Source organism: Macaca mulatta, chromosome 1 (genome assembly GCF_049350105.2).
Source record: "Macaca mulatta isolate MMU2019108-1 chromosome 1, T2T-MMU8v2.0, whole genome shotgun sequence".
NCBI lineage: Eukaryota > Metazoa > Chordata > Mammalia > Primates > Cercopithecidae > Macaca > Macaca mulatta.
This window is the reverse complement of record NC_133406.1, coordinates 232,564,020-232,850,978: the sequence shown is the minus strand read 5'-3', so window position 1 is coordinate 232,850,978 and position 286,959 is coordinate 232,564,020. Positions and strand designations below refer to the sequence as shown.

Sequence of the window (286,959 nt, the reverse complement as noted above, 5' to 3'; positions counted from 1 at the left end):
AATCAGCTGGGTTTGGTGGCATGCGCCTGTGGGTCCAACTACTCGGGAGGCTGGGATGAGAGGATTGCTTGAGCCTGGGTGGTCGAGGCTGCAGTCAGCCATGTTTGCACCCGTGCACTCCAGCCTGGGCAACAAAACTAGACTGTCTCAAAAAAAAAAAAAAAAAAAAAAAAAGGAAGAAAGAAATAATTCATCTTACTGCATGCATTTTTGTGTGGTATAAAATCATCATAGTAAGCTAAGGCAAATTATATAGTTAACCAGATATACATACTATCTAAGCTAGGCAAAGGTGTAATACTCTTTTGGTATAATTTTCATTTGCTTTATAATATATATCATATTGCTTTATCCGTTGTAGCCCTGTAATCTTTCAAATGCAATGATGTTTTTCTATTCCATAAAACCATTTCAAACTAAATCAGAGATGACACCAACAAGACAGCAACACGTTAGCCGTATTAATAATACGTTTCATTACATCCTAAACATCTCATTCTAAACCAAGAAATAGGCCGGGCATGGTGGCTCACACCTGTAATCCCAGCATTTTGTGAGGCCAAGGTGGATGGATCACAAGGTCAGGAGATCAAGACCATCCTGGCTAACACAGTGAAACCCCGTCTCTACTAAAAATACAAAAAAAAAAAAAAAAAAATTTTAACTGGGCGTTGTGGTGGGCGCCTGTAGTCCCAGCTACTCGGGAGGCTGAGGCCGGAGAATGGCGTGAACCCAGTAGGCGGAGCTTGCAGTGAGCCAAGATCGTGCCACTGCATTCCAGCCTGGGCTACAGAGTGAGACTCTGTCTCAAAAAATAAATAAATAAATAAATAAACAAACAAATCAAAAAATAGATTTTATTTCACTTTGATTGACTATAGGTCTAATCTTGAATATCTCAAGCAGCTAAATACTTTGAGGCTAAATAGCATGAAGGCCCAACAATTCTCAACAAGATAAAGAAGACATTTAGAAAGAGAAAGCCCTCAAAATAAGCTTCCTATAAAATATTCTTCCGTCCTTTCAGGGCGCATCTTAGAGCGAATCTCATCTGTGGGATATTCACTATTTACACTTGTTATCTGCCCGAAAGAGCTATTCTTTCAAGATTCAATGTCGCCACCCCTACCCCAAACACCAAAACTAGTAGTCACTATCAGACATATCTGGTGCTTGTGATGTCAGTAGGTGTTCTGAGGCCTGGGAAGGAGTACATTGTTTTTAAACTTGGAACAAAGAAAATGAGTAGGAAATCGAAGAGGAGGCAGAGTAAGGAGAAGGAAGTACGAATCATAAAGAGAGGCAGGTGTCAGAGGTCGTCGACTTTGCTCACCTTTCCTCGTTGTTCTGCCCTTTCTCTAGGTGGCATCCACTCATATAGTAAGACTTATTGATAGTTGTCTCCAACTTCAGACCACCTCCAACACTGTGCAATCCCCAGGACAAGAGTACAAACAGAGGCCTGCTTACCATGTGTCCAAATATTTAGAAATTGTTGGCCGGGCGCGGTGGCTCAAGCCTGTAATCTCAGCACTTTGGGAGGCCGAGGCGGGTGGATCACGAGGTCAGGAGATCGAGACTATCCTGGCTAACATGGTGAAACCCCGTCTCTACTAAAAATACAAAAAACTAGCCGGGCGTGGTGGCGGGCGCCTGTAGTCTCAGCTACTTGGGAGGCTGAGGCGGGAGAATGGCGTGAACCCGGGAGGCGGAGCTTGCAGTGAGCCGAGATCACGCCACTGCACTCCAGCCTGGGAGCACAGCGAGACTCCGTCTCAAAAAAAAAAAAAAAAAAAAAAAAAAAAAAAGAAATTGTTCATCAATCCAAATACGCTGTTAAGTATGTTCTGTCCAGAGTAGAGACACAAACACACACACACAATGAACACAGAGGTGCGTCTGTGACTGGGTGTCTGGTGCATGGTGCTGGCATAGGGACGCATAACTCGGCTCCGTCTGCTCTCTGGACCCACACTGCCAGGCCTGGGTGAAGACTCCCCCACATCACTAGATCCATATCCTTGAAACTCCACTTGAGGCTGACTCTGTGTTGTGAGGGTTGTGGGCTGTGCTGTTGCCTGCAAGGACAGCAGCCATAGGTGTGAGCCATAGGAGTACCAGGCAGACAAACGGCAAGTGGATTTGTCAAATCCATCTCAGATACTAAGGGTGTAACAGATTCTTGTATAATCTATCATTATGCAAGAATATCACAGTGTTATTTCCCAGCAGTCCCAAGTATCCACTTTTTTCTTTTTCTTTTTTTTTTTTTTGAGACAGGGTCTCACTCTGGAGACCTCACCCAGGCTGGAGTGCAGTGGTGCAATCTCGGCTCACTGCAGCTTCCACCTGTAGGGTTCAACCGATTCTTCTGCCTCTGCCTCCCAAGTAGCTGGGACTACAGGTGCGCACCACCTAGCTAAGTTTTGTATTTTTTTGTAGAAAGGGGTTTTGCCATGTTGCTCAGGCTGGTTATCCACTTGCTTGATCCTATTTATGGTCCACTTGGCGGTTTTGGAAGTTCTTGTATATTGCCATGGAATTCACAGCAGTTATGCACAAAGTCTGAGGAAGCCTTTGTAATATTAAACAATTCATATTATTCTTGAATATGCACATATGTAATATGTAGACTAAGAACTGCAGCATTAATTCTTTACTAGAATCACCTAGGACTAGCCTCAGAATGACAATTTCAATTTTTATAAAAATATTTAAAACAATTTAAATTTCAAAAGGTTAATAATCTCAGTTCTTTAATAAAAATAAGTTTTAAATACTTGATATTTATCCACTATTATTTGTTTTTAATTCTAATAATTTTGAAACTTTTAGAAAAATGAAAAAATGAACATAAAACAAATTTAAAATTTTACATACTCAAATTCACATTTTATATTAAATACATACAAATGCTGTATATATTAAGTATAATTATATTTTATTTCTTAATCCTTTAAGTCATTACTGTCCAAACACAAATTATGCGAAATTATCTATTGTAACAAATGAAAACAAGAAAAATAAATTTTATGGGTAAAAATACGGTAATTTACGAACTATGTGTGTCTTTTTTTTTTTTTTAAGACAAAGTCTTGCTCTGTCACCCAGGCTGGAGTGCAGTGGTATGATCTCGGCTCACTGCAACTTCTGCCTCCTGGGTTCAAGTGATTCTCCCCACTCAGCCTTCCGAGTAGCTGGGACTACAGGTGTGCGCCACCACACCCTGCTAATTTTTGTATTTTTAGTAGAGACGGGGTTTCACCGCATTGGCCAGGATGGTCTCAAACTCCTGAGCTCAGGTGATCTGCCCGCCTCGGCCTCCCAAAGTGCTGGGATTACAGGCGTGAGTCACCATGCCTGGCCCCGTATGCCTTTATTTACCACTAAGTTAAACATTCTCAGGTCATCAGAAAACATCTACACATCTGTAATATTAAACTCAGTCATCTTTGCCAACTTTGTCACATAAATACAATTGGTTATTTAGTTACTTTGAAGACTTCTCTGTGAAGTAGAATATTCTCCTTGTGTTTGATTTGCCACTAGTAAATATTCGAACATGGTGTGTGGGTTCCATTTCTGTATTTGCTGCAGGACCCAAGTGTTAGAGCCAGTGCTGAGAGACACGCAGTTGGTAGTCAATAAACCTTTATCAAATGAACAAATAAATACACGAATGTGTTCACTCCAGTCCTGCTGTCTGCCTATCTCTTCATGACCTAACGTTTCATTTTCACTCTCTTCCTGGGAAAATCATTCTGGCATGCAGACCCCAACCCGAGCTGCCATTGTCCTTTCTCAGGCCTCATGTAAAATGCTTTTCCGATCACGGCTAACACTGGCTGAGGGCTTACTACGTGCAAGGCACTATTCTATGTGTCTACATGAGTTCCCACAATTACACCCTAGGACAGCCTTTGTCCCTGTTTCACAGGTGAGGAAACAAGGGCACAGAGAAGCCAGGTAGCCTGCCCGGTGTCACCTGACTGGGAAGGAGATGAGAAAGGGTTAGAAACTTAGCTGTCTGGCTGCAGAACCCATGCTCTTAACCTGCCTGTGCCCAAGGCCCCGTTCACTTGTGGGTCCTATGCTTGTGGAGCCCTCAGAATAGGATTTGTAATTCATAAAAGATACTACAAAAGATTACAAAAGAAACCAACTGAATTGAAATGTACCTGCCAAATATCTTTAAAGCCAATTCGTGATGCGCTCATGTATGGACTTAACATATATCTGGCATAATTTCAAATTAATCATGAGTTGACATGGTATTCTGGGATATCTGCAAGAACTGTAATGTGATATGAATATGACTTTCAGTACTATTGGTCCCAAGCCATAAGTACCGTTCCTTCAGCTATGCTTTGTGAATTACTATATTCAAAATGGGAGGAAAAGTTAGATTTCCATGACAGGTTAGTGAAAACAAAGATGGAATTTTACATCTAAGTTCACAGACTCCCTGATTTTTATCTGTGCACTCTTGGGCATCTGTGGACCTTAGGGTCACAACCCCTGTATGAAGTCTCTTTGCTGTCGCTCATGCGCTTAAACAGTTTGAGCTCTGGGAACTTGCTCTTACTCTAAGAGCAAGCTTCACTTTGATTATTTCTCTAGATGCTGTCATTGTATCTTAAGGCAAAAACTCTATGTCATTTCTGTCCCTCGCCATCCTCACCAAGATGGCACGTGTTTATGGTGTATCACTTTCTGTAGTCCATTCCTCTGGTCCTTTCATCACTGAATGTAAACAGATTGTGACTACTGATAAATAAATGTTTTCTAATAATATTAGCTAATAATTATGGGTGGCTTCCTGCATTGCAGATGTTATGCGAAACACTTTCAATGTTTTATTTAGCCTCAGAAGACAGATTTTGTTTCCTTCTGAAGAGGCTAAATAAAATATTTGAAGTGTTTAACACAGGCCGGGTGCGGTGGCTCATCCCTGTAATCCCAGCACTTTAGGAGGCTGAGGTGGGCAGATCACCTGAGGTCAGGAGTTTGAGACCAGCCTGACCAACATGGTGAAATATCGTCTCTACTAAAAATACAAAAATTAGCTGGGCATGGTGGTATGCGCCTGTAGTCCCAGCTACTTGGGAGGCTGAGGTGGGAGAATCACTTGAACCTGGGAAGCAGAGGTTACAGTGAGCTGAGATCACACCACTGCACTCTGGCCTGAGCAACAGAGTGAGACTCCGTCTCACAGATGAACACAAAAAAATGTTGAGCATAACATCTGCAATGCAGGAACTCCATGAGGTAAGAATTATTGTTACTATTCTAATGTGAAGAAACAGAAGCCAAGGGAGTTGTATTCCTGAGGTAAGGCATTTGAGGGTTTACTCCAGGCCAGTGTTCCAGCTTTACCTATATTCATTCATTTAATCCTCATAGTGACCCTGTGAAGTACACAGGTTCTGTGATCACCGTTTTATAGATGGGGAACCTGAGGCATGAGGGATAACTCATTTGTTCAAGATTACTTAGCTAGCATGGGACAGAGCTGGGCTTAAATCCAGACAGGCTGGACTCAGAGAGCGAGAACAGGCTCTGCCACCACACCATACTGCCACATTTAAGGAATGGAGACAACAGGTATGGAAATGGGTGTTGTCTCATTCCAAAGCTACCTTAACATCTGGCCAAGAGGTATGACTAACGTAGGAGCTAACTGTAATGGTGCATTCCTGTGAATTAGTAACAAGATTTGTTGACTCAGCAACCAAGGTTGTAAGACTGTCAATTCAGCGGTTTAAGAACTGAGTTGGAAACCACATCAGAGCTCATCTACGTGAATGACTACCAAGAAACTGACGATCAATTTAAACTTTGAGAAATGTGATAAAGAGCAGAATGGATAGCCTCATAGTAGTCACTTTTTGGAGGAAGTTAGACTCGCTTAAAATAAGAGCACATAGGCCGGGCGCGGTGGCACAAGCCTGTAATCCCAGCACTTTGGGAGGCCGAGGCGGGCGGATCATGAGGTCAGGAGATCCAGACCATCCTGGCTAACACAGTGAAACCCCGTCTCTACTAAAAAAATACAAAAAACTAGCCGGGCGAGGTGGCGGGCGCCTGTAGTCCCAGCTACTCAGGAGGCTGAGGCAGGAGAATGATGTAAACCCGGGAGGCGGAGCTTGCAGTGAGCTGAGATCCGGCCACTGTACTCCAGCCCAGGCGACAGAGCGAGACTCCGTCTCAGGGAAAAAAAAAAAAAGAGCACATAATCAAAAACCATTAAGTAAACACGTGCTCTTTATTTTTAAATTCGGATGGAGAGAGAGAGTTGCTACATGCCATTAAGGGGAAAACTATTCTTTGGGGTACAAGTGACAACTGTGATCAAAGCAGTATCACCCCAAAAGGCAACATTATCCTGAAGTAACATGACTTTGTACTGAAGGCCAGCTTCTGACTGTGGGGTACTAGCTCCCCATCCCCCGCATTCACCTTAGCCCTTGGGAAGGAAAGTACTATTAAAATTAAGGAATATACAAATTAATCTCAACTACTGTCAGTTAGCGTTCAAGTGTTCTTATTCAACAAATCAAAAGCAAGGCAACACCAGGAGATGGATTTTGTTTCCTTCTGAGCTTTTTAATGGTGATCAGCATTTGCTACCAAGTAATTCCACGCAAAAGTCATTCTCCACAAGATCCGTCTCCTGTTCTTCTGTGCTTCCACAGGTGGGAGCCACTGCACCCGGCTACTCCCTCATCTTATTTGGGTTTTCTCCTCAGAAAACAGCATTCTTTGACCAGTGTCTACACGAGCACCCTCCCCCCATCATTATTCTCCATTTTCTCTCCCTCCTTTGTTTTCCTTCCTAGTACATACCACCGCCTGGCATGCTATTTATTTGTGCTTTTGTTTCTTGCCTGTCTTTCCTCATGGAACATAAGCTCCATGAGAGGGGACACTGTTCACTGCTGCATCCCTGGCACCCAGAGCACTCCTGAGAACACATGACAAGCGCTCCATAGATACTTCTGGAATGAGTTTTACTGTCTTGTGAGGCATATATAGATAAAGTGCCATCCCAACAATCTTCCCAGCCTTGAGTGGAAGGAACTAAGATAAGGCCACACAGCCCTACAGATTCTATAATAGGAGCGCAAAGTGCTACGGGAATAGAGAAAGTTTCCTGGAGGGATTGGCACTCTACCTGGGTTTTCCAGGATGGGTAATATATTACCCATCCTGATAAAAGGCTGATAAAGGCCAGGCGCGGTGGCTCACGCCTGTAATCCCAGCACTTTGGGAGGCTGAGGCAGGTGGATCATGAGGTCAGGAGTTCAAGACCAGCCTGGCCAACATGGTGAAACCCTGTCTCTACTAAAATTAGAAAAATTAGCCGGGCATGGTGTGGGGAGTCTGTAATCCCAGCTACTCAGGAGTCTGAGGCAAAGAATTGCTTGAACCCAAGAGGCAGTGGTTGTAGTGAGCCGAGATCGAGCCACTGAATTCTAGCCTGGGCAACAGAGCGAGTCTTCGTCTCAAAAAAACAAAAAGCTAATATGGAAGTAGAGGAGGTATTCCCAGCAGAAGGAAATGCTTTTGCCAAAGCACGAAGGAAGTGAAGTTCCAGGAAGTTCCCGAAACAGAGAAACTGAGTGAGGGAGTGTTAAGAGGTACGAATGTGGTAGATAAGAAAGAAGGGATTTGTTGAAGCACATTGTAGCAGGATTCAAACTTTTAATCCCCTACATAGGAGTCACTGCCAAATTCAGCAGATTCACAGAACTACAGACATACGAAAGGTCACCAGAATATAGTTCTCATCCTGGGTGTAGCCACTGCTTACCAACCTCCAGAGTAGGTGGGCCTCAAGATAAGGAAGGGATCTCTAGGATACAGTAAAGGATAGGGAATTGGCCAGAAAAGTTTTGCTACATTCAAGTGTCTACCGCTGGGTGGAATATGGATTTTGCCTTGCCCGTTGAGAGAAATACTGGCATAACTCCTTGATCACTGTATGTTTCCAAAGTATTGGAATTTGAAAGCATTATGGAAACGGAATTAGAGAATTATAACCGGAAATATTACGGGACTCAACATTTCAACTCTTTTGAGCTTGGTGTTTTATGTAAGATCTCACTAGGTCCTCACTCACCTCTGGGCAGGCATTGCTATTCACATTTGCAAGTAAGTTATCTTAAAAGGCTTTTTGATAACCCCTGACTGAAACCCTAAGTAATGGGATCTTACTCTCACTTCAAGAAATAAGATGCTCGCTGGGGGCGGTGGCTCATGCCTGTGATCCCAAAACTTTGGGAGGCCAAGGCGGGAGGATCGCTTGAGTCCAGGGGTTCAATATCAGCCTCGGCAACATAGCAAGACCCCGTCTCTACTTCTCAGAAAGAAAATAAAAGAAATAAGATGCCATGGAAGGGATGGCAATAAGTGTTTTCCATAAACAACCGGAGAGAAACAAACAGAAAACGCTGTCCAAGCCACAGCCTTGCTTCCACACTGGGCTTTGCAGATTTTCCAATGAGCCACCAACGAGGTGGTTAAACCATCAGAGACTGCATCTGATTCCCCAATACACCAAGGCTCGCGGGATGGGAACAGGCAAATCGTCGTCGTTCTTTGCTGAGCCTGTGGGCTGCGGTCACCAGGACGAATCTGGCCCCAGCAGGTGCCAAAGGGCTCGACCTCCCGCCTTGCATCCGGCAGGCTGTACCCACCCCTCGGAAGTCGGCGAGGTAGCTGAGGCAAAGCGACTCCAGGGCGCAGAGACCCACAAGCGACGCTCTAAAGGAAGTGACCTTTAGGGGCTGTTACTCTCAGGCCAAGCCCAGCAGCACCCGGCGCATTTACGACGGATCTGACCTGGAAGCTCCGACGCGACCGCGATAGCGGCTGGGAACACGCGACGGTCCCGCCCACTGCCACCGGCTCGGCCAATCCCGGGTGCCGCGTGCTGCGGCCGCCGGAAGTAGACCTACGACATGCGGGTCAGCCGGTCGGTTTCCCGCGTCCTGTGGGAGTTGTGTCTGGTAGGCCACGGTGGGGGTGCTTTTCACACTGGTGGGCGCAGAGGCAAAGCCGTTCCCGGGGCCCCTCACAGACTTCGGTGTCAGAATTTCCCCCTTGCGCCAGCGCCGCCTCAAATGTCAGGGCTCGCCCACTCTTCTCCAGTCTCACCGACCTAACCTTTCGGGGGCTCCAGAGGGGAAATTCGCCGTTTCTGCCGGACCTCTGTAGGGCGTGCCTGAACCCGGCCTTTATGGGATGATGTCAGCTACGTTTATTCAGTGCCCCAGAGGGCTTCTTTATGCCCAGTAACTACAGTTCAGATTCCTCCTCTGCTTCATTTTGTAGTTCGGTGAGATGAATTTGACGTGAGAAATAAGATTAAAATAGGAATAAGAAATTAGTTGAAATCACGTTGTAAACTGTAGAGTTCTGCAAATGTAAAATATTAATTTATAGCAATAAAGAAGGCTGTCAAATAATAGAGGGTAAAAGCAGGATAATACTTGGTCAGCATCTGCTGTGTGCCAGGGGCTGTGACAGATGCTGGGGATGCAGCAACCACCAAGACAAGAAGGTTCTCCCGGCGTTCACAGGACTGGGGAAGACGCAATAAATAACTAAAGGCAAAATGCTAGAATGATGCGCTCTCTCTAGATGAAATATAGAAAATGATTTATTTTTTATTTTTATTTTATGTTATTTTAAGATGGAGTTTTGCTCTTGTTGCCCACGCTGGGGTGCAATGGCGCCATCTCGGCTCACTGCTACGTCCTTTCCGGGTTCAAGCAATTCTCCTGCCTCAGCCTCGCAAGTAGCCAGTACGATAGGCGTGCACCGCCACGTCTGGCTAATTTTTTTGTATTTTTAGTAGAGACAGGGTTTCGCCACGTTGGTGAGGCTGGTCTGGAACTCCTGACCTCAGGTGATCCACCCGCCTCAGCCTCCCAAAGTGCTGGGATGACAGGTGTGAGCCACCGCCCCGGCCAAGAATGATTTAGAGTGTTTACTTAATGAGATGCCAAATTTAAGAGCGACCCATGGAAAAACAATAACTTGGGAGCAGTTTTGGTTTTTTTTTTTTTTTTTTTTTTTTTTTTTTTTTTTTTTTTTTGCCGCTAAGATCAGGATAATTCTGAGGGGAGTTGTTTTTTTGGAACGATGACCAGATGGCTGTGGGTGGCTATTACTAACACTGTCAACGCCATTTCTCTGTTATTGCCTTGTGACCTTCACAGGCAGAGCAATATTTCATCATTAAAAGTTGCAACTGCTACGAGAAGCTACGTTCCTTGAAAAAACGGCGTTTTTGGCCAGGCATAGTTGCTTACACCTGTAGTTCCAGCTACTTGGGAGACTGAGGCAGGAGGATCCCTTAAGCCCAGGAGGTGGAGGCCAACCTGGGCAACATAGCCAGGCCCGGTCTCTAAAAAAGAAATAAAACCGGCAGTTTCTTCCTTTGTACCTCCCGCGATGCATAAAGAGTTGTCAAATGTTGATTTAAAAAGGTAGTGGAGCCGGGCGCGGTGGCTCACGCCTGTAATCCCAGCACTTTGGGAGGCCGAGGTGGGCGGATCACAAGGTCAGGAGATCGAGACCACGGTGAAACCCCGTCTCTACTAAAAATACAAAAAATTAGCCGGGCGCGGTGGAGGGCGCCTGTAGTCCCAGCTACTCAGGAGGCTGAGGCAGGAGAATGGCGTAAACCCAGGAGGCGGAGCTTGCAGTGAGCCGAGATCGCGCCACTGCACTCCAGCCTGGGCGACAGAGTCAGACTCCGTCTCAAAAAAAAAAAAAAAAAAAAAAGGTAGTGGATAGGATGGGGGCGGTTCTGCCTGGAAATTGGAGACTGAACTCAGAAGTGTCTTCGTTGTCAGTAGTACAGCAGTATTTTTTGGTAAAATTTTTTTTGGTTTTATGTGTGATGGGAAATATGCATGAACTGTAGAGTGTCTTGAGTGTAACTGACTTTTAATCGGTAGACAGTATATGGTGGGTAGAGTGTGAAATTTAGCATCAGTAATCTGAATTTGACCAAGACTGCAGGACCTTACACAGTCATTTCACCCTTCTGGACCTCAACCTTCACATCTGTGGAAGGAAAATTATAAGACCTGCCAGGAAGTCAATATATAAGGTCTAAAGATGATAAATGAGAAATAAAATATTAGCATACTGTTTCAAAAGACTGATATACTACCAGAAGAAATAATTGAAACAGTTGAAAATACTTGCTTCTGGGGAGCAGGGCTAAGGGGAAGGACTGAGTTAGAGGGCTGCTGCTGCATGGGTTAACTACTGCTCCATAGCAAAACCTGGCTGCTACAGTTTGCCACTGGGTTGTAGTAACTCTGCTTCAGGTTGTTAGCTGTGCAGGTTGGCTGGGGCCACTCTGTTCCACATGTTCATTCTGAAACCCAGGTTGAGGGAACAGCAGCAACTTGCCTGGGGGAAAAGCTCTTCCTACAGCAATTCAACAGTATAAGAGCACAACCTAATCATCAGGGCAGACTTTTCAAGGCTTTGTTCAGGTGTCTGTTCACATTCCATGGACCAAAACAAGGCCAAACCCAAAATCAAGGGACAGGACGTAGACTCCACCCATGCAGGGGGAAGGGGAGTGACTAATTCTGAAAAATAATCCAATCTGCCACAAGTAATACTTGACTTTTTCAAACCGTGCAGTGTATTCACTTGGTAAGAATTAATGCTGACTGTGGTCCATTTCAGGTCTTGATGGTGATGTGTATGTCTCAGGAATGTTAACTCCAGTTCATTCTCTCTGGCTCTCACTGCTGAAACATCTGTCATCTTTACACTATAGTGGCTGTTTCATCCTGTAGCAGACCAGGAGTAGGAGCATTGTTGACTCCTTTTAGGAGTTTACCACGGGCCCAGGTGCAGTGACTCATGCCTGTAATCCCAGCACTTTGGGAGTCTGAGGCTGGTGGATCACTTGAGGTCAGGAGTTTGAGACCAGCCTGGCCAACATGGTGAAACCCTGTCTCTACTAAAAACACAAAAAATTTAGCTGGGCGTGGTGGTGCTTGCCTGTAACCTCAGCTACTCAGGAGTCTGAGGCAGGAGAATCACCTGAACCCCGGAGGCAGAGGTTGCAGTGAGCTGAGATCATGCCCCTGCACTCCAGCCTGGGTGACAGACTGACTCCGTTTCAAAAAAAAAAGAAAAGAGTTTACCACGCGGACTGGATCAGAAAAGCCTGTCTTCTTTTGGTTTTCCTTCCATCCAACTGTATCCCTCCTTGGTTCAAGAAGCACACATCTGACCACTTGTCTCTCCTCTCTCTGTCATTCCTATTTTCCACACCCCTTCACAGCTGCTTCCTTTGCAAACAGCCAAAACTGAAGTCATCCAGAACTCCTAAAAGTTTCTTCTTAAATGTCATATGATTAAAGACATTTCAAACTTTTGCACAAGTTCAGTGTTCATCAGTTATTCACATTTTTTTTTTTTTTTTTTTTTTGAGACACAGTCTCACTCTGTCGTCCAGCCTGGAGTGCAGTGGCATGAGATCATGACCCACTGCAGCCTTGACCTCCTCAGCTCAAGCGATTCCCCCCCAGTTCCCCGTCAGCCTCTCAAGTAACTGGAACCATAGGCATGTAATTTTTTAAGTTTTTTGTAGAGACAGGGCCTTGCCATGTTGCCCAGGCTGGTCCCCAACTCCTGGGCTCAAACAATCCTCCTGCCTCGGCCTTTCAGAGTGTTGGGATGAGCTGCCCCGCTCAGCTCCAATTTTTAAAATTAAACAAAAGAAACAACACACTCACCACCATTGTAAGAATCACATGAAATATACCAAAGTGCTTTGTAAACTAACAAAAAATTTATTTCTTGAAATAAATGTGGCCAGGCGTGGTGGCTCACACCTGTAATCCCAGCACTTTGGGAGGCCAAGGCAGGCAAATCACAAGGTGAGGAGATCGAGACCATCCTGGTTAACAAGGTGAAACCCCATCTCTACTAAAAATACAAAAGTTAGTCAGGCATGGTGGCGGGCGCCTGTAGTCCCAGCTACTCAAGAGGCTGAGGCAGGAGAATGGCATGAACCTGGGAGGCAGAGCTTGCAGTGAGCCAAGATTGTGCCACTGCACTGCACTCCAGCCTGGGCAACAGAGCGAGACTCCATCTCAAAAAAAAAAAAAAAAAAGAAAGAAGGAAATATGGCCAGGTACAGTAGGCTCACAACTGTAATCCCAGCACTTTGGGAGGCTGAGGTCGGCAGATCACTTGAGGTCAGGAGTTCGAGACCTGACCAACATAGTGAAACCTTGTCTCTAATAAAAATACAAAAATTAGTTAGGCAGAAATGCAATTTTTTTTTCTTTTTTTTTTTTGAGACAGAGTCTTGCTCTGTCGCCCAGGCTGGAGTGTAGTGGTGCTATCTCAGTTCACTTCAACTTCTGCCTCCCAGGTTGAAGCAATTCCTCTGCTTCAGCCTCCCGAGTAGCTGCGACTACAGGCGTGCGCCACCATGCCCGGCTAATTTTTATATATATATATTTTTTAATGATCTGTGGTTTTCTTTTTAATTATCTTTAGTCTTGTGATCACACATAGTTTTAAAATTTGTGTATATCTCCGCTACTTTAATCCTTTTAAGTTGGCAAAAGCACCATTCCCAATCACAAATACACAGTTCTACAGTTTTATGTTTCTGAATGGCTGTTTAAAGACAATCCTAAATTATAACTTAGTTTGACTTAGATTGTAAAGAATTCAAGAGTGAAGTTTAACTTGCTACTATTTTAAAAGCATGTGACCTTATAGATTTATAAGATGTGAGAAGTGTTGAATAATCTTTAATATTACACATAAATCATACTAAAATGCCTTTCAGTAAGTAAAAGGAACCATTTTAAATACAGGGAATTATAATTAGATTGGCATCGTTAAGGCCAAAACTCTAGACATTGCTACCTTGTTTATCTTCAGCCCTTGCCTTTACGAGGCAAATGAACACAAAACACAGGTGAATCTTGCTGGGTTCTGAGACAGTGAAGGAATTTCCCCAGTATTTAAATATATTCACATAACCAGCTATATAAATCTAGATATAAAACCAATCTCCAGTTAAGTTTTGAGATGGCACTTACCATCTTTGTGAAAAGTTGAACATTACTAACAAAGTCTAATCATATCTTGAGAAGGGGTAAACAGTGATAGCATTTACTGAATTGGAATTGGCCCAGTCTTGTACTTGCCTCCCTTTTCAACGGTGTGGCACAGTGGCTCATGCCTGTAATCCCAGCACTTTGGGAGGCTGAGGCAGGTGGATCACCTGAGGTCAGGAGTTTGAGACCAGCGTGGCCAACATGGTGAATCGCTGTCTCTACTAAAATACAAAAATTAGACAGGCATGATGGAGGGTGCCTGTAATCCCAGATACTCAGGAGTCTGAGACAGAGAATTGCTTGAACCCAGGAGACGGTGGTTGCAGTGAGCCAAGATTGCGCCACTGCACTCAAGCCTAGGCAGCTGAGCGAGACTCCATCTCAGAAAGAAAAAAAAAAAAAAAAAAAAAAAGAAAAGAGAGAAAACACTGGGGAAACATTCCAGGGTATTGATCTGGGCAAAGACCTCAAAGCACAGGCAACAAAAGCAAAAACAGACAAATGGGATTACATCAAATTAAAAAGCGTATGCACAGCAAAGGAAACAACAAAGCAAAGAGACAACATACAGAATGGGAGAAAATATTTGCAAACTATCCATTTGATGAGGGACTAATGACTAATATATTAGGAGCTCAATAGCAAGAAAACAATCCGATTTAAAAGTGGGCAAAAGATCTGAATAGACATTTCTGAAGAGATACAAATGGCAAGAGATGAAAAAGGGCTCAATATCACTAATCAGAGAAATGCAAAGAAAGTAAGGTATCACTCATCCCAGTTAAAATGGCTTTTATCAAAAAGGGAATAACATGCCAAGATGGATGTGAAGAAGGAACCTCATACACTGCTGGCAAGCATCTCAATTAGTGCAGCCACTATGGAAAACAGTATGGAATCCTCAAAAGATTAAAAACAGAACTACCATATGATCCAGCAATCCCAGTACTGGGTATATATCAAAAAGGAAGGGCCAGGTGCAGTAGCTCACGCCTATAATCCCAGCACTTTGGGAGGCTGAGGCAGGTGGATCACTTGAGGTCAGGAGTTCAAGATCAGCCTGGCCAACATGGTAAAACCCTGTCTCTGCTAAAAATACAAAAATTAGCCAGGCGTGGTGGCACACACCTATAGTCTCAGCTACTCGGGAGACTGAGGCACGAGAATTATTTCAACACAGAGGCGGAGGTTGCAGTGAGCCAAGATGGTGCCACTGCACTTCAGGCTGGGTGACAGAGCAAGATGGAGTCTCAAAAAAAAAAAAAAAAAGAAATTAATATATCAAAGAGATATTTGCATTCCCACGCTTATTAGCACTGTTCACAATAGCGAAAATATGGAATCAACCGAAGTGTTCATCAATGGATGACTGGATAAAGAAAATGTGAATATACACAATGGAATACTATTCAGCCATAAAAAATAATAAAATCCTATTTGCAACAACACTGATGGAACTGGAGGTCATTATGTTAAGTGAAACAAGTCAGGCAAAGAAAAGTATCACGGGAACTTGAAAAGCGGATCTCATGAAGATAGGTTGGTGGTTACCAGAGGCCAGGAAAGGTAGCCAGGAGAAGGGGATGAACAGGCTCATTAATAGGTACAAAAATAGGTAGAAGTGCTGGGCAAGGTGTCAAGAGCCCCAGCATCAGAAAGTGGTCGACTTGCTGATTGGTAAGAAGAATTTATCGACAACAATATAGGTTTGAAAAAGGAGTTTTATTAGAAAGAACGCTGGAGAAGAGTGCAGCCTCAGCAAGACAGGACTGAGCATGCCGTGGTGGATTTTTCATGTCTCTTTTCCAATGTCTCATCTTTTGCAAATTCAATCCAAGTTGGGTTCATTTAGCCAGGATCCTTCTAAGTTCATTTAAGAATTTTGGGCTCTATTTCCTTTGATTTAACCTGGTACCAGGTGCCAACTTTAGATAACAGGGATATCTAATTCTAAATTCCTCAGATAAGGGGCCTGCTTGATGGTCACCAGGTGATCTGTGGTCTCCTCAAGAGGGAATAAGACCTAGTGTTGGATAGTTCTGTAGGGTGACTATAGTTAACAGTAATCTGTTGTATTATTTTAAAATGTTATTATAGAAGAGAGTAACTGGAATGTTCCCGGTATAAAGACAAATGTTTAAGGGGATAGCTCATTTACCCTGATTTAATCATTACACATTGTATTAAAGTATCAAAATAGCACATATACTTAGAAAACACATACGTCTCTTACATATCAATAAATACAACTTGAGATTATGATGTAAATACATCTGACCAACTTGGTACTTATTAGACTTATGTGCTCAGCACTGCTCTAATCCTGTGGATGCGGCAGCATCAGGATCGTTAAAAAAAAAAAAAAAATGCTGAGGAAAAAAAATTCACACCCCTGAGACATCCGGGTGTGAATAAATGCGCAAGAGTCGCCCGAGATCGGGAGACCAGGCGTGGGGGAGAGGCCCAGGGAGGCCTGGACCAGAGCCCTCACAGACCAGGGGCGAAACAGGAAGGCGCTCCAGAAAAGGAACAACGCAAAGGGAGCAGGGGTGCACGGAGCGCGAACTAAGGAACCCCTCTGACAACAACGCCAGCCCTCAGCAGCTCCACGGACCGGCTCTTCACGAAGAGTGGCTGCCGAGACAGTTAAGCCCCGCGGGCGACGGGGCAGGCCGGACTGTGCCATTCGTGGGGGATTCCATGCGCCTCACCCAGGGCTGTCCAACTAGAAACGCCCCGGCGCCACCCCCGCCTCAGTCGGAGGTAGGCTCGGCCGGACGTGACGCAGGAGATGCCAAGGCTGCGTGAGTCTGCGCAGTGTGGGGCTGAGGGAGGCCGGGCGGCGCGCGTGCGTGCTGGCGTGCGTGCACCTTCAGCCTGGTGTGGGGTGAGTGGTCGCCTAAGGGCCGGGGCGCTGCGTCTGCAGGAAGAAGGGCGGGGTGCAGGTCAGGGCCAGCGGGGGCGCGGCGCGTGTGTGGGCCGTGGCGCTGGGCGGCGTGGGGGCGCTGGACGGTGTCCTGCTGGCTCAGAACCGGCGCGGGGCCTGGGTCTGGGCCGCCCTCGCCTCCAGCCTCCCAGTCGGGCCCAGTCGCTGGCGTTGGACTTGACTGACCGCCAGCGTGGTGGCAACGCTGAAGCGTCCAGAATCTTCTGCCTCATCTCTCGCCGGCATGGAACTGGCTAACCGTTTTATTAAGCTGTGTTTTGCTTGGACGGTAAATCCTCCAGATAATCTCTAAATAGGCAAAAAAAAGATTGGGAACCTCGTTGAGTAGCTGTCGTTTGCAGTGAGAACTCTGCACGGAGAGACAGAATGTAGTCGGGTTGACTTCAGTGAGGGGATTTCCATCTTTCTCAGTCATAAAGTGCTCCGACATTTAACACTGTTGACCCCCACACAAATTTTTTAGTACAGTTATTGGAACTGAGAAAACAAAAATCCCCTCCAAAAAATTACAGGTTAATTGCGAAGGACCCTATGTAAATTTTTGCCCATGAAATTCAGTTTAGTCGTTTCTCTGAAACAGTACTTCAAAATAGACCGTCTCCCCGCGTTGTGTGAAATGCAAGAGACCCACGTACTTTAGAAAATCCCACGTACATTGTGTGAAATGCAAGAGACCCACGTATTTTAGAAAATCTCATTTGCAGCATATTATTAAAGCTGGATTTACGAGAACATGGTAGAAGAAAATCTAAGCAATACTACACCTTTGAGCAGCCTCATTGTGTTTGCATCTCAGAGCAATTGAAACTATACAAATGAACGTTAAGGTAACTACCCTGCTGCTTTTTTCGTATTCAGTTGTCTGTGAGAACCATTTCCCTAGGAAGTACTTACTCTGCTTGAAAATGCTCGTAAACTTTAAATTTTGGGGTATCTCAGGGTTGCAGTGGAAGTTTTTTGAAATTTTTTTTTTTTTTTTTAAGCCTTTTAAACATATAACATAAAAATGGCTTCCAAAAGAGCTCTGGTCATCCTGGCTAAAGGAGCAGAGGAAATGGAGACGGTCATCCCTGTAGATGTCATGAGGCGAGCTGGGGTAAGTCCCACATCGATTTGTAGCCATTCCTGTTTTAAATGGTTTTTGGATTTTTAAATCATTTTGAATAAAATAGTGTTAAAAGTGCTTCATGAGAGATTTCAAATATACACAAAATTTCAGAGATTACATAAGAATAAATACTTGTTGATCCACTGCCCCCATTTAGTGCTTGTTGATGTCTTGCCATGTCTCCTTCAGACCCATTTCTTTTTTGTTTTGCGCTCTGTGGTCCAGGCTGGAGTGCAATGGCAGGATCTCGGCTCATTTCAGCCTCTGCCTCCTGGGCTCAAACCATCTTCCCACCTCAGCCTTCCAAGTAGCTGGAACTACAGATGCCTGCCACCACACCTGGCTAATTTTTGTATGTTTTGTAGAGACAGGGTTTTGCCATGTTGCCCAGGCTGCTCTCCAACTCCTGAGCGCAAGTTGTCCACCTACCTCAGGCCTCCCAAAGTGTTAGGACTACAGGCGTGAGCCACTGCACTGTCCTTAGACCCATGTCTTTCCTTTTTTTTTTTTTTTTTGAGATAGTGTCTCACTGTGTCGCCCAGCCTGGACTGCAGTGGTGTGATCTCTGCTCACTGCAACCTCTACCTCCCAGGTTCAACAGATTCTCCTGCCTCAGCCTCTTGAGTAGCTGGGATTACAGGTGTCTGCCACCACACCCAGCTAATTTTTGTATTTTTAGTACAGATGGGGTTTCACCATGTTGACCATGTTGGTCTCGAACTCCTGGCTTCAAGTGACCCGCCTGCCTCAGCATTTTACAGTGCCATGATTACAGGCGTGAGCCACCATGCCCGGCCCCTCAGACTCATTTCTTAAGGAACAAATGCTTCGAAGAAATACAGTTGAAGCCTCTTTTGTAAATTTCTCCAGTCCCATGCCCCTTCTTCCTTGCTTAAAGAAAACTGCTGTCCTCGCAATCTTGTGTATCCATGCATGCATGTCTTTTTTTTTTTTTTCTTGAGACAGAATCTCGCTCTGTCACCCAGGCTGGAGTGCAGTGGTGCGACCTTGGCTCACTGCAACCTCTGCCTCCTGGGTTCAAGCAGTTCTCTGCCTCAGCCTCCCAAGTAGCTGGGATTACAGGCGTGCGCCACCATGCCTGGCTAATTTTTTGTATTTTTAGTAGACGGGGTTTCACCATCTTGGCCAGGCTGGTCTTGAACTCTTGACCTCATGATCCACCCGCCTCGGCCTCCCAAAATGCTGTGATTACAGGTGTGAGCTACCGCACCTGCCTTTAAGGTAGTGTTTGACCGTGGTTCTCATTTTGCATGTTTATATATTCTCTCTCTCTCTCTAACAATAGTGAACACTGAAGTAGAACTAACTCTGTGCCAGGCATCATTCTAAGTGCTGATAAACCTTACAACAACCCTGTGAGTTAGATACCGTCATCCTCATTTTATGGTTGAAGAAACTGAGGTACAGAGACATTAAATAATGTACCCATGTCACACAGTAAGTCCAAAAGCCGGAACTCAGACCCAGGCAGCCTGGCCCCAGAGTCTGTTAACCCTATACTCCTCTGGTTCTCAGAAATGAAGACATTATGTCAATTTAGTTTATTCATTTAAAATTGCTGCCTGATGTTGTACTGAATGCCACAATCTACCCATTCCTCTAATTACAGCATTACAATTCTGTAATAAGTATTCTTGTGTCGGTTTCCTTGTGCAAATGTGTGGAAGTTTTTTGAGGTTATATATCTAAAAGTAGAATTACTAGGCCGAAGGACTGCCCATAGTCAGCATGACTAGGTTTTGCCAAGTTGCTCTCCAGTGTCCCAGTTTGTAGTCCCACCAGCAATGTAGGAAAATTCCCACTTTCCCAGTGCCAGCTCTTGGTATTGTTGACTTTAAAAATTTTTGAAAGATAAAGCAGTATTTCATTGTTTTGACTTGCATTTCTATTTTACAAAAATACCATGAGGTTTAAATGGCAACAGTAAACTTGCAAGGTGAGTTATTAACAGGATGATCATATAACTGGTCACCCAAATCAGAACGTTTGTGGGAGAAAGGATGTCCAGTCACACAGGACAGGGCAGCAGCTATAAGTAGAGTCTGTCCAGGCAAACCAGGGCAGACCTAGTTATTAAGTATATTTAGCCAATGTATTAGTTCACATTTGATATAGTTGTGGTGCAGTATTTCCTACCATGTTACTTTCAAACAGGGCAGCTGTGTAAATGTTACTCTAGCTGGGTGTGGTGGCTCATGTCTGTAATCACAGCTACTTGGGAGGCTGAAGCAGGAGGATCGTTTAAGCGCAGGAGCTGGAGGCTGCAGTGAGCTATGATTGTGTTACTGCCCTCTAGCCCAGGTGACAGGGTGAGACCCCATCTCTATTTTTTTTTAAATACAGTGTTAGTCTGAATTTATGTTTCAGTGTTCTTAACTATGATAACATCTTTCTTGTAGATTAAGGTCACCGTTGCAGGTCTGGCTGGAAAAGACCCAGTACAGTGTAGCCGTGATGTAGTCATTTGTCCTGATGCCAGTCTTGAAGATGCAAAAAAAGAGGTTTGTAATCCATACATGGAGGTATTCCTTCATACGGCTTCTTTGTTTCTTGAAATGTCTAAGACTGTTGTTAGCACAGACTCATTTTAGAAAATGATTTTGCTTGAATGTCTTCCCCTGACAGATTAAGAGGGTGAGGACTTTGTCTTTCTATTCTGTATCCATAGAATGTGGCAATTGCTTGATACTGAATGTGCTCAGTAGGTGGGTGGCTGGGTAGATAGGTGGCCGGTTGGACGTGTGGCGAGATGGTTGAGTTGGTGCTTAGATGGATGGCTGCATTGTTCTCCCATCAGTATTCTTCCGGCTTACACAGGCATCTTTGCCTCCTATTACACATTTTTACCTGCTATAAATCAACTGCCACATTTTCCATTCTTTTTTTTTCTTTTTTAGAGGCATGATCCCGCTCTGTCCCCTAGGCTGGAGTCCAGTGGTACAGTCACAGCTCACTGCAGCCTCAACCTCCCAGGTTCAAGCAATCCTCCCACCTCAACCCCCCAAGTAGCTGGGAATACAGGCATGTGCCATGCCCGGCCATTATTCTTTTTTCTAAAGATACTTTCAGAGTTCCACTTTAGTTGTGTTCCTTTTTCAGTATCTTTAGAATTATGACTCTTACGTTTAAGGACGATGGACACTTCTGGAAGCTAGCATCCCTTTCCTCAGAAACATGCTCCCCCACAGGCGCTTTTGCAGACTCCATCGTCAGGCAGGGTGACAGGAGTGTGGACTATACCCTCTGACAGCAGAGTCATGGCGGGAAAGGAGGCAGAGTTGGCTCACGAATGGCTGGTTGTGCACTGCTGAGGAACCTGGAGTGCGATTCCCTGTGCTGTCCTCAGATACATAGGAAGAAGTTTAATCCTTTCTAATAAGTTCAGATTTTTCATTACTGGATTGTAGAAAATTAGACTGTTGGTATTTACATATGATTTGTTGAAACAAATTAAAAATGACAAGCAGAAGTAAATATTCCAGGCCAAGTGCAGTGGCTCACCTGTAATCCCAGCACTTTAGGAGGCCAAAGTGGGAGGATCACTTGGGGCCAGGAGTTTGAGACCACCCCGGGCAAGATAGTGAGACCCTTTCTCTGCAAATTAAAAATGTTAAAAGCCAGGCATGGTGGTGCACGCCTGTAGTTCTAGCTACTCAAGAGGCTGAGGCAAGAGGATCACTTGGGCTCAGACGATTGCTCGAGCCCAGGAATTTGAGACTGCAGCGAACTGTGGTTGTGCCATTGCCCTCAGCCTGGGTGACAGAGCGAGACCCTGTCTCAAAAATAATAATAATAATTTTTTTTTCATTTCTGTTTGTGTTTGTGTCATATGGTGTCTGGCCATTTTAAAACAGTGATTACCTTTATTTTCAATCGACAGATAATAAGTGTACATATTCATGGGATGCGTGATGTTTCCGTGCATAATATATAGTGATTGGATCAGAGTAATTAGCATATCCATCATCTCAAACATTTCTTTGTGTTGGGAACGTTCAATATCCTCCTAACTATTTGAAGCTGCGATTATTAACTACAGTCATCCTACAGGGGTATAGAACACCAGAACCTATTCCTCCTATCTAGCTATAATTTTGTATCTTTTAACAAATCTCTCCCTATCCCCACTTTCTTCTATCCTCCCCAGCCTCTAATGTCCTCTGTCCTACATTGTACTTCTATGTGATCAATTTTTTTTTAGCTTTCACTTATGAGTGAGAACATGGAGTGTTTAATTTGCTGTTTCTGGCTTCTTTCATTTAATATAATGTCCTCTAGTTTCATTCTTGTAGTCACAAATGACAAGATTTCATTCTTTTTTATGGCTGGATAGTATTCCATTGTGTATAAATGCCATATTCACATTTTCTTTATGCATTCATCTGTTGTTGGACCTAGGTTGATTTCATGTCTTGGCTAGTGTGAGTATTGGTGCAGTAAACAAGGGGGTGCAGGTGCCTCTTCAGTATACTGATTTCCTTTCCCTTGGCTGCTTTCCCAGTAGTGGGATTCTGGACCATATGGTAGTTCTGTTTACTGTAGTTTTTTGAGAAAGTGGTGTTACCTTTTGTGTGTTTTTGTTTTTCAGTGCAGATTCTAAAAGGGGTAAAATTAATTCTATACTTTACACATTTTCTTTTGAGTTTTGAGCTTTGCTTGGTTTTGAATCAACAGTAGGATGTTTATGGTCTTAAAAGGAATTCTAAGCCAGCCACAGTGGTTCACACCTGAAATCCTAGCACTTTGTGAGGCTGAGGCAGGAGGATTACTTGAGCCCAGGAGTTTCGAGACCATCCTGGGCAATGTAGTGAGACTCTGTCTCTACAAAAATAAAAAAAATTAGCTGGCTGTGGTGGTGCATGCCTGTAGTCCTAGCTACAGGGGAGGTTGAAGTGGGAGAATTGCTTGAGTCCAGGAGTTCAAGGCTATAGTGAGCTATGATTGCACCACTGCACTGTAGCCTAGGTGACAGAATGAGACCCTGTCTCTCAAAAAATTTTATAGGTTGCACTAAATACATAATACATTTTTATTTTGTAATTTGTTTAATGACTAGATTTTTTTTTAACCTCTTTTTAAAGTCCTAAAGTATTGTTGGCCGGGCACAGTGGTTCACGCCTGTAATCCCAGCACTTTGGGAGGCCAAGGTGGGTGGATCACGAGGTCAGGAGTTCGAGACCAGCCTGGCCAAGATGGTGAAACCCCATCTTTACTAAAGATACAAAAATTAGCTAGGTGTAGTGGTGGGTGCCTGTAATCCCAGTTGCTTGGGAGGCTGAGGCAGGAAAATTGCTTGAATCCAGGAGATGGAGGTTGCAGTGAACTGAGATCACTGCATTCTAGCCTGGGTGACAGAGCAAGACTCTGTCTCAAAAATAAATAAATAAATACATAATAAAATAAAATAAAAATAAATAAATAAAAAGTCCTAAAGTATTGTTAAAACAATTTCCATTTTGTAATTTCAGGAAGTTTGAAATTAATTAGATTTCTAGGATTTTTTTGGGGGGGGGATACTCAAATTCTCCCCCGTTACATTTTTCATAATGTTAAAAAAAAAAAAGTTTGTGCCTTTTACTTAAAATTTGTTTCTCTATTAATTTTTTTTTTTTTTAGTGTCTTACTCTGTTGCCCAGGCTAGAGTGCAGTGGCGCAGCCTCAGCTCACTGCAGCCTCTGCCTCCTAGGTTCAAGCAATTCTCCTGCCTCAGCCCCCCAAGTAGATGGGACTACAAGTGTGCACCACCACGCCCGGCTAATTTTTGTATTTTTAGTAGAGATGGGGGTTTAGCCATTTTGGCTAGGCTGGTCTTGAACTCCTGAACTCAGGTAATCTGCCCGCCTCGGCCTCCCAAAGTGCTGGGATTACAGACGTGAGTCATCGTGCCTGGCCTGTTTTTCTATTAATTTTTTAAGTTGCTCATGTACATTCTTATTGAACAATAATTGAAACAATATAGACACATATAAAGTCAAAATGTTAAGTGTCCTATTCTCATTCTACCTCTGCCCCATCCCACACTACTCCTGTTAGCAACTAGAGTGTCTTCCTTGGTCTGTGACTACCTGTATACAATATATCAGGTGGGGGTGCTTGTGATGATTGTACTCATACACGCATACATCTACACATAAATACATATATCATTGTCTTTTACAGGAAGGAGATTATACTACCCCTGCTACTCTGTAGCATGGACATCCTTGCATGTCACTATATACAGGTTTTTTGCATTTTTTGCTAGTTAAAATAACATTCTGTCATATGGATACACCTTAATTTATTTAACTGTTCTATTGGCAGATATTTAGGCTATCTCCTGTGCTTCCCACATTTAAAATAGGGAAGTGTTACTGGACTGTCACTTTAATGCACAGTTGAAATTAAATGTTTTTGTTTTCTTTATGTTTTAAACTGTTACAGGGACCGTATGATGTGGTGGTTCTACCAGGAGGTAATCTGGGTGCACAGAATTTATCTGAGGTAAAAATTCTACTCAATTATACCTCAATAAAGCTGGGGGGAAAAAAACTAAAGAATTTCAGCATCTGCTTGTGTTCTGTTGATTTTGTTATTATTCAGATGTTTCAGGGAGGAGGCTGTGAAAAAAAAATAGAAACAACTAAAATTAACAAAATGGTGTTGTAGCATTAACTCAAAAATTTCTTTCTTTCTTTTTTTTTTTCTTTTTGAGACAAGAGTCTTGCTCTATCATCCAGACTGGAGTGCAGTGGCACAATCTTGGCTCACTGCAACCTCCGCCTCCTGGGTTCAAGCAATTATTCTGCCTCAACCTCCGAGTAGCTGGGACAGGCACGCACCACCTTGCCCAGCTAATTTTTGTATTTTCGTTAGAGACGGGGTTTTACCATGTTGGCCAGTCTGGTCTCAAACTCCTGACCTCGTGATCCACTCACCTTGGCCTCCCAAAGTGCTGGAATTATAGGCATGAGCCACCACACCCAGCCTCAAAAAAACGTTTTTAATATTTTCTCTGGAGGTCAGGCGCAGTGGCTTACACCTATAATCCCAGTGCTTTGGGAGGCTGAGGCAGGAGGATTACTGGAGGCCAAGAGTTTGAGACTAGCCTAAGTAACACATCGAGACCCCATCTCTACAAAAATTTTTGTTTTAATTAGCTGGGCACAGTGGTGCACACTTGTAGTCCCAGCTACTCGGGAGGCTATGGTGGGAGGACGGCTTGAACCCAGAAGTTTGAGGCTGCGGTGAGCTGTGAATGCACCACTGCATTCTAGCCTGGGCAGCAAAGCAAGAACCTGTCTTATCCAAAAAAAAAAAAAAATTGCCGTGGAAGTAAGCTGAATTGGTGGAACCGTTATGAACAGATTTCGGTGAATACAGTCCAAAGTAAGATGATTTAGTTTTTTTCCACCAGCAGAAGAATGATCAGATTTTGTGTTTTGGGAAGGGCAAATTGTCTACTCAAAGTCTGAACTGGGGGAGGCTGTGGGGCTAGGGCTGCCAGCAGGAATGACAAATGCCATCAGCAGACACCACTGTTCCTCATTTTAAGTTGTATGCGAGGAGTCAGAGGCCAGGGTGAGGGGCACACCAGCAGGCAGAGTTGGGGCTGCCAGAAGCACTCAAGAAGTGGGTTGAGTCAGACATGAGGGATCATTTCCTGCTAGATTCTCTTCCTCTATCTGCCATCTGAAAACACCCAAAACACCACATTCCCTCCTCCTTTTTGTTTCTCCATGGAGTACAAAATGGCAAGGGTCAAATTGCTTCTTTCTTCTGATCTTTAAATGTGGAGGAATGCGTTTCTCTTATGAGAAATGCCTTGCTTGGGTTTGATAATATAATACAGACACGTTTTGATCATTTTTATACCAATGATTTAGAAATATTGTTGGAAAATAGGTCAGAGAGCTTGTGGTTTAAGCTAAAATGAAATTCTTCCAAAGTTTCCTAGTGAGCGATTGGTTAGTGGCTTAATGATAACTTGACATATTTTTGGTTTTCTTTTCACTAGTCTGCTGCCGTGAAGGAGATACTGAAGGAGCAGGAAAACCGGAAGGGCCTGATAGCCGCCATCTGTGCAGGTGACGTGCAGGGGCAGCCTGTGTTGCAGCGTCATTGGTGGGTGGGGTAGCCTTTCATTCGGTGGTTTGATTTCTTTTTTTTTTTTTTTTTTTTTTTTTTGAGACGGAGTCTCGCTCTGTCACCCAGGCTGGAGTGCAGTGGCCGGATCTCGGCTCACTGCAAGCTCCGCCTCCCGGGTTCACGCCATTCTCCTGCCTCAGCCTCCCGAGTAGCTGGGACTACAGGCGCCTGCCACCTCGCCCGGCTAAGTTTTTGTATTTTTAGTAGAGACGGGGTTTCACTGTGTTAGCCAGGATGGTCTCGATCTCCTGACCTCGTGATCTGCCCGTCTCGGCCTCCCAAAGTGCTGGGATTACAGGCTTGAGCCACCTCACCCGGCCGGTGGTTTGATTTCAAATAGCTCTTCCCCTTCATAAAGCATGCAGGGCGTCTATGTTGGTGTATTTAGTTTGGGTGGCATGAAGGTGGTGTCATTTCAGAAATGAGGACAATTGTTCCGTTTTCTGCCTCTCCATGCCTTTGGTCTACGTGCTGTGAAACTTAGTGTTTTCCGTGTTTGGTTGACCTCGGAGGAAAATAAGGCCCTCTGGAATTCAGTAAACAGCTTGTTACAGCAGGTCTCTGTGCCAGAAAGTCTTTGTGCCAGCACACAGTCAGCAAGAATCCGCCAAACATCAGCACAGCAGCTCTGCCCTGTGCTTGCCCTGCAGATTCAGAAGCGCCGTGGTGCTTTCTGCTGGCTTCCGGGCGTTTCTGATTCTCTCACTGCCGAGTTATCTTGGGCACCGCATTATCTGCCACACAATTTAGAATAAGGACATTTGGTGCTTCACAGATGTCCCTCATCTTTGTATCCTAGTAATATTTTATTTTCTCATAGCCATTTTAAAATCCATTCTTGTTGCTTTCATATCAGATGATGTTCTGCCATCTTGGTTTTTTCCCATGCTGTAATTTTTGCCAGCACCTTCCTTGTTGTGTAGGTCTTCATTAAATATTTGTCAGGGCCGGGTGCGGTGACTCACACCTGTAATCCCAGCACTTTAGGAGTCCGAGGTGGGCGGATCAGCTGAGGTCAGGAGTTCAAGACCAGCCTGGCCAACATGGTGAAACCCCATCTCTACCAAAAATACAAAAATTAGCTGGGCGTAGTGGTGCGCACTTGTAATCCCAGCTACATGGGAGGCTGAGGCAGGAGAATCGCTTGAACCCAGGAGGCGGAGATTGCAGTGAGCCGAGATTGTGCCATTGTACTCCAGCCTGGGGTACACGAGCGAGACTTCGCCTCAAAATAAATAAGTAAATAAAATAAAATAAATAAATATTTGTCAGAAGAGTGAATGAATAAATGAATGAATGGATGGTTTGGTAAACATCAACATCAAAACATGTTGCTATGTTGTTCAACACAGTAGGCTTTTTAAAAGAAGTTTCGGGCCGGAGGTCCTAGGGACTTGATACATTCAGTCAGTGGTTCTCAATGTTCTTTTGGTGCACTTGCAAGGTCAAAGCAGATACTACTGAGGGGCCAGGTGTGGTGGCTCATGCCTGTAATCCCAGCACTTTGGGAGGCCAAGGCAGAAGGATCTCTTGAAAGCCAGGAGTTTGAGACTAACCTTGGCAACATAGACCCCATCTCAGCAAACAAACAAACAATTAGCCGAGCACAGTGCTGCATACCTGTAGTCCCAGCTACTCAGGAGGCTGAGATGGGAGGGTTGCTTGAGGGCAAGAGTTAGAGGCTGCAGTGAGCTATGATTGCACTCCAGCCTGGGCAACAGATTGAGACCATGTCTTTCAAACAAAATGTTGTTTGCCTTTTTTCTTCTCAGTCTTTCAGGAGTGACATCAGAGTGGGATGATACCATCATTTGAGCATCTATTACTGTGTTTTAAAAATTTCCCAGTTTTATTAGGTTGGTGTAAAAGTAATTGTGGTTTTTGCCATTAATAGTAATAATTGGCCGGGCATGGTGGCGCATGCCTGTAATCTCAGCACTTTGAGAAGCTGAGGTGAGCGGATCATTTGAGGTCAGGAGTTCAAAACCAGTCTGGCAAACATGGTGAAATCCCGTTTCTATTAAAAATACAAAAGTTAGTTGGGTGTGGTGGTGCACGCCTGTAATCCCAGCTACTGTGGAGGCTGAGGTAGGAGGATCACTTGAGGTCAGGAGTTCAAAACCAGCCTGGCCAACATGGTGAAACTCCATCTCTACTAAAAATACAAAAGTTAGCTGGGCGGTTAGCTGGGCATGGTGGTGCATGACTGTAATCCCAGCTACTCAGGAGGCTGAGGCAGGAGAATCTATTGAACCCAGGTGGCGGAGGTTGCAGTGAGCCGAGATGGCGCCACTGCACTCCAGCCTGGGTGACAGAGCAAGATTATCTAAAAAAAAAAAAAGTAATAATTTTTAATATGGCAGATGTTCATAGATACAACCCACATAAAAGCTAAAGGGGGCCGGGCGCGGTGGCTCAAGCCTGTAATCCCAGCACTTTGGGAGGCCGAGATGGGCGGATCACGAGGTCAGGAGATCGAGACCATCCTGGCTAACACGGTGAAACCCCGTCTCTACTAAGAAATACAAAAAATAGCCGGGCGAGGTGGCAGCGCCTGTAGTCCCAGCTACTCGGGAGGCTGAGGCCGGAGAATGGCGTGAACCCGGGAGGCGGAGCTTGCAGTGAGCTGAGATCCGGCCACTGCACTCCAGCCTGGGCTACAGAGCGAGACTCCGTCTCAAAAAAAAAAAAAAGAAAAAAAAAAAAAGAAAAAAAAAGCTAAAGGGATTCTGAGACCTAAATGTTTGAGAACCCTGGCATTAGGGGCTGGGAAGAACCACAGCGGTCGACCACCCTGGCAGGTCTTGTACATGGGCTTGCTACAAGACTCATCACTAGCCTTTTGACCTGCCCTGAGGCTCAGGTAGTTATCTCTGCCAAAGGGCACTGCAGTCACTGCAGCCCAAGCAGGTGTACCCCTCTTTGGAGAGAAAGTCACAGATCCTTGAGTTTGGTTTTCTTTGGCTCTGCTGCTGTGAAGCAAGCCTCAGTCCTAGATGCTTTGACCAAAGGAAGAAAGTTAAGAGTTTGGGCTGAGTTTGTTTCCTTATGATTCTGCTGAAAGTAAAAACCGCAAGTCAGTTTGTCCTGTGCCACAAAAGTAGCAAAATGATCAGCCACGGCCGGGCGCGGTGACTCACACCTGTAATCCCAGCACTTTGGGAGACTGAGGCGGGTGGATCACCTGAGGTCAGGAGTTCGAGACAAGCCTGACCAACATGTCGAAACCCTGTCTCTACTGAAAATACAAAATTAGCTGGGCATGATGGCTCATGCCTGTAATCCCAGCTACTTGGGAGGTTGAGGCAGGAGAATTGCTTGAACCTGGGAAGTGGAGGTTGCAGTGAGCCAAGATTGCGCCATTGCACGCCAGCCTGAGCAACAAGAGCGAAACTCCATCTCAATAAATAAATAAATAAAATAATAATAATAACAAAATTAGCGGGGCATAGTGGTACATGTCTGTCATCCTAGCTACTTGGGAGACTGAGGCAGGAGAATCACTTGAACCCGGGAGGCGGAGGTTGCAGTGAGCCAAGATCGTGCCACTGCACTCCAGCCTGAGCGACAGAGCGAGACTTCAACAACAAAAAAAAAGATGAACCTCATCTGGCTCACTGTTTTGTGCTGAGGCTAGATCAAATGCCATGCCAAGAAGCATGGGCCTTATAATAATTAAAATCAACATTAAAAAATAAACAGGCTGGCTGTGGTGGCTCATAGCTGTAATCCTAGCACTTTGGGAGACTGAGGCAGGAGGATCACTTGAGCCCAGGCGTTCAAGACCAGTCTGGGCAACATAGACCCCCATCTCTACAAAAAAATATTTTAAAAAATCAGCCTGGTGTGGTGGTGCACACCTCTATTCCCAGCTACTCAGGAGACTGAGGTGGGAGGATCACTTTGAGCCCAGGAATTTGAGGTTACAGTGAGCTGTGATGATCACACCACTGCACTTGAGCCTAAATGACAGAGTAAGATTCTGTCTCTTAAGAAAAAAAGTAAAAATAGGCCAGGGGGGTGGTGGCTCACGCCTGTAATCCCAGCACTTTGGGAGGCCGAGGCGTGCAGATCACGAGGTCAGGAGATCGAGACCTTCCTGGCTAACATGGTGAAACCTCGTCTCTACTAAAAATACAAAAAATTAGCTGGGCGTCGTGGCGGTCACCTGTAGTCCCAGCTACTCAGGAGGCTGAGGCAGGAGACTCACGTGAACCCGGGAGGCAGAGCTTGCAGTGAGCCAAGATCATGCCACTGTACTCCAGCCTGGGCGACAGAACGAGACTCCCGTCTCAAAAAAAAACCACAACACACATAAATATATGTATATAAAGTAAAAATGGAAAACACACTAGCAGGGTGTTTATACCATTGAATATCCTGCACCACTGTTGTGGGCACTACACAAAAAATAGGAAAAAATGTGATGATGAGCTGAGCGAATTGAGATGAGGGTTTTGGGAATGGAAAAGAGGAGTGATGAAAGAGATTTGGATCTTTTAAATTGGCAAACAGAAAAATAAGATTTTTTTTTTTTTTTTTTGAGACGGAGTTTTGCTCTTGTTGCCCAAGCTGGAGTGCAGTGGTACAATTTCGGCTCACTGCAACCTCCACCTCCCAGGTTTAAGTGATTCTCCTGCCTCAGGCTCCCGAGTAGCTAGAATTACAGGCGCCTGCCACCATGCCTGGCTAATTTTTGTGTTTTTAGTAGAGACGGGGTTTCACCATGTTGGCCAGGCTTGTCTCGAACTCGTAATTTCGTGATCTGCCCACCTTGGCCTCCCAAAGTGCTGGGATTACAGGCGTGAGCCACCATGCTCATCCAGGATTATTCTGAAGTGTTGCAGTTAGGAATTGGAAACATTTTGAACACAAAGAATATTAGCCTAGTCCTTAATTTTGAGTGAATGAGGAAGGCAAATTGGAAGGGAGTCTATGTTGAGAAGAAAATTAAATGAGATTTACTTTGAGTGGGGGAGGCGGAGGAAGTGTGGAGTTGGAGGAGTGGACAATTGTCAGCTGACATTCCCAGGTCTAGGAATAAGGCCTCTGGAAACAAGGTCTTGGCCACCTGGAGGAGCTGGGGAGTTGGCAGACGTGGTCATTTTGCAAGTCACCACAGGGTGGCGCTCTTGGCTGCAGAAGGGGACGTGGTCAGCTGCACCCTCTGCACTGTAGTGCAGAGTGCAGAGAGTTTTCATCCATCAGAATCCCAGGTCCTAGGAGAGTGAAATGTCTCTTCTCCAATATTCCAAATAGGGGTCTGAAGCCCCAGAAAACAGTAATTATGAGCTTACCATGATGAGTAAGAAAGACATCAGTAAATTCCTGCATCCAACTGTAACGTAAATTTATGCACATCATTGTAGCAGTGATTTTATTACCACATTGAAGGGAGCAGCCTAAAAATTCTCACTGATCACTTTCCTCACTGTACAATCATCTATTAAAGTTTACTTTAAAATACAAGATGATGTAGGAATTTCTTCTTAAACTCGTACCAAATAAAAATTAAAAGCAATTTATAAATCCATTCAAATAAAAATTATTATTCAATTCTTATAGACTTGAAAACTTTGCTACCATACATAGCTGTCTTGTGTGTAAAAAGTAACGTGGAAAAGAGACATTTGAGGCTTTTGATTTAAGAGCTATAAATCAGGACTTGGTCTGAAACTGACACCTGATATTAGGCAGAAAGCTTATGTAATTAGGTAGTATTTGTGTGATCTTCCTGTTTGTAACAGTTACAGTCTGAGTAGCCTGTGGGTATATTATATAACTCCTTCCTTGGAGTCTTGTTGAAAAATGAAAGGTCAGTAAGACCAAGACCTCTCAAGTTTGCTGACACTAAAAGTGTACAGACTGTGCCGTAGGATCTTAGCCATCCAGGGCACCCTAAGTGTTTCCAAAGTCAAGGTGCTGTTCTGAAACATCCTTCTAAGTGTCATGTGAGGCTTTAGAATGTTTATATGTGCGGCTTAGAGAAAAAAGGTAGAATGAATACTTTGTAAAAAGCTTTAAGATGAAATAACAATTAAAGGTATATGAAATCTTTGTTTTTAATCCTTATTTGAGGACTATTACATACGCAATATGCTTGTGACCCTCCCTGAAGTTGGCCATTTTCAGTGAATACATTTAAATAAAAATCTCAAGTTAGGACCTGTCAATTTGGAAAGACTTCATTAACTGACACTTCCATGTGGTTCTTTGCTTAAGTAGCTTTCGTAAAGTGATGCTAGTGCCTTTATATCTCACACTTCCAGGCACCTCACAGGCTATCTCCTTCAGGGACAGTGTGCTGTCGATTTTAATCCTACCAGCTGGTATACCTGGATGGACAGGTGGATGAATGAGTGTTAATTTCCCATTTTCTTTTCTTTTTCTTTTTTTTTTTTTTTGAGATGGAGTCTCGCTCTGTTGCCCAGGCTGGAATGCAGGGGCGCGATCTCGGCTCACTGCAAGCTCCGTCTCCTGGGTTCATGCCATCCTCCTGCCTCAGCCTCCCGAGCAGCTGGGACTACAGGCGCCCAACACCACGCCCGGCTAATTTTTTGTATTTTTAGTAGAGATGGGGTTTCACCATATTAGCCAGCGGTCTTGATCTCCTGACCTCGTGATCCGCCTGCCTCAGCCTCCCAAAGTGCTGGGATTACAGGCATGAGCCACCGCGCCTGGCCTAATTTCCCATTTTCATGTAGAAAATAAAACTATAAAAGAGCAATACAATCCAGAAGTTCAGAGAGTACCAGTTGCCTTTAGGATGTAACTAAGTCTTTCCTTTTACTAAGAGTGAGGTAAGAAGTTCAGCCTGCCCCACAGTAATCCTCCCTTTCCTTTGGACTCGTGGTATATGTGGTCCCTGTTCTGGGGGTGGGGGAGGTGAGAGAGGTGAGCACATTGTTTATCTGTGTATGCTCTGCTGGTATCAAGGTAAATCTTCTTGAGTAAATGGTTATTGAAGTATTTTGAATTTCTGTGCTTTTGCCAGATGTGCTCAGCAAATTGTTATAAACATACTTTATCTCTCGTACTAGGAAGTGTTTCATTTTAGAATCGTAGCTGTATGTTTGGTAAGAGCCTCTTGATTTTGAAGAATACTTTGCTGTTGCAGTTTTTGTTGTTAGAGAAGGGGTCTGTGTTGCCCAGGCTGATGCTGAATTCCTGGGCTCAAGCAGTTTTTCTACCTAGGCCTCCCCATTTGGTGGGATTACAGGGAGGAGCTACTGTGCCAGGCACTATTGTGATTTTTTAAACGTGGGGTTTTTCTATATCCGCACTTAGATCTTTTTATTTTTATTTTTAGGTCCTACTGCTCTTTTGGCTCATGAAATAGGTTTTGGAAGTAAAGTTACCACACACCCTCTTGCTAAAGACAAAATGATGAATGGAGGTAAGTATATGCTTGTTTTTGTTTGTTTGTGTTTTGAGACAGAGTCTCGCTCTGTCGCCCAGGCTGGAGTGCAGTGGCGTGATCTTGGCTCACTGCAACCTCTGCCTCCCCGGTTCAAGCGATTCTCCTGTCTCAGCCTCCTGAATAGCTGGGATTACAGGTGCATGCCATCACGCCCAGCTAATTTTGTGTTTTTAGTAGAGATGGGGTTTCACCATGTTGGTCAGGCTGGTCTCGAACTTTTTTTTGAGACAGAGTCTCACTCTGTTGCCCAGGCCGGAATGCAATGGCGCATTCTCCACTCACTGCAATCTCCGCCTCCTGGGTTCAAGCGATTCTTCTGCCTCAGCTTCCTGAGTAGCTGGGATTACAGGTGCGCCCCACCATGCCTGGCTAATTTTTGTGTTTTTTAGTAGAGATGGGATTTCTCCATGTTGATCATGCTGGTCTTGAACTCCTGACCTCGTGATCCACCCGCCTCAGCCTCCCAAAGTGCTGGGATTACAGGTGTGAGCCACCACACCCGTCCTTGAACTCTTCACCTCGTGATCTGCCTGCCTCAGCCTCCCAAAGTGCTGGGATTACAGGCGTGAGCCACCACACCCAGCCCATATGCTTGTTTTTTTTTTTGTTTGTTCGTTTGTTTTTTTTGAGATGGAGTCTCTCACTCTGTTGCCCAGGCTGGAGTGCAGGGGCGCGATCTCGGCTTCCTGCAACCTCCGCCTCCCAGGTTCAAGGGATTCTCCTGTCTCAGCCTCCCAAGTAACTGGGATTACAGGCATGTGCCACCACAAGTTTTTTGTAGACTGGGCGCAGTGGCTCCCGCCTGTAATTCCAATACTTTGGGAGACTGAGGTGGGTGGATCGCTCAAGCCCAGGAGTTGGAGACTAGCCTCGGCAACATGGTGAAACTCCATCTCTACTAAAAATACAAAAAACATTAGCCAGGCGTAGTGATGCACACTGGTAGTTGGAGCTGCTCAGGAGGCTGAGGTGGAATGATAGCTTAAGCCTGGGAAGTCAAAGCTGTGGTGAGCTGTGATCTCACCACTGCACTCCAGCCTGGGGGACAAAGCAAGACCCTATCTCAAAAAAATAAAAAAAGTTTCTTGTATAACTATAGAATTTTATCTATATACATACTATCCTTTTTATTTTAACTAAAATGAGATCTACTAAATGTGTTGTTCTACAGCTTGCTTTTTTTTAACTTAACGTTATATCTTATGTTATCTTTTAACAGCATGTGTAGATTTAGATTTGCTTCATCCTCGTTAAGTGCAGCTGCTAGTCCAGTGTTAGAATGTGCCGTGCTGTTTGTAACCTTCTCCTGGGGGTGGGCATGGAGGTGGTTTTTTGCTTTTGCCCTTGTAAACCATGCCGTAATGAACATCCTTGAATGCCATTGTGAGCATATCTGAGCTCCCTTTTAAAAGTAATGCACTTTTCATTATACTGCATGTTTTTAAATTACTAAACTTTATTTTTTTAGAGCAGTTTTAGGTTCACAGCCAAATTTCTGTCTACCTTCACCTGCTACCCACTCCCCAGCCACCCGCCCCTGGCCATGCATAGCGTCCCCTACTATCAACATCCCGCACCAGAATCTACACCCACGTTGATACATCATCATCCAGAGTCCATAGTTTACATGAGGGTTCTGTCTTGCTGTTGTACATTCTACATACACTTACATTTGATCCAGAGCAGTGTTTTCCTGAAAATCCATGGTTTGTTAATTTATTTAATTTATTTGAGACAGAGGCTTGCTCTGTCACCCAGGCTGGAGTGCAGTGGTGTGATCTCAGTTCATTGTAACCTCCACGTCTTGGGATCAGGCAATCCTCTCACCTCAGCCTCCCAAGTAGCTGGAACTATGGGCATGAACCACCACACTTGGCTAATTTTTAAATTTTTTTGTAGAGACAGGGTCTAACTATATTGCACAGTCTGGTCTTGAACTCCTGGCCTCAAGCAATCCTTCTGGCTTGGCCTCTCGAAGTACTAGGATTATAGATGTGAGCCACTGTGCCCTGCTCATGGTTTCATTTTAGTTGCTGGAAAGATACTGTGTTATCATTATAACTATCTGAAAATTGGTACTTTTTGCCGGGCACGGTGGCTCACGCCTGTAATCCCAGCACTTGGGGAGGCCAAGGCGGGTGGATCACGAGGTCAGGAGATCGAGACCATCCTGGCTAACACGGTGAAACCTCATCTCTATTAAATATACTAAAAAAATTAGCCAGGCGTGGTGGCGGGCACCTGTAGTCCCAGCTACTTGGGAGGCTGAGGCAGGAGAATGTCGTGAACCGGGGAGGTGGAGCTTGCAGTGAACCGAGATTGCTCCACTGCACTCCAGCCAGGCCAACAGAGCGAGACTCCGTCTCAAAAAAATAATAATAATAATTAGTACTTTTTTAAAAAGGCTCTGGTTTCTGGGCATTTTAAATGTAGGAATTTAATTTACTTTAAGCTCATGGAAGGATTTTTTTTTTTTTTTTTTTTTTTTTGAGACGGAGTCTCGCTCTGTCACCCAGGCTGGAGTGCAGTGGCCGGATCTCGGCTCACTGCAAGCTCCGCCTCCCGGGTTTACGCCATTCTCCTGCCTCAGCCTCCCGAGTAGCTGGGACTACAGGCGCCCGCCACCTCGCCCGGCTAAGTTTTTGTATTTTTAGTAGAGACGGGGTTTCACTGTGTTAGCCAGGATGGTCTCGATCTCCTGACCTCGTGATCCGCCCGTCTCGGCCTCCCAAAGTGCTGGGATTACAGGCTTGAGCCACCGCGCCCGGCCGGATTTTTTTTTTTTTTTAATTCTTTTTTTTGAGACGGAGTCTCGCTCTGTCACCCAGGCTGGAGTGCAGTGGCCGGATCTCGGCTCACAGCAAGCTCCGCCTCCCGGGTTCACGCCATTCTCCTGCCTTAGCCTCCCGAGTAGCTGGGACTACAGACGCCCGCCACCACGCCCGGCTAGTTTTTTCTATTTTTTAGTAGAGATGGGGTTTCACCGTGTTAGCCAGGATGGTCTCGATCTCCTGACCTCGTGATCCGCCCGTCTCGGCCTCCCAAAGTGCTGGGATTACAGGCTTGAGCCACCGCGCCCGGCTCATGGAAGGATTTTAGAGGGTTGAAAGAAGTAGAAAGAACAGAACTGGGCTCCCTTTGTGATGTCTTCAGAGGGAAGACTCAAGCAGAGCGCCCTCCTGGACTACCTGAAGGTGTACCTGTTGCATCTGTTTTCCTTTAGGGCCTCAAAAACATTGAGGTCGGTCAGGCATAGAAAAATATCAGATTGTTGATGCTCACACTCGGAGTTTACAAAGCAGGTTCCCCTATGTTATCTTGGTGGAGCTTCCTGGTCCCCAGTGCCCAGCAAGGCAGGTGGCATCATCCTAGCTTCACAAATAAGGAGAGACTGAGGCCAGAGCTCAAGCCCAGCCCTCTGCCTTGCATCCAGTTTTGCCTTCCTGCCCCTCCCCTGCTCTGTGGTAGCAAAAGGCTCCCACACACATTTAAGTTACCAGGTGTTGGATTTAGTCAGTAACCTCTATTATAAGAAGTGGATACTTGAAATGTCTACCCCTTCAGGACACTTTGAGAGGTAGGGCTGCAGTCATCACCTGGGAGTCTGCTCTGGGTGAGGCCCTTGTCCTCATTGTGAACCTGAAAGATCAGTGTGACAGTTTCTCCTCAGATAAGCAATCCCATCTGAAGGCCATAGTCTTTTTTCTTTTTTCTTGTTTTTGGTAGATTCAGGGTTTCACTGTGTTGCCCAGGCGGTACTTAAACTCCTGGGCTCAAATGACCCTCCTACTTTGCTCTCCCAAAGTGCTGTAATTACAGGTGTGTGCTACCAGCCCCAGTCCCCATAATCTTTTAATTCCTCCGATTTTAGAATAAGTCGGTTATAAGTGTAATGTGTGATTCCATTTCTCATTTGTCCACTGTTTGATGGCATCCGCATGCCTGGTCCCATACCTGAGCACTGAAGAGCAGGGTTTCTGGAGCCTGGCATCTTGGGGTGGCCCTCAGCTTCCCTACTCACTGTGGGAGGTTTCCTTAGTTTCTCCGAGCCTGTTTCCTTGTCCGTTGCCTGAGGATAAACCTGCTTCAGGATTGTTGGTGAAAAAACTGCCCTCACCTAGCCTCTGTACGCCACTGCATGCCACCACTGCTGAGTACTGTTTGTTTGCTAGGTTGATGTCATTCTCATTTTACCAAAAAGTGAAGCTCTGAGAGGTCAGACAGCCACCAAATGGCAGACCTGGGATTTGAACCCAGAACTCTGCTCAGGGGTCAACTGACTGTTCTCCAAAGGCCAGGTGGTAAATATTGCAGGCTTTCTGGGACTTCAGCTCTTTGGCAGCTAGTCAACTGTTGCAGCTCCACAATAGCTACAGACAGTCCTAAAAACGCAGGGTGGCTTTGTGCCAGTGAAGCTGCATTTGCAAAAACAGGCAGTAATCTGGCCTCAGCCCTGACTCGTGGTTGCTGACCTGTGTCTTGTGCTCTCCCATTGTCTTTTTTTGAGACGGAGTCTCGCTGTGTCATCCAGGCGCTCACTGTGCTCACTGCAAGCTCCGCCTCCCAGGTTCACGCCATTCTCCTGCCTCAGCCTCCCAAGTAGCTGTGACTACAGGCGCCCGCCACCATGCCTGGCGTATTTTTTGTATTTTAAGTGGAGACGGGGTTTCAGCGTGTTAGCCAGGATGGTCTCCATATCCTGACTTTGTGATCCGCCTGCCTCGGCCTCCCAGAGTGCTGGGATTACAGGCGTGAGCCACCGCGCCCAGCCCCCCAACTTTTTTTTTTTTTTTTTGAGACGGAGTCTTGCTCTCTCACTCAGGCTGAAGTGTAGTGGCGCATCTCAGCACACTGCAACCTCTGCCTCCCAGGTTCAAGTGATTCTCCTGTCTCAGCCTCCTGAGTAGCTGTAATTACAGGCACCGGCCACCAGGCCCAGCTAATTTTTTTTTTTTTTTGTATTTTTTAGTAGAGACGGGGTTTCACCATGTTGGTCAGGCTGGTCTCCAAATCCTGACCTCAGGTGATTCACCTGCCTTGGCCTCTCAGAGTGTTGGAATTACAGGCATGAGCCACCGTGCCCGGCTTCCCATTGCTTTTTCTCTGAAGAGACTTTAAGACTTGGAGTCTAGTTTAAAAAAATAAAGAAATAAAAATCAATGCCTTCTGCTGGTTGGAACGGGAAGTGTAAAATCTGAATTCACTATAGGGTCACAGTTCCACCCTCAAGTTTGCACAGTGCCTTCCTAGCGCTGACAGGATGTGTGTGCTGTCTTCGCCACTAGGTGGATGCAGGTGGCAACCTTAAACCTTTTGCTTTTCCCGATTAAAAGTCCGACAAGAACCGTAGAACCTTTAAGCATATTTAACCAGTTTAAACCCTATTTGCACTGTTTTAGCCACAAAGATACTGTACAGTGAACCATTTACAGTTGTGCCTTGTGTTGTCCCACTCTCAGCTGTGCATCTCACCGTCGCTCTGGAAGACCTAGTCCACCCAGTTTCTAGGTTATCATTTGAAATAGTCTTGGCCTGGTTTAACCATCAGTAAATGAGGCCAGATTATGATAAACCTTTTCCCCTCAAACTAGGGATCCTCTTTTTCTCTACAATAGTTAAATTGGAAATTTTTAATGTACTCTATTCATTTATTTTGGTGGGTGACCTGATTTTTTAAATTTTTTAGATTAGTCAAGCACAGTAGTGAGAAGAGGAGAAAGAGTAGAACAAGGAGTAACTGCCTGTGAACGATCAATTGAGATAACTCACTGCCTTCGATCAGCGGTGGCTTGGTTTCTAATGACAGTAAGACAAGTTCCTGTAGCCATTGTTAATCTCCTTGGAAAAGAAATGAACATTGTGTGGTTTCAAAAGCTCATTAATACAGCAGAAGCACTCTGCTTCTGTTGAAGGGAGGTTTTCGGATGAATTTTTATGTGTGTTCATTGAACAGACGTTTCCTAAGCTCCTCCTTAGTACCTGGCACTGGGAACAGAAGAAGAGAAAGCTGTGCCTTCGGGGTGTTCCCAGGTCTGCACTGAGTTCTAGTGGCCAGAGCCACCCGCCTGCCTGTGTGGCAGGTGCATCAGGATAAAACAGGAGTTCACAGAGGAGCTTTGTCGCTTCCCCTCCGCTAAATCTGTTCTGTGTCCCCACATCACTAAGTGGTGTCACCATCATCCAGTCACCTGGGATAGGCAGCTGGGAGTCATTCTTGAAGCCTCCTCACCTAGGCCTTCATTTCAAACCTCCATTTCCTCTGGATCACTGTCACCAGCTTAGTGCAGGCACCACCAGCTTCTACCCAGACAGCAGGTTCCTTTCCATCTCCCTTCTGGTCCCAGCCCAGTCTCTGTGCGAAGGCCGGACCGCAGAGGGCTCCATGCCCCGTGACATGGAGTTCAGTGTGACCTTCAGGTGCTGGAGAGAGTTGTCAAGGGCTTTCCATGGGGAACTGGCTGTGCCCTGCTTCACACTCTGGAGAGAGAGCTTTTGGGTGCTGGGCATGGGTTGAAGGGGTGCACAGCCAGAAGGGAGAGCTATAATCATGCAGAGATCCTTCCTCTTTAAAGCAGGGGACAGGTGGAGAAAAGAGATCAGTCGAGAATGGTGTTTGGTGCCTTTGACCTCACACTTCAGGGGCGCCTCTTGTGTGCCATGGATATCATTGGCCAGACAGGGACTGATGAAGGCCCAGCCCTTTTAAAGAGTAAACAATAAACAAGGAAATGAAATGTTTATAGATTGTGATAGATTGTGTCAATGCTGGGAGGGCAGTAAATAGGATGCGGTGATAGAGTCAACAGAGGAACGTAATTTGGGGAGGAGGGGGTGGTCACAGATACCCTCTCTGAGGGATTTTTGTTGATGCTGAAACCAAAGGGGCAAGAAACTGGGAACCCAGAGCTGGTCTATGGGTGAAGGGAGCAGCCCTTGAGCTCATCCTGGAGCAGGAGAGAACCTGTTGTATTCAGTAAGGGAAGCTCCAGGTGGGAGAGTGATAGGGATGGGTATAGCGGGAGAGGTTAGGCTCTGTGTGCAGTGGAGAGGCTGGTGACTACCTGCTGTGGAGGGGCAGAGCTCAGGGCATCCATGCTCAAGAATCCCAGTTTTGATGTTATATTTGCCAAGAAATAGCCAACTGGTTGGCACAGGGGTTGCGGGGATGCAGAAGGAAAGTAGTCCTTGAGAGTGAATGTGCTTTCTACCTGCACGCGCACACACACATGCATACCCGCCTCCAGTATGTTGTGCTGTGGTTGTTTTTGAGGCATCAGAGGGTGTGCATGCTGCCACATGTTGATCAGGGTGGCTTCTGCCTTCAGCATTGCCGCATCCCCTCATCCTTTCCCTGGCACTTCAGAATTGACACTGGAGCTTTGTTGTAAAATAGTGATGTGAGTAACTGTCATTCACTGACATCTCCCCCGACACTTAAAGTCTTAGCAGCTGCATTTAACTTACACATATTTGTTTCATTCTAACAGTGGTTTCTCTCACCCTTTGCTCTGCAGTTTTAAAAATACTCTTGTAGGGGGCTTCTAAGAGCTTGGAGCGCCAAGTAAATGTTTTTGAATGGCTAGCCTGCAAGTTGGGTTTACATGCTGTCATAGTGAATTGAATTGGTAAGTAATCGTCTTTCTCATCACATAGCCCATTAGAATGTCACCTTTTCTGTTTCTACTTTGCAGGTCATTACACCTACTCTGAGAATCGTGTGGAAAAGGACGGCCTGATTCTTACAAGCCGGGGGCCTGGGACCAGCTTCGAGTTTGCACTTGCAATTGTTGAAGCCCTGAACGGCAAGGAGGTGGCGGCTCAAGTGAAGGCTCCACTTGTTCTTAAAGACTAGAGCAGCGAACTGTGATGATCACTTAGAGAAACAGGCCATTAGGAATCCATTCTCACTATGTTCGCTCTAAACAAAACAATGGTAGGTTAATGTGTTCAGAAGCGGCTGTCACTACTGCTTTTGCGGAAGTATAGTTGTGAACTCACAACGACACAGAGATTTCTCAGCCTACAAATTGTGTCTATACATTTCTAAGCCTTGTTTGCAGAATAAACAGGGCATTTAGCAAACTACTGATCATTCCTTGTTTTGTCCCTCATTTCTTTTGTGAAATTAAATTCCGTATCACCTTCATTTGTAGCTCTTAACTGTCCCTATAGCACTGAAATAGAAGAACAGTGAACACATTTTACACAGCAAGGAGGAAAGGCATACAAGGAGAATTTTAAGAGGCTTATTATTTTCTCTGCTTATTAGCTGTGTGTTTTTAATGTGCTATTAAAAAATACCTATGAGGGCTGGGTGTGGTGGCTCATGTCTGTAATCCCAGCACTTTGGGAAGCCGAGCCAGGAGGATTGCTTGAGGCCAGGAGTTCAAGACCAGCCTGGGCAACATAGCAAGTCTCCATCTCTACAAAAAAAATACAAAAATTAGCCAGGCATGGTTGAATACACCTGTAGTCCCAGCTACTTAAGAACCTGAGGTGAGAGGATCACTTGAACCCAGGAGATCAAGGCTGCAATGAGCTATGATCACACCACTGAACTCCAGCCTGGGTGACACAGCAAGACCCTGTCTCCAAAAAAACAAAAAGAGAAAAGAAAAAAAAAATTGGTTGTACTGGTGAATTTTTATACACTAGTTCCTTTTTCCATTATGGAAAGAGTCCTTGGATAAAAACTTTTCAAGGTTAGCCCAACATCTCTTTTCCCTTCCCCAGGTAATAGCACCCAGCATTCCTTGTGAACCACTCAGTTCCTCCTGGGTGGGCACATGACCTAGACCCAGCCAGTCAGAGCCCTGTTTTCCACCGGCCATGTGACCCAGGGGAGCTCAGTCAGTCCACAAGACTCCATCTGAGGGTCTCACAGCCGCTGTACTCTGTCTGCTGGAGTGGCCAAGGGGATATGCTGGTAACCCAGAGCACTGGCAGCCGTCTCGTCACTGGCTGCTTGGGAGGGCCCTCAGGCTGTGGGTGGCTGACCCTGGTCCAGAATGCTGGGCAGATGTTAACTTTTACAATGCAAACACACGTGTAATTGTCTATTTTAGTAAGCGCTTTAACAGATGATAATGCTAAGGGAGAGAAGAGTTACATGGTGGGGAGGGAGGCTTCTGAGGAAGTGACATTTCAGGTGTGGAGCAGGAGCAGAGCTTAGGTTTTCATTCCTTCCCCAGCTGTGTGCTCAGTACCTACTATGTGCCAACTGCTGTTCCTGGTATTGGGAATATGTCAGGGAGAAACACAGCCTTTGTCCTTGGGGAGCTTATATTGTGGGCACCGGGGAGAGATGAAAGCAAATACTCAAATACCCACATTCTATGAAGAAAATGAAAGAGGGTAAGGAGGCAGTGACAGGGGAATTGCATGATGGGAAGCAAAGGCCTCTCCAAAAAGACATCTCAGTGAGAATCTGAGGACTTTTGGGTGTGAAAGAGACAAGTAGGTATCTGTTCAGAGCGTACCAGGCAGGAGGAGCAGGGAGGGGCGGGTTATTGGAGGTACACAGTAGGAAGTGAAGTTGGAGAGGTAGCCAGGGCCACGGCGAGGTGTCAAGACAGAGACAACCCCCAGAGAGAGACCTGACCCACCTAGTTCAAAGACCGGCCCTGCTGAGAAGAGACCCTTCTGGAGGAGGCGTGCAGGCAGGCGGGATGCTGAGGCCAGTCAGGTGGCAGCGTTGGGCACCCACTTGGTGTGAGAGGGTGTCCGGGACAACCCCCACTTTTTTTTTTTTTTTTTTTTGAGACAGAGGCTTGCTCTGTTGCCCAGACTGGAGTGCAGTGATGCGATGTTCTTGGCTCACTGCAACCTCCACCTCCCAAGTTCAAGGGATTTTCTTGCCTCAGCCTCCCGAGTAGCTGGGATTACAGATGTGCACCACCATGCCTAGCTAATTTTTGTGTTTTTGGTAGCAATGGGGTTTTGCCGTGTTGGCCAGGCTGGTCTCAAACTCCTGGCCTCAAGTGATCCACCTGCCTCAGCCTCCCAAAGTGCTGGGATTACAGGCGTGAGCTACTGTGCCCGGCCACAACCCCCACATTTCCTGACTTGAACACAGATCATGTGGAGATTTCAATGTCCTGAGTTTGTGAAGGAGTCCCTGGGGTAGGGGCTGGGATGAATTTTGAGTTCAGATTGGTGAATATGAGGTAAGGTACACTTTTGTTGTTTTTTTCTTCAGAGACAGGGTCTCACTCTGTTGCTCAGGCTGGAGTGCAGTGTCTCGGTCTCGGCTCACTGCAACCTCTGCCTCCTGGATTCAAGCAATTCTCCTGCCTCAGCCTCCTGAGTAGTTGGGACTACAGGCACGTGCCACTGTGCCCAGCTAATTTTTAGTATTTTTTGTAGAGATGGGGTTTCACTATGTTGCCCAGGCTGGTCTCAAACTCATAGCCTCAAGTGATCTGCCTGCCTTGGTCTCCCAGAGTGCTGGGATTACAGGCATGAGCCACCATGCCTGGCCTTGTTTCGTTTTTGAGACAGGGTCTTGCTCTGTTGCCCAGTCTGGAGTGTGCTGGTGCAACTATGGCTCACTGCAGCTTGGACCTTCCCAGCTCAAGTGATCCTCATGCCTTAGCCACCCAAGTAGCTGTGACTACAGGCACATGCCACCATGTCCAGCTAGTTATTTTTTTGTAGAGATAGGGTCTCACTATGTTGCCCAGGCTGGTCTCAAACTCCTGGGCTCAAGTGATCCTTCTATCAGCCTCCCAAGTGCTAGCATTACAGCACGAGCTACTGTGCCCAGCCCACTTTTAATAAGGAAAGAAGGCCGGGCGCGGTGCCTCAAGCCTGTAATCCCAGCACTTTGGGAGGCTGAGGCGGGTGGATCACGAGGTCAGGAGATCGAGACTATCCTGGCTAACATGGTGAAACCCCGTCTCTACTAAAAATACAAAAAACTAGCCGGGCGTGGTGGCGGGCGCCTGTAGTCTCAGCTACTTGGGAGGCTGAGGCGGGAGAATGGCGTGAACCCGGGAGGCGGAGCTTGCAGTGAGCCAAGATCACGCCACTGCACTCCAGCCTGGGAGACACAGCGAGACTCCGTCTCAAAAAAAAAAAAAAAAAAAAAAAAAAGGAAAGAAAACTGGACACCTGCTGTTTGTTTACTGGATACCTGCTATTTGTTTTGTTTGTTTGTTTGAGACGGAGTCTGTCTTTGTCTCCCAGGTTGAAGTCCAATGAATGGCCCTATCTCAGCTCACCGCAACCTCCACCTTTCAGGTTCAAGCAATTCTCCTGCCTCAGCCTCCCAAGTAGCTGGGATTACAGGTGCCCGCCACCATGCCCAGCTAATTTTTGCATATTTAGTAGAGACTGGGTTTCACTACATTGGCCAGGCTGGTCTTGAACTCCTGACCTCGGGTAATCTGTCCGCCTCAGCCTTCCAAAGTGCTGGGATTACAGGCATGAGCCACTGCGCTTGGCAGATACCTGCTATTTGAAAGTCACAGGCTGGGTGCTGTGGCTAACGCCTATAATCCCAACACTTTGGGAGGCCGAGGCGGGTGGATCACGAGGTCAGGAGTTCAAGACCAGCCTGACTAAGATGGTGAAACCCTATCTCTACTAAAAACTACAAAAATTAGCTGGGCATGATGGCAGGCGCCTGTAATTCCAGCTACTTGGGAGGCTGAGGCGGGAGAATCGCTTGAACCCGGGCAGCAGAGGTTGCAGTGAGCCAAGATCACACCACTGCACTCCAGCCTGGGCAACAGAGTGAGACACTGTCTCAATAAAAAAAAAAGGAAAAGTCAAATTGATGATCTGAAAACCATTTATTACTAATAGTTAACATCCGTAAACTCTCTCAAGTTTGCTAGGTGTTTTGCCAGCATCCCTTACCTCTGAATAAGATCCTTGGAATTTTAGAGATATCTACAGGAAGGGAGATATTGAAAGGAATTGGCTCTTTGAGTTTTTGTGCCCTTAGGGCAGCAGGAAAAGGTGTTTCTAGATGAGCATTTCTCAAAGAGCATCTCTAAGATAAATCACCGTTATCAGAGCCCAGGCATTGCAGTGAAGATTTACTTCCCTTTCCCTGACAGTGTTTGGGATGGGGGGCTCCCGGAACCAGCTTTGTCTAAACCTTGGGCTTTTTCTGGTCCTTATTGAATGACTACATTTTTAAAACCTCCACCCTCTCGTATCTGCCCACTTCTTTCCCAGGCTGAACAAAATTGCTTCCTAACTTCTAGTAAGTTAATGGGGAGGGGACAAACAAAAATTGGAAACTTAAGTGGGAGGGGCGCTATCTACAGTTGAAAAGTGACCTGGAGTCAGAATTCAGATGTGTGGCAGTTGGCTTGACTGTGCTTCTCCTGAGTTGGGGGTGAGGGTAGGGGGTCTCTGCCATTTTAGAGACAGTAACAGCTGCTTTGAGAGCCCAAGTGGCCTGCCCAAGACCCCCGGAGAGTTAGGAAGAAGACCTAAAACTTCCTGTTGCAGGAGGAGCACTGGAGCCTCCAACTAGCTCGAGGCCACGGCTTGCCCCACGGAGCAAGGGGCAGCCAGGTGCCCATTAACTGAATTCCTGAAGCCAAAGACCGAATGTTGCTCTAGGGCTGTGATGGCCCTGCCCTGCACTTCTGAAGGGAGGTTTGCATCCCAGGTGCCAACTGGTTTAGCAAGGAAGGGGCCGGGCTTACTGACCACCTGCTGTGTGGCCTGCACTGAGCTAGGAGGTTAACTTCGGGGGTTGGGGCTCATCATTTGAAGTGTTTTTTTGTTTTTGTTTTTGTTTTTGTTTTTTGAGCCAGTCTCGCTCTGTCACCCAGGCTGGAGTGCAGTGGTGCGATCTCGGCTCACTGTAAGCTCCGCCTCCCGGGTTCATGTCATTCTCCTGCCTCAGCTTCCCTAGTAGCTGGGACTACAGGCGCCTGCCACCATGCCCAGCTAATTTTTTTTGTATTTTTAGTAGAGACAGGGTTTCACCGTGTTAGCCAGGATGGTCTCGATCTCCTGACCTTGTGATCTGCCCGCCTCGGCCTCCCAAAGTGCTGAGATTGCAGGCGTGAGCCACTGCGCCTGGCCGATTTTCTTTCACACTTTATACAAAAGGCTCGAATTCTATCCAAAATCCCAAGAGGGGTCGCATTCTTCTGCCCCTGCTTTTTCAGTTACCATATCTTCGAGAGCTTCTCTGTACCAGTATGTGGACCTTTATGTGCTACATCTCCAACTCTGTCCAACCAGTAACCCTAGAAAGTAGTCATTGGTATCATCCATTACAGAGAAGAAAGTCTTTTTAGAGGTCAAGAGCCTGTGCCATAGGATTCATTTGTATAACTGCAACATTAAATGTAAAGTATGATTTTAGTGTAGCCAATTGTATCGTCTGAGTCTGGTTACTTACTCTATATTCTAGGGTGTTGGTTTCCTAAGAAATGAGGAGGACATTATATTCTCCTGCAGCCAATTCTGCAGAATCATCTGGCTGTTTTTTTTTTTTAGAAAACACTCTCCCGGCCGGGCGCGGTGGCTCAAGCCTGTAATCCCAGCACTTTGGGAGGCCGAGATGGGCGGATCATGAGGTCAGGAGATCGAGACCATCCTGGCTAATACGGTGAAACCCCGTCTCTACTAAAAAATAGAAAAAACTAGCCGGGCGAAGTGGCGGGTGCCTGTAGTCCCAGCTACTCGGGAGGCTGAGGCAGGAGAATGGCGTGAACCCGAGAGGAGGAGCTTGCAGTGAGCTGAGATCCGGCCACTACACTCCAGCCTGGGTGACAGAGCGAGACTCCGTCTCAAAAAAAAAAAAAAAAAAGAAAACACTCTCCCTTTGCCCTTAGTAAGGGGAAGCAGCAGCAGGGACCTGGGCATTCAAGGAGCACCGGGTGGGTCTGGGTTGCTCTCAGACTCTTCCCTGTGCACACAAGGGGTCTGCCAGCACGCTGCAGAGGAAGGGGTTGTTCCTTTTCACATCTGGGCTGGACACACTCTTCACGGTTCCAGCATGAGGCCCTTCCGGAGCTGGCTCTTTCCCCAGACCCTAGCTTGAGTCCCAAGGCATCCAGGCTGGGGCCATGGGCTCTTTTGGGGCTGAGCACTAAGGAAGGTCTTTAGCACTGGGAAGAATGTGAATGATGGATTCATCACCATCACCATCGCCATTGTCACCATCACCAGCAACATCACTGTCTCCATCATCATCAACATCCCCACCGTTGTCACCACCACCACCATCACTATCACCATCATTACCATCACCATCACCACAATCACTATCACCTTCACCACCCTCACCACCATCACCATCACATCACCATCACCCTTGCCACTACCATCACCACCACCACCATCATCACCCTCACCACCATCACCGTCACCACCACCATCGCCAGGACCACCATCACCCTCACCACCACCATTGCCAGGACCACCATCACCCTCACCACCACCACCACCACCACCATCACCACCCCCCCACCACCACCATCACCACTACCACCATCACCATCACCATCATCACCCTCACCACCACCACCATCACCACCATCATTACCCTCACCACCACCACCATCACCCTCACCACCACCATCACCATCATTATCACCATCATCATCATCTTTTTCACTTCCTGCAGCTTGCAGGTTCCCAAGCAAGTCCTGGACGAGCTGATCAGATGGGATCTCCCCACAGGGCTGCATACCTGCTGGGCCTCAGAAACTCAGCTACTTCACAGAACTGCTTTATTTTGCTTTGCTGTTTCAATTCAGCATGTGACCACATTCTCAGATTTTCTTTTTTCTTTTCTTTTCTTTTTTGTTTGAGATGGAGTCTTGCTCTTGTCGCCCAGGCTGGAGTGCAGTGGCATGATCTCGGCTCACTGCAACCTCTGCCTCCTGGGTTCAAGCAATTCTCCTGCCTCAGCCTCCCGAGTATCTGGGATTACAGTCATGCACCACCACATTCGGCTAATTTTTATATTTTTACTGGAGATGGGGTTTCACCATGTTGGCCAGGCTGGCCTCAAATTCCTGATCTCGTGATCCACCCACCTCAGCCTCCCAAAGTTCCGGGATTACGGGCGTGAGCCACCGCACCCGGCAAGTATTTTGTTTTTAAATTCAGCCTGCTCCTGGAGGTTTTTACTTGGCTTAAAAATAACATTAGACTTGAAAGTTCATTGTCTTAAAAAATAAAGAAGAAAAGACAACACTGTGGTTAATGGAGGCGCAATCTCCAGACACAAACCTTGGGTTGATGCTGGTAAAATCTGGGAGCCAGTGTTGGAAGACAGCAGACGGGAATGAGATGTTGGCCTCTTTAGAGTCCGCGTCTTTGCTTCAGTGTTTTTCTTGAAAGCCAAGCAAAGGTAATTAACCCGTAACAACTGTGCTTGGTTCAGATCTCTTCTTTCCAGAAGAGAAAAAGATTTCACGAAGTATACTGAAGAGAAAGTTATGTTTCCTTTTTCTTTTTTTGAGATGGAGTTTCACTCTTGTTGCCCAGGCTGGAGTGCAATGGTGCAGTCTCGGCTCACTGCAACCTCTGCCTCCTGGGTTCAAAGGATTCTCCTGCCTCAGTCTCTCAAGTAGCTGGGATTACAGGCACGCACCACTAATTTTTGTAGTTTTAGTAGAGACGGGGTTTCACTATGTTGGCCAGGCTGGTCTCGAACTTCTGACCTCAGGTAATCCACCCACCTCGGCCTCCCAAAGTGCTGGGATTACAGGCGTGAGCCGCTGCTCCAGGCTGTTTCCTTGTTTTTTAGACCCAGATGGAATGTGGCCTGGCGACAGTCCTGTATTCACCCGATCCTGAAGATTCCTCCCTCCAGCCCTCTGTATCCCTTGTGTGGCGGCGGTCTCAGGCCCTGCCTGCCTGGCGCCTGGGGCCCTACTGTGGTATGTGGTCACAGTCTTACAAAATGCAGAATTCTCTTTATTTGCATTGCTGAGTGACTAGCTGAGGCAGGTAGGGTGACTGGGAGGAAGCTTTGTTACAGATAACTTGACAGCCAGGGGCGAGTTAAAGGATGATGGTAAAAAATAAAAGGATGGTCAGGCCTCACATTTGGGCTTCAGCAGTAAATCAGTGCAAGAATAAAACTTACAAAGGTCACAGGCAAGAGTGAGATCATCCCCTTTTCTAATACTTGCTTATGCTTTTACATCCCTTATTCAGGAATACCAGCCACTCAGCATGCTTATGAAAGAGTAAATTATCTCTGGATGGTGGATAATACCATAATACCATGTCATTAGTCCATGAGGCATCTAGCTCAGCGCCACCTGGGTCTTAAAGCACTTAAAAAATGTAATTATACAACAAATACATCAATACCTGTTCATTGGGAAAGACTCAAATGATACATGAATACATAAAGCAAGACTTGAAAGTTCTCTGTTCCACCCTCCCTCGCCTCCCTCCCCTCCCTCCCCTCCCTTCTCTCCCTCCTCTCCCTCCTCTTCCTTTCCCCAAAGTCCCACTTTGGGGTCTCGCTTCCAGTCTGTTTTCTAGGAATTTACAAATGTGTAACTGTACACACCCACATCCACACGCATTATGTTTTGTACATACACAGAGCTGTACACTATTGTCAGTTTTTAAAAAATAAAATAAGGCCGGGCACAGTGGCTCATGCCTGTAATCCCAGCACTTTGGGAAGCCGTGGGCGGATCACCTGAGGTCGGGAATTCAAGACCAACCTGGCCAACATGGTGAAACCCCATCTTTACCAAAAAAAAAAAAATTCCAAAAATTAGCTGGGCCTGGTGTCCGGCGCCTGAGTTTGCAGTGAGCCGAGATCACACCATTGTACTCCATCCTGGGCAAAAGAGCAAAACTCCATCTCTAAATAAATAAATAAATAAAATACATAGGATCCTATTGGGTACATTGTTTTGCAAATTGAATTTTTTGAAAAAGTATGCCTTAAAAATCTGCTCATGTTTAAGTCCACTTTGTTTATATAAGCGTTGAACAGAATGTTATAGTATAACCATACTGTAACTTATTTAACCTTTTTTTTTTTTTTGAGACGGAGTCTTGCTCTGTCACCCAGGCTGGAGTATAGTGGCGTGATCAAGGCTCACTGCAGCCTCCATTTCCTGGGCTCAAGCCATCCTTTTACCTCAGCCGCCTGCCTCTCCACTCACAGTAGCCGGAACTACAGGTACTTGGCACTGCAGGCGCATGCCAGTATACCCGACTAATTTTTTGTATTTTTTTGTAGAGATGGGGTCTCACTATATTGTCCAGGCTGAACTAGAACTCCTGGGCATTCCTCTATTAATGGATTTCCCCCATTAAATTTTTTTTATTGCAGTAAAATACATGTAACACGAAATGGACCATCCTAACCATTGTACGGTTTGGTGGTATTAGATACATTCATCCTGTTGTGCAACCATCAGCACCATCCGTCTCCCAAACTCTTTTTCATCTTGTAAAACTGAGACTCTGTATCCAGTAAACACTAACTTTCCTTTCCCCCTACCCCCAGCCCCTGGCAACCACCATTCCACTTTCTCTCTATGAATGAGACTACCCTCAGTACCCCCTATCCGTTGAATCACCAGTATTTGTCTTTCTGTGACTGGCTTATTTTACTTAGCAAATTATCCTCAATGTCCACGTTGTGGCATGTGTTAGAATTTCCATTTTTTTTTTTTGAGACCAAGTCTTGCTCTGTTGCCCAGGCTAGAGTACAGTGGTGTGATCTTGGCTCACTGCAACCTCCACCTCCCAGGTTCAAGTGATTCTCCTGCCTCAGCCTCCCGAGTAGCTGAGATTACAGGCACACGCCACCACACCTGGCTGATTTTTGTATTTTTTTGTACAGACGGGGTTTTGCCATGTTGGTCAGGCTGGCCTCAAACTCCTGACCTCAAATGATCTGCCCACCTTGGCTTCTGAAAGTGCTGGGATTACAGGCGTGAGCCACTGCCCCGGCCCATAATTTCCTTCCTTTTTAAGGCTGAATCAAATTTAAGTGTATGTATGTTCCATATTTTGCTTATCTTTCGTCCCTTTATAGATTCTTGGGTTACTTCCACCTCTTAGCTATTGTGAATAATGCTGCTGTTAACGTGGTGTCCACAACTCTTCCAGACCCTGCTTTCTATTCTTTGGGGTATACATGCAGAAGCGAAATTGCCGAATCATATGGTCATTCTCATTGTGGTTTTGATTTACATTTTCCTAATGACTAATGATGTGGAGCATCTTTTCATCTACTTATTGGCCATTTGTACATCTTAGAAATGTCTATTCAAGTGCTTTGCCCATTAAAATTTTTTTTCAGGGGCTATGCTAATAATCTGTATTGTTCCATTTGTAGTATATGTGCTGCTGAAGCATGCGCTTTGCCCAGTTTTGAATCAGGTTTTTGTTGTTGCTGACATGATTTTTTTTTTTTTGGAAACAGGGTCTCACTCTGTCTCCCACACTGGAGTGCAGTGGTACAATCTCAGCTCACTGTAACTTCCACCTCCCAAGTTCAAGCGATTATCCCACCTCAGTCTCCCATGTAACTGGGATTACAGGCATGTGCCACCATACCTGGCTAATTCTTTTGTATTTTTAGTAGAGATGGGGTTTCATCATGTTGGCCAGGCTGGTCTCAAATTCCTGGCCTCAAATGATTGCTTGCCTCAGCTACCCAAAGTGCTGGGATTACAGATGTGAGCCACTATGGTTGACCCACACATAAGCCAACTTTAATGTTTTTCAATAAAGTTTTGTAATTTCCCCATTAAGGGTTTACACATCTTTATTGGATTTATTGTTAGGTATTATTAGGTCTGTCTTTTTTTCTCTCTTTCTCTTTCTTTTTTCCTTTATTTCTCTCTTTTTTTCTCGTTTCTTTTTCTCTTTCTTTCTTTCTTTCTTTCTTGCTTGCTTGCTTGCTTTCTTGCTTTCTTTCTCTTTTTCTTTCTCTCCTTCCTTCCTTCCCTCCCTCCTTCTTTCTTCTTTCTTTCTCTTTCTTTCTTCCTTCCTCTCTGTCTGTCCCTTCCTTCCTTCCTTCTTTCCTTCCTTCCCTCCCTCCCTCCCTCCTTCTTTCTTCTTTCTTCCTCCCTCCCTCCCTCCCTCCCTTCCTTCCTTCCTTCCTTCCTTCCTTCCTTCCTTCCTTCCTTCCTTTCTTCCTTCCTTCCTTCCTTCGTTCCTTCCTTCCTTCCTTCTTTCCTTCCTTCCCTCCCTCCCTCCTTCTTTCTTCTTTCTTTCTTCCTTCCTCTCTCTGTCCCTCCCTCCCTCCCTCCCTCCCTCCCTCCCTCCCTTCCTTCCTTCCTTCCTTCCTTCCTTCCTTCCTTCCTTCCTTCCTTCCTTCCTTCCTTCTTTCCTTCCTTCCTTCTTTCCTTCCTTCCTTCTCATTGTTAATTCCTTTCTAAAATTGTTTTCTGATTGTTGCTGGTATGTAGAAATGCAGATCCTTTTATTTACTTATTTACTTTTTAAGAGGCAGGTTCCCGCTCTGTCACCCAGGCTGGAGTACACTGGTGTAATCAAATTTATGACCTGCTTTTAGGCAAAAAGGGGGAGGGCAGAGAACTCGTTCTAGATCTGTTGATTCTCAATTGCCTTCAGCTCAAAATAATCTTTATGTCAAAGTGGCATATTCTATGGTGGCCTGTCCAGATCCCCTTCAAGTCTCTCTGACCTTTCTTCTAACCTCCAGCCTGGGTGACAGAGCTAGACTCTGTCTCAAATAATAATAATAATAACAACAATAAATAAATAAATAAATACAGTACACTTTCCATTCTTGGTTTGGTAAGAGTTTTTGTCATGAGTAGATGTTGAAATTTATTGAATGATTTTGCATCATCAGTGACATCATCTGGCTTTTCTCCTTTAATCTATTACCATGGCGAATTATATCAGTAGATTTTCTAATGAACTAGTCTTGCATGCCTGAAATAAACCCAATGTGGTCATTATGTGTTTATACATTACCAGGTTCTATTTGATGAGTATGTAATTTAGGGTTTTTACATCTCATGGGTACAGTTGAACTGAAATTTTCCTTTCTTGTAGTCTTTGTACAGTTTTGGAATCAGGGTTACACTAAAGTCATATCTTGAGTTGGGGAACATGCTAGGCCATTCTTGCATTGCTATAAAGAAATACCTGAGATTGGGTGATTGATAAAGAGGTTGATTTGGCTCATGGTTCTGCAGGCTGTATAGGAAGCATGGCGCTGGCTTGTGCTTGGCTTCTGGGGAGGCCTCAGGGAGCTTTCACTCATGGTGGAAGGTGAAGTGGGAGCAGGAATCTCACATGGTGGGAGCAGGAGCAAGAGATGGGGGTGGGGGAGTAGATGCCACACACACTTGACAACAACCACATCGCGGGAGAACTCACTACCAAGAAAACTGCACCAAGCCATTGCAGGGAATGTGGCTGCGTGCGGTGGCTCACGTCTGGAATCCCAGCACCTTGGGAAGCCAAGGCAGGGGGATCACCTGAGGTCAGGTGTTCAAGACCAGCCTGGTCAATGTGATGAAACTCTGTCTCTACTAAAAATACAAAAATTAGCGGTGTGGTGGCACATACCTCTAATCCCAGTTACTTGGGAGGCTGAGGAAGGAGAATCACTTGAACTGGGGAGGCGGAGATTTCAGTGAGCTGAGATAGTGCCACTGCACTCCAGCCTGGGCGACAGAGTAAGACTCTGTCTCAAAAAAAAAAAAAAAAATCCCAAAAATAGGAAGATGTGGTATCCAGTGGGCAATTATAAGCAAAGCAGCCATTATAAGTTATAGTTAAGTTTAAGTAATTTTTAAAATTGTTTTAATTTTTAATTTTTGTGGGTACATAGTAGGTGTATGTATTTATAGGATACATGGAATATTTTGATATAGGCATGCAGTGCATAATAATCACATCATGGAGAAGTTTTTTTTTTGAGTCAGAGAAGTTTAAGTAATTTTTATGTATAACTAAAAATAATAATAGAGAACTAATATCCCAGATCTTAGTTCAAGGGGAAGTTTAAGGATCCTTAATTCAAGGAGAAGAAGAATGAGGACTGAAGTGAGAACAGACTAAGGTTTTTATCCTTTTGGAGGAAAGGATAGAATTGCTTAATTCTGGGTATTGAAAACTTTAGAGGCTGGGTGTGGTGAGTCGCGCCTATAATCCCAAGGTCAAGGCAAGAAGGATGGCTTGAGCCCAGGAGTTTGAGACCAGCCTGGGCAACATGGTAAAACCTTGTCTCTGAAAAAAATACAAAAATTAGCTAGACATGGTGGCTCATACCTCTAGTTCCAGCTACTTGGGAGGCTGAGGAGGGAGGATTGCTTGAGCCTGGAAGGTTGAAGTTGCAGTGAGCCAAGATCACATTACCGCACTCCAACCTGGGCAATAGAGCCAGATTCTTTTAGTCTTACTAGGTTGCAATCTTTGAGAATTTCTTTCAAAAGAGCAAATCTGAATGTGACAAACTTTCTGAGGTTTTGTATACCCCCGTGTATTTTATTTTGACCCTTCATTTGAATGGTAATTTGGCTGAGTACAGAGTACAGGACTTTGGGTTCAAAATAACTTTTTTTTTTTTTTTTTTGAGACAGAGTTTCACTCTTGTTGCCCAGGCTGGAGTACAATGGTGCGATCTTGGCTCACTGCAACCTTTGCCTCCCGGATTCAAGCAATTCTCCTGCCTCAGCCTCCCGAATAGGTGGGATTACAGGTGTGTGCAACCATGCCCAGCTAATTTGTGTGTGTGTTATTAGTAGAGATGGGATTTTACCATGTTGGCCAGGCTGGTCTCTAACTCCTGACCTCAGGTGATCCACCCACCTCGGCCTCCCAAAGTGCTGGGATTATAGGCGTGAGCCACTGCGTCTGACCTAACTTTTTTCTTAGAACTTTGATGATATTAATATTATTGCATTTTATTCTAGCATTCTGTGTTGCTGGGACTTGCATAATTCTTACTCCTCTGTAGGTGACTTTTTGCTTTTTGTTTTTCTCTTTGGAAGGTTTATTCTTGTTATCCTTGGTTTTCTGAAATTTTGGGAAACATGTCTAGGTGTAGTCTTCAAGCAAATCATTTGGCATTCAGAGGGCCCTTTCCACATGAAGACTTGTATTTTTCTTCAGATCTAAAAATTTTTCATGTTATGTTTTAATTATTTCATCTATGCCACCCTCTACTCTTCTCAGATTCTAAATGTCTCTTAACCTTTCTTCACACTTTCTATCCCTTGGCATTTTTACAAAACAACCTGTTCTTGGCCGGGTGTGGTGGCTCATGCCTGTAATCCCAGCACTCTGGGAGGCCGAGGTGGACGGATCACGAGGTCAGGAGATCGAGACCATCTTGGCTAACATGGTGAAACCTCATCTCTACTAAAAATACAAAAAATTGTCAGGCTTGGTGGCACGCGCCTGTAGTCCCGGCTATTTGGGAGGCTGAGGCAGGAGGAGAATTGCTTGAACCCAGGAGGTGGAGGTTGCAGTGAACAGAGATCGGGCCACTATACTCCAGCCTGGGCAACAGAGTGAGACTCCGTCTCAAAAAAAAACCCAAAAAACAAAACAGCCTGTTCTTTTTTATTTTATTTTGTTTGAGACAGAGTCTCGCTCTGTTGCCAGATTGGAGTGTAGTGGCACCATCTCGGCTTACTGCAACCTCTGCCTCCTGGGTTCAAGCAATTCTGCCTCAGCCTCCCGAGTAGCTGGGACTATGGGCACACACCACCATGCCCGGCTGATTTCTGTATTTTTAATAGAGATGGGGTTTCACTATGTTGGCCCGGCTGGTCTCGAACTCCTGACCTCATGATTCGCCTGCCTTGGCTTCCCAAAATGTTGCAATTACAGGTTGGGGCCACTGAGCCCGGCCTAACAGCCTGTTCTTATTTCACGAATATAATATTCTGTCTAATCTCCGAGGATTGTTTTAACATCTGTTTGCTTTGTGAAATGTTTGCATGGGGATTAGTCTTTGTTTATTGAGTTTTGTACTTTTCTTGATATTAATTTTCCTCAAATGCTTGGCAATTTAAATTTTGGGCTCATATTTCAAAATTCCTATTCTTCTGTCTGTTGAACCAGGTTCTGATGACATGAGTTTGCCTCTGATAACCACAGCAGAGGAAACACAGGGCAGTGTGAGGAAGGCTGAGTCCTCTCGGTCAGGAGGGCCTTTCCAGCCCACCTAGAAATAGTGCAGATTTCTTGCTACCCAGGGTCTTGCTGTGCCTCTTGTCACCAATGCTGTGGCCTGTGGGCACACACTCCCTGTGACACAGTTTAGCATGAGAGAGGTGGGGAAGGGGGCGAAGGTAGCTGGCTGATCCTTCAAAATCCCCCAGATAATCACCCTGACCCCTGCCTCAGGGCTCCTTCCTGTTCCCTATTTCCATAAAGGGCAGAGCTTTCTCAAAACTCACAGCCACCTTCTCAGAAGTCACCTCCTGTAGACTTTTTTGTTTGTTTTTTGAGATGGAGTCTCACTCTGCCTCCAGGCTGGAGTGCAGTGGCATGATTTTGGCTCACTGAAACCTCCACTTCCTAGGTTCAGCAATTTTCCTGCCTCAGCCTCCCGAGTAGCTGGGACTACAGGTGCGAGCCACCATTCCTGGCTAATTTTTGTATTTTTAATAGAGATGGGGTTTTACCACGTTGACTATGTTGGTCTCAAACTCCTGGCCCCAAGTGATCCACTTGCCTTGGCCTCCCAAAGTGCTGGGATTACAGGCGTGAGCCACTGCACCCGGCTCCTCCTGTAGATCTTTTAGCCTTTGGTCTTTCCTTTGGTCTTATTTCTCCATCAAACAAGACCCATCTGCCTTCTATCTTTCATGAATTCCTGAAACAGTCTGGTATGCCAATAAATAGTTTTTCAGTAATGAGTTTATTCTGAATTTCAGGAGATTTTCAGATGTGTAGAAGGAGGGCTATGGGAATCTTCATGGCCCTCCATATCCATGTTACATTACACTCCTGGCTATGACCTGTCACATAGTTGTTCTGTGCCACTTTGATTAATAGCACAGTGTACCTTGTCTTGGTTGGTCTTCATGCTTACAGGAAAAAGACCTGCCAACATCAGGATTTGTAACCAGAAAAGGCGTTGAAAACATATCCTCAAAATCAAGCTATCAAATTTTAGACGAAAACCTTTCAGACCTAGAATCAGTTATGGAGAAGTGAGATGATAAACAGTTCCAGAAACTGTACATGGACCTCTTCTAAGCCACAACTTGTCTTCGTACACACTGATGTATACATAATATGGCAAAGTTTTATGTGCAACTGAGGGTGTGGCATTTATGATTCAGAAAGAATGAGTTTGTGTAGACGTAAATGGGCATTTGGGTGGGGATTAGGCAAGGACGGAATTATAATGCATGCCGGGTGGATGGTAACACCTCTTTTTGTCTATACCAAAACTTCAGAGAAAACCGTATCCATAAAACTGACTTTTTGTGATTCCTAAATGCATAGAATCATTTAACTATCCAATTTGAGAAAAAAAATTATACGAGTAGAAGTCATCCACAGATGAGTACTCCAGGTTTTAGAGGAAAAAAAATTTAAATGAACATTTCAGTTGGGTAAATCAGTTTCTCAATGAGAATCTTCTCAATCTCATCTTGCCAGATGACAAATGACTATTATTGTTAAAGTTTGTGGATTCTTGCAAAAGGAACCGTCGAATTGATTCAGCATCAACTAAGCGTGGAAGAAAAAAAAAAAAATATATATATATATATATATATAGCTGTGAAAACAAAAACCAAAACAGATTTTTGGCTGCTGTCCTCAAAAACCTCCCACATGGATGATGTTCCTGACAGGATCAACAAATGTTGCATTTCAGTGTCCCACAGAGCAGCTCCGGCCATCAGCCACTGACTGGCCTGGGCCAGGCGCAGTTTTGGTTTCGGTGACAGTGACTTCCTTGCTCTGCTCTGAACGAGTGTCCATTCTGTGAAAGTAGGTCTCATGGTTCTAGGGCCGATCCCAAGGCCATCCCACAACATTTCAGTGTGCCCGACAGCGTGCCTGGCAAGCAGCGAACTCCTGACAATTGGAAGCTGCTAATGCTGTTACAGACATCTGCAAGCAAGTCAGATCAGCCAGATTCCATCACGTGAGACACGTCGGAGGACAAAGCCACATTGTGTGGAGGAAAACACACCACCATTCAGGCCCGTCGTCATCCTGCTTTCTCCTACACTCAATCTCCCGCAGTGCCCGGTAGGTTTCTGCCTGTACTGTGAAGGGTGAATGGAAAGGTGAGATGTAGAAACAAACAAACAAACAAACAAAAAAGGGCTCGAAATGTCTATGGGGAGATAAAATTGTGGCAGTGCTTTAGAAAACAAGAAGCGCATGATTAAATGGACTTGTTTTCTTTAGAACGCGGGTATTATAATTGGTATTGAAGTGACGCACTGGGGCTTTGAGATGCCTCCCCCACCCTGGCCTCTGCGCTGGCAGTGAGAACCCAGCCCCTGCGATCTTCACAGTTCTTGGCCCATGGAAGCACAGGCCACCTGGGCTCCTGCAAACACCAGACGTGTAATTAGAGGCTCCTGGGCTGGGATGATGTGGTGTGCAGACAAGTCTTATCACGCGTCTGAGCTGCTGTGTGTGCCTGGAGTTGCCTCTGCAGCCCGGAGCGGGTGAGCGGAGGTTCCCGTGACTCACCCAACTGCAGGAACTGTCAACTGGCTTCTGCCCAGCCAAGAACTTTTATCAATCACTAAGTAGAGACACTGTGTACAAGGACATTGGTTCATCCAAGAACATCAGGACAGCCAGGAATTCAAAACATACAAAACACAGCTTCCTGCATGTTGCACCCCAGGCAGCCCTGAGGCTCAGCCCAAGGAAGGTTTGGGGCTCGGGCCAGAAAGACACGATTCACTCTGACTTACACAAGAGGGGAGTGTACAAAAGTCATGCAGTCTCAGGGGAAGGCACTGGGCTAAACCCTCATGAATGTAAAATGAAGAAATAGGCATGAAGCATGACTAGGGTGTTTATTTGACGAGGACCCAGAGTTATGTCCAAGGAATGAAGGCGCTGCCTTTCTACAACAGAGCAAAATGTCAAGTTAACTGATAACACGTACATTCCTCAGGACTGGTCCCTGAGTGAGACAACATTTTTAGCAGGGAAAAAAAAAACAAATATATGTGTTTTCCTGGATGCTGTTTTAGGGAGCTTGCTACAGGTTTACTTGCTTGTGGTTCCTGGTGGGTTTCAGGATTCCCAGGGTGAGAGGTGATGGGCCGAAGAGAGGCACACTAAACTGATAGCCTGAGATTACAGCTTTTCTCTCTTTCTCTCTCTCTTTCTTTCTTTTTTGAGACGGAGTCTTGCTCTGTCGCCCAGGCTAGAGTGCAGTGGCACGATCCTGGCTCACTGCAAGCTCCGCCTCACGGATTCAAATGATTCTTCTGCCTCGGCCTCCGAGTAGGTGGGATTACAGGTGCCCACCACTGTGCCCGGCTAATTTTTGTATTTTTAGTAGAGACGAGGTTTCACCATCTTGGGCAGGCTGGTCTTAAACTCCTGATCTCGTGATCCACCCACCTCAGCCTCCCAAAGTGCTGGGATTACAGGCATGAGCCACCGCGCCTGGCCATGAATTCTTAAAAGTGTAAAGGAGTGTTTTTTTTTTTTTTTTTGAGACGGAGTCTCGCTCTGTTGCCCAGGCTGGAGTGCAGTGGCCGGATCTCAGCTCACTGCAAGTCCCGCCTCCCAGGTTTACGCCATTCTCCTGCCTCAGCCTCCCGAGTAGCTGGGACTACAGGTACCCGCCACCTTGCCCGGCTAATTTTTTGTATTTTTTAGTAGAGACGGGGTTTCACCGTGTTAGCCAGGATGGTCTCGATCTCCTGACCTCGTGATCCGCCTGTCTCAGCCTCCCAAAGTGCTGGGATTACAGGCGTGAGCCACTGCGCCCGGCCAAAGGAGTGTTTTTATTAGAGCAAATGCAAATTAACCTTGCAGGAAACAGTAGCAGATCAAAGTTAACATGTCTTAATTTTATCTTTTCAATGACAATGGCCATAATGCATTGTTTACCTAATATATATATATACACACACACACACATATATATATATATGTATTTTTATTTTTTGAGACAGAGTTTTGCTCTTGTTGCCCAAGCTGGAGTGCAATAGCGCGATCTCAGCTCACTGCAACCTCCGCCTCCCAGGTTCAGGCGATTCTCCTACCTCAGCCTCCTGAGTAGCTGGGATTAACAGGCTCGTACCACCACACCCAGCTAATTTTGTATTTTTAGTAGAGACGGGATTTCTCCATGTTGGTCAGGCTGGTCTCGAACTCCCAACCTCAGGTGATCCATCCGCCTCGGCCTCCCAAAGTGCTGGGATTACAGGCGTGAGCCACCATGCCCGGCCTGACATATTTTTAGAGTTTTATTAGCTTTTTACAAAATGCCAGAAGTCCAAAATTTCTTTTTTTTTTTTTTTTTTGAGACGGAGTTTCACTCTTGTTGTCCAGGCTGGAGTGCAATGACTTAATCTCAGCTCACTGCAAACCTCTGCCTCCCAGGTTTAAGTGATTCTCCTGCCTCAGCCTCCCAAGTGGCTGGGATTACAGGCATGAGCCACCACGCCCAGCCAAGAAACATCCTCTTAAAGAGAGTTCTTACTTTTCACAGCATAGTTAGGACATCTCTTGAGACCTAGAGATGGATAAGCAACAAACAGTATTAAACTTCCATTAGTGTGTTTTTGGACTTTATTAAAAACAAGAGGATAGGCATCACATACTTGACTGTTGAAGCATAAGAACTGACAAAATTGGCTGGGCGCGGTGCCCCATGCCTATAATCCCAGAACTTTGGGAGGCCGAGGTGGGTGGATCACCTGAGGTCAGGAGTTTGAGACCAGCCTGGCCAACATGGTGAAACCCCTTCTCTACTAAAAATACAAAAATTAGCCGGGCATGGTGGCAGGTGCCTATAATCCCAGCTGCTCGGGAGGGTGAGGCAGGAGAATCGCTTGAACCCTGGAAGCGGAAGTTGCAGTGAGCTGAGAGCATGCCACTGCACTCCAGCCTGGGTGACAAGGAAGACTCCGCCTCAAAACAAAAAAGCAAAATACTGACAACATTTACTATTACCCAAATTTTGATTTGACTTGTAAGGAGCCCCCTTATCCTTGACTTCTGTTTGCTGCCACGAAATGGTACCTACTAATCAGTCTCTTAGGTGTGCATAGCACTGCAGTGCACTCTGGCATGCCCTCACATATACTGACAAGGAACTTGAAGCTCAGGGAAGCGAAGTGAATCCTTCCTATAGAAAGTGGGAGGTCAACCAGGCGTGGTGGCTCACGCCTGTAATCCCAGCACTTTGGGAGGCCGAGGCAGGAGGATCACCTGAGGTCGGGAGCTTGAGACGAGCCTGACCAACATGGAGAAACCCCATCTCTACTAAAAAAAGTACAAAATTAGCTGGGTGTAGTGGCGCCTGTCTATAATCCCAGCTACCCAGGAGGCTGAGACAGGAGAATCGCTTGAACCCAGGAGGCAGAGGCTGCGGTGAGCCAAGATTGGTGCCACTGCACTCTAGCCTGGAGCCTGGGGTGACAAGAGCCAGACTCTCTCAAAAAAAACAAAACAAAAGTGAGAAGTCAAGACAGAAACCTGGATTTTAGGCCAGTACTTTGTTCTGTGACATAACCATCTTTGAGAACTCAACAGTGCATAAAGTGGCAGCTAACATGCAGCTGATTTCCGATTGGTACCTTACTTAGCAACAGAGAAGGGTGTCAGAAGTGCCGGGCTTGACCTATGCCACGAGAACTCTTTAGAATTAACTTGCTTTGTGTGCTGGTTGAGGAGTAAGTTGGCAGGCAGAAGGTGCTAGGGGCTGTGTTCTGGTGGTAGGGTGCCATTGGCATGGCGGCTAGGCACATTTGCTTGGCCAGGGCTGTGAAGAATCAGGGAAAAGGTACATGCTTGCAAACACAAGTAAAAATACAAAGGTAAGACGGAAAGCAAACAGAACTAATGAAACATATTCTTGACCATATGACCAAGAAAAGGTAGTGGAGGGGAGGGGAGAGGCAAAAAGTCTGAGAGGCAGATAAAGTTCTGCAAGTGCTGCATTCAGACATCCAATCAGCAGGGACTTACTGCACCTCTGGGTCAGGCAGCGCGTCAGGACAGGGCACAGGAAGAGGAGTCTCTGCGCTTGGGGAACTGCCTCTTTGGCAAGGGCGCAGTGCACATGGGCCTGCATGATCTGGAACTTAGCTGTTTCTACTACTCCCAGGTATCTTTGATCGTTTTTCTCCATTTCCACTGCCCAAGGCAGTCTTGTCTCAGTTCGGGACTACAGTAGCCTCTGTCCATTAAGTCTTCCGGTTTCCTTTTGCTTCTCTCCAATCTGTCCTCCACATAATCACCACTGTCCTCTTAAATCACATCACCTTTCTCTGGTGCTTAGGATCTTTCAGTGGCACCCACTACGCTTTTCCAGGCCCCTCCTCCTCCTGACAGCCGCTTTCTGGAAGCAGCTCAGCCGTTCCTGCTTCAGGGTGTTTCACATTGTCAGCTTCCTCCGCTGGTCACACACCTCCCTGTTCACTCCCCTCCCTCAGCTTCCATTCTAACCCTTCAGAGCTTAACACCCCACAGGTCCTGTTATCTGTCCTCATTGCTCCCATTGTTCATTACCTTTTTATTTAGCACTTAGTGTAAGATGTAATCATAATTAACATGATCTGCTTTAAATTCCATAAGGTAAGGGGATTTGTTTTCGCAGGATCCAGCATGGGGCTGGGATTTAACAAATGTCTGTTGACTGAATGTCCCAAGCCTGCTTCTTCATCTGCAAAATGCCGTAAATGACACCCAGCCTTTTAGATGGCAAAAACAGTTCTCACATATGGGGCCTCACTATGTACCAGATACTATGGTTTATATGCAGTTGTCACAAAATAATTCCCACCTCTCTGCCCATTTTACCAATGAGAAAACTGAGGTACAAGGATTTAAAATAATCTGCCTCACACAGAATTAGAAAGAGATGAAGTTGGAACTTCAACCCAGATAATCTGAGCCCTCACTCTTCACTCTGGAGAGTGGCAAGACAGTGCAGGTGCCCGATGAAGGTCGTGGAGGGCTCCCATCCTCTCCCAGGGGATAAAGGAGCCTGCAGAGGACAGTGAAGAGAACCAGGCACAGGGCTAGGTGACATGGGACTAAGCCCCCTCACAAGCCCCTGCCTCCATCCAAAGGCTGCTAGGAGCCCCTTTGTCCACTGTGGACTTGCCATCTCTGTGACAGGCCAAGGCAGGCGCAGATTCTCTGGGTGGCCTGAAGCAAGCAAGAAGCAAAGCCTGCCAAAGGGCCCACAGTGACTGGGACCTCGTCCTAAAAATCAGAGTGAGTCAAACCAAGTCTACACATCAGAACTGGTTTCTTCTGTCACATTGTCCTTGATGTGGACTCCCACCCCCCAATGTAATTGTTTTTGATAGTAACCCCAGAATCCAGTTCTCCTTCAGTTGTTAAAGGTAAAAACAAACAGCTCAATTCCACTGTATACTTTCATAATATGTGAAAAAGATTGCACAAATTATATTTCATTCTAAAGAATAAGAGTTTCAAGAATACATTAAACTTCAAAGAATCTTAGCTTGTGCTTAAAAATAATAATGCTGTCAAATTGCTTCATACACTTTATAAATAGAGTTTAGGCAAGAAACATTACTAATGGTATCATAAATAAGTATTATAACTTTATTAAAATGAAAAGACAATATTCAAAATAATGCAACAAAATGAATAAAATCCTTTGTCCAATACTGTACACATAATGCAGAAATCAGTGCATTTTTCTTAAGCACGTTTTAACCTTCATTTAGTTCATACTAAAATATAATAAGCTTTAAATAGCTCAAATAATATTCAGCAGTTTAAACTGTAAACAGCTTGTTTAACTGTTAAGAGAACATTGCAGTAATGTACCTCTGTTAGTGAGCACCTTCTCCTCTGTGCTTATCTCTTCAAGATAAATACATGGAAGGATGTGAAAATCGGAACACAAACTATGTGTCTCACTGCATCTAAGTGAAGCAGCCAGCTGTGAGAGTTTTCAAAGCAGAAAGATGCTGATGTGACCTCTGGAATTCAGACATACTGCGCTATGGGTCAGAAGTGTTTTACTTAAAAAGCAAACAATCCCCAGGAAATACTGAATAGGAACCAGCAACACAAGACCAGCTTGTGTTGTATTTGTTTATTAATACAGTCTAAAAAAACAAAAGCAAAACCACAACACACATCCCCAAACAATAACTCTCAATCACATAGCTAATCGCTTCATTATTTTGTAAAACTGACATCCTAACACTGGCACCTAGTATACTATCCCATTTGAGTCTAACGTACCCCACTGCCTCTAATACGGCCCGCACTGCGATGAGCTACTTCAGTGGGTGGGACCAAGCAGGAGCTGTAAGGGAGAATTAGTCACTAGTTCTATTATCGTTTTATTTTTCAAGATGTGTTACATGTACAGGTGACAATATGGTTGCCAAGTAAACTGCTCTCCCTCCCTCAACAAGACACAACATGAAACCTGGAAGTATGAGGCCTTGGGATGATTTTTAACCTAAGTAGGTACACCCATGGTAAAGAATGGATACTCTGCCCTCCATGGAAAAGACTGCCTGCAAAAATAAATGAAACAAAATAGAAAAGGCCTAAAAGCCAGAAATCTTCAAACTTACTAAACAAAAATATTTTTAAATGATTCTGATCTAAACAATACTGTATCTTCTTCCATTTATTTGCTCAATTTTCAGTCTATCAGGACTCATTTCTCCAGCTTGAGTTTATTATTCTGAATATATATTACTCTAAGATAGTAACTAATTGGTTAACCTGCAGCTATGGTCTATGGTTATACCACAAGTTTATATATAGGTATGTAATGTATGCATATATAAAAAGCTTCCCCATCCTCCCCTCCCCACCATCACATCTTTAAATTATAGACTTGAAAGACTTTTTTCCAACACTAACAAAATCAGGGGTTCTCAGCATAACAGCATCTCACAACTGCTCTAAACCTTCCGCATGAAGACAGAGAGTTCAACTATTTTATTTTGCAATCTAAGGGATTTTTCTGTGCACTTCAATCAAACTGGAAAATTGAGAACCATTTGCTCCTACATAACCTCTGCTGAACCACGACCCCAAGGTCTAAGGAGAAACCACATAGGATAAATGTTTACGCTTCACGTGGCCACCCAGATCCACTTTTGTTTTTGAGTCTGGCTTTTCTGTGGCTGAAGATATGCCGCAGTCAGCAGGTAATGGCTGGATTTGGGCGCTTGCAGTTGTTTCTTCCGCTTCCCTAAAAAATTTTTCATATTTGTCCAGGTATGGTGGTCGTTCAGGTAGTAGGTAATAATGGGTTGAACTAACCTTCTTCCCATTTTCAATAATGGGCAGAATGCAAGGAACCTTATTGGCAGATCCTTCGCTGTTCTGTCTTTGCAGTGCTTTGCTGCTGACATACTTGGGATCAGGGGCAAAGCTCTGTGTTGGGGGCATGACCCCATTGAGGTAAGACGGAAGGCTTTTGGGACTCGGTGTGCGCGAGTTACTCGGTGACAAAGGTTCTCTTGGCGGTACTTTGGGAGGCCTGTCTTCATCACTATAGGTGCTTGAAGTAACTTCTGCTGACCATCTTCTATAATCTGGCTTTACCGGCCTAGGAGGTATGGGAACTCTGGGGGGAATCTCAGGTTTGTCTTCATCGGAGTTAGGAGAAGCTCTGTGTATACAACAGTTGGATATCCTTATGGCTGGCTTGTTAAAGGAGCCAGCTGGTCCCGAATGAGACCTTCTTAATCTTCGGTGGGTCTGAGGTGGAGGAGGATTTGGATCTGGGACACCTCCATTTTGGTCAGACACATAGCTGAGATCTGCTGCAGAAACAGCTGGGGTATCAAAATATGCATAGTTGATTTGTCCACACCCACGGAAGCTTCGCCTGCCAGGAACATCATATTTGAAATCAGAAAGTGTAGAGTCTTCTAAAAGGAAGTCTGTATCTGAGCTAGTTAGGAATTCCACCTCACAGTCTGTGTCATCCAGAGAGAGGGCTTCAGAGATTGGCAACGGTGGAAGAGGCCTAGAACCCCTTTCACAAAGAGGGGCACAGGGGAAAAGGGAAGGGGAGTTTTTTATGGGTGTCAGTGGAGGAGTGGAAGCACAAACCCCGTTCACTGTGAGTTTCTTAAAACCACATACAACTTGATCCTCTTCATGTGGTCCCAAGTTTTCACTTGGGGGAATAAGAAGAGGAGGCAAGCTGGACTTTTGAGACGGACCATTTTCTGCAAAGCAGTGGCCATTCATCGGAGCAGATTTGGAAGTGTGCCCTGGAATGAACAAGAGATATTAGTAAAAGATCAACAATCCTCTCTCCACCTGTGTGAGGGAGAGAGCACCCCCGCGACCTATGCTTCCCCAGCTTTCTTCCTGAGTGGCTGTTGTCACCCTGAACACCCATGCAACAACCACAGGTGTAATTAGAGAGCAGAAGATTGTTAACGCATATGGTGTGGTTCAAAGAACAAACTATCTCCTCTATCTCTCTTGGACATGTGCACAGTGCACACCCACACATCACAGGCAAGTTCTGTGACGTGTGCAAAATTCGCGGAAGATGAACAGCATATAATTTACATGAATACCATACTGCACCAGCCTTGCCATTTAAGACATGCGGCCATACTAGGCACGCAGGGTACCAATGAGATAAGACAAAGTCCTTATTGCTAGCACATCATAATATCGTGAGTGAATGGACTTGCTTGCAATGTGTTCAGTTCACACACAGCTCTTGACAAAGATACAAGGAACAAAATATTCACATTAAAAATACTATTTTCTAAGTTTTGAGGAACATTTATACTATTTTCATCTATTACTGTCAAACATGCATTCAATATTAGTAAGAAAGGTAGGAGATCTTGCCTAAGGTTTCATGAAGTAAAGTATGCATCAGAGCTGGAATGAGAACTAATTCTTGATTTTGGAAGATCACATGTCCACGACCAGTCCTACTTAGGACTCAGTCACTCAGAATGAAGGCAGTGGAGTACAATAGCTTGAGAAAAACACAGTTATCTTCTGAATCTGTTGCCACTAGGGGTCAGGCTATTGTTGGAAATAGTTCAGGTTTCCTCATTTAAAAAATAATGCTGGAGGACAAGCTAACCTGAATCCAGACTGATCTTCTCAAATGCTTACTGTGATCAGATTTTCAGAATACATACCAAGTGGTATTAGGCGCTCCTGAGCAGAAGAGTTCAGACTGTAGGCCATGGTTATCGGGTCAATATTTAAAAAGTTGCTGAAAGGAGAGGAAGATACCTTGGTCATAAACAAAGAGCAATCAAAGCCTCTCTCATTTTAGTGTCGCTTATTTATCCAGATTACAGCAGCATTATATCCTCTACTTACTTTTTAAACTCACTGCGACTGCTCCAGCAGGTCTTCCTCATATTCCCCATGGCTCGGCCATTATGTAGAAATCCAGTTTTTAATGGGACTCTGATCTCCTGAGCAGCAACTCCTGCTATTGACATTGTGCCTTATTCTGGGACATCTCCAAACCTGTGAGGCCCAGGCATTTTAAAATCAACCAGTAGCTTTCATTCCCTAGGGGGCAGAAGAGATGAGATAATAAAGAAAACAATTCAGAAATACCTCCATTAGGATAAATTACAGCAAAGCATATTATGACAGAATTTTGGGGGGGGGGGGATGCTGAATAGAAAAAATTAGTTGTGGACTTTCACTTAATTCTTACTGAACTAATTCTTATGTCTCATGAGGATACTTACATGTAAACGCTAAAAATGATTTTTTGTGTACGTGCTAATCCAAAAGACATGAAATATTTTAGTGAAATGAGAAATAATCTATTGCCAGCAAAAGCAGACCTCCTACTGCAGAGCCTGATAGTTGCACAACAAATCACACTCACTTGGCAATGCACACAGACCCTCCCTTGACCTATTAAACCAGCCTTCTAAGTTACGGCTGCACTGGGCATGAAGCACCAGTGAATCCCGCTTATTTTTCCCAAGCTAAAAAAGTAATTGTATTTTATGCCACAGAACGAATACTCACTAAAACCCAATGCTGAAACTAAGTAAGAGTTTCTACAGTATTGGCACCTGACCACCCCAGGGTCTAGCATTTATTTGGATTTTGTATTTCAGGGTTGGCCATGGGAAGACAAATTCTCCAGTTACTACTTATTCAAGGAACAAACAGTAATATATGAAGATACTAATTTCCATTATCCTGTAAAAATCAAGTTCTGCAAGATTACGAGCTTCAGTAAAAGCCTGGGACAGCTTCCTCCCTCCCTTTTAAAGACAAACTTAAAGGTACATTCTTTACATTCTCCTTTGTGAAATACTCAGTAACTCACATCTTGCTTAGCTGCAAGGCATGGATAACAAAGGCTAAGTACATTTTTCTTAAATTAGTTTCTCAGCTTTAGGACCCCCAATCCCCCTTGTCAGATGTTACAGGTCTGGAGTCCCTATAGCCCCCTTTTCATTTTCCTTTTTTATTATTCGTTATGTAAGTGTTAGTCAGCATCAATCTCTGCTGTCTTCAGATAGCCAAGTTTACTTACGGTAAGTTTAGGTTTTTTTCCTTAGGCACCAGGATATTATCTGTCAATTATCTGTATAACACTGACCCCTTTTGGGGCATGTACATGTACACTCTTTAACACGATCTCATTCTCTTACTAAATATTAGTAAGGGATTAGTGCAAACAGTATCTGCACAGCTGTGTGCTGGGCACTGTGCAAAGGACTGAAGATGACTGTGACACATTTGCTGTGGGGGAGAGGTACACAGGTTTTTTTTTTTTTTTTGCTCAGTAACTTCAAATCTATTATTTACAAATCTGTCACCTCCTACTAGACTGTAAGCTCAGGACAGAGGCTGTGTCTCAATCACCTTTTAACGATCAGTACCTGGAACAGTAGTAGGTGCTCAGTAAGTGAATGTTTGTTGAATGAATGATTGTATAATACCATCTAATTATCATAATCAGTATCAACTCAATATACACATTGTGTGAGGCACAGGGGTTTTTTAAAGCTAAAAACCTTTAAAAAATACTCTGCAAGTATCCATTATTATTTTCCCATTAGAAAGGAACACAGTGAGAGTAATGCTCTACAGGTTCAAGGTCTCAGTAACAAAGTAGAGAAGGGGATCCAATGACTGGCTCTCTGTATTTTACCCTTCCAGTCAGCTGTTCTATCTGGCAGAGATTTTATGATAGGGTTAAAATATTATTTCAGATAGTCAAGCATTATTTTTCTTTAAATCAGTCTCTCAAATATATGATAAAACATTCTGTCATTTAAGAATTCTAAATTATTGAGAGGTCTTTTGAGGATCGGTTTTTCAGATTACTTAAATGAAGCAAATGTGTATCTACCATCAAGCTATAAAAAATTTAAAAACCAATTTTAAAATATTCCAACCTCTCCCTCTGTGTACTTAGCCCAGTGGTTTATCAAGCTTTTTCTAAGCATTCTACAAGCACTGGCAAGACTATGAGAAAAGTATCTGTGGTAATATAAAAATGAAAGGCAAGATAGGAAGAAGAATATGGTATTTAAGTAGTTTGAAAGCACACGTTTGAAGATCGCTCATCCCGATTACAGGAAAATGCTGCAGGGGATTCTGGAGGCCCAACCCCCACCTGTCTGCAAGCCAACAAGTACTACTAGTAATTACTGTGTGTCAGCCTCCTAATGCCATCTACATCTTAGCTTTCAACAGAATGATTGTGTAACTATCGCCTCTGCAGAAATTGCCTTGGAATTCTAAACTTACATTTCAATGGTCGCTTAAAATTATTTATACGTTCTAGAAAAAGTTATTTTTTATTCATTGTTTCCATCACCTACTTGTTAGCTTTCTTAAGAAAAAAATTTTTTTAGTATAAAAAGAATTGTGTTCACTAAGCCAGCTCACTTCTGACCACAATAGTGTCTTTGTGTATTCATAGAAGGTGACCTGCCTCTAAATTTCAATGGGGAATTGTGAATGGGCCATGTTATGAAACTGTCCGAACTTCCTACTTGCTAGCATGGGAGACGAGGGGGGTAATATAACTGCCATGTTCTCTTCTTTTGGAAAATAACTTCAAACCGTAGACTCAAAAAGGGCAATGTGCTACAGGTTTGGAAGCAAGCTTTTAAAAAAAATGTTCCTCAGATTGTAAACCGAGAGTATGAAACCACCTGAAACTCTCTCTCTCTAAAAACCTTCTAGTATTCAGTGCAAATGGAAGGAGGGGGAGTAAATAAATCCATTTTACCAACCTCAAGCTAAAAAGAAACAAACTCTTCCCAAGTGACGTTTAATGCTGCAATTTTTCACATCTTATCTGTCTTACAACTCATTAGAGGAAAACAATTGCAAAAATGTACCTATGTGGGAAAATCAATATCTAAAAAGTACAAGATGGAATTATGTCATGGAATCCAAAAATAGGAAAGCGAACGTGAATCCAGGCAGCATGGTTTAGACGAGGACCCGAATAACCTTAGGCATGACTTCTCCAAACTTCATCAACTATTTTTAGCTTTTTTAGTGGGTCTAAAATGCAGTTAAATACCAAATTTCAGACATGAACCACCTTTTCCTGTTAACATAACTTGATTCTTTTTAAAATTCAACAAAAAAAGAAGCCCTAAAATCATTTGCTTCTTGAGGTTATCCTTTTATTAATCCACTTGTATAGCTTGAACTCATAGACAGCTCCTGAATCAATGACTCCAGCCTGGCTCAAGCTTCAGCTTTGCATTTCCTCTTGTCTGGTGATTATCTTTCCACTTGAATGGCCCTCTGGCATCTCAGACTCTACAAACCAAACTCCTCCTTTCACTTCATATTCCATTCCCCACTCAAACCAGTTCAGGGTCTAAGAGGATCACACTTCTCAAGGCACCATTTTTAACCTGAGGCCATGTACATTCAATTGCCAAGTTCCACAGACTACTTTTACATGATTTCTCAAATCTTACCCTTCCATTCACAGGCATCATTCTTCCTGGGGTCTGGAAATATGCAACCTATTCTATACACCAGTACCAGGTCAATATTCCTTAACAACAGCTCAAACTAAGATTTGCTGCTGCTCAAAAACCCTTCAAAGGCTCCTAAATAAAACCTCCTCAGCCTGGCATTTAAGGCCTCTACAATATAAACCTAATTTATATTTTCAAGCTCATTTCTATTTTCCCCAAATCTGTCAGAATTCAATTTATCCTTTAAGGTCAACTCTACCCTCCCTTCTCCATGAAGCCTCTCCCTTCATGAAACACCAGAGCAGGGGCGCCCTGTTCTTGGGTTATTCTGTGCTGGGCCCCAATTCCCATTCCACTCTTCAAATCATCCAGGACAGAACTGATGTCCGATTTATGATTTCCCCCGGTAAATCTTGGCATCATTCATGTCTATTATTTATTAAATGGATACTGAGAAAATATCCATCTCATTTTTAGAAAGTAATGACATGAAAGATTCACATACACTGTGTGTCAGTGAAGAGCTCAGTAAGGATAAACTTAATGCGTGCTGGAGTGAGGCCACTGCCCAGTAATAATGTAACAAGCTTAGGATATGTAACAGGAAGGAATTTTTATGAAATTCATTTCCAGAATTCAAAGTAGATAGTTTGTAGACTGAGTAAAAAATTATAAGCTTCAGTGGTTAACAATGTAGCTTTCTAAACTGGTTTCTGTTACAGTATATTTACTTGAAGCAACGAGGGGGGTACTTTCTGAAAACAGTGTTTTGCCTTCTCTTAAAACACTATTCCTTCTAGACTGTGTTTTTACTGCTAAATTTAAGGTCACTTTCATTTTGCTAAAAAAGTTACACCAAAAGCACACTGCACTTTCTTCATTAAGGTGAAATCACATGCCTTTAGCTTGAGGATAGTCTCTTTGAAATTGCTTAAAAAAAAAAAAAAGAAAGAAAAAGAAAGAAATGCAGGCTACCTTAAGGCAGTAACCTAGATCTGCTTACCTGGCCACCAGATCTCATTAATAAATCTCAGAAGCCATCCATGGGAGGAGGAGGGGCACATTTTTGTCATACAACTCATCCAGTTCTGCCCAGTGCTTCCTTATTTAAAAGTGTGATGTAATTTCCTCCTTTCAATCTGGTTCTAGAACCTGATTTCTGTTTATTCAGGGTGATAAATGGTCTTTTCAGTTCCATTTAAGAATCACCTACATTAAGTACTTCCATAACCAGGGAAGATAATAAGGTAACTACATTTAGAGGCAAAATTTATAAAAAGAAACTGATTTAGGAATATGACAAACTCCATGATTTTAGATCCTCCCCAAATAGACCAATCTCTGCATATTTTTAAAAATGTCTAAAATAATCACCTGTGAGAAAATTAACAACAAAAAAAACCCACCAATTTTTTTTTTTTTTTTTTTTTTAGACAGAGTCTCGCTCTTGTCACCTAGGCTGGAGTGCAGTGGTGCACACCACAATCTCTGCCTCCCAGGTTCAAGTGATTCTCCTGCTTCAGCCTCTCAAGTAGGTGGGATTACAGGCATGCGCCAACACACCAGGCTAATTTTTGTATTTTTAGTAGAGACAGGGTTTCTCCATGTTGGTCAGGCTGGTCTCAAACTCCTGATCTCAGGTGATCTGCCTGGCTTGGCCTCCCAAAGTGCTGGGATTACAGGCGTGAGATACCGCGCCCGCCCCAGATTTCATTTTAATAGCCTATGATTTAGGGGTAGGAAAAGAAAGAGGGAGGCAAGTTAAGAAAACTTCCTTAGTTGTACTCTCTACCATGGTAAATGGTAAAGAGTAATAGCCTTTAAATTAAAAACATAGATGACTTTCAAAATAAGGTCATATTTTAATGTAATTAAAATACTCCTGCATGAATTCAAGAAAAGCTTGATGGCTTCAGTAAATATTAAAATGTAGTTCAGTGTGGCAAAGATGAACATTTGTGTCTGTGTTTGCAGCTCCATTCCTCAGAGGCTCTTAAACATGTCCAGAACATAATGGACCATTTGTAGGTGGTGAAATAAGAGGCAACAGAGAAAATAATTTATCTTCAAACTGTCAAATAAAAAATAAATGACATAATTTATTCAATAATTCAGAATGCTTTCTAACTAAGTATTTTAAAAAAAGCTAAATTAACAAAAAGCCCATTCCCTCAACTACCATAATCCAGTCTTTCCACCCCCTTCAGCCTCCTACACAATTTGAGTGTGACAGCAGAAAAGTAGAATAGCAGGAATATATTCTTTTGTCTTTTGTATTTTTCCTACAGAGTAGCACAATCAGTAACTATATATACACACAGAGGGGAGAAAAATATTATTTTTTTGACATATACACAATAGATTATTTTTTATTATAAAAGCAAATTCTAATCTAAAGACAACGAGCACAATGGTCTAATGATGGGACGCAAGTCTTTAAAACTTCAAATTTATTTAACAAGCATTTAAGTTATCCAATGGTAACTCCAGATTGTTACAATTAATATAAAACCATTAATAACAACATTCACTGGACATACAACTGCCAGGCAAGCATGGTTCTAAGTGCTTTGTGTGTATTAACTTATTTAATCCTCTACAATGCTGTAAGGTGGGCTACTATTATTACTCTCACTTACTTGAGGCACAGAGTTAAAGAACTTGCTCAAGGTCAAACCTGGTGAGCAATGGGGCCAGGACTTCAACCAGACAGCCCGGCTTCAGTGTCCAGGCCCTTCACCAACACACCACACTGCCTCTTCCAGTCCCTACAGCTTTTTAAACCGGCGAAATAGGATCCAACTGAGTATAATGCTCAACTTTTAAGGGTAGCACAGATACCTTTTTTTGGATTTACTGGTAATAAATAGTTTTTCTTGGGTAACCTGTAGCCTATGAAAGTTCCTGTTTTACTTCAACTCCCTCAAATTCTCCTATTAAAAGTTATTAATTGTAGATCTGGCCTATGTATCCTCTAAAAAGGGTGGGTTAAGGCATCAGTTTGACATTCTTTTACCACTTCAAACAATTATTTTGAAGCCCTCAATCTTTAATGATACACTGATGCCCCACCATAATAGAACTCTTTATGACACGGTTATTTCATATAACACAAGTCTTGTTTTTACTCGTAATAAGGGGTTACTACATATACCCAACGGGCCTCCTTTTAATACACTTTCACAGCATGGATCCCAATGATGGCATTATAATCACACTGTATTGTAAAATCCAGAATTTAATAATAGAATACCTTATATTTGTAAAGCACTCTACACGTTACAAAGCACCTTCTTACACATTATCTCACTTGATCCTCACAACATCCCTGTAAGAAGAGGCAGGGATTATAATCTCCATTTTGCAGATGAGGAAACAAAGTGAGGTTAAATATCTTGCTATAAGCAAAAAGGCTATCATGGCTCTTCTGTCCTATATTCCAGCATTTTCCCCACACTTTCACTACCTCTCCGCTCTATAGTATCTTCATTTTAGGCAACAACCTCATTTCTCCTTGTGACATTCTTGTTTATAAATGGAGAAACTGAAGCAAAAGACTGTTAAGTTAAATGCTCAAGACTTAAGTGCTGGTCAACAGCAGAGGCAGGAACAGAAACTCAACTCATAGTGCTCATTCAGCTCAAAAATTCTTAGAGGGCAAGGATTAATTCTTTTCACAAATATTTATCAAGTGCTTATTCTGGATTAGATACCATGTGAGGTGAAAGAGATATGGTTGCTGCCTGAAGAAGCCTTCCATCTAATGAGGGAGGAAGAGAATAGACAAGCAAGCAAACAATTTTAGATGGAGGTACCTTCCAAGGAAACAAGCAGGTACAGCAATAGGATGAGGCGGCATAGGAACATATATTTACACAGGTGGTTTGGGAAGGCCTCTCTGAGTAGGTGACTTTTACAATGGAAATCTAAAGGCTGAAAAAGAGGCAGCCCTGATAAGAGTCAGAAGACAATTCTACAGAGCGAATAGTTGTTTAAAAAACAATCTGTAATTAGTCCATTTCACATCTGGGGTATTGAATAAGAGCTTTTGGACAATGTCCTCCAATCCTTACCTTCCTATTGTTTCCAGGTTGAAAAGGGCTCCATTTCTGTAGCCAAAGCCCCACATTTTTTGGTTTCTTTTTGTCTTTTAAAGACAGAGTCTCACTCTGTCACCAGGATGTAGTGCAGTCATGTGACCTTGGCTTACTGCAACCTCTGCCTCCCAGGCTCAAGCAATCCTCCCACCTCAGCCTCCTGAGTAGCTGGGACTACAGACATGAGCCACCATACCCAGCTAATTTTTGTGTGTGTGTGTGTTTTTTTTTTTTTTGGTAGTGACAGGGTTTCACCATGTTGCCCAGGTTGGTCTCATATTCCTGGGCTCAAGCCATCTGCCCCACCTTGGCCTCCCAAAGTGCTGAGATTACAGGCATGAGCCACTGAGCCTGGACAAAAGCCCCACATTTTAAAGACACACTCATTGAGACCTGGAAGAGTGGTCTTTCTGTAACACCGCCCAATTTTACGGTGTAAGGAATTGGACTACAGTATCAACAAAGACTTCAATTCTCAGAATCCTCCCTGCCACCTTCTGAAATCTGAATCCCTAACTTTTCCCTACCTTAAAACTAATTGTTAAACTAGTAACTTACATTTAGGACCCTCAAACTCATTCGCCTCATCTACCTTTACAAAGCACATGTTTATGCTGTGTGAACAATGCCAGAATGCCACAACTGGACTGCGTTTATGAAGGGAGTTCTTCATTAGCTTTTATAAACCCAGACACCGGCCAAGGATGCTAAATGTATCCAAATGTATCCAGATGATGAGGTACCAATTCAAATTTATTTAGATTAAGAGCAGAGTTGTTTCTCTGGTAGAGGGAGCCTATGCCATTCAAATTCCTGGAATTACCCTTGGCACCTCCTTTCCCCTCCTCTGCTCCTTTCTAAAGCAATCTGATGGTATGCAGACAATCAGGTCAGTTTCAAGCATGTTAGATTGTGCCTGTAATTTAGGCAAATTGCTTTGAAAAGCTACCATTAGTTTCAGCAGAAAGGAAGTATTATCTAGTTCAACTTTTGAGAAGCAGCAGTCAAGAGGTACTTTCATACAAAAACTCAAGCATAATTGAATCTTAGAGTGACCAGGATTTATTGTGAACTGCAAATAGGAAAACCGATGATTGAAACAACAGTTTTACCTGTGAAAAGTATGAATAATTCAGACATTTCATAACAATCAAAAAAAAGTTAAACAGATTTGCTTTCCAACCCTTATCAATGACTGGTCCAGTCCTGCTGAGCCTTAAAAGGTAAAACATGCTTTCATGCAACGATTTATCAACATCAACTATGTGCAAGGCTGCGTAAGATAGAAGCTATACAAGGCAGAGTGCCTACCCTTAAGGAGTTTACAATCTAATATATCTGTCAGGTTATAAATCGTTAGTCCAAGACCTCTATCACTTATTATCGAGTGTCACCTGGAACACACAGGTGAAAAAAAACCTCTGCTTGAAGTGAAGGGAATGACAAATAGTTTCTGAAGTCCATGCTAAATCCTCTGTTATTTTTCTTCAAACTTGCTAATATCTGGAAAAGAGCTTGCTTGATAACATATTGGTAACCAATTACAGCCAGCATGTTAGCAAGAAACCAGCTTCTTTTATTTTGGTCTTTGCAAAATTTGGTCATTTGCGGAGACCTAGCCTGTCTTTGGTTTCTGTTCAAATAAAATTTCACTTAAAACTGTATATTGTAATTACAGAAACGTAAGAAAAGAAATGCAGTTAAAAAAATAGGTACAGTGAACTTGGGTGTTCAGTCTCAACAAATGCGTACCCATTGCATTCTTACACATTTATAAAAGGTTGAACATTTGTTCTGGACGGGAAAAAAACGGCATTTTAACCTCACCTCTCTTCACCCCTGACAGTTGCCTAGAAACCAGTCTTGCCCTACCTGTGTTGCAGGTGTACCTCAAGTCACCAACACATCTCTTTTAAAGCTACAGCCTCCATTCTGACTTAAGTTTATGACTAACAATCTATTCATATTTTTATCAGGTAAGAGACTGGTTTCTTTCAAGCAATGATGAAATCCTAATAAAGACGTAGCAAGCACCAATACAGCACCATTCACGGTTAAGGAGTCATCTAATTTGTACAGGGCTATGATGTACATATAAATACACAAATTCCCAATAAGCATTCGCATCTTGAACACATTAATTCTGCAGTCCCATTCCATTCAAAGCGGTACTTAAGACATTCAGAGCAAAGAATCACGTTTCTAGGAGAGAAGGAAGAGTTCAGAACAGCTTAGACGAATTTTTAAATACTGATTTCGGCATTACCATCGTCGCTGGGAGACGAGGCAGAGGGACCGGGGCTGACCGCCAAAGAGAACCGGTACCAACCACCGCAAGCAATCACCGAGCCTCCCACCCCAGCTTTCAAGACAGGATTTACGGGCACACGGTGTCAACAAGACAACGCAACCCCGATTTTTACAACGAAAAAAAAAAAAAAAAATCAAACAAGCCCCTAGCGCCGAAGACGCTCATCCCCGCCGGGCCACCCCGCAAGCGCAGGCGGCGGGACTAGGACTCTCAAGCTCGCCGCTCCCGAAGCCCCGTCCGCTCCAGCGGTCCCGGCGTGCGGGGACGTGTCCCGGGCGCTCGGGTGCATGGCCCCGGCCAACCGAGGGGCCGCGCGGCGACCACGGCCGGCGTGGAGAAGAAGGCGGGCGCCGGCACCTCGCGGCGTCCCCAGGCCCGGGCTGCGCCGCCGGGGAGGGTCCCGCCCTCCACACCTCAATGAGGAGAAGCCCGCGAGCGACCGGCCGGCCCCTCCCTCCGTCCCAGAGACTCCGCGTCGCGGCGACCCTCCCCGCGCCCTCCACGCCCCCGCCCTCGCGTCGGGGAGCCGCCTGGATCCCAGCACCCGGCGCTGGGGCCCCTGAGGGAACCGAGCGCTGCGTGGCCCTCCCCACCCCCTCAGTGCGCCAGGCCCCTTACCCCGGAGGAGCGGCGGCTGCCCCGCGGCGCCCTCCCGCGCATGTCCGTCCCGGCTGGCTCAGCGCCGCGGGCTCAGGGGCCCGGACATCGCGCAGGCGCCTCTCAGTTGCTCGCGCTCCCGCTAGCGAACTGCCTCGCAATGGGCCGCCGTCGCCGCGGCTGCCGCCGCCGCCTCTATATATAGCATAGGCCCCTGGCCGTGAGGTCGCCGCGGCCAACCCCGCCTCCTCCCGCAGCCAATCAGGGCGCGCGCCGCTTAAAGGGGCGATGCCGCGGCCGAGGCGTTTGCGCGGGGCCCACCGTGGCGTAGCGCGGCGCTGCCGGGAGGCGGCTTTGTGTCCGGGGCGGCGTCTCCGGGTTGACCGCGGCCGCAGCTCCGCTCCTCTGCCCGAGCCGTGCGGCACTCCCGGGAACCTCTCAACGCCGAGCTTTCCTCAGAAGCCCGCGGCCACCTGGGCCTCGGACGCCGTTCCTGCCCGAAGTGAGGGCACATCGAGCCTCGCGCGGGATTTCCTATACATTCAGGGTCCGGGCAAGATTGTGCGTTTTTCCCTCTCCGCGGGCCGCCGCTGGCCGTGTGGGCCGAGGAAGCCCTGGAGGGGGAGAAGGGAGCCTCTCTCGACTGGGCCTGCGGCGTGGGAGGGACAGTGAGGGACGCTTAGGAACTGTGTGGGGCAGTGAAGGACAGCGTGGGATGATGAGGGACGGTGTGGGCCGTGAGGGACAGTGCGGGGCTGTGGGACAGTGAGGGACAGTGTAGGACAGTGAGGGACAGTGTGGGACAGTGAGGGACAGTGTGGGACAGTGCGGGACAGCAGGACGGTGAGGGACAGTGTAGGACAGTGAGGGACAGTGTGGGACAGTGAGGGACAGTGTGGGACAGTGAGGGACAGCAGGATGGTGAGGGACAGTGTAGGACGGTGAGGGACAGTGAGGGACAGTGTGGGACAGTGTGGGACAGTGAGGGACAGTGTGGGAGAGCAGGACGGTGAGGGACAGTGTAGGACAGTGAGGGACAGTGTGGGACAGTGTGGGACAGTGAGGGACAGTGTAGGACAGTGTAGGACAGTGAGGGACAGTGTGGGACAGTGCGGGGCTGTGGGACAGTGAGGGACAGTGTGGGACAGTGAGGGACAGTGTGGGACAGTGCGGGAGAGCAGGACGGTGAGGGACAGTGTAGGACAGTGAGGGACAGTGTGGGACAGTGTGGGACAGTGAGGGACAGTGTAGGACAGTGTGGGACAGTGCGGGAGAGCAGGACGGTGAGGGACAGTGTAGGACAGTGAAGGACAGTGTGGGACAGTGTGGGACAGTGAGGGACAGTGTAGGACAGTGTGGGACAGTGCGGGACAGCAGGACGGTGAGGGACAGTGTAGGACAGTGAGGGACAGTGTGGGACAGTGCGGGACAGCAGGACGATGAGGGACAGTGTAGGACAGTGAGGGACAGTGCGGGGCTGTGGGACAGTGAGGGACAGTGTGGGACAGTGAGGGACAGTGTAGGACACTGCGGGAGAGCAGGACGGTGAGGGACAGTGTAGGACAGTGAGGGACAGTGTGGGACAGTGCGGGACAGCAGGACGGTGAGGGACAGTGTAGGACAGTGAGGGACAGTGTGGGACAGTGCGGGACAGCAGGACGATGAGGGACAGTGTAGGACAGTGAGGGACAGTGCGGGGCTGTGGGACAGTGAGGGACAGTGTGGGACAGTGAGGGACAGTGTGGGACAGTGCGGGAGAGCAGGACGGTGAGGGACAGTGTAGGACAGGGACAGCAGGACGGCGAGGGACAGTGCGGGACTGTGGGACCGTGTGGGACAGTGAGGGACAGTGTGGGACAGTGTGGGATGATGAGGGACGGTGTGGGCCGGTGAAGGACAGTGTAGGATGGTGAGGGACAGTGTGGGACAGTGAGGGACAGTGCGGGGCCATGGGACAGTGTGGGTCAGTGAGGGACAGTGTGGGTAGTGAGGGACAGTGTAGGACAGTGAGGGACAGTGCAGGGCCGTGGGACAGTGTGGGTCAGTGAGGGACAGTGTGGGTCAGTGAGGGACAGTGCGGGACAGCAGGAAGGTGAGGGACAGTGTAGGACAGTGAGGGACAGTGAGGGACAGTGTGGGACAGTGAGGGACAGTGTGGGACAGTGAAGGACAGTGCGGGACAGCAGGAAGGTGAGGGACAGTGTAGGACAGTGAGGGACAGTGAGGGACAGTGTGGGACAGTGTAGGACAGTGAGGGACAGTGTGGGACAGTGTGGGACAGTGCGGGACAGCAGGACGATGAGGGACAGTGTAGGACAGTGAGGGACAGTGCGGGGCTGTGGGACAGTGAGGGACAGTGTGGGACAGTGAGGGACAGTGTGGGACAGTGCGGGAGAGCAGGACGGTGAGGGACAGTGCAGGACAGGGACAGCAGGATGGCGAGGGACAGTGTGGGACTGTGGGACCGTGTGGGACAGTGAGGGACAGTGTGGGACAGTGTGGGATGATGAGGGACGGTGTGGGCCGGTGAAGGACAGTGTAGGATGGTGAGGGACAGTGTGGGACAGTGAGGGACAGTGCGGGGCCGTGGGACAGTGTGGGTCAGTGAGGGACAGTGTGGGTCAGTGAGGGACAGTGTAGGACAGTGAGGGACAGCAGGACGGTGAGGGACAGTGCGGGGCTGTGGGACAGTGAGGGACAGCAGGACGGTGAGGGACAGTGCGGGGCTGTGGGACAGTAGGTCAGTGAGGGACCGTATGGGACGGTGAGGAACTGTGAGGGACAGTGTGGGACAGTAAGGGACTGTGTGGGACAGTGAGGGACTTTGGGACTGTGAGGGACTCGGACAGTGAAGGATGGCAAGGGACAGTGTGGGACAGTGGACGGTGAGGTACTGGGAGGGGCAGTGAGCGACAGTGTAGGACTGTGAGGGATGGCGAGGGACAGAGTAGGACAGCAAGGGAGCATGAAGGGACAGAGTGGGCCGGCGTGGGGCGGTGAGGCCACGTGGGGGAAGCCCAGGGCTCCTCTGACTGTGTTGGAAAATGGAGGAAGGGTCCTGAAAGGTCCTGATAGAGGTTGAGCCCTTCAGGGTCTCTGGGGGTTTTCAGGAGGAGCTCCGCCACTGCTGACCTAGGGGGCCCTCGGCTTCCCAGGCTTGTGTTTACTCAGGCGACCTGAGCTGGCCCCGACGTCTTTTGGCTTTGGAGAGGCCACAGATGCCCAAGGACAAAGCCCCAGCGGGCCTGTGGGAGGTGGTTTCTCGGGGCGCCAGTGATGCAACTTAGGCTTATAGTTTAACCGTAAAATAAATAATACAAATGATAACAAACCAAGAGTGACTAAAGTAAGAAAAAAAGCAAACAGACGGAAACCCTCTAGTTTTAACTAGAACAAATCCCCTGGCTGGTCCTCTGTTGCCAGAGCCGGGACCTGTCGCTGACCTCTAGCCTCCTGGAGCCCCTGCTTGCACTTCAGCAATAATGCCTGATAGTTAGACACTGAGCACTACCTAATTGGGGTAGTTTAACATATGGAATGAGATTCTGGCCTTATTATCAGGTTAACTATTAACTGTACACCCCATGAAATGATTTGCCTTTTCCCCACAATTATTTACTTACATTCTTTTTAATTTAATTCAAAGGCCTAATTTTGAATTCAAGGACTTAAGCACGAAAAGAAAAAGAAAAAAAAAAAAAAAAAAGAATCTGAAGTATCTTTGCCCTCTCTCGGTTGCAAAACAAACAAACGTTTTGCAGAGAGAAATCTGGCTTCCTTTCTGATGGCTTTTCTGTCTTACAAGGGGCCATTGGGTCATTTTCATGCCTATGCTCTTTGTCAACAATTCAGTTAACCTGTCACCTTACTGTCATTCATTTAGTATTATTTTAGGATGATGGAAATGAGTCACAACTAATTGCTGAGTTCCTTACCAACTGACTAGTTTTTGATCCAAAGAAAATCTGTCCCGATTTTCTTCCCATTTTGTTGTCATTTATGTTCGTGGCTTACCCATAGGCTGTTATCAGTGAAAAAAAAAGATCAGCCTGAGAACTTGCCAGGGTACATCTTTTCAAACCTCACAGAACAGTATCTACTGAATGGGCACTTGAAGGGGCTCACGTTTCATCTGAAAGGAACCCTGGCTATACCATTTCAAGTCACTACAATACAGTTGTAATTTGTGCTTCAGCCTTATTGGCATGCTTTTACATTCCCCTATTCATAAAACAGTGATAATCACCAGAGCAACCATCAAACACACCCCTTCTTTAGAGAAAGAAGATCAACAGGATACTCACTCTACAGTTGTGAGCTGTATGATGTGCTAATGTTTTGGTAAATTATCAAAAATCATAAAGTCACATGAGTAATACATGATTAATTTGATTTTTCTATTTTAAACAACTTGCAAAATAAACTTGATTTATTCATTTTTGGGGAGAAACCTGTTTAGCCACTAGTTTGCCACGTTTAGCTTACAGTTATATAATATGGCTTTCTCAGCCGTGGAAGAATTACATGAGAAGACTTACACCCCACAAATTTTTAATCTAATAGTCTGTTAATGATGTGTTATAATAAAATTGATATGTCAATAATATTGTAGGACATCTTGGGAAGAGTTTAAAAGGAAAACGCTAAGCATCTTGAAGTGATACTAGCATATTGTGTTTATTAAGTGATTATTCATTGACCTTTAATAGATTAGAACACTACACCAGAGATTCGGGGAAACAGTCTCTTTTTCCTGAACCCAATTTGTTTTGAATTATCTCCAGTAAAGCATGACATTTAAAGTAAGACAGTGTTTTTTATATCTCTCACAGTCTGCTTACTTTTGAGGCCATTTTAAAAGGAATTTATATTAGTTGATTGTTTTTAATAGAAAAGAACTCAACATCTAAAACTTTAGACTTGCATCACATTGACCCAAATTGTCATTCTTCACTTGCCCTTCTTTCAGTGTAAGAAGCAGCTGTCTTTGGAGTGAGAACAAGGGTGAGGTTCTTGCTCAGAAACCTTAGAATCACGGACACTGTTTTCCTGAAAACATTGCTTCTTTCTTTCCTCTCAAAGAAATGCCACATGTCATGTGTAAGCATAACATGCTGGACAGGCACCTTATTACATTTATATTTGCATTTTGATATTATTTTAATCCTGTAGAAGAACATATACATTTTGGTATTTGTTCTTCTTGATTATAGATGTTTTTGTGTTTCTACTTTGTTTATGATAAATATTTTAAAGTTAAACACATTTTATATATCCCTCTTGGTCCTAGAGCCTTTGTTTCTGTCTATACGTAATATAAATGTATATTATGCACTTAAACTATTTTATAGATAAGTGTGCAATAAAAAAATATAACCAAGAGAGGAATTACATTTCCTAGAGGGCGTTTGCTTAGTGTGCTACATTGCATTTGGGGAACATTCATATTGCTGTTCATGGATGTTTCCAGAACGCATGCATGTACACACACACACACACACTCTCTCACACTCTCACATATAAAATAAACTCTAGATGATTCTTTTTTTTTTTTTTTTGAGATGGAGTCTCACCCTGTCCCCAGGTTGGAGTGCAATGTCACCATCTCAGCTCACTGCAACCTCTGCCTCCCGGGTTCAAGCGAGTCTCCTGCCTCAGCCTCCCGAGTAGCTGGGACTGCAGGCAGGCACCACCACGCCCAGCTCATTTTTGTGTTTTTAGTAGAGACGGGTTTTCACCATATTGGCCAGGATGATCTCGATCTCTTGACCTCATGATCCGCCTGCCTCGGCCTCCCAAAGTGCTGGGATTACAGGCGTGAGCCACCGCGCCCGGTGAACCCTGGATAATTCTTTTTTTTTTTTTTTTTTGAGACGGAGTCTAGCTCTGTTGCCCAGGCTGGAGTGCAGTGGCCGGATCTCAGCTCACTGCAAGCCCCGCCTCCCGGGTTCACGCCATTCTCCTGCCTCAGCCTCCCGAGTAGCTGGGAGTACAGGCGCCTGCCACCTCGCCCGGCTAATTTTTTTTTTTTGTATTTTAGTAGAGACAGGGTTTCACCGTGTTAGCCAGGATGGTCTTGATCTCCTGAACTCGTGATCCGCCCGTCTCGGCCTCCCAAAGTGCTGGGATTACAGGCTTGAGCCACCGCGCCCGGCCGAACCCTGGATAATTCTGATAAGAGCCTGGATTCACCCATGAGGAGTACCACAATCCCAAAGAGATTTCCATGGACTTTTTACTTTTTAACCTTAGTGGCCACTTGAAAAGTAGCACAGAAAATATATTTCTTGGCAACATTTCATTTTTCCTTTTTCAGTTTTTTTTTTTTTTTTTCTGAGATGGAGTTTCGCTCTTGTTGCCCAGGCTGGAGTGCAATGGTGCGATCTTGGCTCACTGCAACCTCCGCCTACTAGGTTCAAGCGATTCTCCTGCCTCAGCCTCCCGAGTAGCTGGGACTGTAGGCATGTGCCACCACGTCGGCTAATTTTGTATCTTTAGTATAGAGACTGGGTTTCTCCATGTTGGTCAGACTGGTCTCGAACTCCCGGCCTCAGGTGATCTGCCTGTCTCAGCCTCCCAAAGTACTGGAATTATAGACATGAGCCACCACGCCCAGCACATTTTTCCATTAGTTAGTTATGGATACTGCTCTCCCTTCCTAGTTTTTCCCCAAAAAGGATACTTCACCTGTGAGAAGTCTGAGCAGGTTGGTTTTAATTTCCCAGTCTATTATTTTAAGTGTTAGGGCCAGGGCTTCACTACTTTTTCTTAGTATGAGTTTTAGACAGGCTGTTTGCATAGTTGTTTAAACTGGGCCACCTTTCATTTACCAAATGCTCTCTTAACATTAGATGCTATTGGTGGTTATTATGTTTCTAATTCTATCCCATCTCTAAAATGTATAACTGTTGGAAATTTTTTAGTCTTATGGATACATTAATTAATTTTTATTTATTTATTTACTTTGAGATGGAGTTTTGCTCTTGTTGCCCAGGCTGGAGTGCAATGGTGCAATCTCAGCTCATTGCAATCTTCACCTCCCAGGTTCAAGCGATTCTGTTGCCTAACCATCCCAAGTAGCTGGGATTACAGGCACCCACCACCATGCCCAGCTAATTTTTTGTCTTTTCAGTAGAGACGGAGTTTCGCCATGTGGCCAGGTTGGTCTTGAACTCCTGACCTCAGGTGATGCACCTGCCTCGCCCTCCCAAAGTACTGGGATTACAGGCGTGAACCACCGCGCCTGGCCAAGTCTTATGGATACATTAATTTAGATACATAATCTAGATGTTTACAAGACAATTTTTCAAATTTCTTTTAGATGCTAACCTGACTTTATTTTCAAATTATTTAAACATTTAAGCATTTTCTCCTAAGTAAATGCTGTATTTCCTATTAGCTGGCCAGTAGGGTGTGCTCTAGTCCCTTGCCAAATTAATTAATTAATTAATTTAAAATGTTAATATAAACTCTTCATTGAGAGATTTCAGAAATATATTTCACTTCTTCATTGCCACTGGTCACATATGAGATGTTTATATAGCTGCAGTTTATATGCAGATGCAGGATATCAGGAAAGTAACACTGCTATATTAAAAAAAGAAAGCTTTGAGATGCTTACTCCTTGGCTGAGTTCTAAAATAATTTGGTATTATTTTACCAAGTTGATACCTTGGTAGCAGGTATTTTCTTTTATTCTGGATAAAGAAGAACAGGAAAAGTAGTGTAGGAATGAAAGGATCTGCTCTGGACTCAGGGTTTCGGTTTGAACACCAGCTGTTTCACTTTGGGCAAGTCACTTGACCTCTTGAGGCCTTGTCATGTGGGGATAAGAGTGGTTCCTATTGGACAGATAATTGAGATAGTACATGTAAAAGAGCTTGTAACATTGTCCAGCACAATCAAGGTTCAATAACTGTTAGATGTTTTATTATTACTATTATTACTGTTTGAGACAAAGGCTTGCTCTGTTACCCAGGCTGGAGTGCAATGGCATGATCTCGGCTCCCTGCAGCCTCTGCCTCCTGGGTTCAAGCGATTCTTGTGCCTCAGCCTCCTGAGTAGCTGGGACTACAGGTGTGTGCTACCATGCCTGGCTAATTTTTGTATTTTTAGTAGAGACAGGGTTTCACCATGTTGGCCAGGCTGGTCTTGAACTCCTGGCCTCAAGTGATCTGCCTGGCTTGGCCTTCTAAAGTGTTGGGATGACAGGCGTGAGCCACCGCTCCCAACCTATTTTTATTATTGTTATTCTCATTGTTATGGTTACATATTCTTTGGGAAATTTTTGAACATCTGTCATTGCAAGATTGAAAAATTCTTGATTGCTTGATAGTATACATGATTTAATTAGTCCAGAAGGTTGTTTCCTTAAATCCCAGCGGCATAAATGACTTATAAGGTAAAATGTCTTAATTGACTCTGCAGTATTTAAGAGACTGTAAAACCTTAAGACAAAAAAAGGCTCTGTATTAGTTGATAGCACCAGCAATCCATAGGGGAGATATGCTAAGAGCACAGAGAATCTTCTTAGCATCCCTGAAGGCAAGCTCACAAGTAACCAACCGTAAGTCTGTGAGCAGTTACTTCTAAGCCCATAGTCATAAATATCCATAGACATGTTTCCTTTAAAAAACACATTTAGCCTGTACAGAAATCTATTTAGCATAAAGTCCTTGCAGAACGTTTTGATAGGAACAGCTTTAGAGTTTTCTCTGGAATGTAAGGACAACAGATATACTCCGTGACTTGATGCAGTAATATTGTAAAAGCTGAATGAATGCCAACACTTCTTGGGATGTCTAACTGCTCCTTCACGCATGTATTCACTTATCCATCAATAAATATCTATTGAGGCTGGGTGGGGTGGCTCACGCCTGTAATCCCAGCACTTTCGGAGGCTGAGGCGGGTGGATCACCTGAGGTCAGGAGTTTGAGACCAGCCTGACCAACATGGCGAAACCCCATCTCTACTAAAAATACAAAATTAGCTGGGCATGGTGGCCGGCACCTGTAATCCCAGCTACTCGGGAGACCGAGGCAGGAGAATCACTTGAACCCGGGAGGTGTAGGTTGCAGTGAGCTGAGATCGTGCCACTGCACTCTAACCTGGGCAACAAGAGTGAAACTCCATCTAAAAAAAAATTTTATATATATATATCTTCTACTATGTGGCAGTCATATGCTAGGTATCCAGCAGCGTACAAGAGTTACAATCACTGTCTTTAGTGAGCTTTCAGTGCAATGGGGACTATAGACAAGAACACAGGAAGCTGTGATGTCATACTGTGATAGGAGCCTGTGGGGTGCTATGGGGGTACATAGGATAGACACCAACTGCAAGAACTGAAAGATGATTCAGAGCGTCCAGGGTGACAACAAAGGGAGAAGAATGTTCTTAGGAGGGCAAAGAGCAAATGTTCAGAATGTGACATGTCCGAGGAAGCCAAATTCTCTGTAAATGAAGGTAAGAAATGAGGCTGGAGAGGTTAAGTAGAGGCCAGATTTTACCTGACTGCAGAAGTGTTTGGACTTCTTGCTAAAAGTAGAGGAGTCATTAACAAGGTTCAAGTGGACAGTGAAAGTTGATATTTGCATTTTAGAGAGATCCTCTTGTTGCCAGAGGTGTTGTATGACCAGAAAGTTTAGAACTTGGGTCTAGGGAGTGCTGGGCCATCTTCTTAGTTCTGAATTATCTTTTCCAGCTAGGGCATCAGTTCTCCTAACTTGGGGACACAGACATTTGCACCAATCCTTGGCAGTAATTGTGTTTATTTTATTTTAAAAATTTGTTTATTTATTTATTTATTTATTTATTTATTTTAGATGGAGTCTTGCTCTGTTGCCCAGGTTGGAGTGCAGTAGCATAATCTTGGCTCACTGCAACCTCTGCCTCCTGGGTTTAAGCGATTCTCCTGCCTTAGCTTCCCAAGTAGCTGGAATTACAGGCACCCACGACCGTGCCCAGCTAATTTTTGTATTTTTAGCAGAGATGGGGTTTCACCATGTTGGCCGGACTGGTCTCGAACTCCTGACCTCAAGTGATCCACCCACCTTGGTCTCCCGAAGTACTGGGATTACAGGTGTGAACCACCGCACCTGGCTCCCTGCCAGGAATTATGAAACAGACAGGAAACAAGGAAGGGGACGTAGAGAGAAATATGCACAGATTTTTGGAGAGGCATTGCCTTTCAGAGAATGTTAGGTACAAAAAGCTGCTTTTTTATTTTAAAACAAACTTTTACATAATTGAAGTTGGAAAGAACAAAACAACACAGTTAAACTATCGAACAATTTAAGGAGAGTAAAACATTTGTGTACCAAGGTATGCAAATTTGGGTATAATCATAAAGAAATTTACCAGGCCAGTAGTGGAACACAGACTGGGTATAATTATTAAAGTATCAGTGTCAAGGCCGGGCGCTGTGGCTCACGCCTGTAATCCCAACATTTTGGGAGGCTAGGGCAGGTGGGTTGTTTGAGCCCAGGAGGTCAAGACCATCCTGGGCAACATGTTGAAACCCCCTCTCTATAAAAAATATAAAAATGAGCTGGGCATGGTGGTGCCTGCCTGTAGTCCCAGCTACTCAGGAGGCTGAGGTGGGAGGATTGCTTGAACCCAGGAGGTTGAGGCTGCAATGAGCTGAGATCATGCCGTTACATTCCACTCTGGGCGACAGAATGAGACGCTGTCTCAAAAAATAAAGTATCAGCGTCAGCTGAGTTTTACTAAACTACTCATATTTGCACTTTGCTTTTTTTAAAAAAATTATTGAGTAGGAAAATGTTTTGTAGCCATGTCACAGAACCATAAAGCTGCGAATTAGGTTTAATTTTTATTATTTTTATTTTTTGAGCCAGAGTCTTACTTTGTGCCCAGGCTGGAGTGCAGCAGTGCAAACACTCACTGCAGCCTTGACCTCCTGGGCTTTAGTGATCCTCCCGCCTCAGCATCCAGAGTTGTTGGGGCCACAGGTGTGGCCCACATGGTGTGCCACCATGTCCAACTACTGTTTAAAAAACCTTTTTTTGTAGAGATGGGGTCTTGCCATGTCGCCCAGGCTGGTCTCGAATTCTTGGGCTCAAAGGATACTTCTGCTTTGGCCTCCCAAAGTGCTGGGATTACAGGTGTGAGCCACTGTACTTGGCTGAATTAGGTTGTAAAATTAATGTGTGTAGTTCATATCCTGTACTTCTGTTAGTCCTTCATTCCTATCACTGTCACACGAAATTGTTTTCTTTAAGAAGCTAGTGGGCCCTCTTCTGCTGTGTTGATTTTAATGAGGTCCTGGAGTGAGTTTGCCTTCCAGCGTCTGAAAGGGAGAAGGCACCGCTTCAGCTGGAGAGACCAGTGGGGAAGCTGGGTCCTCAAAGAACAAAGTTTGAGTTAGGAGCAAGCAGGTGGAGGGAGTATTAAGTGAAAAGGTGGTGAATGTAGGAATTTGTTGCATTTGTGGGACATGGTAAGTCCTGTGTGCCCAGTAGAAAAATTTATGTTACCTAAGACAAAAGTCTTTGGTAAGAGGGATCTCAAATCACTCATTTGTTTGTTCAGCCAGTATTGACGACTGTCCCCTGCATGCCAGGCACTGTCCTACCACTCACTGAGTGTGCACCGGTGAATAAAATGGATCTAACCCTTGCCTCTGTGAAACTTACAGTCTAATGGGAAAGAAAGATGCTACATAATTAGCGGATATGTAAGTGTGATGGTTAATAGTGTCAACTTGATTGGATTGAAGGATACAGAGTATGAATCCTGGGTGTGTCTGTGAGGGTGCTGCCAAAGGAGATTCACATTTGAGTCATGGGCTGGGAAAGGCAGACCCACCCTCAATCTGGGTGGGCACTAGCTAATCAGCTGCCAGCTCGGCTAGAATGTAAGCAGACAGAAAAATGTGGAAAGAGAGACTGGCCCAGCCTCCCAGCCTATGTCTTTCCCCCATGCCGGATGCTTCCTGCCCTCAAACATCGGACTCCAAGTTCTTCAGTTTTGGAACTCGGACTGGCTCTTCTTGCTCCTCAGCCTGCAGATGGCCTGTTGTGGGACCTTGTGATGGTGTGAGTTAATACTTAATAAACTCCCATATAGATATATGTATACACATAGTTTTATATATATACACACACACACAGTTTTTTTTAATATATAAAACCATATATATGTATATATTCCATGAGTTCTGTCCCTCTAGAGTACTGTGACTAACACAGTAAGTCATTCTAAAAGTAGCGTGCTCTCAGAAAGTCCTGAGACAGAGGGCAATGGGGTGGTGGTGGGAAATGAGTGGTTTTGACTGAGTGGACAGGGAGGGCAACCTTGGGGGAGATGACATGTTGAGACCTGAAGTGTGAGAAGGAGCTGTCCAGGTGAAAAGCCTGGGGAAAGTACACTTTGGGTACAGAAACAGAAGGAATAAAGGCCAGAAAATAGGAGAGAACTTGGTGTGTTGGAGAAACTTGGAGGAGGTCAGTCTGAAATCATGTAGGAAGCTATTGCCTGTGTCTAAGTGAGAACTGATGACTTGAGGGAGAGTTGCGGTACTTGGAATGGAGCAGAGCAAAACGATTCCACAAAGACTGATTCTAGGTTTACATTTTGGATTTAGGCCGGGCGTGGTGGCTCATGCCTGTAATTCCAGCACTTTCAGAGGCTGAGGCAGGCGGATCACTTGAGGTCAGGAGTTCGAGATCAGCCTGGCCAACATGGGGAAACCCCGTCTTTATTAAAAGTATAAAAATTAGCTCCTGCCTGTAGTCCCAGCTCCCAGCTACTTGGGAGGCTGAGGTGGGATGATCACTTGAGCCTAGAAGGTCGAGGCTGCAGTGAGTGGAGATCATGCCACTGCACTTCAGCCTGGGTAGTGGAGTGAGACCCTGTCTCAATAAAATAAAATAAAACAAAACAAAAGAGATAAATTTTGGATCTAGAATGGACAGGACTTTAGTAGTAACTTGCATATGAGAAGTGAAGGAAAAGGAAAATAAATGATGATTCCAGCTTTCAATAACTGGGTGAACATGGTGCAGTAGTTTACTGAGTAGGAGATGGAGGGAGTTGGGCATTGGAGTATGGGAGATGGTACCCCTGATAAACAGTGGGACTTATAACTCAGCTGAAGACCTAAGGGCAAAAGAGATGTGAAGCACAGCAATTTTTCCAAAATGCTTCATTTCAGCAGTCCTGTGTAAAATGTGGATAGAGATGGGCAACCTGGTTCCATGTTACTCAAGAAAGCTTGTGCAGAGATCCCTGTGGTTAGTAACCTGGATTCCAGGGATGAAGAGCAGCTCACGCAGAGGCTCAGCTCCTTGGTCTTCAGCCACTGAGGGTAACAGAAACGGTGTCTGGCTGGCAGTCTCATTTTGGAAAATACAGGTTCCTATCCGTGATCTGTCTCTTGGAGTCAACAACATTGCAAAAGCAACAGATATCTAATGGAGACACCACTAGAACTCAGGACTTTGGGTTTAATACTCCTTTCATAAGAGAGGATATGAATTTCAAATCATTTATGAAGGTCAGATGAATATTGATTGATCCTTGAATTAAATTTGCCAATGCATCTGGAACCATAATTTCTTTTGAGTTGTTTCTGACCTCTTCCTCAGTCCAGCTAAGACTGTGGGATTAAAGTAATCTTTCCAAATTATACTTTTTAAAATAATGACTGTAAATGCCTGATACGTTAAAGGTGTCAGAATTTTTTTTTTTTTTTTTTTTTTTTTGAGACAGAGACGTGCTCTGTTGCCCAGGCTGGAATGCAGCAGCAATTTCAGCTCACTGCAACCTCTGCTGCCTGGGTTCAAGCTATTCTTGTGCCTCAGCCTCCCAAGCAGCTGGGACTACAAGCACCCGCCACCACAACTGGTTAATGTTTGTATTTTTAGTAGAGACGGAGTTTCACCATGTTGGCCAGGCTGGTCTCCAATTTCTGACTTCAAGTGATCCACCTGCTTCAGCCTCCCAAAATGCTGGGATTACAGGCTTGAGCCACCGCCCAGACAGATTTTTTTTTTTTTTTTCTAGAACAGGCGTGTGTGTGTGTAATTAAGACACATGACCATTCCTGTGTTGTTGAGTTTCTCTTGTAAAATAGGTGTAATTAAGTCATTAACCTTAGTGAGCTATGATGCATAAAAACTCTTTGGGAAAAAAATGTAACAAAATCTTAGTTTTCACTGACTTATAAATATAATAAAATCAACTTCCTATTAGTGCACACCATCCTGAGGCATCAGAAGGTACCCCAGGACATCCATGGTATCCATTACATTCATTCAACATAACACTTACTGAGTATCTTACTACATATATTTCTAATGGTTTTTACTTTTTCAAAGTAAAATCCAGAAAAATTTCTAGTCATTTGAACTTTGCTTCTCTTTGAAGTTTTCTTTAATTCTTTTTATGCATTTGTCCTGTCTCATTAGAGTGTATGATCTTAGTAAAGATTATGATTGCTTTTGTATCTCTTATAGCACATAGCACCATTGTTGACTGTCTTGGCCATAAGCTTAAATTATAGGATGGAAAATTCAGGTGAATACTAACAGCCTAATTGATATAAAAATGGAAAGGAAGCATCATCAGACCAAGACTGTAGATTCTACCTCCTTAAAATTTTTTGAGAATCAAATAAACTCTTTGAACCAGTGTTTTTTACCAGCACCCTAAGGAAATAGGCCGGGTGCGGTGGCTCATGCCTGTAATCCCAGCACTTTGGGAGGCTGAGGCAGGTAGATCACTTGAGGTCAGGAGTTCAAAACCAACCTGGCCAACATGGTGAAACCCCATATCTACTAAAAATACAAAAATTAGCCGGGCATGATGGCTTGCGCCTGTAATCCCTACTCAGGAGGCTGAGGCACAAGAATCGCTTGAACCCGGGAGGTGTAGGTTGCAGTGAGCAGAGATCCCGCTGCTGCACTCAGCCTGGGCGACAGAGTGAGACTGCATCTCAAAAAAAGCAAAAAACTAAGGAAATAATCACAATACAGAAAGCTTTATACCCAAAGAGGTTCAATATGGTGTTATTCATAAGAGTGAAAAACTGGCCTGGCAGTAGGACAACTGGCCAAGTAAAATACACACTGTCTATTCATATGCTAATGAGAATTTTATAATTAGGAGTAATATGATTATGAAGATTTTGTAATTGGGAATAATACCTAATAATAGCTAACACTTTTGTAGCATTTACTAAGAACTAGGTACGGTTGTAAGGCTTGACATGTATTAACCTTCACAACAACCCTAGGAGGTACATCCTATTATTGTACCCAGTTTACAAGGTGAGGTTAGGTCATGTGCTGAAAGTCACACAGCTATGGGAACTAGATTCCAACCTAGGCAGTTAGTTTTCTTTTAACAACCACAGATTCTTTCATGATCATGTTTAGTGAAAAAAGTCAAACACATAGTACCTGGCTGACAGAATAATCTGTACAACAAATTTCTGCGACAAAAGTTTACCTATAACACAAACCTGCACATGTACCCCAAACCTAAAATAAAAGTTTTTTTAAAAAAAGTAGAATACAAAATTGAGTATGGAATATCTATCCTCATGTTATCAGTTAGGATTTTTTGTTAGTGACAGGAAACCCAACTCAAATTGGATAAATAAAAAAAGGAAATCAGTAGATCAGTACTGGAAAAGACGAGGGATGTCACTGCACACATTGCTTTGTTCACATGTTCAGATGATGTCATCCAGGGCAGGACTTTCTCTAACTTTGGGCTTTGTCCACTTTTGTGTTTACTTCATTTTGAGGTTCCTTGGTGGCATGATGGCTGCCAGCAAACCCTGGGATCATCTAATTAAAAATTTTAAAAAGAACTTATTTAATAGTTTGAACAAAAGAACCCTGGGTCTGATTCTCACAAATCGAAACTGAAGGCCAGGGGAGTGCAATGTTCCAATTGGCCAAGCCTGAGTGTAGGACCTCATTTGGAACCATGGGGGAGAATCAGATCCATCTGAAGCTCAAGAGTAGAGGAGGACCAAGAGTAGAGGAGGACCAAGAGTAGAGGACGACCAAGAGTACAGGAGGACTAAGATTAGAGGAGGACCAAGCGTAGAGGACGTCCAAGAGTAGAGGAGGTGATAGCTTCCCAGAGATTGAAGAATGGACTAGGAAAAAAAGGAAATGGATATGTCGGCATACATCAAGTATCCACAACAGCCATGTTATTATGCACAGCATTTGACACCGTTCACTTAAAAATTTCTTAAAGTTTTCTGTTCTTTGACCTCAGTTACACTACACGTCACACCTTTTGATACCTCTCCTCAGTCCTGCTCAGTCATTTATTCTTCTCTTCCTTGTATGCTTAGATGTTGGCATCTTTGAGGCTGTCTTTACTGATTCCTTAGTTTAGTCATCTCATTCTATTCCTGAACTTTTATTACGACCTCTATGTAAATTACACCAAAATCTAATTGTAGTCCCATTTTCTCTCCTGGTCTGTAGTCCCATTTTTTTTTTTTTTTCTCCTGGCCTTTAATCCCATATTTTAAATTTCTTACCAGTGCATCTCTCCTTGATATTTGTTGCAGACTGGCTTCCTTGGCAAGCAGTCTTTGAGATGGAGATGAACATGGAGGACATTTATTAGAGTGTTGAAAGGAGGGTGAGGAAAAAGAATTGGGCAGAGGGAGAAGTTAAGTTGTGATCCAGGTACAACATAGGCCTTAGCTAACTACATGGAAAGTTCTGGAACAGGATTGACCTTTTGGAGCTGTCCTAACTTGGGCAAGTGAGCTGGACCTTTATTCCTCTTAACTCTTATTGGTCAGTCATTGATATGGCTTGCTTTTGGAAGGAAGAGTAAGCTTGGACAAGGCAGTTTTCTTCAGCTGAGGCACTCTACAAACAGGATTGACAGCTAAGGGCCATTTTCTGGCAGCATTCCCAGGAGCTTGAGGAATAAGGCTTTCATAACTCGGTGGGGATCTGGGTAGCTCATCATGGAAATTTCCTTTTGTTCTCTCTGTTGTTAGTTTATCCTTCCTCACTCCATTTTCCTAGTAGTTTTGTTGATGTTTCTACTTTGATATTTTGAGGCTATATTATTTGGAGCATACAAGCTTAGAATTGTTAAATATGTCTGATAAATCCAACATTTTGTTAATTTGTAGTAAGCCTCTATTTCTAGTAATAACTTTTGCATTAAAGTCTGTTTTGTTTGATATTTCTTTACTTTCTTTTTCTTTCTTTCTTTTTTTTTTTTTTTGAGACAGAGTCTCACTCTGTGGCTCACGCTGGACTGCAGTGGCATGATCTTAGCTCACTGTAACCTCCACCTCCTGGGTTTAAGCGATTCTTGTGCCTCAGCCATCTGAGTATCTGGGATTACAGGTGTGTGCCACCATGCCTGGCTAATTTTTTGTATTTTTAGTAGAAACAGAGTTTTACCATGTTGGCCAGGCTGGTCTCAAATTTCTGGTCTTGAGTGATCTGCTCTCCTCAGCCTCCCAAAGTGATGGGATTATAGGCGTGAGAGACCATGCCTGGCCTGTTTGATGTTTCTAGAGTCACATTGGCTTTCTTTTGGTTAGTACTTTGGTGTATCTTTTTCTAAAATTTTCTTTTTACTCTTTGGGTGTCCTTAAGTTTTTGGTCTGTTTTATAAACAACACAGAGCTGGATTAAAAAAACTTTGTCTTCCATTGGTGAGTGTAGTTCACTTATAATTATTGTGATTACTGATATATTTACTAATAATTTCAATTCATTTCTACCATGCTATTTTGAACTTTCTATTTGTCTTGATTTTAAGGGTTTTTCTTTCTCCTTTCTTGCTTTTTTTCTTTACTCATTGCATTTTTTTCTCATCTCATGCTCCCAATTTGGAAGTTATACCCTCTATTTCTCTTTTTCGGTGGTTACCTAGAAATTGTGAAATGCTTAACATAGCAAAGTCTAAAGCTAGTATCTTTACTCTCCTGAAAAATACAAGAAACACTTAAGAACATGTTAATTCACACCACTGCCTCCTAATTTTCATGTTCTTCCACCTCCCAATTTTCATGTTTTTGTCCAGAATTTAAACTTCTTTTTTTTTTTTGAGATGGAGTCTTGCTGTGTCACCAGGCTGCAGTGCAGTGGCAAGATCTCGGCTCACTGCAACTTCTGCCTCCCGGGTTCAAGCAATTCTCCTGCCTCAGCCTCCCGAGTAGCTGGGACTACAGGTGCGCACCATGACCACGCACAGCTAATTTTTATATTTTTAGTAGAGACGGGGTTTTACCACGTTGGCCAGGATGGTCTCGCTCTCTTGACCTCGTGATCCACCTGCCTCCCAAAGTGCTGGCATTACAGGCATGAGCCACTGCACCCAGTCAAACCTCTCTTTCTTCAGTACCACTAATTGGACATTATTATTGTTGTTTATATAGTCAATATTTATTTACACTTAACTGTATGCCTTTGTTGTTCACTAATCTTTGCCTCTTCAATGTTATTTTAGGGTTGGCTTTCTAGCTTTTGACAATATATATTTTTAAAATGCCTTCAGAGATGCTATTTTTGTTGAAAATCTATCAGCTTTTGTTTGCTTGAAAATGTCTTTTTTTATCCTCATTCTTGAAAGATAGTTTCATGTGAATACAACTCTAAGTTGACAGTTTTTTTCCTCAGAAATTTGGAAGTATTATCCCATAATCTTCTAATGTTATTGTTATTGATGAAAAATTAGTTATCAGCCTAACCGTCCTTTCTTGTAGGCATTAGATCTTTGTTTTCTGTGTTTAATGCCTTTCTCTTTGTTGGTGCATCGCAGTTTGCAGTTTACTTACAATGGGTCTATGGAAGTTATTTTTATTTGTGAAGATTGTAGTTTTGTTGTTTTTCATCGATTCTGGAAAATTGTTAGCCATTGTTTCCATTGCCTCTATTGTTTCTTCCCCATTCTTTTTTCTCCTGCTATAACTTTGATTAGGTAAGTATTAGATCTTTTTACTCTGTCCTTGGTGTCTTTTAACTCTTTTGCGTTTTCTATTTATTTCTCTTTTTGTGCTACGTTTTGTATAATTTCTCCAAATCTATCTTCTAGTTTGCTATTGCTCTCTTCAGCTATATCTGCTACTTAACATCAATTGACTTTATAATGTCAATTATTATATTTGTCATTTTTAGATGTATTTTTTAAATACATCTAAAAATAATCAAATATCAAAAATAATCAAGGTGTCTTTGATTATTTTTGATAATTTTTTCCTTCTCTGATACCTTCTTTTATTTCTTTAATTACTGTAAACAAAATTTTTTATTTTTATAGATTAAGGGGTACAAGAGCAGCTTTCTTACATGGATATATTGCGTAATGGTGATGTCTGGGCTTTTAGTGTACCCATCACCTGAAGGGTAAATATTGTACCAATAGGTAAATAGTGAAAATTACCATTAGGTAATTTTTGATCCCTCACCCACCCCTCCCACTTTCTCACCTTTTGGAGTCTCCAGTGTCTGTTATTCACCTCTGTATGTCCATGTGTAGCCATGATAGTAAACATTATATTTTATATTTGTTATCTAATAATTCCAACATCTGAGGTCTTCGTGGATTTACTTAGGCAGTTTGTTTATTCTGCTTAGTTTTACTTTCAGTAAACGTCATTCTCAGCAGTGTTTCCTCATGTGTTTTGTGCTTTTTGATTCAAAGCTTATATTCTTTGGAATTTTATGTATGAGAAGTCAAGGATCGGAGTTGGTTTATGCTAGACACCTAGAGCCACTTTTAGCCAGATCACTTGAATAAACTAAATTTTTGGCTAGAAGTGTTTTTTGGACCACCACACGGATCTCTTTCTCTCTCTCTCTTTTTCTGAGTCGGAGTTTTGCTCTTGTTGCCCAGGTTTGAGTGCAGTGGCATGATCTTGGCTCACTGCAACCTCCGCCTCCTGGGTTCAAGCAATTTTCCTGCCTCAGCCTCCCAAGTCGCTGGGATTACAGTTGCTCGCCACCATGCCTGGGCAATTTTTTGTACTTTTAGTAGAGACGGGGTTTCACCATGTTGGCCAGGCTGGTCTCAAACTCCTGACCTCAGGTGATCCACCCGCCTCGGCCTCCCAAAGTACTGGTATTATAGGTGTGAGCCACTGTGCCTGGCCCAGATATCTCATTACTGTGTAAGGATGAACTTGTGAAGAATTCTCAGGGAAACTTTTTTCTTTCTATCACAGCCAAGACATGAGCAAACAAGTATTCCCTCCATCCCCTTCTTCAGGGCGAACATTTTCTAGGGTCCCAACTTTATGCAGCCTTTCTTTTGGCATTCCACTCTATGTAGGTCCCAGGCTTTGTCTCTCAAATCCCACAAACTCAACCTACTAAAAATCAAGGCTAAGCATCAGCAAAGTTTTCTGTCAGGGGCCAGATGCAAATGTTGTAGGCTTTGTGGGCCATATGGTTTCTCTCACAACTACTTTATCTCTGTGGTTGTAACGTGAAAGCAGCCATAGACAATACATAAATTAATGGGAGTGCTTGTGTTCCAATAAAACTTTATTTACAGCAATGTGTGACAAGCCGGATGTGGCCCATAGTTTGCTGACTCTTGCTCTAGGCCATCAGGAATTGGCAGATGCCCTCAGGGAAGATGCCAACTTCATCATTTTCTTGCCCAGTTGGTGTCATGCTTTCTCTCTATGTCATGCCTCTGAGGATTTCACTTACTATTTTGTCAGTTCAGTCATACATTTATAAAGATTTAAAAAATACTTTGCTTGCAGTTGAAGTATTCCGTACCAGGAGGGTTTCTATGGATGTCACCAGGTTGGAGTGCAGTGGCAGGATCTTGGCTCACTGCAAACTCTGCCTCCTGGGTTCAAGTGCTTCTCCTGCCTCAGCCTCCTGAGTAGCTGGGATTACAGGTGTGCGCCACCACGCCCAGCTAATTTTTGTATTTTTAGTAGAGATGGGGTTTCACCATGTTGGCCATGATGGTCTCCATCTCTTGGCCTTGTGATCCACCTGCCTCAGCCTCCCGAAGTGTTGGGATTACAGGCGTAAGCCACTGTGCCCGACCAGAGTTACCAGTTTTTGAGAGGAAGACCACAGAGGTAAGATTCCATTTTCATGACATCATATCATGGATAAATGCAGTAACATGATTTATCATCATTGATGTTGACGTTGATCACCTTGCTGAGAAATACGTAGCCTTCTAAGGCCTACATAAACATAATCAGTGATGTTCAGGTCAACTATTCTGAACAAAATTTGAAGGGTCGAGTCATTGAATCACCATTAAATCTACAACAGAAAACTCAGAAAACTGTCATATTCATTGCAGTTCATGAACCCAAATACATATGTTGATGGGAATTCTTTAAGCGTAAGGTTAATTTGGTATAGTGTGAGAGCCGGGTGTGGTGGTGTACACCTGTAGTCCCAGCTACTTGGGAAGTTGATGTGGGAAGATTGCTTGAGCTCGGGAATCCAAGGCTGTAGCTCACCATGATGGAGTCTGTGAATAGCCACTGCACTCCTGCCAGGACAACATAGCGAGACACCCATCTCTAAAAAACAATACAAAAAACATACAAGTATGCAATGTGTTTTTTGGTGATGCTGTGAACTAGAAATTAATGTTAGAACAGAGTCTTTTCCTTTTTTTTTTTTTTCTGTTGCCCAGGCTGGAGTACAATGGCGCAATCTCAGCTCACTGCAACCTTTGCCTCCCAGGTACAAGCGATTCTCCTGTCTCAGCCTCCCAAGTAGCTCAGATTACAGGCATGCGACACCACATCCGGCTATTTTTTTTGTATTTAGTAGACACAGGGTTTCACCATGTTAGGCTGGTTGCGAACTCCTGACCTCAGGTGATCCACCTACCTCCGCTTCCCAAAGTGCTGGGATTATAGGCGTGAGCCACCGCGCCCAACCTAGAACAGAGTCTTAAGATCTGTTCTTTAAGGGAGACTGAGGCGGGCGGATCACAAGGTCATGAGATCGAGACCATCCTGGCTAACACTATGAAACCCCATCTCTACTAAAAGTACAAAAAATTAGCCGGGCATGGTGGTGGGCGACTGTATTCCCAGCTACTTGGGAGGCTGAGGCAGGAGAACGGTGTGAACCCAGGAAGTGGAGCTTGCAGTGAGCTGAGATCACACCCACTGCACTTCAGCCTGGGCCACAGAGCGAGACTCTGTCTCAAAAAACAAACAAACAAACAAACAAACAAACAAACAAAAACTCTGTTCTTCAAAACTTCTGGCATATTATTTTAACTGCAAAAATTTTTGCATGTATCCTTGCCAAGGTGAGAACATCTATATATGTCCATATGTCAGATATAGTCCTTGATTTTCTAGAATTGTTTTGCAGAGGAACACATCTTCTCTAGAAATCTGTCTGATGACACTGATTCTTGTTTCCATTCACTGAATAAGCCTTTTGAATGTTTTAACAGTTAAATTTTCCACATCCTACATTTGATCTTTTCCAGCAGCCAATAAAAAAGTTTAGTAAAATGAGGCCGGGTGCGGTGGCTCATGCCTGTAATCTCAGCACTTTGGGAGGCTGAGGCAGGCAGATCACCTGAGGTAGGGAGTTCAAGACCAGCCTGACCAACATGGAGAAACCCCGTCTCTACCAAAAATAAAAAATTAGCCGGGCGCATGCCTATAATCCCAGCTACTCGGGAGGCTAAGGCAGGAGAATCGCTTGAACCCGGGAGGCGGAGGTTTCGGTGAGCTGAGATCGCGCCATTGCACTCCAGCCTGGGCAACAAGAGGGAAACTCTGTCTCAAAAAAAAAAAAAAAAAAAAAGAAAGTTTAGTAAAGTGAATCCGAATGATTTATTTATACAGAAAGAATGAATTTCCTCTTAGTCATACATCCGACACCCACACGATACCTCGTCATTTTCAGAAGAAATCTGATGCCCAATTAGTGTGTTTTAATTTAGCCAGTGGATTTTCCATCTGGCTCTAATGTGTATTCTGGAGGGTGGACTAGTATGGAGTTCAATGGTTTGTTTGGTTGTGAGATGGGATTAGTGGCTACAAAGAACATTTCATAGAAGTAGGACTTCATAGATTCTGACTTTTTTCCCCTTTTTTTGGTTAGCTACAGGATGAATGAGGACAGAGGAAGCAGATACTACTTATTTTGCGATTACATGCCTTAATATAGTTTAAAACAAGGAAAAACCTTCACAAAAATAGACGATACAGCAAACTGTTTTCTTGCCTGGCGAAATTTCTGGCAAATAGGTAAATGCTTCCTTATTCTAGGATATAAGTCACAGATTTTAGATAAGCACATTTTGCACAAATAACAAGTTCTCTTTTTAAAAGTTTTAGGCCAGGCGTGGTGGCGCATGCCTGTAATGCCAGCACTTTGGGAGGCTGAGGAGGGCGGATCACTTGAGGCCAGGAGTTGAGACAGGCCTGGCCAACATGGTGAAACCCTATTTCTACTAAAAACACAAAAATTAGCCAGGTAGGGTGGCACACTCATGTAGTCCCAGCTACTCAGGAGGTTGAGCAAGAGAATTGCTTGAACCCAGCAGGTGGGGGTTGCAGTGAGCCGAGATCGCGCCATTGCACTGCAGCCTGGGTGACAGACAGAGAAAGTCTCAAACAAGAAACAAAAACCAAAAAACAAACAAAAAAAAGTTTTGTCATTTTTGCAGATGAACACACACACACACACACACACACACACAGATCAATCTTGTCAACTTTTAAGACTTCCCTGTGTTGAGTGCCTTCACATACTAATATTGAAATTCATGATTAAACTCAACCCACGGAAAAATATAAGACTAAATAAGGCTATTATAAAACTGAAGTTTTCAGTAAAAGTATTGATTCCTATTATAAAAATAGAGGAGATTCCAGATTTAAGGGCTCCTGGACAAAATATTCTGTTTTCCATTTTGTGGAATGGATTATTTCAGTTCATTTCCAAGAGGTTCGCATTCTGTTTTCATGTTAGGTTTTCTGACCTTCAGTGGTTCTGTTTTCATATACTTGAGCATATGGTCCCAGACAGCTGACATTGTTCGTGTGCTTTACTTCCCTAAGAATTACACAACCTTCCCAGGCTTTCTCATCTCCAGCAGTTTTGCCACACTGTTGAGTAACGTCCACCCTTGGTGATCTCTTAACATTATTCCCATTCTGTATGTAAACAACAAATTAGCATTTATGACCCAGGTTTTCTGTTTTTCATGAAGGTATCAGACAATCTCAAATGTCTGTGGAATGTTAAGTTTGACTAGGAAGGTGTAAATTGTTTCTTTTGATAGTTCTTAATTTCAGATGATTATGAATTCATTATTTTTAATGAGAGAAAGGTGATTGCATACCTGTGAAACTTTCAAACATTGACCTTTGGTAAAACACAATTCCAATTGTGTTTAATCATGACTACTTAGATATAACTGAACAAGCCCCAGGCACAGAAGTTTACGACTAAAACATTCAGCCCTTCCAGGAACAGAACCAGAAATTTCTCCATATGTCTGTAGACACTGAACTTCAGGATGTCTGTGAATATTTTCTGTGTTCCACTGTCCCCTCGAGTTTGTTTCCCAGCCATGGAAAATGCCCATGAGAAAGAGTTGTGCAATTGCTAACTGTTAGTCACTTTATATTTCCTGTATTCCCTATTTAATTTCCCTGGTAGCTGGCAAAAACATCTAGGATTTAAGTTGCTGAAGGGTATTTGGGAAAACCCACATAAATGTCTAAGATGAGGTTTGGCAAGCAATGAATCTTGGTGACATAACAATATTATAACTAGAGATTTCATCAAACAGAGGAGACAGGAAATCCTTGACACTGCCAAACACCCACTTAAGCGCACTTGAGTCCGAGAACCATCGTTTGTTAAAAATGGATTTTACACAGTTTTTAATTTGATGAGGCTGCTGAAATAAAAATTTGGACCTGAATTTCAGATGCAATGAGATTTCTCAAAAGGACTTTAGGAAAAAAGAAAAGAAAGAAAAGAAAAAAAGAACTCATGTCAAGTTCCTGTAAGGAAAGCAACAGCTGCTATGGAAAAGCCCAACCCTGCCCCACCAGGAAGGGGCCTGAGCTTTGGCAAGGATACACTTAGCCTGACCAATCCACAGACTCAGCCTCCACCACCAGTGGGATGACAGATTTCCCAGTCATACTTTGCTCACACCCAAGAACCTAATGGACATAATTTTAAGTTGAAGGCAGCATTATCTGTGGGCACAAAAATAATTAGAAAGGACAAATAAGATCTAGTACTTGATAGCACAACAGGGTGACTACAGTCAATAATCATTTAATTGTACATTTAAAAATAACTAAAGACCCCCTCCCGGGCCATTACCCTCAGCCTTCCCAACCCCTCCCTGCAAAAAAAGAAAAAATAATAACTAAAAGAGTATAATTGGATTGTTTGTAACACGAAGGAGAAGCGCTTGAGGTGATGAATACCTCATTTACCCTGATGTGATTATTACGCACTGTAGGTCTGTACCAAAATTTTTCATATACCCCATAAATGTATGTATCTACTATGTACCCACAAAAGTTAAAAATTAAAAAAAGCAGTATCTAAATGGAGGTATTAGAGCTATCTTTTCCACTGTGAATTCACTGGTCTGAATTTTATCCCAGCCTAGATATTGTTTAATAGTTTGTAAGTTTTAACTTCTTCAAGGTACTTTTTGTTCATGTTTTGTTTTCACTGTAGTCTTGCTCAACACATATGATCAGATTCTGTTCTAGAATTTGTTAACTTTTTATTAGAGGGATATGTACACTTGAAAAGTAAATCTACTGTCCTATTCTTTACTTTTCTCAAGCTATGCCTGCCAATTCTGTTGTACTTATTGTATCCTCCTGGCTTCCTTTCCTTTCCTTTCCTTCCCTTTCCCTTTCCTTTCCTTTTTCCTTTCCTTGCCTTGAGATGGAATCTTGTTCTGTTGCCCAGGTTGGAGTGCAGTGCTGCGATCTCGGCTCACTGCAAGCTCCACCTCCCGGGTTCACGCCATTCTCCTGCCTCAGCCTCCCAAGTAGCTGGGACCACAGACACCCGCCACCACACCCGGCTAATTTTTTTGTATTTTTAGTAGAGATGGGGTTTCATAGTGTTAGCCAGGATGGTCTCGATCTCCGGACCTCATGATCCACCCGCCTCGGCCTCCCAAAGTGCTGGGATTACAGGCGTGAGCCACTGCGCCTGGCTGGCTAGCTACTTTCTTTGTCAAATTCTTTCATATTTAATTCTTTTTTTTTTTTTTTTTTTTTTTTTTTTTTGAGACGGAGTCTCGCTCTGTCTCCCAGGCTGGAGTGCAGTGGCCGGATCTCAGCTCACTGCAAGCTCCGCCTCCCGGGTTTACGCCATTCTCCTGCCTCATCCTCCCGAGTAGCTGGGACTACAGGCGCCCGCCACCTCGCCCAGCTAGTTTTTTGTATTTTTTAGTAGAGACGGGGTTTCACCGTGTTAGCCAGGATGGTCTCGATCTCCTGACCTCGTGGTCCGCCCATCTCAGCCTCCCAAAGTGCTGGGATTACAGGCTTGAGCCACCGGGCCCGGCCTTTGATATTTAATTCTATCACTTTGATAAGTATTGAGGTCATCCATTACCACAATATATGTCTATTTATTCAATTTCCACTATTTAAGATATTTTTATTGTATGACTTGGATCATGAATTGAGTGTTAGATTTGTATGATTTAATATTTTACCATTATTTGGCAATGTTATCTGCGAATGCTCCTTGCTGTGGCATTGATCTAATCTCATACCACAGTGATCAGTCGTGCTCCTCTTCAGTTTGCATAGATACCTTAGACTGAAGACCATCGTCTTACTTCAAAGGTTGGCATCTGTTTGTGTTTTCATAACTCCTGTAGACATCAGATGACTGGGTTTTGCTTTGTAGTGAGGTCTAGTGTGTTCGTTCATAGTGTTATGTGTAACTTACCTCCACATTTGCATCTTCAGTCCCGCTCCCTGGACTCCAGGTCTTGGATGTCTAATAAGTATCTGCATTAGACATTTCTCTCTCTCTCTCTCTTTTTTTTTTAGACGGACTCTTGCTCTGTCAGCCAGGCTGGAGTGCAGTGGCACGATCTCGACTCACTGCAATCTCTGCCTTCTGGGTTCAAGCGATTCTCCTGCCTCAGCCTCCCAAGTAGCTGGGATTACAGGCATGCCCTCACCAGGCCCAGCTAATTTTTGTATTTTTAGTAGAGATGGGGTTTTGCCATGTTGGCTGGGTGGGTCTCGAACTCCTGACCTCAGGTGATCCACCCGTCTCGGCCTCCCAAAGTGTTGGGATTACAGGCGTGAGCCACCGTGCCCTGCCTAGACATTTCTTATATTGATTTCTTAGGGCTGTTTTAAGAATGTACCACAGGCCGGGCGTGGTGGCTCACACCTGTAATCTTAGCACTTGGGGAGGCCGAGGTGGGTGGATCACGAAGTTGGGAGTTCGAGACTAGCCTGGCCAATATGGTGAAACCCCATCTCTATTAAAAATACGAAAATTAGCAGGCGTGGTGGCATGCGCTTGTAGTCCCAGCTACTCAGGAGGCTGAGGCAGAAGAATTGCTTGAACCTGGGAGGCAGAGGTTGCAGTGAGCTAAGACTGTGCCACTGCACTCCAGCCTGGGTGACTGAGTGAGACTCCATCGCAAAAAAAAAAAAAAAAAAAAAAGGCCATAAAAAGAACGTACCACAAATTGGGTGGCTTTAAACAACAGAAATATATTCTTTCACAGCTCTGGAGGCCCAAAGTCCAAGACCAAGGTGTCACCAGGGCCACACTGCACTCTTAGGTGGAACCTTTCCTGGCCAATTCCTGGCTTCTGGCTGCGGCTGGCAACCCTTGGTGTTCCTTGACTTGCGGCTGTGTCCCTCCCCCGCTGTGCCTCCATCTTCCCATGGTCCCAGTCATACTGGATGAAGGGCCCATCCTACTCCACAATGAGTTCATCTTTAAAAAATTGCATCTGTTAAGACCCTGTTTCCAAATAAGGTTACATTGTGCGGGCCTGAGGGTTAGGGCTTCGGTATATTGTTTTGAGGGATGCAATTCAACCTCTAACAGCATCTGAAACTTCGCATGTCAAAAGAGAATTTTAAATTTCTACCTGTACACCTCCTTCTCCTTCAGCATTTCCCACTTCAGTAAATGGCAGCACCACCCACACGATTTCTCAGGCCAGATGCCATCCAGGAGTCAACTTTGACTTCTCTTTTTGTGCTCACACCGCAAATCCAATCCGTCAGAGAATCCCGTCAGCCCACCTTCAAAACATCTTTCCAGCCTCACTGCTTTTCACTGCTCCATGGCACTGACCCTAGTTAAAGCCACCGTCCCCACTTGCTTGGGATTCTTAGTAACCTCCTATATAGTTTCCTTGCTTCTCCACTGGCCAAGAATTTGCTGTCGGTTGTCCACAAAGCAGCCAGAGAGAATCTTTCAAGAACACGCCGTTCCCCTGCTAAAAGCCTCCCATAGCTTCCCAGAACCACCAGAACACAAACTACACTGCCAGCCTTGGGCTCAGGGCGCTGCATGGTTTCACCCTCACCTCATTGCACTGGCTGCAGCTGCTCCTGACTTTCTGTGTGTGTGGGTCTTCGAAAAAGTCTTTTAATTTAATTTAATATTTTTTTTTAAGATGGAGTCTCACTCTGTCACCCAGTCTGGAGTGCAGTGGCGCTATCTTGACTCATTGCAACCTCCACCTCCTAGGTTCAAGCAATTCTTACGCCTCAGCCTCATGATTAGCTGGGATTACAGGCGCCCGCCACCACGCCCTGCTAATTTTTGTATTTTTGGTAAAGACAGGGTTTCACCATGTTGCCCAGGCTGGTCTCGAACTCCTGGCCTCAGGGGATCCACCTGCCTTGGCCTCCGAAAGTGCTGGGATTACAGGCGTGAGCCACCCCGCTGGCCTTTATTTCATTTTATTATTATTTTTGGAGACAGGGTCTTGCTCTGTCGCCCAAGCTGGAGTGCAGCTGTACTATCACGGCTCGCTGCAGCCTGGACCTCCCAGGCTCAATCAATTCTTTGGCCTCAGCCTCTGAAGTAGCTGGAACCATAGGCACATGCCACCACACTTGATTAATTTTTGATTTTTTTTTTTTTTTAGATGGAGTCTTGCTCTGTCACCCAGGCTGGAATGCAGTGGCACGATCTTGGCTCACTGCACCCTCCGCCTCCCAGGTTCAAGCAATTCTCCTGTCTCAGCCTCTGAAGTAGCTGGGACTACAGGCACCGGCCACCAGGCCTGGCTAATTTTTGTATTTTTAGTAGAGACGTGATTTCACCAGATTGGTCAGGCTAGTCATGAACTCTTGACCTCAGGTGATCCACCCGCCTCAGCCTCCCAGAGTGCTGGGATTTTAGGCGTGAGCCACTGCACCCGGCCAATTTTTGATTTTTTTGTACAGATGAGGTCTCACTGTGTTGCCCAGGCTGGTCTTCAACTCCTGAGCTCAAGCAGTCCACCTGCCTCAGTCTCTCAAAGTGCTGGAATTACAGGCATGAGCCACGGCACCCAGCCCAAAAAAGTGCTTTAAGTGCTTTCATGGAGGCATAATTTACATACCATAAGATCCACTTGGTTTAAATCCACAATTCAATGATTTTTAAATAAACTTGTAAAATTGTGCAAATATCATTACAATCCAGTTGGAGATCATATCTATCACCCCAAAAGATCCCCCGTATCTACATACATAATGTTTTTAACAGTTTCATTGAGGTATCTTCTTGTGGTTTTTATAAAAGATATATTCTGGCTGGGCACTGGAATTCCAGCACTTTGGGAGGCCGAGACGGGTAGATCACCTGAGGTCAGGAGTTCGAGACAAGCCTGGCCAACATGGTGAAATCCCGTCTCTACTAAAACTACAAAAAATTAGCCAGGCATGGTGTCGTGCACCTGTAGTCTCAGCTATTCGGGAGGCTGAGGCAGGAGAATCGCTTGAACCTGGAAGGCAGAGGTTGCAGTGAGCCAAGATCGCGCCACTGCATTCCAGCCTGGGTAACAGAGTGGGACTCTGTCTCAAAAAAAAAAAAAAAAAAAAAAAAAAAAGTATTTTCTGCCTTGGGACCTTAGTACTTGCTGCTCTCTTTGCCTCCAGCTTCTCCTGGCTTACTTAGGCCCTTCAGTAATCTGCTCAAAACCTCCTTCTACAAAGAAGCCTTTTCTGAGCACCCTATCTAAAATGGAAACTCTCATCTGCTTATACTTCATCCTGATCTTACGTCTGTTTGTTTGGTGTTGCCTTCCCCAGAAAGGACCACGAGAGCAGGAACTTTGTCTTGCATCTGATTATTACATCCCCAGGGCCTAGAATGGTGCCTGAGGTACAGAGGTGCCCAATAAATATGTGTTTAGTCAATGCAGGAATGAAAGTAATTGGAGCATCTTCAATTTCCTTATCACTTTATTGTCAGTTTTTGCTTCTTTTAATTCACAATGTTTCTTTGAGTGAATGTCTTAGGGCTGCTTTAAGAACGTAAATTGGGTGGTTATTTTGACTTTTATGTCTGGTTTTCAGTATTTCTACTTCTAATTTATTTCACTTACCTAAACCTCGATCTTCCTTCCGGGAAAGATAAATTTGGTTCATTCTAATCCTCTTTCTCCTCCGGATTGTGGTTTAGTAGTCTAACCTTCTTTTTGAAATTCTACGCATGTTTTATAGTTTTTACACTCTGTTTACTGATTGATAACTTGCTGTTACTGGTTTTACTTTTTATTGAGTTGATCTACTTATCTGTCTGCTTTCACATACTTTAAGATGCCTATTTTATTCTGATTGTGATCAAAGCTGTCACTAGTGTTTATTGATATTTTTCTGTTCTCTCTTTTAGTTTTACATTTCTACAGCATGAAATTTGTACTCACTAGTCTTTCTTTCTTTTTTTTTTTTTTTGCAGAGTCTATGTTGCTCAGGCTGGAGTGCAGTGACATGATCTCAGCTTGTTGTGCTCAAGTGATCCTCCTACCTTAGCCTCCAAAGTAGCTGTGACCACTGCTGTGCCACCATACCCAACCAATTTTTGTATTTTTGGTAGAGATGACATTTTGCCATGTTGCCCAGGCTGGTCTCGAACTCCTGAGTTCAAGCAGTTCACCCGCCTTAGCCTCCCAAAATGCTGTAACTACAGGTGTGAGCCATCGCGCCTGGCCCGTAGTCACTAGTCTTTACTGATTATTTCACCTTTCTAGTTCTGAAAATCGTCTCCATTTACCTTTGAGAAATGTGAGTTTGGTATACTGTAGCTGTGGGACTAGTAACTTTTCTCTTAGCTCTGAGGTCAAATCACTTTTATTTGGACAGGTTTGCTGGGTTTTCTTTTTAAGTTTTGGTTTGAAAACTTAAGAAATGGATGTATGAATGTTTAGAGCCTTGGTTTCTATTGTTTTCTTTTGTTCTCGTTTTTAAGAGTGTTCCTGAGAAAAATCCTATGCAGCCTAATAATGATACTAGGATTTCACTGGGAAAATTTTAATTTTAATTTTAATATTAGAAAATTTACTTTTACTGGCCGGGTACAGTGGCTCATGTTGTGAATCCCAGCACTTTGGGAGGCCGAGGCTGGCAGATCACTTGAGATCAGGAGTTCGAGACCAGCCTGGCCAACATGGCGAAATCCCGTCTCTACTAAAAATACAAAAATCAGCTGGGCGTAGTGGTGGGTGCCTGTAGTCCCAGCTACTCGGGAGGCTGAGGCAGGAGAATCGCTTGAACCTGGGAGGTGGAGGTTGCAATCAGCCAAGATCACATCATTGCATTCCAGCCTGGTTTCCACATTGCTGATCTTTCCTGATTACCCTGGTACATTTGTTTAGCACAATGGATTTCTTGGATTCATTCTCTGCGCCTTGAATATCTCTTGCCTTGTTATAATCTATTTGTTTAATTTGCAAAGAGGGATTTGCTATATACTAAGCATAGTTAATCCTTTGCTCTTGGCATCTATTTTGCCATTTTCAGCTTTTGTTGGGGTACATTTGAAAATTATTTACAGGTTTAACAGGGTGTTTTTTATTTTCCTTTTTTTTTTTTTTTTTTTTGAGACAGAGTCTTGCTCTGTTGCCCAGGCTGGAGTGCAGTGGCCTGATCTTGGCTCACTGCAGCCTCTGCCGCCCAGACTGAAGAGATTCTCATACCTCACCCTCTGGAGTAGCTGGGACTACAGGCGCCCGCTACCATACCCGGCTAATTTTTGTATTTTTAGTAGAGATGAGGTTTCGCCATGTTGCCAGGCTGGTCTCAAACTCCGGACCTCAACAGACCCACCTGCCTCAGCCTCCCAAAGTGCTGGTATTACGGGTGTGAGCCACCGTGCCCAATCTCTTTTTTTCTTTTCTTTTCTTCTTCATCTTCTTTTATTTTTATTTTATTTTATTTTTTTTGAGACAGGGTCTCCCTGTCACCCAGGCTGGAGTGCAGTGGTCTCATCATGGCTCACTGCAGCCTTGACCTCCTGAGCTCAGGCAATCTTCCCACCTCAGCCTCCCTAGTAGCTGGGACTACAGGCATGCACCACCATGCCCAGCTAATTAACAAAAAAGTTTTTTAGAGACAAGGTCTCACTATGTTTTCCAGGCTGGACTTGAACTCCTGGGCTCAAGTGATCTACCCCCCTCAGCCTCCCAAAGTGCTGGGATTACAGGCGTGCACCACCACACCTGGCCTGGTGTTTTTTGTTTTTTTCTTTATTGAAAGGCATCGCTTTTGAAGTTACCTGTTTTCTTTCATATCCTCAAGTAATTCGATGTAACCCATTTATGATGGCTCGCGGACCCAGAGAAGATGTGGCAATTTTACTATTCTATGTATCTTCTGCTCTTTCTGGCTTGCTCTTACACTTGTAATGTATTTATGCATTCCACAAATACGTATTAAAAGCCTATTCCGTTCCAGGTGCTTTTCTGGGTACTGAGCTACATCAATGAGCAAATGAAGTTCCTGCTGTTAGGGCACTTACATTCTAGAGACGGATAATATCTCTATTTATATACAAGACAATAAGTAGACAAGACAATATTTATATACAAGACAATTAAGGGGAAAAGGTGCAGTAAAGTTAAAAGACAGAGTGGGCTAAACGGGCTATTTTATTTTACTTTTTTGAGATGGAGTCTCGCTCTGTCACCCAGACTGGAGTGCAGTGGCGTGATCTTGGCTCACTGCAGCCTCTGCCTCCTGGATTCCAGTGACTCTCCTGCCTCAGCCTCCCAGGTAGCTGGGATTACATGCACGTGCCACCATGCCTGGCTAATTTTTATATTTTTAGTAGAGATGGAGTTTCACCATGTTGGCTAGGCTGGTCTTGAACGCCTGGACCTCAGGTGATCCTTTTATCTTGGCCTCCCAAAAGGGCTGGGATTACAGGTGTGAGTCGCTGTGCCTGGCCTGTAACGGGGCTATTTTAGATGGGATGGTCACTGATATGGGGTTATTGAGCAGAGATCTGAATCAGGGTGAACAATGAGAAGACACAGGGGAAGAGTGTTTGAGGTCATGCAAAGGGCCTGAGGCAAGAGAGTGCTTCGCTTGTTCAAGTCAAGCAAGGCTGGCCTTAGAGTGAGGGCCAGTCCTGGGAGATGCATTTAGAGAGGTGTACCCTGTCAAGCCACTGTCCCCTTGATTACGATTTGCCGGCCACCTGGCCTTGTCACATTCCTGGAATACACCTGTCCTTGCTGCCTTGTGCCTTTTCTCTTTCTGTTCTCGGGAGTGCCAGTGTTCTTTCTGTGGCTGTTCTCGTGGGTACCTTCTCATTGTGCTTTTTACAGCAGTACATTTGTTTACATCTTTTTGTTTTTTTCTTTTGGAGGAAAATCTGTATTATTTCAATTCTTCTTATGTACTGAAAACTCATTAGTGTACATTTAATCCAGCTTGGTGGCAAGTTCTTTAGCCTTTGCCTTTCTGAGATTGACAATGCGGGCCACAGACTTGGGAGCCAGGACATTGCCTCCCCAGTGACAGCGGATCTCATCATGTCTGTCTTTGTAATTGGGCCTGATAGCTTCCACCAGCTTAGCCAAAGCTCCTTTGTCTTCTGAGTTAACCCATGGGAAGGCAAAGGTGGTGCAGATTTTCCTGTGGACTAGACGTCCCAGTCTTGCCTTCCCCTCGATAGTGCAGTAAGGGGCCCCCATTTTACAACACAGGGCAGGCAGGAAGACGACAGCTCGATGGGATCCACATTGTGTGCAGTGATCACCAGCTGAGCCTTTCTGTTCTCCACCAAGGTGGTGACGGTGTTCACTCCTGCTTCAAGGACACTGAAGGACAGGTGGTCTCTTAGTGGGGACGTCCCCTTTGCTGGCAGCTTTCTTCTCAGCCCGGAGCCAACAGCTTCTGCTTCTTCTCTTGCTTTGTCTCTGGTCTGTACTTGTGGGGAAGCTTAAGCAGCTGAGGAGCTGTTTGGCGGTCCAGGGCCTGGGTGAACGGGTTCATCACAGGAGGCACTTCCAGCCTCTGATAGAGGGTGGCTCTCTGCGGCCACAACCTGATGCAGTGGGGCCATTTCACAAAGCCGGTGAGGTCCCTTTTGGGCTGGATGTCCTGTCCAATGCCAAAATTCTTAGTCCTCTTTCTCTCTCTTTTCTTTCTTTCTATCTTTCTTTCTTTCTTTCTTTCTTTCTTTCTTTCTTTCTTTCTTTCTTTCTGTCTGTCTGTCTGTCTGTCTTCTGACAGAGTTTCGCTCTTGTCACCCAGGCTGGAGTGCAATGGCGCGATCTCGGCTCACAGCAACCTCTACCTCCCAGGTTCAAGTGATTCTCCTGCCTCAGCCTCTCAGGTAGCTGGGATTACAGACATGCACCACCATGCCCAGCTAATTTTGTATTTTTAGTGGAGACCGGGTTTCTCCATGTTGGTCAGGTTGGTCTCGAACTCCCAACCTCAAGTAATCCGCCCACCTCGGCCTCCCAAAGTGCTGGGATTACAGGCATGAGCCACCGCGCCTGACCTGGCCTTTTCTTAAACAGAGGATTCACTACTTTCTTGGCTTTCTGCTTATTCATGACAGCAGGGGCGGGAGCCACCTTCTTCCCCTTGGGCTTCTTTCTTTTTGGCATCTTGGGCTGTGGAAGGAGAGATTGTTTACTTCTTTATTGACTTGCCCTAGCACCCCAACTGGCATATCAGTGCCACGTGGGTCGAGACCAAGTTTGTTTGATTACCATGTACTCCCAGGACCTACTAGAGCACCTTAGGACTCAGCAGGCTCCAACAAGTGTTTGTTAAGTAAGTGAACAAAGATAAACATCTTGGCCGTCGGGGTAGCTCACGCCTGTAATCCCAGCACTTTGGGAGGCCGAGTGGGCGGATCACCTGAGGTTGGGAGTTCCAGACCAGTCTGGCCAACACAGTGAAACCCCATCTCTACTAAAAATATAAAAATCAGCCAAGTGTGGTGATAGGCTCCTGTAATCCCAGCTACTCGGGAGGGTGAGGCAGAAGAATCGCTTGAACTCGGGAGGCGGAAGGTGCAGTGAGCCGAGACTGTGCCATTGCGCTCCAGCCTGGGAAACAAGAGAGAAACTCTGTCTCAAAAAAAAAAAAAAAAAAAAAAGATAAACTTGTGTTGGTCAGTGAGTTTCCCTGAGTAGTTTAATTCACTTTATATAAGCATGTCCCTCTTTTACTGGGAAGAGAGAACCAGGAGAAGAAAAGAAAAAGACAACCACAACCAAATAAATATGTCCCCACCTCTCATCTTATTATCTCCATCTCCCATGTTTATTACCAAATAACACAGTTGGTATTCCTGGGATTCCCCTATTTGACATTTTTCTGTTCTCATGACCTTGAAGTCGATCCCATATGAATACTAAGGCTCTGGTATTTCTGTCACCACATGTATCAAGCTCTTACCAAACATATTTTCCCATTGCATCTTGGTTTTCTTTTGACATATTTTTCATAACATTAACCTTATAAGGCATGTAAATATTTCTTTTTTTTTTTTTTCTTTTTTTGAGACAGGGTCTTGTTCTGTCACTCAGGCTGAAGTGCAGTGGTGCAATCACAGCTCACTGCAGCCTTGACTTCCCAGGGCCAAGCAATCCTTCCACCTCAACCTTCTGAGTAGCTGAGACCACAGGAATGCGCCACCATGCCTGGCTAATTTTTAAATTTCTTTTTGTAAAGATAGGGTCTCACTATGTTGCTTGAGTTGGTCTTGAACTCCTGGGCTCAAGCGATCCTCCCACCTCGGCCTGCCAAAGCACTAAGAGGTGTGAGCCACCGCGCCCCGCCCAGACCCGTCTTTCTACCCTGACTTCTTGTTAAGTGATGACAGTGTGCTCCTTTTTCATCCTGCCACAGTAGATGGGTTTCTTTTCTTTTTTCTTTTCTTTTCTTTTCTTTTCTTTTCTTTTCTTTGTAGAGACAGGGATCTTGTTTTGTTGCTCAGGCTGGTCTCAAACTCCTGGCTTCAGACAATCCCACCTCAACTCCCTGAAGTGTTGGGATTACAAGTGTGAGACCCTGCGTCTGGCCGAGTAGATGGGTTTCAATTCCGTGCAGTTATACGCAATTTCTAACTAATACAGTGTACTTGAGAAGGTGAGATTTGATCAGGGCTTTGAAGGTTGTGAGTAGCAACTAACTGGGAGAAGGGGGCCAATGAAAGAGGCTCTGTTCAGACTTAGGGCTTTTGAATATCAGGGGTTCATCATCCGAGCTGCTGAATTAGACTAGGACTTCTTAAATACTTCTAAAATTGGTCTTGGGAACGAACCTGCAAGAAGAAAAAAGCCTAATAAAAATAGTAGTAGTAGCAGTAGTAGCAGTACTAGTAATAGTTGGCTGGGCGTAGTGGCTCACACCTGTAATCTCAACACTTCAGGAGTTTGAGGCTGGTGGATCACCTGAGGTCAGGAGTTTGAGACCAGCTTGGCCGACATGGTGAAACCCTGTCTAAAGTACAAAAAATTAGCCGGGCTTGGTGGTGGGCGCCTGTAATCCCAGTTGCTTGGGAGGCTGAGGCAGGAGAATTGCTTGAACCCGGGAGGCAGAGGTTGTAGTGAGCCGAAATGGCACCACTGCACTCTAGCCCGGGCAACTCAAAAAAGCAAGACTCGGTTTCCAAAAAAAAAAAAAAAAAAATCAATCTGGGCAACATAACAAGACCCTGTCTCTACAAAAACTAAAAAAATTAGCCAGGCATGGTGGTGTGTGCCTGTGGTTCCAGCCACTCAGGAGGCTGAGCTGGGAGGATCACTTGAGCCTGGGAAGTCTAGGCTGCAGTAAGCCACGATCGCACCACTGCACTCCAGCCTGGGTGACAGAGCAAGACCCTATCTCAAAATAATAATAATAATAATAATGGCTGGGCGCGGTGGCTCACGCCTGTAATCCCAGCGCTTTGGGAGGCCGAGGTGGGCGGATCACCTGAGGTCAGCAGTTCCAGACCAACCTGGACAACATGGTGAAACCCTGTCTCTACTAAAAATACAAAAATTAGCCAGGCGTGGTGGAGCTCGCCTGTAATTCCAGCTGCGTGGGAGGCTGAGGCAGGAGTATCGCTTGAACCCAGGAGGCGGAGGCTGCAGTGAGCCTAGATTGTGCCACTGCACTCCAGCCTAGGCAACAGAGTGAGACTCCATCTCAAAAAAGAAAAAATAATAATAATAACTAACACTTCCAATGTAATAGGCTCTGTTCTAAAGGACTTACATGTGTTACCTCCTTCAGTCTTCACAGCTACTGTTTGAGGAAGGGTAATTCCCACTTTATGGCTGAGGAAACAGAAGCAAAGAGAGGTCAAGCAACTTGTCCGAGGCTGCACAGCTAGAAATGGATGAGCCAGGATCTGAACCCAGGCAGTGTGGCCTGAATCTGAGCTTACTAGTTCATGCCAGGCAGGGTTTGACCAAAACCTTGGACTCACTCGTGTCTCCTTTCCTTCAGTGACTAAGAGGATTCCTGAGATGGCTGTGCAGACATGAAGTGTTGACTGTTCCTCCACGGGAATGTACTCTGGGTTCTACCCCTCAGCTGCTGCTGCTAAGCCAGCGAGGCAGGTGGTGGTTTGGAAACACCTTCATGTATGTGCTCTTCTTTTTGTTGTTTTTGGGATCCTTACTGAATTAATTTTCCCCTCATTTTATGAAATATAGAGGTTCTTGCTATATCTTATACCCCACCCCAAATTCTACTGATTTGTGCTGAGCCGTGATGAAAATAATGATCCCGAGTATATGCAGGGCTTCTTCCAGCCTCTAGAACCTGGCTTTGTCTTCCACGGCTCCTCCTGGGATGCTCCTCCAAGAAGCAAAATCCTATCCTTTACATCCAGATCAGGACAAACTCACAGAGTAGTTTGCGAACTACTAGTTTAGAACTAGTTCAAAATCTGCTTGTTACGGTTTGTGAGAAGAGGAGCACAGAAATCGAAAGTAAATGAGAGTAACAGACTTTTTATTTATTTAGCATTGCCCCCAACACCCAAGCATGTGATCAGGGAATTAGTCTTGACAGGGTATGGACCCCTTTGGATGCTGTTGAACTTGCGATGAGTTGCATGCTGCATGAGCTATGTTAAGGTCATAGGCAATAGGACCGATTTTTGGTTCCTGAAGGGGTGGAAATAAAAACAAAACATAATAAAACCAAACCAAACGAAGTAAAACAAAAGAAGTGACCCTTGATCACAGTTTGAGAGTCACTGCTCGAACCCATATCAAATTTTTCCACTTGTGCATCACCGTAGTATTTCAGTCTACATCACATAATCTAGGACTGGACCATACAGGTTTATTGTTTTTTGAGATGGCACCTCACTCTGTGGCCCAGGCTGGAGTGCAGTGGCGCCATCTTGGCTCACTGCAATCTCTGCCTCCCCACTCCTGGGTTCAAGTGACTCTCCTGCCTCAGCCTCGTGAGTAGTTGAGATTACAGGCAGGCGCCTGGCTAATTTTTTCATATTTTTAGTAGAGACAGGGTTTCACCATGTTGGTCACGCTGGTCTCGAACTCCTGGCCTCAAGTGATCCACCTGCCTTGGCCACCCAAAGTGCTGGGATTACAGGTGTGAGCCACTGCACCCAGCCTGGACCATACAGTTTTTATTTATGATTTATTTATTTTATCCTGTTTTTTATTTCATAGAGATGGGGTCTTGCTATGTTGCTCAAGCTGGTCTCAAACTCCTGTCCTCAGTGACCCCTCCCTCCTGAGCCTCCCAAAGTGCTGGGACTAGGGCGTGTGCCACCATGCCTAGCTATTTTTTTTAAGTTTTTTTTTTTTTGTAGAAGCAGGGTCTTACTATGTCGCCCAGGCTGGTCTTCAACTAGTGGGCTCAAGTCATCCTCATGTCTCAGCCTTCCAAAGTGCTGGGATTATAGGCGTGAGCCACTGTGCCTGGCTCAGAGATACATTTTTAAAACCTCATTCTAGTTGCTTCATCGATGGAGGTCTCACCTTCTTGTTTGTATTCAGGACCCATAAGTTGGCACTCAAGGATTTTTGCTTCTGTTTTTGCCATGATTCAAATCAAGAGATGAGATAGGAGCCAAGGCAACTATCTCTACAAAAAAATACAAAAATTGGCCAGGCATGGTGGCTGATGCCTGTGATCCCAGCTACTTGGGAGGCAGAGGCGAGAGGATTGCTTGAGCCCAGGAAGTCAAGGCTGCAGTGAGCCAGGAGGGCGCCACTGCATTCCAGCCTGTCTCAATTAAAAAAACAAACAAACAAAAAAGGTAGAGTTGGACAGAAAGCAGAGTCCGCTTTGCCTCAGTTGGTGGTAAAAGGAAAAAAGAAAGTCTGGAAACATTTATTTATTTATTAGAAATGCAAAGCCAATGAAGAAACTTCAGGCAAACGATTGTAGTGACTGTTTATTGGAGGTTATTGGGTGCCAGGCATTGTTCATTTACATATATTATTTCATTTAACCTTTATACCATCTCTTAAAAGTAAGTATAATTATCACCATTTTGCAGATGAAGCAAATGAGGTGTTAGAAGAGGTTAGGCAACTGGCCCAAGGTCACCCAGCTACTAAATGGTGGCAGTCTGTCTGACTTGGAAGCCTGTGTGCTTTTGCTTATTCCCATTATTGCTTGGTGACATCAATTATTACGAATAGGGAATGTTACTGGATTTAGAGGATACGTGTACTCTGTCATTTTTCTAAAACAGCCTTCTTTGGCATTGTTTCAGGGTCTTATATTTCCATTAAAGCCTTTCCTTTAATACTTAGCTTTTACTTCAGAGGACAGTGCGGGAGTTATAGCTGGGTCTAGGCTATCCTGCAAATTGCAATTCCAGCTTTTCCTTTCCATCTCTTGGGAGAAGACAGACAAAGCCTTCTTCTTTGGCTTTAATTAGGCTGTAATTCAGCCTCATCGCCGGGGAGGTCAGGACCTGCAGCTTTAGGAGAGATCTGTGTCCCGTCTTTGAGAACAGCAGATTTGCTTCGGGACTCCCTGGAGTGCTGTCAGCACTGTGACCAGGATGGGGTTTTCAGATGCTGCTTTCTGATTCTTTAAGGCTAATTTTTACATTTTATTATTATTATTATTATTATTTAGTGCTTTAGTAGTTTTCAAAGGCTTTTATTGTTTAATTGAAAAATATGTTTATTAGTTCATATTTTTTATTTTTCAGACAGAGTCTTGCTCTGTCACCCAGGCTGGAGTGCAGCGGCACAATGTCGGCTCGCTGCAATCCCTGCCTTGGGGGTTCAACTTATTCTCTGCCTCAGCCTCCCGAGTAGCTGGGACTACTGGTGTCTGCCACCACACCCAACTAATTTTGTATTTTTAGTAGAGACAGGGTTTTGCTATGTTGGCCAGGCTGGTCTTGAACTCCTGACCTCAAGTGATCCGCCTGCCTCTGCCTCCCAAAGTGCTGGGATTACAGGCGTGAGCCACCATACCCGGCCAATTAGTTCATAATTTAATCAGCTTTGACCATTATTCAAACAATTTTCGATCCTGAATTAGAATTCCATTGCAGTTTATCTAAGATGAAGGTACATTTAATAAAGGAACATTTATCTACTAAGATACTTAACTTGGTTGTTGAATTATCCTCAAAACATAAATTTATAATCGTATTCCTTTAAATATACTGTATTTTTAAAAACTGAATTGACTACTTTAAGGATGCAGGTACAGCTAAAAAAGTCATTTAGAACTTTTTAAACAGTACTTTGAGTTGCTGTTTTAGAATTTTTTATACGTAAAACATAACTGAATTTACGGCTGGTATTTGCATTTCTAAATCAGAATGTCAGTTCTATACTTGAAAACCTTTTTTAAAAAAGTGTTTTAAAAAACAAGATTCCAGGCCGGGCATAGTGGCTCATGCCTGTAATCCCAGCACTTTGGGAGGCCGAGGCGGGTGGATCACTTGAGGTCTGGAGTTTGAGACCAGCTTGGCTAACAAGGTGAAACCCCATCTCTACTAAAAAATACAAAACTTAGCTGGTTGTGATGGTGGGTGCCTGTAATTCCAGCTCTTTGGGAGCCTGAGGCAGGGAAATTGCTTGAGCCCAGGAGGGATAGGTTGCAGTGAGCTGAGATCGCACCACTGTTCTCCAACTTGGGCGACAGAGTGAGATTCCATCTCAAAAAACAAAACAAAACAAACAAACAAAAAACAAGATTCGAGAATTGGCTACATTCAATATGGGTTCTTCAAAATGATTCGATTTCGATGATTATGCAAAGGCATAATTCTGGAGAAGCAAATTCTCCGCTTTTCATATTTTGCTTTCTTTGAGGTGTCCTAGTAATTAATAGAGAAATCAGAATAATTATGGTTCCGGATGTTATTATAAGGAAAGGGAATGTCAGGAGGGAAAAAAAATAGACTCCACTCTTAGGAACGTAAGTGGTCTTATGAGAAGTAGTTTACTTACCACGTGTATTAGTCCATTTTCACACTGCTAGTAAAGATATACCTGAGACCAGACAACTTACAAAAGAGAGAGAGGTGTCATTGGACTTACAGTTCCACGTGGCTGGGGAAGCCCCACCATCATGGTGGAAGCCAAGGAGGAGCAAGTCATGTCTTACGTGGATGTCGGCAGGCAAAGAGAGAGAGAGCTTGTGCAGGGGAACTCCTGTTTTGAAAACCATCAGATCTTGTGGGACTTATTCACTACTACCAGAACAGCATGGGAAAGACTTGCTTCATGATTCAGTTACCTCCCACTGGGTCCCTCCCACAACATGTGGGAATTCAAGATGAGATTTGGGTGGGGACATGGCCAAACCATATCACCATGATACCTCTAAAATAGATGCGTATGTGCGTAACTAGTTTTTCTTTAGTCAATTATCTCTGTCACACTGTTAACGTTCTTTTTTTTTTTGAGGTGGAATTTCACTCTTGTTGACCAGGCTGGATGCTGGAGTGCAATGGTGCGATCTCAGCTCACCACAACCTCTGCTTCCTGGGTTCAAGCGATTCTCCTGCCTGAGCCTCCCAAGTAGCTGGGATTACGGGCATGCACCACTACACCCGGTTAATTTTGTATTTTTAGTAGAGATGGGGTTTCTCCATGTCGGTCAAGCTGGTCTTGAACTCCTGACCTCAGGTGATCTGCCCGTCTCGGCCTCCCAAAGTGCTGGGATTATAGGCATGAGCCACCCCACCAGGCCTGTTACTGTTCTTTTAATCCTTCAGATCTAATTGGGGATCAAAGCCTTGAGTTCCGGCTGCTAAAAGACTCTTCATTCATCCCTTCCCTGCGGTCCAGCTGCCTGCAGCTGCTGTATCTCTTGCCTTTTAACTGGTGTTCTTGATTCCAAGATCTTCCATTCTGCAATCCATCTTTCACACCGCCACCTGGGTGATGGCTGTTTTGAAAACAATACCTGATCATGTCACGCTGCCACCGAAAATCCTCCCATCTTCACTTCTCACAGAATAAAACAGAAGACAACATAAGACTCAGGCACAAAGTAAAGGCAAGGTCAGACACAGAGCCCTGGCCTCTTAAATCACCGCCCATCATTCCTTCTGAATTTGCAGGTGTTCTAACCTCAGGGACAAACCATGGTTTGTCCTCTCAGTTAAACTTTACTTTTGGTCTAGAATGTTCTTCACCAGCCTGCCTCCCCGACCTGGGACCTCTGTGGATGCCTTGGCATCAACACCTCCTGGATAAGCCTTCCTTGATCATCTCTTTCCTCCCTCTCCTGCTTCTTCTTCTTCTTTTTTTTTTCTTTTTGAGATGGAGTCTCGCTCTGCTGCCCAGGTTGGAGTGCAGTGGTACAATCTCTGCTCACTGCAACCTCCACCTCCCAGGTTCAAGAGATTCTCCTGCCTCAGCCTTCCAAATAGCTGAGATTATAGGCATGTACCTAATTTTTTTTTTTTTTGAGACAGAGTCTCTCTGTTGCCTAGGCTGGAGTGCAATGGCTCGATCTCGACTCACTGCAACCTCCGCCTCCCAGGCTCAAGTGATTCTCGTGCCTCAGCCTCCCGAGTAGCTGGGATTACAGATGTGCACCACTATGCCCATAATTTTTGTATTTTTAGTAGAGACAGTATTTTACCATGTTGGCCAGGCTGGTTTCAAACTCATGGCCTCAAGTGATCCGCCCATCTCGGCCTCCCAAAGTGCTGGGATGACAGGTGGGAGCCACCACGCATGGCCCCTCTCCTGCTTCCAGTGAACCAAAATCCCAATGCATTCTAAATATTAATCTAGGTTACATGAGTTTTAATTATGATATTTGTATATAATTATTGCATTTTAAAAACAGGGTTGCACAGTGGTTGAGGCCTCTGGCTCTGAATGCTGACTGCCTGGATTCCAGTTCTGCCTCTGGCATTTCCTGTCTGGGTTATATGGGGAAATTACTTAAGCTGCCTGTGCTTCGGCGTGCCATCTGTCAAATGGGGATAATAACAGGGCCCACTTCACAGGGCTGAAGATTTAGTGAATCAATATATGTAAAGCTCTCGGCTCTGACAATAAATAATATTTACTGAGCACTTTATTCGTGCCATGAGGGGAAGTCATTATGTAAATTGCATAGATTTTATTTGAGAAAATACTTCAAAAATATTTTATTTAAATTATTGATATATTCGTCTGTGAAATAAATAATTGCATAATATAAAATCAGTTGTAAGAAATTGCTAGTTATCCATAGTGTTTTTCCTGAGGAAAATAAAAATTTTCAAACAAAGGAATTTTATATTCTTTTTCTTTTTTAAGATGGAGTCTCATTCTGTCGCCCAGGCTGGGTGCAGTGGTGGTTTCGACTCAATGCAACCTCTGCCTCATGGGTTCAAGCGATTCTCCTGCCTCAGCCTCCCCATGCGTCTGGGATTACACACGTGCGCCACCACAACCAGCTAATTTTTTGTATTTTTAGTAGAGATGGGGTTTCACCACGTTGGCCAGGCTGGTCACGAACTCCTGAACTCAAATGATCCGCTTGCCTCAACCTCCCAAAGTGTTGGGATTACAGGCGTGAGTCACCTCGCTAGGCTGGAATTTTATATTCTTGGGCAGAAAAGTTTAATGTACTTCTTGGGTTTTAGTCATTTTAGTCAGAGCCTTGACTGACTGGCAGATTACCTACAGTTTTTTAAAGTAATATATTCTGTTTCTGAAGAATGCAGCGCCTAGATTGCCTGCCTCATATTAACATACTCAGCAGAACTAGAAGTGATAATTAAACATTTCTGGTCAGGCGCGGTGGCTCAAGCCTGTAATCTCAGCACTTTGGGAGGCCAAGGCGGGAGGATCACCAGAGGTTAGGAGTAGGAGACCAGCCTGACCAACATGGCCAAACCCTGTCTGTACTAAAAATACAAAAATTAGCAGTGTGTGGTGGCGTTGTCTGCAGTTCCAGCTACTCAGGAGGCTGAGGCAGAAGAATGGCGTGAACCCAGGAGGCGGAGGTTGCAGTGAGCCGGGAACGGGCCATTGCGTTCTAGACTGGGCGACAAGAGCGAGACTCCATCACACACACACACACACACACACACACACACACACACACACACACACACACACACATTCTGATGCTTCTTTCCGTGACCATACCAAAAATAATCATACCAATTATTTTCTCAGTTCTCGCGTGCATGGCTGATTCTAATTTTGACCATTATAAATGATCCTGAAATGAACAACTATTCACCCCAAACTTTTTGTACATGTTTAATTTTTTCCTTAGAAAAAATTGATCAAGGCAGAATGATCAGATCAAAGGAAATGATGGAATCTTTGGATACCAATTGCTAGCTTACCTTCCAAATAAGTTAAACTAATTTACACTCTAACCAACAGTGTTTGAGTGTTCATTTCCTCTATATTTTGCTATCAATGAGTGTTGATCTTTTTTTAAAAAAAATCTTTCCTAACTTTATATGCCAAAAAAAAAAAACAAAAAAAAACAAGGTATATCATCATCTTACTTGCATTTATTTAGTTTATTAGTTTTTAATAAAAGATTTATGCTTCAGATTCCACTATTTTTCTGATTAAAAGAATGTTTTTTTTTTTTTTTTTTTTTTTTTTTGAGATGGAGTTTCACTCGTTGCCCAGGCTGGAGTGAAATGGAGTGATCTCGGCTCACTGCAACTTCCACCTTCCAGGTTCAAGTGATTCTCCTGCCTCATCCTCCAAGTAGCTGGGATTACAGGCATGTGCTACCACGCCAGGCTAATTTTGTGTTCTTAGTAAAGATGGAGTTTCACCATGTTGGCCAGGCTGGTCTCGAACTACTGACCCCCGCCTCCACCTCCCAAAGTGCTAAGATTACAGGCGTGAGCCACCGTGCCTGGCCTGATTACAATATTTTTCATAGCCAAAACTTTTTATATGTAATAAGTTTTAATTGCATGTATCAAGTATGATGAAGAAGAATCACAAGACCTTAAACTCCGGACAGTGAAGACATTATTATTATTATTATTTAACTTTTATTTTAGGTTCAAGGGATACATGGTCTGGTTTGTTACCTGGGTAAACTGCGTGTTACTGAGGCTTGGTGTACGAATGATCCCATCACCCAGGTAGTGTGCATAGTACTGGAGAGGTAGTTTTTTAACCCTTGTTCCTCTCCCCTCCTCCTCCCTCTAGCAGTCTCGTGTCTGTTGCTCCCATTTTTATGTCCATGTGTACTCAATATTTAGCTCCCACCTAGAAGTGAGAACATGCAGTCTTTGATGTTCCGTTCTTGCATGATTTGCTTAAGAAATGGCCCCCAGCTGCAGCTGTGTTGCTTCAAAGGACATGATTTCACTCTTTTTTATGGCTGCGTAGTATTCCATGGTGTATATGTACCACATTTTCTTTATCCAGTCCACTGTTGATGGGCATCTAGGTTGATTCCGGATCTTTGCTATTGTGAATAGTGCTGCAATGAACATACAAGTGCATATGTCTTTTTTGTAGAATTATTTATTTTCCTTTGGGTATATACCCAGTAGCAGGATGGCTGAATCAAATGTTAGTTCTGTTTTAAGTTCTTTGAAAAGTCTCCAAATTGCTTTCCATGGTGGCTGAACTAACTTAACATTCACACCAACAGCGTACAAGCATTCCCTTATCTCTGCAACCTTGCCAACATCTGTTAGTTTTTGTCTTTTTATGTATAATTGTTTTTTTTTTATTGAGACAGAGTCTTTCTCTGTCACTCAGGCTGGAGTGCAGTGGTGCAATCATGGCTCACTGCAGCCTCAAACTCCTGGGCTCAAGTTATGTATATATTTAAATATATATACAGGTGAAAAAATGTGTGTGTGTGCGTGTACAGACACACGTAGGTTATTTGAATTTAAAAGATAAGGATATATACATATATACATATTTTAAATTCAAAAAAACCTTGATGGTGTTTGAAGGTAGATTCCTGAGGACTCGAGGGAAGGAAGGGGTTAAACAAGGCACTGGGCAAGCACGGGGCAGGCTTCTCGTCAGGAAATCTGGTATTTCAGGTTGGACTGGACTTTGGAGATGGCTGCTCCTTTGTTCAAGGGAAAAAATGCTTTAGATCTGGCTGCGCTCTCAGATGTGACTTGTACAAAATGAATTCTAGACTTTTCTAGCATGAAGAAAGTGAAGCGGGGGACTTCCCATAACTTGAACAGACTTTACCCCAGGAATCCCAGACAGCAGCATCTCTGATTCCCTGAAGTATGCACAATTACAGCTGTGGCAACGCGCCCTGGGAAGGCTCAGCACCACAGCGAACCCGAGAATATTGGGAACAAACTTGGAAACGTGGAGACAGATTGGACAAACCTTTTGGTGTTCGGCTATTTTTTAACACAGGGCCGTTTATTTACCATGAGATTACTGTGAGATTTCACATTTTCTGTGAGAGGAATCCTTAAGTAACAGTGAGAGTGAAGTTGCCAGATTTACTTCCACATGATTTTGTTTTCCTAGTCTCCATATTTTGCGATTCATTTATTTATATTTCTCCAGTGACCAGCACCTATCCTGTAGATTCCTTCTTGCAGAAACTTTTTTTTTTTTTTTTCAGTTGCTTCATTTAACCTGTGACTAATTGGTTAAATAAAAACAACATGTACTCCCAGTATTTACAAGTACATTTCGTTCCGGGCCAGATAAAAAGGAGTAAATGGCACTGTTCATTCCTGTTGTTTTTTATCCCTCCCTTTCCTTCAAAATTATAAACAAAATTCAAGTTAGAAAGTTCTTAATTACCTAATAGTGTTCCTAGTGTTTATTTAGGTTTATTGTATTCAATTTATTTTGTGAGATGGAGCCCTGCTCTATCACCCAGGCTGGAGTGCAGTGGTGTGATCTCGGCTCACTGCAGCCTCCATCCCCCGGGTTCAAGCAATTATCCTGCCTCAGACTCCTGAGTAGCTGGGATTACAGGCATGAGCCACCACGCCCAGCTAATTTTTTTTTTTTTTGTAATTTTAGTAGAGACAGGGTTTTGCCACATTGGCCAGGCTGGTCTTGAATTTTTGACCCCAGGTGATCCGCCAGCCTTGGCCTCCCAAAGTGTGGGATTACAGGTGTGAGCCACTGCGCCCGGCCTACTTAGGTTTATTTTGAATTACATTGATTGGTTTCTTTAGGAATTTACCTACTAAGCACAAACTCACCCTTCATTCATGTGTGCATTATTCTGTAACTATTTTCAAATTCCATATTTGCGTGTGTTCTCACCGGCCAGGTTATGACTTCTCAAGTCCTTCAGTTTATTCACAATTTAGAAAAGGGAGAAAGTAGAAGAAGGAACTGACTAGGAAAGAGATCAGTTCCAATGAGATTGGTAAACCTGGGATGTAAATGAAACAGCAAAGTTGTGATTTAATGGAAAGAGCAGTAGACCGGAAGTCTAAACACCTGGGTTCTAGGCTGGGCACTCTCCTTATTAGTTGTGTGAAATCGCACGATTTCAGTTTACCTCTCTGAGTCCTTTTCTTCACTTGTGAAAGAGCATTATCAAACTTGTCTGGCCATTTCCATAAGATTGCTGGGAGAATCCAATGAGATGCTATATACAAAATCACTTTGTGAACTCCAAAGCTCTTATAAAGGTAGTCTCGAGTAGCTGGGACTACAGACACATGTCACCACGCCTGGCTAATTTTTGTATTTTTAGTAGAGACAGGGTTTCGCCACGTTGGTCAGGCTGGTCTTGAACTACTGACCTCAAGTGATCCACCCGCCTCGGCCTCCCAAAGTGCTGGGATTACAGGCATAAGCCACTGTGCTAGGACTCTTGCTGTATTTTGATATCTCCTCTAAACTAGACTATAAGCTCCATGAAGGCAGGGACACACCTCACCTTCCACCTTGACATTCCCGGAACCTGCCAAACTCAGTGTGCCTCACGTCGGAGAGGCCTGCTATGTGTTGGTCTAGGAGAGGTCTTGCCACCTAGCCAATATTACTCCATTCATTCCGCTATTGATCCCCTACTCTGTGCAAGGACCACTCTGGGCACTGGGACCCAGTAGTATATACCCCGCCACAACTTCTTGCCCTTGTGGAGTTTACATTATAAATTAAGGAAAATATGTAGTGTGATATATGAGAGGGAATATTCTTCCACTTATATATGTAGTAAAGAGATCCCATCTATCACCCCAAAGGAATGGAAATTAAATTGCCCTTTCGTATAGAATTCTACATTGGCTGCTTCCTGCTGCCACATAGCAGAATTCCATTTAATTCCACTTCTCCTGCAGTAGACAACAACTCAGGTTCCATTTTAGAACCAATTAACTTTTCCCTGTCTGATGCTGGCTTCATTATACAGGAAACACTTTGGTTTTTTTGAGACAGTCTTGCTGTATTGCCCAGGCTGGAGTGCGGTCACATGATCTCAGCTCACTGCAACTTCCACCTCCTGGGTTTAAGTGATTCTCCTGCCTCAGCCTCCCAAGTAGCTGTGGTTACAGGTGTGCACCACCACGCCTGGCTAATTTTTATATATTTTTATTTTCACCGTATTAGCCAGGCTGGTCTCGAACTCCTGGCCTCAAGTGATCTGCCCACTTCGGCCTCCCAAAGTGCTGGGACTACAGGTGCAAGCCACTATACTTGGCCAGGAAACTTATTTTTATAGTGAGCTTTTTGGAAAAAAAGTACAATGTTACTCTACATCTGTTATCCCTAACTAAAATTACATTCAGTACAATCTATCTGTTTATTGAGGTCTTGGCTCCTCATTTAGGAGAGTAGTTGCTGTCCATCATTCACCAGTGAATGCATATTGAGGGCCTACTATGTACTAGTAGCTTTTCTAGACTGTTACAGCCATAGGCGTGAAATTGGGATTTCACAATTGGGATTCTCACAGGTTTGAGAGTGTTAGACCTTTTGACTCTGCACCGGCTTGCTCTGCATGAATAAGCTTTTTGAGTCCATGTACTATTGTTTGTTTGTTTGTTTTTTTTGACACAGAGTCTTGCTCTGTCACCCAGGCTGGAGTGCAGTGGCATGATCTCGGCTCACTGCAACATCCACCTCCCAGGTTCAAGTGATTCTCCTGCCCCAGCCTCCTAAGTTGCTGAGACCACAGGCACGCGCCACCACGCCCGGCTAATTTTTGTATTTTTAGTAGAGATGGGGTTTCACCATGTTGGCCAGGCTGGTCTTGAACTCCTGACCTCAAGTGATCCGCCCACCTCAGCCTCCCAAAGGGCTGGGATTACAGGGGTGAGCTACTGCATCCAGCCAATGTACTATTTTTTGAATAAAAAACTTTCATTTCTCTTCCGAGCAATGATCACGTATTCCCCTGTGTTTGCCTCTCTGTGTATGTAATATTTAGTGCATTAGCTTTGTCACTTCTAATTTGACTACTGAAATACCTCTTTGTGTTTTCTTTCCCTTTTTGTCAACAGAGTTCCAATTAGCTAAGGTAACTACATATGTGATTCTTGGATAAGTGAGATGTTATTAATTTCATATTTTCCTTTCTGTAGCTTTATGCTACTCTGCCTTTCTCAATGTCCTGATCTTTATTTTGGTATGCCTAAAGGGAAGAAAGCTAAGGGGCTAGGGTGATGCCGAAAGCTACCAGCAGATCAGATCTAACTGGAAAAAAATAATCAAAAGAGTGTTTGGCCAGGCGTGGTGGTTCAAGCCTGTAATCACAGGACTTTGGGAGGCTGAGGTGGGCAGATCACTTCAGGTTAGGAGTTCGAGACCAGCCTAGCCAACATGGTGAAACCCTGTCTCTACTAAAAAAAAACACAAAAAATTAGCCAGGCGTGGGGCATGTGCCTGTAATCCCAGCTACTCAGGAGGCTGAGGCAGGAGAATTGCTAGAATCGCTGGAACCTTGGAGGGGGAGGTTGCAGTGAGCTGAGATCGGGCCACTGCACTCTAGCCTGGGAAACAGAGCGGTCTCCATCTCAAAAAAAAAAAAAAAAAAAAGTGTGTGTTCATACTTAGAAAGTTAAGGTGGGAGGATCGCTTGAGCCTGGGAATTTGAGGCCAGCCTGGACAACATAGTGAGACCCTGTCTTTTAAAAAAAAAAAAAAAAGGCTGGGTGCAGTGGCTCACGCCTGTGATCCCAGTACTTTGGGAGGCCAAGGTACCATGGACCACCTGAGGTCAAAAATATAAAAATTAGCCAGGCATGGTGGCCCACGCCTGTAGTCCCAGGTACTTGGGAGGCTGGGGCAGGAGGACTGCTTGAACCTGGGGGGCGGAGCTTGCAGTGAGCCGAGATTGTGCCACTGCACTCCAGCCTGGGCAACAGAGCAAGACTCAGTCTCAAAAACAACAACAACAACAAAAAAGAGAGAGTGAGAGAGTGTGTGTTCATTATTTATGTATATGCATAAGTTGTATGTATACGTTCCCCCAACTTGATTATGAGTTTTGCAAATTCCCCACTAAAATAATATTCTTTATATAGGAATACCCCAGTACATGTTGTCGATAACATCCTGTAGGAAGAACCAGCTCAGACAAAGTGCTACTGAAACTGAAAAGGTGTGTGTGCCCCCAAAACTAATGTTAATAAAGTAACATATGTTGCCAGATACTTGACCAGCCTGGCCAACATGGTGAAACCCCATCTCTACTAAAAATACAAAAATTAGCCGGGCGTGGTGGCGCGTGCCTGTGGTCTCAGCAACTTAGGAGGCTGGGGCAGGAGAATCACTTGAACCTGGGAGGTGGATGTTGCAGTGAGCCGAGATCATGCCACTGCACTCCATTTATCACTGAGCTCACTTAAAGAAAAATACTACCTGGGTCAAAAAGTTACTTTTAACTAAGCATTGAATGCTAAACTGGAGGTCCTAAGAGGCATGCATTCTTCTTTTTTTAGGTGGGGGCACGCAGAGTCTTACTCTATCCCACAGGCTGGAGTGCAGTGGCATGATCTCGGCTCACTGTGACCTCTGTTCCCCAGGTTCAAGCAATTCTCCTGCCTCAGCCTCCTGAGTAGCTGGGATTATAGGCATGTACCACCACGCCCAGCTAATTTTTTCGTATCGGCTAAATTTTTTGTATTTTTAGTAGAGACAGGGTTTCGCCATGTTGGCCAGGCTGGTCTTGATCTCCTGACCTCAGGTGATCCGCCTGCCTCGGCCTCCTAAAGTGCTAGGATTGCAGACATGAGCCACCGCGCCCGGCTGAGGCATGCATTCTTCTGAAGGCTGGTTTACCCTGATCCTACAAGCTTGTAGCTGGAATCTGGGTGGTTTCCCAAGAGAACTGACAGTTCCCTGGTGAAGCTATTCATGGCTCTCTTGAAACCAAGAGAGGGGTGTAGGAGCAAAGGGAATTTCCTTTCCCCATTTTTGAAGGTTTGATCATTTGAGTCTACAATGTGAACTGTCAATAGAAGGCTAACAGGACAAAAGCACACACATTCATTCTGTGTACATGCACAGGGAGCCACACAAGTATGAGACTCAAAGAAGCGCCAGATGACTGCAGTTTTTACACCCTACAGAGAGGTCTAGACGCCTGAAGCTCCAGGCGGGAGGTGGCGACAGGTCATGGGGGCCGCCAGGAGGAAAGGCATGGGTGAGCAAGGGCTGTCTTGTTATGCAGATGAGTCTTGCACACATCATCCCTGGAAAGAATGGCTGGTAGCCTACAGTAAAAGTTCCTCTATCAGAACTTCAGTCTCCTTTTCTTGTGAGTTCACCTTTCCTGGATCTGGATAAGGAGACAGAGAGATTGATACAGGTGTTAAAAAGAAATTACTTAGGCAGACAGGGAGGGTAAGAGAGTCCTCAGTAGAATTTTCTTTTAATAAAAAGCAGCCCCCAAATCATTTCTTTTCTAACAAAAAGCAGCCTGAAAAATCAAGCTGCAAGCATAGATAAGCGAGCTGGAAACTTGCGTAGGTGAATGTTGGCAGCTGTGCCAATAGAAAAGGGCTACCCAGAAGCCAGGTATGTTCAACACAGAGGCTCTCTCCCCTTTTCTTTGTCCCCACATGGGTAGTAAAGAAGCAGGCTACATGGTGCTGTCCAGATAGAGACCCCACCTGCATAATGAGAGACTAGGGGCTGGGCATGGTGGCTCATACCTATAATCTCAGCACTTTGGGAGGCTGAGGCGGGTGGATTACCTGAGGTCAGGAGTTCGAGACCAGCCTGGCTAACACGGTGAAACTCTGTCTCTGCTAAAAATCCCAAATTAGCTGGGTATGGTGGCGCATGCCTGTAATCCCAGCAACTCGGGAGGCTGAGGCAGAAGAATCTCTTGAACCCGGGAGGCAGAGGTTGCAGTGAGCCGACATCATGCCACTGCATTCCATCCTGGGTGACAGAGCAAGACTCTGTCTCAGAAAAAAAAAAAAAAAAAAATTGGGGTGGGGTGGCCAGCTTCTTTGCATGCTATGTGAATGGCTCACCTGGTCCCACCAATCCTTTGTGCCCTGTGTAAATCAGACACCACCTTCTCGAGTTCATCTATAAAACCAACCGCATCTCACCGCGAACGAGGGGATCCACTCGGAACCCCTTCCCTCTGCACCAGGGAGGGCGGAGGTCGCAGTGAGCCGAGATCGTGCCATTGCACTCCAGCCTGGGTAATAGAGCGAGACTCCATCTCAAAAAAAACCAAAAAAAGGCCGGGCGCGGTGGCTCAAGCCTGTAATCCCAGCACTTTGGGAGGCCGAGACGGGCGGATCACGAGGTCAGAAGATCGAGCCCATCCTGGCTAACATGGTGAAACCCCGTCTCTACTAAAAAATACAAAAAACTAGCCGGGCGAGGTGGTGGGCGCCTGTAGTCCCAGCTACTTGGGAGGCTGAGGCAGGAGAATGGCATGAACCCGAGAGGCGGAGCTTGCAGTGAGCTGAGATCGGGCCACTGCACTCCAGCCTGGGCAACAGAGCAAGACTCTGTCTCAAAAAAAAAAAAAAAAAAAAAGAAAAAGAAAGATGCTAAAATGACGTTTTAGAAGTTGCTTGTCCAGTCATATATTTTTGTCAAGCTTTGTGTTACAAAAGAGTCAAAGCCTAGTATCATTTTTAGCAGGGGGTGTGGGGGAGGGGGTGGGAAGTGATAAGTAAAACTGGAGGGAAGGCTAAAGGATTTGAAGGACAGAAAGGCACATATCCTTCCTAGACCTCCCCTGGCTCCAGGATGGAAAATGACTTGGCAGGGACCCTTTTTGTGCAGGCCAGAAGGGAATTTATTTCCCAGCTGTTCTGGTGTATTTTCCTTGTTAGTCTTTGCTCCCACGGTCTAAGAGCAAATACCGGATCTTAGCGCCTACAGTACTGGTCAAGAGCTGCCGCTTCAGTCCTGTGTGACTCACAGCTGTCCGTGAACCACCTACTGTAACAGCTGGCTAGACACCATGGTCCTGCAGCCCTGCAGCCCAGCCATGTCTTCTTAGCTTCACCTCGCCGGCCTTGCTTTGACCTGAAATCACCATCACCTTGATGGGCTAGTAAAGGTGGGGTTTAGACATAGATACTTTAATTCATTTTTCTTAAATTGTACTTCTCAATTGTCACTGAAATATCTTGGAAGACGTATTTAATCTCGGCATCAAATTAGAATTCTAGGAGACCAAGGCAATTGAATATGGCATTGGACAAAATTCCACTTCATATCCTTTGGTGTATAAATGATTCAGTCCTTAAAGAAGAAAGGTTCAGGTTAATTTGAGGCTTCGTTACGATTTGCTACTATCTTGTGGTAAGGATGAGGGGAACTGCCTTTAGAAAAACTGGTTCCGTGGTAGGATCATGGTAGGATGACCTCTGGCCTCTGTCCCTCTGCTGTCTGCCATAGCTTTCTTCCACTCTGAGGCTTATTCACGAAGCTTCACTAGAGACAGGTAAAAATACAGTTCCTGCCCTCAGACAGTTTCCAAACCAGCTGTGGATACAGATTATCATAGGAGAATCATAAAATCACAGGAGTACAAGTAAAATGCAGTTTCAGAGAAAGTACACGTTACTTTTTGCCTCAGCTTGTACTATAATATTAGCCTGTGTCTTTATCAGCCTGGAGTTCTACTTCCTTTTATTATTTTAAAAAAGAAAATTGTTCTGCTGGCCTAGAAATACCTTGATGCCAGAGGCCATGTTATTTTCATCTTTTGATCTCCTTTCTATTCTAGTACATTCAGGCTCCACACAGGACACAGCACACATAATACTGCCTGGTAAGCATTTGCTGACATCACTGAATCAGGGAAGGCATTGCTGAAAAGGTAGAACTTGAGCTCTGTTTTTAAATAGAGAGGGGCAGTTGGCGGTGACACACTCCCCATCTATGAGTCATTTGTTCTGGGCCGCAAGGAAGAATTTGAAAACTCAAAACAGAGCGAGGAAGAATGGCAGGTTGGTCGAATGGCTAGAACAGAGCTGGGTGTTAGTTTGACAGAACATGAGGTGGGAGAGGAGGCCAACCAGCCTGGTTGCTGTTCTGGAGAATAATTGAGATATTACAGTGGCTAGATGCAGGAGGAGGGCCTTCCTGGGGTTGGAATGTGTGTGGAATGAATAGCATTTCTTTCCCTCTCTATTTCATGCTGAGGACTCCATTGGCTTCTTCATTGGTCCCTTAGCACGTTTCGTCCGTTCCTGGCGGTGGGAAGATTGGAGTGGGGTGAGGAGGGGAGCTGTTCAAATGATTTCCTTGTTCCTTTCTTCAACGTGTGTCAGTGTTACTAATTATTTTGTTCCGGAATTGGTTTGTTCTCAGGAAAGATGTTGAGTGCATTTTGAAAAACTATGTGAAAATTAGATTGAGGAAATAAAGTTTTTCCATTGTGGGAAGGATCCTGGATGACTTTATAGAGATTCCATGGCTGAATAAGATGACCTCTTTAAAAACAGCTACCCAGCTCGGGGCAACAGCTCAAGCTAGAGACAGCGTAAAAACAGTGAGTTTGGGGAAATAAATAAGTTTCTTTGTTGACGGTGCTTGTGAGACATGTAGGAAGAGAGAACAAATATGGATGGGAAATCAGGCCTTGAGCTCAAGAGAAGTCAGCGCAGAAATGGAGATTTAGCAGACAAAGGTGGCAGCTTAAAGGAGGTGACGGTTGAGAGGCACAGGCTGCAGTGAGCCAAGATCATGCCACTGCACCAGCCTGGTTGATGGCGCAAGTCAATGAGGTCCTTCACTGGACTGTGCTGTGGCCTAGGTGACTGGTGTCCAGGGCTCCATAACCACCAGCAATTAGAAGCAGCTGGGCCCAGTGGCTCATGCCTATAATCCCAGTACTTTGGGAGGCTGAGGTGGGTGGATCACCTGAGGTCAGGACTTTGAAACCAGCCCGGTCGACATGATGAAACCCTATCTCTACTAAAAATACAAAAATTAGCCAGGTGTGGTGGTGTGCACCTGTAATCCCAGCTACTTGGGAGGCTGAGGCACAAGAATCGCTTGAACTCAAGAGGTGGAGGTTGTAGTGAGCCAAGATTGCACCACTGCACGCCAGCCTGGGTAACAGAGTGACAACAGGAAAAAAAAAAAAAGCAATATTTTCTGTGCATTTCCATTTGGCGTGCTATGATGGAGTGCGTCCTTAACTTGTGATCAGATTCTTAGTGGTTTCCAAAGGTTAAGAAATTGGTGTCATAGAATTGGCTGGGTGCGGTGGCTCATGCCTGTAATCCCAGCACTTTGGGAGGCCGAGGCAGGCAGATGACGAGGTCAGGAGATTGAGACCATCCTGGCTAACATGGTGAAATCCCGTCTCTACTAAAAATACATAAAAAGAAAAAGATCAGCTAGGCGTGGTGGTGAGCACCTGTTGTCCCTGCTACTCAGGAGGCTGAGGCAGGAGAATGGCATGAGCCCGGGAGGCTGAGCTTGCAGTGAGCCGAGATTGTGCCACTGCACTCCAGCCTGGGCAACACAGCGAGACTCCGTCTCAAAAAAAAAAAAAAAAAAAGGAAAAAAAGAAGAAGAAGAAAAAAGAAATTGGTGTCATAGAATGGAAAGATAAGAGCAAGAAGGTCAGGACTTGGTGGGGGGTCAGAATTGAAAGAGTAAGAAGAGGGGAGCCAGGGGAATGGTGTCTTCAAGTTGGATGGGACTCAAAGAACACACCAGACTGACCATTAGAAGGTTATTAGTGATAAGCAGAGGATGGGAATTAGGGAGTGGGGACAGCTAGTCTAGACTTTGCTTTCTGGGAGGTTAACATTTGACAAGAGTGAATGTTTGCTGAGTTCCTAAGAAGGGTCAGACACTGTGTCATTTGTTGTAGACATAAATGTGGGCAAAGATGACATCGGTTTTGTGCTCGTAGATGTTATTGTCTCGTGGGAGAGAGAGGCACTGATCAAATAATGACACAAAGGAAGCGTATCCTCACAAACCGGGTCAGGGCTTCGCAGGGAGAAACATGGTGCATAGCATAGGAGCATGCTGTGATCTGGGGGTCAAAGAAGGTTCCCTGAGGCTGCAAACACAGCCCTAAGGGGTGAATAGGAGCGATGTGGTCGGCAGGGGTGTGGGGGTGGGAGGCAGAGATCAGAAGAGTCCAGGTCACAGGGAGAGCAAGTACAGAGCCTCGTGAATGTGGATCCAGTGAGACAAGGGATCATGGCAGAAGGCCACGCTCGGTCTTCTCTCTCATAAGGATTTGGGTCTAAGAATAATTAGGTAACCACTAATGTTAGATGGTGTGACATCTGCATTTTCGAATAAAGTGGAAGAGTCCAGGTGGTAGTGATTGTCTGGACAGGGATCCTGGGAATGAAGGTGAAGAGAAGCAGATGGATTCAAGAACAATGCAGAAGCTAAAATTAGCCCCAAGTGGTAGAGGCGGGGGAGAGAGGGAGCACAGTGATCTCGAGAGGTGGGTAAGACAGAAACGCTTTTCGTCAGGTGGAGAACGCTGGAACTCATTCGCAGGCAAAGAGAAAGAGCAATGAAGATAGAGAACTCAAAGAAGTAAGAGCGAGTGGGGAATATATACGTCCTGGAATCAGAAACACTGATCCTCTGAGAAGAAAAGGCTGGTGGCTCTGTAGGTACATTTATAGGTGGGAATGAGGGAATTTGAGATTTGAAGTCTTGATCCACAAAGCGGGGCTCAGATACGTTCTTGGAGTGAGGCCGTGGTCCCCTAAGTAATGGAGTAGCACCGGGCTCTGGAGGAAGAACAAGAAGCTGGGAGATGGTTCACAGAAGGGCCACAGTGCTGTTTAGAACACAGGAGAGGATGAAACATTTTTCTCTATATATGGTATGTAAGTTATTTGTGTATACGCAGAAACATTGCATAATCCTCACAGCACCTTGCAAAGTCCATATTTCAATTTTATAGTCGGAAGCGAGAGTCAGGGAGTTCTGAATTTCAAATGTCAAAGCAGACATCTTGGGCACCGTGGAGTCATCTTTCTCCTGGATTCATGAAGTAGTTTGCCCAACTGTTGGGATCAGTGGTTGGTTGCTGTAGGGTGAGAAGGAGCAGAGATCTACCCAGAGACTTGCTTTATGACTTAGGAAAACTTGATAATCTTCTCATGAACTAGGTATCTACACAAGTCTCCCTTCCCTCCCCTCCCCTCCCCTCCCCTCCCTTCCCCTCCCCTCCCCTCCCCTCCCCTTCCCTTCCCTTCCCTTCCCTTCCCTTTTTCTTTCTTTCGAGATGGAGTCTCACTCTGTTGCCCAGGCTAGAGTGCAGTGGGATGATCTCGGCTCACTGCAATCTCTGCCTCCCAGGTTCTAGCAGTTCTCCTTCTTCAGTCTCCCAAGTGGCTAGGATTACAGGCGCACACCATTATACCCAGCTAATTTTGTGTATTTTAGTAGAGAAAGAGTTTCACCGTGTTGCCCAGGCTGGTCTCGAACTCCTGAGCTCAGGCAATTCACCTGCCTCGGCCTCCCAAAGTGCTAGGATTACACACGTGAGCCACCGTGCCCAGCTGCAAGTCTATTTCAAATAGCATGTTAATTTGTATTTTATACTCACAACGTAGTCCAGCCATAGGAATATCAATAAAACATACCAATTTTCTAAAACATGCACTAGGCTGGGCACAGTGGCTCACACCTGTAATCCCAGCACTTTGGGAGGCCAAGGTGGGTGGATTGCTTGAGCTATAGTCAGCTTGGGCAACATGGCAAGACCCCGTCTCTACAAAAAGTACACAAATTAGCTGGGCATGATGGTGCACACCTATATTACCAGCTACTCGGGAGGCTGAGGTGGGAGGATCACTTAAGCCCAGGAAGTTGAGGCTGGAGTGTAGTAGCATGATCACAGCTCACTGCAGTCAATGTGAGTAGCTGTGATCATGCTACTACACTCCAGCCTGGGCATCAGAGCAAGACCTTGTCTCACAATTTAAAAAAGCTAAAAATTGAAAAATGCACACGTTTGTAAAACTTCAGCAACAAAGATAGTGAGAAATTGTATGTCAGATCTATTATACTAAGCATGCTTGTTATTGACCTAATTCAAAAAAAGAATTAGAGTGAATTGACCTTTCAAAAATTACCCAAAAGTATTAATGTTCATCTTCCTCTTCCCTCCTTAAAATATCATTATGGAATATCTGTTAGATGGGGTATTCTCTGAAACTTGCTTTTAACACGTCAGATTCTTATTGCAGAACTCCTGACTTGATACACTTGTGATGGCTCATATTCTTTTCCAGGCTGCATGAGTACAGTTTTGTCATAAAAGTACTTGTCTAAAATGCCTATTCTTTGAAAATAGGAGGGAGGAGAGTGATTTAAGCATGCCATGTTGAACTATAAGGGAATAACATGGGCCGGTGAGGTGGCTCTCGCCTGTAATCCTGGCACCTTGGGAGGCCGAGGCAGGTGAATCATTTGAGGTCAGGAGTTCCAGACCAGCCTGGCTAACATGGTGAAACTCCATCTCTACTAAAAATACAAAAAAAAAAAAAAAAAAAAAAAATTAGCTGGGTGTGGTGGCACACGCCTGTAATCCTAGCTACTAGGGAGGCTGAGGCAGGAGGATCGCTTGAACCTGGGAGACAGAGGTTGCAGTGAGCTGAGATAGATCACATCACTTCACTCCAGCCTGGGCAACAGAGTGAGACTCTGTCTTTAAAAAAAAAAAGGCCAGGCGCAGTGATTCACGCCTGTCATCCCAACACTTTGGGAGGCCGAGGTAGGCAGATCATGAGGTCAGGAGATCGAGACCATCCTGGCTAACATGGTGAAACCCCATCTCTACTAAAAATACAAAAGATTAGCCAGGCGAGGTGGCAGGCGCCTGTAGTCCCAGCTACTCGGGAAGCTGAGACAGGAGAATGGCATGAACCTGGGAGGCAGAGCTTACAGTGAGCTGAGATTGCGCCACTGCACTCCAGCCTGGGCCACAGAGCGAGAGTTTGTCTCCAAAAAAAAAAAAAAAAAAAAAAAAAGGAATAGTAGGGTTCTGGCTAGAGCCGTGGCCCTGTTTGGCAATTTTGAGGTAAATGCAGCTGGAATCGTTTTCAGTTCAACCCTTGGCAAACCTTCAGTGTGTACCAAAAAAAAAAAAAAAAAAAAAAAAGGCCACGGAGGAAGTTCAAAAGCTATCCTCAGTAGTCATCACCCTATCTCTTAGGATTGGCAATAAACAGGAGGACTGCTCCATGTCCTGTTAAGGAGCAGTGAGCTCTGGGAAGAAGTTAGCATTAATCACTGAGTTAATACTTCTCAGCTACAGAGGTTGGCACGTTGTAAGTATACAATGAATACTAGCTATTACTGTTTTTAAAAAATTATTATTATTTAGATTATGTACTTCCAAGGATTCCATCTGAAACCCTAAGCATTCCTTTCGTATACGAAATAAGGTACATACCAAATTTTGAGGCATGCTTGCAAAGGATGAGGGCGCAGAGAAATGTCCCCGCAGTCTTTGAACGCATTGTGATTATGAACCAGATTGCCTTCTCAACACACGTGGTTTACCAGGTCTAGACCGAGATATCCAAGTGTTATACTCCACAAGTTAGAAGAAGAACATGCATCACCGTGAAAGTATTTTTTAATTCTCCTCCAGCCCTGAAACTGATTTCTGTATTACAATCAAGTGTTCAAGCACTCACAATTCGCTTGGAGAACCAGATAAGTTTAGCAGCTGATGAAGCCTCCACCTTCTGGGTCTGATTCCTTTCTGAGTTCCCAGGAGGACTAGGTTTTGGAATTTCCCCTAAACGTATATCCTCTCAGGGCCGAATCGGACCTTTGGCGTTTCCTGTTCTGTACTGGGAACCAGAAGCTTTCTGAATTATCTCATAGGACGTTTCCTGATCTTTCGAGCATGAAGATCATGTTTTTTCCTTCCTCATCCCCTGATTCTCAGTCTCCAAGGAACATGTGTGTATTTCATTACAACCCCATGGTTTCCCGCACTCAATGATAAATATGTGGGTTACAGTGTGAACATCCATACAGCACACCAAAGGTTACCCGTACAGATTTATGGCTTGTTACATCATTTTACAGTAGGGCTGACTCATTAGATCCGTTTATTTAGCAATGGAATCATATTAAAGAAGGCAACGGTACCAACTTACACTAGCCCTGGCTTAGCTGACTCCACCACCTCCTCCCTCTTCTAATCAGTAGCCTGATAAGGCTGATCTGTACCCACGGGAACAGGCCTTGACTCGGGAAGCTGGCATGAGCTTCTTAATAGGGTCACTGTCTCTACTGAGGGACATCAGGAGCATTCTGTGTCATGAGTACTCAGGAACCTAAAAATAGGGGTGATAATCCTTTTTAACAACACCATGTTTACTTGTAAGGTTTTGTGTGCTTGTCTCTTGCAATTGTTTCCTTGAACCTCTTTTGTTTGGATCTGACTGTTCTGGTTCCTAAGTCCAGAATGTGATTTTCCTTCCCTGTGCCGTGCAGACAGCAAAGATCACTTTATTCCTCTTTACTCCTGCAAATTGCTGATCGCACTGGTTCTTTATGTTCAATTGGAAATAAATAAGTTACTACCAGAATCAAAGTTAAATTTAGTGTATTCGTTGGATGTTTTCAACATTTTTTTTCACATTTCAAGTATACAGAAAAGAGGAAAGAATTGTACCAGTCAACACCCACAGGTCCACAATTAAAATTCTACAATTGGCATTTTAATACACCTATTTATCACATAACCCATCTATCCATCCATAAATCATCTTATTTTAAAAAACTCTTTATTTAATTAATTTATTTTTGAGACAGGGTCTTGCTCTGTTGCCTAGGCTGGAGCACAGTGGCACAATTAGAGCTCACTGCAACCTTGACCACCTTCCAGGCTTAGGCGATCCTCCTGTCTCAGCCTTCCAAGTACCTGGGACTACAGGCACATACTATGTCTGGCTAATTTTTGTATTTTTTTGTAGAGACCAGGTTTTGCCATGTTGCCTAGGCTGGAAAACTCTTTTATTTTAAAATAATTTTAGACTTTTAGAAAAGTTGCAAAATAACACAGAATTCCCAAATACTCTTCACCCAGCTTCCCCACACATTAGCATCTCACAAAACCAAAATACAATGATCAAAGACAGAAAAATCACATTACTACAACACAATCCACTACGTACAGATCTTACTTGAATTTCATCAGTTTTCACACTCGTGTCCTTTTCTGGTGCAGGATTCCATCCAGGAGCCCATACTGCATTCAGCCATTGTATCTTCTTAGTCTCCTCTGACATGTGATCATTCTCAGCCTTTCTCTCCCATAACATTAACCCTTTTGAAGTGGACTGGCCATCTCTTTTGTTGAACATCTCCTGATTTGGTTTTGTCTGAAGATTCCTCATAATGGGATTGGGGTTATGCATATTTTACAAGAATACCAGATGTGATGTTATGCTCCTCTCAGAGTCCATCGTATTGGAGAGAGTACAGTAATGTCACTCTGTCTAATTACACTGATGCTGTGTTGGATCACTCAGTTGAGGGGTTCTCTGCCAGGTTTCTCCACTATCAATTTACTCTTTTTGTTTTTTTTTTTTTTTTTTTTGAGAAGGAATTTCCCTCTTGTTGCCCAGGCTGGAGTGCAATGGCGCCGTTTCAGCTCACTGCAACTTCCACCTCCTGGGTTCGAGCGAGTCTCCTGCCTCAGCTTCCCCAGCTGGGATTATAGGCACCCACCATCATGCCCAGCTAATTTTTGTGTTTCTAGTAGAGACAGAGTTTCACCATGTTGGTCAGGCTGGTCTCAAACTCTAGACCTCAAGTGAACCACCCACCTTGGCCTCCCAAAGTGCTGGGATCATAGGTGTGAGCCACCGCACCCAGCCCAATTTACAATTTTTCACTTTGTGAATAATAAATGTTTTAGAGGAGATACTTTTTTTTATCCTTAAACTTTTACTTGCTAATTTTAGCATCTATTGGAAAATCTTGCCTTTATTTCTATGGTTGTCTCATGGCAATTTTCTGTGTCCCTCGTTCTTTCTACATTTACTAGCTGGAATTCTACTAAGGAAGGTGTCCATTTTTCCTCATTTGTTGATTCAATTATTTATATTCAGATGGATGTGTGGATATTTATTTTATTCTTTGGGTTGTAATCCAGTATTGTCATTATTTTGTTTCTCCAGTTGTCTGAGTTTCGTCACAGGAAGCTCCTTTGCATTGCCTCCTGAGTCCCTTGGTACTTTGAGTACTTCCTTATTTTCTGGCACCACAAGATGTTGCAGACTCACGTTCTCTAAGGAGCTCTGGGTTCTTTTATTGGAGAATGATGTTTAGACACCAAGATCTGCACAGTAGATGTATTTATTGCTATGAGGGTGTGTCATTGCTTTTAGGTCCTCTCAGTAGATAGAGCTAGGAAATGCGTGTAAGTTTACTAACACCTACCCACATCTGTATACATGTCTACATTTACACAGCTAGGCAATGTATGTAAGTTTATTAACATCGATCCACATCTGTACACATATCTATATTTATGTCCATGTTTATCTATCAGTGCATGTGTATACATGTAAATCATGAGTTTATACTGATCCCTCTGAGTCCAGTTCAAGCCACAGGGTTCATTCTCATTTTACTCCTTTCCTTCTTATTAACTTCTGTCTCCAGCAGTGAAAACCATGGCTCTCATTAGCCGTAGTATATTTGATTTGTTCAATCCTAGTGTACACATAAAGTCATTTCAGAATTGCTCATCCATACTTTTGTGAGAAACAAGTTTACTAACTAGAGTACAATACTTGTATACAGTGGTTTTCAGCATTACAGAATATATCCAAGATACTGTTTTCCCCAGTTAAGCAGGATAGTGCCTTTCTTCCCTGCCCTCCTCAGTGTGGAGGTGTGGTATTCATTTGCAATACAGTTAGGTTCGTTTGTCACTGTTGGTATTCCCTGTTGAGCTTCCTCCACATCTTGGTTGATTTTAATATTTACATTTACTTTTTGGTGGGGGGAAGTGATATGTGAAACATTACCAGGATTCTGAAGTCAGAGCTATGCAGAAATGTGTATTTTGAGAAGTGTCGCTCCCCTCCCTTCCTCCCTGCTGCCTTTTCCCCATTCTTTCCACCTCTTTCCTCTATTCTTCGTGGTAACCACTCCCGTTTGTTTCTGGTTCTTTCTTTCTTTCTTTCTTTCTTTCTTTCTTTCTTTCTTTCTTTCTTTCTCTCTTTCTCTCTTTCTCTCTTTCTCTCTTTCTCTCTTTCTCTCTTTCTCTCTTTCTCTCTCTCTCTCTCTCTTTCTCTCTTTCTTTTTTTTTTTTTGAGTCAGAGTCTCACTCTGTCTCCCAGGCTGGAGTGCAGTAATTTGATCTTGGCTCACTGCAACCTCCAGTTCCTCGGTTCAAGCAATTCTCCTGCCTCAGCCTACTGAGCAGCTGGAATTACAGGTGTCTGCCACCACAATGCCTGGCTAATTTTTGTATGTTTAGTAGAGATAGGACTTTGCCATATTGTCCAGGCTGGTCCTGAACTCCTAACCTCAGGTGATCCGTCCACCTCAGCCTCCCAAAGTGCTAGGATTACAGGCATGAGCCACCATGCTGGGCCTCTGGTTTATCCTTTCTAGATTTCTTTTACACAAAAGAGCATTTTTATGGGTTCCTTTCTGTTTTTACATGACTCCATCTTTTTTTGGATATGTTTCATAGTAAGTTGCAGTGGCCAGTACAGTTTGTCCCTGAACACTTCAACACATCTATTGTTAACTAGAATGCAATATTTGTGTATGGTTATGCTTTTGAGGAAAAATTTGCATGCAATAAAATGCATAACTCTTAAGTGTATCATCAGATTAGTTTTGACAAATGTGTATGTTTTCGTAACGGAAACCGGTAACAAGATGTACAACATCGGCCCAGCTACTTGGGAGGCTGAAGCAGCAGAATTGCTTGAACCTGGGAGGTGGAGGTTGCAGTGAGCTGAAATCGTGCCATTGCACTCCAGCCTGGGTGACAGGAGTGAAACTCTGTCTTTAAAAAAAAAAAAAAAAAGAATTGACTTACAACATCATCACCCTAACTTCATGAAATTCTCCCCTGCCCCTCCTTGGTCATCCCTGTTCCAGCCCCCAGGATAACTGGTGTTCTAATGTTTTTCTACCACAGACTAGTTCTGCATCTTCAAGAACTTCACATAAATGGAATCATACAATTTGTACTCTTTTGTGGAAAGCCCTGTTCACTCAGCATATTTGTTTTTTTTTGTTTGTTTGTTTTTTGTTTTTTGTTTTTTGTTTTTTTTTTTTTGAGCCAGAGTCTTGCTCTATCCCCTAGGCTGGAGTGCAGTGGCATGATCTTGGCTCACTGCAACCTCTGCCTCCTGGGTTCAAGTGATTCTCCTGCCTCAGCCTCCCAAGTAGCTGGGACTACAGGTGTGTGCCACCATGCCCAGCTAATTTTGTATTTTTAGTAGAGATGGGATTTCGCCATGTTGGCCAGGCTGGTCTCAAACTCCTGACCTCAGGTGATCCACCTGCCTCAGCCTCCCAGAGTGCTGGGATTACAGGCGTGAGCCACCGCGCCCGGCCCCTCAGCACATTCTCATTTTGCTGTGCGCCAATAGTCCATCCCCTGCATGGCCGTGTGGCATTTCGTTGCCTGAATATAGTACAGTTTATTGCTAATCCATTTTTGGAATGCAGGCTTGAAAAGCGAAGCATTTCCATTTATGTACAGTTAGTCCTTTTTTCACCTGATGCTTCAGATTATTCTGGTGTTCCAGTGACCATAGTATATATATTTTAAATTATTTAAAATAATTCAGTTTTAAACATACTGCCTTTTGTTTTTGTTTATTTGTTTTTGTAGAGGTAGGGTTTCACCATGTTGCCCAGGCTGGGATTAAACCCCTGGGCTCAAGTGATCCTCCCACCTCGGCCTCCCAAAGTTCTGGGATTACAGGTGTGAGCCACTGCATCCGGCCCATATTGCCTTTTGCCAATAGATAGATAGATAGATACATAGATAGATAGATAGATAGATAGATAGAGCGAGCTTCTCTTTCAAAAGAGCTCAGTGCTAAACACTATCAGGCTCTCTCTATGCAGACAGATAAAATGTCCTTTAAGATACTGAACATTAAGGAATGAATTTAACAAAAGCTTTCATTTAGTAACCATTTCTTGAACATGTCTTATATGCCTGTTACAGTGGTAGGCATCCGGGAATACAGGTATGAGGAGGGCAGAGGCCTGCTCTGTGAGTGTTTTAGTGCATTAGGATGATATGAGACAGAATTTTCTGTGAAAAATCTTAGTCATCATCTCCTGGGTTTCCTCCGAATCTTGTGAGAAGCGCAGGGACGTTCGAGGCTGGTACTTCTGATGGTAAAACTGTAACGTGGGTTTTGCAGCTGTCCTGTGGGCTTGGGGTTATGAACAATGTAAGTAGAAGCAGAGAATGAGCGAGAACAAAATGGGTCCTCACATGGACCCGGAGCTCTTCCACCAATGAATCTTGGTGTCAGGGAACAATTCTGATCAATTTGGGGCCAAGTCTCCCGGCAGCTGAGTTTTGCCCTGACTTGGCGGTCCTTGGACGCACCTTGACTTCATGGGGGAGACAGGGGCTCACACAGTCAGCCTCTGTATAGGGTGACTGCTTCCTTGACCTCTTACACATGCACAAAGCAAAGCCAAGGGTGGCGAAATCACTTGCTCAGGTATTTGATGACTGCTGAATTTAGCTGAATACACTTGTCCATTGTAAGTCTCTCACTCTCTTTTCAATCTTATTGAGTAACAACCTGTAAGAAAACTTTTTGGTATAATCCAGTAACTTCTAAACTTGGAAATGACAAATGCTTAAAAAAAATGAACTGGAATGGAAAGGACTTTCTTCCAGAACACTTTAAAGAAACATATTATCATGTGGAATCTCATTTCGAATGAATCAGAGTACAGTAAATCTCAAAATATCCACCAACCTGCCTGCTGTGGTTTACTCAACAGGAAAATGACTTCAGCAGCATAATCTTTTACTCCAGATCCACATCAGGCAGCTTTTTGTGCTGTTCTGAAAACATCTTAATTCTTCCCCAAGTACCATGTTTCTTGGAATTATTCACCGGAAATTAATAGTATTCTGAATTTTAAAGTAATTCAAACCACAAGTGACTTTGTAATGGCTCTTAGCAGTAGTATAAAAAGCAATTGAGCACAGTTTATGATAGCATTAGTCACTATCGTGTATAGTACTCCCTTCCTCTGTCCCAAATATGTGTGTTTCTATCCCTCTGTGATCACTGGCCTGCTGTATTGGGTAGGGAGAGCAAATAAGACAAATTAGTAAAATATGTTGGGAATGTCAAGGGCTAGGGGAAAAAATTAGGTAAGAACAGGATCTTGAACAAGCTGGGATAGAGGCAGCAGGGAGATCAAAATAGTAAATGGGGGCTGGGCGCAGTGGCTCATGGCTGTAATCCCAGCACTTTGGGAGACAGAGGCAGGCAGATCGCTTGAGGCCAGGAGTTCAAGACCAGCCTGGTCATCATGGCAAAACCCCAACTCTATTAAAAATACAAAAATTAGCCATGTATGGTGGCCCATGCCTGTAATCCCAGCTACTCAGGAGGTTGAGGCGAATCACTTGAATCCCGGAGGTGGAAGTTGCAGTGAGCTGAGATCACACCATTGCACTCCAGCCTGGGTGACAGAGTGAGACTCTGTCTCAAAAAAAAAAAAAAAAAAAAAAGGAAATAGTAAACGGGGTGATCCAGGAAGGTGTCACTGGGAAGGTGACTTATGAGTAATGACCTCAATAATCTGTGAGTAACGTGGACATCCGGGGAAGGACGTTCCAGGCAAAAGGACGAGCACACGCAAAGACCAGTGGCCAAGTGTGCCTGCAAGCACAAATGCACAGATGGAATGTGGTGAACACGGGGGAGTGCAGGAGGGGACAGGAACAGAGAGCGGGCAGGGGCCATATCAGGGAAAACTGCACCATAATGACTTTGGCTTTTACTTTGAGTGACAGGGGAAGCCATCGAGGGCTTTTGTTGTTTGAGATCAGGTCTCACTCTGTCACCTGGGCTGGAGTGCAGTGGCATGATGATGGCTCACTGCAGCCTCAACCTCCTGGGCTCAGGTGACCCTCCCACCTACTACAGATGTGCACCACCAAGCCTGGCTAATTTTGTTTGTTTGTTTGTTTGTTTTTGGTATTTTTTGTGCAGAGATGGGGTTTGGCCATGTTGCCTAGGCTGGTCTCAAGAGAGCCGCCTGCCTTGGCCTTCCAAAGTGCTGGGATTACAGGCATGAGCCACCACGCCTGGCTTCATTGGAGGGTTTTGGGCTAAGAAATGATATAATCTGATTTGTGTCTTAGCACCCAAAGCAGAGAGAGCAGTTGAGAGGCTCTCATGAACTGGAGGCTGCAGCATACAAGTTCCTCTGGAGAAGGCAGAGGCCATTCCCAATGTTGAGAGACAGGCCAATTCTCCCCAGGCAAGGAAAAATAAGGATGGATGGCAATTGCTCAGAGAATGGACTAGCTGGGGATTAAATGTCTGTTATTTTTGGAAGATAGGTTTTTTTTAATTTGTGCCCTGCTCGTGATTTCTTGTTGCATCCTTCAGAGCACGCCACAGGGAAAGATAAGAGCATGGCCTTCCAAATCTAGCACTGAATTAGAAGACCTTATTTTTGGCCAGGCTTGGTGGCCCAGCACTTTGGGAGGTGAGGCAGGTAAATCACTTGAGGCCAGGAGTTCAAGACCAGCCTGGCTGACATGGTGAAACCCTGTCTCTACTAAAAATACAAAAATCAGCCAGGTGTGGTGGCACATGCCTGTGGTCCCAGCTACTTGGGAGGCTTGAGGCAGGAGAATCACTTGAACCTGGGAGGTGGAGGTTGCAGTGAGCCAAGATTGACTTACTGGACTCCAGCCTGGGCAACAGAGCAAGACTGTCTCAGAAAAAAAAAAAAGGAAAAAAAAAGACCTTATTTCCAGTCTCGGTCCTGATGTTGACCTTGTAATATCCTGGGGTTGGTTACTTAATCTTTCTGAGCTTTAGTTTCTTCCGTGGAGAGTATGTTTGTTAATTACATTATGGAATTACTATGTCAATTTATAACAGGGTAATGACCCAAGGGCCATAAAGTACTCTGAGTGTCTTTGACATAGGCACGACAGACAACTGTGGTAGTAACAGCACTGGTGTCGCTACTGAAAGAAACACATGGCATTTCAGCACCAAAAAAGATTCATGGACAGGAAAACTGTGGGCGACTGGGAGGAGATGGTGGCATGAAGTTGGAAAGACATGAGTGGTGAGGAGGAGGACATTTAATTTCAGGACATTTTGATGGATGTGAACAGGGATTTCGTAATGCTATTTGTAAAAGGTTGGGCACATTAGAAGGGTGAGGACAAAAGGGAGTGTGTGTAACGTAAATCACTTACTGGCCCTAGAATCTGGTGTGATGCACGTGCCGCCTTTCCACCCCGTTCATGCTCAGCTGCTGCAGCTCACTCAAAGACTTTATATTTTTGAGCAGCCTGTTCAATAGGCTAGTGAGTTTGACCTCTGATACATCTGCCATGTGTAATCATAGGTGCACTGAAATGTGTGACATTTATTTTCCTTATTACGCACCAATTTGTCAAACAAAACTGGAGTGTCACATAAAGTGGCACAACTTTGGATGAATAATGAGGTGGACCATGGTGGATCTTTTGAAAGACACAGGCTGATCAGACTGGGATGACAATGTGTCACTGACGAAGGAGAGAACATTCAAGGTCATCTATCGGTTGGGGTTAGGATGTCTGTTGCAAGTCAGGAGAGGTGGCTCATGCCTGTAATCCTAGCACTCTGGGAGAATTGCTTGAGGCCAGGAATTTGAGACCTGAGCAACATGGCAATAATTTTTTTTTTTCAAGAAGAAAACAAAGTTAACTGGACATGGTGGCATGCACCTCTAGTCCTAGCTACTCAGGAGGCTGAAGCAGGAGGACTGCTTGACCTGGAAGGTTGAGGCTGCAGTGAACTATGATTGCACCACTGCACTCCAGCCTGAGTGACAGAGCAAGACTCTGTCTCCAAAAAAAAAAAAAAGAAAAAAGAAAAAAGAAAAAAAAGTCCGTTGCTTTAAGTGCTTGTTTATTCATCCAGCAGATAGTTTTTGATAATATATTGTGTTGGGCGCTGCAAGGTATAAAAAGATGAGTAAGACATGGCTCCTATCAGCAGTGAGTTTATAATCTAACCGGGAAATAACTATACAATCAGGCAGTTTGTGATATGTGTCATAGGCAGTCATGAAAGTGGCAGAGGTCAGGGGGCGGGGGTCCCTTCCAGCTGGGAGGATCAGGGATGCTTTGTGGAGGAACTGGCATCCGAGCAGGAGGCAGCCGTGCTTTCACATTGAAGGGATAAAGAGGCCAGGAGACCGTTGGTGAGGCCTCACGGGGAGCCTCCACCTTGACTGGACTTTGGAGACCAGGTCACTCATTTGGCAGAGAGGAGACTGAGGAGACGTTACGGGCCAAGAGCCAACCCTGAACGCGGTATGGGCGTGTTACAGACGAGCCATCAGGTAGACCGGAGCAGGGGAGAGTTCTGATGACGTAGATTTGGGCAGGCTTTACCTTTGAATGTCACGCTGCGGAGTCTGCAGTGGTGGAACAGTACCGAAGATTTCTGAGCAACGGGCTTTTTGGGGGGACAAATCTGGCAGTGAGGTCTAGGATAAACCGAAGGGCAAACGAAACCAGAAACGAGGAGACTCTTGGGATAGCGCCAAGTCAGAGGTGAGGAACCAGGATGGATGGGAAAATAACAGGAGAGGCAAGTGAGGATGTCATTTCAAAGGAAGCAATGAACACGGTTTGAGCGGTATAAATCCCGAAGAGCCATAGAAGCAAAATCTAAACATCAGGGATTATTGAAGGGAAGGAAGAGGGAAGCTGCAGGGTCAGTGTGAGGCTGGAAGGGGAGGCATGGAACAGGGAAGCTAGGAGATGCAATCTCAGTCTGGCAAATCATTATAGACTCTAACCATCAGCGTGCTGGAGACCAGCTGGTCCTTCCTGCCAGCTGGGTATCTTGAACTCTTCAGGTATGTAACTGATAAATGGCCACTAAGGTTTCTCGACGCCTCATCTAATCTCCATGAACACGGTCAGATATCTGGTTCCTGCTGCTTGGCCTTATTTCCATGGGCTGTCCATGTCAGCATGGAAGTGAGTACTCGTGCAGCTTTGGTGGAGAATAAAGGTCATGTACATACGTGCTTATTTCTAAATGAGCTGTAATTATATTCGCATCTCAGGACTCCATGACTCACCTCTGCCCTTATTAACTCCACCCAGTGATCTGCCCCTTGCATTCAAAGATGAAGTCACTCCATCCACTTCACTTTTCAAATCTTGGCAGAGCTTTCATGATGATTTTTTTCTTTGAAAGGAATCCAAAAGTTTGGATACCAAAACTTTCAGAGCCATCAACGGCTCATGGGGAGACGCGTCCATCCCCAAATGTGAGGTGTGCTGTGTGTTTCTTGCTGAGACATGGGGAGCTCCTCCACATCAGAGGGCAAAGTGCCCACGGGCAGCGAATGTGCTTGTCACATTGAACTTTAACCAAAGATCAAAAAGCATGGTGGAGATTCGGGGTTCTTAATCTAAGTCGGTTTAAACTCCTGGCGAGAGGGGAGAAGCAAAACAAATATGAGCGTGACATCCTGCTTTTAGCGCTGAGAGCCGTGGTTCACACGAAAAGGCTGTGGATCAGAAGGGGCCGAGAGCTCATCCTGTGGTCAGCACAAGCGATGTTTTCCACGAGGGAATGAGCCGAAGTTAAGAAGGCAGAAAAACACTGGAATCCCTTAAAATGCCTTGTTGTAAACACACGTCTCAAGTATTTGTTGAGTATTTACTATGGTGAGATTGTCGTAAGTGCAAAGAAGTCACAGTTTTCCGCCCTTTCGGATTTACATTGGCCAGTTTCGAAGATAAATGGGAGGATCTCGAGATGAGGATTTTTAATCATTTGTGGATGTGGGATGCAGTCTTCACAGATGCAATATTTGAGACCAGTATCCTTGGGAACAATGGCGAAATTACTTATTTTCTCTAAAAAAATTGTGATTTTAAAAATACTTTAACTATCAGATAGTAGAAACATAAAATAATGATTCCCAGTTGCTAAGATTCATATCAGCTAAATATTCACCAGGTTCCTACAACATGCCCTCACACACCTTACCTTATTCCACGGCCGCAACAACCTTGTGAGATTGTTTTATCACCCCCCATTTTACAGATGAGAAAACTGAGGCTCGGAGAGGTCAAATAACCTCTCCAACCTCCTACTAGTAAGTGGCAGAACAGGGATCAAAACCCCAGGTCTTCTGGTCGTAAATTCTCTGCCGTAAATTCTCTGCCTTCCCCTCTATCAAAGCTGCCCCATGAGGAAAAAACACCTAAAACTGACTCATCTCTAGGCCTATGGAAAAAACCTACCTAACCCCTGAAGTCAAGGAAACTTAAAATTCTCCTGCCAGATAGACTTCAGCGTTAAACGACTTTAGGTTTCAGAATCCCTTCTTATATACCACTCCCACTTTGGGGTCAAATGTCTTCCACATGAAATCTATCAAGCAAATCTGAGGAGGTTTCCAGAGCAAATTGCAAAATCCATAATGTTTACATGGTCTAGATAAATTTTTATTGTTTGTTTATATTCCAATTTCCTAAGAACTGATAGTAAAACTATCCTTACAGAAACATGAAGAAAATTTCCAACGCTCCAATATTATTTGCGTCTACCTGTACTATCCAGTTGAAAAATATAAAATCCATGTTACTCGTGGCCTCTGTCCCTTATTCCTGGACCTGGGCGTTAGCCTAGAGTCGCTCTGAAGTTAATGATTAAAATCTTTGAGTGGACATTCTCCACCATTTCTTGGGAGCATTCTTGAGTTACCCGTTAGTTTCCAGTCTTAAACAGCGTAATACAGTTCCCACCTATTGATAATGGTTTTTAGATCATGAATCTCCTTGTGGGGTTACTTTGGAACATCTCTCACCTCTTTATTGGCAGGCTTGATGGTCAAGGTCACTTCATCCTTTATCAGATTGTTATTCAACCACAATCCTTTTTTCAAGGATTTAGAAATACACAGATTGCTACTAAAAGAAATGTCCATATCTTTAACCAATGCCCGTTTCTAGTACATTTCTCTAAGCATAATTATTTTTATCACCCAGATTCTTATGATTCACTCAAAAGAAATTTAGAGCCAAGTCTGGCTTTTAAGCAAATATTTCTAACAAACTGACCTATTTTAGTATCACTCACCATAAGGTTAATTCAGGACAGTGAATGACAATATGTCAGTGAACAGCAGAGGCTACCTTTCTTGACTTCTAAACAACTCAGATTTTGGGAGACTTTACGTTTTTCTTCAGTGATTCATAATCAGTTTTGCAATTTGAAAGCAGTTTATGAGTCATTCAGTTTATGAATTTGTTGTCACTTCCTTAGAAAAGGGCTCCCTTTCCTTATAGCTTTTCAAGTTTAATTCAGTCGCCTGAAAGCTTTCATTTAACCTCATTTTTTTCTGCTCCATGAAGATAAACGATGTTATATATCAATTTTACTGTTATTATCGGGTAAGAAGGCCTAGGGGCTAGTGACATAAATTCCATGAGGCATCAGTATCTTGGGTTTTTAATTCACAGGAGAATGGACAGTTGTAATGAAAAAAAAAAAAAACTTATAAAAATACCAGTCCTGTTTTCTAAGTTTTAAATATGGATTCTCTGTTTTTAGTTATCTTGTTTCTGCTTCACAATGCAATAAACTCTAGCCACCTGCAGGACTGCTGGATATTCTGACCTTTCCCTAGGATGAAAGAGCCACTTCAACTGGAAATCTTTACAGCAAAACACCCTCAACTATTCAAGGAAGAAACTTGGTAGACTTTCGTGCACAAGGCCTTTGAGAAGAGAAAGTAGGCCCTCGTTCAGGCCCAGACAGATCATTGACAGCGTTTTTGGATTCCTTTTTTGATCAGGAAATTAGATCAACATCCTTATAGGGAAAGGTTCATTTGGGGCACAGGTGGGGCTCTTTAGTTAAAGTGTCTACTTCTCAGTCCATATTAGGCAACAGGAACTGCCTGAAAGGCATTTATTTTTCATTCTGTGTCATTCAACCATAAATGACTCAGTTCTGATATTATTTACCAAGCTCCCGTTGAACTCATAGGAGAGGCAGCTGTGCAGCACTCGTAATGCTAATCTTAATATAGTCTCAGCAGGGTATGCAGTCAGTGAGAAGTGAGACAGGTCATTTTTCCTTAAGATCATATTAATTAACTCGCTGACTCATCTCCCAGGGACTGGACTGAGTCCTCAAAATGCTTCATTTCTAAAATCATGGAGGCTTAATCTAAGTAATTTTACTGTCATCTGGTAAAGCTTATTAAAGCTTAAGGGTTTTCTTTTTTTTTTAAAGGCACACTCGAAAACTTATGGGATTAGAGACACTAAGGTAATTTTAGTAGCAGCAAAGAGTATTTCATTGTTAACATTTAAACATTAATCTGGCATTCTGGAAGACCTGAGATCTTATTGCTTCTTAAAATAAGCTTTGTTTTTTAGAGCAGTTTTGGGTTCACAGCAAAATTGAATGGAGAGTTCCCATATATTCCTTGCCCACGCAAGCACAGCCTCCCCACTGCCAATGTGCTGTGCCATAGTGGTAACTTTGCTGCAATTGATTAACTCACATTAACACATCAGTATCACCCAAAGTCCACAGTTTACATTAGAATTCACTCTTGGTGTTGTACAGTCTATGGATTTTTGACAAACGGATAAAAACACTTATCTACCATTACAGTATCATACAGAATAGTTTCACCGTCTTAAAAATCCTATGTGCTTACCCATTCAGATCTTCTTTTTAGTTTCAAAGTTAATGATCTAAATATGAGAACGGAAATCTGCAAATTTAAAAAAGCACAAGAACCCAAGTGTTTAACTTAAAATCAATGGTTGCTAAAAATCATTATATATCGTGTAAAAATATTAAATATTAAATTTCAACATTAATCTTAACATTTAATTAATTCAAAACATATGTCTGAAATTTACCTTTGCAGTAGCGATAAAAAAATGTGTTAGCTGAGTAAACAGTTTAAGTGTCTGAGAAACTTTTAACAAAGGGACTACAGTCACTATTGCTAATTCCCTGCTATCTGGAACTTAGTTACAATTAAGCAAATAAACAACAACAAAGGACAGAAAAATCTCTCAAAAATCCCCCCAAATTAGGAAAATCAGCAACACATTTCTTTCTTTTTTCTTTTTCTTTTTTTTTTTTTTGAGATGGAGTTTCGCTCTGTTACCCAGGCCGGAGTGCAGTGGCGTGGTCTCGGCTCACTGAAACCTCCATCTCCTGGGTTAAAGCAATTCTCCTGCCTCGGTCTACTGAGTCGCTGGGATCACAGGCATGTGCCACCATGCCTGGCTAACTTTTTTGGTATTTTTAGTAGAGACGGGGTTTCACCATATTGGCCAGGCTGATCTCAAACTCCTGACCTTGTGATCCACCAGCCTCAGCCTCTCAAAGTACTGGGATTACAGGCGTGAGCCACCGTTAGCAACACATTTCTAAATAACTCATGAGTCAAAGAAGAAATTACAATGGAAATTAGACAATATTTTGAACTGAATGAAAATGAAAACACAATTTATCGAAATCTGTGACATGCAGCTAAAGCGGTGCTTAAAGGAAAGTTTATAGCAGCATTAAATGCATATATTGGAAAAAAAGGTCTAAAATTAATGATCTAATCTCCCACCTTAAGAGACTAAAAAAAGAGGAGCAAATTAAACCAAATATAAGCATAAGTAAAGATAAGAGTGGAAACTAATGAAAGAGAAAATGATAAAACAATAGAGAAAAATCAGTAAAATCAATAGCTGGTACTTTGAAAAGATTAATGAAAGTTATACCCCTTAGCCAGACTAATTGAGGAAAAAAAAAAAAAGAGGAAAACGACAAATTACCAATATCAGGAATGAAAGGCCATCACCATAGATCCTACAGATATAAACAGATTATAAGGGGATATTTTGAATAAACTGATGCCAATAAATTTCAAAATTTAAATGAAATAGAAAATTTCTTTGAAAGATAAAAATTACTAAAACTGATTTGAGAAGAAATAGAAAATTTTAATAGCCTTATATCTATTAAGGAAATTATTATTGTTATTACTATTATTACTCTGAGACAGGTTCTCACTCTGTCACCCAGGCTGGAGTGCAGTGGCACAATCTCAGCTCCCTGCAACCTCTGCCTCCTGGGTTCAAGCGATTCTCCTGCCTCAGCCTCCCAAGCAGCTGGAAGTACAGGCGCCCGCTACCACGCCTGGCTAATTTTTGTATTTTTAGTAGAGACGGGGTTTTGCCATATTGGCCAGGCTGGTCTCAAACGCATAGCCTCAAGTGATCCACCTGCCTCGGCCTCCCAAAGTGCTGGGATTACAGGCATGAGCCACCACGCCCAGCCTATTAAAGAAATTAAATTTGCAGTTTAAAAACTTCTGACAAAGAAGATACCAAGCCCAGATGGCTTCATTGGAGAATTTTATCAAATATTTAAGAAAGAAATAACATCAATCGTATGCAAATTTTCAGAAAATAGAGGGAGAAGTAATACTTTCTAACTCATTTTATGAAGCCAGCATTACCATGACAAAATTATTATAATAAAGAAGATTATAGACCAATATTATAGATTCAAAATCCAGAACAACATATTAACAAATCAAATCCAACAATATATATATGGAGGGTAATACCATACAGGGTGTATTCCAGGAATTCAAGATAGGTTTAATTTTCCATTTGCTGTTTTTTTTTTTTTTTTTTTTTTTTTTGAGACAGAATCTCACTCTGTCACCCAGGCTGGAGTGCAGTGGCGTGATCTGGGGTCACTGCATCCTCCACCTCCTGGGTTCAATTGATTCTCCTGTCTCAGCCTCTGGAGCAGCCTAGATTACAGGCGCCCGCCACCACGCGTGGCTAATTTTTGTATTTTTAGTAGAATCGGGGTTTCACCATGTTGGTCAGGCTGGTCTCGAACTCCTGGCCTCAAGTGATCTGCCTGCTTCAGCCTCCCAAAGTGCTGGGATTACAGGTGTGAGCCACCGTGCCCGGCCCAAGATTGGTTTAATTTTCAAACTAAATTAATGTAACTCACAGAATAAAGGATAAACATTTTCTGGTATCTGTGTTGGTGGTCCCTAAGGCTGCCTCCAGATTCGCCTCCTAAAGAGGACTCCCGGGCTTCAGGATCTAGTCGTGCTCATGGCTAAGTTTTATCACAGAGGAAGAACACAAAGCAAAACCGGTGAAGTCAAAAGGCACTTGGGGTGAAGTCTGGTGTAAGTTTCCAAAATTGTGCTGAACTCCCTCGGCCATGAGTTGTGACATGCGTGAAATGCTGTCTTCTAAGAAACTTGGAGAGACTCGGAGTGCAGGGTTTTTACTAGGGGCTGCTCATATAGGCGACCTTTGCATGGCACATACCAAAATTCCAGACTCCCCTCAAAAAAGGAAAGAAGGTGTTCAGCATAAACCACATGGTTTATACCAAACAGGTTAGGCACGTGAGACTCTCGCACGGCCTGGGAATAACAGGAACCCTCCTAAAATCTAAGTCCCAGATGCCAGCCAAAGGCCAACATTTGCAAACGGGACTTTCTTTATTTTTTATTTTATTATTATTATTATTTTGTGTTTGATGGAGTCTCATTGTGTATCCCAGGCTGGGGTTCAGTGGTGGGATCTCAGTTCACTGCAACTTCTGCCTTCCGGCTTCAAGCGATTCTCCTACCTCAGCCTCCCTAGTAGCTGGGATTACAGACACCTCCCACCTCACCCAGCTAATTTTTGTATTTTTAGTAGAGATGGAGTTCCACCACACTGGCCAGGCTGGTCTCAAACTCCTGACTTCAAATGATCAGCCCACCTTGGCCTCCCAAAGAGCTGGAATTACAGGTGTGAACCACCGCACCTGACTGCAAACAGGACTTTCAAAGGAGAGCAGTCCCAGCCCTGCCATGTTAATTCTTTTCTATACAATATCTCAGTAGATGTACCCCATTCCCCCCAAAAGAAAACACTTCTGAAAAAATTTAATACCCACTCATAAACTCTCAGCAAACTGGTGACAAAAGGGAACTGCCTCAATCTAATAAAAGACAGCTACAAAAAAAAGCCCTGCAGCTAACAATATCCTTAATAATGAAACACTGCACGCTTTTCCCTGAGATCGCGAGAAGACAAGGATGTCCACGCTCACCTTTCCTATTCAACATGTACTGGAGGTCCTCATTTGTGCAATAAAGCAAGAAAAATAAATAAAAGCCGCACATGTTGGAAAGATGTAAAACTACTTTTACTCACAGGTAACATGATCTTGAACATAGAAAATCCAAAGGAATCTACCAAAAACAAAACAAAACATGTTATCAGCTATAAAGACTGAGTTTTGTAAGGCTGAAGGATACAAGGTCAATATTAATTGAAATTTCTATATACGATTGCAAAAATAGTTGAATTTCTATATGTAATAGTAACAAAGATTGAAAATTCAGATAAAAATACCACTTACAATAGCTTCAAAAATCATGAAGTACTTAGGGATAATCTTAACAAAATAAGAATAAAACCAGTCTATGGAAAACTCTAAAATATTGCTGAGAGAAATTTTAAAATACAGAGATAAATAAGTAGCTAGACCTTGCTGTGGATGGAAAGACTCAATATTTTTAAAAATGTCAATTATCTCCCAATTAATTTGTAGATACCATGTAATCCCAATTAAAATTCTAGCAAGCTTTTTGTAGCAAATGGTAAACTGCTCCTAAAATTTATGTGGAAACAAAAAGAGCCCACAAAGAACCCAATAAACTTATTTTGAAAATAAAGAACAACATTGGAAAATTCCTATTACCCGATTTCTGGATTTAATATTCAGCTTTGGTAATTAAGACAGTGTGGTATCACCACACAAATAGACAGATAACTCAATAGAACAGTACAGAAAAGTGAAAACAGACCCACCTATACCTAGTACATTGATATTTGACAAAGTAGCCAGGATAATTCAGTTGAGGGGAAGGAGAGTCTTTTCAACAAATTATGCAGGAAAAACAGGACATCTCCATGGAAAATAGGAGCCCCGATGTTTACCTCATACCTTATACAAAACTAGCTTGAAATGGATCATACGCCTTAACATAAAACTCAGAGATGACTATATAAGAGAAAATCTCTGTATATAAAAGAGAAAAATGTTTGTAACCTCGGAATAGGCAAAGATTTCTTAGCTAGACATCAAAAGCATGAACTATAAAAGAATTGAAAAGTTGACTTCAAAGTTAAAAACTTTTGATTTTGGCAAGACACTGAAGAAAATGACAAGGCAGGTCACAGACTGGGAGACGGTATTTTCAGTACAGCAAGCACATGAAAAGATGTCCCATATCACTAGACATCAGGGAAATACAAACTAAAACCCCACTAGAAGGCTAAAATTTAAGAACATGACAATCCCTAGTGCTGGTAAGAATGTGGAACACCTGAAACTATCGTACGTTTACGGTCGTCATTCAACATGGTACGACCGCTCTGAATAACAGCTCTACCATGTCTTATGAAGTTATATATGTGACTTTATTCCACTCCTGGGCATTTATTCAAGAGAAGTGATAGCAAAGGCTCACATAAAGACATGCACGAATAAAGACATTGAGTCTTTATTCATAACAATTGTCAAAGAACCAAAAACAACCCAAATGCCCATCCACGGTGAATGAACACATTGTGACATGTCTATAAAAATGAGATTATTTTGCAATACAAAGGAACAAACTAGTGATTCATATGGATGGATTTTAAAAACATGCCCAGTGAAAGAAGCCAGGGTACCTACTGTATGACTCTGTTTATATGAAACTCTAGGAAAGACAAATGAATCTAGGACTGGGCGCGGTGGCTCATGTCTGTAATCCCAGCACGTTGGGAGGCCGAGGCGGACAGATTACCTGAGTTCAGGAGTTCGAGACCAGCCTGGTTAACATGGTGAAACCCTGTCTCTACTAAAAATACACAAATTAGCCAGGTGTGGTGGTGGGTGCCTGTAATTCCTGCTACTTGGGAGGCTGAGGCAGGAAAATCGCTTGAACCCGGGAGGTGGAGGTTGCAGTGAGTTGAGATCGTGTCACCGCATGCCAGCCTGGATAACGGAGTGAGACTCTGTCTCAAAAAAAAAAAAAAAAAAGTGAATCTAGAAGACAGGTCTCTGGTTGCCTTGGGTCCGGAGTGGTTGGTCCAGATTTACCGGGAAGGGACATAAGGGAAACTTTTAGGATGATAGAAATGTCCTTTATCTTTTTTTTTTTTTTTTTGAGACGGAGTCTCACTCTGTTGCCCAGGCTGGAGTGCAGTGGTATGATCTCGGCTCACGGCAACCTCTGCCTCCTGGGTTCAAGCGATTCTCCTGCCTCAGCCTCCCGAGTAGCTGGGACTACTGGCGTGCACCACCACACCCAGCTAATTTTTTTATTTGTAGTAGAGATGGGGTTTCACCATGTTGCCCAGGCTGGTCTCAAGCTCCCAGCCTCAGGTGATCCACCCGTCTCGGTCTCCCAAAGTGCTGGGATTACAGGCGTGAACCGCTGTGCCCAGCCCGAAACATTCTATAGCTTAATCGTGATGACGGTTACGTGGGTGTACATATTCATCTGTCAAAACTCACATTGCACACTTACAGTTTATACATTTTATGGCATGTAAATTATACCTTAATGAGGTTGAGTTTAAACGTCCAGAACTTTTCTCATCTTGCGTGATTGAAACTGTGTGCCCATTAAACAACCCCCTACTCCCTCTTCTCCAGCTCCTGGCAACCACCATTCTACTTTCTGTCTCTTCATTTGACTGCTCTCAGTGCCTCTCGTAGGTGGATTCATACAATGATTATCTTTTTGTGACTGGCTTATTTCACTTAGCATAATGTCTTCAAGGCTCATCTATTCAATTTTTTTTTGAGGGGCCATCATAATGATTTTTTGTAACGCATGACAGCCTTACTCCTTGCCATATTGCCGCCCCCACCCCCACATGAGTCCCAGTTTCAGCAAATAACTCCCATGTGGTGACATCATTATCCCCATCTTCTGCTCCCAGAGTTCAGAATTGGCTGCAGAATAAGGAAGTGCATGGGCTGGGGAGAAACAGCATGTTAGGTAAGGAGAATTCCCTTAGACAGAAAGAGGAAACACAAGCCCTTTCACTAGGGACAAAAGTCAAAGCTGACAAGACTGGGATTAAAACATTGCCTACAGCCCTCAGGTCAACAGAGAGCCCTACTTCCTGCATCCAGTGGTTCAACTTTTTTTTTTGGACATAGGGTCTCACTCTGCCACCCAGGCTGGAGTTCAGTGAGTGGTGCCATCGCAGCTCACTGCAGCCTCAACCTCCTTGGCTTAAGAGATTCTCCCACTCCGAGTGGCTGGGATCACAGGCACGAGCCACCATGCCTGGCTGATGTTTGTATTTTTGCAGAGATGGGGTTTTGCCACGTTGCCCAGGCTGGTCTCCAACTCCTGGGCTCAATCATTCCTCCCGCCTCGGCCTCCCAAAGTGCTGGGACTACAGGCGTGAGCCGCCGTGCCAGGTCACTTGATCTACCTTTTAAGACGCACCTTGGCATGCCTGAAGTCAAACCTTGACACAAAGCTGAGACACGTGTTCCCCATCATCTAACTCCATATTGTCATCTGCAGATAGAGGTCATGGCAGCAAGTAATCATAGTTTCTATTGACCATATGGAGGTCTGAAGGCAACTGCTTCATTAATTTTTTGAAGCCAGTGATTATTAAGGATGGAATCTGTTATTATTTCAGTGTTTATTGAGGACCCATAATGTGCTAAACACTTGTTTTGATCACCAAATAAACAGTCTGCACAAAGCAATATGGCTGTGGTTACTTCAAATTTCCAGGTCATGGGTACCAGTTGCAAGGGAAGCATGAGTGACCAGATAAATATTAATAAGCATCATGTGGATGAGTATAGGGAACATATATTTAAGGTAATATAATTTAAACTATATTTAGGAGGAGGATGCCATCTGAGGTGTTGATTATAACCCAGGAAGGAGATCTGTAAGTCATAGTAACCAAGCCAGACCATGCTGGGGACCATCAGCAGGTGTGTTGAAAACAAAGTATATTTTCATGCTATTAAATGTATATGGGGTGAACCAATGAATAAACGAACAATTTTAGCAAATCACTTGTCTTTTTGGCCCTCAGGACGAACACCAAAATGGCCTTGCTATTAAAATGTAAACCTTTTCTTTTTCCTGAACCAAGACTCTCAGGCCGTGCAGAGTCTCTATTCTTAACTTTGGTTTCCTTGGCCAGGCGCGGTGGCTCACGCCTGTAATCCCAGCACTTTGAGAGGCAGAGTTGGGCAGATCACTTGAGGTCAGGAGTTCGAGACCAGCCTGGCCGACATGGTAAAACCCTGTCTCTAATAAAAATACAAAAATTAGCCGAGTGTGGTGGCACGCATCTATTATCCAAGCCACTTGGGAGGCTGAGGCAGGAGAATCGTTTGAACCTGGGAGTCAGGGGTTGCAGTGAGCAGAGATTGCATCACTGCTCTACAGTCTGGGTGACAGAAGGAGACTCCGTCTCAAAAAAAAAAAAAAAAAAAAATTGGATTCCTGTGTGAGACTCCTTGTTAGGAAGGACATTGTTGACTAATACATGGTTATCTAGTCCTGTGGTGATAACCTATTTTTCATGAAGTCCAGTGAGGAAAAAGAAAAAAGATTTTTTAAAAAGTCCCTATTTAAAATCAAAATAGATTTGAGACCCATGGGAAATATGTAGACTTAAAAAATTTAGGTTATCTTATTGATTCAGTAATAAAATGCCTTTGAGAAAAATGGAACTGCATTGTTAATATCGGCGACATCAGTCTGTAGTAAAATGAAAATGTTTTCTAATCTTTTATCCGGAAATTAGATCTTGGCCTGTGTAATGACAAGAATTGGCCTATATGTCCTTGATCACGGATGTGGCCCCTTGTGGCTTAGGTTATTGGCTGTGACTATCACTGGTAAGACGTGCTCCCTGCCTCTTCCCTCACGCCTTCCACCGAAACAGCAGTATAGTTTAAAATAAGGCATTTAATGACTAGTGCAACGTATAATAATACTTTAGCCATATTGTTTATAACATATATAACCATAATGTACATAACATAACATACACATGAGAATTAAAACATGCTGTAATTAGAAAGATCATTACATTGTTTGTAATTAAATATTTAAGTACATGCCCTGTGTCAAGCACAGTACAAGCTGATGGGCAAAAAGGACTAAGCAATAATGAAAAAGACATAATAATGAGTGCCACTGAGGAAGTGGAGAAACTGAAACCCTTGTACAGTGCTGGTGGGGTTTTAAGATGGTGTAGCTGCTTTGCAAAGCAGTTTGGCAAGTTCCTCAAACAGTTAAACATGGTGTCACCATATGACCCAGCAATTCCACAACTAATTATGTACTCAAGAGATACGAAAACATATGTCCGTGAAAAACTTGTACACAAATGTTCAGAGTGGCATTATTCCTAATGGTAAAAAAGCGGAAATGACCCAAATGTCTATCAACGGATAAATGGATAAGTAAAATGTCATGTACATCCACACAGAAGTGTTATTCAGCAATAAAAAGCAGTAACCACATGCTATGCTGTGGTCTCAATGTCTGTGCTTCTTCCATCCCCCAAAATTCCTATGTTGAAACCTGATCTCCAATGCAAAAGTATTAAGAAATGGGGCATTTAAAGCCGGGCATGGTGGTGTGTGCCTGTAATCCCAGCTACTTGGGAGGCTGAGGCAGGAGAATCCCTTGAACCTGGGAGGCAGAGGTTGCAGTGAGCTGAGATCGTACCACTGCACTCCAGCCTGGGTGACAGAGTGAGACTCCATCTCAAAAAAAAGAAATGGGGCACTTAGGAAGTGGTTAGGTCTTGAGGATAGAGCCCTGGTGGATGGGATTCATGCTTTTATAAAAGAGACCCCAGTGAGCTCCCTCACCCCTTCTGCTGTGTGAGGACACAGCAAGAGTGCACCATCTGTGAGACAGAGAGAAAGCTCTCACCAGACACCGAATCTGCTGGTGCCTTGATCTTGAACTTCCTAACCTTCAAACTATGAGAAATCATTTGTTGATTGTAAGCCACCCAGTCCAAGGCATTTTTGTTATAGCAGCGCCAATAAACTAAGACATGCTACTGCATGGATGAATCTTGAAAATGTGCAAGTGAAAGAAGCCAGTCACGAAAGACCATCTATTATATGATTTTATTTCTACAAAGTATTCAGAATAGACAAATCTGTAGAAAGTGGAGATACATGGTTGCCTAGGGCTGGGATGGCTGGAGGAAACAGGGAGTGACTGCTATTGGGTATGAGTTTTTTTGGGGGGTTGAAAACGTCTAAACTTGATTGCAGTGATGGTTGCATGATTCTGAATATACTAAAAGCCTTTGATTTGTACACTGTAAATAGGTGAATTGTGTTGGCATATGAATTATATCTTAAAGCTATTATGAAAAATACTTATATATATATATAATATCTATTTTTATATATTTTATATATACATATATGTATGTATTTGAGATAGAGTCTCATTGTGTCACCTAGGCTGGAGTGCAGTGGCATGACCATGGCTCTTGAACTCCCAGGTTCGAGCAATCCTCCTGCCTCAATCTCCCGAATAGCTGTGCCACCACACCTGGCGAATATTTTTTCCTTTTTTTTTTGAGATGAAGTCTTGATCTGTTGCCCAGGCTGGAGTGCAGTGGTGTGATCATGGCTCACCACAACCTCCACCTCCTGGGTTCAAACGATTCTCCTGCTCCAGCCTCACCAGTAACTGGGATTACAGGCATACGCCACCATGCCCGGCCTAGAGAAATATTTTTTTTAAGAAAGGTAAATAAAATAGCCAAGATCTCTGTGCTAATAGAGCTAATTGGGACTAGTAACAATAAAGCCAGAAAATAGTGGAATACTGTAATGTCTTTAGCACACTGATATAAAATAATTTTCCATGGAGATTTGCATCTCTAGTGAAAGGATCTTTCAGGAATGAGTGTAAAAGAAAGATGAGGCGTCCCAGAGTAGAGCTCAGCCAATTTCAAAGGACTGATATCATGCAGTCCACTTTTCTGATTACAATGTAATTAGTAATCAATAACAAAACTGTGAGGCCAGGCGTGGTGGCTCATGCCTATAATCCCAGCACTTTGGGAGGCCAAGGCGGGTGGATCATGAGTTCAGGAGATCAAGACCATCCTGGCTAACACAGTGAAACCCCAACTGTACTAAAAATACAAAAATTATCCAGGCATAGTGGCATGCGCCTGTAGTCCTAGCTACCTGGAAGCCTGAGACAGGAGATTCGCTTGAACCTGAGAGGCGGAAGTTGCAGTGAGCCGAGATCGCACCACTGCACTCCAGCCTGGGTGACAGAGAGAGACTCTGACTCAAAAAACAAAACAAAACAAAAATTGTACCTAAAATTCCCCATACTTTTAGAAATTAAAAAGTTTCTAAATAACCTAATATAAAATAAAATATCATTATGGAAACAAGGAAGTATTTGAGAGTGAATGAGAAAAATAATTACATATTAGAACTGGAAGAATCTTGCTAAAGCAATAATTAGAGTAAAAATTTTAGCCATAAGTATTTCTTTATATCAGAAAGGAACTGCTGCTGTTAATTAGTGAGCCAAGTATTCGGTGTAATTCGGTGTAACAAGTTGGATTAAGGACTTGGGAATAAATGTGAAGAAAGTGAAAACAAGGGAATACTCAAAATAAAAACAGAAATCAATGAAACAGATAACAAAGAAATAGAAAGCATTAATAAGGAAAAATTCTTTGAAAAGACCAAAAAAAGAAACACCCACTTCAGCAAAACTGATCAAGGCCAGAAGAGAGAAGCACCAAGTCAAGACTGAAATAGGACTCACAAATACAGGCCCAACAGAGCTCCAAATGATAAGAGGACCCTGTAAACATCTTTAAGACTATCCACTGATAAGTTACCAGAGCAAGAAACCGTATCAACAGTGACTCACGAAGAAATAGTAAACCTGCCTGGTTCTAAACCCATTAAAGAAATTGAAACAGGCCATGTGCAGTGTCTCATGCCTGTAATCCCAGCACTTTGGGAGGCCAAGGAGGATCACTTGAGCCCAGGAGTTCGGGACCAGCCTGGACAATACGGCGAAACCCCATCTCTACGAAAAATATGAAAGTTTAGCCAGGTGTGGTAGCACGTGCCTATAATCCCAGCTACTCAGGGGGCGGAGGTGGGAGGATCACCTGAGTCTGGGAGGTTGAGGCTGCAGTGAGCTGTGATTGTGCCACTGCAATTCAACCTGGGCGACTGAGCAAGACTCTGTTTCCAAAAAAAATAACAAAGAAATTGCAACAGACAATAAAATCTGTCCTCAAGGAACTATCAAGCCCAGGTATTTCTACAGCTAAGTTTACCAACTGTTCAAGGAAGAAATAATCTCAATATTGCACAAACTCTTCCAAGTAATAGAAATGAAGCAAAGACTCCCTAATTAATTGAGACCCAAATCAACTTGTATAAGCACAAAACCAAAAAAACAGGCAAAAATGGTACAAGAAAGGAGAATTCCTGACCAATTTCACTCATGAACGTAGCTGTAAGAATCCTAAGCGAAATATTTGTCAGCAGAACCAAGGAAGGTGCAGGCCCACCCTGTTTTATTGTGGTTCACTCTCTTGCACTTCACTGATGCTATATTTTTTACAAATTAAAGGATTGTGGCAACCCTGCGTTGAGCAAATCTCCTGGTGCCATTTTCCAACGGCATGTACTCACTTCCTGTCTCTGTGTCACATTTTCAAACTAATTCTCACACTATTTCAAACTTTGTAATATGTATTGTCTCTGTTATGGTGATCTGTGATCAATGATCCTAGACGTCACTGTTGTGATTGTTCTGGGGCTTCATGAACTGTGCCCACATAAGACCGCAAACTTGATCGGTAAATGTGCGCCTTCTGACTGCTCCACCGATCGGCCGTCCTTCCCGTCTCTTTCCTTCTCCTTGGGCCCCCTATTCCCTGAGACACAACAATTAATAACCCTACAATGACTTCTAAGTGTTCAAGTGATAGGAAGAGCCGCATATCTCTATGTTGGTGAAAAGGTCGTTGCAGGTTTTGCCATTGAAAGTAACGCAAAACCCGCAACGACCTTTGCACCAACCTAATATTTTAAATCAAATGCTGAAAATGAGTACACTTAGTGAGGAGTGCATATTGAAAGCTGAGACAGGTCAAGTCAAAAGCTGGGTCTCTTTTGCCAAACAGTTAGCCAAACTGAGTGCAAAGGAAAAGCTCTTGAAGGAAATTCCAAGTGCCGCTCCAGTGAACACACAAATGATAAGAAAGCAAAACAGCCTTATTGCTGATATGGAGAAAGTTCTAGTGGTCTGGATAGAAGACCAAACAAGGCACAACACTCCCTTAAACCAATGCCTAATCCAGAGCAGAGCCCTAACTCTTTTTTTTTTTTTTTTTTTTTTTTGAGACAGAGGCTTGCTCTGTTGCCTGAGCTGGAGTGCAGTGGCGTGCGTGATCTTGGCTCACTGCAACCTCTGCCTCCAGGGTTCACGCGACTCTCCTGCCTCAGCCTCCTGAGTAGCTGGGATTACAAATGTGCCCCACCACACCCAGCTAATTTTTGTATTTTCAGTAGAGACGGGGTTTCACCATGTTGGCCAGGCTGGTCTCGAATTCCTGACCTCAGGTGATCCACCCACCTTGGCCTCCCAAAGTGCTGGGATTACAGGCGTGAGCCACAGCACCTGGTCTAACTCTTTTCAATCCTGTGAAGTCTGAGAGAGATGAGAAAGCTGCAGAGGAAACTTTCGAAGCCAGCAGAGGCTGGTTCATGAGGTTTAAGGAATGAAGCCATCTCCATAACGTAAAAGCCAAAGGTGAGGCAGCAAGTACTGGGAAGCTACCCCAGGTTATCCAGAAGATCCAGCTAAGATCCTTGATAAAGGTGGCTCCACTGAACAACAGATTTCCAATGTAGATGAAACAGCCTTCTACTGGAAGATGATGTCATCTAGGACTTCTATAGACAGAGAAGAGAAGTCGATACCTGGCTCCAAAGCTTCAAAGGACAGGCGGACTCTTGTTAGGAGCAAATGCAGCTGTTCATGTTAGATCGAAGTCCACGCTCCTTTGCCATTCCAAAAATCCCGCGACTCTTAAGACTTAAGCTAAATCTACTCTGTCTGTGCTTTATAAATGAAACAACAAAGTTTGGATGACAGCACATCTGTTTACAGCATGGCTTACTAAATTATTTTAAGCTCACTGTTGAGACCTACTATTTAGGAAAAAGATTTCTTTCAAAATATTACTGCTCATTGACAATGTACCTGATCACTCAAGAGCTCTGCTGGAGATGTACAAGGAAATGAATGTTGTTTTCTTGCCTGCTAACACAGCATTCATTCTGCAGCCCATGGATCCAGTAATTTTGACTTTCAAATCTTATTATGTAAGAAATTTGTTTTGTAGGGCTATGGCTGCACATAGATAGTGATTCCTCTGAAGGATCTGGGCAAAGTAAATTGAAAACCTTCTGGAAAATATTGACCATTCTAGATGCCATTAAAAATGTTTGTGATTCACGGGAGGAGGTCAAAATATCCACATTAACGGGAGTTTGAAAGAAGTGGATCCCAACCCTCATGGGTGACTTTGTGCGGTTCAAGGCTTCAGTGGAGGAAGTAACTACAGATGTAGTGGAAATAGCAACAGAACTTGAATTAGAAGTGCAGCCTGAAGATGTGGCTGAATTACTACAATCTCATGATCAAACTTGAATGATGAAGAGTTGCTTCTTGTGGATGAGCAAAGAAAGTGGTTTCTTGAGATGGAATTTACTTCTGGTGAAGATACTGTGAACACTGTTGAAATGACAGCAAAGGATTTAGAATATTATTTAGACTTAGCTGATAAAGCAGCAGCAAGTTTGAGAGGACTGACTCCAATTTTGAAAGAAGTTCTGTGGGTAAAATGCTATCATACAGCATCACATGTTATGAAGAAATATTTCGTGAAAGGAAGAGTCCTAATCAATGCAAAAAACGTCATTGTCTTATTTTGAGAAATTGCCACAGCCATGCCAACCTTCAGCAACCACCACTGTGATCAGCCAGCAGCCATCAACATAGAGGCAAGACCCTCTGCCAACAAAAAGATTGTGACTCACTGAAGGCTCAGATGACTGTTAGCACTTTTTAGCAATAAGTTATTATTATTATTATTTGAGACGGAGTCTCACTCTATCGCCCAGGCTGGAGTGCAGTGGCACGATCTTGGCTCACTGCAACTTCCGCCTCCTGGATTCAAGCAATCCTCCTGCCTCAACCTCCCAAGTAGCTGGGACTACAGGCATGAGTACCACACTTGGCTAATTTTCATATTTTTAGTAGAGACAGGGTTTCACCATGTTGGCCAGGCTTGTCTCAAACTCCTGACCTCAAGTGATCCACCCACCTCAGCCTCCCAAAGTGTTGGGATTACAGGTGTGAGCCACCGTGCCTGGCCTTAATTAAAGTATGTACATTTTTTAGACATAATGCTATTGCACACTTACAGACTACAGTATAGTTTAAATAAAACTTTTATATACACTGAGAAACCAAAAAATTAGTGTGACTTGCTTTAATATTTGCTTTATTGAGGTGGTCTGGAATGCAACCCAAAATATCTCCATAGTATGCCTATATGAGAAAGATAAAGTTTATTCCAGGAAAATCTATTGCAATCTGTACCATCAGTCGATTAAAGGAGAAAAACTATGTGATTGTCTTAATCAATGTAGAAAAGTAAAGTATAAAATTTAACATTCATCCATAATTTAAAAAATCTTAATCGACTATAAGTAGAAGCGAATAGCCTTCACATAATGAAGACCATTTCTAAAAACAAACAAAACTACAGCAAACCTCAAACTTTATGGTAAAACCTTAAAAACACTCTCTCGGCTGGGTGCGGTGGCTCACGCCTGTAATCCCAGCACTCTGGCAGGCCAAGGTGGGTGAATCACGAGGTTAGGAGATCAAGACCATGCTGGCTAACATGGTGAAACCCCTTCTCTACTAAAAATACAAAAAATTAGCTGGGCGTGGTGGCGGGCGCCTGTAGTCCCAGCTATTCCGGAGGCTGAGGCAGGAGAATGGTGTGAACCCAGGAGGTGGAGCTTGCAGTGAGCTGAGATCATGCCACTGCACTCCAACCTGGGCGACAGAGCAAGAGTCTGTCTGAAAAAACAAAAACAAAACAACAAAAACAATTATCTTGAAAATGAGGAAGAACTCCAAGGCATCAAGTCTCGTCAGTTTGAGTTCACATAGTAATGGAGATGCTTGTCAGATCAGTAAGACAAGGAAGAAAAGAAAATTATAGAATTGGAAAGAAAGAAAGAAAACAGAAATCATTCAGAGATGTACTTGGTTGGCTTCTTAGAAAATCCTGAGGAATATACAGATGGATTAATAGAGCATTTCAGCTAAGTTACTGCATACAAAATCAAAATGCAAAGATCCATTACATTTCGATAATATCATCACACTAACAACAGTGAAAAATAGATAATAAAAAGGATACCAGGAGGCGTGGTGGCATCATTACAAGCTCACACCTGCAATCCCAGCACTTTGGGAGGCCGAGGTGGGAGGATTGCTTGAGCCCAGGAGTTCAAGACCAACCTGGGCAGCATAGTGAGATCCCATCTCTACAAATAATAATACTAAAAACTAGCCAGGCTTGATGGCACATGCCTGTGGTCCCAGCTACTTGGGAGGCTGTGGTCGGAGGATTGCTTGAGCCCAGGTGGTAGAGGCTGCAGTGAGTTGTGATCACACCACTGCACTCCAGGCTGGGCGACAGAGCGGGACCCTGTTTCCAGAACAACAACAAACGATGCCATTTGCAATAATGCTTAGGAATAAACGCAACAGAAACGAGCGAGACCTTCATGGAAAACAGGATGCAATAGGCTTGTCAGACGTAAAGACCTAAATACATGGAGAATTAGATCATGTTTTTGAAGACATAACCTCCAAAAGACATCAGTTCTCCTCCCACTAAGCTACAGATTCAATGTCATTCCAATCAAAATCCCAACAATTGTTTCTGTTTGGTTTTGAATTCAGCAAACCACATTTTTAATGTGCTGGTTATAATGTAGTTATATACGAGAGGATCTCATTATGTAAAAGCAAAACATACGCACTCACCGTATGCATAATTAATTGCTCTAGAAAAAGATCTGGGTGGAGGGAGTATTCGTTTCCTGTTGCTCTGTAACAAAACAGCACTGACTGAGCTGGGAAAACAACACCCATTCATGAGCTCACAGTCGTGCGGGTCAGACGCCTGTCCTGGTGTGGCTGGGTTTTCTTCTCAGGATATCATAAGCCTCAGGACATCAAGGTATTGACTAGGTTGCATTCTTGTCTGGAGGCTCTAGAGGAAAATGCACTTTTTAAAAAAAAAATCTTCAACTTATTTTAAGTTCAGGGCTACACGTGCAGGATGTGCAGGTTTGTTCCGTAGGTCAATGTGTGCCACGGTGGCTTTGCACAGATCATCCTATCACCTAGGGTTTGTTTGTTTGTTTTTTTGAGACAGGGTCTCGCTCTGTTGCCCAGGCTGGAGTGCAGTGGTGCAATCTCGGCTCAGTGCAAGCTTCGCCTCCCGGGTTCAAACCATTCTCCTGCCTCAGCCTCCCGAGTAGCTGGGACTACAGGTGCCCGCCACCCACACCCGGCTAATTTTTTGTATTTTTAGCAGAGACGGAGTTTCACGGTGTTAGCCAGGATGGTCTCCATCTCCTGACCTCGTACTCGGCCCACCTCGGCCTGCCAACATCACCTAGTTATTAAGCCCAGGATCCATTCTTCCTGGTGCACTCCCTCCCCCTATCCCCACAGGCCCCCGTGTGTGTTGTTCCCCTCCATGTGTCCATGTGTTCTCAGCATTCAGCTCCCACTTATAAGCGAGAACATGTGGTGTTTGTTTTCTGTTTCTGCATTCGTTTGCGGAGGAAAATCCACTTCTAGGCTCATTCTTGTTGGCAAAATTCAGTCCTTTGTATCACAAGACTGAGCTCCCCTTTCCTTGCTACCTGTCAGCTGGGGACTGTTCTCAGCACCCAGAAGCTGCCCACGTCCCTTCCACGCGGCCCATTCAGGCCAGCAGGGGCACACAGAACCCTCCCATGCTGCCCCGACTGCCTTTTCTGTGACCGTCTGGAGAAAACTGTCTGCCTTAAAGGGCCCACGTCACTAGGTCAGGCCCACTGAGTGTTTTCTCTATTTTCAAGTCAACTGATTTAGGACCTGAATACATTGCAGCTCCCTTTCACAGCAGTACCTAGATTCACGTTTGATTGGATAACTGGAAAACGGGATGTGTATATCGGGGGCCTGGAAATTCGGTGGGGCGGGTTACATCTTCGATTTCTGCCAAGCACACTGAGATTACAATTTTGTGTGTGTGTGTGTGTGTGTGTGTGTGTGTGTGTGTATTTTAAGATGACTCTACACCGACTTTTAGAGGGAAAGATTTAAAAAATAATTTAGGAAATGGAATAAGTTACCAAATAAAAAGCGCATGTAGCCGGGCACGGTGGCTCACACCTGTGATCCTAGTACTTTGGGAGGCTGAGATGCATGGATCACCTGAGGTCAGAGGTTCGGCACCAGCCTGGCCAACGTGGCAAAAACCTCTCTCTTCTAAAAATACAGAAATCAGCCGGGCATGGTGGCGCCGGGCACAGCTGCCTGTAATCCCAGCTACTCAGGAGGCTGAGGCAGGAGAATTGCTTGAACCTAGGAGTTGGAGGTTGCAGTGAGCCAAGATGAGATCATGCTACTGCACTCCAGCCTGGGCAACACAGCAAGACTCTGTCTCAAAGGAATAAAAAAAAAGAGCATCTATAGACCACAGAGGATTTTTAGGGCAGTGAAGACGCTCTGTATGATATTATAATCGGCTGGTTTATGTCAATATGCATTTGTCCAAATTCATAGAACATATAACACGAAGAATGAAACTAATGTGAATGAAGGACTTTACTTAATAGTGAAGATTGGCTCAGCAATTGTAACAAACATGCCACACTCATGCAAAGTGTTAATAACAGGGGAACTGAGTTGGGGCATCTGGGAATTCTGTACTTTTGACTCTGCTTTTCCTGTACACCAAAAACTACTACTACTACTACTACTAATAAAGTCTACTACTTACTAGTTAGTTAAAAAATCAAGGCTGGGCACAGTGGCTCACACCTGTAGTCCCAGTACCTTGAGAGACCAAGGCAGGTAGACTGTGTGAGCCCAGGGCAACATAGCAAGACCCCATCTCTACAGAAAATTTAAACATTAGCTGGGCATGGTGGTGAGCACTTGTAGTTTCAGCTGCTCAAGAGGTGAAGGCACAAAGATAGCTTTGAGCCTGGGAGTTTGAGGCTGCATTGAACTATGCACACAACACTGCACTCCAGCCTGGGCAACAGAGTGAGACCTGTCTCAAAAAATAAAAAAAATTCAAACAGCACAGAACTAGTATCTTAGGCCATTATTGGGCACCGAAGAGGCTTTGGGTTGCATTTCTTCACTCATCAGCGTGGGTAAACCATTGCAGAGCTCTAGTGTGGACACCACTGGGGAAACAAGGTTGGGAGTAGCAAGGAATATGGGAAGCAGAGACAGTGAATAGTGCCTGACAGTGAATAGAGCCGGCTCAGCTGGCCTCTGGCCTCACAGTGAATAGAGCCGGCTCAGCCGGCCTCTGGCCTCACAGTGAATAGAGCCGGCTCAGTCGGCCTCCCGGCCTGACAGTGAATAGGGCCAGCTGAGTTGGCCTCTGGGCCTGACAGTCTATGTGTCTTAATGTTTTTCATGTAGCCCCAGTGTTCAGAGCTTGCTGGCTGTGATGTCACACTTTCCTTAATGCCGGGATTGCAGTCATCCTCGTGCCTACCTGCCTGGCTGCGGGAAGCTCTGTTTACTTCTAGGCTCTTCTCCCCAGGGCCACTTCCTTGTCTGCAAATCCGTGTGAGCCAGCCCTCTGCTCTGATTCCAGACTTCACCTCCTGGATTCCCGCAGGCCACCTCTGCCGCTTCCCAGACCTTTCCCTCCCATCCCTCTCAGGGTGAGCTGTGACCAGGCAGTAACTTTCAGCAGGACATTGCTGCATGCTTTGGAATCACAGATGGCAGTGACGCCACAGAATGTAATGCTGGACGCCAGACGCACCTGCCTGTGAGTCCCAAGGCCTGAGTCTCTTTGGAGAGTGGGTTCCTCACTGGTGCCTCTGTGCGTGCCATGGCCGGCCACATGCGGGACGATACAGATGACACATGTGTCACACCAAGGCAGGCTCAGAAGAATGTTTGAGATTTCAGAAAAAGTATTCAAGAAATCATTATGGGAGACCAGAACCTTGTGGGGTCAGAGTTGTTGGCTCACAGCCTCTTAAATTTTAGTTTTCCATATTAAAAACTTAGAGGGCAGGTGAAGTGGCTCACGCCTATAATCCCACACTTTGGGAGGCCGAGGCAGGCGGATGACTCGAGGCCAGGAGTTCGAGACCAGCCTGGCCAACATGGCGAAACCCCGTCTCTACTAAAAACACAAAAACTTAGCCAGGCGTGGTGGCGCACATCTGTAGTCCCAGCTTCTCAGAAGGTGAGACATGAGAATCACCTGTGGGAGGCACAGGTTGCAGTGAACCAAGATCGCGCCGCTGCACTCCAGCCTGGGTGACAGAGTCGAGATTCTGTCTCAAAAAACAAAAACTTAGAGATTTCTTGTTTTTCTTTTAAAAAGTCAGATGGTGCCGTGACAGTGTGCATTGGCACCAGATGTCTGGCGGTGGGCAGGGCTGTCTTTTGGGGCAGATGTGCTCTTTTGAGCTCACCAAGGCCCCTCCATGCCCCACAGCCTGGATGATGACACCATCTCATTTTTTAAGCTTCATATTAAGGGCATTGGGTGTTCCCAATTAGCAGGTTGCGCTGATGGCCAAAAGTATTTCTCAATCACGTAGAGTTTTCCTGGGATCTTCCTGGTTCGTGGCTGAGTAAAAACAGGCCCTACCATCTAATCATTTAGACCCTTCTTTTGTGCCCTTTCTGCCCCCGGGTCTTGGAATGTGCAATTCCTTTAACAGCCATAAAAAACATAACGCTGAAACTTTTCAATATCAGTAGAACAATCAGAAAGGGGCCTTTTCTGTGTCTGTTTCAGAGTTGACTCAAAAACAAATTCTAATCCTGCAGAGAACTGCTTGTGTTGAAATATTTACAGAAGGTCAGGGGTTTCTCCTCCCGCCTGGAGCAGAGAAGTGAAGCTGTGGGCCGTGGTTGAGCGAGGCTGGCCTTTCAAGCCTTGTTTATTCTGGAAATAACTTTGGAAAATGCCTCATATGGTTCCCCAGAGGCCTGGAGGTGGGCCTGTGCCATTCACGACCAATGAAAACAAACCATTCCTCTGCAGTGTTTAGCAGAATTTATTAAAAAGATCTTTTTTAGAACTTCTAGACAGACCCGATGGACTAGAAATGAAAGTGTGAGGAAGTCACTCCACGAAGTGACACACACACACACACACACACACACACACACTATATAGATGTATATATTTATGTATTTCACCCACTTTATAACTGATTTAGATAGTGGAAATTTTGTAAAGTACACTGCAAAGCAGCGGTTTGAAGTGGATATGAGACACTTGTTTGTTTTCTTCAATCTCCGGAATGAAATCATTCCCCGAGGACCGGGTTAGCTGCTCCCTTCCCGGCATGGCCCTGCCTGTTTAAACTCACTCCCAGGGGGACGAGACTGTTGCCTGATGCAGCTGGGGCAGCCAGCAGAAGCACTGCTGGCTGCTGGATGAAGAAACCTTTACATCCCAGGATCCCTCTCTGAGATCAATGAACAGATGGGTTTTCACAACAAGCTCCGTCTCCAGGCAAGCTTTATGTATGTTACCGACCATGGCCGTGAAGTCCAACCTACAGCATCTTTTTTTTTTTTTTTTGAGACGGAGTCTTGCTCTGTCACCCAGGTTGGAGTGCAGTGGCGTGATCTCGGCTCACTGCAACCTCTGCCTCCCAGGTTCAAGTGATTCTCCTACCTCAGCCTCTTGAGTAGCTGTGACTACAGGCACCTGCCACCATGCCCGGCTAATGTTTTGTATTTTTAATAGAGAGGGTTTCACCGTGTTAGCCAGGATGGTCTCAATCTCCTGACCTCATGATCCAACCGCCTTGGCCTCCCAAAGTGCTGGGATTACAGGCGTGAGCCACCCGCCTGGCTGCATCCGTTGCATTCCTAGACACCTGACTCACGGAGCATTTATGAGGGATAGTTGCCTCCGAGTGTCTCATGCTTTTTGTCAGCCTCTCTCTCTGCCATTACTCTGATAAATCTCCGTCCGCTGCCACTCTCTTCTCCTGCAGGGACCAGTTCTAGGACCTGGTGTAGGGTCTCTGGGACCCAAAGTTCATCAGTGAGTTCTTCCTCCAGATTTTTCAAGCAGGACCCGAGAGAGAAAATCCATGTTCCTCCACACTCTTGGAATTTTTAGGGCGTGGGCCTGGAGGCTGTTGGTAGACAAGAGCTCCTGCTGTGTGGACAGGATGATGGCCTCTAAGAAGCCTCAAACCCCAGCAGTCTGGCTGAGACCATTGTGTTGTCCCAGCGTGTGACAGTGAGGGGACACTCAGGACACACAAGGCCGTGGTGGAGCGAAGCTTCTGGGCCCGCACCGTCCTCGTGTGAACGCTATGTCTGCCTTTCCTGCAACGTGCTCACCTGGGCCTGCACGGAGCTCCTCTCACGTAAGCTGGTTTGAATTCAGTTGGCATCATTTACAATGAAAAAGGTCTTAAAAATAGATAGGCAGGCACGTCACTGAAACGCTCCTTATGGTCTGAAAAAGAAGGTCAAACTTTAATGTTGATAAGAATTATTTGAAATTTGAAACCAGGCGCGGTGGCTCACACCTGTAATCTCAGCACTTTGGGAGGCTGAGGCGGGTGGATCACCTGAGGTCAGGAGTTAAAGACCAGCCTGGTCAACCTGGGAAACCCCGTCTCTACTAAAAAGCATAAAAATTAGCCAGGCGTGGTGGCACACGCCTGTAATCCCAGCTACTCAGGAGGCTGAGGCAGGAGAATAGCTTGAAACCAGGCAGTGGAGGTTGTGGTGAGCCGAGATTGCGCCACTGCACTCCAGCTTGGGCAACAGAGCGAGACTCTGTCTCAAAAAAAAAAAGAAATTTGAACGTGCACATCTAGCCAATGATGGGCAAAATTAAATAAATAAATAAATAAAAAGAAAGTGCACATCTTTGGTCTGTGTGCGGATTTGTTCATTGTAGCTTTTAAAAAAATTCACATTCTTTTCCAAGTATAAAATCCTTTTTAAAAAAATGTTGTAACGACATTATTGTGATGAGTGTTGGCATTTATTGAGTGTTTACTATGTGCCAGGCACTACTTTATATTTGCACTGGCTCTTTTCATCCTCACAGACACCTATGAGTCCCTATTGTTATCTCCCTCTTTTTGTAGATGGGGAGACTGAGGCACAGAAAGGTTAAACAGTTTCTCCCGAGTCACACAGCTAGTAAGTGGCAGAAGTGGGATGTGAACCCAAGTGCCTGTGCAAAGTTCAGGGACTGGACTTTGAATACAGAAATATTGAGAAGTATTGAAAATCATTACGTTTATTTCACTGTGACAATCTTATTTATGACCGAATTATCCATTTTTAAATTTTATTTGTTTATTTTTGACATGGAGTCTCGCTGTGTTGCCCAGGCTGGAGTGCAGTGGCATGATCTCAGTTCACTGCAACCTCTGCCTCCCAGCTTCAAGCAATTCTCCTGCCTCTCGAGTAGCTGGGACTACAGGCAAGCGCCACCACGCCCAGGCAATTTTTGTATTTTTAGTAGAGACAGGGTTTCACCATGTTGGCCAGGCTGGTCTTGAACTCCTGACCTCAAGTGATCTGCCCACTTCAGCCTCCCGAAGTGCTGGGATTACAGGTGTCAGCCACTGCGCCTGGCCCATTTTTAATTTTTAAAAAATGTTTTTTACTGTCGAGTAGGGGTTCAGGACAGACTGCCCCCAAATATGCCGCTTTGGAATGTTGGTGATTTTAAGTGGAAGGCACTGGAAAACAGTAAATGCAGAGACAGGGTTTCCCTGAACTCCTCTCATCTGCCCAAAGGCAGAGCCTCCAAAAGGACATCAGTTGTGCTAAGTCCCCTCCCCAGGAGTCAGTGAGGGCTGCCCTAACATCCAGACAGTCACAGACCCTCACGTCTCCCATCCAGTCTTCCAAAGGCCAGTTTGCTTTCCTAAAAATCATTTCGTCTCCTCGCAGTAGCCGACATCTCCTCTCCCTTTTCTCTGTTAAGATGGCATCACTTTTTGTAATATTCAGTCTTTTTCTTCCTATGAAACCCCCTGTGCACATATTAAAAATAAATAAATTTGTATACCCGTTTTCCTGTTAAATCTGTGTATCGTCAGTGTATTTCCTAGACCCAGCTATCGAACCTAGAGGATAAAGTCTTTCTTCCCCGACTCTATTTCAAGGCAATAAAAAAGCTAAAAATGCCCTAAAAGACATATTTTACTCTATGACTTGGGTTATTAGAAGACGTTAACCCAGGGAGGTTGTACTCTGTTTTTCAGCGGTGGAGCTGGTACTAGAATTCACACCCTGGTTTTCATCCCAGCTGGGCCATTCCACAAATGGAACTTTAAACAAATACTCACTTCTAGAAGTAGAAGCTGGGTTGGGGTCTGGTCTTAAAGGATGAACCTGAAATGGCGGAAGAGAGCCTGGCGATGCCCTCTGGCCTCCTTCCCAACGGGTCCCAGCTGTTTACCACTTCCCTAACTTGTATTTGGCTACTAAGGAATCGAATCTGTCTGTCCAGTTTTTTATCTTGATCATCCATAGTGTTCTACAGACCACATAGAAAGATGGTTACAACGTTCAGCACCTCTTGCTAAACATCCTGTCCTGGAGGCACATGGAGAAGGTCGGGAAAGGCTCATTCCTCTGAAACATTTCATGCAAAACGGATTTGGTTGAAACCCAAGATTGTGATCTGGAGTCTTTAGCAACTGTGCTAATTTCCTACCTTGAGCATTTCATTTTTGAGCAACTAGAATAACAACTGGTCTTCTTTAGTCTTGACCAAAGGGGGATAAGGGAACCAAAAATCCTTTGCTCCTCATTTCCTGTTAGATTGTGAAACAAAAAGGTAAACATTTAACGGAATGTGGCAGCTCAGAACAATTACCCCTATTGTGGTGTGGACACTAATTTCTACTCCTTTTTACACAAACTCCTTCCGGTAGAGAAACTGAACAAAAGAACGTGCCAGCCCAGCCGTGGGCTCCTCGGGCCGTGCAGATCAGGAAGTGAGAAACACCGGCAGAGATTTGCTTTGGGAAAGTTTGTATACATTTTCAAAGTCAAGGGTGAAGTGTCCTTGGTTTACTCAGAATGGTTTTCTTTAAAGGAAATCACTGTTACAACTTCAGAAGCCCCGACATGCCTGTGTAGTTATGAGAAGGGATGAAGGCTTCGCATAGCTTCATAACCTTGTTATTCAGAGACTGGAACTCGGTGAATGGCTGGGTGCTTGACCCTTTTGTTCAGTAGCCCTGGCAAGAGCTCGCATTTTCTTCCTTTTTAGGTTTCCCCACTGCGAGCCCTTCGAGAACAATGTCATGTTGATCGATGGCAGTGACTCACGCCAGACCTTTCCATGCCTCCTCTGCAAGGACTCAGGAGAGTCGAGAGCAAAACCATGCCATAGCTCCATGAAGGAGGGCAAAGAGCTTTATCCACGCTGAAGAACAGGCGGATCTCGCGGCTACAGCATTGGTCTTTACCTTTTAACTGCTTGATTCGAAACATTCCAGCCAGGTATGGTGTGAGCCACCGTAATCCCAGCACTCTGGGAGGCCAAGGCGGGTGGATCACTTGATCTCAGGAGTTTGAAACCAGCCTGGGCAACCTGGCAAAACCCCATCTGTACAAAAAAATACAAAAATTAGCCAGGCGTGGTGTGTGTGCCTGTGGTTCCAGCTACTCGGCAGGCTGCGGCTGGAGGGCCACTTGAGCCCAGGAAGTGGAGGTTGCAGTGAGCTGAGATCATGCCAGTGCACTCCAGCCTGGGTGATAGAGCCAGACATTGTCTCCAAAAAAAAAAGAAGAAAAAGGAGAAATAGTCCAAGACTATGGAGAAAGCCTTCTTTGGGGTCAGTGTGAACCATTCTTTCATTCGTTCAACAAATGCTTACTGAGGAGCTACCATGTCCCGGAAATTGCCTCCACCTCCAGGAAGACAGTGGTGAGCAAGTCAGACAATCTCTAATCTCATGGAATTTATAAATAAATGGGCCGTTACAATTACCAGATCAGAAGTGCTGTGATGAGCAAATAGAGGCTCATGGGAAACTCCTAAGAAGGGCTTCTGAGCTGGACTTGGGGGTCAGGAAAGGCAGAATGCGGGGGCTGACTCATCCAGACCGGGGTGGGGTGGAGGGGGGTGCCTCCTACTTACTGTCTGTCTCCTTCTAGACTGACTTCTCTGTCATCATGAATACACCCCTTTAAGAGATACTTTTAAGAGAAAATAATAGGATGCCTTATTTATTTAAATGTTTGTTACATTTTTACTAACCACCACATACCTACAGGAAAGTCACCAGTAAACCTCAAAAGCTTTTTTCTCTGGGGCATTGAAGAGTCAATTGCCAGCCAGAAGGCCCATTGAGCCTGAGCAGTTCAGGGTGTGCTTCCTACAGATAAGGACGTCCTCCTGCATAACTGTCCCAGGAAAGGGGTCCCGATCCAGACCCCAAGAGAGAGTTCTTGGATCTCACACAAGAAAGAATTCAGGGCGAGTCTGTAATGTGAAAACCAGTTGATTAAGTAAGCAAAGGAATAAAAGAATGGCTACTCCATGGACAGAGCAGCCCTGAGGGCTGCTGGTTGCCTGTTTTTATGGCTATTTCTTGATGATATGCTCAACAAGGGGTGGATTATTTATGCCTCCCCCTTTTAGACCATAGAGGGTAACTTCCTGATGTTGCCATGGCATTTGCAAACTGTCATGGCGCTGGTGGGAGTGAAGCAGTGAGGATGACCAGCGGTCACTCTCGACACCATCTTGGTTTTTGGTGGGTTTTAGCCGGCTTCTTTACTGCAACCTGTTTTTTCAGCAATGTCTTTAAGACCTGTATCTTGTGCCAACCTCCTATCTCGTCCTGTGACTTAGAGTGCCATAACCATCTGGGAATGCAGCCCAGTGCGTCTCAGCCTTATTTTACTCAGCTCCTATTTAAGATGGAGTCGCTCTGGTTCAAACGGCTCTGATATAACTGCTGCACAACCATTGACGTTGGGAAGGTAGCACAGGCTCGTTGCCACCATTGAACCCTCAGACCCCACCCAAGCGTTGCCAATTGTTCCAATAATGTCCTTTATGGTGAAAGGACCAGATCCACGGTCACACTTTGCATTGAGTTGTCACGTCGTCGTCTTTAGTCTTCCCTTGACCTATATCACCTTGCCACTTTTGTAGGTAATAGTGTAACAGTCCAGTGGGTTCATCTTGCCCGCTGCCTAGACAGAGGTGATATATCACGACAGGGGAATTGCAATGGAGAAAGAGTAATTCACAGAGTCGACTGTGTGAGAGACCGGTGTTTTATTAATACTCGAATCAGTCTCCCCGAGCATTTGGCGATTAGAGTTTTTAAAGATCATTTGGTGGGTAGGGGCTTGGGAAGTGGGGAGTGCAATGGAGATGGAATCATAGGGGGTTGAAGTGAGTTTTTCTTGCTGTTTTCTGTTCCTGGGTGGGATGGCAGAACTGCTTAAGCCAGATTACTGGTCGGGGTGGTGTTAACTGATCCACTGAGTGCAGGGTCAGCAAAATATCTCAAGCACTGACCTTAGGTTTTACAATAGTGATGTTATTGCCAGGAGCAATTTGGGGAGGTTCAGACTCTTGGAGTCAGAGGCTGCATGACCCCTAAACTGTAATTTCTTGTTTTGTTGGCAGTGGTGGTGTTTGTTTGTTTTTTTGTTTTTTTTTTTTTTTTTTGAGACAGAGTTTCACTCTTGTTGCCCAGGCTGGAGTACAATGGCGCATCTCGGCTCACCACAACCTCCATCTCCCAGGTTCAAGTTATTCTCCTGCCTCAGCCTCCCAAGTAGCTGGGATTACAGACATGCACCACCACGCTCGGCTAATTTTGTATTTTTAGTAGAGATGGGGTTTCTCCATGTTGGTCAGGCTGGTCTTGAACTCCTGACCTCAGGTGATCTGCCTGCCTCAGCCTCCCAAAGTGCTGGGATTACAGGCATGAACTACTGTGCCTGGCCAGTAATTTTTAAACTTGTAGCTAATTAGTTAGTCCTGCAAAGGCAGAGGGGTCCCAGGCAAGAAGGGGGCCTTTTAGGGAAAGGGGTTTTACCAATTTTGTTTCAGAGTCAAACCGTGAACTGAATTCCTTCCCAAAGTTAGTTTGGCCTCCGCCTAGGGATGAACAAAGACAGCTTAAAGGTTAGAAGCAAGATGGAGTCGGTCAGGTCTGATATCTTCCACTGCCATAGTTTCCTGAGTTATAATTTTGCAAAGGTGGTTTCAATAAGACACTTGCTTTGTAGCCTGCACTTTGGTGTTCATTTCTCTGATGTGCCTTACAGTTTGGGCCAAGTGATGCATCTTTAGCGGGAACAGCTCAGGAGTAGTGCAGTCTTACTGTATTACAACACATGCGGTGACATTTGTTGGCTCGGCTTCTACACTGTAAAGTTGCTCTTTTTCCCTCTTAATGAATAAGTAACTTGAGGGAGATACTAAAAAAAAAACCACCCCTTTCCTCATCAAACTCTGAATGTGTTCAGTATGGATTCATGGCTTTCTATTGTATCCACTAGGTTATAGTCTGTTGCCATCTTTATTTTAATGCTCAAATTCTCCCATATTCAGTGACCACTTCAAGCTGACTTCTGTATCCTTTTGACACATCTCAGTCATTCTTTGAGCACTTCCTTTTCTGCTGAGATGGGTACCTGTTCTAGGCTCACCCTGTGCTCCCCCTGTCTAGTCTGGAATCAGCTGTTTCTCAAAGGAACTCTTGGTGGAGAATGGTGTCTAGAAACCAAGATCTGGACAGCAGGCGTGCTCATTGTGATTGAGCTACTGCTGCTCCCAATCCTCTAGGCAGCCAGAAAAACAACCACAAAATTAGCTGTGGACATGAAAACATGTATGTTTGGCTGGGCATGGTGGCTCACCCCTGTAATCCCAGCACTTTGGGAGGTTGAGGCATGTGGATCACCTCATGTCAGGAGTTCGAGACCAGGCTGGCCAACATGGTGAAACCTTGCCTCTACTAAAAATACAAAAAAATTAGCTGAGTGTGGTGGTGCGTGCCTGTAATCCCAGCTACTTGGGAGGCTGAGGCAGGAGAATTGCTTGAACCTGGGAGGTGGAGGTTGCAGTGAGCCAAGATTGTGCCACTGCACTCCAGCCTGGGTGACGGAGTGAGACTCCATCTCCAAAAAAAAAAAAAGTGTTTATTTCTGTATGTTTTTACTCACACCAATACCTTCAATTCCAGTCCATTACCACAGGATTTATTCTAGTTTTATCTCTTTTCATATTTGTATCTCCTTTCTCTGACAGTGAGACCCTGGCTCACATTATTCTAAGTATACTAACTTGTTTGACTAATCCCCTGTAGATGATCAGTCTCTGCCACCTTCTCCCCGACCACATGTGGATGCCCTCCTCACTCTGCTTGGCCCTGTGCTGAGTCTTCAACATGCACAGAGGTTCTCCTGACCCCACTCGGGCTCTGATCCTCCACACCAGACCATCCCTTCACACGGGCTCCCTCCTCCCGCATTTGGGCTCCGAGTCCCCATGCTGAGCTGCACCTTACCTTGCTTGAGCTCCGACATGCCATGCCAGGTCTTGGCCTTGTGAGGACACCTTTCTCACCTTATGCTGGAGCTCCCTGGTACAGACTGCCTTGCACTGTGCTGGGCTTTGCCTGCTGCCTGGATGTGCTCCTCATCCTGCCTGGGCCCTGAAATCACCCTGCCTGGGCCCTGAAATCCCACTGCAGGCCATTCTCACACATGGATGCCTTCCCTACCCTGCTTGGGCCCCCACTCCCATGCTGACTGCCTCTCCCCCATTGTGTTAATCCATTTTCATGCTGCTGATAAAGACATAACTGAGGTCAGGTAAGGTGACTGACACCTGCAATCCCAGCACTTTGAGAGGCCAAGGTGGGCAGATCATGAGGTCAGGAGTTCGAGACCAGCCTGGCCAACATAGTGAAACCCTGACTCTACTAAACATACAAAAATTAGCTGGGCATGGTGGCAGGTGCTTGTAATCCCAGCTACTCGGGAGGCTGAGGCAGGAGAATTGCTTGAACTTGGGAGGTGGAGGTTGTAATGAGCCGAGATTGCACCACTGTACTCTAGCCTGGGTGACAAGAGTGAGACTTCGTCTCAAAAACAAAAAAACAAACAAAAAAAAACCATACCTGAGACTGGGCAATTTACAAAAGAAAGAGGTTTAATGGACTTATAGTTCCATGTGGCTAGGGGGACCTCACTATCATGGTGGAAGGTGAAAGGCGTGTCTCACATGGTGACAGACAAGAGAAGAGAGCTTGTGCAGGGAAACTCCCCTTTATAAACCAGATCTTATGAGACTTATTCACCACCATGAGAACAGCACAGGAAAGACCTGCTCTCATGATTCAGTTACCTCCCACCAGGTCCCTCCCATGATACGTGGGAATTCAAGATGAGATTTGGGTGGGGACACAGTCAACCCATATCACCCATGCCTGGATGCCCTTCTCATGCTTGGGCTCTGTCATCTGCACCAGGCCTTCCACTGCCCGGCTGTCTTACCCACCAGGATTCTGACTCTCCCCACTAGGCCACCTCTCTTCTCCAACACTGCTATGGATTGAATGTTTATGTTCTCCCCAAATTCACATGTTGCAATCCCAATCTCCAATGCAATAGTATTAGGAGGTGGGGGCCTTTGGGAGGTGATTTGGTCATGAAGGTGGAGCCCTCACAGCTGGGATGAGTGCCCTTCTACAAGAGGCTCCAGCAAGCTCCCTTGCCCCTTCCACCATGTGGGGACACAGCGAGAAGTCATTGACTATGAACCAGGAAGCCGGCCCTTGCCAGACACTGAATCTGCACTTTGATCTTGGACTTGCAGCCTCCAGAAATGTGAGAAATAAATGTCTATTGTATATAAGGCACCCAGTCCATGGTATTTTTATTAAAGCAACCTAAATGGACTAAGACACCTACCTTGCTCTACCAATGCTTCATGATGTTAGGACTGAATTGTTCAGGAAGGAACAAAAAGGGAAGGGAAAGAGAAAGGGAAACAGAAAGGAAACAAGAAGAAGAACATGAAGACGACAGGGAAACCATTTGCTTTTTTTTAGCTTCCCTTTTTTGTTATACCTTCGAAGTCCCCTAGGATCTGTCATCATATCAGACCTCATGTCACACTGCACAGGCGCCCCCAGCTTAGCCACCTTCCCCATCCCCCTCTTCTGTTCACACCTCCACTCCTCCATCTCCCTCCTTCCTCAGATCCAGTGATCCATCCTTCTTGGTTTCAGCCCTCTTGGAATCGGCTCCAGAGTGTGCAGGTCTGGACTGCCCAGTTTGTCAGCCTCACTGAGAACCAGTTATGTGAAAAGAATGAGGAATTTTAACTTCTCTCTAGAGGATGGTGAAGACACGGGATACGTGATACCTCAGATGTAATACCCTGTGATTATGAGAATGTTTCTCTGCAAGGGCAAATAGAGATAAACATGTCCTTTTAAGGTTTTGATCAGTTTTTAAAATGATAACTAGCATTAGTATTTATCTTTTTATTTTTATTTTTTTTGAGGCATGATCTCCCTCTGTCACCCAGGCTGGAGTTCAGTACTATAATCATAGCTCACTGAAGCCTTGGACCCCTGGGCTCAAGCAGTCCCCAAGGTTCCTGCCCCAGCCTTCCAAGTAGCTGAGACTACAGGTGTGTGCCACCACACCTGGTTAATTTTTATTTCAAATTTTTTTATAGAGAAGGGGTCTTGCTATGTTGCCCAGGCTAATCCCAAACTCCTGTCCTCAAGCAATCCTCCTTCCTTGGCTTCCTAATGTGCTGGGATTACAGGTGTGAGCCGCTGTGCCCAGTCTAGTATTTCTCTTTGATTCGGATCATTTTCATTTCAATAAGTATAGATATTCATTACTTCACTATTATATTGATTCAACATTCCTAAAACTAATTAAGAATGTTGGAAAAAATACAACTAAATTAATACTAAGACTCATTACAGACTTTACTTTTCATTTTTATTTTATTTTATTTTTGAGACAGTCTGTTGCCCAGGGTGGAGTGCAGTGGTGCGATCTTGGCTCACTTCAACCTCTGCCTCTTGAGTTCAAGCAATTCTCCTGCCTCAGCCTCCTGAGTAGCTGGGATTACAGGTGCTCACCACCATGCCCAGCTGATTTTTGTATTTTTAGTAGAGTCAGGGTTTCACCATGTTGGTCAGGCTCGAACTCCTGACCTTAGGTGATCCACCTGCCTCAGCCTACCAAAGTGTTGGGATTATAGGCGTGAGCCACCACGCCCGGCCTATTAGAGCCTTTAAAAGTAGAAATATACCTCCAGATTTCTATCAGCATTTCAAAAGGAAGCTTGAATCAGTACTGTTTGCTTCCACTAGAATTAATTCATAAACAAACCCAAAAACCCTCAAAACAGATTGAGTCTGTAATTTATTTTAGTTGAAATTTTAATTTTACATTACATTGGCCGGGCGTGGTGGCTCACACCTGTAATCCCAGCACTTTGGGAGGCCGAGGTGGGTGGATCACCTGAGGAGTTTGAGACCAGCCTGGCCAACATGGCGAAACACCATCTCTGCTATAAATACAAAAATTAGCTGGGTATGGTGGTGTGCACCTGTAATCCCAGCTACTTGGGAGACTGAGGCAGGAGAATCGCTTGAACCCGGGAGGCAGAGGTTGCAGTGAGCCGAGACTGCACCACTGCACTCCAGCCTGGGCAACAGAGGGAGACTTTGTCTAAAAAAAGAATAAAAAAAAATTACATTTATCCACCATTCACATGTTCAGTTGGGAAATGGTATGTATTAGAAATTTTAAAAATAGAAGCAAGACCAGGACAACCACAGAAAGTTCTAACACAAATGTATTAGTCCGTTCTCACAATGCTATAAAGAAATCCCTGAGACTGGGTAATTTATAATAAAAAGAGGTTTAATTGGCTCACGGTTCCACAGGCTGTATAGGAAGCATGGCTGGGGAGGCCTCCAGAAACTTATAATCATGGCAGTAGGCAAAGGGGAAGCCAGCACATCTTACATTCTTACATGGCTGGAGCATCAGGAAGAGGGATCGGGGAGGTGCTCCCCATTTTTTTTTTGAGATGGAGTCTCGCTCTGTCACCCAGGCTGGAGTGCAGTGGTGCGATCTTAGCTCACTGCAACCTCTGCCTCCCGGGTCCTAGAGATTCTCCTGTCTCAGCTTCCCGAATAGCTGGGATTACAAGCAGGCACTACCACACCCAGCAAATTTTTGTATTTTTAGTAAAGATGGGGTTTTACCATGTTGGCCAGGCTGGTCTAAAGCTCTTAACCTCAGGTGATCCACCCACCTCGGCCTCCCACAGTGCTGGGATTACAGGCGTGAGCCGCTGCGCCTGGCCTATTTTAAATTTTTAGAGACAAGCTCTTACTCTGTCTCCCAGGTTGGAGCACCATCATGGTTCACTGCAGCTTCCATAATCCTGGGCTCAAGTGATCCTCCTGTCTCAGCCTCCAGAGTAGCTAGGACTACAGGCACACCACTGCCTTGGCTAATTTTTAAATTTTTTGTAGAGACTCAAAATATTAGGTCTCATTATGTTGCCCAGGCTGGTCTTGAACTCCTGGCTTCAAGCCATCCTCTCGCCTCCGCCTCCCAAATTAGTAGGATTACAGGTGTCAGCCCAGACTCATGGCCAATTGGTATTTTAGTATTTATTTCAGTATCAAAATTCCGCTTTAAAAAAACATCAGTATAGGCTGGGCGTGGTGGTTCATCCCAGTAAAACAGCACTTTGGGAGGTTGAGGCGGGCAGATTGCTTGAGCTCAGGAGTTCAAGACCAGCTTGGGCAACATGGCAAAACCCCGTCTCTACAAAAAATACAGAAAATTAGCCATGCATGGTGGTGTGCTCCTGTAATCCCAGCTACTCAGGAGACTGAGACAGGAGGATCGTTTGAAGCTGGGAGGTCGAGGCTTCGGTGAGCTGAGATTGTGTCTCTGCACTCCAACCTGGGTCACAAAGTGAGACCCTCTCTCTTAGAAAAAAAAAAAAAAAAAAAGATATTTTGGCCAGGCGCAGTGGCTCACCCCTGTAATTCCAGAACTTTGGGAGGCTGAGGTGGGTGAATCACTTGAGGCCAGGAGTTCAAGACCAGCCTGGCTAACATGGCGAAACCCCATCTCTACTAAAAATACAAAAATTAGGCCAGGCTGGGTGGCTCACGCTTGTAATTCCACCACTTTGGGAGGCTGAGGTGGGCAGATCACTTAAGGTCAGGAGTTTGAGATCAGCCTGGCCAACATGGTAAAACCCTGTCTCTACTAAACATACAAAAATTAACCAGGCATGGTGGCACGCACCTGTAATCCCAGCTACTCGGGAGGCTGAGACAGGAGAATTGCTTGAACCCAGGAGGCGGAGGTTGCAGTGAGCCAAGATTGCGCCACTACACTCCAGCCTGGGTGACAAAGCAAGATCCTGTCTCAAAAAAAAAAAATAAATAAAAAAAGGGACATTTTATTGAAAACTTTTCAAATTCATGAAATGGAGAATAGAAAGATCAAAACTAAACATCTATAACACATCCCAGAGCATCTCTTGGAGCCTAGCTTACCGTGGCTTAGCTGTTTCCTTTATCTCCAGGGCGCCCCCAGGGCCCTGACTGAGCAGCTCTGTGACCCTGAAAACACACAGAGTGGTTCCACTGTCCCCTCCTTGAGTGAGGGGCTTTGGTTTTGGGGTTGGGGGCAAGAGGATTTGGTAGGGAATAGCAGGAGAAAAGTGATGATGAGGGCTGGCAGGGCTTGGGATAGGAGTGGGGAAACGGATTGAGGAGAGAGCCAGAAATCTAAGCCAATTGCCCACTGTAGTCTAAAAGAATGGCGCTACACTCACACACTACTGTTTTTTCATTGTTGTTGTTTTTTGAGACAGAGTCTCGCTGTATCACCCAGGCTGGAGTGCAGCGGTGCAGTCTTAGCTCACCGCAAACTCTTACCTCCCGGGTTCAAGCGATTCTCGTGCCTCAGCCTCCTGAGTAGCTGGGATTACAGGTGTGAGCCACCACGCCCAGCTAATTTTTGTATTTTTCGTAGAGATGGAGTTTCACCATGTTGGCCAGGCTGGTCTTGAACTCCTGACCTCAAGTGATCTGCCCACCTCGGCCTCCCAAAGTGTTGGGATTACAGGCGTAGCCACTGTGCCTGGCCCACACTGCTGTTTTGACACATGAAAATACTATGGTATCAAAGGAGCACGAGGAAATGACGACGGTGAGGGTAGGTTCACTGACTTGATCGTGGCAAATAGTTTTAGGGGTGAATTCCTATGTCAAAAGTACTCACCATTAAGTGTTTATTTTATGTTTGTTTTATTTGATGTCTCAATAAAGCTGTTTATTAAAAATACTAAGGTATACAAGAATGCTAAAGCCAGTATTGCAGTTGCTAAAATGTGTCAAAATATAAACAGGTCACCTGACACTGGGCTTTCTGTTGGGCATGGGGAGGGCCTGGATTAGTAATTTATCTGTAGGTCATGGGTGGCCTCAAGGATCTGAACAGCTTCAGGTGAAATATTTTAATGGGGTCTGGCAATTAGCCCAGAGGTCCCCATTTTGTGCATTTAATTAACCCTTGCATGCAGGTGTCAGGGAGGAAAAACGTTGCCTCTACCCTCTTGTGTTATATGATTAGGGGCCTGCGAATTAAATGAGTTAAAGACAGGCCTGGCACAGTGGCTCACACCTGTAATCCTAGCATTTTGGGAGGCTTAGGTAGGAGGATCATTTGAGCCTAGGAGTTCGAGACCAGCCTGGGCAACATGGTAAGACCCCATCTCTACAAAATATACAAAAATTAGCCAGGTGTGGTGGCACACGCCTGCAGTCCCAGCTGCTCGGAAGGCTGAGGTGGGGGGACAGCTTGAGCTTAAGAGGCGGAGGTTGCAATGAGCCAAGATCGAACCACTGCACTCTGTCTGGATGACAGAGCAAGAGCCTGTCTCAAAAAATGAAGTAAAATAAAATAGCAAAAAACAGGTTACCAGGAGACAAGGCACACAATTTTTATAAACATTGACATGCATAAGAGTTTAAAAAAGTGAAACTCAAAGAAGTGGTTAGGCTCAGGAATTTACACCATTTTAACAAAGAAAGGCAGGTTTGAGCTTGGAGAGACAAGGAATCATAGGAAAGTGACTAAGAAGCATATGGGGATGAATGGGAAGTCAGGGGTTATTTTAGTAAGGGTCTGTTCATGCAGATTCGTGTCGGGGTCAACCGCCTCTGGGGATGAGTGCTCTTCTCATCCTCTGATGGGGGTGGAGGGACACCTTTACAGGGGAAATTTATGCCCTGCTTTCAGGCAGTGAGGGGGAGGACGGAGAACTCTACTTGCTTGTCGATTCCTGAGTGCTTCCAGCTCAGAATAATCCTTATGCCAAAATACATCTTTGGGGGTGGCATATTCTTTTTAAATTTTTTAAATTTTTAATATTTATTATATAGAGATGAGATCTCAATGTGTTACCCAGGCTGGTCTTGAACTCCTGGACTCAAGTGATCTGCCCACCTCGGCCTCCCAAAGTGCTCGGATTACAGGTGTGAGCCACTGCACCCGGCATGGGGGTGGCATATTCTGATCCCCTTCTCAGGGAAAACCATGAGCAACTGAACATGACAGAGGGCTCTGTGTCTCTACTCCCGCTCTCCCCTCCAACCCCTGCCATTTTATTGGACTTGACTGTGGGACAAGGAGGTGTGGGAACCTGGGCCAGTCTGCCTGGAGGGTGATGGAGCTGGCATCTCCTCCAGGGTTCGGCATTTCAAGCGTCTCCTCTTCTAAGCCCTGGGGTCTCCATCCTCCTCCCTCTCTCTTGCCTCTGGCACCCGCACCTCCCCACATATCATCTGGTTTTCTGACTTCCTCCCTCTGTTCTCCCCAGACTGGGCGCTAGGATCAGCTTTTGCATCTTTTAAAACCATATGCAGAATTTTCCCTCAAAGTTTGTTTCTCTAACGGGTTCACAGTTTTTCTGATTTACTAACTACACACTTTTTTGAACACCAATCATTTATTTTTTCCAATACAAAATATTTTCTTCTGCTTAATATTTTCCATATAATATCACCGTACTTTACAGAACGTTTAAATAACCACTTTAAAAAAAAAAAAGGAGGATGACTCAGAAGCCTCAAAAGCTGTGGCCACCAGCTGAGATCCTAAAATGACCCAACTGTGGAGCGGGGATAGAATGAAATAAAATAAACCCCTTTCCAAGAAGCTCAGCCCTGGAGAAGAACATTTGTGAACAGAACTGTGGGCCTGTTGCCATTCTCCACCCTTCTGTTTGGGTTGGCCCCCATCCCACACGGTCATCTTCTCTCCTAACCAAAACAATGGCTGAGCTCATGAAGATTTTTACATTTTTCCTAAAAAGAAGTTTTCTATCTCAATTAATATTTAAAATTCCAAGTTAGAAGGTACCTTTGGAAAAGTACATCCTTAGGCCGGAAACCCTGTCCTCTGAACACCACTTAAAAGAACTCAACAGCCTGCACGAATCTGAGAATTCCAAGGTCATAGGTTTTTTTTTTAGCCTTGTTTGTAAGAATAACAAGACCAGCTCACACATGTCCAAGCGTATTACTCACAGTTAAAAGTAATAGTAAGATTTAATTGGTTTTCTTTTTTCTTCTGTGATGTGTGTCTATTCATCAGCCTCTTACCACTCTTAAGTTTTTCCTCCCTCCCTTAACCCACATCCTCAAGAAGAATTGAAGAATTTTCCAGTTATGCAATTTTGCCTGCAACTTTGCTTAGTGCTAGTCTGGAGTGGAGGAGGGGGCGGGGCATCTTCAGGTTCTGTTCCATTTCCTTAGCTCCCCCCACCCCGTAATTTGGAATCATGAACATTTTCGAATATACCAGAAACAGAGCGAATAGAACAATGGGCCCATCTTCCAACTCTAACAATCGTTATCACTTTTCAGCGTTGTTTTATTTAGTCTCCATGCTCCAGCCTCTTTTGTTTAGAAGTATTTTAAAGCAAACCCTAGAAATGACATAATTTCACCCATAAATGCTTCAGTGTGTACCTACAACAGAGAATGTCTTGCCTCCAGTGTAATGCAATACCATGATGAAGCTAATGCAATGAACAAAAACCCTTTAATAAGAACTGCTCCAGCCAGAGTGGACCCCAGCCAAGCATCTGGAGGCTGGCTCAGGGCCGCTGCTGGTCAGCAGAGTTGGTGGTCGCGGAGAAGTGGATGGGGACAGGAGAGCAGGGACAAGCTGGACTTCATTGATACCTGTGTGTGTGTCTGTCATGCATCAAGTCTAAGAACTTTGGAGAATCATGGCTGGTGCTTCACGCAGCCTCCCGAATCCCACGACAATGCCTCTTTTGGCCACCTCTTCACCCAGAACTCCACAGAGAGAGGGATGTGGGGAAATCTAGCTCCAGCTTCACCACAATGACGTGGTCCAAGCCACCACTATCCTTTCAGGTGCAGCCCGCTTTCCCATTTCCCTGCTTTCTCAATAATGGATTTTTACTGTTGGTTTGTCCAGATTCAGAACCAGACAAGAGCCCAAGGTTGCCGCTGACTGTTCCTTCTTTTTTAATCTGCAATGCTTCCCGCTCCATCTTTTCTCATGACATTGTTTTTTGATGTACCTGGGCGGTTTGCCCTGCAGAAATTCCCCATATCCGAAATCTGGCCAATTCTATGCTCCTGGTGTAATGGTGGTTGGTTCTCGAGGCTTGATAAGGTTCAAGGTTTTGTTTTTGCTGTTTTATTTTGTTAGCTTTTCATTTTGTTTTGTTTTGAGACAGGGTCTCGCTCTACTGCCCAGGTTGAAGTGCAGTGCCATGGTCTCGGCTCACTACAACCTCTGCCTCCTGGAGTCAGGTGATCCTCCCACCTATGCCTCCTGAATAACTGAAATTACAGGATCGCACCACCATGCCCAGCTCATTTTTGTAGTTTCTTTTTTAGAGATGGGGTTTCATCATGTTGGCCAGGCTGATCTCCAACTCCTGAGCTCAAGTGATCAGCCCTCCTTGACCTCCCAAAGTGCTGGGACCACCGCGCCCAGCCTGACGTTCTTAGTTTTTTAACTCCCTTACGGCTCCAAGTCATGTCCAGGTGATAGGTGGCTGGGAGAAGTCAGGGAAGAGTCAGTGGGCTACCTGGACTTTACTCAGCTTCCTTAACTTAATCACTGCGTGTGAATCGTCCCGTGTAGGGAAACTGCTTAAATGCCACTGTTATATTCTTCCACCCCAGCCTCATGGCATGGGTGGTGGTGGCTCTGTATCCACCTTGGGAATAGCTAGCTCAGTGTTTCTTCTTTCAGCTTGCTGAATCTTCCACGCCTGGTGGTGCCCGTCTCACTTTGGATATCAACTGTAGTGTTTCAGTTGGATGAGTGTCTAGTGGGAAGGAACCACATCCCTCCCTGTCCTGTACGATGACTCTAGGTTCTCTATTTAACAAAGGACACGGAAACTTATGGAAGTGGGTCCCCTCTCACCAGGATGGAAGCAGATGAAACACATTTCAGTGTAGCGTCCAGAGACCCACAGTGGCCTCTCCGTGGATTCCCTAATGTGGCCGATTGACATTGTCCATGATTTTTGCTATGCCCTTGAACTTGTATAGCCTGGTCTTATTGTCACAGTTCAAGAAGAACGTGCTCTAGCAATCCGTGACTTTCGTTCAAGATAATTTTCATCAACATTGAACTCTCCTCTTTCTTGAACCAAACTCAGCTTCAGCCAGGCCACATCTTCATCAGGGAAGAGAAGTCAGACTGGGTGCCTCAGTTTCCCCAAGCTCCATCGCTGCCTAAATTCCCAGTGTTTTGAAAAGCTTCTTTACCTGAAGTTGTTTACTCTCCAACTCTGAACTGATGAGCTTTAGGATGAATGTTTGATACAGAGCTTGATGGGAGGCTCATGATCCTACCATATGATTTTTACATTAATCCTTTAAGATTTTCACTGAATGCCAGGTGGCTCATGCCTATAATCCCAGCACTTTGGGAGGCTGAGGCGAGAGCATTGCTTGAGCCCAGGAGTTCAAGACCAGCCTGGGCAACATGTGAAGCCCCGTCTCTACAAAAAATACAAAAATTAGCCAGGCATGGTGGTGTGCACCTGTAGTCCCAGCTACTCGGGAGGCTGAGGTGGGAGGATCACTTGAGGTCCAGGAGGTCAAGGCTGCAGTGAGCTAGGATCACCCCACTACACTCTAGACTGGGCAACAGAGTGAGACCCTGTCTTAAAAATAAATAAATAGGCCGGGCGCGGTGGCTCACGCCTGTAATCCCAGCACTTTGGGAGGCCGAGGCGGGCGGATCACGAGGTCAGGAGATCGAGACCATCCTGGCTAACACGGTGAAACCCCGTCTCTACTAAAAATGCAAAAAATTAGCCGGGCGAGGCGGCGGGCGCCTGTAGTCCCAGCTACTCGGGAGGCTGAGGCAGAAGAATGGCGTGAACCTGGGAGGCGGAGCTTGCAGTGAGCCGAGATCGCGCCATTGCACTCCAGCCTGGGCGACTAAGCGAGACTCTGTCTCAAAAAAAAAAAAATAAATAAATAAATAAATAAATAATAAATAAATAAATAAATAATAAAACAATGACAATATTTTTGAAAAGACCTCATGGATTGATTAGAACACATCTACAGGCCAGAGCTCCACCAAGTTTGATTTCAAACCCCGATCTGCAGTTCCACTTGTGTTCTGACAGAATAATATGTATTCGAGATAAGACAGAGCTCTCGGGAAGCCAAATCAAGGCTGATAGGGACGGGTGCCTCTCCTATGCACTAGGCTCACCAGTTAGAGTGTAATGGAAGCAAAAGGGAACGTACTGGAAGTCTCTCTTGGACTCATCCAACAGATGTGAGGTTGAGGCACTGAGTTTGAAAAGGAGTGGAAATTGGCCGGGGGCAGTGGCTCACACTTGTAATCCCAGCACTTTGGGAGGCCAAGGCGGGCAGATCACGAAGTCAGGAGATCAAGACCATCCTGGCTAACATAGTGAAACCCCATCTCCACTAAAAAAAAAAAAAAATACAAAAAAAATTAGTTGGGCGTGGTGGCGGGCGCCTGTAGTCCCAGCTACTCGGGAGGTTGAAGCAGGAGAATGGTGTGAACCCAGGAGGCAGAGCTTGCAGTGAGCTGAGATCACACCACTGCACTCCAGCCTGGGCGACAGAGCGAGACTCCGTCTCAAAAAAAAAAAAAAAAGAAAAAAGAAAAAAAGAAAAAAAAGAAAAGGGGTGGAAATCATGTAGTTCCAGAAAGCTAGCAGCTCCACATTCTTGCTGGGAGGCAGGTGCTTGGATTTGAGATTTCATCAGATTCCCTCAAAGGGGAAGAGGCAGTTCCATAAAAGGAAATTCAGATGCTCTAAGGATGGAAGAATGGCTAGAAAGCAACTGCAACCCAGCACACATCCACAGCAGCAGGCAACTCAGACGAGCGTCTGTAATTTAAGTAGAAGGAGGAGCGCCAGCTTTCTTGTATCATGAAAACGTTTACAGTTTCTGGGCTTAGAAGAAAAAAGCCCTAAAACCTTGAGGATAAAGGAATTCATTTTCTAAAATTCAGTTCTATAAACAACACTGTGAAAGGCCAGAGGAAGGTTATCAGATTGGGATATTTGTGTTTAATTTCTTGACTTACCACATTCCAGGAGCAGATTTATAGTCATTGGTCGGGAATGTGTCAGCGAGCACCCGGGGGTCAGGGAAATGTGGTCATTTGCATTTTGAAACACAGAACTGTATGTTTCTTCAGCTGCCGATTTACCAGCTCTCCGGAGACAACAGGCTGAGTTCATCTTGGCTGAGGGACACCGGGACTGACCGATTCTCTCTGGTTGCAGAAATCACGGCTTTCCTTGTTCAGGACATCTGACCAACGTTAGGGACTGGCGAGTCAGTCAGCTGTAAAGGATGGTCCCTCCAGTTGGGGATCTGAGAGATCAGCGAAAAGGGATTTGGGAGGAAATGAAGTTTGTCATGCTGGGCCAGAGTGGTCATATCATTAGAGGCAGAAAAGTGTCTGTTTCCATTTCTGTTTATTAAAAATCATTAAACACTTTGGAAGCCTCAGAGAGGTGCTCAGCCTGGAGTCCCTACAGCTGTCCCCAGGTTGCCGGTTCATAGCTGATCCCTACGGAAGCTCATGGACACTTGAAATTCATTTTCATTTATAAATGTACACCCATAATGAATCTCTGATGAAACGTAAGGAACACTGATAATGAAAAGAAAGGCCATCGATGAGAAGAGAATAATCAAATTTCTACAAGTTGGCTGTAACATGAGTTTTCCAAGACTTTTTGTTTATTTGTTTGTTTTGTTTTGGAGACAGGGTCTTGCTCTGTCACCTAGGCTGGAGTGCAGTGGCACATTTCTGCTCACTTGCAATCTCCACCTCCTGGGTTCAGGTGATCCTCCCACCTTGGCCTCCTCAGTAGCTGGGACCACAGGCACAGGTCACCATGCCTGGCTCATTTTTTGTATTTTTTGTAGAGATGGGGGTCTCGCCATGTCGCCCAGGCTGGTCTCAAATTCCTACTCAAGTGATCCTCCAGCCTTGGCCTCCCAAAGTGCTGGGATTACAGGCGTGAGCCACGGCGCCTAGCCCTTCTCAGCTTTCTTAGCTGTTTCCTTCTCATCAAAATTAGACTTCTCCAGGCCAGGTATGGTGGCTCACACTTGTAATGGAGCAATTTGTGGGGGCCGAGGTGGAAGGATCTCTTGATCCCAGAAGTTCAAGACCAGTCTGGGCAATGCAGTGAGACCCCATAAAAGAAAAAAAAAAGTTATAAAGAAAGAAACAAGAAAATTAAACTTGTCCAATATTAACAACTAAAAATATAAAGACAGTGGTGTACAATTTTGCTTGTCATTCTTTAGAAATAAAGGTTACCCATACCAATGATGTGTTATTTGCTGAGGCGTTCTTGCAGCTAGCAGCCTGAAACTTCTCTCTGAACTTGCCATTTAGAAGTAAAGTGTGGAATTTACATCTATAAAAAACTTCAGTTCTTAAAAATTCAGTGTTTAAAAACAGTGACATGCAAAAACTTCCAAACAATTTATAAAACCAGTTTTTGTGGCCAGGTGCGGTGGCTCACGCTTGTCGTCCCAGCACTTTGGGAGGCCGAGGCAGGTGGATCACTTGAGGCCAGAAGTTTGAGACCAGCCTAATCAATGTGGTGAAACCCCGTCTCTACTAAAAATACAAAAATTAGCCGGGTGTGGTGGCGCACCTGTGATCCCAGCTACTTGGGAGGTTGAGGCATAAGAATCATTTAAAGCTGGAAGGCGGAGGTTGCAGTGAGCTGAGATCACATCACTGCACTCCAGCCTGGACAACAGAGTGAGACTCTGTCTCAAAAAAACCAAAAAAACAAATTAATAAAACAAAACCAGTTTTATCTTTCTTTTTTGATGCCATAAGATGTATTTAACTTTGAATTTACATTTGCCACAAAATGTCACTTAAAAATTCATTGAAGAATCAGACTTTTCTTAATGTAATTAAGTAAAAGTAAATTAAACAGCATGTGTCTCTACTTAAATGTGATAAAGTTGAAATACATGTTTTTATGTAAATTGGGTTTTTGTTGTTGTTGTTGCGGTAGAAATTGACCAATTGCAACAGTAGGAGATGGTGTGGGGGCTTCAGCCTCTGACACACACTACAACCCCCAAAAGAACCAACAAAAATGAACTCCAATCCGAAAATGACAGCCTCTTGCTGCATGAATGCTGAGCGTAACGTTGCTATGTTTCTTTGCCTCACTCTGCCAGAATGCGGCCCCTCTAGCCCTTGACTTGGAAAATCTGGAGCTACCACTAAAGTCAAGTACGGCCACTGAAGGCACAAAAGGCCGTACGTGGTGGGCGAGGGGGTGCTCAAGAACGGGGGAAGTGGAGTCGCCAGGCCTCAGAACAGTGCCAGGGATCTGGGGAGCAGGAACTACCAGGCGATCTCTTTAGAAGTCCAAGCTGCCCTTTACTCAGAGCTGTTGATATGAGTTGCCAAATTGCCTTCTAGAACAAATTTGGGAGTCTTGTGCCTTGGGCCATGTGCTTCTTTCTGTAGCTGCTCTAAGTCGACTCTCTGACGGTCCCTTTTCTGTGGTCTCTGCCCTACCCCAGGTTCTGCGCAGGGGTCTACCAGAACCTTGACCTTCCTAAAGTGTCTGGTGTGGAGGCGGCCACCCAGGCATGATTAGTGGGCTCTCCCCGACTCTACCTCTCTTGTGACAAGTTAGTCTTAAGGCCAGACATCCCCCGGGGTCGTTGCTCTTGGCCCTTCCGTGTGGGAGACACTGCTACCTGCCTACTTGGTAACCATTCCCTCCTTTTGCCTAATTGTCAGAAGCCCAATTTTGTTCAGAGTGGCACCATGGCCAGCTTAAATTTCTACCTTTAGGCCAGGTGTGGTGGCACACACCTGTAATCCCAGCTACTCGGGAGGCTGAGGCAGTAAAATCACTTGAACCCCAGAGGCAGAGGTTGCAGTGAGCAGAGATCGAGCCACTGCACTCCAGCCTGGATGACAGAGCAAGATTCCATCTTGAAAAATAAATAAATAAATAAATAAATAAATAAATAAATAAATAAATAGCTGGGCATGGTGGCTCACACCTATAATCCCAGCACTTTGGGAGGCCAAGATGGGTGGATCACCTGAGGTCAGGAGTTCGAGACCAGCCTGGCCAACATGATGAAATCCTGTCTTTACCAAAAATACAAAAAATTAGCCAGGCATGGTGGCAGGTGCCTGTAATCCCAGCTACTTGGGAAGGATGACGCAGGAGAATGGCTTGACCCTGGGAGACAGAGGTTTCAGTAACCTGAGATCGCACCATTGCTCTCCAGCCTGGGCAACGAGAGCTAAATTCTGTCTCAATAAATAAATAAATAAATAAATAAATAAATAAATAAATAAAACAAAATGTCCACCTTTCCCAAAGCCTTTGCAGCTAGGGATGGCCAAGTGAAATGGTTCTGAGTTGTGCAACAGATCAGCCAGGCATTTCTGGAAGTTCTTTGCTTTTGTGATATAGCACCACCTTGCCCTCCTTCTCCTGGTTTCTGTTTCCCTGCTTGGAATATGGACATGAAGCTGGAGCTGGAGCAGCCATCTTAAGCTCATGAGGTGAAAAAAGCATGAAGCAAAAGTCACATATGGCCGGGCTTGGTGGCTTATCCCTGTAATGCCAACACTTTGAGAGGCCAAGGCAGGAGGATTGCTTGAGGCCAGGAGTTCAAGGTCAGCCTGGGCAACATAGCAAGATCCCATCTCTACAAAAGAATAAAATTAGCTGGGCGTGCCTGTAGTCCTAGCTACTGGTGAGGCTGAGGCGGGAGGATCACCTGAGCCCAGGGGATTGAGGCTGCAGTGAGTGGTAATCTCACCACTGCACTGCAGCCTGGGTGACAAAACAAAGCAAAAGTCACATGCTAAGGGTGGTGGAGCAGGAAGAATGGCATGTCATAGAGGTCAGGCCTGGCCCTAACCTTTAGAGACCCAGGGCAAGAAGACATACAGAGGGGGTTTGAATTTTTTTTTTTTTTTTTTTTTTTTGACGGAGTCTTGCTCTGTCGCCCAGGCTAGAGTGCAGTGACGCGATCTCAGCTCACTGCAAGCTCCACCTCCCAGGTTCACGCCATTCTCCTGCCTCAGCCTCCCAAGTAGCTGGGACTACAGGCACCTGCCACCACACCCAGCTAATTTTTTTTTTTTTGTATTTTTAGTAGAGATGGGGTTTCACTGTGTTGGCTAGGATGATCTCAATCTCCTGACCTCGTGATCCATCCACCTAGGCCTCCCAAAGTGCTGGGCTTACAGGTGTGAGTCACCACGCCCAGCCGGGTGTCTGAATTTTAAAGAGTATCAAGCAAGTGAACAAACTTAAAAAAATATATATGTTCTCCATTCCCATCTTAACAATACACCTCATCATGGCAAAATTTTAAAAACATATGTGAGGTCATGGTTTTTATGTGTCAGCAAAATATGAAAGTCAACCAAATATTTCAGCACACTTTTCTGTATTCCAGTGCCAATTAGTTCATTGGGAATTATGATTCAGAATCTTACTGTGTTTTTTTTTTGTTTGTTTTTATTTTTTGAGAGGGAATCTCACTCTATCGCCAGGCTGGAGTGCAGTGGTGTGGTCTTGGCTCACTGCAACCTCTGCCTCCCGAGTTCAAGCGATTCTCCTGCCTCAGCCTCCTGAGTAGCTGGGACTACAGGCACCTGCCACCATGCCCAGCTAATTTTTGTATTTTTAGTAGAGATGGGGTTTCACCATGTTGGCCAGGATGGTCTCAAGCTCTGGACTTCATAATCCGCCCGCCTCAGCCTCCCAAAGTGCTAGGATTACAGGCGTGAGCCACTGTGCCCGGCCTCTTGCTGTGTTTCAGTATCAGCTTTTTGAGCACTAGTTCTCACTGTAGAGGGGTGTGCACATGAGGATATAGGATGAGACCTATTTGAACAAATAACGCAGCAAACCGGGATATGGCCTGGAAGGGTTTTTTTGGTTTGTTTTCGTTTTGTTTTGTTTAAGTAAATCTTACGTTGGATGCAGTGGTTGATGCCTGTAATCCCAGCACTTTGGGAGGCTGAGGCAGGGGAATCACCTGAGCCCAGGTGTTTGAGACCAGCCTGAGCAATATAGTGAAACCTCGTCTCTACAAAAAATAAAAAATAAAAAAAAATTAGCTGGGCATAGTGGTGCACGCCTGTAGTCCCAGCTACATGGGAGGCTGAGGTGGGAGGATTGCTTGAACCCAGGAGATTGAGGCTGCAGTGAGCTGTGAGTGTGGCACTGCGCGCCAGCCTGGGCAACAGAACCAGACCGTGTCTCAATAAAATAAATAAATTAGTTAATTAATTAATTAAAGTAATTCTTAAATTTGGGCTTCTTTCATTATGATTTATGTTATTTTCAAGGAGAAAAAAAAACCCTTTAATTCTTCTTAGTCGGGAAGGTATTTTTGGCTTGATCTAAATGATGGCAATTTTATTCCATTTGTACATCTTGTACAGTGCTATGGAATCCGAGCTAAGCCAAATAATTATGAAAACAGCTTCATAAGATAAAGTTTAAAGAAGTTCTTTATAAAGACACATGATGGATGATAGCTTTCCGTTTTCTAAATGGCAGTTGCACAGGTCATGCAGAAGGCAAACTTAATAGGTAGCTATTATGTCAAACCGCAAAGAACTTTGAATTCCGTGGTGGCGGATTCTCTGACCTCACCGCCGACATGCGGAGACTTAAATCTTCTAGTGGTTTCAGATTCAGAAATGTAGTCTTTCCATAGCCCTTTTCCTGTGAGTGGTCAATGGAAAATGCTTCCAGAATGACTGTCTCACAGACAGCTATGCTTCAGGATAGTGGTTGAAAGTGTACAAGGGTTCAAACTACATCCAAGAGGGTTGAAGTGCACAGAGCAGAAGCTTTTAGGTGACAATTCTTATTGATGGGCCCGAATCTAGTAAGCCCTACCATGCCTGTGGGACCACCCTGGCCTCAGTCTGTAGCCTTAATTCTGTGAGTTCCCGTCTATTTCTGCTTCCGGTCTAGACTGACCTCCTGTCACAGGCAGCCGCCAGGGCACTCACCTCTTGTATCATGCTACTGGCAGGGTCTCTTTTTCCTAAGAGACTCGGTCTCTTCTTTTTTTTTTTTTTTTTTCCCCAAGGGAAGAATGAGGTCTTCATTTTTCTATCACCAGTACCTACAAGTGTATCTAGCAGAAAGAGTAAGGTGGTTTTTTAAACTGGCATATAATAATCATACATATTTTAGGCTGAGCACAGTGGCTCATGCCTGTGATCCCAGAACTTTGGGAGGCTGAGGCGGGCGGATCACTTGAGGTCAGGATTTCAAGACCAGCCTGGCAAACATGGTGAAACCCCCTCTCTACTAAAAATACAAAAATCAGCCAGGTGTGGTGGTGCATGCCGGTCATCCCAGCTACTTCAGAGGCTGAGGCTTGAGAATCGCTTGAACCTGGGAGGCAGAGGTTTCATGAGCCAAGATCATGCCACTGCACTCCAGCCTGAGCGACAGAGAGAGACTCTGCCTCAAGCAATAATAATAATGATTATACATATTTTATATGTACACATGATATTTTGATACATACAATGTATAATGATCAAATCAGAGTAACTGGGATATCTGTCATCTCAAACATTTCTCTTTTCTTTATGTTGAGAACATTCCCATTCCCCTCTTGCCACTATTTTGAACTCTGCATTACACTATTGTTAACCATAGTCACCCCACTGTGCTGTCGAACACCAGAACATATTCCTTCTATCTGACTGTGTTTTTGTACCTGTGTTTGTACCAACCTCTGTTCATCTCTCCTCGTCCCCTCTCCCAGCTTCTGGTAACCATCAATCCAGTCTCCATCTCCATGAGACCTACTTTTTTGGCTCCCACATGAGTGAGGACAGCGTCTTCCACCCTCCAGTTTTTACTGCTCTCAAGTTGCTTTCTGTCTCCCATTGTCCTGCGCTTGCCTTGTTCTGTGTGCCCTTTGCTCTGGCTCACCTTGTGGAAGCCCTTAGCCCCTGGAGATGCTGAATGCCAGAGACACAGCTGTGCAGGTGCACACAGAAGGCGCCGGCCGATCGGGCTCAGGGAGACAATCCACACGTGGGAGAAGGGAAGCGTGTGTGTGTGTGTGTGTGTGTTATGGGTGGAATTCTGTCCCTCTCCGCCCCCAAATTCACAGGTGGGAGCCCTAATCTCCAATGTGATTGTATTTGGAGATAAGGCCATTAAGAATGTAATTAAGGCTAAATGAGTGGAGGTTCTAATTTGTGTGGGGACCTAATCCAGTAGAAATGATGTCTTTAGAAAAAGGAAGAGATGAGCTGCCGGGAGATGCTCATGAACAAGGTCTTTGTCTTCAGGGGATGAGGAAAGTCCAGGTGCTCGTTTACTCTAGAGCTATGGGTCAGAAAGGGGTTTCGGCATCAGCGTCTGCAACCTTTGTAAAACGGGGCACAAAATCGGTGATGGAGAATTAAGCTCTTTAGAAGCCTGGTTCGGCCCAGTGTGGTGGCTCATGCCTGTCATCCCAGCACTTTGGGAGGTCAAGGCAGAAGGATCATTTGAGCCTAGGAGTTCAAGACTAGTCTGTGCAACATGGCAAAACCCCATCTCTACAAAAAAAAAAAAAAAAATTAGCTGGGCATGGTGGCTTGTGCCTGTAGACCCAGCTACTCGGGAGCTTGAGGTGGGAGGATCACTTGAATCCAGGAGGCGGAGGTTGCAGTGAGCTGAGATGGCACCACTGCACTCCAGCCTGGGTGACAGAGCGAGACTCTGTCTCGAAAAAAAAAGAAAATAAGAAAAAAAAAGAGACATTAGGGGTGCTTGTACCCTAAGTAAAGGTCATATGAAGGCACAGCAAGAAGGCAGCCATGTGCACACCAGGAAGAGAGCCCTCATCCTGATGGCACCTTGCTCTTGATCTCCAGTTCTCAGGACTGTGAGAAAATGAATTTCTGTTGTTGAGGCCACCCAGACTGTGGTCAGCCGAGCAGATGAATACAGTGTGGTTTTCCCCGAGTTCCTTTCTCATTTAAATCTAGTACATGCTTCCCTGAACTCTTCCTTGCCAGGCTATAAGATTTTAGCTGTCCCACAAGTTTAAACATATAGGTTATTTCATGTTTGGCTCTATGTGTTTCTCCTTACCCTGGTAACTGTATGTGAATTAACTTTGGGGAGGGTGTGGGGCCTGTAGAAGGGAAGGCTCTAAGGGGAGGCCAACAAATAGCTGAGTTTGTCTGTTTGGCTTGAAGGAATACGGATTGGGCAGATGATTATAATGGTGACACCTCTGATTAGCACCTTCCAGTTCACAAACACCCACCCAGGAGTGATCACATTGGTGCCTCCTGTTAACTCTGGGAGGCATGCAGCCTAGATAATAGCACGTCTGTTTTAGAGATGGTACAGCCGAGGCTTGGAGAGGATAGATGCCTTGGCCAGACTCATAGCTGCCAGTGTGTGTCAGAATCAGGACTCCCGGCCACACGGGGAAGATGAGAGTGCGTCTTTGTGTGGTGCTGTGTGAGGGGTATTTGGGGAAGTTATGGTAATGAACTGGATGATATTGTATCATTCACAGAGGTTCCAGAAGGAGAGCTGTCCACCCAGGCCTCTGCCTGGAGATGTGCATTCCATCCGCCATGTGGACTGAAAGCTGTCTCCTCCATGGCCTTGCACCTTGCTGGGGACTCCTGTGACACTTTATCTGTGACCCTTTTTCAAAACAACAGATATTTTCACAGAAATAGATCATTTGTTATCTCTCTGGGTCATTTCTAAAGATTTTTCTTTTTTTTGAGACAGGGTCTTGCTCTGTTGCCCAGGTTAAAGTACAGCAGTGCTATCTTGGCTCATTGCAGCCTCAACCTCCTGGGATCCTCCCACCTCAGCCTCCCAGGTAGCTAGGACTGCGGGAATGCACCACTACACCCGGTTAATTTTTACATTTTTTGTAGAGATGGGGTTTTGCCCTGTTACCCAGGCTAGTCTCGAACTCCTGACCTCAAGCAATCAGCCCACCTTGGCCTCCCAAAGTCCTGGGATTACAGGTGTGAGCCACTGTGCCTGGCCTAAAATGTTTTGTTTTGTTTTTAAACTCTTGGTAAAAGAAGCCATTTATGGTCAGACACAGTGGCTCACGCCTATAATCCTGGCACTTTGGGAGGCCGAGGCGGGCAGATCACAAGGTCAGGAGATCGAAACTATCCTGGCTAACATGGTGAAACCCCGTCTCTATTAAAAATACAAAGAATTAACTGGGAGTGGTGGCAGGCACCTGTAATCCCAGCTACTCAGGAGGTTGAGGCAGGAGAATAACTTGAACCTGGAAGGCGGAGGTCGCAGTGAGCCGAGATTACCCTACTGCTCTCCAGACTGGGAGATAGAGCCAGACGCCTTCTCAAAAAAAAAAAAAAAGAAAAAGAAAAAGAAAAAGAAAAAAAGAAGCCATTTAATTTGGCTTTGCTTGGGTTTGATTTTGAGATTGGCAGATAACACCTTGTTTCTCCTATTACATCTTGGAAATCCCCCTCAATGCATGAAGAACAAGAAAGAAAACACAAAGTCAATCCTAGATAAAGCTGGGAGAGGTTTGTATAACTGAGCTAAGAAGGATGAAGCCGGAGTCGATGGAAGCGAAGTGGCCCAGAAAGCAAGCAGCTCACCTGGGATGGCTCAGGCGTGGGAGGGGCTGTTGTCTGTGGGAAGGTCAGGGTGGGCTGGCGCTGGAAACAGCAGGATTTTTATGAAGAGCAATTAGATGCTGCCCACTCACTTCTCAGAGCATAGCTGGGTTCTTGCCCGGCTGCACTGAATCACCTGAGGGGCTTTAAAAATGCTGACGCCCAGGCCCACCCCCCATAACCACCCCCTACCCCCGCCACTGTGACTTATCTGATTGGAGAGTTTGGGAGGAAGAAACTGGCCCCACTCCTTTGCCCTTCCCTGTCTGTCCTTTGGGTTCTGCTGGCCCTCAGAGAGCAGGCGCTCAGGTGCTCCCGTCCGCTCTCGCCCATCTGGAGAGCCTGCCATTTTCCGGCCGGGCTGAGTGGGTGAGCTTAATTCTAGGGTGCGGTGGGAGCATGCGCCCTTGGCCAGGAGACAAGAAGCCACCTTCTCCAAACAGCTGCAGCAGTCAGGGAGCTGATGTTTTGATCTCCGTCTCTCTGACTCCAGCACTCATCTCTCAATTAGCTCTGCATGTTTTCTCAGGAAGCCACTGGGAGATGTGGCCCATCAGAATGAGGGAGTATCCAAGAATAACCAAGAACAAGGAAGGCAGGAAATCCCAGAAACAAGGGCTTCGACAGTGAGCCCAGGGAATTTCCAGGGTGATGGTGCAGTGGTGAAGGGAAATCCAAGGACAAACTTGTGTGGCAGCTAAGGGAACAGAGAGTGAGCCAGGGCCAGGGGCCCAGGGCTCCAGGAAGGAATGTCCTGAAGACACAAGTGGGACAGACTGATGGTCAGATGGGTCTAACCATGTGGAACGACAGGCTGTCAAGGACTGTGGGGAGAAGAGTCCAAATAAAACTCAATGAATTCAAATATAAGGCAACTACTAACTTTGGGGCAAAGTTAACAAAAAGTTGTAGAAGCAGTAAACAATATTTACACAGTCCTAATATATAAATATTGAATGCCAGTGTAACCAAAAATAATGTTGTAACTGCATTAGAAAGATGGGGTGGGGGCAAGAGCACAAAATCCTCTGATAGGGGCTGGGTGTGGAGGCTCATGCCTATAATTCCAGCACTTTGGGAGGCCAAGGTTGGTGGATCACTTGAGGTTAGGAGTTCGAGACCAGCCTGACCAACATGGTGAAAACCCATTTCTACTAAGAAAAAGAGAAAAATTAGCCTGGTGTGGTGGTGTGTGCCTATAATCCCAGCTACTCGGGAGGCTGAGGCAGGAGAATCTCTTGAACGTGGGAGGTGGAGGTTGCAGTGAGCCAAGATGGCGCCACTGCACTCCAACCTGGGTGACAGAGAGAGACTCCATCTAAAAAAGAAAAAAAAAATCCTCTGAAATCCTCTGATAGGAAGAAGATGGTAGATGATGTCTAAAATAGATACATCAAGACAGTGGAGTAACTATACAAAAGTAAATAATGGCGGTGGGAGGGAGAGCATCAGGATAAACAGCTAATGCATGCAGGGCTTAATACCTAGGTGGTGGGCTGACAGGTGCAGCAAACCACCATGGCACATGTTTACCTATGTAACAAACCTGCACATCCTGCCCATGTATCCCAGAACCTAACATAAAATAAAAGTAAAAAGTAACTATTAGAATAATCTGCTAAGAGTTGAAAGTACCCAGGAGAATTGGGTGGGGAGGGGGCAAGAGATTGCTCTTTTGCTTGGTTTTTGCCTTGTAACAAATTTTTAATACTAGTTGACCCCCCAAAAGCTCACAAATTAAAAACATATGCTTCACCTTGATACACATTTTAGAAATGTTGCCCTGTATTCAGTCCCCAACTCTTGCTCAGATTTGAAGAAGGCAAGCTTCACCCAATACATGCTCCATGAAGATCATTCGTCCCTTCGTATCTCTGACATATAACCTAGCTATTCACACTCTAAGTGTGTAATTGGAATATATCATCAATAATAAAAATCATCAGTTACAGTTCTGTTTTTATTTTTATTTTTTTGAGATGGAGTCTCACGCTGTCACCCAGGCTGGAGTGCAGTGGCGTGATCTCGGCTCACTGCAACCTCCACTTCCCCGGATCAAGCAATTCTCGTGCCTCAGCCTCCTGAGTAGCTGGGCCCACAGGTGCACACCATCATACCTGGCGAATTTTTCTATTTTTAGTAGAGATGGGGTTTTGCCATGTTGACCAGGCTGGTCTCGAACTCCTGATCTCAAATGATCTGCCCGCTTCAGCCTCCCAAAGTGCTGGGATTACAGGCATGAGCCATCACCCCTGGCCTAAACTTGATTCTGATTGGCAGGTTTAAAAAAAAAAAAACATACTCTATAAAGTAAACAATCGTATTTCAATACTAATTTATACTCTCAGATACTTCCAAAAGGACTTTGAGGTAGCATACAGTAAAATAATAATGAAAATCAGTAAAACTAGAAGCTTTATTCATAATTGCCCCAAATCAGAATCAACCAATATGTTTTTCAGTCAGTGAATGAATAAACAGACAGTGGCACCCGCAGACAATGGAGTATTATTCAGTGATAAAAAGAAATGAGGCTGGGCACGGTGGCTCACACCTGTAATTCCAGCACTTTGGGAAGCCGAGGCTGGTGGATCACTTGAGCCCAGGAGTTTGAAACCAGCCTGGGCAACATAGTGAGACCCCTGTGTCTACAAATAATAATAATAATAATAAAATAAACAAAATTAGCCAGGCATGGTGTCATGTGCCTAGGTCCCAGCTACTGGGACCTGTTTCTGTTGAAAGAAAGAAAGAAAAGAAAGAAAGAAAGAAAAAGAAAGAAAGAAAGAAAGAAAGAAAGAAAGAAAGAAAGAAAGAAAAGAAAAAGAAAGAAGGAAGGAAAGAAGGAAGGAAAGAAAGAAAGAAAGAGAGAAAGAAAGAAAGAAAGCGAGAAAGAAAGAAAGAGAGAGAAAAGAAAAGAGCTATCAAGCCACAAAAAATTGTGGAGGAACCTGAAACATATTGCTAGGTAAATGAGCCAGTCGGAAAAGGTTATACACTGTATGATTTCAACTATATGACACTCTGGAAAAAGCAAAGTGATAGAAACAGCAAAAAAGATTGGTGGTTGCCAGGGACCAGGGAGTGAGGGAGAGGGCAGAGATGACCAAATGGAGCACAGGAGCTTTAGGGCAGTGAAACTATTATTTGGTGCTACACTATAATGGTGGATCCTTGTCATTGTACATTTATCAAACCCATATAATGTGTAATACAAGGAGAGAATCGTCATGTAAACTACGAGCTTAGTCGTAACGAATCGGTATAGGCTCAGCAAGTGTAACGAGTGTACACCCTTATTTAAGATGAAAGTGGGCGCGGTGGCTCATGCCAGTAATCCCAGCACTTTGGGAGGCTGAGGTTGGTGGATCACTTGAGGTCAGGTTGACCAGCCTGGCCAACATGGTGAAACCCCCTCTCTACTAAATATACAAAAATTAGCTGGGTGTGGTGGTGTGCACCTGTAGTCCCAGATACTTGGGAGACTGAGGCAGGAGAACCCAGGAGGCGGAAGTTGCAGTGAGCTGAAGTCACGCCACTGCACTGCAGCCTAGATGACAGAGTGAGACTCTGTCTCAAAAAAAAAAAAAAGGTTAATAACAGGAGAAAGTGTCTACAGGGAGAAGAGGCGCACATGGGAGCTCTGTGTTTTCTGTTTCATGTTCCTATAAACCTAAAACTCCTCAACGAAATAAAAAGCTCCATTTAAAAAATCAGGACCTTCGTACCAAAAAAACATTAAAATAAGAATGAAGTGACAAGTGCAATTTAAGTCAGGAACTTGTTAGGTGAAAGTACTGAGGTGGAAAAACAAACCTTTATTCTGAATTCTCTGAGAAGCAGATCAAAGGAGGGATGAGTTACATACGGCACATTGTCTACGGAAAGGAAATAGACCTGTTTTTCAGGAGAGACAGGCCAACTCCGAGATGAATGTGTCCCACAGTTTGTTGTTGTCATTGTTTATTTTAGAGACAGGGTCTCTTTCAGTCACCCAGGCTGGAGTGCAGTGGCACAATCTCCGTTCACTGCAACCTCTACCCCCCAGGTTCAAGCGATCTTTCCGCCTCACGCGCCTGAATAGCTGGGACTACAGGCACCCACCACCGCAGGGATGGGGTTTCACCATGTTGCCCAGTCTGATTTTGAACTCCTGAGCTCAAGCGATCCATCCTCCCGCCTCAGCCTCTCAAAGTGCTGGGATTATAGGTGTGAGCCACCAGGTCTGGCCAGTTTTTATTTCTAAGGGAGAAATAGCATAATGGGTGATGAGCCTGATTGTGCTGTTGCTGTAAGTTCTACACATTACCTTAACAATCCAGGTTTCAAAAACCCATGGGGGCTTGATGCTACATTTTAGCTCATCAGGACAGGTCTGTGCTGCGCACCGAGTGGAGTACACAGATATCTTTCTTCAGGATCAGTGCTTATGGTTTCATTTTAGGAATATCTATTTGCCTCTCAACTTTAAAGTTGAGTCAAGGCTGGGCCAGATGTGTTTTGTCTGCTTCTATACTCCTGACTTGTTCACTTTTCCTTTAAAACGCTGCTTTCAGGCCAGGTGTGGTGATTTATGCCTGTCATCCCAGCATTTTGATAGGCCGAGGCAGGTGAACTGCTTGAGGTCAGGTGTTCGAGACCAGCCTGACCAACATAGTGAAACCCCATTTCTACTAAAAATACAAAAAAAAAAAATTAGCCAGGCATGGTGGCATGTGCCTTTAACCCCAGCTACTAGGGAGGCGGAGGCAGGAGAATCACTTGAACTCGGAAGGTGGAGGTTGCAGTGAGCGGAGATCACCCCACCGCACTCCAGCCTGGCTGACAGAGCGAGACTCCACCACACACACACACACACACACACACACACACACACACACAAATGGTGGGGGTGCTGCTTTCACAAATCACTGCGTAAGCAGTGTGCTTATTGTGATAGATTTTAAAACTTACAATCTTCTTGTTCGTTTTTTTGTATTAGCAAAGGAAAACATGAAACCACACGTTAGAATTCAGGGGGCTTTCCCTGGAGTGTCTGTCCTTTACAGTTGAAGAGGCTCTGACAAATGTCAATGGTTTGCTCATGGGTACATGGCTAGTAGACACCAGAGCTGGCTCTAGGACGCATTGATGTCATTTAATTGATATATCTGACCCCGCTACTAGCACACAATTACTGCTCTGGGTGAGGCCGAATTTAGGGGCATTGGTCATCATGTTGGGGACATTTTCCCAAAGGAGATGACATGGCTGTCCTCAAGCAGGGAGCCCAACTGTGTCCGGAATTGCTTCCTTCCGGTGGGTTCTTGGTCTCACTGACTTCAAGAACGAAGCCACGGACCATTGCGGTGAGTGTTAGTTCTTAAAGATGGCGTGTCCGGAGTTTGTTCCTTCAGATGTTCAGATGTGTCCGGAGTTACTTCCTTCTGGTGGGTTCGCGGTCTCGCTGACTTCAGGAGTGAAGCCGCAGACCTTCGCAGTGAGTGTCACAGCTCTTAACGGTGGCACGTCTGGAGTTATTTGTTTCTACCAGTGGATTCGTTGGTTCGTTGTCTCCCTGGTTCAGGAGTGAAGCTGCAGACATTCCCGGTGAGTGTTACTGCTCATAGAGGTACTACGAACCCAAAGACTGAGCAGCAGCGAGATTTATTGCAAAGAACAAAGCTCTCTCTACCTGGAACACAACCCAACAGGGCTGCCCCAGCTGCCTCGGGTGGCCATTTCTTATTCCCTCATTTGGCCCCACCCACATCCTGCTGATTGGTTCACTTTACAGAGCACTGATTGGTCCATTTTACAGAGTGCTGATTGGTTCATTTTTACAGAGTGCTGATTGGTGCATTTACAAACCTTTAGCTAGACACAGAGCGCTGATAGGTGTTTTTGCAGAGTGATGACTGGTGTGTTTACAAACCTTTAGCTAGACACAGAGCAGTGATTGGTGTGTTTACAATCCTTTAGCTAGACAGAAAAGTTCTCCAAGTCCCCACCCGACCCGGAAGCCCAGCCGGCTTCACCTCTCACAATGGCTGTCCTGCTCACACAACCTGCCTACCTCTTGGGAAGATACCTCCTATTTGGACTTGCTGGTTTTTGTGCAGTCATGCAGAAAGCCCATTTTGCATGACGCCAGCTGAACTAGGAGCAGAGAGACATGTGCAACATTATAGATCTTTTATAGTTAAAAGGATGAGGAAATTCTGATCCCCTGACCCTCTCAACACCCTCCCCCCATCACCCAAAACAACCACCATGAAAGCGTTCTGCACTTCAGTGTAAAAGGTAAATCTTGTAACACTTGGCCTTGGCCTAAGTGCTGGGTGTCCAGAGCGGACAGAGGCACATGGCGACAGTCGTGACAGCAGATTCCTACTGCTAAGACCCCGGCCTTTGCGCTCTGTGGCCTGGGCTGATGGGTGGATGGGTGCCTTTACTTGCCTGATTGAGGAGAGCACCCACTGGGGGCCTTTTGGTTTGAAACATTTTTTGCAACTAAGGGGTGGTAAAGATGACGCTAGTTTAACTGATTTTAAGGCTAATTAATCAGTCATTTTTTTCTTTTTCTTTTTTCTTTTTCTTTTTTTTTTTTTTTAGACAGAGCCTCACACTATTGCCTGTGCTGGAGTGCAGTGGTGCGATCATGGCTCACTGCAGCATCAACCTCCTGGGCTCAAGCGATCTTCCTGCCTCAGCCTCCCAAGTAGCTGGGACTACAGGTGCCCAACACCATTGCCTGGATAATTTTTTTGTATTTTTTGTAGAGACAGGGTTTTGCCATGTTGCTCAGGCTAGTCTCAAACTCCTGGTCCCAAGTGATCCTCCTGCCTCAGTCTCCCAAAGTGCTGGATTTACCGCACCCAGCCAAATCAGCCTTCTAAAGAGCTTAATTTTCCATCACTGATTTGTGCTCTTTTACAGGAAGGTTGCAGACTCCGATGCTGATGCTGAAACCCCTTTCTAACCAGTAGCTCTAGAGTAAACAAACGCTTGGACTTTCTTCATCCCCTGAAGACAAAGAACTTGTTCATGAGCCTCTCCAGGCAGCTCGTGGTCTGAGCTGTCAGGAATGACGGATGAGTGGCTGCTTTTGCCGGGGGCCTCCGCGGCAGCTAAGGTAGCACTCACAAGACTGTCTACAGCATGGACTCAGTGTTCAGGTGTTCAGGGAGTTATTACTGGAGCAGCTCACTCTATCTTAAGGCAGACAGCCCTGGGCAAAGCGCAGCGGATAAACACAAATGACATCTTATGAAACCTAAGTTCATGTGAAATCCCAGATAATTCTGTTGTCAGAAGTGAAAATATATATTGCATTTTTATCTAAAAATAAAAATGAACGTGATGATCTTTCTGCTCTTTGAGATCTAGATTTCGAAAATCGTTTCTCAGATGAAGAAGGAAGCCATTTCTTTGTACTATATCTTGGAAGAAGATTTTTTTTAAAGGAAAGCTGTAGGTTATATATACAGTCAGAAGTTTGAAAAGATACATATATATATTTATTGAAAACTAGAAATGTTTTTGAAATAAGTTTTAAAAAGGAAAACAGAGTAAAAGGGGGGAAAGCAGTTAATTACGTAATACAATACGTATTAGATAGGGGGAAAACCACTCCATTTTTCTGATCCTAATCCTAGGAAGAAATTTCCTTGGAGAAATCTGCATCTTAGGCAGCTCTGGGAAGAACCCAAGGGCCCTCACTCCATCTTTAAAGAGCCCACCCTGGCATTCCCCAGTGGAATTTGCTGTGTTCGGGAAGTTTAAAAAATGTTTAAGACAATGTGGATTTTGCAATGAGATTTACCCATAATTAACTCATGAGTCGCTTCTTTTGTGTTCCACTCTACCTCTGCTTTGTGGTTCCTGGAAGTCCCTGAAGAACCGGAGCTGAAGGTACAGGGCCCACGTTTGCCCAATCCCAGGCTGCAACAATTGGTTTCAGTCACCGCCTCTCTTGGAATGTGGTTTGGAGGTGGAGGAGAGGGAGGAGGCAGGAGGCCAGTGGAGCACCGCGAAGCAAAGCAACTTTCTTCTCCAAAGAAGTACTCCTCTTTTTGGTCACTCCTTTTCTGTTTTTGTCTTTGAGACAGGGTCTCGCTCTGCTGCCCAGGCTGCAGGGCTGTGGTGCAGTCACAGCACGCTACAGCCTCAACTTTCTGGGCTCAGGCCATCCTCTCACCTCAGCCTCCCCAGTAGCTGGGACCACAGGTATGAGCCACCACACCTGGCTAATTTTCTTGGTCACTCCTACCTGCGTCCCTGCTGCCTTCAGAGTGACTGCCTCTCTTCGCCTTTCTCTTGGTTCGCCTTACTGCCTCAGTTTCCCCCAGCCCCAATCCTTTATGCCCAGGCCTTCCAACCAGCACAGTTGATGTAGACATTTTGTCTTAAACACTGGGGGTTGAATAATGGAGGAATCTTGTCTGGAGGGGAGGTTTCTCTCTAGCGGAGGGGGCTTCCCTCTGTTCTCCCAGTTCCAGGACGCCTTTCTACCAGTCCTATGCTGTTCTCAGATTAACCAAGAAGCCTCTGGTTGGATGACTGGGTTAGGAATCCCCAGTTTGTTGGCAAGGTGGTGACTGGTTGACACAAATTCTTGGCTGGGCGCAGTGGCTCATGCCTGTAATCCCAGCACTTTGGGAGGCTGAGGTGGGTGGATCACTTGAGGCCAGGAGTTTGAGACCCGCCTGGCCAACATGGCAAAACCCTGTCTCTACTAAAAATACAAAAATTAGCTGCACGTGGTTGCGGGCGCCTGTAATCCCAGGTACTCTGGAGGCTGAGGCAGGAGAATCACTTGAACCCAGGAGGCGAAGGTTGCAGTGAGCTGAGATTGTGCTACTGCGTTCTGAGACTCCGTCTCAGAAAAAAACAAAACAAAACAAAAAACACACAAATTCTCGGTATACTTGGTGTGGTACTGTGGGAAATAGATACTTGGTCTCTATCTGTGTTCCTAGCACAAGCTCCTAAAGTTCTTGAAATTGTCAGTGTGATAAGAGTGTTTTTTGTATGCTAGTGAGATTACTGATGACTGGGGGCCCCTACAAAGCTTCAGGATGACTTGCTGGCCGCCAGGAAGACCAAGGAAGGATTAGAGGGTTAGAGCTTTCACTGCTTCCTCCACCATTGGGCCAATCACCAATGGCCAACGATTTCATCAGTCATGCCTGTGTAATGAACCTGCATAAAAATCCTAAAGTTTCTAGCCTGGTGAACGGGGTGGCGGTGCTGGGAGGGGAGCTCCGAGACCCCCTCCCCACACCTTCCCCTGTGCATCTCTTCCATTTGGCTGTGCCTGTGATGAATCCTTGGCGATGAACTAGTAATGCTAAGTAAAAGGCTTTCTCTTTCTGTGAGACATTCTAACAAATCATTGAGCCTGAGCAGGGGCTTGTGGGAGCCCCCAGTTTCCAGTCAGTCAGTCAAAAGTACAGGTGGCCTGGGACTTTCGCCAGGTGTCTGGACTGAGGGTGGTCTCGTACCACCGAGCCCCTCACCTGTGAAGTCTGCTGCTAACCCTGGGAAGTTAGTGTGAGGACTGAGTTGCAAAGTTGGAGACACAGTTGGTATGTGGGAAAAGAAACCACACTTTGCTGTCAGAGGCAGCGTGAGTAAAAACAGTTCACTTGGCAATTGCATTCTTATATTTCTTCTGCTTTAATAATTTATTATATGTAATTTATTATTACTCAGTAATGTGAATCCATCTAGAAAAAGAGTTTCTGGGCTGGGTGCAGTGGCTCATGCCTGTAATCCCAGCATTTTGGAAGGGTGAGACAGGAGGATCACTTGAGGCCAGGAAGTCAAGACCAGCCTGGGCAACATAGTGAGACCCTGTATCTAAAAAAAAAAAAAAGAAGAAGAAGAGGAAGGAGGAGGAGGAGGAGGAAAAAGAAGAAGAAGAGGAAGAAGAAGGAGAAGGAAGAGGAAGAAGTGGAAGAAGAGAACAAGAAAGAGGAGGAGGAAGAGGAAGAAGAAGGAGGAGGAGGAGGAAGAGGAAGAGGAGGAAGAAGAAGGAGGAAGAGGAGGAGAAGGAGAAGGAGCAGGAGGAGGAGAAGGAGGAGAAAGAAAAAAGAAGAAGAAAGAAGAAAGGAAGAAGAAAAGGAGGAGAAGGTGGAGAAGGAGAAGAAGGAGTTTCTGAATGTACATTGACCAAACCTTGGGACCTATGAGTTTTCATCAAGACACTCTACAGGAGACCTGGCCTGCAACAGCCAAGCAGACTGCCGGGTTCCCAGTCATGGTGGTGTGAATACCAGGCTCGGGATACTTAAGGAACTTGCCCCACATTACGTAGGAAATGGTAGCACTGAGATGAAGACCCAGGTCCCTGGTTGCTTATCTGTGTTCTTTGCACATATTGCTGCTCAGAAGAACACGGGACCCCAGGAAAGCCTGGGCTTTTTGGGAGATAAAAATTTTCCAATGACACTTTGTATCATTACCTGTGCCATACAAATTACAGACAGGTATTTTCAACCCTAAAATTATCCTTCCCTGACTCCACATCCTTCTGGGCTTGGAGAGTGAGGACCTTCAAGAGAAGCTCCTGGGGCAACAACGATGGAAGTTGTCTGTGGGATGGGCTTGAGAACAGCCTTGCAGAAATCAGCACACCCAGTGTGGTTGGTGAGAAACGGACACGTGGTCCCAACACCCCCAGAAGAGCGCCCAAGTGACTTCAAGGGCTAGGGATGCAAAAAAACTTCAGATTTGATCAGTGAGGACAAAGAGCCTAACATTTGACAACTGGAGGCCCCAGTGGATTCTTTGGACATCATCACAGGAGCCATAGAGGTGGGGGGCCATGCTCTGGACCTGGTGGGACAGGTCAATCTTAGCAGTGGACAGGAAGGACAGGATTTTGGACCAGTGTGTGCATTTCTGTCCAAGATGCCAAATCCACCTCCCCGAATCCAGATTCCACCCAGGATAAGGAAAGAAGGGGCGGGTGAGATGGGGAAAATCCCAAATTGACCAGAGGCCCTGGTTACACAAAATAAGTGGAATGTAAACCGGTTGTCCAACTGACTTTGATTATCTAAGGTTTTCTGTTACCAAAGGGTGATGTCAACAGAGTAATGAGTTCAATTATAGAGAAATAGACAACATTATTGTGTCAGCCAGGGTTCTCCAGAAAGACAGAACCTAGAGGATATATTTATTAAGAGATGTCCTTTGAGGAATTGACTTGTGTGATTGTAGGGGCTGTGTGGTCTGAAATCTGTGGGACAGACCAGCAGGCTGGAAATTCAGGTGGGAGCTGATGCTGGAGAGTTTTGTTTTGTTTGTTTAGTTTTGGTTTTGGTTTGGGGATTTTTTGGAGACTGGGTCTCACTCCTGTTGCCCAGGCTAGAGTGCAGTGGGAGCAATCACAGCTCACTGCAGCCTTGACTGCCTGGACTCAGGTGATCCTCCCACCTCAGTCTCCTGAGTAGCTGGGATTACAGGGATCGGCCACCACGCTCGGCTATTTTTTTTGTATTATTAGTAAAGACGGACTTTCTCCATATTGCCCAGGCTGGTCTAAAACTTCCAAGCTCAAGCAATCTTCCCTCCTTGGCCTCCCAAAGTGCAGGGATTACAGGCATGAGCCACTGTTTCTGTCCCATTTGTTTTGGGTTTTTAATGTGGTCTTAGTCCATCCAGGCTGCTATAATAAAATACCATAAACTGGGAGGCTTATCAACAATGGAAATTTCTTTCTTTCAGTTCTGGAGGCTGACAAGTCCAAGGGCAAGGCAGATCTGGTGTCTGGGGAGGGCCCACGTTTGACTCATGGGTGGCACCTTCTTGCTGCATCCTCATATGGTAGACGGGCCAAATGTGCTCCCGTGGGTCTCTTTGATAAGACCGCTGATCCTGTTCGTGAAGGCTCCACCCTTATGATGTAATCACCTCCCTAGGCCCCACCTCCTAAAACCATCCCCTTGGGGGTTAGGATTTCAACAGATGAATTTTGCAGAGGACACAAACATTCTAACCACAGCAATGATAAAATACACATATTGTAAATTTTACAATTTTCATCATTTGTAAATCTAATGTTTGGAGGCATTAAGTCCACTCACGTTGTTGTGCAATCATCACCACCATCCATTTTCAGAACTTTTCAACTTTTCCAGCTGAAACTCTGTACCAAATAAACACGAACTCCCCACTTTTCTCCCACTGTCCTGGCCCATCATAATCACGGATGCTGCTGTCTAGAGGCAGTTTTTGTTTTTGTTTTCTGAGACGGAGTTTCACTCTTGTTGCCCAGGCTGGAGTGCAGTGGTACGATCTTGGCTCACTGCAGCCTGCACCTGCCAGGTTCAAGCTATTCTCCTGCCTCAGCCTCCCGAGTAGCTAGGATTACAGGGATGTGCCACCACATCAGGCTAATTTTGTATTTTTAGTAGAGATAAGGTTTCTCCATGTTGGTCAGGCTGGTCTCAAACTCTGACCTTAGGTGATCCACCTGCCTCGGCTTCCCAAAGTGCTGGGATTACAGGCATAAGCCACCGCGGCCCAGCCAGTTTTTGCTCTTTTTTTTTTTTCTGACAGTCTCGCTCTTTCACCAGGTTGGAGTGCAGTGGCATAATCTTGGCTCACTGCAACCTCCATCTCCTGGGTTCAAGCAATTCTTCTGCCTCAGCCTCCTGAGTAGCTGGGACTACAGGCACCCGCCACCACGCCCAGTTAATTTTTATATTTTTAGTAGAGACGGGGTTTCACCATCCTGGCCAGACTAGTCTTGAACTCCTGACCTCAGGTGATCCACACACCTCAGCCTCCCAAAATGCTGAGATTACAGGCGTGAGCCACCGAGCCCAGCCTCTACCTCCTGCCTTTAATTCCTTCTCCTCGTTTGAAAAATGGGGTTGCTTCTATTTGATCATCCTTATCAGTGTTTCTGCCTCAGCTTACAAACAGCTGGTGACATCCTCTATCCTAACAAGGATGGTGACCATCCTCCATCCCACCACCCTGCTCCTGTTAACGTCACCTGCTCCGGCTCACATCGCCTGCCAGCTTCTCCTTCCTCCTGGTGCTTGGTGGCTTGAAAGCAGCATCTGCCATTGCTGGGCTCTGCCTCCACCTCCCGTTCACTTCTCAGGCTCCATGGTGGCAGGGGGGTGGTCAGGTTTGGGGTGGCCTCTCATCTCTAAAGCCCACGGCTCATTCTTGGACGCCTCCTGCTTGACGTCCCTGTGATATCTGATGCCCCCTCCTCGAGCCCTCTCTCCCCTGGGTTCTTTCCTGGCTCTGCGACCATTGTCACTTTCTCCTGCCTCCATTTCTTCTTTTCCCTTTCCTTACCCCTTAAAGGTAGATGTTCTCAAGGTATCCCCTTTAGCCCCCTACAGTTCTGCTGTTGTCTGCTCTACTGGTCGGTCTCATGGTTCTACTTGACCAACACACTGATTGCTTTCAGATCTGTGTCTCTAGACCCGGTCTCTCTCCTCTCCTGGACTCCTCTTCCTACATAGCTCCCCGCTGCCTGGTGATGCCGAGCTCCACCTGCACCTCCCTCGGGAGCCTCATTGTCTGTCTGTAGTGCGATGTGTTGTTATTATCTTCCTCATCCTAGGCAGAAGCCTCCCCCTCGGGCTCCTGGACTCGGTCATCAGTGTGCACCAGTCACTCATCTAAGACCATCTGGGCCTTCTCTCTTTCCCTTACACTCTCGACTAATGAGTCACCAAGTTTACTGATTCTTCTACCTGAACAGCACCAGGACCTTCCCGTCCCTCCCTCCACTGGTGCCCAAGTCCAGGCTTTCCCGTCCCTCCTGTGATATTACAACAGCCACCTGGCTGTCACCTTCAGCCTTCCATAAAAGCATTTGTGATGACGTTTCTTCCATGCAGAGACCTTTTTTTATACTCATAAAATAGGGAGTACTCTTTATCATCAATTCTTTTTAACATAAACAGTAAAATTTTATTGGAAATATATATATTTTTTCTTCCTGCTTAGACTTTTGACGTCCCCTTCCCATTGCCTGGAGGACCAAGTCCAAGCCCCTTAGCATGACCTCTAAGACCACAGAATCCCCGTGGTACCTTCCGACTTGGGGCTCCTTTCGTTAACCCAGGGCTTGCAACTATGGGTCTCAGCCTGTTTAAGGAAAGAAAAACCCAAAGAGTTAAAAAATTGAGATATAGTTCACATGTCATAGAATTCACACTTTTTTTTTTTTTAAGACAGAGTCTTGCTCTGCTGCCCAGGCTAGAGTGCAGTGGTGCAGTCATAACTCACTACAGCCTCAACCTCAAGGGATCCTCCCACCTCAGCCTCCCAGGTAGCTGGGACTACAGGCAAATGCCATGACACCTAGCTAATTTGGGGGGGTTTTGAAAAAATTTTTTATAGAGATTGGATTTTGCCATATTCCCCAGGCTGGTCTCAAACTCCCGGGTCAAATGATTCTCCTGCCTTGGCTTCCCAAAGTGCTGAGATTTTAAGTATGAGCCACCATGCCCGGTCCACACTTTTACTCTATTTTGTTATGCTTTTGAAGTATGTAATTTAGTGACTTTTAGTATATTCATGGAGCTGTGCAACCATCATCACTATCTAATTGCAGAACATTTCATCACCCCAGGAGGAAATGCTGTACCCACCAGCAGCCACCCTCCGTATGCCCACAACCACATCAACCCAAGGCAACCACTGACCCACTTTCTGACTCTGTGGATTTGCCTGTTTTGGACATTTCTCATACATGGAATCATACGATTTGTGGTCTCTTGTGCTTGGTTTCTCTCACTCAGCAGAGTGTTTTCAAGATTCACCTATATTGTAGCATGTGTCAGAATTTCATCTCTTTTTACAGCTGAATAATGTTCCATTTCATGGAGAGACCACATTGTACTCATCCGTTCATTTATCACTTGATGGATCTTTGGGAGGTTTCCACTTTTTGGCTCTTCGGAATATTCTGCTATAAACATTCATGTACAAATTTTTGTGTGGACATATGTTTTCAATTATCTTGGATATATATACCCCACAGTGGGACTGCTGGGTACGATAACACAAGGTTTAACTTTTTGAGGAACTGCCAGACTGTTTTACACAGTGGCTGCTCCATTTTCTATTCCTACCAGCAATGTATGAGGGTTCCAATTTCTCCACATCCTCACCAACACTTACTATTATTTGACTTTTTAATTATACTCGTCCTAGAGGGTGTGTCTTTGCTTTTTATTTTTGTATGGCCTTTGAGCTAAGAATGTTTTTACTTTTTAAAAGGGTTGTAAAACACACACACACACCAAGAATATGTGTTAGAGTTCACATGTGGGCCACAAAGTCTAAAATATTTGCTATCTGACCCTTTAAATGAGACCATCCCAGCTCTCCTCTAATCCAGAGGAAAAGAAAATCACGTTCCACTTTACTCTTTTCTCACCTGGTTCCTCTACTGTGAATGCCTGGCTTTCCCTTTTCTGCCTGTTTGCTGCCTTCTCCCTAAGGCCCAGATGAAATCTCATTTCCTTGGGGAAAAGTTTCTTGGTTCCCTTCACATTCCCAATTGCATTTCCATTGTTTTGTGAATGTTCTCTTATATCAGATCATAGCATTCATGTTCATGTTTTTACCCCTAGAGTTCATCTGAGACAAAACATTCTGTTTTTACCCCTACAGTCTACTGGGAACAGTAGCAATTAGGTTTCGTTTTTTTTTTTTTTTTTTTTTTTTTTTTTTCATCTCTCTGTGCTAAGTCTTGTGCTGAGCACAGGACATGCTTGTTAAATTAAGGAGGACACAGAACGATAAGATAGACTGGAAGATAGTCTGTCTTTTCAGGAAGCTTAAGATATAGTTAGAGGGGCTGGACACAGTGGCTCATGCCTGTAATCCCAGCACTTTGGGAGACCGAGGCAGAAGGATCACCTGAGGTCAAGAGTTCGAGACCAGCCTGGCCAACATGGAGAAACCCCGTCTCTACTAAAAATACAAAAAAATTAGCTGGACATGGTGGTGGGTGCCTGTAATCCCAGCTACTTGGGAGGCTGAGGCAGGAGAATTGCTTGAACACAGGAGGTGGAGGTTGCTGTAAGCTAGAGGCACACAACTTACATCACAAGACTGTGGGGAGCTGCAGAATCATTATTTGAGCAGCATTTATTATCATGTTTTATTATCATTATTGCTTATTATCATTATTATCAACCATTATTCAAGTACGTACTTGTGCCCAACACTGTGCCAGGCACCAGAGGCACAATTGTGAGCAAGAAAGAAGTCATTGTGTTGAACTAAACAAGCTGCTGCAGCCTTAACCGTCCCTTTGATTTTTCCCATTTGAAAATGTTTACTTTTGTCATCATAAGAAACAGCATATGTACATTGTAGGGAATTTAAAATATAATAGACACAAAGTTGCATTAACACTTTGGATTATTGATATATATACTTAATTGCTTTCCACTGAGCTGATGCTAATCTATCTTCTTATCAACATATTACCTCTGCACAAACTCTGGCATTTTCTTTGGTTTTTCAAGAAAAAGTTGAAATAATTTTACAAATCCTGGTCCATATATATTATAGATAACATGAAAATTGGTAATTAGAGAAGAAGATCACAAACAATTTCACTTTTTTTTTTTTTTTTTTGAGACGGAGTCTCGCTCTGTTGCCCAGGCTGGAGTGCAGTGCCACAATCTCCACTTACTGCAAGCTCTGCCTCCCGGGTTCTCCCCATTCTCCTACCTCAGCCTCCCGAGTGGCTGGGATTACAGGCGCCCGCCAGCATGCCTGGCTAAATTTTTGCATTTTTAGTAGAGATGGAGTCTCACCGTGTCAGCCAGGATGGTCTCGATCTCCTGACCTCGTGATCCACCCACCTCGGCCTCCCAAAGTGCTGGGATTACAGGCATGAGTCACCACAATTTCACCTTTTATGATCAGTGATAACTTATTAAGTTGATTGACTTCTACACATCTTTGAGATATAATTCACATACCATAAAACTCACCATTTAAAGCATAAAACTCGATGGTCTTTAGCATATTCACAGGGTTATGCAACTGTTATAACAAAAAGTTTAGATTTTCATCATCCCCAAGAGAAACCCTGGTGTCCTTTAGCAGTGACTCTATAACTTCACCCCGACCCACCACACTAGCTTTATGCAACTACTAACCTATTTTCTGCCTCTGTAGATTTGCATATTCTGGACACGTGGTGTAAATGGAATTATATAATACGTAGTCTTTTTTTTTTTTTGAGACAGAGTCTCGCTCTATTACCCGGGCTGTAGTGCAGTGGTGCGATTTCAGCTCACTGCAAGGTCTGCCTCCTGGGTTCACATCTTCTCCTGCCTCAGCCTCCCAAGTAGCTGGGACTACAGGCACCTGCCACCACGCCTGACTAATTTTTTTGTACTTTTTTAGTAGAGACAGGGTTTCACCATGTTAGCCAGGATGGTCTCGATTTCCTGACCTCATGATCTGCCTGCCTCAGCCTCCCAAAGTGCTGGAATTACAGGCATGAGCCACCACGCCAGGCAATATGTAGTCTTTCGTGACTAATTTCACTCAGCATAATGTTTCAATGTTCCTCTATGTGATAGCATGTGTCAGCACTGCGTTTTCTTGTTAAGTGATATTCCATTGTATAGATATGCTACACTTTTTCTATGTATTCATCAGCTCATAGACATTTGGGTTTTCTACTTTTTCTCAGCCATCCCTTTGAATGCCAGTGTCCATTCAACCACTCGGCTGGCCAAGGAGGCCCCATCTTCTTCCAGCCTGGAGAGCTCCCTCCCTGGTGATGACGTTTGGACGCTGTCGTTCCTAAACTGACAGCACTGCGTGTGATGGCATGGACACTGTGGTAGTCACTAGAGTTCTTTAACAAATTGTCATGGCCCTTTTTTTTTTTTTTTGGCAGTGTCTTGCTCTGTCACCCTGGCTCAAGTGCAATGGCACGATCGTGGCTCAGTGCAGCCCCAAACTCCTTGGCTCAAGTAATGCTCTTACTTCAGCCTACTGAGCAGAAAGGTAAGACTACAGGCATGTGCACCCCACGCAGCTTTTTTTTTTTTTTTTTTGAGATGGAGTCTTGCTATGTCACCCAGGCTGGGGTGCAATGGCTCGATCTCGGCTCACTGCAACCTCCACCTCCCGGGTTCAAGCGATTCTCCTGCCTCAGCCTCCCGAGTAGCTGGGACTACAAGTGTCCGCCACCACACCTGGCTAACTTTTTGTATTTTTAGTACAGACGGGATTTCACCATGTTAGCCAGGATGGTCTCGATCTCCTGACTGCGTGATCTGCCTGCCTTGGCCTCTCAGCTAATTTTTTTATTTTGTAGAGATGAGGTCTCACTTTGTTGCCCCGGCTGGTCTTGAACTCCCCTCCTCAAGCCATCCTCCTGCCTCGGCCTCTCAAAGCCTGCTGGGGATTAAGGCATGAGCCACTGTGCCCAGCTGGGCTCTTCTCTAAGTTTTCATAGAATTGCACTCCCCCACCCCCTTTGTAGTTGGGGTGGCCGTTTGACTTACTTTGACCAAAGCAATCTGAGTGCAAGTGATGTCTGTCGCTTGGGTGGAAGCTTGTTGTGATTTGGCTCTGTGTTCCCACCCAAATCTCATTGTAATCCCCAGGTGTCAAGGGAGGGACCTGGTGGGAGGTGATTGGATCATGGGGGTGGTGTCCCCCATGCTATTCTCATGGTAGTGAGGGAGTTCTCATGAGATCTGACGGTTTTATAATGGCAGTTTCCCCCACTCTTTCCTCCCTCCTGCCACCTTGTGAAGAAGGTGCCTGCTTCCCCTTCAGCTTCCGCCATGATTGTAAGTTTCCTGAGGCCTCTCCAGCCATGCGGAAGTGTGAGTCAATCAAACTTCTGTCCTTTATAAATGACCCAGTCTCGGGCATTTTTTTAATAGCAGTGTGAGAACAGATGAACACAAAGCTCTAAGAGCCAGCGTGCATTTTGTCCTGTTTTCTTCCCCATACTGCAGTGGCCGTGCGAGTGTATGACAGATAAAGCCTCCCTCTGCCTGGATGACTCTGCCCATGAGAACCTTCTGGATCATATTGGACAGACCATGTAGAGCTTCAAGGTTGTGTGGGCCCATGCCTGCTCTAGCTTGTCTCAACCAACAGTTCTACGGGAGTTCACTCAAGACAGGATCTGGAGTGGCTGCTGCAGGGGGTGGGGTTGACCCAGGACCTGAGGATGAGAGGACGGGGTAGGCAGAGGGTGGAGGGAGGGTGGGGGCCAGAAACAATTAGAGTCGGGTACCTGCCGCCCCCTGGAAAACTTTAACTGAGATGGCTACTTGCAAAGATTACAATCCCACTCAGCTTTTCTTCCAGGGGTAAAACTGCTTCAAAAGTAACCATTACTCAATCTACCTCTCCAGGGAGAAATTACATTATTGAGCATTTCATTATAGTTCTTGGGTGAATTTGGATTTATCATTCTGTGTCTTATGTTTCTTTGAAGTGAATCCAGCAGTAACATATCCCTGCTCTTTTCGGATCACACAATGATCCAATTCTGGGGCGCAAGTGACAGAAAAGACAGCTGGTGTGTTTTCGGCACAACTCCAGCGTAGCAATAATGGCCAAGGCCTCTCAGAGGGAATTATGTCCTTGTCCAAAGAGCCACCTTTGAGATGGGGGGAACGGTGTCATCCTATCTTCTGCATGTCCAAGTGCTCACCCGTGAAGCCAGACTAGAGACTGAAAAGCACTCCACACCTGGGCATGGTGGCTCATGACTGTAATTCCAACACTTTTGGAGCCTGAGGCTGGTGGATTACTTGAGTCCAGGAGTTCGAGACAAGCCTGGGAAATCAGCGAAACTCTGTCTCCATTTAAATCATTATTTGTATATATAAAATAAAAAAGCACTCCACATCCCTTTATTGCTGGAGATCACACTGTTTTCTGTAACTTTCATTGTCTCACTCTTTAGAGGTAATGACGTGAATTATTTTAGTGCCAGTGTGAGTTAATTTACCCAAATGCTTTCAGCATTAAGGCGTGAACTGAATTTCAGGAAAATACTTGTGATTAGTATCGTTTATTGCTATTTTACTTGAAGCTAAAAGATAAAATCAGAGAAACAATATCCCAGTAAGGGCCCCCAGCAGGCGGTCCATCCCGACGATGACAGAGGGAGAGGAGGAACAATGGCTACACTTTACTCTAAAGTGGCTACATCACCTTTTTCTGGGCCAAGAAGCCCAGGTGCAGATGTTTTCCCTGCAGGGAGTGTGCCGAGCTGGGTTTTATGGGCTGCAAACTCCTATCAGAAGTTGATAAAGTTCTGGGCCATTGGTTTCTAGCTGATTGGAGAAGTATTTCATAAGCTTAGAGTGTGAAACACCTAGAGATGAATCATCCATATGGGCCAGTTCCCCTAAAAAAAAAAAAAAAAAAAAAAAAATCTCTACTGTTGTAAACAGACACACACACCCCTTAAACTTTATCAGGGTCTCAAGTAACTGATGGAATCGGACGTGAGCGGTGGCTCACACCTGTAATCTCAGCACTTTGGGAGGCCGAGGTGGGTGGATTCCCTCAGGTCAGGTGTTCGAGACCAGCCTGGCCAACACGGTGAAACCCCTTCTCTACTAAAAACACAAAAATTAGCTGGGCGTGGTGGCACACACCTGTAGTCCCAGATAGTCAGGAGGCTCAGGCGGGAGAATCGCTTGAACCCGAGAGGTGGAGGCTGCAGTGAGCCCCGATGGTGCGACTGCACTCCAGCCTGGGTGACACAGTGAGACTCTTGTCTAAAAAAAAAAAAAAAGAGAGACGGAATCAGACGATGTGTGGACAACCCCTTCACAGGAGGGAAGAACACAGCAGCCCTGGAGGCTTCCGGTCATTGGTAGAGACCGGGGCTGCATGCACATGGGGTCACTGCTGACAGCAGCCCCTGCCTGCCATGCTGAGTCCCTGTGTGTGAGCATTGTGAGCATCCCCAGCTTGGTGACTGAGCCATCTCCTTGTACCCCAACCACAACCTCCTCTGTGACTCCAGTCACCTCCTGTCCCTTCAGAAGGCCACTCACAGGACACACACCCTTCCTGTGGTGACCAGTCACCTCATTCATGAAGGAATGACTGAGGCCATGACTGAGGTGTAGCAGAGTTAAGCTACACCGCGAGTGTCTGTGGGCACTGCAATACTTTGCAGTTGCTGGACTCATGAACGTTTTCTAAATCATCTTTCACAGCCGTCCATCTTCTGCCACGTGGAATCCAGGTTTCCTGGTGAGAGAGAGGGGTTCAATGAGCCACTGGCATTTTCCACCAGAGCGTCAGCATCTGGGTCTGTTACATTTCCTTTTGAGGCCTAGTTTTCATGAAAACGAATAAAACTTACAGCTTTAAAAATATCTAGGATGGGCTGGGCACGGTGGCTCACACCTGTAATCCCAGCACTTTGGGAGGCCGAGGTGGGCAGATCACAAGGTCAGGAGTTCAAGACCAGGCAGACCAAAATGGAGAAACCCCGTTTCTACTAAAAATACAAAAATTCGTGGGAGAACAGTGGCTCACACCTGTAATCCCAGCACTTTGGGATGCCAACGTGGGCGGATCAAGAGGTCAGGAGTTTGAGACCAGCCTGACCAACACGGTCAAACCCAATCTCTACTAAAAACACAATAATTAGCTGGGTATGGTGGCGCACGCCTGTAATCCCAGCTATTCAGGAGGCTGAAGCAGGAGAATCACTTCAATCAAGGAGGTGGAGGTTGCAGTGAGCTGAGATCATCCCACTACGCTCCACCCTGGGTGACAGTGCAAGACTCCATCTCAAAAAACAAAACAAAAATTAGCCGCCTGTGGTAGCACATGCCTGTAATTCCAGCTACTTGTGAGGCTGTGAGGGGAGAATCACTTGAACCCACGAGAAAGAGATTGTGGTGAGCCAAGATCACACCACTGCACTCCAGTCCGTGCAGTAAGAGTGAAACTCCTGTGTTCAAAACTGGTTCCTTTCGGTGGGTTCTTGGTCTCACTGACTTCAAGAATAAAGCCGCGGACCGTCATGGTTAGTGTTGAGTTCTTAAACATGGTGTGTCCGGAGTTTGTTCCTTCAGATGTTCAGAAGCGTCTGGAGTTTCTTCTTTCTGGTGGGTTCGTGGTCTCATGGACTTCAGGAGTGAAGCGACAGACCTTCACACTGAGTGTTACATCTCTTAAAGGTGGCGTGTCTGGAGTTGTTTGTTCCTCCCAGTGGGTTCATGCTCTGGCTGACTTCAGGAATGAGGCTGTCCCTCGCAACCTTACAGCTCATAAAGGTACTGCAGACCCAAAGAGTGAGCACCAGCAAGTTTTACTGTGAAAAACAAAAGAACCACCACTCCCCAGCACAACAGGCACTCCAGCGGGTTGCTGCTGCCTCCTGGGTGGTCAGCTTTTATTCCCTTATTTGGCCCCGCCCACGTCCTGCTGATTGGTCCACTTTACAGAGTGCTGATTGGTCCATTTTACAGAGTGCTGATTGGTCCGTTTTACAGAGTGCTGATTGGTGCATTTACAAACCTTTAGCTAGACACAGAGCACTGATTGGTGTGTTTACAATCCTCTAGCTAGACAGAAAAGTCCAAGTCCCCACCTGAATCAAAAGCCTAGCCAGCTTCACCTCTCACTCCATTTCAAAAAAATGAAAATCGAGAAAAACCTAGGATGGGCCAGGGGTGGTGGCTCATGCCTGTAATCCCAGCACTTTGGGAGGCCAAGGCAGGGGATCACTTGAGGTCAAGAGTTTGACACCAGGCTGACCAACATGGTAAAACCCCACTTCTACTAAAAATACAAACATTAGCAGGACATGGTAGCAGGTGTCTGTAATCCTAGCTACTCAGGAGGCTGGGGCAGGAGAATCACTCGAACCTGGGAGGTGAAGGTTGCAGGGAGGTGAAGGATGCAGCGAACTGAGATCGTGCCACTGCATTCCAGCCTGGACCACAACAGCAACAGCAAAATAGCTAGGATGCAGCACTTGTCATGGACTTAATCTAATTATCGTGTGAGATGAGTCAATGATCATGAATTGTAGGGGTAAAGAAAATGAGTCACAACGAGACCATTGGTGATGGGTCAGAAGGGGCTCCCTGGTTTCACCCTCTGCTGCCCTGGGGGGTCCGCGATTCCCCGGGAGCTGTGGCTGGGCGGTGCTGCCCTCAAAGGCCAGCTGTCATGGGCTTTCCCCACCCCAACCCTGAAATTTCCCCCATTTGTCAGAGCTATGGCCACCTTACTGGCTCAGAAGTCAAGCTACAATACTGCAATGGAAGCGGGTGACGAAGTGTCATAAATAATTAATACAAATTCTGCCAACAAGTTTGGAGTTAACAGCCAATCTTAAAATGGGTAAGAGAAAGAAAGGGGGAGGGAGGGAGAAAGGAGAGGAGAGGAGAGAGAGAGAGAGAGACAAAGAAAAAGAGAGAGATTTTCTGGCATTCATCCTAAGCATTTCAGCCGCAAACTGGTTTAGGCCAGTGAGACAGGATGTTCTGCAGAGCAAAGATCATGTGACTACACAGTGCGAACAAACAGATGGTGTATCATTAACAAACTGCAACGCTGCATTTCCTAGTCTCTCCAGGGTGTCAGTGACCCAGGCAATTTAATTAAAAACATTAAAAAAAAAAAGTGACAAGGGCCAAAGTTTCATCCTGTTTAAATTCAACCTCATCAAAAAAGTAGAGGGGCCGTCCCTTCCATGAAACGTCCACATATGAGCCCCTCAGGGAAGTGGCACCAACGTGTAGGTCAGTGACACAGTCAGGCCTCTGGTCAGTGGGCATTGATCCAGAAATGCAGCCAGGGCATGGCCAGGGCAGGGGCAGCTCCAGGACAGAGAGCAGCTCTCCTCCAATCGGCCTCCTGGGGAGACGGGACAGGCAAGCTGCAGGGAGCTCAGGGGGGTTTATGGAACAGGCTGTGTACACAGTTTGTCCTGGGTACAAACAAGCAGGTGGCCAGTCTCACCTTTGCTCTAAGAAGCGGGATCCAGGCAGGCCAGGAGGCCCAGAGAGTAGCTGTCAGGAGACGCTGGGGCCCAGCCAGAGCTTCTCCCACTGCAGGAGTGGAGCAGGAGCTCAGACACTCAGCACTGTCTTCGCTTGAACCTCCCTAGAAATGGCAGCATAAAGTGATGGCCAAGGGACGTTGGGTTGGGATTCAAGAAGCTTATTTCCAAATCCCTGCCCCACAGTCCACCAGTGACAGACACTGTGCTGAAGTTAGCCTCCGCACGCTCACCTGCAGAATTGTGACAACATGGCAAGGGCAGATGAAGGCCCCAGGACAGTGCCTGGCATTGAGAGTGCCCTGTCGTGCAGGTGGGCATGGGGCTGTCTAGAATTGAGCTCTTTTTATTTTTATTTTTTGAGTTGGAGTCTTGCTCTGTAGCCCAGGCTGGAGTGCAGCGGCGCGATCTTGGTTCACTGCAACCTCTGCCTCCCAGGTTCATGCGATTCTCCTGCCTCAGCCTCCCGAGTAGCTGGGATTACAGGTGCCCAACACCACACTTAGCTAATTTTTAGATTTTTAGTAGAGACGGGGTTTCATCGTGTTGGCCAGGCTGGTCTCAAACTCTTGACCTCAGGTGATCCACCCGCCTCGGCTTCCGAAAGCGCTGGGATTACGGGTGTGAGTCACTGTGCCCGGCCAATATCTATGTTTTTAAAGATTCCCAAAACGGTGGCAAACTTGAGGCTCCTGGACATGGAATGTGAAGAGGCCAAGAAAGCTGCAGGAGAAACCCTAGAGCGGTGGGACAGCTGGGGATCAATAGCTTAGGAATCTGTAAAGAAGGATATTTAGGTTTTTAGAATTTACAAAAGGCCAGGCATGGTGGCACACACCTGTAATCCCAGCTCTTTGGGAGGCTGAGGCAGGGGGATCCCTTGAGCCAGGAGTTTCAGACCAGCCTGGGCAACATAGGGAGACCCAGTCTCTGTAAAAAATAATTTTTAAAATTTAAAAGAAATTCATATAATCTTGGGCTTCCCAGCAGGTAAACAAAAGAATCCTAATTAATCTCAAATGCAGATCATAAGAATTTGGAGAAACTGTTTGCACTCCATCTATGGAGATCAGTAGCTTTCTAGATTACAAAAATTCTAAATAAAATGTAACTTGGATAAAACTTGATTTTTGCACAGTGATACACCTAAAAGAAGCATAACTCTGACCTCAAAGGCTTTGAAGACAAATACAGGCAGATCACACAGCGGATCATATGCGATGAACCGTTCTCAAACATCTTTATCCCTCTCTCCTCTCAACATTTGTTCATCACTTGCTGATATTTGTTGAGCACGCAATACATGCTCTGCTCTGGATGCCGGACCAGCAGACAAGACCCTTTCAGTTCCTGCTCCACTACATTCTAGAGAGGAAAGGCAGACCGGCAAATAGCTAGATCTTGTCGTGTACAGTTACTTTAGATGAAAGGCAGAGGTATCTCTCCATTGCTCAAAGTATGATCTGAATGACAAAATAATCCAGCCACACAAAGATGTAAGATAGAGCCTTCTAGGCAGAGGCAACAGCTTGTGCAAAGGGCCTGAGGCGGAAATGAAATGAGCCTGGCATGTTTCCAGAAGGAAAGTCAATGTTGCTGGAGTAGGGGTAGCAAGAGGCAGGTGTTGGGAGGTCTGCAGGAGCCAGAAAACAAGAAAAGGCCTGTCGAAGATCTAGTGTAGAATCATTGTGGACCGCACAGACGATGCAGCATTAGGGATCTATGCAGAAAGCACTCACCTCCGGGTAAGCAGACCCAGGTGCGAAGAGAAAGCTTTGCTTGGCTGTGTATCCAGGCAAATGCTGGATGAATACATTCATACACTTGAAGTTACGATCAAATGTCCAGGGCTGTATCTTTCACTTTTTATTTTAAAAATTTTATTATTTATTTACTTACTTGTTTTGAGACAGGGTCCAGCTCTATTGCTCAGGCTGGAGTACAATGACACAATCACAGCTCACCGAAGCCTTGAACTCCTGGGCTCAAGCGATCCTCCCACCTCAGCCTTCCTAAATGCTGGGATTATGGGCGAGTGCCACCACTCCTGGTCTTTTACTTTTTTTTTTTTTTTTTTTTTTGAGACAGATCTCACTTTGTCACTCAGGCAGTAGTGCAGTGGCACAATCTCAGATCAGTGCAACGGCCACCTCATGGGCTCAAGAGATTCTCCTGAATCAGCCCCCGAAAGTAGCTGGGACTACAGGCATGCATCACCATGCCCAGCAAATTTTGTATTTTTTTCTGTAGAAATGGGGTTTTCCCATATTGCCCAGGCTGGTTTCAAACTCCTGAGCTTAGGCAATCCGCTCACCTTGGCCTCCCATAGTGCTAGGATTACAGGCATGAGCCACTGTGCCCGACCAGCCTTTTAGTTTTTATGACTGCTTACTTTAACCAAAATTTTTAATTAACCAACCGACTGCAAATCCTAATTGTATTGAATCTTTCTTTTTTTTTTTTTTTTTTTTTTTGAGACGGATTCTGGGTCTGTTGCCTAGGCTGGAGTACAATGGCATGATCTTGGCTCACTGCAACCTCCACCTCCCAGGTTCAGGCGATTTTCCTGCCTTAGCCTCCTGAGCAGCTTGGATTACAGGCACATGACACCACGCCTGGCTAATTTTTTTTTTTTTTTTTTGAGACAGAGCCTCGCTGTGTTGCCCAGGCTGGAGTGCAGTGGCATGATCTCGGTTCACTGCAAGCTCCGCCTCCCGAGTTCACGCCATTCTCCTGCCTCAGCCTCCCAAGTAGCTGGGACTACAGGTGCCCACCACCATGCCTGGCTAATTTTTTGTGTTTTTAGTGGAGACGGGGTTTCACCGTGTTAGCCAGGATGGTCTTGATCTCCTGACCTCGTGATCCGCCCACCTCCGCCTCCCAAAGTGCTGGGATTACAGGCACGAGCCACCGTGCCCAACCTGTATTGGATTGTAGGACTCTACTGTTCTTAAATATTTTGGTGCAAATCACAGCATTCACTAATTCCACACGCTTCTCAAAACTGGTAGTAGTTTTTGAGCCAGTTCCATGCAAACGTCCTCATCCTGCGCACATACATGCACATCCTCATACACACAAACATAACTGAAAATTCAGCCCCATAAACTTGGCATATAAATTTAGTTCAAGTACAACCAGAGGAAAAAAAAAACAGGTCTGATTTTTAGATATTCTGCTTAACCAATCACAGAATTCAGTCAGAGTGGCCTGGCTTGGTGGCTTATGCCTGTAATCCCAGCACTTTGGGAGGCCGAGGCAAGCAGATCATTTGAGCCCAGGAGTTTGAGACCAGCCTGGCCAATATGGTGAAACCCTGTCTCTACTAAAAATATAAAAATTAGCCAGCCATGGTGGTGCATGCCTGTAATTCCAGCTACTCGGGAGGGTGAGACAGGAAAATCGCTTGAACCTGGGAGGCAGGGTTGCCGTGAGCCGAGATCGTGCCACTACACTCCAGCCTGGGTGACAGAGCGACACTCCATCTCAAAAAAAAAAAAAAAGAAAAAAAAAGAATTCAGCCAGAGTAGCATACAGGTATCAACCAACTACTATACAAACTATACAAATACCTGGCTATCTGAGAGATGCCAAAAAATAGTATTTTGCTTGATCCATGTGCTCAACAAAGTTAATCTTGTTGGCGACATGAGGCCTCAATACCAGAAACAAGGATGATGCCAGGGAGGCTGGTAGCAAGTGCTTCCCAAGGGCCTGGCCCTGCCGAGCCTCTGTGTGCTTGCCAACGCCAGGACTGCTGTTCTATCCGGGATGTCTGCTGCCAGTTTGTCTGTAAAAATCTTCTCTCTCTTTCAAGTACCACTTCTTGCATGAATCTAAATTTTGCTTGTCCTTAGGTGACCACTTGCTTTCCAAATTTTTAAAAATATATTTTCTGATATTTACAAAATATTGAATATAACATATACGTTAATAATTAACTAACATATGTTAATAAAAGTGTAATAATAATAAATCCTTAAATCCAGCAGTCAAACCAATAGCTAGAACATCACTAATAACTTTATCTACCTATGGTACCCTCCTTCTCCCTAGCTACTTGTCCTCTAAGGGCAAGATGGCAACACCTGTTCCTATGCCTGTAGTCCCAGATACTCAGGATGCTGAGGTGGGAGGATCATTTGAGCGCAGGAGAGCGAGGCTGCAGTGAGCCGAGATCACACCATTGCATTCCAGTTTGGGTGATGAGGACTCTGGTTCAAAGAAAAAAAAATGGGACTGGGTGCAGTGGCTCATGCCTGTAGCCCCAGCAGTTTGGGAGGCTGAGGCAGGCAGATCACCTTCTCTGCAAAAAATACAAAAATTAGCCAGGTGTGGTTGTGTGCACCTGTAATCCCAGCTACTTGGGAGGTTGAGGCAGGATAATTGCTTGAAACCAGGAGGTGGAGGTTGCAGTGAGCCAAGATCGTGCCACCACACTCCAGCCTGGGTGACAGAGCAAGACTCTGTCTCAAAAAAAAAAAAAAAAGAAAAGTTAAAGCCTGGGTGTTGTGGCTCCTGCCTATAATCCCAGGACTTTGGGAGGCTGAGACAGGTGGATTTCTTGAGTCCAGGAGTTTGAGACCAGCCTGGGTAACATACGGTGACTTTGTCTCTAGAAAAAAATTCAAAAAACTTGTCTGAGTTTGGTGGCACGTGCCTGTAGTCCCAGCTAACTCAGGAGGCTGAGGTAGGAGGATCACCTGAGCCCAGGAAGTCGAGGCATGATGGGGCCACTGCACTTCAGCCTGGACAATAGAGCAACACCTTACCTCAAAAAAACCCGAACAAACGAACAAAAAACCTTTGTGTTATCATGTTATTGCTTTTATCATGCTACATAATTTCTTTCCAAATGCTTTTTTATTAAGCATCATTTAAATACAAAAAAATGCACAGATTTTAAGCATATAGTTTGATGAGTTTGGAAAAATGTTTACACCTATGGAACCACTGCTCCATCAAAAATATATATTAGCGGGGTGCGGTGGCTCACGCCTGTAATCCCAGCACTTTTCCCAGGCAGGCAGACCACGAGGTCAGGAGTTCAAGACCAGCCTGGCCAACATAGTAAAGCCCTGTCTCTCCTAAAAATACAAACATTAGCGGGATGTGGTGGCACGCACCTGTAGTCCCAACTACTGGGGAGGCTGAGGCAGGAGAATTGCTTGAACCCAGGAGGCAGAGGTTGCAGTGAGCCAAGATGGTACCATTGCACTGCAGCCTGGGCGACAGAGCGAGACTCTGTCTCAAAAATATATATATACATATATATGTGTGTGTATGTATATATATATATATATATATAAAATTTCTGGCTGGGTACAGTGACTCACACCTGTAATCCCAGCACTTTGGGGAGCCAAGGTGGGAGGATCACTTGAACCCAGGAGTTCAAGACCAGGCTGGGCAACGTAGTGAAACTTCATCTCTACTAAAAATTTTAAAAAAAATTAGCCAGGCCAGGTGGCGTACACCTGTGGCCCCAGCTACCAGGAAGGCTAAAGTAGAAGGAGCACTTGAGCCTGGGAGGTGGAGACTGCAGTGAGCCATGACCATGCCTCTGCACTCCAGTCTAGGTGGCAAAGCAAACCCCGTCTCAAAAATAATAATAAAATAAAATTTCCATCATCCCAGGAAGTCCTCCATATCCCTGTCAATCAACACCCTCTCCTCTGCCAGAGGCAACCACCATTCTGTTTTCTGTCTCCATGAATTCGTTTTGCCTGTTTTAGAATTTCATATAAATGGAATCACACAATATTTACTGTTTTGTGTCTAGTTTTTGTTGTTTTTCACCATAATGTTTTTGAGATTCATCCATGTTATTGGGAATACCAACAGTTATTTCTTTCTATTGTGGAGTAGTATTTTATTGTACAATTTATTTACTTATTTGCTGATGAGTATGTAGGTTGTTTTCAGTTTGAGGCCTTTTTTTTTTTTTTTTTTGAGACAAGGTCTTACTCTGTTGGCTGGAGTGCAGTGGTGTGATCATGGTTCACTGCATACTACAGCCCTGACCTCTCTGGCTCAAGCAATCCTCCCACCTTAGCCTCCCAAAGTGCTAGGATTACAGGTGTGCACCACCACGCCTGGCCACAGGCTTTTAAGAACCGTATTACGGTGAATATCCTTTTTGTGAAGATCATTTTAAAAATAAATGTAGGCCAGGTTTGGTGGCTCACGCCTGTAATCCCAGCACTTTTGGGAGGCTGAGGCGGGCAGATCATAAGGTCAGGAGTTCAACACATAGTGAAACCCCATCTCTACTAAAAATACAAAAAATTAGCCAGGCGAGGTGGCAGGTGCTTGTAATCCCAGCTACTTGGGAGGCTGAGGCAGGAGAATCGCTTGAACCTGGGAAGTGGAGGTTGCGGTGAGCCAAGATGGAGCCATTGTGCTCCAGCCCAGGCAACAGTGTTTGAGACAGAGACTCTGTCTCCAAAAAAAAAAAAAAAAAAAAAAAAAAAGGGGCCGCCCGGTGGCTCACGCCTGTAATCCTAGCACTTCAGGAGGCCGAGGCGGGTGGATCATGAGGTCAGGAGTTCGAGACCAGTCTGGCCAAGATGGTGAAATCCTGTCTCTACCAAAAATAATGAAAATTAGCCGGGCATGGTGGTGGGCGCCTGAAATTCCAGCTACTCGGGAGGTTGACGCAGGAGAATTGCTTGAACCTGGTAGGTGGAGGTTGCAGTGAGCCCAGATCGCACCACTGCACTCCAGCCTGGGGGACAGAGTGAGACTCGGTCTCAAAAAAAAGAAAAAAAAAGTATATATAGAGAGTGTTATCTCAAATGCCTGCTTATTTATTACTTAGTTTTGCTTGGTTTCGGGCCCTGCGGAAATGGCATCATGTTGGCCTATTCTTCTAGGACTCTCCCCCCTACTTTGCATTTTGTTTCCAGGTCTAATCTACGTTATTACATGGCAGCTGGTGTTCTAATGTGGCCCTTATAGGCAGCATCTTTCTAAACTGTCTTTACATTTTAAGTAATATATCTACATATTCTTTTTATCATCTACAAATAGCAACTGTCTTGTTTCTTCCTTTCTAATCTTTTTATGTTTTGAATGTATTTTTCTTGTCATCATCTTGAATGCCAGTACATTTTGGGGACAGCAGCTATATAGTAGTATTCTTGTCTTGCGTCCTAATCTTAAAGGGAAACTTCTGATGTTTTAAAATTTATATTGTTGGCCAGGCACAGTGGCTTACACCTATAATCTCAGCACTTTGGGAGGCTGAGGCAAGCAGATCACCTGAGGGTCAGGAGTTCGAGACCAGCCTGGCCAACATGGTGAAACCCTGTCTCTACTAAAAATACAAAATTGGCTGGATGTGGTGGCTCACACCCGAATCCCAGCTACTGGGGAGGCTGAGACAGGAGAATCTCTTGAATCTGGTAGGCGGAGGTTGCAGGGAGCCAAGATCACGCTGCTGCACTTCAGCCTGGGCAAAAAGAGTGAAACTCTGTCTCAAAAAATAATTAATTAATTAATTAATTAATATTTATGTTGTTTGTGTATATTCTCTTTATCAGGTTGAAGTTTTCTTTTAGTCTACTAAACTTTTTTGTGGGTTTTTTAATTAAAATGAGTAGGAAATTTTATCAACACTTTTTCTGCATCCATTGAGATTATTAAATCTGTTGATTCATTGAATTTATTGACTTCTCAATCTATTGCTCCCATGAATGACTGCCCGGAGTTACTTAAATTCGAGATTAAGGGCAGCACAGTCCTCCAGACTACCATGTCAGCCCAAGACTTCTGACATCATCAGTTCAGGGGTCCCAGAGCCATTCTCAGACCAACCAGCTGCAAATTCTGGGGTCTGAACTCCCTCAGGTTCACTAGAACGATGCATAGAACTCAGGAAAGTGTTGTACTTACTATTACAATTTTATTATAGCTAAAGGATAGAAACAGAACCAGCCCACAGAAGAGATGCAAAGGGAAGAATCTGGAATTGGGAGGTTTTCAAACAGAAAGCTTCTGTGTCCTCAGAAATGCAATCCCCTTTTTGTATCAATGTGGGACAACATGCAGGGCATTGCCAGTGCAGGACACCCATCTAAACTTCGGTGTCCAGCATTTTGATTGAGGTTTCATTATATAGGCATGAGTGATTGAGTTACTGCTCACGTGGTTGATCTCAGTCTTCAACAATGTACACACCCCCTGTCCCTCTCCCTGCCAAGATCTGGCTGATTTCAGTGGCCCAAAGCCCTAGCGCTCTAATCACATGATTGGCCTTTCTGGCATGGTCAACCTCCATCCTGAATCATTTCATTAGCATAAACTATATGGTGCCGTCCAAAGAGTCCACTATGAGTCACCTCATTAGCATAAACTAGCAGGTGTGGCCCAAGAAGCCCACCATGAGTAACAAAGACACTCCTACTACTCAGGAAATTTCAAGGGTTTAGAGGTTAACTCCCAGGTGGTGAGATAAAGACCAGACCTAACTTTGAGTATAGTTAATTCTTCATGACATATACAGATTTTAAGATATCGATCCATACTTGCATTCCAGGAATCATATGACATTATCTTTTTAAAACATGGCTAGATCTATTTTGTTAATAGTTAAAAGGACTTTGCACCTATGTTTGTGAATGAGCTTGGCTTATGATCTTTCTCTTATTGAACTTGCCTGGTTTTTAAATTAAAATTATACTGAGCTGGTAGAATGAGTTGGAGGGTGTTCTCTTTCTTTCTGTGTGCTGGAAGAATTTTTGTTAGATTGGAATATTTGTCTCATGGAAGTTTTGAGGAATTCACCTGTAAAACCCGCAGAGCCTGCGGGTTTTGTTGTGGCAAGATTTTTAATATTATTTCAATTTCTTTAATAATTGTAGGACTATTCAAGCTTTCTATTTCTTCTCAAGTCAGCATGATTATATTTTTCTAGAAATTTGTTTATTTCATTTAATTTTCAAATATATCAGCATAAAACTGCTTATTCCTTTATTTGTAAAATCTCTGCTATATTTGTAGTTAAAAACCTTCTGCTGAGTTTGTAGTTAAATATTTGTGCCTTTTTTTTATTGATCAATATAGCACCAGAGATAGGTCTATCTTATTAGTATTTTCAAAGGGCCAGCATATGGCTTTGTTGATTCTATCTACTGTATGGTATTATTCTCCCTATTAATTACCTGCTCTTTTTTTTTTTTTTTTATTACCTTCTCCCTTTTCTTTCTTTGGATTTATGTTTTTCCCCCATAACTGTGTTAGTTGAAGTTAACTTATTACTTTTCAGACTGTATTCTTTGCAAATATATGTATCTAAAACTATGCATTTCCCTCTGAGTGCAGCTTTCACTATAATATGCTAGTTCTAAATAATATTTTTTAAATTATTGTTCTGAGTATTTTCAAATTTGTATTATTTGAGCCATGATTTAGAATTCTGTTTTTAAATTTCAATACATAAGAACTTCATAATTTATCTTTTTGCTATTGACTTCTACTTAATCACATTTTGTTTAAAGAATGTGATGGATGTGATACTAATTTTTTGAAATTTGTTGAGATGTGCTTTATGACCTCAGATCTGATTAATTTTTGTAACCATTCCATGTGTCCTTAAGAAGAATAGCCCAGGCGCAGTGGCTCATGACTATAATCCCAGGACTTTGGGAGGCTGAAACAGATAGATCACAAGGCCAGGAGATTGATACCATCCTGGCTAACATGACAAAACGCCATCTCTACTAAAACTACAAAAATTAGCCGGGCATGGTGGCGGGCGCCTGTAATCCTAGCTACTTGGAAGGCTGAGGCAAGAGAATCACTGGAACCTGGGAGGCAGAGGTTGCAGTGAGCCGAGATTGTGCCACGGCATTCCAGCCTGGGTGACAGAGCAAGACTCCATCTCAAAAAAAAAAAAAGAAGAATGAATATTCTCTAATGATTGCTTTTAGGGTTTTACGTATGTTCATTACATCAAAGTTGTTAATCAAATTGTTTAAATATATTTATTTATTTATTATTTTCTTTTCTTTTCTTTTTTCTTTTTTTTTTTTTTTTTGAGATGGAGTCTTGCTCTTGTCGTCCAGGCTGGAGTGCAATGGCACGATCTAAGCTCACTGCAACCTCTGCCTCTTGGGTTCAAGTGATTCTCCTGCTTCAGCCTCCTGAGTAGCCAGGATTACAGGTACCTGCCACCACACTTGGGCTAAATTTTTTGTATGTTTAGTAGAGATGGAGTTTTACTATATTGGCCAGGCTGGTCTTGAACTCCTGACCTCTGGTGATCTGCCCATGTCAGCCTCCCAAAGTGCTGGGATTACAGGCGTGAGCCACTGTGCCCAGCCTATTTATTGATTCTTTCTTGCTACTTGACCTACCAATTATTGAAAAAAAAGCATTGGTGGATTTGTCAATTTCTGTTACTTTTTTTTTTTTAAAGACAGAGTCTCACTCTGGCGCCCAGGCTGGAGTGCAGTGGCATGATCTCGGCTCACTGCAGCCTCCACCTCCCAGTTAGGTGGAAGGTTCCCGGCTGGAACCTTGCAGCAATTCTCCTGCCTCAGCCTCCCAGGTAGCTGGGATTACAGGCATGCACCACTGCGCCTGGCTAATTTTTGTATTTTTAGTAGAGACAGGGTTTCACCATATTGGCCAGGCTGGTCTCAAACTCCTGACCTCAGGTGATTCACCCGCCTCGGTCTCCTAAAGTGCTAGTATTACAGGTGTGAGCCACCGTGCCCAGCCTCTATTACTTTTTTATGTATATGGTGTGAGACAATTTTATTAGGTGCACATACATTTAGAATTATTGTCTTCTAGGTGACATGAAAATTTCATTTTTATATAGAAACCTTTTCTGTCTTAGAGTCCTAGTGTGTGTGTCATACTGATGTAGTTATGCCAGTTCTCTTTTAATTTTTTTTGGTGTCTTTTCCCCACCTTTTGCTTTCAGCTTTTCCATGTCCTTTTGCTTTAGACGTCTCCCTAACAGGGTTTATCCAAGGATGATAATGTCTGCTTTTTAACTCAATGAGTTTGACCCACTTATATTTTGGGGGACGGTGAATATTGTGATATGTAAGTTTCCAACATCTCACTGTGGGGGAGACTGGAAAGTTTGAGTATCAAGATCATGTATCTTTTCCAGTAATCAAAGCACGTGATGTAACAATTCAGATATTTTGGTTGTCTTGACTCTTCTTCAATAGAATTAACAGTTTTGGATCTTGAGAAAATGTTATTTTCTGGTTAAGTACAGGGGTAAAATGAAATCTTTGGTAAATTAGTGAATTCTCATGAAAGTTTTTCTTGGGTAACTCCAAGAGGCAGCATGGTGGAGAGAAAGCATGGGCTCCAGTGCCCCATTCTCTCGCTGCATAATTTGGAGTAAATTCCTTATCTCAGTGACTCTGTATCTTCATCTGGAAATTGAGAATAATCACGCCGGCCTGAGATTTTTTACCATGTGAATGGAAGCACGTGGTACATAGCAAGGACTCAATGAATGCGCCCATGTCCGCTCTCCCTCCTCTTTCTAGGGCTGTGGCCTTGGTGATGTCAAGAACATTTTGCAAATATTACAAGTAAGATAAGACATTGTGATTATTAGTCGTTAAAATCACTTTGTTTCCTGACTTAGGTGATTCATTGCAACCCAAAGAAAGTTTTGTGTTGTGTTCTGGCTGGCAAAAACTTTGCAAAACAACAAATACTTCTTTTCATCAGCCTGTTCTGTGTTGGTGGGATGTCAGTCTATAACCACATCAATTTCAGGTAACAAGAAGCGTGTGAGCTTTCTGAAGCTTTTTGTTTACTTATATGTTTCAGGGTCGTTCAAGTGTGACTTTCCTTATTTGTTTTAGGGTCATTCAAGTGTGACTCGCGTAGTAGCATTGCGTTCTTGAGAATTCGCAGAGATCGAAACACAGATATGAAATAGGGCCACAAAGAATAAGGCGTTCCCAATGTGTGAGAGTTAAAAAAGCACAAGAAAGCAAAAACATTCAATGTCTGCATCCTATATAGATGAGAAACTTAGCAGTATCCTCTTTTCTGGACTCTTCGGACCAATCATACGCTGATAAAACAGGGTCTTGCTACTTTCCCCTCATTTTTATCATCTTCAAACATTCTGAGAGCCTACAGGAATAGAAGCAAACAGGTTTGATGTGACTGGTCATTTGGCCAAAGGTATTTTACTCTGTGCTCAGCATTTTGTTTTGTTCATGCTCTCTAGCCGTTTAGAATCTAAAAAGGAAAGATTAGATAGAGGAAGTGTGAAAATGCATACACAATGTGGGAAACCAGGCCACGAACTTGAGTTTTTAAATGCATAGTACGAGGCTGGGCTCAGTGGCTCACGCCTGTAATCCCAACACTTTGGGAGGCCAACGTGGGCGGATCACCTGAGGTCAGGAGTTTGAGACCAGCCTGTCCAAAATGGTGAAACTCCGTCTCTACTAAAAATACAAAAAATTAGCCAGGTGTGGTACTGGGCGCCTGTAATCCCAGCTACTCATGAGGCTGAGGCAGGAGAATCGCTTGAACCTGGGAGGCAGAGGTTGCAGTGAGCTGAGATTGCACCATTGCACTCCAGCTTGGGGGACAAGAGCGAGACTTCATCTCAAAAATAAATAAATAAATAAATAAATAAATAAATAAATAAATAAATGCATGGTATGGTTTGGCTGAGTTGGAAACCATGGGATAATCTGGAATGGTTTATTAGAAAGGCTAATGGTGGGGAGGTAGGTACCCAGAACCTTGGGCTAGTGATGACTGACCCTTTCTGGCTATGTGATCTTGGGCAAACTGCTTCACTTCTCTGTGCCTCAATGTCCTCCATCATGAAGAGAGAATATAGGGTGCTTTCTTGGCAGGGTAGTTGTAAGGATGAAAGGAGTTGGTATATATTAAGTACCTGCTTCAGTCTAGGACTTCTCAGCCAGCACGCAGGGCATATGGGCTTCAAATGGATGAAAAAGGTGCTGATCCCAGGGACCTGGCTGTGAGGAGTGTCTCCCCCAAAACATTGCATTTTCTTTCTTTTATTTTTTGAGACAGAGTTTCGCTCTTGTCACCCAGGCTGGAGTGCAGTGGTGCAATCTTGGCTCACTACAACCTCTGTCTCCCAGGTTCAAGCGATTCTCTGCCTCAGCCTCCCAAGTAGCAGGGATTACAGGCGTTTGTATTTTTAGTAGAGACAGGGTTTCGCCATGTTGTCCAGGCTGGTCTCAAACTCCTGACCTCAGGTGATCCACCTGCCTCAGCCTCCCAAAGTGCTGAGATTACAGGCGTGAGCCATCGCGCCCAGCCAAACACTGCATTTTCTATGAAGGCCATGATATGACAGAGCTTGGAGGGCACTGCCAGGCCTGATTCTCTGGGCCTGAGGGTGCGGCTGTCTCGGTAGTTGAATGTATTGATGTGGCTCAAGACAAAGTCCTTGTTAAGAGTTTGAATTTGGGCTTTTGACTTCAGAGGTTTTTGAGCTTTTACTGGATCTGCTGGCAGCACAAGTATTCAACACTGTGAACATAGCTAAGACCAAAAGCAACCGAAGTGATTTCTGCCTCTCCTAATATCAACGGTTAAAATACAATTTGAATTAAACATGTGAAAAATTATTCTGTGTCAACATTTGTACTAGGGGCTAAATTCCTACACACTTTGTCTGTCTCTCAGATAGAGTAAAAAGCTGCCACACCTTGAAACGTGCGATTTTGTGGAGTGGCTGACTTTGTGCTGCTCTGCCTGTCATATGACCAGTGGCTGTAGGGGTTTGGACTGAATGTGCTTGGTGGAATGTGTAAGCAGAATATTGGTCAGCACGGAAGGTGAGGTGGGCACACCAGGGCTCCTGACACTGATCTTTGTACTTTTGTGTATGTTTGACAATTTCCATAATTAAAAGTTTTTTTAAATGTGCTTGGATAATTAAAAGACTCATATATAAAATAAAGTATGATATCCAATTATGATTAACTCTGTTATTTATATTCTTATGAAAATTTCTGACCAGACACAGTGGCTCACAAATGAAATCCCAGCACTGTAGGAGGCCAAGACGGGAGGACCACTTGAGGCCAAGAGTTCGAGACCAGCCTGGGCAATATAGTGAGACCCTGCCTTGGTCCATTCTCACGCTGCTAATAAAGAGATACCTGAGACTGGGTAATTTATAAAGGAAAGGGGTTTTATTGACTCACAGTTCAGCATGGCTGGGAAGTCCTCAGGAAACTTACAATCATGGTGGAAGGGGAAGTAAACATGTCCTTCTTCACATGGCGGCAGCAAGGAGAAGTGCGAGCAAAAAGGGAAAAGCCCCTTATAAAACCATCAGCTCTCATGAGAACTCACTCGCTATCATGAGAACAGCAGCGTCGGGGTAACCACCCCCATGGTTACATTACCTCCAACTGGTCCCTCCCACAACACTGGGGGATTATGGGAACTAGAATTCAAGATGAGATTTGGGTGGGGACACAGCCAAACCATATCAGACCTCATTTCTATAGAACAAAAATAGGAAATTCGCCAGGCGTGGTAGTCCATGCCTATAGTCCCAGTTGCTCCAGAGGCTGAGGCAGGAGGATTGCTTGAGCACAGGAGGTCAAGGCTGCAGTGAGCTATGATCACTCACTGCATGTTAGCCTGAGCAACAGAGCGAGACCCTGTCTCAAAAAAAAAAAAAAAGCAGTAAGTCATCAGTTAAGTTTCATGGGTAACTAATTAATAATTAAAAATAGCAGCACTGGACATTTACACACTTGTACTTACATAAGATAGGTACATGGCAAATATTATCTCATGGAATTCTCACCACAACCCAATGATATAGGTGCTTTATCACCCCTACTTTATGGACGAGGAGACTGAGGAACAAAGAGTAACCCATCCAAGGCCACAGAGCCAATAAGTGGCAGACCCAGGATTCAAACCCAGGCCAACCTGCCCCCATAGTCGATGCTCTTAGACTAGATAGGGTTGTACCACAGTTTAGCTTTGCCCCTAGTATTTGGCCAAAATTTGCTCTATGGCTTTGGCGCTGGGGAGGGAGCCAGGTGCCGGCCTCAGCACTGTTTCTGGCTTCTTTGAACTTGTGTGTGCGATTTGCAGAAGCCACCGTCATAGTCAGCTTAATGTCAGGATCATAAATCAGAATAGAATTAGGATATTGTGTTAATATAGGTGTATTCTCTTTCAAAATATAGGTAAGTATTTTAAACACTCCTTGGAGAAAATATCTTCTGTGTGCTCTTATCTTAAAATTCTGCCAGTCAGAGCTAGGCACGGTGGCTGATGCCAGCCTGGGCAACATTGTGAGACCCCATCTCTACTAAAACAATTTTTTATAGCCAGACATGGTGGTGTGTGCCCATAGTCCCAGCCACTTGAGAGACTGAGCTGGGAGGATTGCCTGGGCCCAGGAGGTTCAGGCTAAGGTGAGCCATGATCGTGCCACTGCACTCCAACCTGGGTGACAAAGTGAGACCTTGTCTCTGAAAAAATAAAACATAAAACATACAAATTCTGTCAGTCAGCTGAAGAATAAATAGGTAATTATAATTGTGAGAAAAAAACACTGCTGTAACTGGTGATGGTGAGATATGTTAATTTTACGTGCAAAAACAATTATTAAAACATTTAAAAGATAAATAAATAGAGAATATAAATAGCAAGAATGTATTAGCTAAATAACTTTAAGGACACTGTGCCAACAAATGTTCATAAAAATGTAAATAATTGATAAGGCAGGATAAGAGAAATTAGATTATATCATAATTCCAATTGTGGAATCGTTTAAGTGATTTATATTTATAACATTAAACGAAACCTTTAAGAACTATATTGAATTGATAGTTAAATCCATTTAGGTTATCCGTCTTTCAAGTAAATGCCCTGTTTGAGAAGTCTTCATGTCTTGTAGGATGAATTAAAAGCAGAACATCAACATTTCACAAACAGGACCAGCCTCAATGGCTCACACCTATAATCGCAGCACTTAGGGAGGCTGAGGCGGGGAGATCACTTGAGCTCAGGAATTCGAGACAAGCCTGGGTGACATGGCAAAACTCCATGTCTACAAAAAATAAAAAAAAATTAGCCCGGAGTAGTGGCGTGCACCTCTAGGTGGTCCCAGCTATTCAGGAGGTTTGAAGGGAGAAGATCACCTGAGCCAGGGGAGGTCAAGGCTGCAGTGAGCTGTGATCATACCACTTGCACTCCAGCCTGGCCAATAGATCAAGATCCTGTTTCAAAACAAATTTTGTTCAAAAAGAGAAAAAAATCCCCAAATTCATGTACAAAACATCAATGGCAAATTATCTTCTATCTAGACATAGTAAAGAATAAAAAAGTGTGAAGAAATGAAGGCTATGTTACAGAAAAGTGAAAAATACTAAAACCATTTTGCTCTTTTGTCATCAATTAAAAGTTAACATTCTTTTTTTTTTCTTTCTTTTTGAGACGGATCTCGCTCTGTCACCCAGGCTGGAGTGTAGCGGCACCATCTCAGCTCACTGCAACCTCCGCCTGCTGGGTTCAAGTGATTCTCCTGCCTCAGTCTCCTGAGTAGCTGGGATTATAGGCGTGTGCCACCACACCTGGCTAATTTTTGTATTATTTGTATTTTATTTATTTATTTATTTATTTAATTTTTTATTTTTATTTTTATTTTTTTTGAGACAGAGTCTTGCTCTGTCGCCCAGGCTGGAGTGCAGTGGCGAGATCTCAGCTCACTGCAACCTCCGCCTCCCGGGTTCAAGTGATTCTCCTGCCTTAACCTTCCAAGTAACTGGGATTACAGGTGCCCGGTACCACGCCTGGTTAATTTTTTGTATTTTTAGTAGAGATGGGGTTTCACTATGTTGGCCAGGCTGGTCCTGCATGGTTGATCTCATGATCCACCCACCTCGGCCTTCCAAAGTGCTGGAATTACAGGCGTGAATTATGTGTTGGAATTACAGGTCATTACTCCTGACCTCAAGTGATCCGCTCACCTTGGCCTCCCAAAGTGCTGGGATTATAGGAAGGAGCCACTGAGCCCAACCCGTAAACATTCATTTAATGTGTAACTGTGCCTATAAGATTGATATGGACTGGTGTGATGGTTCACGCCAGTAATCCCAGCATTTTGGGATGCTGAGGCGGGTGGATCACCTGAGGTCAGGAATTCAAGACCAGCCTGGCCAACATGGTGAAACCCCCTCTCTACTAAAAATACAAAAATTAGCTGGGTGTGGTGGCTCATGCCTGCAATCCCAGCTAATCAGGAGGCTGAGGCAGAAGAATTGCTTGAACCCGGGAGGCGGAGGTTGCAGTGAGCTGAGATGGCACCACCACACTCCAGCCTCGGTGACAGAGTAAGACTCTACCTCAAAAAAAAAAAAAAAAAAAAAAAAAAAAAAAACTTATCTTAAAAATTATAAAATTTGACTGGGCGCGGTGGCTCATGCCTGTAATTCCAGCACTTTGGGAGGCTGAGGCAGGCAGACCACAAGGTCAGGAGTTCGAGACCAGCCTGGCCAACATGGTGAAACCTCTTCTTTACTAAAAAATACAAAAATTAGCTGGGCGTGGTGGTGCGCACCTACAATCCCAGTTACTAGGGAGGCTGAGGCGGGAGGATCACTTGAATCCAGGAGGCAGAGGCTGCAGTGGGCCAAGATCGCACAACTGAACTCCAGCCTGGGCAACAGAGTGAGAGCCTATCTCAAAATAATCATAATAATAATAAATCAATAAAAATAAAAATAAAAAAGTAATCAATATGAGATAGATCTAAGGTCAGAAGGTAAAGAGCATGGGATGAGGATGACCACAAGCCAAGTGACAGTTGGCATAAAAAACAAAAAATCCAAAAATCCAATACTTCGAACTACCTTGGGAAGGTAAATCTTCCTCTGTGTTTTGTATCAATCAAACATTCATGAAATGTTATAACAGTAGCGGCTGCCAATGACATGTAGATACTGCACACAGTGGAGAACTAATTGTAAAAATGAAGGATTTTTCTAGTGAATAGTTAAATGAACCAGAATAGTTTCATCAATAAAAGAGTTGACTAAAAGATGTCATGATTACTTTTTCAGGAATGTGAAGGGTTTTTAATAGAAGGGTTTTTATAAGCAAAACATATATTCTACATGTCTATGGAGGTCTGAAAAAGATTTTTATTTATTTATTTAGAGAAAGGGTCTGGACGGGGCATGGTAGCTCACCCCTATAATCCTAGTACTTTGGGAGACCGAGACAGGAGGATCAACTGAGCCCAGGAGCTCAAGACCAGCCTGGGAAATGTGGCAAGACCCTGTCTCTAAAAAAGAAAAAATAAGATAATAAAATTAAGAGACAGGGTCTCACTCTGTCACCCAGGCTGGAGTGCAGTACTGTGATCATGGCTTGCTGAATCTTAACCTCTGGGCTCAAGTGATCCTCCTTTCTCAGCCCCACTGAGTAGTTGGGGCTACAGGTATGCGCCACCACCCTTGACTAATTTTTAAAATTTTTGTAGAGGTTGTTGGGGGCTCTCCCTATGTTGCCCAGGCTGGTCTTGAACTCCTGGCCTCAAGTGATTCTCCTGCCTCGGCCTCCCAAAGTGCTGCACTTACAGGCATGAGCCATAGCACCCACCCTAAAAAAAAAGCTTTTAAATGAAATCACACTTCTGGCTGGGCACGGTGGCTCACACCTGTAATCCCAGCATTTTGAGAGGCCCAGGCGGGCAGATCATCTGAAGTCAGGAGTTCGAGACCAACCGGGACAATGTGGTGAAACCCCATCTCTATTAAAACTACAAAAGTTAGTCAGTCATGGTGGCGTGTGCCTGTAATCCCAGCTACTAGGGAGGCTGAGGCAGGAGAATTGCTTGAATCCGGGAGGCAGAGGTTGCAGTGAAAGAAAAGAAAGAAAGAAAAAGAAATCACACTGCATAGGGAAGATTTGGGGCCCACATGCATTGATCAATCTAAAGACACGCAGTGAGCTTAGGTTATTTTCCAGGCACTGTGTTAGGCAATAGGAACCAATGAGCAAGTAGGAGCTACCCCTTGTCAGAGCCCCTGTGCCAGCCATGGGCACCCCACAGGCCTTGGGCACAGCCATAACAAAATATCAGAGACCTGAAAAATTGTATTGACTACTTAATAGAAAAACAACAACAACAACAACAACAACAAACATCGCAGCTCTCCTGGCAAGATGGTGAAGGGGCAAGGCTGGAATGACTTGGGGGCACCTGTCTCACCAGGACCTCACCATGTTGGCTATTGAGGTCCACCAAGTTGCCTCCACTTTTACACGAAGTTATCAGCAGACAAAGCCATGATGAACTGGGCATGCTCGTGGAAAATCCACAGCTGTGAAAGCTATTTCCAGAGTTCACACTGTCAAGTTCAAAAATGAACTGGAAAGAACCACAGAATCCACCTTGGGTAGGCTGAGGCCAACATTTATAAATCTGATGACTCAAGTTATGCTTGGCCAGAATGTGCTACACCTCGTGGAAGCAGTACACCTGATGTCTTTCCTACACGCATTCCAGGGACCTAAGGGAACTTCAAACGAATCAGAGGTGTTGCGTTTGTTGACTGTCCTGGCTGTGATGTTTTGAGCTACTGTGCTGAACAGGGCAGCATTGACAGATGCTGCTCTTTGTTGACGGCTGGTAATTAACTTTGCACTCAGCCTCAGACTTCTTCTGAACATCTAGTTGCCATAGATGAAAAGCTTAAACATATTTTTATTCGACAAAAATCAGATTTTCAAAAAGATTTGTGGCTGGGCGTGGTGGCTGACATCTGTAATCCCAGTATTTTGGGAGGCTGAAGTAGGAGGATCACTTGAAGTCAGGAGTTCAAGACCAGCCTGGCCAACATGGTAAAATGCCATTTCTACTAAAAATACAAAAATTAGCCAGGTGTGGTGGTGTGCGCCTGTAATCCCAGCTACTTGGGAGGCTGAGGCAGGAGAATCACTTGAACCCGGGAGGTGGAGATTGCAGTGAGCCGAGATCACACTGCTGCACTCCAGCCTGGGTGACACAGAGTCTCATAGGACTCTGTCCCAAAAAAAAAAAATTAAATTAAAAGATTTGCCTTTTATTTTTTAATTTTATTTATTTATTTATTTGAGATAGGGTCTTGCTCTATTGCCCAGGCTGGAGCACAGTGGGGTGATCACTCACTGCTGCCTTGACCTCCCTGGGCTAAAACAATCCTCCCACCTTAGCCTCTGGGGTTGCGAGGGCTACAGGTGCAGGCCACCATGCCCGGCTACTTTTTGTCTTTTTTTCGGTAGAGATGGAGTTTTACCACGTTGCCCAGGCTGGTCTCAAACTCCTGGGCTCAAGCCATCCTCCCGCCTCAGCCTCCCAAAGTACTGGGATTACAGGTGTGAGCCACTATGCGTGGCTCTTATTTTATTTTTTATTGATATATAACAGCTGTACATAGTTCTGTGGTATATGTGATAATTTGATACATTCATATAATAAAATCAGAGTAACTGAGATCTCCATCACATTAAATGTTTATCTTTTTTTAATGCTAGGATACAAAATAAAATAGATTCAGTAAAAGTCAGCCAGGCTAAAGAACAGTATGAATAGGTCCTTGCATTTTTGCACAAAGTACAGTAGCAGAAGGACTTCCTATTGAAACTATTTCAATTTCTGCTCAGCCAAAATACAATATTGAAGTTGTCTGTGCATATGTAGTAAAAAAAAATAAAAAAAATAAAAAAATTCAGTCCCTCCAAGATAATACTTTGGAACCCCAATTTATTATCATTGGGTTCTTCGATGTCAGCAAACCTGCTATGAGGTTGATGATCCTAAGATGGGTGTAGCCAGCCAGGGACGGTGGCCCACATCTGTAATCCCAGCACTTTGGGAGGCCAAGACTAGCAGATTGCTTGAGTCCAGGAGTTCGAGACCAATCTGGGCAAGATGGCAGAACCCTGTTTCTACAAAAAGTACAAAAATTAGCTGGGCGTGGTGGCGTGCCCCTGTAGTCCCAGCTACCTGGGAGGCTGAGGTGGGAGGATTACCTGAGCCCAGGAGGCTGAGGCTACAGTGAGCCATGATGACCCCACTGCACTCCAGCCTGGATGACAGAGCAAGATCTTATCTCAAAAATAAATAAATATATATATATTTTTAAAAAGAGGGTGTAGCTGGTAATAGTATTTGAAAATGGGTATTAAAATGGAGAGGAGATTAAAGTCAGACCTGGTATTGTTCCAAAGGTAGTGAAGGAAAACTCATGTGTGAACCAATCTTTTCCAAAATGGTTTCACTTTTTGCAGAACACAGTGACCTTCAGCACGCACCTCCGGGGAGTCTTATCGTAGTTGTAACAAAAATTGACCCAACGTTGTGCTAACCTGACATAATGGTGGGGCAGGTGCTTGGTGCAGCTGGAGTTTTACCTGAGATCTTCACTGATATGGTTTGGGTCTCTGTCCCCATGAAATCTCAGGTTCCATTGCAATCACAGATGTTGGAGGTGGGGCCTGATGGGAGGTGATTGGATCGTGGGGGCAGATTTCCGGCTGCTGTCCCTGTTTGGTGCTGTTCTTGTGATCGAGTTCTCACGAGATCTGGTTGTTTAAAAGTGTGTGGCACCTCCCCACTCTCCTTCTTGCCCTTGCTCCAGCCATGTGACATGGCTGTTCCCTCTTTGCCTTCCACCATGATGGTAAGTTTCTTGAGGCTGCAGAACCATGAGCCAATTAAACCCCTTTTCTCTATAAATTACCCAGTCTCAGGTATTTCTCTTTTCTTTTCTTTCTTTTTTTTTTTAGACAGAGTTTCGCTCTATCCCCCAGGAGTGCAGTAGCATGATCTTGGCTCACTGCAACATTTGCTGCCTGGATTCAAGCGATTCTCATGCCTCAGTCTCCCAAGTAGCTGGGACTACAGGTGTGTGCCACCATGCCTGGCTAATTTGTGTATTTTTAGTAGAGACAGGGTTTCACATGTTGGCCAGGCTGGTCTCGAACCCCTGACTTCAGGTGATCCGCCAGCCTCAGCCTCCCAAAGTGCTGGGATTACAGGCATGAGCCACTGCGCCAGGCCAGGTATTTCCTTATAGCTGTGCGAGAACGGACTAATACATTCACAGAACTGGAAATTACCTATTTCCTACTTGGATGGCTTCTAGGTGTACACATAGGAGAGACAAGGCCGGGTGCAGTGGCTCACGTCTGTAATCCCAGCACTTTCAGAGGCCGAGGCGGGTGGATCACAAGATCAGGAGTTAGAGACGAGCCTGGCCAAGATAGTGAAACTCCCGTCTCAATGCAAAAATTAGCCGGGTGTGGTGGAGGGCACCTGTAATCCCAGCTACTTGGGAGGCTGAGGCAGGAGAATCGCTTGAACCCGGAAGGCGGAGGCAGTGAGCCGAGACTGTGCCCCTGCACTCCAGTCTGGGCGGCAAGAGCAAGACTCTGTCTCAAAAAAAGAAAAATTAAGAAAAAGAGAGACAAAAAGGCAGAGAACAATGTGCTCACGCGGAACATAGGGTCTCTATCCACAGGAGAAAGTGTTAGTGCAGTCAAGGCTGATGTGGGTGAAATAGTTCTCACTAATTCTGTGTACACAGAAGTAGAAGAAAATATTGCTTTAGTCAAAGCGTTGAGAAACACGGGCGTTTCACTGGTTCAAGTCAGCCAGAAGAGGACTGGCCATCAAGCTGATGGTCAGTTAAATATGTATTGGGATGACGTCAGAATTTTTCTTAGCAACCTACGGGTATATTTTCAAAGCAATAATGGGGAATACATGTCACAGCTCATTACCTTAGTAGAAACTGTTAGATTATTCTCATTTTTGTGTGTGTGATAAAAATTTAACCTGTGCTGGGTGTGGTGGCTTAAGCCTGTAATCCCAGCACTTTGGGAGGCCGAGGCAAGTGGATCACCTGAGGTCAGGAGGTCGAGATCAGCCTGACCAACATGGTGAAACCCCGTCTTTATTAAAAATACAAAATTTAGCCAGGCATGGTGGCGCCTGTAATCCCAGCTACCAGGGAGGCTGAGGCAGGAGAATCACTTGAACCTGGGAGGCAGAGGTTGCAATGAGCTGAGATCTCGCCACTGCATTCCAGCCTGGGCAACAGAGTAAGACTCTGTCTCAAAAAAAAAAAAATTAACCTCTCCTAGTAAATAGTAAGGTCCATAATAAATGTCAAAGTTGACATATTGGTAGATTTAATCTACACTTTAGCAGAAACTGATCATTGCTAAATAGTTTCAGATTTGTCAATCAGTGCAGGTTTGTAGTGAAACTGCCTGTTACAACCAGCCTTTGCTGTAGCATAAACACCAGTGAGTCTGTTTGAAATAAAGTTTTTCTTCTTATTAAAAAAAAAAAATCTGGAGGCTGAGTAAGGTGGCTCACCCCTGTAATCGCAACACTTTGGGAGGCTGAGGCAGGCGGATCACCTGAGGTCAGAAGTTTGAGACCATCCTGGCCAACATAGTGAAACTCCATCTCTACTAAAAATACAAAAATTAGCTGGGCATGGTTGTGTGCACCTGTGGTCCCAGCTACTTGGGAGGCTGAGGCAGGAGAATCACTTGAGCCTGGGAAGTGGAGGTTGCAGTGAGCTGAGACCGTGCCACTGCACTCCAGCCTGGGTGACAGAGTGAGACCCTGTTTCGAAAAAATAAATAAATAAATATCTGAAAAATAAAGTTAATGTTGACTGTCTACGATACACAACATGATGTCACTGTTGTTAGTTTATATTTTATAACTCAGAAATCTCACCGCACTAGAAAGCTGTTTGCAGTGATGTGTTTCCCTCCTTGCTCACATTCCCAAGTTTGCACAGTGATTGATGGGAAAGGCGAAGGTGATCATAAATCACAGTTTGAAGCCCCCTCTAGGACCAAGACGCTTTTCCCTCCCCTGGATCCGAGAGTTGCCAGTAGATGTCCTGATTTTGAAAGGGACCAGAGAAGAGCTTGTGAATTAACGAGAAAAAATGCATTGCACCTGGACAAACAGCCCCACACAGATGGCCTAGAGAAGGGTCGGCCATGTTACGTTCCTATAGAGAGGCGAAACCATTGTTCAGAAAGCTCAGATGAACTGTTTACCATCTCCCCTGAGAACCAGACAAGAGGAAACTGGTTAAAATTGCAACAGGAAGTTTACATTATAGTTTTTTTAAAGTCTGCTCCCAGTGAGTGGTCCTGGATAGTATTATTGTGGTTCTGGGAGGATATAAATGCTTTGGTACCTATCCCCTGATGATACAGAGCCTCTATCACATACATCTTGTGTGGGCTGGAAGAGTGCTTTGAAGTTCAAAACTTCAAACAGATGGAAGAGAGAGATCCAAACCTCTATGAAACCCATTTAGGAACCTGCATCTCAGATGGAAACTTGAACGACAACAGATATCTGAATATTTGCCTAAGCAAACTTGGCCACAGCATTCTGCCCCTGCTAGATGCTGCTTCTCCAAAAGGCGACTCTGGTGCGTGTTGGGTGTTACATCATTCTCTCCTTTAGGGACTTAAATGATGAAATAGCAAGAGAGGGAATTAAATATATGGGATTGGGGGTTGTGAGACATTTAGCAACGATGACGTTACTCAAGATGACATAAGGAGGCTTATTCACCCAGCCCTTCCTTGTTTGAACAGTGACTCGGCCATGAGACTTGTTTTTAAAGCAACTAGAAATAGAATCTATCGCTGTTTGCTATGATATCAAAAATGCGTGTCTTGGGCTGGGAACTAGGAATACAATGAGGGTGTATGCTTTAAACCAAGCTGGGGTTTTGGAACATTGCAGAAATAAATGTATATTCCAAAAGCAATGTCATCCTTTTTAGAACATTTTCTTTGGGAAACATTAAAATATAGGAGCCACCCAGAATCAGCCTTGAGTTCCCCGCGTTCAGAGACCCTCCTGGGTGATCATAAAGGCTGTTGCCTCCACCCTCAGGGCACGCCCAAAGAGGAACCCTAAACAGCCTAGGGTCCCAATCCCGTCCTTTCCTTCCCATCTAATGTCAACGTAAGGTAAGCATGAGAATTTCTTTTGGTATAACTGAATTACTCAGAAATCAGGAAAAACCAATGAATCGATTAGGTATCAACTAACTCCTGCTGCTACCTATCTGCATGCAACCATGCGCAAGGCACCATGGGCGATCAAGAGGGACCCAGGACAGGATTCGTGCCTGCCTCCAAGGACTTTGATACAGCTGGAAGAGAAGAAAAGGACTTGTGAGCCGGGCTCAGTGGCTCTGCCTGTAATCCCAGCACTTTGGTAGGGTGAGGCGGGCAGATCACTAGAGGTCAGGAGTTCGGGACCAGCCTGGCCAATATGGTGAAACCCCATCTCTACTAAAAATACAAAAATGAAGGCTTGGCGTGGTGGCTCACACCTGTAATCCCAGCACTTTGGGAGGCCAAGGCGGGTGGAGCATCAGAGGTTGAAAATTCAAGACCAGCCTGGCCAACATGGTGAAATCCGTCTCTACTAAAAATACAAAAATTAGCTGGGTATGGAGGCGCACACCTATAATCCCAGCTACTCGGGAGACTGAGGCAGGAGAATCACTTGAACCCGAGAGACAGAGGTTGCAGTGAGTTGAGATCTCACCACTACACTCCAGAGCGAGACTCTGTCTCAAAAACTAAATAAATAAATAAACAAATAAATGGACTTGTGAGAAAAAATCAGAAAGGAGAGAGCGATGAATGGGAATATATTCTTAAGTAGCAGGAGAGCAGCATGTAACAGGAAAATGAGACTGGCTATAAATGTCTGCAAATCTAAGGACCGTGGATGGGGGTTCACATTGCCCCCACAGGAGGCCACTGCAGGAATCCTCGTTTCTAGAGGTTTCTGGGAGCCTGCAGGAATGGTGAGGGACCTGGGCAAAATAGGGTTGGCTGGGAAGAAAGAGGAAGGGTAAGTTTGGGTCACTGAACCCACTGATAATGGTGGGGTATGAAGGATGTGCCCTCTGCCAAATAATTCTAAATATAGGTTTGGCATGGCCAACCTGGAGGTGTGGATTTAGGAGTCACCATTCTGGCAGTGAAAAGTTACCATCAGGAGAATGGATGAGGACACTCAAATGAGAGCTTAAGAAGGACCCAGACATTCCTGCTCCCTCCTTCCCTGCCTCCCTCTTCTCCCTCTCCCTCAGCCTAAACTCAGTCATCCAACAGAGATTTTATTGAGTATCTACTATATGCCAGGCATGGTGCTAGGCAAAAATGAAGAAGGAGACGGGGTGCGGTGGTTCATGCTTGTAATCCCAGCACTTTTGGGAGGCCAGGACCAGAGGATCACTTGAGCAAAAGAGTTCAAGACCAGCCTGGGCAACATAGGAAGACTTGGTCTCTACAAATAATAAAGAAATTAGCTAAGCATAGTGGTGCACACCTGGCATCTCAACTACTCTGGAGGCTGAGGTGGGAGGATCGCTTGGGTCTGGGAGGTCAAGGCTGCAGCGAGCCATGACCCGCCACAGCACTCCAACCTGGGCGATAGAGCAAGATCCTGTCTCAAAAAAAAAAAAAAAAAAAAAAAAGAAGAAGAAGGAGGAGGAGGAGGAATAACATGAAGATGAGAGAGATGAAGAAGGAGGAGGAGGAGGAGTAACATGAAGATGAGAGAGAGGAAGAAGGAGGAGGAGGAGGAATAACATGAAGATGAGAGAGAGGAAGAAGGAGGAGGAGGAGGAGTAACATGAAGATGAGAGAGAGGAAGAAGGAGGAGGAGGAGGAGTAACATGAAGATGAGAGAGAGGAAGAAGAAAGGAAGGAGAAGGAGAGCAGGAGGGGGAGGAGGGAGTTCTTTCACTCTTTCTTTCCTTTGTTTTTGTTTTTGTTTTTGAGACAAGGTCTGGCTCCTTCCCCCAGGCTGGAGTGCTGTGGCAGATTACAGCTCACTGCAAACTCTGCCTCCTGGGCTAAAGCAATCCTCCCACCTCAGCCTCCCAAGTAGCTGAGACTACAGGTGCACACCACCACGCCCAACTGGGATTATAGGCATGAGCGACTGCATCTGGACATTCTCTTTTTCTTTCTCTTTTCATATCTTTTCTGTATCATTTGAGAGGGATTCGAAGGCTCTGTGGCCCTCGAGACTTCGGTGCATATTTCCTAAGAATTAAGATATTCTCAGCCGATGATTTCTTGCTCTCTAAAGAAAGAAAATATTTTTTATTAAAAAATATATATATGTGTGTGTGTGTGTGTGTATATATATATTATATATATATATATATATATATATATATATTCTCAGCTGGGTGTTGTGGCTCATGCTTGTAATTCCCAATACTAAGGCAGGAGAATTGCTTGAGGCCAGGAGTTCAAGACCAGGCTGGGCAACATGGCGAGACCCCATCTCTACAAAAACACAGAAAAATGAGCTGGGCGTGGCAGCACCTGCCTGTGGTCCCAGGACTCGGGAGGCTGAAGTGGGAGGATCACTCCAGCCTGAGCTACAGAGTGAGACACTGTCTCGAAAAAAAAAAAAAAAAAAAAAAAAGATATTCTCTTATACAAGCAGTATAATGATCAAAATCAGGAAATTCAACATAAAGAGAATGCCCTTATCCAGCCCACAATCCACACTTGAATTTCATCACCCATCCCTGCAGCTTTCTGGCGGGCCTGGGCCCTGATCCAGGATGGCCGAGTGCTGAGTCATGCACCCCTCCTCACCCGAAGCTCCTCTGCCCGCACCTTGTACAGGCGCCTTCCTCTCTCTCAGGTCCGAGTCTAACCACAGCTCCCCACCTGCTGGTCCCCACGGGGGCAGAGATGCGGTCTCCCAGTGCCTGGCTCTGTGACTTCAAAGCAAGCGTCCACATCCTGGTGTCTCCTGTCCTCTCCATGAAAAGTGATCCCAGGGTCAGGGTGTGCCTTGTTGCCACTGCAGGGACTGGGCGTCCAGACTGGGATCACAGGGGCACACTGGGATCAGCACCGGCCTCTCCGCTCACAAGCTGCATGACCTCGAGCAGCTTCGCCCGTCTGTGCAGCTGTAAAATGAGGATGGTGGCTGTACCTGATCTGGAGTTTTCTGAGAGGTAAACGGGTCTGTTATGAGAATCCAATGAGTCCTTATGTGTAAAGCGCTCAGGACAGTGCCGGGCACATAGAAAGTGCTCAGTAGGCTGGGCACGGTGGCTCACGCCTGCAATGCCAGCACTTTGGGAGGCCGAGGAGGGCGGATCACTTGAGGTCAGGAGTTTGAGAACAGCCTGGCCAACATGGCAAAACCCGGTCTCTACAAAAAATATAAATATTAGCCAGGCATGGTGGCATGCACCTGTAGTCCCAGCTACTTGGGAGGGTGAGGCAGGAGAATCGCTTGAACTCAGGAGGCAGAGGTTGCAGTGAGTCGAGATTACCACTGCACTCCAGCCTGGGCGACGAGAGTGAGACTCCATCTCAAAAAAAAAGAAAGTGCTCAGGGCCCTCTCCCCCACTTTACTCCTCCCCTTCTCCTTCCCTTCTCCTCCTTCTTCCTCTTCCTCCTCCTTCATCTTCATCATCACCATCTAGCATAGTGCCTGGCATACAGTAGATACTCAACGAAATCCCAGCAGTCTCTCCAGCAGAAACAGGTGTGGGGAAGACGGGCAGAGCATTTAGAGCTAGGGCCATCATCTTCCCAAGCTCTGCCATTCTGCACACCACGAACAATTGGAAGAGTCAAATAATAGGGAGTTTGTGGACACCAAGGAGGGAAGAAAGCGTTTTCAACCGCAGGAGGTGGAAACAGCTTAACTTGATCTTATGTGTGTAACGGTGTTGGAGTGCGGGCGGTGCCACAGCTGGTATGGCCGCACTCTGTCTGCCTGCAAGTGTCCATGTCACGGAGGGAAAGGAGAGACCTTCTGGATTGATCCATGGGTTATCAGGGAAAGTTCGTCACCATCACAATCATTATTACAGCTCCCGTGGATTAAACACTTCTCTGCACAAGGCTCAGTGGTGCACACTTTGCGTGATGATTTCTGGGTTCTTATTGTGGGATGTTCCCCCTTTGCAGGTGTAGAATCTCAGGCTCAGAGAGACTGAGGCCACACAGGTCATCAGTGGTCCAGCTGAGATTAAGCAAAGGGTCTGGCCGGGCACGGTGGCTCACGCCTATAATCTCAGTACTTTGGGAGGCTGAGGCGGGTAGATCACCTGAGGTCAGGAGTTTGAGACCAGCCTGACCAACATGGTGAAACTCTGTCTCTACTAAAAATACAAAATTAGCTGGGGGTGGGTGGTGCATGCCTGAAATCCCAGCTACTTGGGAGGCTGAGGCAGGAGAATCAATTGAACCCAGGAGGTGGAGGTCGCAGTGAGCCGAGATCGTGCCATCGCATTCCAGCCTGGACAACAAGAGCGAAACTCGGTCTCAGAAAAAAAAAAAAAAGCAAAGGGTCCGAGAAGGTGGAGGGCAGAGCCTGTAGGAGAGGAAATGATCTTGGCCTTCCCCAGACTGGAAGTAAAAAAAGATGATGGAGAAGCAGCAATATGTTGAGCTGAATGGAGCAGGCTCAGGGCCTGTGCTGTCTGAGGGCTCCGTTGCTGGGTCCCGCGTGTAGTTTTCTGAGGAGGACAGTGGACGGCGGCCTCGGAAGCCACGCGGAAGACCACCCATAATAGGAGCTGGGGGATTTTGCTAGGTGGAAAATGGAAGGTGAATGAAAGGATTGGCCAACACCAGCAGCTTGAGTCTATGATGGTGGGAGGACCGGACCCTGTGTCTCCCAGGAGCCTTCTGTGACTTGGGAATGGAGAGGGTATCTGGAGGCGCCCCTGGAACGAGCTTGGTGAACATGCAGCTGGGACAGGTCGGAAAGGGCTCTCCGGTGGCGAGAGGGTCGGGTGCTCAGGACGGCCCTCCACACGGTGAGTCAGCAGCCCTTGTTGATTCAGGAAGGAGTTCAGGCCCTCAGTAAACTAAAAGTGGTGGCGAGTCAGGGAAGGAGGGCCAAGGTCAGAACCTTTGGATGTGTGTGTGCGGAGAGTGGGGAGGAGAAAGGGCCCTGGAGCAAAGGGGCCAGAGGAGCGGGAAGGTGAGCCCGACCCTGCTGCACCCGGAGGCTCTGGGAGGTAGGGTTTTGCAGAGTCAGAGAGCAGGAGTTCCTGGGGGACCGGACAGGCCCTCTGGGGGACTCCAGTTTTTTCAGTTACCTGAGGTCAAGGAATGAAGGACAGGGAGGAGGACTTCCCATAGGCACTACCTCACATTTAAAATGCAAGAAACACAAAATGTGTCTCAATCAAATCAGTTATTTCTTTCTGAGCTGTGAAGATCTGAGGCTGCCCTGCCTCAGCCCAGTATTAGAGAGGACGGAGTGTCCAGAGTGATGGGCCAGGCTGTGCCCTGGGGTCAGGAGTGCTGACTTCATGGGATGTCCCTTGATCCCGTGGAACTGGCCTGCCTGGAAGTTATGCTCAGGGTAAACTTTTTTTTTTTTTCCTGAGTCGGGGTCTCGCTATGTTGCCCCAAATGGAGTGCTGTGGCACCACCCCTGCTCACTGCAACCTCCACCTCCCAGACTCGAGTGATCCTCTCATCTCAGCCTCCTGAGTAGCTTGGACCACAGGCACGCACCACCTGACCCGGCTCATTTTTTGCATCTTTAGTAGAGACGGGAGTTTTGCCATGTTACCCAGGCTGGTCTTGAACTCCTGAGTTCAAATAATCCTCCTACCTCAGTCTCCTAAAGTGTCGAGACTACAGGCGTGAGCCACCATGCCCGGACCAGGGTGATCTTGATTGTCACCGGAACCCAAAGGTGGAATAATAACAGGGACTTCCCAGTGTCTTGACAGTCTTCGCTAATTTGAATGGAACGCAGTCACTGGATGAGGGTACAGAGAATCCCTGAGCAGAACCCTGGTGTTTTGTTTCTTTGCTGTGGCCCTGCCCTGCCCCGGCCTCTGAGAAATGCGGAGCCTTTCCTTTCCCCATCCCTCCCTCTCCTTCGGGGTGATTTCAAAAGGTCTCAGCTTCTTATAAATACTCCTTGGGGTCAGGGAGGTAAGAAGCTTTTTTTATTTTAGGCCTCTGGTGGAAGATTAATGGGACTGTCCCCTGGCGAGGTGGCAGAGGGCAGGTCTGGCTGAGAGCTTGTGTGCAGGGGTTTGGGGAGCGGACGCTGGGAATGGAATGAAGGCCCCACTGCACACAGCAGCCTTGCTGGGAAGGGTGGGGGCTGCAGATACCTGTAAGGCTGCTCGACTTTGAGGGGGACATCTGGGTCTTCTGGGGTCAGGTCCTTGGAGAACTCTGGAAATGCTCTGGGATTCCCCAGGACCCACGACGACACGGTGCTCAGCCGAGAAGCCAGGGAAATGGAGGCGGCCGCCGTGCCCTAGAAACGAGGCCCCTTCCTCTGTTCCAGTCTCTTGGATGAAGAGTTGGAGGGACAAAGCTACCTTATAGTGGCTGACATTGCCACCCACCTTTTTCTGCAGGACACCAAAGCCAGATGACCTTTGATTTAGAAACATCATGCGACAATTCTTGCACCTGAGTGCCGTGGGACCCATTCACTCCTTCCTGGCCCCAAGCAGCTGACGCAGGAGGCCTAAGTTTTAATTGATATAGACTTGAAATATTCAGAGAGCTAAGCTATCAAATGCACCTTGTTCTCTGCATTTTTCTTATAACAAGAACATGCCCCAGTGTCAAATAACCATGCCGGGGATGGCAGGAAAGGGACTCACAGATTGTGATTTTACATGTGACGTCAGAAAGGCTCTGTAAACAGGAGGTGGGACGTGCGCCTGGCCAGCACCCCCGACTCCCATGCGCAGTGATTCAGGCTGGATGGCACGTAGTGAGCCAGGCGAGGTCACCACTCCACAACCCTTGTGACTGTCACCTTTGCATAAGCAGAGTGACTTTTCCCCCAATCTCATACCAGTCTGGCAGCACGTATGAAAAGAACAGTGAGAGAAGCTGTTTTATGCATTTCTAAAGGAAGCGGAGAAGTAAGAGCTTGGTATTTTTCAAATGGAACTCAAAGGTCTTTGCAGCCTGGGCTCGACTCTGGGCTGAGAGCTGTCGGAGGCGCTGCTGCAGGGGTGGCTGTCGTTCCTCAACCCAATTCTATCATTATTATTTACATTCTATGTCTTCTCTTTCAAGATTATTTTTTTGACATTTGCCTTCTGGCAGAGCTGGAACCGATGAGTGGGAGGTGGATTTTGGCGGAACACAGGAGGAATTCTCTTAGTCAGAGCCATCCAAAAATGGAAAGACCTGACTCAGAAGACAGTGTGTCCTCTGCCTGCATAAGGTCCTGGTGAGGTCCTGTCAAGGGTGCTCTGCCCCGTGCTTTGACGGATGTGTGCGAAGATGAAAGATAAATAGCCACTCTTGAGCATGTCCTCTGTGCCGGACAGTTTTAGGTACTTTTACGTGAACTAACACATTTAACCTCCAAACAATCCTATGAGACAGGAACTATTATCGCCTATTATTACCCTCATTTTACAGATGAGGAAACTGAGGCACAAAGAAGTTTAGTAACCCGCCCAGGTCACAGGGCTGGTATTCTAAAGAGGCAGGACTCAGCCCCAGGCAGCCTGGTGGCCCTGCTCCTACCTTGACCACCGGTGAAGTTGATCCTCTCATCATCAGGAATCAGGGGCCACATGACCGGGCACAGGGACCAGCTGTTCTGTGCTAGAAGGAGTTTAGAAGGCAGCTGACTCAGCCCGAAACGTGGGGTTAGAAGTCCAGAGGGCTTTTAGACTCTAGTCAAGGGAACATCAGTCAACTGACTGATGTGCGACGACTATCAGAGAGGTTCAGGACTGCGCTTCGGTTGAGCTCAGCGACTCTTTGTTCTTTGTTTTTGTTTTGTTTTTTTGAGACAGGGTCTCACTCTGTTGCCCCGGCTACAGTGTAGTGGTGCAGTCTCAGTTCACTACAAGCTCCGCTTCCCAGATTCAAGCCATTCTCCTGTCTCAGTCTCCTGCGTAGCTGGGATTATAGGTGTGCACTACAACACTTGGCTAATTTTTGTATTTTTAGTAGAGACGGGGTTTCGCCGTATTGACCAGGCTGGTCTCGAACTTCTGACCTCAGGTGATCCGCCCACTTTGGCCTCCCAAAGTGCTGGGATTACAGGCATGAGTCGCCTCGCCTGGCCTCAGTGACTCTTTGAACCAGCATCTCAATCAGGAAACCCGGGTACCACTTGGCTCCAGGACCTGCTCTGTCTATAAAATGAGAAGCAACTAGAATATCCCTAAAACTCCTCTTAGCTATAAAATGTTCTGATTCATGACCAAGGGAAGAAAGAAAATGTATATGGAACCAAATAAAAATACTTTCTGACGTGAGCCAAGGAAGGGGAGAAAAGGATTTGGCTTCCTTATTCAGCCCCACCCTATAGAAAGTTCTGGCTCTGGCATGAAGACACACTGGTCTGGTTTCCTCTTGCTTTTATTTCACAAGAGCCCCCAAATATGACACTTATGAATGCCCTGATAGTAGATCCTAATCAGGTGATTGGCCTGGGGGCTGAAACTTTGCACAACCATTTCCCCTGGTGCTTGGCAATCTGAAGCATTCCTGAGACTTTTAGCTAAGAGTAAAGAGCTTCTCACGTGTTTCTCATGGTGATGTTTTCCTTGCAACAGTTCTATAAAATGAGTTAAAATAATTTTTATGACCTTGCACTTGGGAAAACCAATAGACACAAAGGTTTAGTTATTTTTCCACAATGTGAGAAGATGGGAAAAGTGGGAGAAGTTTTGATCCCGGAATTGGCTAGCTCCTTCTCAACCAAGCAGACCCTGGGATCTTTTCCAATCACATCTTTGATGAGAAGAAAGTGGCTTCTTGCTCTCCAACAAACATTTGCCTCCAGATTCCTGCACCTACTGTACAATTAGAGAAAGTTCCTGAGGGTTGAAGTCGAAGCTTCTGTCTTCTGTCTTCCTGTCAAGGTATCTTGGACCTCTGACCAAACCCTCAGATTAAAAGAGGAAATATCTTCATGGCTATTTTTTTTTTTTTTTTGACATGGAGTCTCACTCTGTCACCCAGGCTGGAGTGCAGTGGCGCGATCTCAGCTCACTGCAACCTTCGCATCCCGGGTTCAAGCGATTCTCCTGCCTCAGCCGTTCGAGTAGCTGGGAGTGCAGGCGCTCGCCACAATGCCCGGCTAATTTTGTGTATTTTTAGTAGAGATGGGGTTTCACCGTGTTAGCCAAGATGGTCTCCATCTCCTGACCTCGTGATCCACCCACCTCGGCCTCCCAAAGTGCTGGGATTACAGGCGTGAACCACTTCGCCTGGCACTGTTTTTGTTTGTTTGTTTGTTTGTTTGAGACAGAGTCTCCCTCTTGTTGCCCAGGCTGGAGTGCAGTGAAGCGATCTCGGTTCACGGCAACCTCTGCCTCTGGGGTTCAAGTGATTCTCCTGCCTCGGCCTCCCGAGTAGCTGGGATTTCAGGCCCACACCGCCATGCCCAGCTAATTTTTTTTGTATTTTAGTAGAGTTGGAGGGGAGCATTTTACCGTGTTGCCCAGGTTGGTCACGAATTCCTGAGCTCAGGCAATCCGCCCACCGCAGCCTCCCAAAGTGCTGGGATTATAGGCGTGAGCCACCACGCCCAGCCAACGTTCTGAAGCAAGAGAATTTCTGAAATCCCAACTCTTCTCTACCCTAAAAGACAGTTCTGCCCAGTGGGGCCCAGTGAGTTGTCTCAGAGCATCAGGCCCTGGTATGCAACAAGACAGAGCAGCCTCTGTCACACCCTTACCATGAAGGATCGTTCATCCGATTGGAGGGCACCCGGGGGAAATGTTGACATCCTCAATTTCATCAGAATCCTTTTCCAAAACACAAATAAGACGTCTGAAATATGGAAAATATGCATCACGATGTTGAAATCTCACAACTAAATATCATTGCCGGTCCTGTGTGTTTACTAAGTTTATATTCACAATTTTAAAACTATCGATCAATTCTTTTTTTTTTTTTTTTTGAGATGGAGTCTCGCTCTGTCATGTGCAATCTCAGCTCACTGCAACCTCCAACTCCTGGGTTCAAGCCGATTTTTCCACCTCAGCCTCCCGAGTAGCTGGGATTACAGGCGCCCACCACCACGCCTGGCTAATTTTTTGTATTTTTAGTAGAGTTGGGGTTTCACCATATTGGCCAGGCTAGTGTGGAACTCCTGACCTTCTGATCCACCTGCCTTGGCTTCCCAAAGTGCTGGGATTGCAGGCGTGAGCCACCATGGCCAGCCAATCAATTCCTTTTTTTAAAAAATATAGATTTATTTAGAACCAGGGGAGAGAGTGAATTGCAGTCCCTAACTACCACAAATAATGCAGTTGCGTTTCCCACATTTGGAGAAATGGCCGGGATCAGCCCATCCGGAGTGCAGGGTGTGAGCCTCGCCCTGGGAAACCACCTTCGTGATCGTGGTACCTCCCCTGTGGGTAAGTATTATTGACTAATGAGGTCATAATACTGTTTCTTAGAAAAGTAAAGTAAGGCTAGGCCCAGTAACTCATGCCTGAAATGCCAGCACTTTGGAAAGCTGAGGCGGGAGGATCCCTTGAGCTCAGGAGTTTGATATCAGCCTGGGCAACAGAAGGAGACCCTGTCTCTACCAACTGAAAAGAAAAAAAAAGGAAAGTAAGTTTAGGACATTTTGATGATGGGTGGAAATTGGCATAAACTTGGGATGAGAGGAAGGTCTTGGACATATAAGTGGGTTGTATTCCCCAGGCTTGGTGAGTTGGTTTGGAGTGGCCAAAGACCACATTTTCAGTTCAGAAAAGGATTTGCCTGGAGGCCATAGGATTGTAGTGTCATCCGAAGAGCTCCATGCTGGAGACTTCTACAATGACCGGGACACAGAGCAGGGTTTCTTTTCTGATTGTCTTTAGACTTAACATAATGATCCAGAAGCAGAGACTTCTGCTGCCAATCTGTAACTTTCTTTTCTAAACATGTTTCTGTGGTCTCTGGGAGAATGTTAACGTAAGAGCCAGTGTGCGTGAGGCTGGGCATGGTGGCTCATGCCTGTAATCCCGGCACTTTGGGAGGCCGAGGCAGGCAGACCACTTGAACCTAGGAGTTCAAGACCAGCCTGACCCACATGGTGAAACCCCATCTCTACTAAAAATACAAAAATTAGTTGGGCTTGGTGTTTCGTGCCTGTAATCCCAGCTGCTCAAGAGGCTGAGACAGGAGAATCACTTGAACCTGGGAGGTGAAGGTTGCAGTGAGCCGAGATCGTGCCACTGCACTCCAACCTGGGCAATAAGAGCCAGACTCCGTCTCAAAATAAAATAAAATAAACAGTGTGCATGAACCTCGTGCAGCTGTCAGCACGAGGTGGGCTCTGCGTCAACAAGATGTTAGCTAACGCAGGACGCAACAATGAATTACATCTCGTGTTTTCCATTTATCCCCCAATGATAGCAGTTTTTGTTTTTTTGTTTTTTGCTGTTTTTGAGACGGAATTTCACTCTTGTCACCCAGGCTGGAGTACAGTGGTGTGATCTTGGCTCACTGCAACCTCCACCTCCCAGGTTCAAACGATTCTCCTGCCTCAGCCTCCCAAGGAGCTGGGATTACAGGCGCTCACCTCCACATCCAGCTAATTTCTGTATTTTTAGTAGAGACGGGGTTTCGCCATGTTGGCCAGGCTGGTCTTGAACTCCTGACCTCAGGTGATCCACCCGCCCCACCCTCCCAAAGTGCTGGGATTACAGGCATGAGCCACAGTGCCTGATTGATAATAGCAGTTTTAAAAGAGAACAAAAATCATGGCCCATTGTCACAGTGAGGGTTTTGGTAGGATTTATTAGTTATAAATATTTCTGATTTATATATTAACTTCTTTAATCTACCCTCCCAATGGCAGAGGGAATATTTATTAACCTCCCCTCTCATTGTCCACCAAGCCTAGGATCTGAGATGCTATGAAATTTCTCCTAAGATAAATCTGGATCATAGGATGCACCTCAAAACATAGGGACCTTTGCATTGTTTTCCACTGCCATCAATTCTAAAATTTTCTCTCTTTTTTTGAGATAGGGTCTTACTCTGTCACCCAGGCAGCAGTGTAGCGGCACGATCACTACTCACTGCGGCCTCAATCTCCCGGGCTCAAGCAATGCTCCCACCTCAGCCTCCTACATAACTGGGACTACGAGCACACACCATCCTGCCTGGCTTATTTTTATTTTTTGTAGAGATGGAGTCCCACTATGTTGCCCAGGCTGGTCTTGAACTCCTGGCCTCAAGCAATCCTCCCACCTTGGCCTCTTGAGGTGTTGGGATTCTAGGTGTGAGTCACCACCCCTGGCCCTAGAAATTTTCATAGTCAAAAGAACATCGTTTCTCCAGGCTGGTGTTAGGAAACTGGGGGATCCTGTGTTCTCTCCAGCACCAGGTTTTCCTGAGCAGAAAGTGAGCCTTATCGTGTACTCAGAATCGTCAGATATTTGTAGAGCCAGAAAACATCTTAAAAATCATGTTGCCTCATTGCTTTTTGCAGGTGAGGATGTCAAGACTTGGAGTAGGTGACAGTTGGCCTTGGGCTTCGGTGGCCAGCCCATGACTACAAAAGCCCAAGAAGCCAGTGAGTCCCCTGGCTCCCTCCACCAAGTGGCCTCTGGGTGATGGGGAAGCTTGTCCTCTGCTTTGTCACACACAAAACTCTAAAAGTCAGGATCCCAATGCATCGGCCTGGAGAGCCCGTGCAGGTGAGAGACACACACTGGAGGATGTGTTGGGGCCAAAGGCAGAGCCAGTGACGTCACTGCCAGGCCCCATGCAACCAGACAATATGGGACTCCTGGTTCCAAAAGCTGGAGAAAAGCTTTTTCCTGTCCTCCCTTCGCCTGTCATGCTGGTTTTTCTTTGCGATTGAATGGTGTGCTCCCTGGGACGGGGTGGGGGGCGGGAGCGGTGGGTCCTCAAAGACATCTCTGGGAATCTCACAGACTCAGGTGCCCTGGGGCAGGGCGCCTGAGTCCTAACCCTGAAACCCTAAATGTTCTTGATCCCCCCAGCCCCTGCCCCACTGCCACCAGATCCCTCATCCCACTGGACTTCATTTACAAACCACAAAGTCAGAAAGAAAAGTATTAAGAAGTCCGAGAGGGGCCGGGTGCGTGGCTCGCATCTGTAATTACAGCACTTTGGGAGGCCAAGGTGGGCAAATCACCTGAGGTCAGGAGTTCGAGATCAGCCTAGACAACATGGTGAAACCCTATCTCTACTAAAATACAGAAATTAGCCGGTCATGGTGGCATGCGCCTGTGATCCCAGCTAATCGGGAGGCTGAGGCAGGATAATCGTTTGAACCCAGGAGGCAGAGGTTGCAGTGAGCCGAGATCGCACCACTGGCCTCCAGCCTGGGTGACAGAGCAACACTCCGTCTCAGAAAAAAAGAAGTCCAAGAGGGCAATTGCAGAGAATTAAACCCCCTGGGCGGGCCCCTCTGAGGACAAGGGTCTGTGCATCCACATTGGCCATAGGCCGCGGAAGCCTGGCCAGAGATGAGCAGCCACTTGGATGTCTGCAATGGCTCCAGAGGTGAAAGATACTCGAAGGCCGGGGAGAATGCAAGCCTTGGGGCTGGGCACAGTAGCCCATGCCTGTAATTCTAACACTTTGGGAGGCCAAGGTGGGCGGTTCCCTTGAGTCCAGAAGTTGGCAACCAGCCTGAGCAACATGGTGAATCCCTGTCTCTATCTGGGGAAGAAAAAAAGGAAAAAGAGAAGAAAAGAAAGAAGAAAGAAAAAAGAATGCAAGTTTCATGTTTGGCCAAAGCCTCCGCTGAGGGGAGCCTCTCCATTCCTGACTGCTGTGTGCCCTGGGTGGCGGAGGAATTTGGGGGTGGACTCTATCTCAGTTGTATCTGGAAGAATTCTCAGGTTAGAGGGTTAAAAATATCTTTTTTATCCTTTCTCTCTCTTATTTTTTATTTTTTATTTGAGACAAGTTCTTCACCTGGGTCTGTCACCCAGGCTGGAGTGTAGGTGCCATCACGGCTCAACGCAGCCTTGACCTCCTGGGCTCAAGTGGTTCCCCCACCTCAGCCTCCTCGGTAGCCAGGACTGCAGGTGCACACCACCACACCCAGCTAATTTTTATATTTTTTGTACAGATGGGATTTAACTTTACTGCTCAGACTGGTCTCAAACCCCCCAGGCTCAAGAATCTGCCCACCTCCGCCTCCCAAAGTGCTGGGATTACAAGTGTGAGCCACCGCGCCCAGCCAATGTCATTTCTTAACGTTGATTTCCCCCTTAGGATGGACACTCTGCTGGGAGATGTGGGAAAGGGTCTGCAAGTGGCCCCTCCCCTGTCATCTGAATCTTTCGTTTGGTGAATAGGAGGATTTATGTGGAATATGGTTTTTCTGACAACATCGACGTTCCTTCCCGTGCCTTCTGAGTCTCTTTCTCTTAATTTGACTCTGGTCTCTGCTCTTTGCTGGACTCAGTGAGTATCTCATGCTCAGTTTTGGTGGAGGTCACGGATTTAACTCTTAGAGACACCGTGGGGCAAGACTCAAGCCCATGAAGCCATGAGATGGCAAACCCCACATGTGAAGGCACCACCTAGTAGTGAACATTCTCCAGGGAGGCAACCTTGGTGTTAATTCATTTATTAAGAATCATGAGGCCAGGTGTAGTGGCTCACGCCTGTAATCCCAGAGCTCTGGGAGGCTGAAGCGGGTGGATCACAAGGTCCGGAATTCAAGACCAACCTGGCCAACATGGTGAAACCCCCTTCTCTACTAAAAATACAAAAATTAGCCAGGCATGGTGGCGAGAGTCTGTAGTCCCAGGTGCTCGGAAGGAAGGCTGAGGCGTGAATCTGGGAGGTGGAGGCAGTGAGCCGAGATCACGCTACTGCACTCCAGCTGGGCCAACAGAGCGAGACTCCATCTCAAAAAAAAAAAAAAAAAGAATCATGGCATCCAGCACCCTTCTAGGTACTTCACAAAACCATGCAGTTATTTTGTCCTGACCACCCCTGAGGCAGGTGCTGTTATCATTCCTGGCCTTCAGATGCAGAGAGTGAAGCCTGGAGGGAGAGACTCTGCATCCCAGCCTCCGACTCTCACTCCCAGAAAATGGGGAGCTGGAGCCAGCCCAGGGCTGTGCAGCTCCTGAACCCAGCACCTCAGGTGCCCCGCTCCACTGCCTCGCCATCACCTGCAAGGGCTTTAGGCACCCAGCACCCAGCACCCAGCACCCAGGCAGGCGGCGCAGGGAGCAGGCCTCTTTACCAGTTTAGTTGCCACATCCCCAAAAAGCATGGAGTCTGGAGCAGAGATCGTTCCAGCGACAGTGAGTTTGGGAAATGCTGAGATCGACTCTTGGCGGGGTGTGGAGGTACCAGGCTGCTCTGCCTGGGGAGGAAGAGGTGGAACTCTCTGGAACATCCCAGTTACTCAGGAAGGCTGAGGCAGGAGAATCACTTGAACCCAAGAGGTGGAGGTTGTGGTGAGCTGAGATCGTGCCACTGCACTTCAGCCTGGGCAACAAGAGTGAAACTCGGTCTCAAAAAAAAAAAAAAAAAAAAAGAAGGGAGGAGTGTTATTAAAAGATCCTGTTCTAAGGACAAAGACCCCCACTTGGGCAAAAGAAATTATCAGAACCACAGCTGGAAAACTCGCAGAGTCTGGACAGGCCACCTCCACCCTCGTTTCCTCCCCTAAGTACCCCTCTACAGACATCTGCTGCCTAAGAACACGTGAACACAACGTGGACCTACGGCCCTGTTATTCCAGCTTGAAAAAAAAAAGCACACCAGGTTGACTCGGTTGGGCTCTGCACCCCAAATGCCATAGCAGCCTCCCGGGGAGGCGGGGAGTGCGGTGTTGGCAACTCGCCCTGGCTGGACTTTCTGCCGGCTTGCCCTCTTTAGCGCTGGTCAGGCTCTGTGGTGGATGTGTCGAAAGTTAGAGGAACACTGAGTCATCCTCCTCCCTTTCAGCTGCGGCATATTTCTGGGAATGCGAAGCACATTTGAGCGACGTGACATTCCTTACCTCGCCGCAGCAAGGCAGCTGCCCACTTCCTTTCGAGTCATGTTGCATCATCTTTCAGAACAGGACTGAACAAATAGGCTTGATGCATGGTTTTAGGAAAGAAAGGCAAGCGTGCACGTTTGAGCCCCGCCCTCTGCGTGTGCTAGGGCACGATTCTCCTGCCCCCGAGGGACAGAGGGCACACACTGTTGTGGTTCCTTTCCTGCCTTTCCATAGATAAGAACCATGTATATGTGTTCGATGCGCATCTCACAATCACAAAAGAGGCATGTGACATTCAATATAGGTGTGTTTCCTAACACATGTGTCAGAGGCATCTATGGCTACATCAGTTCCAGTGATGGGCATTGCGGTTTTTAAAATTCTTTGTCCTCGGCATCTTGGAATAAGTCACAGGAAAGGTAAATGATCTATGTAAACCCTTTGGCCCGCGGATCAACTTTTATACATCTAAATTCGAGAAAAACGTTATTTATTAGCAGGAGAGTGAACAAGCATTTCAAGCTTGCAGAGGGAAGCTGGGGGTGCAGAGAGGATGCAAAAGTGAACAGAACGGGCATCTGCTCTCAAGAGGCTGCAGGGCCATGGTGGAGACAGAGCCCTGTGGAGCAGGATGCGTGGGCAGTGGACAGTGCACCAAGTATTTGCTCAGGGGAGCCGGACCCGGAGGGGACCCGGAAATGCAAACTCCAGGAGGGATGTCTGAGCCCAGCGGGGGCTGCTGGGATAATGAGAAACAGTCTCCGTGCAGGTGGAGGGCACTCACAGAGAGGGGTGGGAAGATCTGAGCACAGCTCTGTCCCAGGCTGGAAACTGACTCTGTATCCAGAGCCACGGGGCCTGTGGAAGCCGTAGGGGGCTGGGACACCTCCAGGTGTTCAATGGTAGGGACTGTGAGCCCTCTAAGTCTTGAGCAGAGAGTGACCTGCTCCAGATATGCCTTGGGAAAGTCATCCTGGTGACACACTGAAATTTGTCCTGGGAAAGATTGAAGGTGGGGACACGTTAGGAGGTCATGTCAGTGCTGCAAACAGGGCTGGAATGACAGCCAGGGCTGCAGTGAGCGAGACGGGGGTCACACAGCAGTGGTGCAATTGCAGTTGTGCGTGTGGAGCACTGGCCCTGTGATCACACGGTGCTGCACACTCACTAGAGCCGTCTCATTTCGCCATCAGAGCCGCAGCCCCACGTGACAGGTCTGCTATCGCTCCATCTTACAGATGAAGAAACTGAGGCTCAGGGAAGAGAGATAGCTGCTCACCGTCACACACTGTGTAAGTAACAGGGTCAGCACAAAAAGGGAGGTCTGTCTGACTCCATTCTGTCCTGTTAAAGTGAAATAACAGAATTGCTTGAAACCCAGTTAACTGTGGAGGGAGAGGGAGGTGTTCTGGTGGCTTCTATCTGGGGGCCTCAGAGAACAGATGAGGTGACTAAGATGGGGGCAGGCAGGTGGGGGAAGAGGAAGTTGTAGCTAGGCTGAGTGGGACCAGGTGAAAATTTGACACCAACAAAACACCACTGGTGGTACTGATGGTCTAAGGTTGGAGCTATAGACACAAGGTTCCTATAAAAGACTGGGGTTAGAAGTGTCCCCTTGCTACAAAAGGAAGACGTTTGGATGTATTGCTGGAGTAAGAAAGCAAGGTGCAAACAATGTCATAGGACAGTGCCCTGAGAGTGTCACATGCCAGGCACTGGCTAAATGCCACGCATCCTGTGACAGCCTTTGATGCGATACTACCGTCATCTTCAGTTTATAGATGAGAAAACAGACACTCAGAAACATTAAGCTACTTGTCCAAGGCCACGGAGTTAGTAAGAGGTGAATCTGGGACTCAAGTTGAAGTCAAACTTCCAAGTGCATCTGCAGAGACAAAATATGGGAAGAATTCACCTAACTGAGGGTTACAAAACTGTTTGCCGGGACTGTAGGCTCCTCACATTCCCTTTAGTTTCTTTTCTTTTATTTCTTGAGATGGAATCTCACTCTGTTGCCCAGGCTGAAGTGCAGTGGTGCAATCTCGGCTCACTGCTACCTCCACCTCCCGGGTTCAAGCGATTCTCCTGCCTCAGCCTCCCGAGGAGCTGGGACTACAGGCACACGCCACCATGCCAGGCTAATTTTTACATTTTTAGTAGAGATGGGGGTTTCACCATGTTGGTCAGGCTAGTCTTGAACTCCTGACCTCAGGCGATCCGCCAGCCTCGGTCTCCCAAAGTGCTGGGATTACAGGCGTGAGCCACCGCACCTGGCCACATTCCCTTTGTTTGCATATCTGTATTCTCTAAACTGTCTCTATTTAATATGCAACATTTTTGTAATAGAGAAAAAAAGTTTTAGTAAAGCAAAAAGGTGGAAGTGTAAACCGGTAGACATGGTAGACATTTTGGAAGACAATTTGCCAACATCCATCAAAAGTTTAAAATTTGGCCTATTCCTTGACACAGAAATTCTTTGACACAGAAATTTGGCCGGGGTGCTGAATAGAACACTGAAGGACAAGGAAGAATTTATCCATGGAGGGGGTAGGGTGAGCGCAAATTCTAGAAAAAGGGAACCTCATTGTCTGCAAAAGCCTCATGGCAGGACAGTCCATGACCGATCCCAGCCCAGTTTCTCTGCAGACTCCTGCGCTTGTCAATTATACAGGTAACTGGGGCACCCTCACCCCTACCCCACACCACCGCTCAGACTTCCGTAATCAGAGTCCACAGAGGTGGGGTCAAGGCATCTGAATTTTCATTTTATCCATCCAGTGCCTTGGGTTATTCCCATGACCAGTAAGTTTGGGAAATACTGGCTGCTGCAGGAAGCATCGGGAACTGCTCTGGGAAAGCTGGCCGGAGCTGAAAGGAAACGGTCTCGGATCGCATATGGAATTTAAACTTAATACCCAAGCCTGTTGCTTCTTTTCTTTCTAGGGGAGATGTCACAAATTCTGCGCCAGAATCTCACAAGTCACAAATAACTTATGTAACCAAACACCACCTGTTCCCCAATAACCTATGGAAATAAAAAAAAATTAAACAATAAAAAATCAAAAAACGAAATTTTGGGCCCGGCGCGGTGGCTCACGCCTGTAATCTCAGCACTTTGGGAGGCTGAGGCAGGCAGATCACGACGTCAGGAGATCAAGACCATCCTGGCTAACACGGTGAAACCCCGTCTGGACTAAAAATACAAAAACCTGGGTGAGGCCGCAGGCACCTGTAGTCCCAGCTACTGGGGAGGCTGAGGCAGGAGAATGGCGTGAACCCGGGAGGCGGAAGTTGCAGTGAGCCGAGATTGCACCATTGCACTCCAGCCTGGGCGACAGAGCGAGACTGCGTCTCAAAAAATAAAAAAATAAATAAATAAATAAAATAAAAAAAATAAAATTTTGATGAAGGGATAACCCTTTGCCCAGAAAGACTCCCCCTCCCCTGACATTTGAACACATTTTCAGAGACCCAAGAACAGCTCTCCGGAACCCAGTGGAAGGACCTCGGGACAGTGATTTCAACCGAGAGGGCCTGATGGGATCAGAAAGCCAACTCATCCCGCGGCGGTGCAGAGACCAGGCAGGTGCGGGACCGGCTAACCGGGGCTTAGAAGCCAGTGAGGTTGGGAACTGAAGCAGGGGGCCTTTGAGGAAATGGAGGAGGTGGGTGAGGTCAGGAAGGAGGAGAGTGCAGCATGGGGGCCATGGGGGGGCGCAGGATTGAAAGGTGAGGGAGGCTTCCCTCTTGGAGAGCCCCTGGGCAGGGCCGGGGATGTTGGGGGTACAGGGACGATGTACCTGGACTGTTTCCAGTTTACAACGAGTAGAACTGTGAGGAATTCAAGCAGAGCTTCCTGGAAAGGCATGGAAATTCAGGTAGAAAGGGGAAGGGGGCTGAGGCTGAAGATCTGATGCTGCTTGAGCGTGGATGACAGCTGATATCCTGGGGTCCCCGGCCTGCTCCAGGGAGGGGCTGTAAAACAACACGGAAAACAAGACCTGGAGAAACCCACCTCGCAGGGGCAGGCAGAGAGGCGCCCATGGAAGGGGAGAATCGGGGGAGACAGAGGGACAGAGACAGAGGGACAGAGACACAGACAGAGACACAGACAGAGACACAGACAGAGACACAGACAGAGACACAGACAGAGACACAGACAGAGACGGGGGACAGAGACCCAGAGACCAAGGAGCAGAAAGGCCCTTGAGTTGGGCAGCTCAGAGGTCACTGGGGATCCTTAAAAGTCTTTTTCTTTTGCTAACTGTGCCATGAATGTCCTTGTCCTCAGTAAAAGACATGACCAAGTATTTAGAGATAGGAGACATGACCTCCGCAATTTACTTGCATAAATGGTTTAGAAAAAAATCCTTATCTATTTGGAGACAGTGATAAAGCCAGTGTGGCAAAACGCACCCCCATGGAGAAACTAGGCACAGGGTTTGTAGGAGTTCTTGGTCATATTCTTGCAATGTCTTTAAGTTCGAAATTACAGAAACACAAAAATTCCCTTGATTTAGAAAGAGTACTTGGAGGGTTTTGATGACGGCGGGTCAGCCAGCCTGGACAAAGCTTAGAGAGCAGTTTGACAGCGAAGGGAAGGAAAAGAAGGCAGTGATCCTTGGAAGAAAGGGATTTTTTTTCCCTCTTTTTTTCTTTTTCTTTCTTTTTTTTTTTTTTTCTTTTTTTCTTTTTTGAGACGGAGTCTTGCTCTGTCATCCAGGCTGGAGTGCAGTGGCCTGATCTTGGCTCACTGCAACCTCTGCCTCTCAGGTTCAAGCAATTCACCTGTTTCAGCCTCCTGAGTAGCTGGGATCACAGGCGTGCACCACCACGCCTGGCTAATTTTTGCATTTTTAGTAGAGACTGGGTTTCACCATGTTGGCCAGGCTGGTCTGGACCTCATGTCATCACATGACCTCGTCATCCATCCGCCTCGGCTTCCCAAAGTGCTGGAATTACAGGCGTGAGTCACCGCGCCCAGCCTTTTCCTCTTTCTTTTTTTTTTGAGACAGGGTCTTGCTCTGCCGCCTAGGCTGGAGTGCAGTGTCACGATCACAGCACCCTGCAACCTCAACCTCCAGGGCTCAAGCAAGGACAGTCAGTGACTGATTCTAGCCCAGTTTCTCCATTAGAATCTTCTGCTTGTCAGTTATACAGACTTCTGGGGCGCCGTCACCTCTCCCCCGACACCACCACTCAGACCTTCCCAATCAGAGTCTGCAGGAATCTGAAATTTTATCTAGTGCCTTGGGTCATTCCTGTGACCAGTAAGTTGCAGCCTCCCGAGTAGTTGAGACCACAGAGCCGGCTAGGATGGGATGGATGGATGGATGGATGGATTGAGACAGGGTCTTGCTCTGTCACCCAGGCTGGAGTGCAGTGGCGCAATCACGGCTCACTGCAGCGGCCTTCCCCTCCCAGGCTCCAGCGATCCTCCCGCGGCAGCCTCTGGAGTAGCTGAGACCACAGACCGGGCTAGGATGGGACTTTTTTTTTTTTTTAAATATGGGGAACAGGGAGGAGGAGAAGGTGCTCGTGCTCGGACACACTCCAGGGCTGAAACAATTGTCCCAGAGATAAGGGCGAGGAGAAGCGGCCGGAGAGCAGAGGGAGACGAGGGAGCAGAACGAGGAGCCCCTAGGTGGGAGGACGGGGGTCTGCCCAGCTCGGCCCGGTAGTGCAGCGGGGGGGCGCCCTCCCGACCGAGGGCAGAGGAGGTGACGGCGGGGACGTCCGCTCCGTGACGAGGAGGGCCGCCCCGGGGCCACGGGATGCGGCCGCCCTTTGCAGGCGCAGCGGCGGCGCTGGGTCAGCCAGGTCAGCTCGTGGGGAGCGGCCCCCGGGCGCGGCGGTCAAGCTCGCGAGTGGGCTTTGGCAGTTTCGGGCGCGCACGTGTGCGGCGGCTCCTGCCTCTGCGGAGCTGGCGCCCTGAAGAGCCTTACAGGAGGGTTTGGAGCCCGGGTTTATGCTTCCCCAGCCCCAGAACCCGAATCTGCTCCAAGTGCGACCGAGGGGGGTGCAGCCCGGTGTCCACCGCAGGACCCCGGAGCAGCGTCTCCTGGAGCCTGCGCAGAGGCTGGGCTTGGCGAGGGAGGGGGTGCTGCCAGGGGCCCCCCGCGCAGGCAAAAGGAGGATGCTAGTGACCCATTCTTTCTCGCAGTGCGCTTTAATTTCAACAAATCCTCCTTCCCCTTGTGTCCCCTTCTCCAGCTGCAAAATTAAAAGTATCCAGGACCTGGAGTGGTGGCTCAAGCCTGTAATCCCAGCACTTTGGGAGGCCGAGGCAGGAGGATCGCCTGAGACCAGGAGTTGGAAACCAGCCTGAGCAACATAGGGAGACCCTATCTCTACAATTTAAAAAAAAAAAAGCTAGTCGCGGTGGTACATGCCAGTAGTCCCAGCTACTTGGGAAGCTGAGGCAGGAGGATCACTTGAGCCCAGTGGGTTGAGGCTACAGTGAGCCATGATCATGCCACTGAACTCCAGCCTAGGTGACAGTGAGCCCCTGTCTCAAAATAAAATGGGAGACCTGGGGAAAGCGGATGTGGCTCAGGCCAGGGACTAGGGTGAGGCTGTGTGTGCAAAATTTAATGAGGGGTGTCAAAAAAAAAAAAAAAAAAACAGTACTCAACATAAATAATATTTTAGTGCAGTGTTTTTTAAAATACAAATTAATACAGACAAGTCATCATGAGCAAGAGATTTTTTAAAGTCTAGATAAAGACAGGATCAGGTTATTTATTTATTTACTTACTTATTTACTTATTTATTTTCGAGACAGAGTCTCACTCTGTCGCCCAGGCGGGAGCACAGGAGTTGATAAGTAGCGGGCCCCCAACAAGCTCCACTCCTGACTTCATGCAGGCCTTCCTGGGTCCCACAGGCAGCCTGGGGAGTACCATGGCTCGTGGATGGTTTTCCATGATGGAGGGGCTTTTGCTTAGGAAATGGGTTTACACTCAGAGGATGACTCGGACACCAGTTGCCTTGTCTTTGGAGGGAGTGGGGAGACCCACTCGGCTTGCCTCTGGGACTGGACCGGAGGCTGAGAGCCCAATCTTTGGGGTGAAGCCACATTTGGGGCTGCCAAGACCTGGAGATGTAAAACATGGGTGGTAGCCCACAAGGATTTCCATGCTTCACATGAAATGTGGCCCAGCCCCCACTGGGGGAGCCCACCCAAATTCCACGAAGGAGGAAGGTCCACGTCACTCCCGCAGCCTCCCTGTCCCCTGGGCCCCTGTCTAGCCATGTTTCCTACAGTCATTTTCAAGAAAGACACCTGGATTTATGGAAAACGGAACTTTGGAATCCTGACCTCATCCACTGTCATCTGCTCCTAGATGGTCATTTCACTCTGTGGTCAGAGACACCACATTAGACTTTTGAGGAAAATGATGACTTGGTTTTTGCATCACTCTGAAGGTCAGACACCCACATCCTCTTAAACTTGTGCATCTCTTCAGAGTTCCATAGGGTGACGTGGAACCCTGCTTGGCAGAGACAGCACGTGCCACAGAGCAGTTTCATAACATGCCCTGAGGGACCTGCTTCTGCTCCTTCCACCCTGACATCTGATGGTATATGCTCTCAGCAAAGGGAAAGCCCTTTATTGTTATTTTTTGAGACAGGGTCTCACTCTGTTGTATAGGCTAGACTGCAGTGACACACTCTTGGCTCACTGCAGCCTCAACCTGCTGGGCTCAAGCAGTCTTCCCACCTCACCTTCCAAGTAGCTGGGACTACAGGCATGAACCATTATGCCTGGCTAGAAGCCACTTTAGAAATGTTTAAATACACACACATGCACACACGCACACACACACACACACACATGCAAAGTGGGGCATAAAGAAATGGGCTTCAAGGCTGGACACAGTGGCTCATGCCTGTGATCCCAGCAATTTGGGAGGCCAAGGTGAGCAGACCACTTGAGGCCAGGAGTTCCAGACCAGCCTGGACAACATAGTGAGACCCCGCCTCTCGTTATATGTATCTAGAGACATAGATATACATATACAGATAAATAGATGTATAGACAGATATATCTATAGATATAGATAGGTATATCTATATAATCCTGTCTTTATAAATATAATAAAATTTAAAAAGAAATGGGTTTCCAAGATGCCCAAAGCTGGCCACCTCCCATGTATTAATCGTGATGACTTACAGAAATTTCCCAGCATTGCCCAGCAAGGGTGTGGACTTACAGTCCCGGTAGACAATTCTGGCAAAAACTCTGGACTTGGACGTGAATGGGCCTTGGCCTGGGGAGCCTTTAAGGAGAATCTTTGGGGTTCTCTGCAGCGCTGAAGGAAGCCTATCCCGGTTCTTTCACATTTGCCTGGAACAGCTGGATGCTCCATGATCGCTGATGAGTCAGGGCCTTTTGAATTTATTTTACATTTATTTTGAAAAAACTCGGATTTGGCCGTGCATCGTGGCTCACACCTGTAATCCCAGCACTTTGGGAGACTGAGGAGGGTGATCACCTGAGGTCAGGAGTTCAAGACCAGCCTGGCCAAAATGGCTAAAGCCTGTCTCTACTAAAATTACAAAAATTTGCTGGATGTGGTGGCACGCACCTGTAATCCCAGCTACTAGGGAGGCTGAGGTGGAAGAATTGCTTGAACTGGGAGGCGGAGGTTGCAGTGAGCCAAGATCGTGCCACTGCAGATCTCATGCAGAGCAAGACTTTGTCTCAAAAAAAAAAAAAAGAAAGAAGGAAGGAAGGAAGGGAGGAAGGAAGGAAGGGAAAAAGGAAGAAAGAAAGAAAGGAAGAAAGAAAGAAAGAAAGAAAGAAAGAAAGAAAGAAAGAAAGAAAGAAAGAAAGAAAGAAAGAAAGAAAGAAAGAAAGGAAGGAAGGAAGGAAGGAAGGAAGAGAGAGAGGGATGGAAAGCAAGAAAGCAAGAAGGAAGGAAGGAAGGAAGGAAGGGAGGGAGGGAGGGAGGGAGGGAGGGAGGGATGGGAGGGAGGAATGGAAGGAAGGAAGGAAGGAAGGAAGGAAGGAAGGAAGGAAGGAAGGAAGGAAGGAAGGAAAGAAGGGAGAAAGAAAGAGAAAGAAACTCGGATTTGGCTGAAGCCATCCCTCATTCAGCTCTAGACTGTAAAACTCCATTTGCCCAGCAGTTGAGTTTAAAAGAAAGGAACATAAAATCATGCTCTTTTGTTTAATGTTGCTTTACTCTTTCCAGCAAATGTGTCTGGGGTGGAAGTGGATGGATCACAGACCCACAGTGTGAGGCTGAGATTCTGCAGCATTGGGTGACTCGTTGGGGCCCCACAACCACACAAGCAACTTGGGGTGTTCTGCGCCTGTTTTGTTTTCAGGTAGATGGGTGGACGCGGCCTCAGGAGGACCTGCAAAGGGCAGAAGAAACATTACAAGAGCATTGAGGCTGGGTGCGGTGGCTCACGCCTGTAATCCCAGCACTTTGGGAGGCTGAGGCGAGAGGATCATTTGAGCCCAGGAGCTCGAGATCAGCCTGGGAAACACAGTGAGACCCCGTCTCTACGAAAAATAAAAAAATTAGCTGGGCATGTTCGTGCATGTCTGTAGTCCCAGCCGCTCAGGACGCTGAGGCAGGAGGATTGCTTGAGCCCAGGAGTTTGAGGCTGCAGTGAACCATGAATGCACTACTGCACTCTGGCCTGGGCAGCAGAGCCAGACCCTGTCTCAAAAAAAAGAGCTGTAGCAGAAAATACTGACCACCTAAATTGGCCTACCCTGGGGGCCAGGAGAGCTCCTGCCAAGATCACCCTCAGCCTAGACACCACTGATGCAGCCTCTGCCCTGCAGTCCACTCACTGCTGGCTGGCGGCGGACCTCAGGTATTTCATCTTCTTGCCTGAATTTCCACCCCATGGGAAGAGAGTGGTGGCTTCAGTCTCCTGGATGCTTGCTGAAACCCTTCCCACTGTACTGGGCACTGGGTCATTATCTAAGACAGTGACCCCTCCTAAATAGGGTAGGTGAGACACCCAGCCAAAATCAGATTTGAGTTTCAGGTTATTTATTTATGTATTTGTTTGTTTATTTATTAAGAGACAGGGTCTCACTCCGTCGCCCAGGCTGCAATGCAGTGGTGCATTCTCAGCTCACTGCAGCCTCGAACTCCTGGGCTCAAGTGATCCTCCTGCCTCAGCCTCCTAAGTGGCTGGAACTACAGGTGCACGTTACCATGCCCAGTTAATTTTTTAATTTTTTGGAGAGACAGGGTCTCACTGTATTTCCCAGGCTGGTCTTGAACTCCTGGACTCAAGCTATCCTCCTGCCTCCACCTCCCAGAGTGCTAGGATCACAGGCATAAGCCCCGCACCCAGGCTTGAAGGAGACATTTTTCAATAAGTGTCACTCATTGTGTTCCTAGACATGAATGAGGGTCAGTCTTAGCATCCGCTAAAATTGATGAACACCTGGATGGCAGAAGATTGGCCAGGTCTGGACTTCACAAAGCTGCACTCCTTTGCCTCATGTGTTTTGGACAGTTCAAGAGGAGGAGGTGGCCCAGGCATTAGTACCAAAACAATCTGGGGAGAGCTGGGGCTGAGTTCCTGTGACAGAGATGGCTGAGCACAGGCATGGAGGTGGAAGGAGAAAAAAGCTCCTAGAAGGCCAGGGAGCCCCATCCCCTCCATTCACACTATTCTAGGACCAAGCTTTTTAGGAAACCTAGAAACAGATCATTTTTTTTTTTTCTTCAGACAGAGTCTGGCTCTGTCACCCAGACTGGAGTGCAGTGGCACAATCTCGGCTCTGCCTCCTGGTTCAAGTGATCCTCGTGCCTCAGCCTCCCAAGTAGCTGGGACTACAGCTGCACACCACTGGGCCTGGCTTATTTTTGTATTTTTAGTAGAGATGGGGTTTCACCATGTTGGCCATCCTGGTCTCAAACTCCTGGCCTCAAGTGATCTGCCCACCTCACCCTCCCAAAGTGCTGGGACTACAGGCATGAACCACGATGCCCTACTAGAAATAAGAAAGTGTTTCTTTCTTTTCTTTTTCTTTCTTTTTTTTTTTTTTTTTTTTTTGAGATGGAGTTTCGCTCTTGTTGCCTAGGCTGAAGTGCAATGGCAAAATCTCGGCTTACCACAACCTCTTCCTCCCAGGTTCAAGCGATTGTCTTATTCTCCTGCCTCAGCCTCCTGAGTAGCTGGGATTACAGGCATGTGCCACCATGCCTGGCTAATTTTGTATTTTTAGTAGAGATGGGGTTTCTCCATGTTGGTCAGGCTGGTCTCGAACTCCCGACCTCAGGTGATCCACCCGCCTCAGCCTCCCAAAGTGCTGGGGTTACAGGCATGAGCCACTGTGCCCGGTCAAAAGTCTTTCTCTTAAATGATTTACCCACTTATGGATAATGACAATCACATCAACTATAATTTATTTCAACCTCACTAGTTGGACATATGTAATAATTTGTACATTCATGTTGTAAAAAAAAGTTTCACCAAGCAAGAACAATGAAAGGGAAAACATTTAATTTATATAAGAGAAAAACGAGTTTTTCGTGATTTTAGAAGCCCTCATTTGTATATCAGTAATTTAATGCTGATTTAAATGATCCTTCTTTGTTCCCTAAATAAATCTGCCAGAGTCTCTAGGGGGCAAGAGTCTATTTTCTTCTACTATGGGTATCTATCCAGTTTTAAGGGTACTATAACTTAAGGAGTTTAGGGAAAAAAAAGAATATCTGTTTCTAGGTTTCCTAAACTCAGGGGTCCCCAGATCTTGGGCCATGGACTGGTCCGTGGCCTGTTAGGGACCAGGCCACACAGCAGGAGATGAGCTGGTGCCGGGGGTGGGGGTGGGGGGGTCCAGGGCGGGGATTGAGTGAAGCTTCATCTGTATTTACAGCTTCTCCCCATCTCTTGCATTACCGCCTGAGCTCCGCCTCCTGTCAGATCAGCGGCGGCGTCAGATTCTCATAGGAGCATGAACCCTATTATGAACTGTGCGTGCAAGGGATCTAGGTTGCACGCTCCTTATGAGAATCTAATGTCTGATGATCTGAGGCAGAACAGTTTCATCCCGAAACCAACCCCCAACCCCCGGCCGGGGAAAAATTGTCTTCCACAAAACTGGTCTTGGGTGCCAAAAAGGTTGGGGACCTCTGCTATAACTCACTTTCTTCTAAAAATCAAAGGGGATCAGAATATGCCACGCTGGCTGGGCATGGTGGCTCATGCCTGTAATCCCAGGACTTTGGGAGGCCGAGGTGGGTGGCCCACCTGAGGTCAGGAGCTCAAGACCAGCCTGGCCAATGCGGTGAAATCCCGTCTCTACAAAAATATAGAAATTAGCCAGCATGATGGCAGGTGCCTGTAATCCCAGCTACTTGGGAGGCTGAGTCAGGAGAATCACTTGAACCCTGGAGGCAGAGATTGCAGTGAGCCAAGATTACACCATTGCACTCCAGCCTGGGTGACAGAGCAAGACTCCACCTCAAAAAACAAAACAAAACAGGCCCGGTTGCGGTGGCTCACACCTGTAATCCCAGCACTTTGGGAGGCCGAGGTGGGTGGCCCACCTGAGGTCAGGAGTTCAAGACCAGCCTGGAAACATGGTGAAACCCCATCTCTACAAAAATACAGAAATTAGCCATAATCTCAGCTACTTGGGAGGCTGAGGCAGGTGAATCACTTGAACCCTGGAGGCAGAGGTTGCAGTGAGCCAAGATTGTACCATTGCACTCCAGCCTGGGTGACAGAGCAAGACTCTGTCTCAAAAAACAAAACAAAACAGGCCCAGGTGCAGTGGCTCACACCTGTAATCCCAGCACTTTGGGAGGCTGAGGCAGGTGGATCACAAGGTCAAGAGACCGAGACCACCCTGGCTAACACAGTGAAACTCCATCTCTACTACAAATACAAAAAATTAGCTGGGCGTGGTGGTGGGCACCTGTAGTCCCAGTTACTCGGGAGGCTGAGGCAGGAGAATGGCTTGAACCCTAGAGGCAGAGCTTGCAGTGAGCGGAGATCACGCCACTGCACTCCAGCGTGGGCGACAGAGCAAGACCTCGTCTCAAAAAAAAAAAAGAATATGTCCACCCTAAAATGTGCCGTTTTGACATAAGGAGTATTTTTAGCTGAAGGCCATTGAGAAAAAGCAGACACAGGAAGAGCTCTCTGCCCATCCCTATCTTCGTAAAAGCAGAGTGTACATGTTCCCTGGGAAGCTGTCCCCCTCTCTATTGTACCAGGAAGGGAGAACCACCTTTGTCATGGAGATGGAGCTGAGATGAGTCGACATAAACAAACCTTACTAAATACCCCTTACCTTCCATGGCTTCCCCCATATTCCCACAGTTTGCAGCCCCTCCAGGCCCATACTTCTTTTCCTGTCTTGTCACTTCTCCACATCCTATTACTCTTTGTTAAAATGCTACAGAAGCTCCCCACATTTAACCACCTCTTTGCATCTTCATTTCTTTTCTATGAAGGCCTCTGGGCATGAAAAAATGAAAATATTAACATCAAATGAAATTCAGCAGGCCAGGTGTGGTGGCTCACACCTGTAATCCCAGGACTTTGGGAGGCTGATGCAGGCGGATCACTTGAGGTTGGGAGTTTGAGACCAGCCTGGCCAACATGGTGAAACCCCATCTCTACTAAAAATATAAAAAATTAGCCAGGTGTGGTGGCACACACCTGTTATCCCAGCTACTCAGGAGGCTAAGTCCGGAGAATCACTTGAACCCGGCAAGTGGAGGTTGCAGTGAGTTGAGATTATGTCACTGCACTCCAGCCTGGGTGATAGAGTGAGACCCTGTCTCAAAAAATAAACATAAATAAAATTTGGATGCTTTTTCTCCTGTTAATCTGTCTTTTGTCAATCTAATTCACATGACCCAGGAACATAATATAAGAATGTAGAGGAAGGTTTTTTCCTTTCTTACAGTTTTCTCTAATTAGATGAAAGATTGATGTTTCTATAATTTAATCTGATCTGGAAGATTTTATGACACAATAAGTGATTTTGGGAAAGAAACATCCGATTATCACCATAGCATGGATCCAACTTGGAAGATTCTTCCCAGACCTGGTTGTAGTCACCCAACACCTCAAGAATATTCATTTCCTGGCCGGGCACAGTGGCTCGTGCCTGTAATCCCAGCACTTTGGGAGGCTGAGGTGGGCAGATCACGAGGTCAGGTGTTCGAGACCAGCTGGGCCAACATGGTGAAACCTCATCTCTACTAAAGATATAAAAAATTAGCCGGGCTTGGTGGGGCATGCCTGTAATCCCAGCTACTCGGGAAGCTGAGGCAGGAGAATCTCTTGAACCCAGGAGGCAGAGGTTGCAGTGATCGCTCCATTGCACTCAAGCCTGTGTGACAGGACGAGACTCCATCTCAAAAAAAAAAAAAAAAAAAAAAAATATATATATATATATATATATATATATATAAGTTTCCTGCCTCTAGAGACAAACAGATAAGAGATATTTTCTAACTGCAGAGACTTGCAAGTTTAAAACAAACAAACAAAAGCAACATGAATGCTGTTCTTCCTCGGGGAATTTTCTTCCCATCTGCCAGGTGATTCACCGCCTGGCTTCTGTAACTGTCTGTGCTAAGTGGTCATCACTTGCTGATAGTAACCAAGCCCTTATTCCTGATCCTGGGGAGGAGAAAATGTGAAAGTGTGAGAAGGAAGTGGCTTAATGCTTTCTCAAAAAGAGGTTGGGGAGGAACCGAAACAGTAAGCCAGGGTGTCGTCAGCATGCCTTTGTCCTCCTCCTCCTCGTCATCACTGTGATACCTGCTTGTGTTCACCATGGCCCAGCACCAAAGCAGGTACTTCATATGCTTCATCTCACAGCCACAGGGGATCAGTATCCCTCTTGGGACACCACCTCTATCTAGGACACCAAGACGACAGTTCCAGGGACCAGCCATGTCCAGTGTGCTAATGTATGTCTTCCTGTCTACGGAGAAGAGAAGATTCCAGGTGGTTACCAGGCCCAAAGAGAAGATGAACCACCTCAGGGCTATTTTTGGCTTCTCAGAAAAGACGAAGAGTTCCCAGAAATAATTAATTCACTCATTCAACAAATATTCAGAGCACCTGTAATTTGCAGGTACTGTGATAGGTGCAGGGATGAACTAGTCAGAGACGGTCCTTCCCTCACTAGAAATGGAGTCAGCCCTGGCTGGGCGTGGTGGCTCATGCCTGTAATCCCAGGACTTTGGGAGACTGAGGCAGGCAGATCACCTGGGGTCAGAAGTTCAAGACCAGCCTGGTCAACATGGTGAAATCCTGTCTCTACTAAAAATACACAAATTAACCAGGCATGGTGGCACATGCCTGTAGTCCCAGCTATTTGGAAGACTGAATCATGAGAATCGCTTGAACCCGGACAACAGAGGTTGCAGTGAACCAAGATCACACTACTGCACTCTAGCCTGGGGGATATAGCGAGACTCTGTCTCAAAAAAAAAAAAAAAAAAAAAAAAAGGAAAGAAAGAAAGAAAGAAAAGAAAAGATAAATACCTGAGACTGGGTAATTTATAGAGAAAAGGGGTTTAATTGGCTCACGCTTCCGCAGCCTCAGGAAACTTACAATTATGGTGAAAGGCGAAGAGGGAACAGGCATGTCACATGGCTGGAGCAAGAGAAAGAAGGAGAGTGGGGAGGTGCCACACACTTAGCCAGGCGTGGTAGCAGGTGCCTATAATCCCAGCTACTCAGGAGGCTGAGGCAGGAGAATCACTTGAAAGTGGGAGGAAGAGGTTGTAGTGATCCAAGATTGATCCACTGCACCCCAACCTGGTGACAGAGTGAGACTCCATCTCAACTAACAAACAAACAAAAATTATGAGATTTTTTTAGGCGATTTTTAAAAGCTCATCAGCTATTGTTATTGTTAGTGTATTTTATGTGTGGCCCAAGACAATTCTTCTTCTTCCAATGTGGCCCAGGGAAGCCAAAAGATTGGACACCCCTGCACTAAACCCAGGACAAGATCAAAGAGAGCAGAGGAGGACTGTGATGCAGAAGAGCCTAGCCGCTACCTGTAGCTGGGCCAACAAAAGTGTGAGACTTGGGCCGGGCATGGTGGCTCACACGTGTAATCCCAGCACTTTGGGAGGCTGAGGTGGGTGAATCACCTGAGGTCAGGAATTTGAGACCAGCCTGGCCAACATGATGAAACCCCATCTCTACTGAAAACACACACACAAAAATTAGCCGGGTGTGGTGGTGGGTGCCTGTAGTCCCAGCCTCTTGGGAGGCTGAGGCAGGAGAATTGCTTGGACCCAGGAAGCGGAAGTTGCAGTGAACCAAGTTCGTGTCATTGTACTCCAGCCTAGGCAACAAGAGCAAAACTCCATCTCAAAAAAAAAAGGAAAGAAAGTGTGAGATTCTCAGCTGTGCAGAAATGCTCCTGAGCTCACGTGGCTCCCTTCCTCAGGACATTTTCAAAGCCAGCAATGTTGTATCTATCAGGGAGGAAAACGTTTCCTCTACCCTCTTAGGTTCAGCAGCTGAGGTCCGCAAATTAGACTGACGAGAGACAGATTAACAGAGGAAAAGGCACACAAATTTTATTTGATGTTCGTATTTCAACAGAGGGTGCCATCGAGGAAGAGGCACAGGATGGCATGTGCCACTGGGAACACAGGGGTGCCCAGGGAGAAGCCACAGCTTCTGGAGACACGGGGCTTTCTCTCTACGAGAAAGAAATGAGTCACCAGGGTTAAGAAGTCACTACCAAGGGGTGTGGCCAAGCCGACTGCCTCTGACATGGCCATGAGGGATGTGCTGTCTGCTTGGAGTGTCACCTGAGGTGGCCACTCAGCAGCCTTCCTGCTGATACTGTCCACCCAGCGGCCGCTGCTCCTTGTGG

At 45.2% G+C, this 286,959-nt stretch overlaps 2 protein-coding genes, 5 long non-coding RNA genes and 1 other non-coding gene across 13 annotated transcripts; 5 read left to right on the top strand and 3 right to left on the bottom strand.

The window, feature by feature from the left end:
* The first annotated feature begins 16,937 nt into the window (after positions 1–16,937).
* PARK7 (Parkinsonism associated deglycase) lies at positions 16,938–41,831 on the top strand. Of its 6 annotated transcripts, none has more exons than XM_015145255.3 (7): positions 16,938–17,010; positions 18,054–18,166; positions 20,599–20,700; positions 24,623–24,682; positions 26,196–26,265; positions 33,636–33,722; positions 41,438–41,831. In XM_015145255.3, the coding sequence occupies exons 2-7, from the start codon at positions 18,077–18,079 to the stop codon at positions 41,596–41,598; spliced, it is 570 nt and encodes a 189-aa protein (XP_015000741.2). In that variant the 5' UTR covers positions 16,938–17,010; positions 18,054–18,076; the 3' UTR covers positions 41,599–41,831. The 6 variants fall into 6 exon arrangements, with proteins under 6 accessions (XP_015000741.2, XP_015000861.2, XP_077832243.1 ...); XM_015145375.3 differs by having other exon boundaries at positions 16,938–17,068; XM_077976117.1 differs by having other exon boundaries at positions 16,938–17,897.
* Positions 41,832–49,479: 7,648 nt separating this feature from the next.
* On the top strand, positions 49,480–224,983 carry LOC144336610 (uncharacterized). Its single transcript, XR_013408577.1, has 6 exons — positions 49,480–49,612; positions 55,280–55,398; positions 68,960–69,130; positions 222,982–223,091; positions 223,850–223,921; positions 224,057–224,983. It is a non-coding gene; the product is annotated as an uncharacterized LOC144336610 (long non-coding RNA).
* On the bottom strand, positions 64,692–78,908 carry ERRFI1 (ERBB receptor feedback inhibitor 1). Its single transcript, NM_001261681.1, has 4 exons — positions 78,833–78,908; positions 68,196–68,393; positions 68,009–68,085; positions 64,692–67,108 (listed from the first exon to the last, which is right to left on the bottom strand). Exons 2-4 carry the CDS (start codon positions 68,318–68,320, stop codon positions 65,922–65,924), a joined length of 1,389 nt encoding a protein of 462 aa, NP_001248610.1. The 5' UTR covers positions 68,321–68,393; positions 78,833–78,908; the 3' UTR covers positions 64,692–65,921.
* On the bottom strand, positions 98,749–100,405 carry LOC144336615 (uncharacterized). Its single transcript, XR_013408584.1, has 2 exons — positions 100,219–100,405; positions 98,749–99,670 (listed from the first exon to the last, which is right to left on the bottom strand). It is a non-coding gene; the product is annotated as an uncharacterized LOC144336615 (long non-coding RNA).
* A 31,801-nt stretch (positions 224,984–256,784) lies between the features above and the next one.
* LOC144336609 (uncharacterized) lies at positions 256,785–269,657 on the top strand. Its single transcript, XR_013408573.1, has 3 exons — positions 256,785–257,150; positions 266,610–266,817; positions 268,373–269,657. It is a non-coding gene; the product is annotated as an uncharacterized LOC144336609 (long non-coding RNA).
* On the bottom strand, positions 264,383–264,545 carry LOC114674688 (U1 spliceosomal RNA). The gene has a single exon (XR_003725814.1). It is a non-coding gene; the product is annotated as a U1 spliceosomal RNA (small nuclear RNA).
* A 724-nt stretch (positions 269,658–270,381) lies between the features above and the next one.
* On the top strand, positions 270,382–273,176 carry LOC100424961 (uncharacterized). Its single transcript, XR_013408576.1, has 4 exons — positions 270,382–270,523; positions 271,298–271,396; positions 272,590–272,775; positions 272,883–273,176. It is a non-coding gene; the product is annotated as an uncharacterized LOC100424961 (long non-coding RNA).
* A 392-nt stretch (positions 273,177–273,568) lies between these two features.
* Positions 273,569–276,730, top strand: LOC144336619 (uncharacterized). Its single transcript, XR_013408589.1, has 2 exons — positions 273,569–273,690; positions 276,318–276,730. It is a non-coding gene; the product is annotated as an uncharacterized LOC144336619 (long non-coding RNA).
* Positions 276,731–286,959: the final 10,229 nt, after the last annotated feature.

Coding starts and splice junctions, on each gene's coding strand:
- PARK7 (XM_015145255.3), top strand. CDS start 18,077: ATGGCTTCCAAAAGAGCTCTGGTCATCCTGGCTAAAGGAGCAGAGGAA. Junction 20,701..24,622: donor TTGAAGATGCAAAAAAAGAG/GTTTGTAATCCA, acceptor AAACTGTTACAG/GGACCGTATGATGTGGTGGT. Junction 26,266..33,635: donor GATAGCCGCCATCTGTGCAG/GTGACGTGCAGG, acceptor TTTTATTTTTAG/GTCCTACTGCTCTTTTGGCT.
- ERRFI1 (NM_001261681.1), bottom strand. CDS start 68,320: ATGTCAATAGCAGGAGTTGCTGCTCAGGAGATCAGAGTCCCATTAAAA. Junction 68,086..68,195: donor AGTCGCAGTGAGTTTAAAAA/GTAAGTAGAGGA, acceptor CTCTCCTTTCAG/CAACTTTTTAAATATTGACC. Junction 67,109..68,008: donor GGAGCGCCTAATACCACTTG/GTATGTATTCTG, acceptor TGTTCATTCCAG/GGCACACTTCCAAATCTGCT.